The following is a 269,592-nucleotide window of genomic DNA, read 5'->3' as shown; positions in this document are numbered from 1 at the left end:
CTCTTCAATGGAAAAATGATTTTTCTTTAAAAGTGGTTGATGGTATTAAGCAATTGTCTTGGATCTCTTAGTTTACTTGTAGAGAAAATAAGAAAAAAAGTTGGTTTTTTTCTTATTAGTGGACTAATCCACTTTTAAGAGTATGAAGTTTGTCTTTCTGGGATGAGTTTTGAGTACCCATGCTTGCACTCATTATATAATAGATTAAAAAATTTAATGATATTGATTAAAAAAAAAAATAATGATATTATTCTTTGAAAACTCTCATGTTAAATTTAATGAAACAAGTAAATGAGATAGTTCGCTCTTATAAAAGCAACTATATTTATAACTAGTTTTAATATTTTTGTGATATATCCACATGTATTAGTCATTTAATTAGGAATGAAATACTTAAATATTCTTTAGGTCCGTTTGGTTCTATGGAAAGAAAAAAATAGGAGGAAAGAAAATTAAGCAAATGCATGAACTTCTTTCAATTGAACCAAACGGAAAAAAAAAAAAAAATGAATATGCACTGACAGTGTAATCACAACTATATTTTCCGTCACATCACATCACTTAACGTTACTTTCTTGATATGATATGAAAGGTTGAATCATTCTTATTCGTTATCAGTGTAAAATTATTTTACATCGAAAATACGTTTCCTCTAAACTCTTACAAAAAATAAAACATATATGCACCCATGTCTATGAAGGGATATTTACCGAATACCTACCTTGCTCATGTAACAAATTTAGAAGAATTCTTAAAACGGTTCGAGATCATGTTATGTTTCATGTGAGGAGGGAAAAACGTACCTCTATAAACAAGACATGTTATTACCTTTCCTGCCAAATCATGCACTTCGATATAGTAGTTTTTGATGCCTTAATTTATGGAAAATTTTACAAACCATGATGACTACAATTTAAAGATATGCCAAATTGGTGTTTTTCCTTTTGTTACACCAAATTGGTGTTTACTCATAAGCTTACAAACATATGAAGACCAAAAGCAATTAATTAAAATGACAACTCTTTCATGTTGAGCTAAGAAAATAATCACCTAACTTTTTTAATTATAGCTTGTTAGTATCAAACAAATTGATATAGAATCATTTTATGTATGAGTACTAAAACTGAATAGTATTTTTATCCTTGAACTATATATCCTCTGTTTTACACAGTAACACTCACTATTTTACTGTATGAAATAGACGTGGATCTAAGTCTCATATAATATACTCCGTACTAACGATTTAAGTTAGTTGAGCTATGAGTTAAAGGAGTTTAGGTCTAAGATTCAAGTCATACCAAGAAGAAAACTAACATAACATTATAATATACTCCGTATTAACAATTTTTTTTTTGGTACATACTCCGTACTAACAATTTACTTATAAAAAAAAAAAAAAGTGGTATGAGCTAATAAAAACATGTAAAACATGAGCTCGTAAGAAAAATTAATACCAAACATTTAAATTTATTCTTTCTTAATACATGTGTTCAAGCTTAAAAGTATACCAAAGATTGAGGACGAAGGAAATAGTTTTTTTTACACATGTTTACATCATTTTCAAAAAGAAATATTAACATCATATTGGCCATAAAATAAATTTCCTCTGGTTGACCACACACTTCGTTGACCACACACTTCGTGAAGAGAGTTTCGCAGCAAATCATTTAATTAAGTTGAGGACTTCAGTCTCTTTCAGACTCGTTGTTCTGCAGGATCTCTCTTGATATATGTCCTTCATTATCTTTGCAGATGCTTTGAGTTTGGCATTTATTCGTCTTTAGTTTTTTTTAAGGCAAATGCTAAATAGTGTCACCGGGACACTCTTTAAGCCCTTAAATAGTAAGCTTTTTATAGAATTTTTATCGGAATGCGTAAAATCACGCATTGGAAATTGTAGTATTTGACTTTTTGAATAAAAAGTTTCTTTAAATAGAATGCTTAAAGAGTGCCCCGGGGCACTCGTTAGCAAGACCCTTTTTTTAATGACAAAATAATATTATATTAATAAAAACGAAAGTAATAGGAGAAAAAGAAATATCAGAAGTACACTCTCCATATGGCTATCTAGAAAACACACATGCAAATCCAACGGCACACCAGCAACAAAAAACTAAACAACTCCAACCTCTCAACACAAGAAGATCTGAAACCCCTCAAAGAGGGAAACAAGGTTCAACCACGAAGAATGACAAATACAAGAGGTCACCAATCAACCAGATCTCAGGAGACCCCGCTCCACACCCCACCAAACTCTATCGATTCTTGCAAAAAATAGGTTGCATACACCACTCGTAAAAGGAACAAGGGGTGCCAAGATTTTTACGTATAAACCATTTTCAAGATAAAAGTTTCACTCTATTGATGAAACGCTTAGTGGAAAATGTTCCTTCCAAAAAGCAAACATCATTTTGCAAGTTCCAACAATAGTTTGACAAACTAACATCCACCCTAATCTATTTTTCATACTCAAACCCAAGTCTAAGAAGATCTCAAACGACCCAATGATACCACGAGAGGAACCCACTCAACACCCAACCACCTAAAAATAATATACTAAACAAGTGAAATTTTATTACACGTTACGAACAATTGATCAGCTGACTCCGTAAACCATATGGCGCACATAAAGACGCCCCAACATCGAAAATAACACCATTTGTCATCAGTTTCTTTTACTCTTTATTTTTTCTTCTATTTTGTAACAAAAAATACATTATATTGACCCCAAAATAAATCTTTGATAGTCATGATTTTTTATAGTCAAACTTGTAGACACGTTCTAAAAGTTTTTATTACATTGATGGATTTAGAGTATTGGAGCAAGATTGTCCAACTCAACTTAATCCCCAAATTCAATAAAGCATACATCCAACGACCAATACTATATGTCCTTGCACATTCTCTCTTAATTATTTTGGGGGTCAAATCGTTGCACATTCTCTCTTATTTTGGGGCTAAAATCCTTGCACATTCTCTCAAAGTCTCAATTTACCTTCATCCATTCTTGTATCTCACTCTCATGTACACCATCGTACACCCCAAAAGGAAGAATGGAAATAAAAACCAGAAAGGTAAAATTATAGGAATATTGTTGGTATTGTATTGAGAGTGAACAATCTGAATTCAAAGGTATACCATCGAATCAAAGATGCAAAAATATCATAGGGATCAAGTACACACACACAATGTTACATTATTATTATTGTTATTATGTTCATGAAGCAAGACTAAGACCATATGGGCTATATGATGAGTTTGTGTGGTCCTATGTTACATGGGAAACTGGTTGGTGTGGACCAATTGAATTGACTAATCAACTTGGTATTGGAATTTGGCTTCACATAAAAAGTTCAATCTCTACTTTGATGATTGAGACTCCCATGTTTCTTTCTTTCTTGAAAGTGAGAGCGAATTAAAGACAAATCTTTAACCAGTCACCAACTGTATATGTTCAGATTCTTTTGTTCACATTAAAATAATCGTGTAAAGATAGAATAAATTAGAGTTATCTAAGATACAATTATCTTTCATGATATTATTATAATTATTATATATTTAGTTTTTTTTTATCATGATATTGGTACGATGTTTTCACCGCCATTAACGATAACTAATGTTTGTCAGGGAATATGTAGTGCTTACAAGGTGAGTTATTTCCTCCAAACCGATTTTTCTTCATACACATGAGTCATGAATCGAACCTCTGATCACATGCTTAAAATGCTTATGGTTTTTTAAGCATTACTCTCCATATATTTAGTTTTTTAATAAACGTGACGAAGTATTGCACTACGTACTAATACATGCATATTAGGCCGTTAAAATATGTAATGTGAATGTTTGATTGATGAAAGTTTCACATGAGTGCCGCAAGTACTTGTATGGATTTGCTCAAAAAAAGTTAGTGGTGTAGGATCAATTTTTGTTAGTGAAGACGCAACTTAATATACTTATAGTATTGAGTTTTTTAAGAGATTGCGTCTAAACGTCATGGATTGGGATGTTAAGTCCATCAAATTCTAAGTGTGATGCTTGATTAATTCAACAATCTCCCCTCCCCTCCCCAATGTAGTCGGGGGATATTCAAAATCATAATATTGCTCTGATACCATTTGTATGACCAAATGTTTACCACTACACCAAAATTAATTGATGTTAGTGAGTATGCAACTCAATATACTTATAGTATAGAGTTTTTTAAGGGACTACGCCTAAGCGTCATGGGTTGGAATGTTAAGTCCATTAAATTTTAAGAGCCAAATTAATTCTAACAAGTGAAACCATTTATACACCTTAATTAAGATCGACTCAATATGTTTAGAGCCTCAAAAATTTAGTGTAATCTTTTAAAAACCTATTGTAACAATATTGTAGGGCATTTTACCTTTAGCAAGGTGAGTGCTAGGTTGCATTCCCATTTAGGTGTGCTAGTTACCTTCTCTTGATGTGGCACCACTTAAAATTGACCATGTGGACTTTATTGACTATTTATTTTATACATTAAATTTTGTTTTGCATATTTAAACTTATAGTTTTTGTTATTTGCATAATCCCCCACTTTGAATTAATAATATCTCATATTTCCAAATAAAATTAAATAAATTTATCTTTGAAAGAAATCCAAAATCTCACGTTCAACAATCTACAATTAGTGTTCTTGTTCTTCAATGGATCCCAAAAATTACTGTTTCTCAACTCCCCAGTCTTTCCAAACATGTTTCTCCATCCCCCAATCTTCCCAAATCCACGCCTCCACTGCCACCACCATCGATTTCTGGGACGGTGATGAATTCGAAGGTCTTCCCCTTGAACAACAGCCTGACCTTCACTTTCCAATTGAGATTTTTGATGTTAAAAAAAAAAGATTTTGAGATGTATTTAAATCTGAGATTTAAGGTATTCATCATTGAAAATGAGTTTGAAAATCATATAGAGAATGATTTCCGATGGTGCATGTGATTTTAAACATTGATTTTAGTGTTAAAATACTCAGATTTGGTCGGATCTTACTTGGGTCATCGGGTTGTATCACAACCCGGCTGGAGGTTGAAGACAACCAGATTTTGTTTTAAAAAAAAATATTTCATACATGTCAATATATTTTTCTTCATTGAAACATAGAACAAAGAATACTGATATGGTAGAGCGGTTGGGATTCTAGTCTTTTATTTGAAGGACGGCAGCTCGAATCCCAGTTAGGACTTTTTTTGGTTAAAATTATTACTTTTGAAAAAGTTAAGATAAAAGAACAATGTTTCAAAAAATAAGTATAAAAGAACAAAAAAATCCACCTTCAGTGGATTCGAACAGCTGAGATAGAAAGCATAGATAAGAATACAACAACACCAATTGTGCTACTTTTTCATGTAGGTATATGTTAAGTCTTTTATTATGTATACTAATACAGTTAGCAAAATTATAATAAATTTTGAGATATAATGCACATTTAATTATCATATATAGTATAAGTCATATATTTAATACATGGACCTAAGTTTTTGGCGATTTTTACAAGACTTATGTTTTTACTAATATATTAATAAGGTAGCCTAGTTTTTCATAATTTTTACATTATCTATATTTATATTCATATATTAATATGAAGACCGTACCTAAAGTTTTTTTGTGATGGTTTTACCATTGCTCTTTTTCTTTTCTTTTTTTATCAAATATTATATCCTTTCTATTTTTTTATCTTTTAATCTACTTTTCAATAAATTACTATTTCATGTTACCAAGTGAAGAGCGGCAACATTGCGACTCCCTTTTAACTAAAGCACTATAATTTGACTGAAGATCATACCCCGGTTTAACCCAAAACACTATTAATCCTTAGTCTCCGACTGATGATTATATTTCGGTTGAAGTTAACGACTTAAAAATTATACTTTATATGTTAATAGTACTTCAGTTGAAACGAAATATAATTCACAATTAAATTATACTCCGGAGTACTTTATATTTAAATTTTACTTTAATTATTTGATTTTTAGGATATTAACTTCAACTCAAGTATAATCGTAAGACGAATTATGCTTTATTTTTAAATTTGTATTTATTTAAATATTTTTTAAGTCATTAACTTCAACCGAACTATAATCTTATGTCAAAATATATTTTATTTATATTATTTTTATGTCATTAACTACAACAAGAATAAAACATTCAATCAAAGACTATGACTAATAGTTATTCGGTTAAATCGGAATATAATCTTTAAGTCAAACTTTACTGTATTTTTAAACTTTAGATTATTTAATTAATTTTCAAGTCATTAAAGCGGATAATCTTAAGTGAAATTTTACTTTATTTTAAAATTTAAATTTATATTTGTAATTTTAAGTAATTAATATCAACAGGCATATAACCATCAGTCAAAAATTAGGGTTAATATTGTTTCGGTTGAACCAGAGAATAATCTACTTCTAATATAATAAAATTGATTAGGCTAAATTACACTTTTGGCCCCTTAACTTTCACAAACTTGCAATTTTAGCCCCCTAACTTTTATAATAGCACTTCTGGCCCCCTATGTTTAACCCCTTTTGCAAAATCTCAATTTTGACCAAATCAATGCTGATATGGACATTACTCACATGACATGTCAGCATCTCATGCCAACTAATTATTAATAAAAAAAATTTAAAAAATTAGAAAGCACTTGAAAGAAGACTTTAAGCAAAAGAGGTTAAACATAGGGGGCCAAAAGTGCTATTATAAAAGTTGGGGGGCCAAAGTTGCAAGTTTGTGAAAGTTAGGGGGCCAAAAATACAATTTAGCCAATTGATTACTATCAAATTTACTAATTTTTCCTTATCAGTTTTAATAATATTCCAAATTTTGACTTAGATAATATTTTATTCTCAGTCAAAGACTATGGTTTGAATTAGATCAAAGTCTTTGGGATGATAGTAGTTTAGTTGAACTGGAGTATAATGTTAAGTCAAAATTATACTTAATTTTTATAATTTTTAATTCATTAACTTCAATTGGAGTATTAATCTTAGTCTAATACTAGTGTTAACGGTGCTTCGGCTAAAAAAAGTATAACTCTCAGTTAAAGATTATGATTTTTGAATTTTTTTTTTCTTTCACCCTCTGATTCCTAGGGGAAGGGGGCCTTAGTAGTCAAGAGTTCGGAGCGAGTTCTGGCATCAAGTGGTTTCAATCCGCTCCCAAATGCAGTTGCGGGGGATCAAACCGTGGTCCTCCCTACCAAGTTCAGTGCCAATCACCACCGAACCAACTAACATTTGGTGGTTTTCGAAATAATTTTAGTTAAATTAATGATGTTGCGGCTACTCCGTAATCATTTAAAATTATATAAATCGTATTTACATTTAATCCAAAATAGTTAAATTGAATAAACAGGAAGCAATTAATAATATTCCATATATAACGTATTAATTGTTAATATATAGATAATCATACATATATGTACTAAGTGAAACGTTTTATAGGATAATGTCCTATTCAAATGGTTAAGTTATCTGCTTAATATGTTTAGGACCCGTGGTCAAATCCAGGTTTTAGCCAAATTGCTTATTTTTTCTTCTTTTTTTTTTCTGTATTTTCTAGGTGTTTATTAAAAAAAAATAAAATTAACAAAAATGTCAGGGACGGGAATTGAACCCGCAACGCGCTTTTTAAAGGAACAACACTTCAGCCACAACGATACAGGAATAAGTTTTGCCTTTGTTTGCGTTATATGATATATATAAAATCTGAATTGATAAAAATACTAAATTAATTGCATCGCCTTCAACCTTCAGTCGGGTCACATCGACCCGTTTACAGACCCGCGAAACCAGCACCAAACCCGAAAGTTGCAGCACATTTAAATGTCGAAAATAATAATTAATTATCCAGAAGCATCACAAAAACTATTTACAATACATTTATGATTTTAGTTTTGATTCAAATAGTGTAAAACAAAAACCTGGGTTTTAGATCTGAATGCTTACAAAGAGGGAACTCAACAATTTGAATGCTCACAAAAATAAAACGAAGAAGAAGATTATGGATTTTAGATATGAGTTTCTCTCAAGTTTTGAGCTTGTTTATGCCTCGTTTGAGTTGATGCCAAATTTTAACAGGATATTGAGGAAGAGATGAAGAACAATGATGTTGTGATTTTTTTTAGTTGTATTGTGATGTTGTTTTAATTAATTTTTACAATAATAATTTAAATTAATAAACAATATAAAGATTGGGCCAATTGTGAAAATAATAAAAGTATATAGAACATTTTATAAAATAATAATTAAAAGTGTGAGAGAGAAATAATCCAGTTGTCCAATTTTAATTGGATCCACATCAGGTGTGCTGTTTGCACACCTCTTTGTGAATGTAACCTACCAATATGTGATTGATGAAGATTAAGAAGATGACTGTCCATGTAATAAGACAAAGAAATATGAACAAATAAAATGGCCAATTTATGTTTGGTGGACCCTATGGGGGACCATAGACCCTAGTGGGTTTGATGAGAGGAATAGTGGAAGGAGAAAAAAATGATAGAATAAGGGTAGGTCGAGTTGAATGATGTGGGCCCATTGTGAGAAGCACATAGGGAGTGTCAGCAACTTTGCCATTTTAAGGCGAACACTATCTGCATCAACCATTATAACACGTGGACCTTATTCTATTTTTGGAAATCACTTCATTTTAAACAAAGTCACATCACAACTCACTAGTGGCCTCAAATTATGACTTGTGTTGCAGGAGTATCACATACGAAACTCCTTCATTTATTTTTTTAAAAATAATATTAGAATTGAGAATTCAACTTAATTGAATCGTATAAAATCGACCACTAGATGTTTGGATATAAATGATGGATGACCTGAAAAATTATGGAGAGATTCTGATATCATCTTAGAATTGAGAATTGAACAAATTTAATCTTATAAAATTGACTTATAATATGAAAAATATTTTCGGATTAACTCACATTCAATGGGAGGCTTTTTCACGGATAATAATATATACACCATAATTAATGAATATGAAAATATCTTATTACAAGTACAAATTGAATTGATAATAATCAGTTTAATGAGCATTCATTTTGTTTCTTTTCTTCCTCCTTTGTGTCTAAGCAACAAAATTGGATCAGGATTTTAGTTAGTGTTTGTGGCTATGCAAAGGGAAGATATAATTTTTGATTTATTTAAGAAATTCATAAAAAAATATAAAAAAATAAATTAACCAATCATGTTTTAAGCATATGATTTTTTGTGTTTCTTGTTTACAATATAAGCATTTACTTTATTTATTATGAAAGATTTTGAGATAAGCATATAAAACAACACACTTGTTAAGTGGATGTTTGGATGGAAAGTAACCAATCAAATGTTTTCATGGGATTGCTTTTTGTACATTTAAAGTAGCTTTATTCTTAAATTTCCTTTAAATAATTTTTTTTATAGTGATATCTCACAATATTCACAAGTACTTGTGTGTGTGTGTGGGAGGGCTTCTCCTCCATAACACAACATTTGTTAATGGTCTCTGGTCTGTGTAAATATGGTAAGTGCCTAAATGGCTACTTTGACATTTTTTCTTCAACGCTGAAACCGTCGAGAAATGCGCTAGCAAATTGCAATCAAGAAACAAGAATATCATGTATATACTATTAGAATTTGGAAGACCTATACTCAACTACAAAAGCTAGTTTGAGGGTTGAGGTTTGCACTACATTTATAAAGGTTATCTTTGCGATATCTCTAGTCAATGTGGGACTTCTAACATATACTGTATAAATTTTGTGCAGCATTTAAATAAATAAATTTTGTTTTATAATGTGACATTCTTTTTTTTTGAACAAGCTAAAATGAGATATATATTAATAAACAGTCTTCTCAGTACAAGGTATACTGAGAACGACTAAAAATATTTACAAAGAGTCACGAAAAGAACCATACAAATCAAACAAGGCCCAAACAAAGTAAAGGATCAGACCATCAGCTATGGTAATTTGAGACTAAAGTCACATTCGTCGTCTTCAACCACCTATAGGAGAACAACTTGATCTTATCCAATAATTGATGAGAAATACTTGTTGAACCACCGTATAATCTATGATTTCTTTCCGTCCAAATAATCCAAACACAAGCGAGTCAAATCAGCTGCATAAAAGACCGTCGAGCACGAGAACCACCTGCTGAAGAAGTGAACTGAACAAAATGATCACTCAAAGTAGTGTAATCCACCATAGGAACGCCAATCCACGACCGAACCAATGCCCAAAGAGAACCGAAAATGTTGCAGGAGAGGAACAAGTGATGAGCCGACTCCGCCCCTCCACAACCAGAAACACAAGAGATAGCTGTAGATAATAAGATGTCGCGGGAAACCAGATTGGCTTTAGTAGGCAATCTATCCCGCAATAAACGCCATGCTAAAATAGATACCTTCTAGGGTACCTGCTTCGAAAATTGTTTGAGGTCCTATATTGTTTGGATTTTTGAGTTGTTGGATATATAAATGTGTTTGAATATTGGAAGTTATAAGGATGGTTTGGTGATTGAGAAAAATTGTTTTAGGGAGTGAAGATGAAAAGGTTAGAGGTTCGATTTTTGAGTTATATTTTAAGATAAGATCTAAGAACTATTTAACATGATACTAGCTAGAGTCGGGTTAAAGATCGAATGGATTGCATTAGACTCATGATGCACGTTAGGCTTGAGTGCAGATATTTTAGGGTTGTTTAAAGGATTGCAATGTGAAAATTGTACCAAGTATCAACGCTAGACGGGTATTGTTACCACTTGACTCACAAATCCATTATTATTATGTTAGTAACTAGACTTTTAACACGTGTTGTCGCACGACTTATTTTATTTTTATTTATTTATTTTCTTGGTTAGGAAGTTAAAAAGAAAAGATTCTAAATTTAAAATGATTAAAAATATAAAATAGATTTTGATTGAAAATAAATAAGAGTAACAAAAGAAAAATACAAATGAGATCTAATAGTGATAAAATGGATAATGAGAGAAAAGGCCAATCCTTCCCTGTTTCGACGTGAGATTGGCTTAGCTTGGTCTTTACTATATACCTAGAGTAAGTCTTCCCGGTACAAAAAAAAGCGTTAAATAAGTTTTAGTACCAATTTTTTATTTAGAGCTGCCATAATTAGAATTTTTTATTAGGATATAATTCATGCATCCTATATATACAGTAATGGAATATATTAGTACCTCTTTATTTTAATTTTATGTTTTTTAACGTGAGTTGTTTAATCAAGTTCTACAATTACTGAACTCAAATTAATATATGTGTCTAAAATAGTTTAGAAAAATTTTATATTTCAAAATATCAAATTTAAATTTTAACCTTATGATCTTCCTGAACAACCAATAATATATTGACAGAATAAATTCGGAAAATTCCTTAATGCAAGGTAGGTAGCTAGCTGAATCCAATTCTTTTATAATCCTTTAATAACTGCAAACTTTAAGTGGGTGGGGACTCATATACTTCAAGTACACTTAATAATTGAGTGAGAGGACTATAGATGAATTATAAATCATATGTAGTGGTACAATCATTTTGGGAGTACTTTTGAGGTTAAATTATTAAACAAATTTGTTCAATTTTAGGGGATAAAATTAACACAAGAAAATACTCAATGACATAAAACAATGAATGTCTTTGAATTGTCTATATCAACTAAGTATATGTGACAAACATATTATACATCATTGAGCTGGTTTGATAGAATTCAAACTTTAATTTGTTAGGCCACCGAATGGACAGTTTGTGTCCTTAATTTCTAATTCATGCATCCATATATAATATGACTTTGAAATTAATGATGCTTATATTTTGTTTTCTCTCAGAAGTTGGATGAAAAAGATTGCCATTAAAGGAACAATTAGAAGAAGTTTTATAGATGTACCAAAAAAAAAACAAGAAGAAGTTTTATAGATATCTTAAGTTTATGAAAAAAAAATAAAATCTCCTTTTATAGTTTTTTATTGGAAAAAAATTGTTGTTCTTTTTCATTAATTAATTTCTTTAAATTTAAAATGCAAACTCACATAGGAAATGAGTGACAAGGTGGCTTGATGGATTAGAGGGTGAACATAGAAGTTGGAGCTTGGAGGTATGTAAAGTACGACATGAATTCAATTTATCCATTAACAAAATAATATAGTTTCATACTGTTTTTCATCCCGATCATTGATTATCCGAATAAATCAGAATAATTCATTCACAAAAATACTGAAAACAATCTCTGTCACACAATTGTGATTAGACGGTCCTTAACTGTTACAACGTCATGCTATAGCACCACGAAAACCGTTTCCACAAAATAACACCTAAAATTTGTCATTTAATAAATAAACTTAGATTCCTTGCTGTAGGTGCATCAAAATATCGTCAAAATTCAACTGTTGAGGTTTAACTGTGTGGAGACAACTTAATTTATTGGTTTATTTATAAAAGGTTAAGATATGTTTAGAAAAAATTGTGAAAAAAAAAAGATATATTTAAATTTTTTAATGCTAGTTTCATTTTATTTTCTGAATATTAATACTAGTTTCATTAATTAAATATTGAGTCATTTCACCTCATTAATAATAACCATTAACCCTGTCAGAATTATGATATTTTCCACCTTAAACATTCAATCCATCTTTATAAGAAGTACTAAAAACAAAACCATAATAATTGAAAGAGACTAGGGCAATTTTTTTTTGTGTGTAACTTTTCGATTTTTAAAAGAAAGAATGAGTAATTTTTTAGTCGTGAGATAAATAAAATTGAACACAAATTCTCTCGAACGATCTATTCTTTAATGAAGTTCATTAATAACTATTCAAATATTATATATTAGTTAAGATAACTGTAAATTTATATACTACAAACACATGTTCTTCACACAAAAATCCTTCCATAACTTTAGTTGGCATCTCTGATTTTTCATTGGATACCTAAGACTACTATGTATGAGAAAATGATGTGAATTTTGGGTTGTGATGATAGTATGAATTATGATCAGGTGGCAACATTTATTAATGTGTTTAATATGTGATGGACTGGTCATGGAAAATGGAGGCTCATTACATGACACATGGTGCATGTCATATAGTACCCATTATTATATGAATGTCACATTCTAATTCCCCGTAAATGGGAGCAAACAAATGGTTCAAACCCCTACACATAAAGAAACTGGTTTGCAACAAGCAAAAAGAGCCACAAATAATACATCCAAAAAGTAATATGGTCCTAAATCTACTACTAGTACTATGTCTATCTACGAATAAATTATATTAAAAATGTTGTTATATAATTATAAAGGTTGTTTCTTTCTTCTATAGTTTTGTAACAAAAACAATAAGTGAGAGGAGAAGAGAGAGTAAAAATATAATGAGAATATGAGAGAAACGGTTGTTCAAAAAGTTGTCAATTTGACTTATTCCAATAACATTTTTTATGTACGCCCTCACATTTAACATCGGCGGAATGCTGCCCCCTATTCATCCAATTAATCTTTTCAGTCTAACTAGTTAAATATTCAAACGTACGTAAATTTAAAATTTTAGAAGTAAGGAAGCAATTTTCATGCGAGTGACAACTAATAAATATATGTGATTGAGTAACGGAATTTATTTCCCACGCCAAAATATAGATTATCATTACTACTACTTCTCTACAAGACTACAACTCTTGGTTTATTTTTCCACATTTGCTCTTTAGGGAATGTTTACATCAACACTTCACGTTTTATTTCAAAGAAAATAAAGTGTGCGTCAACTAGTTTGCCTTAATGACTACTTAATCATCACCACCTTAAAAAAACTTATTTGACTTGATGGTTTGATGGAATAATGAATAGAGAATTTCTTCTCGCACCTCCGTTCCGTTACACTTGCGCGCCCCTAACATTCCCAATTTATCCTTCCTGCTACTTAAGATGTAAGTGTATAAATAGCAAAAATAGGGGGAAAAGAGTTTTTATCCTAAGATGCGATGAAGTTATTTTGATAATTTTATGGGGTGCATGAGAATTTCTAGGAGGCGCAAAAAGTAAATCTCTAATGAATAATGAACCTTGGGCTGAAGCCCAATAACAATGTTTAATCAAAGAAATGGATTGATTGCTAGATAAGGGTCCAATAATGAGGTTTAACGTAAGAGAATTCATTTTCATGTCCCTCATAAGTACTCACGTGCGATTTTTTAAAATACTCTGCTCGCTATTTAAGTTACTACCTAAGTTTATACTTTTAAGTAGTAAACAAATTTTTTTTTACCCCACCCTCAAGTTTGCATCCGTCACGCCCCCATGAAAAATATTATTAGAAAACAAAGTTCGTTACTTAAAGTGTGAATTTAGTTTGTTACTTTGCACTTTAATTAGTAAACCTTACAAAATTTTAATCTTTTATTGTCCCCCTCCCTTCCATCACCCCAATGAAAATATTTTGATCTAAAATACCATATAAGTGAGTGATTGAAATATGAAAAGAAAAAATCAATTTATAGAATTCTAGCGTGCGTGTTATTGATCAATATAGCCGCTCCGATAGCCAATCAAAATTAGCCACCATCCAAGACCATATCTTAACACAATGATGTTAAAACAGTTCAACACTTCAACATAATTAATAAAAAATAAATGTCAAAATTGCTAACTCATACGCCATAACGGGAGTTTAAACTACAGTTCCTCCACTTTATGTATTGAATTTTCAATTATTTGGTCTATCTTCCTTCAAAAAAAAATAAAATTATTTGGTCTATCTAAAAAATTCAAGAAATGTTCATAACCATATTGTAAGCAATTCACTTGTGTTTTTGAATTTTCTGCTTTTGTGTGGAATGATCCTTGCATTACGTTAAATTTTTACACTAAAGAAGATTAGTTAAAATAATAATTTGGATAATGTTGAATTACGTTGAGTTGTTTCTTGATTAATAAGTTGGATTGTTCATGCGTTGCCCTTCAAAATCAACCATAAAAAAATTACCCTTACATTACGTTTATGCAATGTAAATTTAGCACTAACGTTGTCGAGGTTTGTTATTCTTATTCTCAGCATTTAGAAGTTAAACATATTTATTTTAAATTAAAAGGGTAAAATGAAATTGAGTTAAAATGGAAAGGAAAAAAAAAAGGTTATAAGTTCCGTTGTTATTTGAAATAATATCTAAAAAATAAGCTATAATAAAATTATGATGAAAATAATTACTAAAAATTTGACATTGCTAGAGAGCCGGAGTGAGTTATGTAATACTCATCGGACTCTTTGAAAATTTCAGAACTTGTTTACACTTGATGACAAATATATCTTGATACAAATCTTCATAACAACTCATATTATTGAGGAAGTCTTGCATAAGACGCAAATACAAATGTATAGTGTTTAGGCACACACATAAATATTCACATTATTTATTTATTTTAAAAACACTCATTATTAATTTCTTTTATCATTTCTCTTTTTTCATTCATGTAAGTGTGCCTAAATACTATTCATTTGTATTTGTGCCTTATATTAGACTTTCTCTATACTACTAGCTTCAATTCTTACTTTGGCTCCGTAACGTGGACTATATATATTGTTCTATTTTTTTAACGTCTCACTTTATTTTAGTTTTGGAAAATGCTAAACAGTGCCCCGGGGCACTGTTTAGCATTTTCCTTTTATTTATTTTTTAAAAAAAAAGATTAATTTTGACTTTTCCTTTTCCGAAACAAAAAAAAAAAAAAAACATTTTATTTCATTTTGAGCGATTAAAACCCTAAAACAAAGACTCAGCAGCTGTATCAAATCAAAACTTCTGCTGCATCACAAGCTCGCCGGAAAACCCACAAGCTCGCCGGAAAACTCAGGCAGACTTGGTCGTTGTAGGGAGATAATCCACCGCCACAAACTCTTCCAGGTTTTACTTTTTCTTCTCTCAGTTTTCCCTTCCCCTTTCCATTAACTCGCGCGAGAATTCAATTCCATCGCCATTTGCGGCCTCGATAGCCGCCCCTGCAACATTCATACACCATAAAATCGCGTTTCACTAAAGCTACTCTTCACCGCGATAATGATTTGCGGCGCGATTAACAACATAGTTTAGTTTTTAACTTAGTATTGATTCTAGCTATGTGTATGAAGGTGAAATTATTGGAAGATGAAGACACTTACCGGCCGTTGTGAATCACCGAAAGCGATATCACTTTCAAAAGCTACCAAATTTTTATCAAGTTTTGTCGCTGCTGACAATGGTGCTTCACAAGCTATTACTGCATATCTCCACCATGCTTCCGCGGCTTTCAACGATCTCAATAAGCTTCATAAGGATCTTAGGAAGAATCGCCAAAGCCACGCAATAGACGATAGTGGTAGACTGGTGGGAAGTTCTGTTAGGAGTAGTAGTGTTGATGTTAAATTGGAGAATGAGTTTCGGAATGTTGATGTTAAATCGAAACAAGAACTTAATGGTTCGGTTGTGAGTGGAAGTGAGAAGCGTGATAAGAAAGATAAAAAGAAGAAGATTGAATTTGGAGATATTGAAGGTGATGGTAATGTACCGAAAAAGGAAGAAAATGGAATAGAATTAGGTCGGGGTGGTGAAGGGGGGACGGAGGAGGGAAAGAAACAAAAAAAGGAGAAGAAGAACAAGAAGGACAAGAATCTTGAAGTTGAGAATGCAAAGGAACAAGAACAACAGAAAGAGGTGGAGAAAAATGTGAAGGTTGAGAATGGAGGGCTAGTTGCTCCTCAGGATTTAGAAATTAGGTCAAAAATGAGAAATGAAACTGGGAGTGAGAAGCTGAAATTGCAAAGTGACAAGAATTCAGAAGTTGAAAATGCCAAGGGACAAGAACAACAGAAAGAGGTAGGGAAAAAATTAAGCAACGGTGTGAAGAGTGAAAATGGAGGGTCGATTGGTTCTCAGGACATTGAAATTAGGTCAAAAAAGAAACATAAAGCAGGGACTGAGAATAAATTAGATGCTGAAGAGGTAAGTACGGAGAAAAAGAAGAGGAGGAAGAATCAAGACTTGGAAGAGAGAAGTGAAGAAAGGTCGGGAGAACGTTCTAAGAAGAAAATGAAAAGGAAACACGAGGGTTAGGCTTAAATTTAGGTCTTCATTAATTTCACTTGATAGTCGTTAAATCTATATCAATTTTGATCAATGATTTTCACTCACAAGGCTGCATACACTGTGGCATCACTTTTTTTATTATCATGGAACATAAGAGGAGTTTGCTTCTTGATTCCTCTTCTACATTGTTATACTAGGGTTATGCTTTACTTTATGTGTTTATTTGATGAAGAATTTTCACTTGTAAGGTTGCTAACATTGTGGCATCACTTTTGTACTGTCAATTGTCATATTACAGAAGACAAATTTGCTTCTTGATTCCTCTCCTACATTGTGTCATACTAGGGTTGTGCCTAATTTATGTGCTACAGTTCATTTGATATTTGTTAAATCTTCTTAAAAATGGACGAAGAATTTTCACTTGTAAGGCTGCGTACATTGTGGCGTCACTATTTGTACTGTCATATATCATAAGAATTTGCTTCTTGACTTCTTTGTAGGCTTACAACTGTTACTGCAATGAAATGAAATGAAATGCAGTTTTTCTATCGATTGCAACCATTAGTTATTGGTGATACCGAATTCTTCATGTAGAGAGTGAATAGAGCAATAACCATTAACCAGATATCGTGGGCTCTGGGAGTTTACATATTTTCAAGGTAACTAACTACTTTTGCCTCATTGGATCAAGAAAATAATACCATGTCATTTGAAATCCAATAGGTTCCTCAACATTGTTTTGTCTATAGATCTGATTTTGCTGCCACCGAAACTGTGTTGGTTAAATTCATGTCAAACTTGAAATCGAAAAGTGAAAACAAATTACTCAAACATTTGCTTCAGCTTTTATTTGCTTTTTCCCTTCTTTTGCAGTCATAGTCTAGACAGCGAGACACAGTAAAAACCAGTGTCTCACTACTGAATTGACGTTTTCCTCTAGGATCAGTAAGGCACTGCTAGGGTTCTTTTTATCTTGGTGTCGCCTTGAGATTTCCTCCTTGTGCAGGCTTGCTACCCCCCAAGATTGGGATTTGCTAGTTGCACATCAAAGGAGAGATTTCCGCCTCTCCTTCATGATAGCACCTAAAACTTCTCTGCATCGTGCCTCTGACACCAGCCAATGCGGTCTCCCTTCCACCCATCATTGGAGAGTCCTTGAGTTCATCTGAAACTAAAAACCTCCTTCCCCAACTCCACCATTGTATCCAAGGTGTTTGTTGAAAAAATCCAAAAACGGTTGGTCTTTTGGAATTACATTTTGCATATAGTGCTAATGATGGCTGTTGTCAACCTCCGTGCCATCCTATATATTGCTCGCGAGCATGTGGTTAGAGTCGAGACCACCATTAGTCAAAAATGATGTTTGGAAGAGTTTGGTTTAGTTGTTAAGATTAAGATGATGGCTTGAGAATGCCTTGTTGGCTTCTGCACTCTGTATATTGTCGTCATGTACCTGGTTTGTTTAGTTATTTGTGTTAGATTTAAAATTTGGATGTGAAATGCTACAACTTATGTGGTTTAATTTGATTATATCATTCTTGTCCTGGTAATTGTTATATATTGAATGCATGTTTGGTTATATGGTTGCGAGAAATAACTTTGAAAGAATTGATTTTTATTAAAAATGAATTGAACGTAAACATATTTATTTTGTAGATGGCAACGATGTAAGTATTGTTTTTTTGTTGTTGCCCCTAATCAGTTTGAATGTATTTACATATCTTAGGATTATGATGGAACTTGTTTGCTTTTCATGTCCCGATTGTTGATGATTCCACATACATCGCCCACCACATATAAGTCAAAATGTATAGGAAAAGTGAAAATGTATATGATTAGTGAACTTAATGTTTATGCAAAGTTATTTTGTTGAATTGTTTGTTTGGCATTGTTCCTAATTATTATTTCTGATTATGTTTTTTCGGCTCTCAGTGTATCCTAATTGTATAATTTGGACGTACAAAATACATAATTTATCTCATCATCATATTTTTTGCCTATCATATTCATATTGCACAATCCGAACAAATACCGTACAAATTCTAAAATCCAAACATGGATACTTTTGGTAATTCGAGAGGTTTAGGAGAAGGGCAGGAGAAAATTTCTAAAAAACACGTGTTATCATGATTTCACACCAATGCCTACTGCGAGCAAGTTTGGATTCTCTCCTGCATTTTTGCTCCAATCCTCTTTCATTTTTCTCATTTAAGGGTGATTAATTCATAAAAAAGAAAGAAAAAAAGTCTAGAAGAGGAAAAAAAAAATGAATGATTGATATTGGTGCTAAATGGACGCCCCTCAGAGAATAAGTATGAGACAATCCAAATTTAGTGCGAGCCGAGTTTAACCATGTGTCAACTCTCATCAGCCTATTTCTACGAATCATAAGCTCTTGCATTCAAAAGTTGGAAAAAAGAAAATAGGCTTAAATATCACATTGGTCTCTGTATGTACGCATTTTTGTTTTGTTTTAGTCCTAGTAACTTTTATATTAAAAGAAACATCTCTGAATGTGCAAATCTTATTGATTTTTGTCCCTCCTGTTAAAAAACAAATGCATTTGTAGCTAATTGGTAGCTAATTAGCTACCAATTAACTACAAACACAACCTGGAGGGACTAAAATCAACAAAATTTGCACATGGATGTTTTTGAAAAAAAGATACAGGGACTAAAACAAAAAAAGCACATACAAGGACCGATGTGATATTTAAGCCGAGAAAATAGAACACACCAATATTTTTTTGAAAGGTTTCCCCGCTCATTTTTTTTCAAACCAGACGAGACATGAGAATTATTACCTCAAATCAGCCTTGCAACTATCCACCACATCAGATATTCTGTTGTGATTCGGTTTGCAATCAATACTCCAATTAGATTGTCTCGTTTACGAATGTCATCTTTACATTGTACTACTACAGAACAACTTCAAATAATTGTGCCAAACATTTTCCGTTTCACGCCTAAATTGTTACACTGGGAACGAATCCTTTCAATGCTAAAATTTTACACATGAAATTTGTGTCATCTCTTTATAAACATTCAATAAGTAAACTAAAAACCTATCACAACTTATTGACATTTATGATTAGCAAGGTTTACACAAATGTCCAGATCCATTCCCTACAATCAAGATTACATGCAGGCTAGCTGCTACAAAGACAAACAATGTAAAATGCAGAGTGCTATATTACAGATTTAATCAATAAATACTCCACCGTGCCAGATTCCCGATTAAAAACTTGTAGGATAATATATATATATATATATATATATATATATATATATATATATATATATATATAACTGGAATGCCTAATTCCACCTTAGAATCGCGCTTTGGAAGCTAGTAAAATATTTTAACCATGTCTCCGTCTGTACATCAACTGCTACTAGAACCAACTGCGCGCCTAAATGGTGTAAAAGAAAGATTTAGCCTAACAATAAGGGAAATGCGATTTCATGCCTTTGTGTTTGACATCAGAAGGAAACACAAGGCACAGAAAAAAAAAAATCTGGGAAAAATAAAACAATAGGAAAAGAAGTTAACCTGTGAATGGCTGCCAGCAAAACACTGTTGCTATAACCAAATATTTTAGGCTGAAGAGTCCTTCTGTATTAAAAAACAATAATGTTAATAATGAAAATTATCAAATTAAGGTCAGCAGAGGGAACAAAAGGTTTTAAATATTTTCCCATATTTACATTGTGTCGAAGATCAACTTGATTTGTGGGGATTATATGTAAGCTGAATAACAGTTACAAGCTTAGTCGCAATTATGATCACAATTATGATGATCATAAGTATCCCTGACCTAGCTAGTTCACAATTATGATCACATCTGGAATTCACAAGTACTAGTTTTAATACAAGTCATTAGTCTACCTTTGGTTGCAATATCTTTTGACTGTCACTGAAATATTGATTTGGATGGTTAATTCCTGCATCACATGCCACGCCGTGAAGAGCTTCAAATGTCAAGGTACATGCTAACTGCACATACAGTACCAATATATCAGATATTAAATTCAAATGTTAAAACTGATAATTGAAGTTTAGCAGGTTATCCTGAGACCTACCTGATAATGTCTATTTCGCACTTTGTCCATGACATCTTCCATTGCTCGACTGTTCACCCCCATTCTGCTGAGAGCAGCTCTTAGATTCTCCTCACTATAATATTCAAAAGGCATCAAATAAAACCATGTCAATGTCATCACTAGGCAAAGAAAATAACATCAGAATGAGGCTAAACAACAGAGCAAGAATTCTCAAGGTTGTTAAAAATTAGAATAAGTTTAAACTCCTTCAACTATACTTGGGTGCAGCGTATTCCCTAATGGTTTTGAATGTAGGGAACCCCAAAAAATCACATAATTTGAGCAAATCAAGAACAAAAGGCATGGCCAATACTATATAGAGTAAGCTGTTAGAAAAAATAGGTGACATGAGGAGAGATGTGAAACTGCATTGTCCTTGAGGATATAATCGGAGAGAACCAAGTCAAAACTTATCAAAAGTGTAATGGTAACAAAATAATTATCGAATGAAAAATCAACGTTTAATATTTCACTTAGCAATGTGGGACTTTAACATCTTAAAAACGTTTGAAATACACAATTTCCAACAAGTTCTGTCACAACAGCCATTAGATTTACAATTACAATATTCAATACATTTACAAAGTAAAGTAAACAATATTTGAAACACACATACATACATTCATTCTAAAGCACACTGAAACAAACATAATTAATTTATTTTTTTTGACAAACAAACATAATTAATTTATAACTCATTAAATTGCAGATTATAAAGACATCATCGATAATTTAATAGCAAAAGAGAGAATATTAAATTGCTCTTGAATCTTTCCAATGTAACCCCAGAAGCCAAAAAATTATTTATCAAATAAAACTCAAAATGGAGAAAACTGTAACTATTCCTATATCAGGTTCTGAAAAGTGAAAGCCAAACTATCCAATTGATTGCTTAAATAAGTGCTAAGTGTGACCTGAACTGTCGATAGGGGCAACCATGCTGATCTCCAGCACCAGGAGTTGATGAAATAACCTTTTGACAAGAATAGGGAGTATAATCCTGTAAAATGCATCAGAAATTCAGAATATTAGTTTTTGAACCTCATCAAACGCATGCCTAGAAACGCACTGGAAACAACTGAGTTTTTTCAAATCTAATTTTGGATTGTAAAATAAAATGGCAAAACACCATCACTTGCAAAATGAATATGTTTGCAACATACCAAAAAACAGTTAAGTTTAATACTTACAGTTCTCTTCCCTTCTTTTCCATAATTATGTCGTATGTTATATGAATATTCTTTCTCGAACTTCTCCAAACCAACCTACAACCAGATATTGCAATTAATTAATGATTAATTTAATTTGACAAAAATAGAACAGTATATACAAATATGAATACCTATTCAAAGACTAAGATGTCTAGAGAGATGTGGGATAAATTGAATAGATAGACAGGCAGGTTAAGAATGACTTAAAAGTATTATGATATAGTGCACATAAATTATTAAAGGCAAAACTATTATGATTTTCATTGTAATTCAACATTAACAATACTGAAAATACACACAAGCTCACATATTTAACTTTATAGTATGAATGAGTATGTAGATTTCAGTTTCTGGTATAGGTGATGTACAAAAAAAGATATCACAACAACCGCACTTACCTTCTTAGAGAACTCAGCTCTCCAAAACGCAAGTGCATCATCCAGGTTCAAACCAACACCCTACACATATTACAGAGAAAAGAACAAAAGATGAGAACACTGAAGACGGCGGGGGGAAGAATGAACAGTCATGAGAAGAAAGCGGATTAAACAAATATGTAATTGATTAGACTGCAAATGTTTAGACTGTGTGGACCTCTCTTACTTAATTGAGCAGAGAGCAAATCGATCTTACTTAAAGAGAAAAGTTTTACAAAAGATAAGCATAACTAGTGATAAGATAAAGATAAATAAGAAATAGAATAAATCTAAGCTTACAAACTAAATTTAAATTAATAATCAATCTAAACTGAATACTAAGATTATGCATCTACAGAAACCAGTCAAAACGCGGAAGATCTTGACGTGAATTCTCAGAATCAGGGTGTCATGAGTCATAAGAACAAAAAAGAACAAAAAGCAATGATTTCAATGCAAGGAGGGGGGGATGAAAATCTCTGTCAAACCAATAAGTGAAGCTGCATCATGGACACCCATGTGTAAAAGCATGTGAAATGTCAAGCTACATTTAATGGTGTTTTCAATATGCTCAGACCAACCTTGAGAAAGAGGCCTAGTTGCATCCTCCCACCATGCTTTAAATGATGGTCCTCTTTCAGCTGCATAAGTGTGGCAGAAATCAAGAGTCAGGAAATGAGACAAGAAAAGAACAATATGAAGACTCATAACAAAACAAAAAAAATAGATGAGTAAAGAAAAGAAGGAAAAAAAAAATGAATCAAAGAGTGAGAAACACAATATATGGATCATAGTTTATGACTGATCTCTAACCTTATCAAACAGGTGACGCATGCACAAAGGAAACGAGGTCTTGGCAACTTGATCAATGTCCTTCAAAGATATCTCAGCATATTCTCTTGGCTGCAAAGGTTCTCAATGACAATTACATTACCAATCCAACATCACATAAACACCTAATAATAGTGACAAATAAATGAATATACAACATGAGTTACCTGAGAAAAATCAGGACCCAGATAACTTGAGCTCAAGGCTTCCACAATCTACACAAAACCTAGTCAACATCAATTCGAAAAAAAGGATATACTGATAAACAAATAGCACAACTACACTTACAGGAGTCAACCTATGTTTCTCTTGATCTCTGATTGAAGCTGTCCATTTTCTGCAACAATATATAGCAACCCTAAGAATCTTAATTTCCAAAATTGCAATTTAAGAAATAAAATTCTCCTGGGATACATATGAGAACATTTATTGAGATCCAAATGACCAACAAAACCTGTTTGTAAGGATGAGTGTCTTTGACAGCTGACTGCGGAATAGAGTGGCTACAAGTGAAACAACCTGAGAAAGAATCAGAATCGAAACTTAATAAGGATTTACTATGACCAATACTAATATATAAAAAAAATCAATAGAAAGCAATTACACTGGCCAACCTGATTCATTGCAACATAAGCATATCCTTGGCTTATAAACACTTTACGTCCAGCTACAAGTTCTGGAACTTCTTCAAATGGTACCTATATGGGAATGCTAGATTAATATGACAGCATTAATCTATAATTTCCACTCCCTGGATTTTTAGAAAGGTTCCTCCCACAAGACTATTCAATCTTACATTTATTGTCATGATGGATACATCAAATGGATGTTGTTTGATTGTTTTCAGGAAAAGGTAATGAAAAATTGAGATATGAAAATGTGTTGACAAAAAATTCTCTCAAACACCCCACTCATACAAACAAACTTCTGAAAGCTAAAAACTAAGGATTGATTAACATATTCCTACTTCGTTACACACCCCTTCAAGCTCATGCACAGAAATCAATCATGTCTGACTTTATAATAACTAACTGATCTCTTCGTCTCTTTCTCTCCCTCACACAAAAAAACAAGATTTTAGATATTGCAAAGAAATCCAAGGATAAGTAACCAATTACTATTTCTTAAAACACTTTTTTATGATAGACCCAAACCTTTCTAAACTAACTATCTGCTTTCTTTTGGGTCTGATTTAATATTATTAGTAGAACTGGGGTCATGTTTAAACCATTCCATAGATCCATTAATTAATTTGTACAAAAAACCATAAGTAAAAAAGGGAAAAGATAGAACACGTACCTTGTAAAATATAGTATCGACTGCAAAAAATGAAAAAAGCAAAAGATAGACACATCAGACTATGAAAAAGTAGTCAAAAACAGGAAATGACTCATAAACTTCAACAAGAAAAAGAATTTATGCTGAAAAGAAGAATGAAATATATGCCAATATTGTAAATGATCATTGAATAAAAAAAAAAACTGTATTCCTACCTGTGGGTGAAAGCTGACCCATGGAACGTGCAACTTGTCCTAATTTCTCTTTTATGCTCTGGAAATTTAAGAAAAATAATCGTATTTTAAGGTACTCAGAGGTATTCGTTACTTACTCTAAAATAAATTTTGCTTTAACTCACTTCATAGAAGCATTAAAAATGAAAAGAAAACCAATAAAACAAATTGCACGTCATTACCTCAAATTCCACATTGTTAACAGCCTTGCAAGTAAGGTCAAATTCATCCATGATTGCCCTCTGTGCACTCACAGGAAAAACACATGATAAATTAGTACTCCTACCTTGCTTGAAATTCAAAATACACGTAGTAAAGACAGATTCTACCTGAGCTTCAGTAGTTAGAAAGCGAAAACGGTAGCGAAAAAGCGCACATTCCATTGAGAGAAACCATTTCCTCAAGTCTTCCCTGGTCATACAGGTTGAATTTCAAGTAATTTAGTATATATTGAATAGTTTACAGATGTAGTTTTGACTTTTATGAATATAATATTCTTTATCAATCTGTTTGAGTTTGATCCTTGCTTTGGTCTGAAAAATGTCATCGAGGATGAACACGTGTGTTTGAAATACATGAATGAGGAATGAACCACTTCCTCTACATAAAGAATGCTAACACTTAACAGTCTCAGTTCATTACCAATTGACTCAACTTCATGCAATCTCCCATTTACATTGATCAAAATTTCATTTATCAAACAACAGCATAGGACTAAGCTTAGGATCACGGAAAAGTGGATACCTATTTTAAATTGCATAGAACAGAAAAATAGAAACACGTTAATGAAAAAGAGAGATCTCTTACGTTCTGCAATAGACCAAACGTAAAACAAAATGAGATATAATATCCTTGTTCAGAACTTCAGAAGCATGCTGATGTCTCATGTGCACTTTCCACGATTCTTCTACCTATGCAAAAAAGGTTTACATGAAAATATTCCACTATCGAAAAATCTAATAAATCAATTATCTATACATATTAGCAAATCCAGAATTTTACCAATTTTTCCATTTCATCCGGTTTCTTCCCCCGTGACAAACCATCAGAAATCCCTTTCAGAACTGCAACAAGCAATAATAAAAACATCACTGATCAAAATATGCATCACAACACCTCAAGCACATATATGCGATTTTAATACTAAATATATTCAATGACATTGCAGATTTCAGATCTTCACTCAAACACTACACTCAAATTAGCACAAGCCTAAGAACTAGATTTTGCTATTTTTTTTAATTTCTAATTTTTTTTTTTTGGTCAAGTTTTAATTTCTAAAATTTAAGGAATAAGCATAGTAAATTATTCAAACCCTAAAAGAACGCATAGAACAGATCTATGGAAATTGAAGTAGCGGAACACGATTAAATTACGAAAATGAAGATGAAGATGAAGAAAATTACTACCTCGGAGGCGATCGATGGCGAAGGACTCGAAATCTTCAAGTCGGACTTCGAGAGGCGGAGCAGAGCGATAGAGGGGAATAGTTGGAACAGAAACGGCGTCGTTAGAGGAAAACAAGTTCCGGTGACTCTGTGGTCGAACAATTTCCATCGTTTTTTCTCTTCTCTTGCGGCGGCGAAGCTAAAAACGGTGGAAATGAAATCTGAATCTGTGACTCGTTTGTGTTGCTTTCCAGTTTCTGAATCGTCGCGCCAAAATATTGGGTCCCTGGAACAAAATGGCGGGAAAATCATCTTCTTCTCTCTCCCAATATTAAATTAGGGATATACTACTTTTTTAAAATGAAATACTTTTTATTTTTCTAAGAAGTTTTTAAAATGAAAGACTAAAACAAATTAATTAATTTTTTTATTTTAAATATAATAATAGTCACATTCTTCGATTTATTATATATTAGTATTGGAAAAATTAATTAAAATAAAGAGTTAGGCTTATTAATTAAAATAATCGTAAGTATGGTATTTATCTTTGATTTATTATTTTTAATAATTATATAACTTAGAATAATAATAAATTAATTTGAACTTAATCGCAAATAAGTTTTTAAGTTAAATATAAAAATTCATATGAAGCAAGCTTTTAAAATTATAAAAAGCTGATTTTTAAAAATAGATGTCATAACCTTTTAAAAATAGATGTCATAACACTTGAAATTGAAACTCATCGTTTATAATAATAATTTTATAAATAATTTTAAATTATTCTGTACATATATTCGTACAGATATTGATGTAAATATTAGTTTAGAGTTTATTATTAAGACTGTAAGTCTCTCAATACATATTAGTTTAAATATTAATGCAAATATTAGTTTATAGTCCACTATTAATGATTTCAATTCTTTGGTTATACATAGTGTATTATTTTAAGTTATATACTTTAATCGTATAATAATCAACTTCAACTTTGTTTGTCAAAAATACTTGAATTTGTAGTATTGAGTAAAATTAACGATTGTGGCATATAAGTATGAAATGACATAAAACAATAGGTTTAATTTTTTCAAGTAAGAAGATATGGGTAAACTTAGAATAAAAATTAATAAGTTATAAGCTAATTGAATTAGTTTATCAAAATAAACTATAAGCTAGTAAAATTTTGGGTCTATATATTTTGGTCCAAGTAGAATCTGAAGATGTATCAAACAATAGTAATATACTAATATGTATGATTTCACACATATTCAATAATTTATAGTCATTTCTTTTTTTCGAATATAAATTTTGTGTTTTTCTGGATATAATATGTTAATTTTTATTTTTTTTAATAGAAATTTTCTGAATTGTTGGTTTGTTGGTGTTCTTTTTCTAGATACACATGTTGTATTAATAATGATTTTATATATTGTTCGTTGTTTAACTGAATTATTAAGATAATGATGAATTTTTTTAGTAATGCCTAAAAAATTTAGCCACACTGACAATTAATGTCTGGGTCCGCCCCTGATTATGTATACCGCTCAATGCGTGAAACGACGACACCATTAAGCATAGTAAAAAGATGAACCCATTGATATTTAATACAAAGAAAATCAAAGGCAATTATACAGATAGGTTACTTAATCGAAATTAAAGATTCTACAAACACACTTGCAACCAGTGTGAGGTGAATGAAAATATGAAAGGAGGTGAGTTAATTTACAAATAAGAGGAGTGCTAGCAACACACTCTTTAATAAACACACTCTAACACACTCTCTTCTATTGGTTAAAATTTATATGGGTCCCATAAAAGTTATATGGGTCCACATTTTTTTGTGAGACCCATGTGAATTTCAACCAATAAAAGAGAGTGTGTTGTAGTGTGTTTGTTAAAGAATGTGTTGCTAGCATTATTCTACAAATAATTGACGGTGAACTAACAAGGTTAATTGAAAGGGAGGTTAGTGTTGAGTTCAAAACTATAAGAGATGAGATTTTAGATGTGCACATGATCAACTTATCAATTAATCTGTTGTAAACCAAAAGAGTTCTCAATCAATTTCTTAATCCTTTCTGATGTTTTCACTATCCATCGGTATGTTTATACTACAAAGTGTGGCATTATTACTAGTATCTACCTATAAACATAACATTTTAAACTACCAATGAAGATTGAAACTAGCTGCCCGCATAAGTGGATGTGCAAAGTAAGCTCCTAATGTTAAGGCAGTGATTGTAAAATATGGTAATCGAATGAACTCCTTGTAGAAATCTTTTGGTAACTTTTGTCTTCCATCAAGTATTGCTGCAAAAGGTACAACACTTGTTCTACCCTTAACTATCTCAAAATCTTCCCCATATCTTTCAGACAGTTTCCTATCTCCATTCCAAACACCGAATAAATGGTGTGCAATTAAGGCGAATGAAGCCGCAACCGCCACAGAATTTCCAATCCAAACTGTATGTGCAAGACACCACATAACCTGTCCAACCATCTTGATACAAAAACAAAAAACTTAATTAAGAATAACGTCAAATTCACCGGTGTCTTACAATTTCTATTTTGATATATGAAATTGTTTGGATTTGTTTATACCTGTGGATGCCTGGTTATTCTCATAATTCCAGTTTCATATAGATGCAATTTAGGCTTGTCAACTGCTGCAACCTCTAAAAGATTAAAGGTTGAAGGATATAGGAACAAGAACGAGATGAAATTAGATAGCCACACAAGTTGATGTACGCCGGGAACATCTTGGAGCTGCCAGAGCTGAACTCCATCATATCTATGATTAATAAAATACACCTGCATCATAAAGCAAAACATATATAAGCATGTTTAGTTTGAAATATGATTGAGGTTCAATTGTCCTGATAAAAAGACTAGGGGTCCGAAACAAATAAAGCAATCGCATAGGGACAAAACTTAGATGTAGTGCCATAAGTTATGTTCTTCCGGTTCCTATCACAAAGGGACAGTTTTTTCCAGACCCTTTCAAAATTGTTGTTGACAGATACTGTATTTTTAGTAGAGAACACTAGCACTGTACCTAAGTTTTGTCCATCATATTATGGTACAAGAGAAGGGATATATATGGGCACAAGATATTGGGGATATTGAAGTTTTTCTGCAGCTTATAAGAATTTTTTTTGCAAAGACTCACAATCATGGTGAGAGCTAAAGGTAGCGACGTTCCTGCAAAAAGAACACGGTAACCTCGCTCTCCAATGAGTTTCTCACCGGTGTCACGGAAGCTGGCCAGGCCACTGTGGACACCCGCAAATATGAGAACCAGGACCAACATAACAACCTGCAGAGTGGAACACTTCAAAGGGTCAGCAATGAGTTATGAATCCAAGTCCATTGCATATTACTAAAAGAATAGACAATATGTTAATGCCTGCATGAGAAATTTGTATTCTGTGAAGCACTGATACAAGCACAAGCACAAACACCAGACACGACACTGCCACGGATAATAATTTGAGAAAATGATATAATTAAATGTAATCCCATGTGTCGGTATCGGACACCAGACATGGCTTCAATCTAAAGTGCCGGTGCTACATAGTTTGTGTTAGATTTTTTTATGCCTAAAATAACATGAACAATTTCAAGATTATCTCCACCCTGAGTGTTGAAAACCAAAGTCAATGCTTTGCATTACGACATTGCCTCAACATTCATGTCTTAGTTTAGCAGTGAACAAAATGTTGTTTCCCTTGGTTTGGTTGTGGTTAATTTTGTCAAGCTTGAACTACTATTTACAATTCTAAAATGTTCTAGGTTTTCTTGGTTGAAACAACCATGAGAATTCCCTGTCACAATTCAAAAGTAGAATTTTGGTTTCTTCAACTGAAATTAACAGACAACATATTATCCTTAAATAATGAAATTTGAAAGCAAAGTCTTCAATTTTGGTTTTTGATCACACAAGCGATTTCAGAATAGAATGATGATACATAAAATTATCAACCACAAAACTCAATCTTTCATCAATTTGAAGTGGCAATGGAATTAAACAGTCTATGAAAATAAAAAAACAACAAAAAAAGAAAAGAAAAGAAAAAGGAAAATAATTAATGACCTCATGACTATCTGAAATTCCTGAAATGGAATCAACAAAAGCAGTACCAAACCCAGTTGAATCATCAATCCAAATCACATTAAGAACAAACAGAACCACTCCCAAAATTGCAGTGAAGTAAAACCAAGAAGAAAGTTTCTGATTTTTAAGGTCAAAGGTTGCAGAATCCTCACCCACCAAATCAGAATCTATGACTTCACTAGCACGTTCTTCAGAAGCAGCTCGTGTGATTAGTTTTGGAGAAAACAACAGTGGCTTTGAATGGAAATAATGTAAACTCTGTTTTGATTTGTAGGATAAAGAAGAAGATGGAAAAGAATTAAGGGGTGGAGGATGATGATGATGATTGTGGGAAGTTTGGAAGAGTTTGGAAGAGAGAAAGGTGGAGAAGACAAGAGGTGTTGAAGCCATGATAATGTTGTGTTGTTGTTAGGAGTGAGTGATTCTTCCAAGAAATAGTTCCATAGTGTGTGTGTGTGTGTGTTAGAGTTGAAGTTGGAATGAAGAGAGTATCTTAAGAGTGTTATGCTTTGGGGTTGGTGCTTTGTCTTGTTTGTTTGTGCTAATAGCTGTGTTCTGTTGTGAATGTTTATGCTCAACCTCAACAACAACAAATACGTGGAATCAAGTAACAAGGACACAAATTCAATATGGGTTCATACTTTTTTTAAAATTATTTTATTTTATAGTAAGTGGCTATTATTTTATTATTAGGTAGTTTTTTTTATTGGTTTTTCTATTTAATTGTATATATCAACGATCAAATGGGGATTCACAAGAAAATAACAAAGGAAAAAGTAGAGACAAAGATAATTATGTATCTTGGATCATGGAGGATAGCAATGACTTTTTGCATCTTTTGGTGGATGTTATGAATAGAGGATTGTTTGATGTTAATGGATCACTTAGCAAACAAAATGTAGAATGGATAATATTTTCTTGATTCAATGCTAAAACTAAATTCCCTAAAACTTATAGTCATTATTTCAGTCGGAAGAAGTGGTTTTGAAATCAGTATAACATGATGTAAATTTTTATGTGCAGCCCTATTGTTCAAACACAAGAGCAAGAACAATAATGAATGAAAAAGATATAAATAAATTATAATGTTCAATATCATTATTGCCTAAATATTTTAACCTATATTAGTTCTCCATAAATTAACATCTTCTTGTTCCTGCTCTGATGTTTGAACAATAGGTTGTTGCGCATAAGAGTTGACATCGTGTTATATCAGTTTCGAAACCACTTCATCCGACTCAAATAATGACAATAAATTTTATGGAATTTAGTTTTAGCATTGAATCGAGGAAGTATTATTCATTCCACATTTTATTTGCTAAGTGACTCATTAACATCACACAATCCCCTATTCATAGCATCTACCAAGAGGTGCAAAAACTCATCAATATCCTCCATAGTCCAAAATTCATAATTACCTTTTATCTCTACCCTTTCCTTTGTTATTTTCTCGGGAATCCTCTTTGATTGCTAATATATATAAGAAACAAGTTATTTGAGAAGAATATTGTTTCTTAACCATCAAAAGTATATAAGAATACTATACAATTAAATAGAAAAACCAATAAAAAAACTACCTAATAATAAAATTATACTCACTTATTATAATATCATTTTTGAAAAACTATTAAGACAATAATAATAATAACACAATAACAAAATTAATATTTTAATAATAACACAAGAAAATAATAAGAATAAACATTGTAAAAAAACACAAGTTGAAGAAACAGAAAAAGAAAAAAAAAAAAAATCAATCATATAACAATATGCATGCATATACAGTATTTTTTTTATTTTTTTTCATTATGTATAGAGAGAGCATGAACAATAATATTGACTGCAATAGTATGCATATTGATTGTCATTCAAAAGAAAATAGGTAAAATTAATCGAAAAGTTGTAAGAGAAGGAACCTGATGGTAGTTTGTGTCATGTTCGGCAGAAGAAGAAGAAAGTCTTTGAAAAATAATAAAAAGTAGGGTTTCAGTGAGATTGTTGACCGAGTGATTTATATATATTCTTAACTAAAATATCTCTCAAAATTTACTCCATAAAAGAATCCATCAAAATAATATGAAGAAATATTTTAAAAGTGGCAAGAAATCTCAATTGAATACTAACAAATTTTGTTGCCCTAAAAACAAAATTAGTTATCCTAATTAAATAACACAAGATTTACTTATATTTTATGAAAGTCGAATATCACATGACTTTTTTATCACTTTTTTCTTCTTAAAATATCGGTTCAATACATCCCTATATTTCTACAATTTATGTTACGTGTCGGTAAATTTTTATGATTTTTTTTTCCTTTGAATTTTGAAACGGCAAACATGAAAAGAAAAATAAAAAAACTTCTAAAAAATGTAACAATTAAAAAAAGAATGGAGGAGTAGAATCCTAAAAATTTGATGAGAAGGTAAGTCTTGTCAATTGACTTCTTTATAATCATTCTAATTAAACATTATAATCTTGATTTGTGGACGGCTTAAAACATTTGGAATTGTCAATATTGCATAATATAAATGATAAATCATGTATGTATGTATGTATAAGATAATGGCTTAAATATGCAAAAGGTCCTTGTACTTACGGGTCATTTGAGTTTTAGTCCCTACATTTTAAAATCCTTTCATTTTACCACTGCACTTTCATTTTACTTTAAAAATGGTCCTCGAACCCATTTTTTTTGTTGAAGTGGCACATTTTTTTATGATGTGTCAATTTTATTTTACTTTTAAAAAATTACTTATTTAAGGGTATTTTGATCGATTCACTGCAAAATTAAATGAGTCATCAACTCTAAAGTCCAGTCAACAGTGACAGATCAGCAAAAATGTGTCATTTCAACAAAAAAAAATGGTTTGGGGACCATTTTTAAAGTAAAATGAAAGTGTAGTGGCAAAATGAAATGTTTTTAAAATGCGGGGACTAAAACTCAAATAACTCGTAAGTGCAGGGGCCTTTTGCATATTTAACCGTAAGATAATAAGAATGTTGGAAATTATATAACACCTTCTCCACCATCATCACTATAGTGGTTCCCACCAACTTTATTTCAACCGTTTTTCGTTACCATTTCATTTCAAGGTCCACATTCACCTTAGTGCTACTATTACCTAATCTTTAATTGTTCCATACACATTACATTATACACACCCCTCTCAACTCAACTTGCAACCTTTCATTACATTACCAAGGGATATACCTCCAAATTCATCATAGACTTCTAAATTTGACAATGTTTGCTGCTGTAGGAGCTATGTCCAAGACCAAAGATGTTTCATTTAATGTTCATTTAGAGGAAGAGAACAAAAACAAAGGAACCAACAAGGTTGGTGATGAAAACTATGATGATGTTGAGCAAATTGAGCTAGATGAAGATGAAGAGGAAGAACACAAGTTGGAATTGGATCTTGGTCCTCAGTTTTCTCTCAAGGAACAGCTTGAGAAAGATAAAGTAATGTTCTTTTTTCCAAATGGTTTTTGAATTTTATTTTGTTTATGTCTCTAGGTGTTTTTTTATGAATTGAAAATTTTGTTTTGTATTTTAAAGGATGATGAAAGCTTGAGGAAATGGAAAGAACAACTTCTAGGAAATGTTGATGTGTCTGCTGTTGGAGGTACTTAGCTTCAACTTATCTGAATCAAATTCCCCCACAGTTACAACACCTTGGGCGGTCTAATCTCTGATCTGTGGCTGAGATCGTTTTGCTTTATAAAATTGTATTTTAAATACGAACCGTCCGATCTCAAATCAACGGTCATGATCGATTACAGCGTGAAACTGCGTCATTTATTGACAACAGTGAATCCAGGTTCCAACTTTCCTCTATAGTAGTCCGCCATGTCCAGCCAAATTTCATCCGTTAAGTCCTGGTTTTACCTTGATCTAACGACTGAGATTTGCATGAACTGACTATACTGCTATTGAGGATCCTGGTTTTTTTTTTTCTTTTTCTAACATATTTATGTAAAATCCATTTTGTTGTAATGTAGAGAAAATAGAGCCAGAAGTGAAGATAGTGAGTCTTACCATTATATGCCAAGGAAGGCCTGACCTAATCTTGCCAATTCCATTCACTACTGATTCCAAAAAGACTATGTTTATCCTCAAGGAAGCAAGCCAATATAGGCTAAAATTCTCCTTCATTGTCTCCAACAACATTGTTTCTGGCCTCAAATACACCAATGTTGTTTGGAAAACTGGGATTAGAGGTGAGACATAGGCCTTAATTCATGTTTAATTAGATTAATTAAACAACCATATTTTATTGTCTTATTGATGTGGCTTTCATGAATTTATTGATATAGTGGACAGCACAAAGAAAATGTTGGGAACTTATAGTCCACAGCAGGAACCATATACATATGAATTGGAAGAAGAAATTACACCTTCTGGTTTGTTTGCTAGGGGAACCTATTCAGCAAGAACCAAGGTAAAGAAAATTACTAGAAAATTGTGCGTAACATGATTCATTATTTCTTGTTGTACTAATTTATCTACCTATCATCGACACTTCAAATTAAAGACGTCGTGTGTTTGGTGTCAAAAACAGACATATTGGTGTTAGAAACCAACACAACTTATACACCACTGACAATTGTGGTTACATTCAATTACTTATGTTTTCTTAAATTACTATCAATTTCTATATGTCAGTGTGTCGGTGTTTCATAGTTTATTATTTTCTCTTTCCTTTGGTGCATTTGTGTGTTGTGAAACTAACTCATATTTATTGGTTTAGTTTGTAGATGATGATCGCAAATGCTACTTGGATGTTACTTATAGGTTTGAGATTCAGAAGAATTGGCCTACACCTCACTGATTGAATTCAACTTTATGTTTGTTAATTGTTTATTAGATTGAGTTAGTGGAGTTGTGCACATGCATGATAAATGATAGTGCAAATCTTTCTTCCCTTTCTATTATATGGTTTCTTTTTTTGTATTGTAATAACTAAAATTTACATAAAGGTAATGCTCGTGACAATTGCACTCATTTACACCTAAGATGCCTCCAAGATTTAATTGTTATGAGTGTGAGAGCTGAAGAGAAATGGGGTTGAAACGGACCCCATGTGGACACTATCAACAAATATTTTCAACTACTGTTTGTGCTTTTTAAAGCATATGGCCAAAAATTCCATCAATTCTTTGATGGTCCAAAAGTTTTTCTCTTATCATGATCACATGTTGTTTGTTAACAGTTAAAATCAGGAAGAAAAGAAGAAGTGAAAAGTAGAAAATCCATCGAAATGACTATTCATTTAAATTAAAGTATATCATGTAGGTGCAAGTGTAATGATTGCGGAGACGGTGAAACATAGGCCGATACATCCACTTATTCACCTTAAAAAAGTGAAATTTTAGCCGCTAGACAACTTGACAAAACAAATAGATAGGTTGATAATGAAATAATTAATGTAATTGAAAATTTGAAAGGAGTTATGTGAAAAATAATAGTACTAAAGAAAAACCCCCAAAGAATCTTATATTTATGAAGGAATGGAGCATTATGGAGTTTGACCATTTCATTGTCAATTGAGTACTGCAAAGTCTTCCATTGTTAATTACACACATACTGCAAAGTCCACATCATGCTTCCTTTCTTTCCAAGTAAAGTTGCATAAATAAATAAATACTATAATAACAATGATCACAAGAATGAACAAAAACCCATGTAAGAATAGAATCATGGTAGGGTAAGAATAGTTGTGCATCTGTTATAATCACAAGACTCACAACCATACATAGCAGTAGCACTGGATAACTCTATCCAAATTAGATCATGGAAAAATTTATAATGGTTAGTTAGAAACACATTAAACCAAGGTACAATTATATATAATAACATCACTCGTATTAGTCATCTTATACTTTATTTCTTTCTCCTTTTTTCATTTCTCTTTCAAACAAGAATACACACACACTCTTAGACTAGCAAAAGAAGAAAGCTATGGAATTGAGAAGAGCCTCCAAATTTCAATCAAGATTATATTTCAGGCAAGCATGTACTAGTAATTGATATGATAACAGTTTCCTTTTTTTCAACTTTATTTATCATCTACCCCTCTTTACTTTTGCTTAAAATGATTACTAATGCATTAATTTTCAGGCCTAAATAATAATGAGGTAAAGATAAGCAAAAACTGCCTTAACCATGAACACACATATGATTAGGCCATGCTGAACCCAGATTGATTTGCAACATAATCTTGTGATTAGCATACTGTTGCGTTTCCCGCATTTCTTAACCTTTTTACATTTATGTTAAGGATGATTATTTTATCGCTAAATAAAATCCCAAGACTAAAATGTGTCAAGAAGTAGCAGTATATCCTAGATTAAATTCTCCATTGCCTCATGTCAACAACCACTCATTTTGTATACTGTACTGTACAAAGCCTTCAGAAATTATATAATATGTACATGTATTATGTAGATTTTAAAAAGAAATTCAGCAAACCCTACATGATAACCATTGATATTACTATTCTGGAATATAGTAGTCACCTAGAATCACCAATAATCCAACAATGCAAACTTTACCTGCAATCCTATCTTACTACCCTCGGTCACAAGCTTAGCAGCTGTAACTAACCAATGTCCAGGAGCATCATGAGGGCCTCGTAGAACCTCAGCTGTCTCAACATATTTAAGTAGCTTACTCGAGCGAACAGGCACGGGTGGACCGTTTGGATAAATGCCAGAGTTAAGTGCAGTCGGAGCCTGCTTTGGTGGGGCAGCAGTAGTACTCTGCTGTGTGAATGAAAATGTTGTGCTCAAATTTGTGAGGAAAGATGATTTTCTTGAAGTCTCTGGTGCAGCGCCCCACTCCGACTTCCGTATAGTGCAATTGGCTATATGAGTAAAAAGAAGACGCAGATGAAGCACGTTTCTCGGCCAACTTCCTTTGATAATGATTTGTGCACCGGTTACAATATAAACACCTCCGCAATCATTCAACCAGTTAGGGTCATGTTTGACCACAGCTGTGCACACATTTGAGAATCTCTTCCATCTGACTGGTTCTAGGAATTGGTCACTGGATTCATTTTCATCGGATCCACGCCACATAGATGGTATGCTCGGGGTTGGTGTTGAGGTACTTGAAGAGAGGGTCATCTTGTTTGGGAGGCTCGAAAGATGATTTATATGTAAAGCAAGTCTGTCACTTTTCTTACCCTCCAGGTACAATCGGAGGCCAACCACAGGTTTCTGTTCACTTTCCACCTGCCATTTTGTACAAAATATCATAATTAACAAGAGAATATAATGTTAAACGTCAATTACTTAATTAGAAGAATGAAGGGTCGCTAAGTCTAGATAGTTTTCAAGCAGATAATAGATGAGGGGAGGAAAATAAAACAGAAGTGACAAATCCCTACAAAGTTATGCAGCACATATTATGAAGAAAACTATAAGGAAAAGTGAGCTTCTTCGCTCATAGAAGTTGGAACAACGGCACATTGGAACTAAGCACATATCTAAATAACAAAATTGCCTATTTTACAAGCTCTTTTTCAAATTGCAAGATGCGTTATTTTTTTTTACAAAAATACTCCTAATAAAATAATTTAAAAACTGGGACAATTATTAATTAAGTGAAAAATATGAATGCCAATAATTGAAGGGAAATTTTGAAAAATAAATAAACCATCAGAAATGTGTTGAGGGAAATTTTCTTTATTTGTAAAAAAGCATACAACTGTAGGACACTGCAAGCTTTGAAAGAACTGCATAGAACAGCAATAGTTCAAACTTCGAAGGTGTTACACGCCTTTAAACCTAAACTTAAATATTTATTACAAAAAGAGAGTCGAGGGAAAATGATAGAAAATGAAGAAAAAATAGAGAATTATCTCAGAAACCAATAATTCTAGATCACTTAGTTGGAGGTTCTGTTACTGCATCATGAACGAACTATCCCATTAGCTTAAACTGATAGGTGAAGACACAAAAATAGTTGTAAATAACACATCTAAAAGGCAGGTATGAAAACAATAGCTGGTTAAAAAATCTTCTAAAGTTATACCCCCAGCTAAATTTATCACCAACCAGAAGTGTGAGGAGAAAATGTTGATACTAATTAAGAGATAATCTTGTCAAAGCAAATATTAAACTCAAACATAAGAGACAACTAAAAGTGTAGTACAGTTCAACACACAGAATAATTATTTACTCAAACAGGAGAGTTTCGTTAACAGTACCTGTGTAGAGCTAATATGAAGCTTTGGACTGAAGCAACTGAATTGCAGTAAAAGGGAAGAGGTCTTTCTCCGCTGATGCCTGAGAGGCAGTTCGCAAAACATGGGTGCCCATTGCCTTGGAATTTGAAACTCTAAAAAATATTGTAAATCTTCGGGAGAAGGCTTATCTGTAGAGAACAAGTGAATCAATTATGTGTTTCAGACCTGAAGGGTATGTTTGGAGGGAAGGTTTTGGAGGAGAGGGGAGGACTTATATTTCTTTTTAAATTTAAAGATTCTATAAAATGTTTCTAACAATAAATTAAGTGTGATTGAAATGTTATATGATCATTTATCATGTTATTCTTTCTTTTTTTTTTAAAAAAATTTCAAATATATAGCAAAATATAGAGTTAGTCCTCTAAAACACAACTCCTAAACATACTCTAATAGTAACGAAATGAAAGAATGGCACTCCAAAAGATGTATAGAGAAGTAACGCATGACATGGATAAAGTAAGAGCCCAAAACATATTAGTTTTTCTGTGAAAGGTTGAGAAATTAAATGACCTTCTTGCATGTTTATGTTTATGGACTAAGCTTATCTACATCACAGAAAAAGTTTATAATAGTAAATTAAGATATGGATAAATTAAGAAGACTGTAGTGTGTGAGAAAAACGTACATCGTAAATATAAATTGATTGCATGACTAAGATAGCCACTTCCAGGAATTCCAGTCAGAAGTGAGGAAATAGGAACAAACTTGAATATGATCGCTTCAGGATTAGCAGCCACTGTCTGGAGCCAATGTGAGTGACTGTGCTTGTACACATCTCCTCCTCGTTTGGAGCAAATAATAGTGAGGCCCTGTTCCAATATAAAGCAATATATTATGTTCTGAACCTAGGAATTTCACTAATTCCAAATGGTGAATATTTCTCATTGTGGACTTACGTCCTTGCTAGAAGTTTCTGAAATACTGGTAAACTGTGTTGTGTTTGATTGCATCACACGATTAAAGACCTCGGGGACCTACATAAATAGAGAGATTGCATCAGCACTAAGCAAAATAAAAAATACATGGTGAGATTACAGTTACAAAAGATAAAGCATAATACCTTCTGTTTGCTATCTGCCGGCTTCCTCTGTAGTGAAGAAGGGCTTCTTACATCCGAAAACAAAAAATCTCCAAGATCCTCTAAATGTCTCCTGATATCACCGGGAGGAATCTTAGATGAATGTTTTTGTTTGACACAGATTACATCTTGACCTCCAACAGCCATGCCTACTACTATGTGAGTACCATACGTCTGGATGAACCTGCCTAACAAACTCAATCAGCATCAAATACTCAACAACCTAAAACTACACATCATTCAAACAGTTAACTTCCGCTACAACACAAAGCATCTTAACATGAACACAAAAATTTACATTTACTCAAATATGTACTATCAAGAAGACAGTCTGCCCACAAGGTAATTTGAGCCATGAGCTGGAGTTAAAGAAGATATCACATTCTTTTATCAATTGGTTGTTTCTTCGATACCAAAAAATACTAAATTGTGTATGGATGGTTAAAATGATTGACGCACAAAAGAAAATTCAATTCAATCTCAAGAGAAGTAATGGAAAGTGGAGACATGTTATTTAACACCAAGAAAACAAAGATCCTGTGATCTGTTCGTCTATCAAACGGTGTGGCGTAGTGCTTGTTTACCTAGACAATGAAGCTGGATCCCACTGAGCTGGAACTGATTTCTTTACTTCCTCTTGTAGTACAAGTGGGGAAGCAGTCAAGTGCAAACAGTAGAGAGAGATGAAATACCCATCAAAAGCAAGGTTTTTTATGTCAGCAGCATCACGAAGCCAATCACCACTCATATCAAAAAGAGCGTTAAAATAGCCAGAAGGAATTTTTCCTCGTACTGCTGATTTTTGATTTAGCAACTCAGACATCTGCAAGTAAAAATAACAAGAGAGAGATATAACGAACGATGCACAAAAAAGAAACACATCAAATTAGACACTAAGATATATTAACTCAACATTGATATCTTTCAAACTTGTCTGCTTCGTATAACCAGGGTTTTAAAATCAAATATGTCAATTTGTGATAACAAAATTCAACAACTTTTTTGTTAATGCGTTCACACACATGGCTAATGAAGTGTTAGCTTTGGTTAGTAAATATATCACGCATCGCAACTTTTAAACCATCTACTGAACTTTTTTTCTTTTTTTTGGTTTACCATGATATTGGTAGGAAGTTTCCACCGCCGTTAGTGATGACTAATCTCCGTCGGGGAACCTGTGGGGCACACAAGGTGGGTTCTCCCCTCCCAACCGAATTTTCTCCACGCTCATGAGCCAGGAATGAACCCCTGACCACATGCTTAAAGGGACCAGGACCCTTACCACTTAGACCAATTCACTGTTGGTATCTAGTAAACTTTATTAACCACAAAATTAAACGTAATTAACCTCAATTTTTAACGTTTCAAATCTAACACAAGTGTGAACTGCTTTCACCATTTAAAAAGTTGTCTGATTTTGTTGACCCAAAATGATGATTAAATAACATTTCTGTTTTAAAATAAGTCTTTGACTGTGATTTGAGCACCAACATAAAAGTTTTTGTTTTCGATATCTCTGCAACCGGAACACAAACACCTAGCGGGCATCAACCACATTTCAGTGTAATTCTCAGCAATAACAATAATTGAAGCTTGAATACAATTTAAAACATTAATTATTAAAATTTCTACTAGCATATAACAAGAAAGAAAATGAACCTGATTGAATTCAAGTACATCAGACTTGAACCGAATTCGATCTCCTTTATCACACCGAATATTCTCAGAAACCCCTTTGATTACAGTAGCTCCAGCAGCTCCAGGAATCAAAATATCCCTCTTGTTTTCTTCATCAAGAACCACCAACCTTTTCCTACTATTAACACCATCACGAATTCCCTTAGCAAATCTCAAACGAAAATCACTAGCTAAATCAAACCCTTTACCCAAAGATTCCAATGCCACAATCTCAATACCCTTTTCCTCTTCCATTCTGAAAATGAAAAAATCAGAACAAAAAAAGAGATAGATATAGATAGAGTGTAAAAGGGTCTACCTCTACCCTAGTTGATGAATGTAGGGTTAGGGTAAAGGTTGAATTTTGTGAAGAGGGTCAAAGAAAAGGAATTAGCTTTGGTGTTTTTGTTGAAAAGGGTAACATAAACTACGGAGAGATTGTACGGAATTGAAATGAAAGTTCGAGGAAGGAGAAGATTAGATCGGTTTAACGTTACGTGACGTTAAAGGTAAAATTGTGTTTTGTTTTGGTTTGGTTAATATAGTAGAGGAAAGGAAGAAGATAAGAAAAGAGAGAGTAAAGAGTGGAGAAGGTACTGGAAATGGCAAAGGGTCGTATTTGAATGTTTGAGTTTGACTGTGTCAGTGAAGAATGGAAGAGGAAGAGTGTCATCTCAAATACTGGCAAATGGGTTAAGTGAAGTTGAATTTTTTGTGCAGTTATTTTATAATTATAGGAAAAAATTTACTTGTTTGATGTATCTAAAGTATAATATAGGCTAAATACATTAAACTTTTAATGTATCTAAAAAGTGAATTTTTTCTTATTTTTTCTTATAATTAGGATCAGAGGGAGTATCACTAGATTTTTTTTTCGTGAGCTTAGCTCAGTTGGTAGCTCAGTTGGTAGGGACGTCGCACTATATGTGTAGGAGTCCGAGTTCTAACCGAGACTTCACTTATTCATCTTCACTTATTCATCTGTAAGATGAATTTTTTTAGCCAAACTACTTGACAAAAAAAAATTGTTTTTTTATTGACCCTCTAATTAGGGACGGCAATTGGCCCCATATCCAATGGGTACCCGCAAAAAATACCCACAATGAGTAAGATAAAAACCCGCATTTTGAGTACGAGGACGGGTATGAGTATAATTACTCGCAAAAATGAACGGATATGTGTGCGGGTGCGGGTACCTTAGTACCCACCCCGCTGCATACCCATATATTATATATTTATTGATTCTATTTATATTATTATATAGTAATATATGTATATCAATTTTTAAAAAATACAACACTATAAAATATTACACATTTTTAATAAAAATGTTTATTTATAATACAGCGCAAACACAATATGAGTATGTCAATAAGGATATAAACTTTAGCACGAGATTAGTAATAATTTTATTTATAATTTTCATGAGTCAACACTAAAATCTTTGAATTTTTATTAATTCTATTAAAATGATATGATATTTTATAATTGATTGATTTATTTTTAGCAAAAATGCGGGTAACATGTACGAGTATGAGTACTTGAATACCCATATGGTATGGGCACAAGTACAAAAATTGTTACCCAGGCGGGTGTGAGGATGGGTACGGGTATTTTTCAAACTGTGGGTATGGGGATGGGTACTATAGTACCCTACCCATACCCTACCCATTGTCATCCCTACCTCTAATTTTTAAGGTTAGAGGCTCGGATAATTTACGTCCCAGGTTAAATAAAATTTGATAAAAAATTATTTCTATTAGAAATTAGAAGTGAGTTTTTTTAAGCGATTTGTTTTAGAGAGAATTCATTAATTATTTGAGTGTTGTATCTTGATTAAAGAGAGTAATTGAATAGGACGTTTAATTATTTTATGTTATACTATGTGTATCAATCAACTAAATGTGTTATGTATCGGTCAATGTCTTGGAAAATTAAAAATAATGAATTTTGAGGTCATACAATGTTGATAAGAAGTTGATTCTTATTTTATGACCGAATAAATTTAATTCTCACTTTATAAGATTGTTTGTGTATTTATAAATACACGTTTTTTTTTTTACAATGTTGTATCAAACTTAAAATCTCATGCATGTTATTACTTAAACTCCTTACCATTATACCAGACTTAGTGCCTTTTATAAGCGCACATTTATTCCCTCCCTTTTTCTCTCAAATAAAAAATAAATAAAAAAACGCGATTCTCTTGAATCCAAAAGACTTGGGTTTTGTTTTATGAGTTTAAATGAAAGGTTTTTCGAGAGTTGAAAGTAGAAAAAATAAAGTAAATAAATACTTAAAAAAATCAATATAGATTAAATGTGAATAGTTTATATAAATATTTTAAATATGGTCAAATTTATAATAAAAAAGTGAAATACGTCTTTCACTATTTACAAATTTTATTTTTATCGTTGAACTAATAAGTGTCATCAACAAAGAAAATAAAATATAATGATGATAAAAACAAACTCATACAAAATAAAAAGTACAAAGAAAATGTACTTAGTGAAAGGAAATGTAATTATATTCATGGTGTAAACATCACACTATATGTGTATGAGTCGGAGTTCAAATTCTGACACTTCTTTTATTCACTTTTAAAGTGAAATTTATAATCACTAAACTACTTAAATAAAAAAACAATCATCTCACTTATATACATATTATTCAAAGTCTCAAATATTCCTCCCTCCAATTAAACAAAGTTTTAAATTTTTTGTAACAAACAAAAAATAAAGGATTTGTGTCAAGTGTCAACTTAACTTTGCCATGTGTGTTAGCCTTTTGAAAAAAAAATGAAATATTTTCTCTCTCATTGGACTTTACCTACTATTCGCTTACTAATTCGTACTCTTGTCCAAAATAACAACAAGATGTAACATGCAACTCAAGGAAAATAGGGACCACATGAGATATGATACTCAAATTATTTTTAAAACTTGGATCTAATCAACTCAATTAAGATGGCAAGTAAATAAATCAGTCAATATTAACTTTTTTGGAATAAAAATTAGGTATTCTTATACAAAACTACTTAGTCTAATATATTGACTTGAACATAATTACATGTTCTATGTAAAGCTCGTTAGAAAGGAATAATTGAAAATTCTTGACTCTAAAATATTTTTTCTACTACTACTATAGAGCAATCGAATTGTTATACTAGTATCTTAGACTTGTTTGTACCTACAATGACTATCTTAGTTTTTAAATTCCTCTTGTAACTATTTCAATGCGTGTTTGTAAAAAAAAGTGATTATTGGGGGAAGGGATTGTGTGGAGTAATTATTTAGGTGTAGATAGAAGTCACCATAATATATTGTCTCAAAGCCCAAGACAAAAATTCTATGGCCCAGCTAAAAGCCCATTGGGATGAAAAGAAGAGGGAAAAACGAAATTTCCCCCCCACTCCAAACCTCTCTGCACCCTCTAAATTTTAAGAAATATTCTGCTTAGATTTTAGAATACGAATGTATAAAAAATTCTTTTATATGTATGAATTTTAGAATTTGAACCCCTTTATACATAGTTCTAATTCGTCATGTGATAAATAAAACTTTGTAACTTTTACGCATTTAAATTTTAGAATCTGAATGCTCCTATATGTTTTGATGTTTTCTCTCCCGATTCTCCGTCTTTCTTTTATACCCCAAAAATCTCATTTTATCCCTTGCGGTTTGAAAAAAATTGGCCAATTTATTTCGGTTTCTACGAACCGAAATTTTTAAACATGAAAAAAAAAATTCAGTTTATATAAACCGAAATAACATAAATGTTAAGAAAAGAAGAAAGATTTATGTGAAAATTGGTGTAGAGATACCCGTGGTAAATTTAGCATATATCTCTGAATATAAGTCGTATGCTAATATTTTTAATCTAGTGTAAAGAAGACAAAATTTACTACAAGATTGACACCGGAATTGTTAAATTTCATTAAGTATAGTATGAGAAAATCTACCTACAAGTTTGAGAAAAGTTTCTGCTCTGTTTCTGTACTAGTGCCCATTATTTGGTCAAACTGGACCAATTGGATAGTTAAACCTCAAAACAAAAATTATATTTGTATTCTTGACACCCTAAACTTTCCAACGAGTGGTCGTTTACTCAAATCGGACATCATTTAGTATTCCAAATAAATTGTGGAAGTTGAGGGTCTCATGCAAAATTTATGCAGGAAATCTGGGAAAAAATTTGGAACACATTATTTCGGTTTATATTAACCGAAATTTTTTAGCATGACAAAAAAATCCGGTTCGTACAAACCGAAGTACCCCAAGGGCAAAAATGGAAATTCAGGGGTAGAAAAGAAAGGCGGGGGGTCGGGAGAGAAAACATCATATGTTTTACCTCAACTATGGCTCAATACAAGTAGCCCAAGCGTTCCAATCCAACCCATTCATGTTTTACTTTAATGGCTTTTCGTGTAAGCTAATAGCGTGGAACACTAGAGATCCCATGTTCCTCTTATAGAGAATACCCCTTTTTTAGCTCGTTTGGACAGTTGGATTGATTTCAATGGCCCCCACACTTTATGTCGGGACCCACGCTAACGATTACGACCGTCTCCACTATATAAGCACGGATGCTTTCGCGCCAAGGTACGTTTCAATTACTTCCACTCCTCCCTTATCGCATATTGACTTGAGCGTTGAAGTGTTAACATATTTTGCAGTTATCTTCCTCACCATCAGCCATCACTGTAGATGCCTAGCACCACCGTAACTGACTCAACTTCATGTCAGAGACATCCGGTTCTGCTTTTAAAATAATATTTTTTGAGGTGTTAATTTTTTTCAATAATCTTTTTTTGGGGTGTTCTTATTAAAATATAAATAAATGAAAGGTTACAATTGAATTTCTAGAAGTATATGCAATGAGATTTACTTTAGCTACTCTATTCATTTTCTCGTGCGTCCAATAAAATTACTAAAATATTCATATCCGTCACTTAAGAAGCAGACGTTGTAGAAATGAGAAAATTTCATATTAGGAGAGTTTTTTTCCTCAAAATTATCATTTTCATAATGTTTGCTATTTAAGTAACGAATGTTATAAAAATCTTGAATTTCATGTTAGAGGTGTTTTTTTCCTCAAATTTCTAATTTTTATAATATCATCTATTTAAGTAACAGAAAAATAAAAATGGAAACTTCTAGGACGCACAATAAACTGATAGGATGACAAAAAAAAATCTCAAATAAACGACGGCTTTCCAAAAAAGAAGTTAGTCCATTATTTTCACATTTCAATTGTGTTTTGGGTGTCAATTTCCTTTTCCTCATAGACCGATTCATGTGCATCCACCCCCTCATTCCCTCAAAGTACGTTATGTCAAGAGTACTGTATTAATATTATTGAATGAGAATAATTTACTACTAAGTAATTATCATTGTGTGATTAAAGAAGATCAAAGTACGTGTCAAGGATTTAGTAAAAAAAAAAAAGAAAAAGAAAGAACGTGTCAAAGATCTTGATCTTCTATGGTTACATAATATAATTTGGTTGATTTTTTTTTTTTATAAAAAAATACACTCTCAATATATACAAATTAAATCCACCAAAAAGTTTTAAACCTCATTTGTTGCACCAAAATCTCAAGCAAATACCTAATAATAACCAACCACTGTATTGGATTTTAGTAGTTTGCACTTTCCATTAAGGTTCTTCAAACTTTATACCTAGGAAATAAAAACTTTGGTTTAAGCTTAGAGTTATTATAATTTTATATTTAAAATTATTGTTATTGTAATTAAATCAACAAAAATATCTCCACCAAATTAGTAACTATACATAGAGAGAATTGAGAAGATAACTAGTTGAAGCAAAAATTTTCAATTTTAATAAAGATTGTTTTAGTTGGTATGAATTCTACTCATATTTTCACACGCGTGAATAAGTGAGTTAACTTTAACTTCTAAAGTGATGACATTTATTAGTCGACCTATAACAAGTGATTTTTAAATCATATGACCTATCATAACTTAGTGAATTATCGAAACTCGACTCACTTAAATTTTATTTATATTAAGAAAAAGCAAGAGTTTTAGTTACCTTATGCTTGACCTTTGGCGAGCACGACTTAACAATACAAAAAAAAAGAAGCAATAATTAAAAAAAAATCAACAAATGGTTCCTCTTAAATGCAAAATAAACTACAAAAGAATTGAATTGAATCTAACCTAGACTCACGAGTAGAGAGCCTTATTATTAATAAAAAAATGAAATAAAGTAGCTTTTAAAAATGAAGAGAACAATCAATATAGAGTAAAATTATTCTTGCTTTGGTTTCTTCTCATTAATCTCTGTTCCAATAAGCTGCTTAAGGCCCTTAAGGATGGTAGGTTTTGATCTAACATCATCATGATTGGTTAATGTGGTGACAAACTCTTTTGGAACAAAGCACTTTTCTTCCAAATACAACTTCTCTTGAACAAAAGGAGAAACAAGTAGATTGTGTAGATCTTTACTTGGAGGAGGTTCCTTTTCTTCCTACAATAATCAATTAGAAAAATCTAAGATATATATGTAGATTTATTTGGGCACATGTGTATAAACAAAAAAAGATATTAAAAAAGTTAATTAAAGAAGAAATATTCAAAGCATTAACTAATTCTATTATTTATAGTTTTTTCTATGAAGACCAGGAGATGACTAAAGAGTAAGACTATACCAAGACAGTTGTATTTTTTTTTGTTCAAAAAAATTAATTTTTTTTTTCATATCCTACTCTTTTCTAATTGAGAAATTGATAAAAGGTTATCTAAAATTAATATTATATCAACAAAGATGAAATCAGTTAACTATATATCAATAGGAAAAAAATTAAACAAAATAGATTACATTATTCTAATAAATAATTTTGTGTTTTAAAACATCTGAAAAATAATTTAAGCCAAAATTTGTAGTTTTATTAAAATATTACTATTATAGGCTTTAAAAAGGGTTTGGCTTAAACTTAGTTTTTGGCCTCTAAATATATGTGAGACCGACATTATTAATTTCATTTTTGAGTAGCAGAAATTAAAACAATGAATATTTAAATTAAATAAACCTTATTACAAAAAATTAAAATTAAATAGACCTATAAAAAATGAATTTTTAAATTAAATAGAAATGTAAAAAAAAAAACAGTTGAAAATTCCTTGTAAACCAGCAAAGCCAGCTCATTTGATAGTTACAATTATTGTTCCTATATTCTCTCTTGTTTATTGACCATTTCATCTTCTTATTAACCGTTTCCTTAATCCTTCTCACTCCCATGGACTATCCATCATTTTTTTGGTAATTAAAGAAAATTTCTAAGCAAATTTTTAGAATAAAAGTAGGGCAGGAAAAAAAAATCAATATAATAAAAAAGACACAATTGAGATTTGAGACAATAGTTAGTCAAAGATTACACACATTAAAGAAAAAACTAACCAAATCAACAATAGTTTTAATATCCATTTTAGATATTTTACAACAATACATCTCAATAAATGATATATATACTCAAATGATTACTTGCATGGTTCTTCACATAAAATAACCAAATATACAATAAACAAACATATTCTATATTTCTATAGGCATTTATCAAAAAAACAAAAAATTCTAAAGGAAGTATAAATTGAAAAACTAAATTCAAGTTAGGATAACATAAAAATGCAAATGCAAGTTCACTTGAAGTTGAATTGAGTTTCCTAGCCTTAAAATCTGAACCATTTAATTTCAATTCAACGACCATCCATATGACTACGTGAATGCATGCAATTCAGACATTTGAAAATCCAAATTCTTTAAAGTTGCATATTAAGACTAAAACAAAAATGTTGAAATTGAAACTCAAGTAATTAACTTAATTTATAAGCTCTAATAATATAAAAACATAAAATTCAACAAAAAACCAAAAACAGTTACCTTGCTTAATGTTCCCATAACTTGAAGCATTCCAACTTGAGCTTGAAGAAACTTAACATAATTAGCAGCAGCATTAAACATCTCTGCTGTGTTCATCTTAGAACCACCAGGAACTAACTTCCCAAGCTCTTGTGTCTTCTCAGTTATCTTTCTTCTTCTTTCTCTCGCCGCAATACTCTGGGGAGAGATAGTCTTTTCGTTCACTTTCTTCTCACAACCAACAACATCAACAATTTTTGAAGCAGAACCATAAAATTGTGGTTCTGCTTCAAAGGAAACAAAAGGGTTAGTAATAAACTCATCCACAAAAAAATTGGTTGAGTTCAAAAGCTCTTCTTCTTGTTGTTGCACTTTTTTCTCCTCATAACATAGCTTTTGTCGTTTTGGAAGGTAGGTGTTGAAATTGAAATCTTGTTCATTTGAGAAAATTTCATTCATTGAAATGAAGCCATCATTTTGAGAAGAGAAAGTGGTGTCAATAAGTAGTTGTTCATGAGAAGGGTAAGTCTCATTTGAGTAAAAATATGGACTTTGAAAAAACAAGGTTTCATCTAAGTAAGAAGAAAAATGGTGGTTATTATTATGTTCTGAAATTTGTGATAATTGAGGTAATGATGATTGTTGTTGTTGTTGTTGTTCATGATGTTGAAAAGTGATGAGTTCTGAGTTGTTGTTAGTTTGATGAGGTTCATAAGGGTAACAATTATAGTTGTAGTATGGGCTAAGTGCTCCCATGATATACAATACAACAACAAAAAACAAAAACAGAACCTGCAAGAAAAAACAGAACAAAAACAGAGTAAAAAAAAAGAGGTTAGTTATTATTAATTAAAGACAAGTAAAAAGTGTAAGTACGAGAATGTTTGTTTGGATTAATTAATGTAGTTAGAAAATGTAGAAAGTGAGACCTGAGTGAGAAAGAGAAAGAGAGACAGTGTGCTAGAATTAAGAAAGAATATAGAAATGTTTCTAGAAATTGTGTGAGTGAATCTTTGCTTGGTTTGAGGGTTTGTGAGAGAGAGAGAGAGATAGAGAGAGAGAGAGATTGGAGAAAAAAGACTGCGGTTGATTAAATCCTCACTGTTTCATGATAGTTTGTGGGTTCAGATATTTTAGGGGAAGTTGGAGGCAGTTACACATTATCAATCTCTCTCTCATATTTTTTTTGTTGTTGATAAAATCTCTCTTTTATTAGTTTTGTTTTTTTGAAGGATTATTAATTATTTGAAGTATTAATTAAATTAAATTAAATAATGACTGAGAAGTAGTAAGTGAGAACCTTTTCTGGGTGAGGGAGCCATTTGGCTAGGGTCTGGTATATTGGAACAACCTGACACACGGATGCATGAGCATGCACTTGGTCAAATGAGATCCTCATTTTTAGCCTTAATCAAAGCAAGTTAGTAAAAACCTTTGCCACATCACCCCTCTTAAGTATTAAAAGGTTGAGGTTATTTTGTAATTAAAAAAAAGTGTTTATGTCCTTTAAGTCTTAACTCAACTGGTAAAAATGTCGAAATTATTAGGCTCGACATCGTGACCCGGATTCGAACCGGGATCTCATGTTATATGTGAGTTTAATTTCAATGGATTACCACTTCATGTACCTTTGAGTCCTAACATGTGCTTTAAGTAGAGCTTAAAATGGAAGTTTTGTATTAGGAAAAACAAAATCATGACTTTGTAAGAGTTGAATGCACAACTTTTGAGACTAACTTTCTATATCAGGTACCTTAAAATGTGCCCTTAATTAGGGCACATATTAGCTTTCTCCTTCTTTTATCTCTAATAACCTATGGCTAAGGAAAAACCAAACAAAGACATGGAACGTGAACTGCAAAGAGCATTGACACATTGAATATAGACCTACGTGAATGGCGTAAAGAATGTTATGAATGAGCACACCAGCAGAAGGTTTGAGGTTTTAGTTAGTGTCATATAAGTTAAAATCAATGATTAAAGTAAAATTTAAATGTTCATTACACCAAAAATTCGAAGGCCTTGTATATTAGGTTATGACAGTTTCTCAATCCCCCCCTATATGATCAAATCTGTTAAAATACACTACTTGGTAACCTCCCTGCATTCTAGGTGGGCAGATTAAACTGTCTTATGTTATTAGCTGTAGAAGATATTTTGGGATGAAAAGAAGAGGGAAAAACGAAAGCAAAGCAGTGGTAAGGCAAGGAGTAGTTACTTCATGTGAATTTTGTCCCCCATCCCTCATCTCTTGTGCCCTCTCTCATTTTTTTTTCTTCAAGTAATCTAGTCGTTAGAACTTCACCCTTAAGGTCCTGGATATATAATTAGTCCAACTGTAGCCTAGCAGTTTTAGCAAGATTTAAGACTACGTACATATCATATTATATGTAGTCCGAGCTTGACATATAGTCATGTCCTATTAACTACGGATTTAAATTCACGGAATTACACCTAAATTTTTTAAAAATATTATACTCAATATTTTAGAATTTGAGTGTATAAAATGTTTGTTTACATGTCCGAATTTTAGAATTTTAGCGTCTCCTTATACATAGTTCGAGCCCCTTCTATGATACAAAATAAAATTCTAGAAATTTACACTTTTGAATTTTAGAATCTAAACGTCCCTTATACATGGTTTGACTTCGGACCCTATGTGACAAAATGAAATTTCAAAATTTTTCTACATTCAAATTTTAGAATCCAAATATTATTTTACACATACAAATTTTAAAATTCAAATGTATAAAACCCTACAAAAATATGCCAGGGTGTTATTGAACACCCCTTTGCCAAATAAGTAATATTGACAAATAAACAAAACCAAAAAAATTTCCCCCTTTGCCAAATAAGTAATATTGACAACTCCTATATCTATAAACAAAACCAAATTATTTTTTTCCCTTTGCCTGTTCTGTTATATTAGTGAATTGCATTTATTAAGTAATTAATGCAAGCACCTAACTTAGCACCAAAAATTAGCATAAGTAACTCTCACATACATCAGCTGCAAGAGGACACTTTCACCATGCTCAAGTATCAAGTTTTTGATGCCTATTACAAGGTTTTTCATTTCTTCCTCCTTTTTCGGATTTTTGTTTCAATTTTTTTGCAATCATAGAACCTTGCTTGCTTAATCTTCCTGGATTTGGTCTGTCTTTTTAATGTAGGATGATTTTTTAGGTTTTGGTTTTTGTTATTTATCTTTGGTGTTTAATTTAAACCCTAAAGTAAACTGAATCACTTTATGCAGGCTCTGTCTGCTATGTTACTCATGAAGTATACATCCTTTATTGCTCGACTTGAACTGTGAGTTGTTATGATCACATTATTCAGAACATGCTATTTTAGTTGCAGTTTACTTTGTGAAAACATTTTATTTTTTCATTTTCTAAAATATGTGATCACATTATTCAGAACTTTTTTTTTTTTTTTTTTTTAACCAACCCCAAATATATTAAAAAGAGAAAACGACATACAATATGGAGGGGACATAAAATCGAAACTCCATCAAGTACAATATCTAAAGCTTGAGAAACCTAGTTTGTTTTTAGCTAAATTATCAGAAATAAACACAGGAGCTTGATGCCAAAAAGTGAAAGAAGATAAAGCACAACCATGATTTGCAAGGGAGTCTGCAATTTGATTTCCTTCTCTGTAAATATGAGTCACTATGCCATTCAATTGACCAAAGAGAAACATGCTATTGTTCCATCGGTTTCTTAAATTCCAAGAAATCACAGAGTTAGAGTTTTGGAACGCTAGGACCACAAGAGCTGAATCAGTTTCAATCCAGATGTTATGCCATTTCATTTTGTGAGCAACTTCTATAGCTGACATTGCTGCACACAGTTCAGCTTGATATGAGGAAGCAATGCCCAAAGGCTCAGCAAAGCAATACAACAAATCTGCATTCTGATTCCTAAAAATACCTCCACACCCAGCTAAGCCAGGATTGCCTTTTGAGGCACCGTCAATATTGCATTTAACCCAATTGAACAAAGGAGGCTGCCAAATAATTTCTTTGATGACAAGAGTTTTAGGATGATGAATGTTTACATTAAAATGTTTCAAAATGATGAAATCTCTAATGGAGCAAGAAGAGGTCTTTGTAGAGTGATTGCCCGAAAGAGAAGTATTGGCAACAATCAAGGATATCGAAGATCTCCAGTTGGTGTGTTTATCATTGAACCTGGCGTGATTTCTAGCGGTCCAAATAGAGCTAAGCAAATTGACCAAAGCTGAGGTAATAACGGTCTTACACTGAGGAGACCAATTCATGTCACAAATCTTCCACATATCCTCCATGGAGGTAAAGTGCATTACCATATCCAAACAGCTTGCAAACCATGACCAAATATTGACAGCAAACTCATATTCAAAGAAAATATGAAAGGAAGACTCCTCAGATTTGCAGCAAAGATTGCACATAGAAGGCAAATAACAACCTCTAGATTTAAGATTTTCATCAGTTGGGACTTTATTATGCATCAGCCTCCAAGCAAGAATAGATTTAGAGGGAGGTATATCAGGACTCCATATAACTTTGGCCCAATGTAAATCTTGAAGAGGTTGCATTTTGAAACAATATGCATCATTCATTTGTAATTCACCTGAATCAGTGTGCTTCCAAAGCAATTTGTCCTTAGAGGGCACAGTAGGGATAGTAACTTGATGAACAAGAAAGCTGATAGCAGTGAATTGTCGAGACAATTGAGGGGGTAAATTCCACTGACCATTGTGAATGTAATCACTAACAGTGGAAGTGAGAGCTTGACTGATGTGAGAAGGAATGTTAAACACCTCAGAAAGAATGGATCCACACCAATTATCATTCCAAAAATACCTTTAAATTATTTTAAAAAAATTATACTCCTTTGCTTATTATTATAAGCAAAAAAAATACTCCTTTGCTTATTATTATTTTAACATAGTTTAATACAACATATGTCAGACACACCAATTTTTAAATAAACTTAAAAAGTTTGTACCAAAAAATAAACTTAAAAAGTATTTTTTTGCTTATAATAATAATCAGAATGAGTAGAGTATTATTTTTGTCATTTGACCTAATGATGAAATTTATTGATCTAATAATAAAAAACAAATGTGTGCATAGTGATTTCTTTCATTTGTATTTCATAGACTTGACCCATTATAACAATTATAAAATTAATTAAGCCCGTAAAATAATTATATAGTTAACTAACACTTTTTTGTAAGGCACTAACCTAACTATTAATTTTTGTAGAACATTTTTATATATCATGTTTTTTATTAAAATATTTTCCATTTATATTATTTTAAACTATGTTAATTTAAGCAGTTTTCAATAAAAAAAATTCATTCAAAAAATAATTGCTAACTAGAATATAAGAGACATTTTGATGCAAAATATTTTTGAAAGAAAATAGTATGAACTCCTGCTTCAGGTTCCTGGATACGCCAATTGGTGTGACTACCGATGATGATAGGTGTCTGCCACTTCTGAAATTTATTGCTCTTATTGCAATAAGATCCGTTGGAACGTGTGAATCTTTTTTTCATTGTGTTGAGTTCATCAAGGATACCATTGGTCTACATGAAATCATTGCTGTGGTTGGTAAGTATTTTCATATAGTTGACTAATCTTACTTAAACTTATTGCCAAAATTATTGTTTAGTGTTGAATGCTTGCAAATTATTACTATTTCTGCTTCTTTGGTTTTGTTTATTTAATTATTTTTTTAGTATATATGTATAGTGTTGGTTTCATATGTATTGTTTCTGTGCTATTTCTATTCTTTGCAATAGCGGCTATCCCACTGTATTGTTCTTCGGGGGTGTCAAAGCTGGTAAGTCCATCCCACTTATGCTCGTCTAGCTTAAATCCGTCTAAAAGCAGGATGAGATGAGGCGGATCAACTTAGGTAACCGACAAGTGAGTTGGCGAGCTGACCCCGTTGCATTTTTTGACGGATAAGTGAGTTGACGAGTTGACCGGTCAAAGACAAAAGTTTTTTTGTTTTTTATTTTATTTTCATTTTGACACTTGTGTGTTGTTACAAAAAAGAATGCTGATTTTATTTAAAATTTTTGAAAACAAACAAATTTATGAAAAAAAAATCAACTTACGAGACAAATCAAACACCAACACACCATCAAATCAACAAATCTAACAACATACTCGTAGTTAACAAATTCAACATAATTAATACATGAATCAACGCCATCATTATAAATCGAACGTTAATAATTTCAAAGTAAAAACAAATTCAACAATATAAAATAAATAGAAAAAAAACCTAAATTTATTTAAATAAGTGTTATATTTTATTGAGTTGGACCACCTCATTTTATTAAGACTTTTGTATGATTCACGAGTCACGAAAAAAGAAGAACAAGATATGTTTTATGTAACTCGCGGGCCGGCTCGGCCCATTCCTCCTCTCCCCTATCCTGTTTTTTAAGCGAGTTCAGCGGGATGTGCCAACTAAAGGGTCCTAGCTCAAAACTTCGGCTCAACCCACCAAAAATGACGGGTTAAACGGGCCAGCCTGACGGGTCGGACCCGTTTTGCCACCTTAGGTTCCGGGTTCGGTCATCCGATATTAATAAACTTTGTCTAATAGTTTTTGTTTCATTTTATTTGCATTTCAAGATTTCTTCCTTTATTGAACACTAATTTGGTAATGTATCTTTTTTAGGTGCAAATTTTGCGTCAATTTTCTTTGCAGCTGCTTGCTCTTTACCAGTTAGATATGTGATGATTGAGATTCAGAAGATGAAACCTGATGCTGAAGGAAAATATCCATACACTGGCTTTGTTGATTGTGCTGTCAAAACTTTCAAAGCAGGAGGGCTCTTCAAATTTTACACCGAATTCCTTCTCTATTGTGAACAGATTTCTCCTAGTTGCTTGGTAATGTTTTTCTAACTACTGCTACTATTATTAACTTTTATATTTGATGGTATTTTGAAGTTTATCTATTGTTCATGACAGGTGGCATGTATGTTTCTCAACCAGCTTCGTCAGACATGGGAGAGGCATGTATCTTTGATGAAGACCTCAGAAGCATGAAGAGATGTTGAAGGTGATGGCATCATGGATGGAGGGATGTGTAGTACTAACATGGCTTATCATTTTAACTTTGTTAGAGTATATATAAAATATGTATTAGTGAGAAGCTGCTGATAAGTTGAAGATTTAGAATACTAATTACTCAAAATCTGTATCTGTCTCTGTGTTAATTATAGGTAAATTATTTTATGTCCCATTTTCTTTCTTTAATGTGGTAGCAATTTTTATATATACAAAATTAAGTGCTTAACTAACTACCAACCGTTAGTTGGTCCGGTGGTGATTGACGTTGGACTGGTAGGAGGATCACGGTTTGGACCAAAATTGAAACTTTTATCTCTTATTAGTATAGGACAATTTTTTGTCTTAAGTGCAAAATGTTAAAATACCAGTAGTATCTTAAGGTAATTTTTTTTTGACAGTGCATTAAGGTAGAAAGTTGAGACAGCTTTATTTCAAATACATCCCAACTTTTGGTGGCTTTCTGATCAAAGTTGCTTGCTCAAATGAATAAGCAATTTCAATCAACTTTGGTTCTGACCCTTTCAAACCTCCAAAGCAAATTCCAAATGGCATACCCTTTTCATCATATCCTGCTGGAACACTCACTCCAGGATAACCTCCAATTGCAAGTATGCTACTAAATGATGAAAAAGGTGTTACCACAGCATCAAGTTTATTCATTTTCATCAGTTTCTCAAACCCATCTTGTGACCATCTTGCCAAGTTTAACAATGCTTGTGTCTGTGCTTCCCCAATTCCGTCAGTCTTTTCGGCTTCCACCATGACATCTTGGCCATACTCCATCTTCTCCTACAAATTTTCATACAACAATTATAAGATGATATCATAATCAAAACTAATTAATATCCAATTATCCATAAAAAAAATCACATGTATACTGACCAATTCTGTGGGTGTTTATTGTTGAAGGCTATCACATCTGCTAAGCTTTTCACTGGTGAAGTAATTAAATCTTTGAGGTATGCATTCAATGATAGTTTGAATTCAAAATTCAAAGCAATCGCTTCACTTTGACCATTGATAATTTCATCAATGTTATCAATCTTCAAATCGTCGACCACAGCTGCACCTTTTTGCCTGATAATTACATCAATGTTATCAATCTTCAAAATTCTAACATAGTTTACTGTAAATAAGTCTGCAGTGTGGTTCTTGTAACTATATATTTTCAGGAGTGATCGATAATGTAGCTACTTCTTCCAATTAGGTTATGTACACAGGAAGATTCAACACAAATAATGTTGAAAATTGTTCGTCAAATGACATTTATACTTTATCAGCTTAGTTGATTTGATCTTCATTCATTAAAGCTTCATTATAAGTATTACTACTTGACAATAATGGCTTCAGACTTGGTTACCTTAACGTTTTTAGGTGTAGTTTCATGCAGAAAGGTGTCATTTCCAAAATCATAGTACCGTCTCACTACTCCTAATCTCTTTCCTCTTAGTCCGTCTTTCTTTAGAAACTGAGCATAGCCACCTTTTGGAATATACTTTGATGCTTCAATTGTTGCATTATCGTAAGTGTCGATGCCTGCTATAGCTTCAAGAACATGAGCAGCATCTGATACAGTCCTGCAAACTGGCCTGTACAAAACCATACAATCTATGTTACACGCGTTAAAATACATACACTAAAAGCAATAGAAATGCAGACAAATGCTATATAGGCTTACCCAACGGTGTCTTGCCTGGGACTAATTGGAACTACGCCTGCCCTACTGGTGAGACCAACTGTTGGTTTGATACCTACTACCGAGTTCATACTTGAAGGGCATAGAATTGAGCCATCGGTTTCAGTACCAAGTGACACACTCACCAAATTTGTTGCTACTGATATTGCTGATCCACTACTTGATCCACACGGTTCGTCCAATGTGTATGGATTCTAGAATCATTCATACCAAAGTTCCAATCAGAAAAAGACAAATAAAGCCATGTGGCATTAGGCCTCCATATAAATCTAGTTTTTTTCACTTAACATAGAAAGCCTTATTGCAAAGTTTGATTTATCCCTCACTCAATCTTGAGCCATTCAGCTATATATAATCTTTGTTGACTTGCAATTATGTAATTACTCGGTACTGGTAGCATCCATATTAAGCATAGTAAGTAGTAAACTATACAAATCTATATGACTTTTTAGATATTGAATAGCTAGGCAAATATTGTTAAGAGGTCCCACATCAGATGTGAGTTGGCCTGAACATGAACTTATAAGTAAGAGGCAATCCCCACCTTACGCCAGTTTTGTAGGGTTGAGTTAGACCCAACTCCCAATTCTATGATGGTATCAGAGTCTCTCGAAGATCTGTTGGGCCACCCGCTATTCGGGCCACTCACCATTTATATCCACGCACCAAGCCCGATAGTGCCGGGCGTGATGGACTATGTTAAGAGGTCCCATATCCGATGTGAGTTGGTCTGAACATGAGTTTACAAGTAAGAGACGATCACCATTTACAATACATGATTTGCAATGCTATTGAAAAGAATGTACTTTTATCAGTAATTTAATGGACCAAATTGACCAACAAAAGACACATTCAAGACTAAACAAACCAACTAAAGCCACATTCGAGGACTAAAATGAGATATATTCAATTACCTTTCCTTGTCCACCTCTGGCACTCCAACCACTAGGAGCTTCAAAAGTCCTGTAATGTGACCACTCACTCAATGTAGCCTTCCCCAATATGATAGCTCCAACATCCCTTAACTTGGTAACAACACCTGCATCTCTTGGCAACACTGATCCAAGAAGTGCAAAAGAACCAGCAGTAGTGTTCAACTTATCCTTAGTAGCAATGGTATCCTTAACCAAAATGGGAATTCCATGCAACCTTGAAAGAGAACTTGGTGGTTTTTCTCTTCTCTCATAATCAGCTCTATCTGCATGTGCTAGTGCATCTGGATTCACTTCCAAGACTCCTTTGAGAATTGGATTTTGGATTTTGATTTGGTTGAGGTAGAATTCAACAAGTTGTCTTGATGTTAATTGGTTTGTTTGAAAAGCTAGTTGAAGATCTTGTACTGTTGCTTCTTTGATAATAGAGAATTCAGTGGTTGAAAATGTTGGTGACAACATAGAAGGGAAGGTAAGTAGTAGAAGGATTTTAGAAAGGAATTGGAAGAAAGAAGAAGCAAGTGATGAATCCATAAGTCATGAAACCACTTGTGAATCATTATTAGTGGATAAATAAATAATAATTTCTTATTTATCAAATTATCTTTATCAGGAATCACTGTTGTTCAAAATAGAATCACTGTTATCAAATGCAAAAAAAAAAACATCAATTTAGAATCTTACAATTGAAAAAAGGAAAATGCTATCTAGTGCCCCCGGGGCACTAGTTAAGGATACTAATTATAGTAAAATTACATTGAAACTTGTGTAGTCAATGTTTGTAAAGTATAAAAAGTGTCATTTCCAATGCAAAAATTGCTTCTTTTGTATCCTTAACTAGTGTCTCGGGGGCACTAGTTAGCATGACCCCTAATAAAATAACTCCCCCCTTCCCTATTCTTAATTAACTGTCGTTTCGGTATTTTAAGAATACGATTTGTCAATTATGTTATTTATCAATTACTCCTATCATTTTTAATAAAGTTAAATAATATTATATATTTGGAAAGCTATTCTTTTTGTACATAACATATTAAATATATTGGAAAGAGAAATTGTCTTAAATTTATTGGTGAATTAAAACGAGGATATAATAAGAAGAAAATGTGAAAAAATACATTTCGTGATGTTACTATTTCAAAACGACTCCTGAAAAGAAACAGAGAAGTAATAATAAATAAAAATAATGTTTTATTTACACTTAACGATGAATTATACATCGGCTGAAATCGGCTTGATAATTGCCAAGACTTTTAGACATTCTGATCATGCCCCATGTTTATATAGATATTAGTCTTAGATTAAGGCAAATAGCCGATTAAGGTAAATGATCTTTAGGTTACGATTTTTGGCCAACAAGGCTAGCATTTGTCAATTATCAAGCTTATACTCTTTTCAAAAAAAAAAAAAAGCTTATACTCAATTTTAGGGATGACAAAAAAACCCAAACCCGAGAGACCCACCCGAACCCAAACTCAAGTCAACGGGCGAAACCCGATTTGACTGGATTTGGGTTTGGGTTCGGGTGACACCCGATAATATGGGTGTGGGTTTGGTATCAGTCATACCCACACCCGAAACCCATACACCCACCCGAAATATTTTATAATTACCTAATTACCCCCATAGTCTCCCTCAATTTCCTTGGAAGACCTTAAATTTTAGTTGTAATTTAATTTCTTGAAAGTATATGTTGTAATTTCTTGAAAGTCTATGTTTGAATTTCTTTGGAAGACCTTAATTTTAGTTGTAATTTAATTCAAAGTCTATGTTGAAATTTAATTTCTTAAATTTGCAAATTATTTTTAAATGTGTTGTGGGTTTGGGTTTGGGTGGAAAAAACCCGAACCCAATGGGTGTGGGCGTGAGTGTTGTTTTGCCACCCGAACAGTCTTTGGGTTTGGGTTTGGGTTTGGGTGATGATTTCGGGTGTGAGTTTGGTAAGTGTCAAACCCGCACCCATGGGCGCCCGTTGCCATCCCTACTCAATTTAAGGGGTAAAAACTCAAACTATTTAAGTAATTTTTACTCATGTTTTTCCTTTATTTTTATGATTTTTTAAGGGAAAATGCTAACTAGTGCCCCCGGGGCACTAGTTAAGGATACTAATTATAGTAAAATTACATTGAAACTTGTGTAGTCAATGTTTGTAAAGTATAAAAAGTGTCATTTCCAATGCAAAAATTGCTTTTTTTGTATCCTTAACTAGTGCCCCGGGGACACTAGTTAGCATGACCCTTTTTTAAGTTAGTAGTGAAATATCCCTACATACCATACTAAAGTTTTTTAGAGTTGTTAAGAAACCCACAACTAAGAAGCAAAGTCATTCCTTAATGTAATCGCTTGAAGAAAAAATAGTCAAATGTGAAATTTGTTTAAATAGTTTCTCACAAAACAATCATTTTACATGTTTTATTATTTTGTTACACCTTTATTTAATAAGAATCAATAAAGCCATTATTGAGAGATTTTTTTTTTAAAAAAATGTAATTTTTATTAAATTAAAATCTATAAAAATAAGGATGAGGGCTCACATAACAAAAGAAAGAAACAAAAAAAACTTGTTCAAAATAAACAAAAGAAAAAAAGGGATGAGGCTCAATTAAATCTCACCTGTGAAACATTGAAATAATACAATTGGATGGTTTGGATTAAAACTGAAAATCTAAGTTATTAATTTATTAAAAAAAAATCTAAGTTATTAAATACTACCTCTATCTCTAATTATAAGATCATCTACAATGATTTAAACACTCAACACTCACTTTTTTAACTCCCAACACTCCACATTATTTTTTCTTTCTTCCATCTAATAATTCAACATTCATTCAACTTTTACCCTCTCCAATAGTTTTTTATTCAACACTCTACCTCACCACTTTTTATTTCATATTCTTATTTAAATTTATATTTTTGTTTTTATGATTACATAAAATTACAATTATCGATTAAAATTAAATTAAAATAATTAATAAACACTTAACAATTTATTTTTTTAGTTTTTTAATAAAAACAAAATTTATTTAAATAATTTATATGATATAAATCAAGGATACAAATAATTTAAAATGCATGCAATGCAACACACAAACAAGGTAATTACTATGATACAAATAATTTAAAATGTAATGCAACATACAAGCAAGATAATTAGTACGATACAAATAATTTGAAATGATTATTGTGATCCATTTCACTAAAAAAAATACTAAAACTTCAAAATAAACACTAATAGAAAGATAATAATAAGATTAAGATAGTGAAAAACTAGGTTTTATTTTCTGTGTCCAAATCAAATGAACCAAGTCTCTATTTATAGACAAAAAAAAATCATGAATTTTGGTAAAAAAATTTAAAAATTAAAAAATAATTTGCAATGAAATAATTGAGTTCAAAGTATTAATGTGATAAAAATCCAGCCAACCAATCAAAACGCTACACGTGTCAGGATCAGATTTCTCTCTCCACATTCAACTATGTTGAACCCTTTCAACACTTCTCTCATCCACATCATTTTTCAACAATGGTTTTCAACTTTCAACATCCTTTCAACACCAACTTTCAACTCCTATTGTATATGGTCTAAGACCTAGTTTGACAAAAATGTACTATTTATTTACCTTGTTTTGATCGTATTTTTTTAATAATATATAAAGGTAAATATTAGCATATAAGATCTTGTTCAATTTGTTTTGATAAGTATTTTCAAAATATTAAATTTTATAATTTTTACAAATAGACAATTAAAGATATTAATGATCAAAATTGTGCATTGGTCAAACAAGATCTTATAATTAGGAACAAATGTAGTATTACTACTTCCTCCGTCCTTAATTATAAGGCCCTTTTACAAAAGAATAAGTACCTAAATATAAAACTTTTTACAAATTCTTAAGATGAATTTATTACCCTTTTTCCAAACACACCCCTTAATAATATTATCAATTTGTCTTGGAATATCAAAAATGAACGATGAATGTATTAATATACAAGGGTGCTTATAAAAAAAATAAAAATAAAAATATACAAGGGTAATTTAGTAATAGTAACATACTTTTGTGACAAAATTATTACTCCAATAATTTTTGTTAATACCCGTCATTTTTGAAAATGTTGTTATTAAAAGGGACGGAGGGAAGGTAAAAATATACTACCTGTGTTTCTAATTATAAGACCTGTTTGACCAGTGCACATACGACAATGCACAATTTTGATCACTAATATTTTTAATTGTCTATTAATAGAAATTATAAAAATTTAGGCTTTAATGCAGTTTTGATCCCCCTATTTTGAAAAACCTGAACTTTTGATCCCCCTATTTTAAAACTCAGCACTTTTGATCCCCCTATTTTAGTTTTTTGTTAGTTTTAGTCCCCCACCTCAATTTGGTCAAACTTTTGCTTATGTGTCATGTTCACTGATGACGTGGCATTGTGCATGTGGACAAACAATTTCCTTAGATAGTGTCCCGAGCCCCAATCTTTTGCTTCTTTGATTGCAGTGATGTAAACACGATCATCTTAAGAAATCCCATTGCAAAACATGCATCTCTATAGGTCAAATATTGTGTGTCACCAATTTTTCTGACATCATCATAGCAAGTTGTCCACATGTACAATGTCACGTCATCAGTGAGCATGACACATTAGCAAAAGTTTTACCAAATTGAGGTGGGGGACTAAAACTAACAAAAAACTAAAATAGGGGGATCAAAAGTGCTGAGTTTTAAAATAGGGGGATCAAAAGTTCAGATTTTTCAAAATACGGGGATCAAAACTGCATTAAAGCCAAAAATTTAATATTTTAAAAATACTCATCAAAATAAATTGAACGAGATCTTATATGTTAATATTTATATTTAGATATTATTAAAACAATACAGTCAGATAAATGAATAGTTTGAATAGGGACGGAGGTAGTAGTATTTTTTTAAGCTAAAATAGAGAGACCCTTAATTTCGCTCCAAATTCCAGTGATGTCTCCCTCCATCTCCATCCATCAAGCTTTGGTACTGGCAGTGGATACTTCAACTGGAAGCACCATTCCTTGCCATGTAGATGCAATGCAACAGATTCTCTCAAGGTTCTTTCATTTGCTTCAATTTATATCTCAAATTACATCCACGACTTTATTTCTTTCTAATTCCAACCTTATATATGTCTAGTTTGTTCAAGAAATGGTTTTTAAGTCAGAAAAATCAATGCTTTCATAATTCACATTCAGTTAGGCTCTGTTTGGTAAGACAATATTTTGAGCTTATAGCTTCACATTCAGTTATCAATTCAATTTAAGACAGTGATGGAATGCAGATACCTAGCTTCTCGTTTTTATAGTCTTACTCTCTCTCTTATGCAATAATTTGGAATTTATTGGAGATGCACTGACAGTGTGTAAAATAGTTTTACATGATCATTCAATAAAAACTATTAATTTGCCATGTTATATCAAGAAAGTAGGGTGATGTGGCGGAAAACAGGGTTGTTTATTGGTCGATAGTGTAAAATTATTTTACACTTTCATGCATATTCCTTTTTCTCAATAATTTGTTTTAAAGCTATCTTATATGGCGAGCTTCTCAGCATTTATGCATTCGGGTATATTTCTTTCTTGCATTATTTTCTCTCATGATTTATATGAACACAACTTCACCATACATAATGTAGAATCCTTATTGTATGCTGGATTTTCAGACCAATCAACAATGTTATAATTTAGATTTTCTTACAGTTACAGTTCATGTAATGTAAGCTCTTCAACTCAATTTACTAGAAAATGAGATGAAGCAATCATATTCCTAGCATTACTACTTCAAATTTCCAACTTCCGAAGGGGGGGTGGTTTTCTGATCAAAGTTGCTTGCTCAAATGAATAAGCAATTTCAATCAACTTAGGTTCTGACCCTTTCAAACCTCCAAAACAAATTCCAAATGGCACACCCTTTTCATATCCTGCTGGAACATTCACTCCAGGATAACCTCCAATAGCAAGTATGCTACTAAAGGATGAAAAAGGTGTTACCACAGCATCGAGTTTATTTCTTTTCATAAGTTTCTCAAATCCATTCTGTGACGATCTTGTCATATTTAATAATGCTTGTTTCTCTGATTTTCCAATCCCGTTTGTCTTTTCAGCCTGCAGCATGAGATCTTGGCCATACTCGATTTTCTCCTAAAATTTAATAAAAAAGTTAAGATGCTATAGTGAACAATATTAATTAGAAATGATTTTTTATGTTACAAATAGACATGGCACGGATAGTAACAAATAAATGTTATTAGTTGATTCTATACAACTATCATTCTATCAACCCTTTGTTTCTGTCAACTTTTGACTTCTATATATATTCGGTTTTGCATAAGTTAATTTTGTGATTGCCATATAATTCGTGAAGCAAACTTTCCGTAAACAATAGCATATCTCTTAATTATTATCCAATATCCATAAATAAAAGGGGCTTCATATATATATATACTAACCAATTTTGGGTGTTTCTTGTTGAAGGCTATCACATCTGCCAAGCTTTTCACTGGCGATGTAACTAAGTCTTTCAGGTACGCGTTCAATGATAATTTGAATTCAAAATTCAGAGCAATCTCTTCACTTTGATCGCCGATAAGTTCATTATCAATCTTCAAATTGTCAACCAAAACTGCACCTCTTTGCCTGATTTTGAAGTGTATGAGACTTAATAACGCTTCATTCGAGGCATTAGTACATAAAAAATAGTAGTTTTAGACTTGAATTACCTTAGCGTTTTTAGGTGTAGCTTGAAAGTTTCATCCAGTAAAGTGTCACCTCCAAACTCGTAAAATTGTCTCACTACTCCTAATCTCTTTCCTCGTAGTCCATCTTTCTTTAGAAACTGAGCATAGCCACCTTTTGGGATATACTTTGATGCTTCAAATGTTGCATTATCATAAGTGTCGATGCCTGCTATGGTTTCAAGAACATAAGCAGCATCTGATACAGTCCTGCAAATTGGCCTGTACAAAACCACACAATCAATGTTACACATTTATAATTTATTAAAGCAAAATGTCTTTTAACAGGGAAAATTGTGTATGCAAATGAAAGGGTGTAGCCGCATATTGATGTAAAGAAAATGCAGGCATTGCCAATTTGCATATAGGCTTACCCAACTGTATCTTGTCTTGGACTAATTGGAACTACACCTGCTCTACTAGTGAGACCAACAGTTGGTTTGATTCCAACTACTGAGTTAAAACTTGAAGGGCATAAAATGGAGCCATCGGTTTCGGTACCAAGTGACACACTCACCAAATTTGCTGCTACTGATATTGCTGACCCACTACTTGATCCACATGGTTCATCCAATGTGTATGGATTCTGCACAACACAAGTACATTTGTGAACTCCCCATTTTCTAGAATCATTCATCGAGATATCATTTTGAAGTTTCAATCAGAAGAAGGCATAATGAAGCCATGGCTTTAAGCCTCCAATTTTTTTTACTATTACTGATTAATTTTTTATTTATTTAATAAGGACTCATGTATATTTGAACACCTGAAAATAAGGGTTAATGAAGTTAAATGTCGTGGTTAATTATCGGTAGATGGTTGATGAATTGCGACACTTTGTGATATTCATTTAACTATCCACCGAACTTAGTTAACTATATATTTGAACTGGGTTAACCATCGAATTTGTTGTGCATATTAATTGTCAATTTTGTGTCAGAACTCATAATATCATTTCTGTTACAGAATAACATCCAAATGTACCAGAATAAGTAGTTAGCTATGGAAAAGCATATGACTTGATATGCAATGCTATGAGAAGTAGTAAATTACCTTTCCTTGTCCACCTCTGGCACTCCAACCATTAGGAGCTTCATTAGACCTGTAATGAGACCACTCACTCAAAGTGGCCTTCCCCAATATGATAGCCCCAACTTCCCTTAACTTGGTAACAACACCTGCATCTCTTGGCACCACTGATCCAAGAAGTGCAAAAGAGCCTGCAGTAGTGTTCAACTTATCCTTAGTTGCAGTGTTATCCTTAACCAAAATGGGTATTCCATGCAACCCTGAAAGAGAACCTGGTGCTTTAGTCCTTCTCTCTTGGTCAGCTCTATCTGCTTGTGCTAATGCATCAGGGTTCACCTCCAACACCCCTTTGAGAACTGGGTTTTGGATTTTGATTTGGTTGAGGTAGAATTCAACAAGTTGTCTTGATGTTAATTGGTTTCTTTTGAAAGCTAGTTGAAGATCTTGTATTGTTGCCTCTTTGATTGAGAAGTCACTGGCCAAGGTTGTTGGAAGCATAGAAGGGAATGTAACTAGTACAAGTATTATACAAAGGAATTGGAGGAAAGAGCAGGCACGTGTTGATTCCATGAGTCTTTGAAAGTTGAAACCACATGGTACCCTAATGATATATATATGTGGAATATGCTTCTGAATCATATATTAAAAATGAAATTACCACTTTATGTCTTTATCGTGTGCCTCGTGGCATTTAAATAGTAGAGTACTTTATGACTTTATTCCACTCCATAGTGCCCAATTCTTGACCATAGAAATGTCAATAACTCCATATTCAAGAATTTGAAAATTAAAGATAATATATTTTTGAATGATAGTAGCAACTTTGTATTGGTCAAACTATTTATTTGTTTGAAAGGACCTGTGTATTTTCCATTTTTAAATGGTAATATGTAAATATCTTATTATTAAAAAATTTGAGTACTAATAAAAACAGTATAAAATGAAAAAAATGATTGGATTAAATAATAAATTAAGGGCACAATGTTATTTGATATAAAAACTTTAGAGGTGTTCCAGATTATAGAAGAATAAAAATAAGAGAGATGTTCCAAAATGACATGGAGGCAATTCTCAGCATCTAAATGTGAGTATCGCTTTTCATGAGATATTAAATCAGAGTTTTGTCACATATCAATATTTCTAACCAGTTCCCGATAATTTTAGAGGTTCTTTGAATTTATATTGGCTTACAATTTTTTTCCCGCTTCGATCCAATTTATACCTACAATGATGACTTAGTTTGTTTCTAGTTATAAACATGTGTATGTAATATGTATGTCTAGTTTGTTGAAGGAATGATGGCTTCCAAGTTCCATGTATGCATTGATAATTCAGATTGGGTTATTGGTTCTCAATTCAATTCAAGACAGTGATGGAGATGCATAGCTAGCTTCAGGCCATGGTTATGGTTTATGGCAAAAGTAGGGTAGTGTTATATGCATTTTTTCAGATTGGTGTGCTTATCCTATTGAATGTATAAAACAATACTGCTAATTTGACTGACATTTAGTCTTGTATATGGATTGGAGTATCCGATATACTTTTAAAATTACATATTTTGCTTATAAAAACACACATTTTATTTCATACAATACTCTCCAGCATTCTGTCAAAGTTCCAGCTTTTACTTTTTTTTAGCTGCAAAGCATTACTAGTTCAAACTTCTAATTTTCTAAGGGGAGGGGGCTTTCTGATCAGAGTTGCTTGCTCAAATGAATAAGCAATTTCAATCAACTTTGGTTCCGACCCTTTCAAACCTCCGAAGCAAAACCCAAATGGCATACCCTTTTCATATCCTGCAGGAACAATCACTCCAGGATAACCTCCAATAGCAAGTATGCCACTAAAAGATGCAAAAGGTGTTACCACAGCATCAAGTTTATTTCTTTTCATAAGTTTCTCAAACCCATTTTGTGACCATCTTGTCATATTTAATAATGCTTGTTTCTCTACTTTCCCAATTCCGCTTGTCTTTTCAGCTTCCAGCATAAGATCTTGGCCATACTTACCAAGTTCCTCCTACAATGAAGATACTATCGTGATCAATATTAATTTGTATCCATAAACAAATAAACAAAAGGGTTCTTCTTGACATATATACTCACCAATTTCGACTGTTTATTGTTGAAGGCTATCACATCTGCCAAACTTTTCACTGGTGAAGCAACTAAGTCTTTCAGGTATGCATTCAATGCTAATTTGAATTCAAAATTCAAAGCAATATTTTCACTTGGAACACTGAGAATTTCATCAATGTTATCAATCACCAAATTGTCAACCAAAACTGCACCTCTTTGCCTGATTAATATGTATACGAGACTTATTAAAGCTTCATTAGTAGTATTAGTATTTGACAAATAATAGTTTTAGACTTACGTTACCTTAATGTTTTTAGGCGTAGCTTGAAAGTTTCATGCAGAAAAGTGTCATTTCCAAAATTGTAGTATAATCTCACTACTCCTAATCTCTTTCCTCTTAGTCCGTCTTTCTTTAGAAATTGAGCATAGCCACCTTTTGGAATATACTTTGATGCTTCAATTGTTGCATTATCATAAGTGTCTATGCCTGCTATGGTTTCAAGAACATAAGCAGCATCTGATACAGTCCTGCAAATTGGCCTGTACAGAACCACACAATCGATGTTACGCATTCATTATACGAAAATATCTTTTGATGGGAAAATGTGTGTTTACAAATGCAAGGGAACATTGATATAAAGAAATTGTAGGCATTGCCAAATTGCCATATATATAGACTTACCCAACTGAATCTTGCCTTGGGCTAATTGGAACTACACCTGCTCTACTAGTGAGACCAACCGTTGGTTTAATGCCTACTGCAGAGTTCGTACTTGAAGGGCATAAAATGGAACCATCGGTTTCGGTACCAAGTGACACAGTCACCAAATTTGCTGCTACTGATATTGCTGATCCACTACTTGATCCACAGGGATCATCCAATGTGTAAGGGTTCTGTAAACAACAAAGCACATGTGTCAACTCCTCATTTTCTAGAATCATTCATGAGAAGGCATAATGAAACCATGGCTTTAGGACTCTGGCACCCCGGTGGCTTCACAAATTATCTGCACAAGCTTTAGTCCATTGGACCAGCTATGAGACATGTTATGAAAATTATTTTATATTGTGTAATTATTTGTATAGATTTTATTCAACTCGTTAATTAGGCTCATTAGGTAAGAACCGATGTAAGACAAAATTCAGATTAAGTGAACTGAAGAAGTAGCAGTTTACCTTTCCTTGTCCACCTCTAGCATTCCAACCATTAGGAGCATTACTAGACCTCTGATGTGACCATTCACTCAGGGTGGCCTTCCCTAATATGATAGCCCCAGCTTTCCTTAACTTGGTAACTACACCTGCATCTCTTGGCACTACTGAGCCAAGTAATGCAAAAGAGCCTGCAGTTGTGTTTAGCTTATCCTTAGTTGCAATGTTATCCTTCACCAAAATGGGTATTCCATGCAACCCTGATAGTGAACCTGGTGCTTTAATCTTTCTCTCTCGGTCAGCTTTATCTGCTTGTGCTAGTGCATCCGGGTTCACTTCCAATACCCCTTTGAGAATTGGATTTTGGATTTTAATTTGGTTGAGGTAGAACTCAATAAGTTGTCTTGATGTTAATTGGTTTCTTTTGAAAGCTAGTTGAAGATCTTTCACTGTTGCTTCCTTGACTGAGAATCCACTGGCTAAGGTTGTTGGTAGCACAGAAGGGAATGTAACTAGTACAAGGATTATAGAAAGGAATTGGAAGAAATAGCTAACACGTGCTGAGTCCATAAGTGTTGAAAAGTTGAAACAACCTCGTATCTATACTGCAGTGTTCCTTATTCTTAATCATATATATAATATAAAATATGCTTTTTAATCATTACATGGATAAAAATATCTAATACCACTTCATTTTGTCTCACATGTGCTGCCTCAGAAAGTGCCAAGTCTAAATAATAGAGTACTTTATTTTCCACTTCAGAAAGTGCAAATTCTTGACAAGGAAATGTCAAACTCCACATTGAAGAATTAGAAAATTAAGGACAAAGTACTAATTTATGCTGAAAAATTATTTTCAAGACATATATAAATGATCTATTTATTTGAGTGATAAGATAAAATTATTATATAGATATATAAATATACTTTTAAACATTTGATATTAGATTATTTAGCTAAGTCACTACATTTTACGTATGTCATTTTATTTTTGACAAATTCACTACACATGAGTAAGATACATAATATGTCAAAACTTGCTATTGCTGAAGTATAGGAATATAACTTTGAAGTTCAAGGATAGTAGACTGAAATTTGTGGTTTTAGAATTATGTTTGGATATCTAATGATGAGTTGAGACCAGGTACAAAAGCAATTAGGTCTTTTTCCGTTATCCGGGGATGGGTATGTAAATCAATTGCGCCATAAACTCCTGTATATATTTGGTTCAAAGACAGATTTTTTAGCTTCTAATCTTTCTTAATGGTTTGATTGATAGTTTTCTTTGGTCTTTCCTCATCCAGCTGTTATCTAATTATTAAAATATTATCTACTCAGTCTTCTCTGCTTACTAATATTGTTGTCTATTTTCTCCGTACCATACTTGTCCAGAACAATTGAATACACAGAACAATTGTTTGTATTCATTCACCTTACATGAACCTTGTTACTCACCACCGTTCTCTTGATATAGGGACACATCTTATACCATGTTTTAACTTTTGTCATGCATTGATGTTTTCATTTTTGTTTTGATCGAAGTAGTTGTCCTTATCATGAAACTTATTGTTTGAGTATAGTTTTGCATCCAAGCTTGCAATTTCATTTCCTTTTCTTGAATCGTGAGATAATCTACTTTCTCTTTACACAATTTCTTTGGTGGGGAAAACGGACTAAACATCCCCAACAATAAAAATAACTAAAAATCGTATCTTTTTTCAAAAACAATATTATTATAAAATAGAAATTAGTTCGTGAAAAAAATATAGAAAATTAATAACTAAAAAACCCGAGCAAAATTCACCAAAAATTATAGATATGTGCACCTTCTCCACGGATATATGCATCAACGAGAGGAACAGAAAGAATACCCAAATTTATGTTGCAGATATAATAAATAAAAAATTGGTATACTTCAATTTAATTTTGGGAGAAATTCAGGGATTCGGATCTTCAGCTGCCAACATATCTGCAGCCAGCTCTGCTGCAAAATACACAGCCATAAGATCAATCTAACGGATTCTCTTCTTCTTCTTCTTTATCTTCTTCTTCATACTCTCTTTCAATACCAAATTACTAACAACACAATCTCGTTTCACTTCAAAGCACCAACAATGTCATTTTCAAACTTGACCTGTAATTTTCCAGTCACTCCCAAATTTCAACAACTTCCAAACCCTAATTTCAATCGTTCAACAAACTCAACAAAAACAAGACTATACTCTAAATTTCATCATCAAGACCAACACACTGCTCTTGTTTCCTCATTCAATCAATTGCTCCATCAAAACAATCCTAAACCACCGATAATCCAATTTACAAAAATCTTAACTTCTCTTGTCAAACTGAAACAATACTCAACTGTTATTTCACTTCATCAACAGATGGAATTAAACGGAATTGAGTCAGGCTTAATCACTTTCACCATTTTAATTAATTGTTTTTCTCAATTGGGTCAAACCTCTCTTTCATTTGCTGTATTTGCCACTATTCTCAAAAAGGGTTATCACCCAGATGTCATAACTTTTACTACACTCATCAAGGGTCTTTGTATCAAAGGTGAGATCCATAAAGCATTGAACTTTCATCACAACTTGGTTGCACACAGATTTCAATTGAATCAATATAGCTACACAATTTTGATTAATGGGTTATGTCAAGTTGGAGAAATGAACAAAGCTAAGGATATACTCAACACTATGGCTAAGAATGGAGTGCCTCCTGAGGCTTGGAGCTACAATGTCTTGATTAATGGATTTTGTAAGCATAAAATGGTAGATGAAGCCGTCAATCTCTTTAATGAAATGCATCATAGAAAAATTATTCCTGATGTGGTGACTTACACTTCGCTTATTGATGGTTTGTGCAAATCAGGAAGAATCGAATATGCTTTGGAGCTTGTCGATGAAATGCGTTGTAGAAACATTATTCCTGGTGTGGTGACTTACAGTTCACTTATTGATGGTTTGTGCAAGTTGGGAAGAGTCGAACATGCTTTGGAGCTTCTCGATGAAATGCGTTGTAGAAAAATTATTCCTAATGTGGTGACTTACACTTCACTTATTGATGGTTTGTGTAAATCGGGAAGCATCGAATATGCTTTGGAGCTTGTCGATGAAATGCGTTGTAGAAACATTATTCCTGATGTGGTAACCTACAGTTCACTTATTGATGGTTTGTGCAAGTTGGGAAGAGTGGAATATGCTTTGGAGCTTGTCGATGAAATGCGTTGTAGAAAAATTATTCCTAATGTGGTGACTTACAATTCACTTATTGATGGTTTGTGCAAATCAGGAAGAATCGAATATGCACTGGAGCTTCTCGATGAAATGCGTTGTAGAAAAATTATTCCTAATGTGGTGACTTACACTTCACTTATTGATGGTTTGTGTAAATCGGGAAGCATCGAATATGCTTTGGAGCTTGTCGATGAAATGCGTTGTAGAAACATTATTCCAGATGTGGTAACCTACAGTTCACTTATTGATGGTTTGTGTAAAACAGGAAGAATTGAATATGCATTGGAGCTTGTCGATGAAATGCCTAATAGAGGTCAACCACCTAATTTGTTAACTTACAATTCTATATTGGATGCTTTGTTCAAAAACCATCATGTTGACGAGGCAATTGCATTATTAACCAAAATTATAGAGAAGGGTATTCAGCCAAACATGCATACGTACACTATTCTTATACATGGATTGTGTATAAATGGGAGACCGGAGGATGCAAGAAAGGTTTTTGAAGATCTTTTGGTCAAAGGCTACAATCTAGATGTCTATACATATAATGCTATGATCAGGGGATTTTGCAACAAGGGCTTGTTTGACGAAGCATTAACCATGCTATCAAAAATGGAACCCAATCGTTGTATTCCGGATGATAAAACTTATGAAACAATTATTCTTTCCCTCTTTGAAAAAGGTGAAAATGATAAAGCAAATAAACTTCGTCATGAAATGATTGAGAGAGGTCTATTATATAATCAAAACTAGGTAAAGTTTTTTTTCTTTCTATTTATACATTAATACTATTTTCACTTTGTTTTAGCGTCATTTCATTTATGTAGCTGCTTAACCTAATGGGTAAAAAGGCTTTAGTTATTGTTGTTTCTTTTGTAGGGAAAAGTTTGTTACGTAGTTGGGTATGGATATTTTCTCTGGTCGTTGATGTTCTTTTATGATAAGAAGGGATAAATACATACTCGCGCTGTATATTTTTACAGGATTGGTGGTGCATCTTATTCATGCTCCTCGATGAAAATCAATCTTTGAAAATGGTAAACAAACTTGTTGAGAAAAGCACAAAACATTTGTCTCACTTTGATTTTCAATTTTTTTTATGATCAGTTTTCTTTTGCTGCTAGATTGTCTGTTGAGAGTTGGATCTGTTGCAAGCTTCAAATGTTAAACCGGCCATGTTCTCCGATTCCAATTTTCTTGTTCAGAAGATAATGTAAATACCTGTTATATGATTTCTAAAGAACAAGTTCTATTCTTGTGAATTTTTTTAAGGAACGTGATTCTTATACCTCTCTTTTGTTCCAGTTTCATCTTAATCCTTTTTACAAGTGTTATTTGCAGTCATCTTTTTATCAATGTTGAACTACAAAGCTTCATAAAATTATCTATCATGCTTTTTCAGCAGTCTATATTATTTCATAGTTGAGTTTTAGAACTAGGCTTTAGCCTTTTAATGACTGCGCTGTGAAACTGACAACAATTTAAGACCTTTTATGTCACCATTCACCAACAATAATTTCAAAATTAAATGCATAAACAACATGTCAAGCTCTTCAATATTTGCCATAGTAAAATGGAGGAAGTTGTTCAAAGGAATGCCTCTGTTAGGTACTCACTTTCCCTTAACTTGCATCATCTCCTTGTTCTTATTTTGTGTTTAGAAACTAATGGTTGAAAATAAGAGATGTACTTGATTTAATTATACTCAGTGATATCTTTGGCATTCTTCGTTGAATAGATTTCTGGAACAAAAAGCTGTAATTTCAACTTGGTTTCAATTACATGAATCATGTAAAGAAAGAGTGAAGCATTTTGTATGAGTGGTTTTTTTTTTTGGATTACCACTTAACTTTTCTTGTATTTTTTCTACCTTGTTCTTGTGCACACCTTGTGCCAATGTCGAGGTAATTTAATATATTAATTGTATGTTGATCATGAAGATTGTTAACTGTAATCTAGGTATTGATTCCATTTATGTATTATTGGCTCAAAAAACATTTGTCACCGTTACTAATCGGTGCCTTACACGAACAGTTCCACATCTTAATTTGGGAAAATTGGCTAAAGAAAGCGAGCAATTGGCTAAAGAAAGTAAAGCTGCAGTTTTTTTAATTTTTTTGAACAAGAGCTGCAGTTGGTTTTTAACCAGATAACAACCAGTTTTGGGAAAATCAATTGGACGGATATCCAACCATTTGGAATGGATCCGGTTGATAACCATATACTTTTATCCGGATTTTTTAAAACGGATTTGGATTTAGTTATGAGTTTGGGCCTCCTAACCGGATATTTTGCACAGCCCTATTTTATCCTATTGAATAATGTATATAACAATACTGCTAATTTGACTGACATTTAATCTTTTGTATATGGATTGGAATATCTGATACACTTTAAATTATATATTTGCTTATAAAAACACACATTCTATATTTCTATTTCATACAAAACTTTGCCCCAGCATTCTGACAAAGCTCTCCTTATTCCAAAGCAAAATTCTTTAACGGTTCTTTCGTTTAGCCTCTTGTTTGTATTGTCTTACAGTAGATTTTCTGTTATGAAAATCGCTTTTTAGTTTGAATTTGTAAAAGAATCTTTTTCATGATATTTTGTATGTTTGTGCACATGCAATATTTCTTCTGCTGAACTATATTGTAGATAAAAATAAAATATCATGTTTTTCAAAAATTTAAGCAAATGTTGGTAGAGAAGCGAGATTAAGTGACAGTTGAGTTGATTCAACTGAACATGAAATTGATGATTTTATAAGGGTGAATAATGTAGTACTAAGTTCTGGTATAACAAGAGGGAAAATTGTTAGAAATAACAAATCTGTCAAGGGAAAATTCTGGTATATTTCTTGATTCTTGCATTATTTTCTGTCATGATTTCCATGAATACAACTTCATCATACATGTAAATCCTTTTTTTAAGGTAGATTTTCAGACCAATCAACAATGTTATAATTTGACTTTCTTACAGGTACAGTTCATGCATTGCAAGCGTAATGTAAGTTTTTCAGCTCAATTTACTAGCGGATGAGAAGATGCAATCATATTCATAGGAAGTGGAGCGGGATTTCAAAGAACATTACCACTTCAAACTTCCAACTTTCGAAGGGGAGGTGGCTTTCTGATCAAAGTTGCTTGCTCAAACGAATAAGCAATTTCAATTAACTTAGGTTCAGACCCTTTCAAACCTCCAAAGCAAATTCCAAATGGCACACCCTTTTCATATCCTGCTGGAACATTCACTCCAGGATAACCTCCAATAGCAAGTATGTCACTAAAGGAAAAAAAAGGTGTTACCACAGCATCAAGTTCATTTATTTTCATGAGTTTCTCAAACCCATCTTGTGACCATCTTGTCAAGTTTAATAATGCTTGTTTCTGTGCTTCCTCAATTCCATTTGTTTTTTCAGCTTGCAACATGATATCTTGTCCATACTCGATTTTCTCCTACAATTTTTATACAACCGTTAAGATGATTTAGTGATCAATATTAATTAGAAATGATTTGTTACAAATAAGCATGACACAACAAGTAAACAAACAAATGTTATTAGTTGATTCTATACAACTATCAACCCTTGTATTCTGTCTAACTCCGACTTCTATATTTTTCGGTTTTGCATGAAGATAATTTTGTGACTGTCATACAATTCGTGAAGCAAACTGTTGGTAACAAATAGCATAGCTCTTGATTATTATCCATAAACCAAAGGAGCCTCATATATATATATATATATATATATACTCACCAATTTTGGGTGTTCCTTGTTGAAGGCTATCACATCTGCCAAGCTTTTCACTGGTGAAGCAACTAAGTCTTTCAGGTACTCGTTCAATGATAATTTGAATTCAAAACTCAGAGAAATCTCTTCACTTCGATAACCGATAATTTCATCAATGGTATCAATCTTCAAATTGTCAACCAAAACTGCACCTCTTTGCCTGATTTTTAATTGTATATATATACATACATATGAGACTTATTAAAGCTTCATTAGAAGTATCATACGAGACAAATAACAGTTTTAGACTAATTACCTTAACGTTTTTAGGTGTAAATTGAAAGTTTCATCCAGTAAAGTGTCATTTCCAAACTCATAAAATAGTCTCACTACTCCTAATCTCTTTCCTCTTAGTCCATCTTTCTTTAGAAACTGAGCATAGCCACCTTTTGGGATATACTTTGATGCTTCAATTGTTGCATTATCATCAGTGTCTATGCCTGCTATGGTTTCAAGAACATAAGCAGCATCTGATACAGTCCTGCAAATTGGCCTGTGAAAAACCACACAGTCAATGTTCACACATTTATTGTAGCAAAATGTCTTTTAACTGGGAAAATAAATTTTGTTTGCAAGGGCATAGCCGCATGTTGATATAAAGAAAATGCAGGCATTGCCAATTTGCATATAAACTTACCCAACGGTGTCTTGCCTCAGGCTAATTGGAACTACACCTGCTCTACTGGTGAGACCAACTGTTGGTTTGATACCTACTACTGAGTTCATACTTGAAGGGCATAAAATAGAGCCATGTGTTTCTGTACCAAGTGACACAGTCACTAAGTTTGCTGCTACTGATATTGCTGATCCACTACTTGATCCACACGGTTCATCCAATGTATATGGATTCTGCACAACACAATTATATGTGTGAAGTTCCAATAAGAAGAAGGCGTAATGAAGCCATGTCTTTAAGCCTCCAAAAAAATTTACAATTATTGACTAATTTTTTATTTAATAAGGACTCATAAGCTAGAAAAAGGGCCCAACCTTAACATAAAAAGGCTGATTTCATTTTCAAAGTTTAATTTAGCCCCTCCCTCAGTCTTGGGCCATCTTAATGCAGTTTACATACGCAGTTAATTACAGAATTTTTTTTTTTCTACCCCAACAATCTTCATTCTACCCCAACATTTTTCTAAAAATACCCAATATACCCTTATTAAAAATTAATATATTTTAATTTTTTTTTCGTATTATATTGTTCCGGTAGAATTTTCATCCTCCCAAAAAACTGTTCCGGTAAGTATTTATCGTTACCGGTAAGTTAATTTTACCGGTACACTTTTTAAAAAGTGTTCCGGTATGTTAATATTACCGGTACACTTTTTAAAAAGTTTTCCGGTATATTACCGGTACACTTTTTAAAAAGTGTACCGGTATTTTAATTCTACCGGAACACTTTTTAAAAAGTGTACCGGTATGCTATATTGTACACGGTGGTCATATGACTCATATCTAGCACAATTTGCAGATTTGCTTTCTTTCTTGATGACTTGATTATAAAAATTGTCTCCATTATTTTATTATTTTCAATTTATTTCCATATGCTGGACATATGTGACTATGAATTTGGTTGAAATGCAGTTTCTCATCCTCTCTAATACATGCATATTTGCTGTAGAATGTGACTATTGACCATTATTTTCAGCCTCATGAATTATATTGAAGAATTTATGGATGCAATTTCTGTAGATTCCAGTTTTATGACATCAATATTCATTTTCTGCTTTATGTTGACTGTTTACAGGTGATTAAAGGCTTTGAACCAAAAGACCGTTGTAAGCTTCTTAAATTTGTCACCAGTTGTTCCCGTGCTCCATTACTTGGGTTCAAATACTTACAGCCACCTTTTACCATCCACAAGGTATGCTCTTGATTTTCTATGTTTGATAGGCATATAAGATCATTTATACCATCACCTCTATTATCCCATTTGTTTTGTTTATCGTAATGAAATATGACATGGTTTGCAATTTTGGTTGCTTCCTCTCAGATGCTATTTAAGTTTCGACAAAGAATGGCATCCTGGTTTAGTTTGGGAAGATATTGGTTGCTTCAAGAGCCAAACAGAGTAATGACTGCGTGCAAACAGCCTGTTGGTGCGATGGTTGTTACTCCAAAAATTTCCATTATCCCATTGCATGGAGATTCTGTTGTATTTATTTTAAGCAGGTGTATACAGTTGAATTAACATACCGGTACACTTTTTAAAAAGTGTACCGGTAACATAAACATACCGGAAAACTTTTTAAAAAGTGTACCGGTAATATTAACATACCGGAACACTTTTTAAAAAGTGTACCGGTAAAGTTAACTTACCGGAACAGTTTTTTGGAGGATGAAAATTCTACCGGAACAGTATAATACGACAATTTTTTTTTTTTTTAAATATATTAATTTTTAATAAGGGTATATTGGGTATTTTTAGAAAAATGTTGGGGTAGAATGAAGATTGTTGGGGTAGAAAAAAAAAATTTCTTAATTACATCATGTAGCTGGCTAATGAATGTCACAAGTCATTAATCATCCACAAACGTTATTAACCACGATTTTCAGGTGTATATTTGAACACAAATTGTGATTAATGAATATCTTGTATACTTGAGCCTTAAAATACATGCATATTTGCACACAATTTTGATGGTTAATGGATATCTTGTATATTTGAACACCCGAAAATCACAGTTAAGGAATCGTGGTTAATTACGTTCAGTAGATGGTAGTGAATTGTGATACTTAGTAATATTCATTCGCTATCCACCAAAACTTAGTTAACCATATATTTGAATCGTGTTAACTATCTAAGTTGTTGTCCAAATTTATTGTCAATTTTGTGTCATAATATCATTTCTGTTACCGTATCCTCTGAATGTACCAGAATAAGTAGTAAGCTATACAAAAAAATCATCTGACTTGATATGCAATGCTATAAAAAAGATTCAAGAGTTCTAGAATTGAATTGAAAAGCAATTTCACAATAAGTAATTAAGAAGCAGTAAATTATCTGACCAATTTCACAATAAGTAATTAAGAAGCAGTAAATTACTTTTCCTTGTCCACCTCTAGCACTCCAACCAAGAGGAGCTTTACTAGACCTGTAATGTGACCACTCACTCAAAGTGGCCTTCCCTAATATGATAGCCCCAGCTTTCCTTAACTTGGTAACAACACCTGCATCTCTTGGCATCACTGATCCAAGAAGTGCAAAAGAGCCTGCAGTAGTGTTCAACTTATCCTTAGTTGCAATGTTATCCTTTACCAAAATAGGTATTCCATGCAACCCTGAAAGAGAACCTGGTGCTTTAGTTCTTCTCTCTTGGTCAGCTCTATCTGCTTGAGCTAATGCATCTGGATTCACCTCCAACACCCCTTTGAGAACTGGGTTTTGGATTTTGATTTGGTTGAGGTAGAATTCAACAAGTTGTCTTGATGTTAATTGGTTTCTTTGGAAAGCAAGTTGGAGTTCATGCACTGTTGCTTCCTTGATTGAGAATCCATTGGCCAAGGTTGTTGATTCTCTAGCAAGGAATGCGACAAGAAGTATTATAGAAAGGAATTGGTAGAAATAGAACCTACTCGCTGAAGCCATTAGAGCACCACACATATCTTAAAGTAACAACACCACTCTTGATGACATTGTCTGTATTGTTATATGCTTCTTGAAGAAAAATATCTAGATGAATATATTGCTTTATCGGTATCAAAAAATAGTGTCTGATATGAAATATGATTTTGCGATGACATTTATCCATTTTATTGAATTATTTAGGTTTTGACACCCCTTGAAGATAACAAAAAGAACTTCAATATAAATAATTCTAATACAAACATCATACATGACAGTGATCATTACGGTAGTTTCATGGTATTATAATGCATTTTATTTTCTTAGAATATAAAAATCTATTCTACATATTATATCATATCAAGCTCTTGAAAGTGAAAAGGCACCCTTGTAATTTGAAATAGAAGAGAGCTACGATAAAGTGAAACAGCTAGGCCATTTCCATGTCATCTTTTGATTTTGATCTAGAGATAATCAAGGACAACAAACACATTCTTAATCTGGCTTTAGTGTCTCTGATGATAGTGTAACCAAGTGATCTGCATCTAGATTAAGAAATAGAAGTAGAACAAATCCTACTTGTGTGCCTGCCTAGCTGCTAACCCATTCTGGTTACGCACCTTAAATGTGATTTTGTGGTAAAGAAAATTGACGCACAATATTCCAATACTAGTATGTCAAATGTGATTTACTATAAAAAATTTGCAACATTTTGAATGTAACATTATTTTTTAGTCAAAAAGGCTTTAGCACAAGAGACATTTGGGAATTTGGAGACGGATTCTTTTGAAACAATAATCATTTCTTGGAAGGAAATATGAACAATTGAGCACAAATTCAAAGATTACTGCTAATTCAAAGATTCTTGGAAGGAAATATTTACAAGCATGATGTTTTCTATATATTGCATCTGTCATGACCGGAGAACCATGATGGTTCTTCTAATTTAGCAAGCTCGCCGTCCTCTTCATTATAAAACGGCTCAAACTGATTAAAACTATGTGGTGCGTTGGTGTCAACACCAGTAGGCATAACAAAATCATTACAAGTAGGTTGAATTTCTTCTTCCATAGGCAAACGTGATTTGGCAAGGAGCTCATTAAGGGTGCTAATCTCAATCTCATATTTCTTCTTCAATTTATCAATTTGTTTGTAGGCCTTTGCAGCTTCCTGTTCTGCGTCCATCGCCCGCTTCTGCAAATTACATCAAAGAGTCAGACTAAAAGAGTAAACTGTGTGCGCGCAAAAAAAAATCAAAATAAAATGTTATTAAGGGGAAAAACAATACTATGGACTAAGTTAAGCATTAGATATTAGAATGGTACAATATCACATTATTAATGAGAGCAATATTAACTACAGTTTTTTTTTCTCCAGTTTTTGACAATATCACATTTCTTCAGTTTTTGTTATCAATACGTTGACATTTAACAAGAGCAATATTAACTACATACTCTTTATTTTTCAGTAAAATTGATGTGGGTGTTCAATTCCTTTTTTGGTGGGATCTATTACCAAAGTGGTGAGACCCACTTAAAGTTTCAACTAAATTGAAAGCGTGTTGAAAATAATGTGAGAAAATGTTTTGCAAATACTTTTCCCAACCCATTCAATATATGGCCAAATCAGCTTTGCATACTAACATGCTTCATGGCACTAACTAAATCACTACTGATAATATTCAAGTGTCACTACATAAATTCCTTTGTCCTCAAATTGAATAAGGAACACACTGATGAAATAACTAAAATCATCGAAGTTCTGTTTATTATTATTAGGCATAATCCAACTTCATCTTATTGATGGATGGCAAACCTTCTGAATGACATCTTATATCATTTTCTCACTCTCTACATAGAATGAGAATAGAAGAAACACATGGGTTTGTTTTATAATGAACATGCCACAACAACAATGGAAAATGCAAGGAGAATACTGACGATGGGAGAGGATGACAAAAACAACAAATCGTAGTGATTAAAAAAAATGCACATTGACTATTTTCTCACCTGAGCAGTGATGACACCTTCTTCTGCTTCTTTAAGCTGTACAAGCAGTTCACCTGCAGCCTGCACTGCTTCAGAAGTATCCTTCAGTTGATCCTGAAGCCCTCTATTTTCATCTATTAGGATTCTCCTTTCTTCTTCTTTTTCTGCTTTTAATGCTGAAATTTCTGCTGCAAGGGTATGTATGAGTTTAGACTCTGCACTTCTTACTCCTGCTTTGGAAGTTGCTTTCTTGACATCAGCAATTCCATCATGGATCTTTCTATGTCTTTCGAGCAGCTGGACATGTTTCTCTTCCAAATCTGCATACCGTTCTAAAATCCGTGCATGGCCTTCTATAGCTATTTGCATTGCATCCTTCAGTTCCTTGGAACACTTCCTCTCAGCATCTAATTCATGCTTCCTCTTTTCAGCTAACGACCTGTTAGCTTCAACTTCAGCTCTGAGTTCTTCAGAAAGGGAAATCCACCTGCTTTCTGCCTCAGTCCATTGATTTCTTTCCTGGTCAAGTTTTACTTTGACACTGTCTTCATTTGATTCCTCATTTGCGTTTGCCTCAGCACTAGCTTCTGCTGAATCGGGAATGGAAGTGAGGTTTGCTGCCATTCTGGGTTCAGATGAATGAGGCAACTGCAACAGTGAATATTCCTTTCTTGCAGGCGCGGATGAATAGTCTATATAAAAATGAAGCTGATTTCTTAAATTACATATCTCTTCCATCAACACTTCCCTCTCCCCAAAATCATAGAAATTCTGATACTCTTGTAGCTCATCTTGTACTCTTTTTAACTCAATCTTCATTTTCAGAACTTCTGGATGATGCTCATAGTTCTCCTTCAAAAGCTGTTGAATGTTTATTATAGTAAGTCTTAAGCATCTAATACAACAATCATAAAAGAGGAACCTTAAAAAGAACTTAATTTTACCTCATGTTCATGTGTGAGTGACACTAGCTCTTCATTCATAAATTCCTCTGTGGGTAAAACACCATCCATAAGGCTCTGAAGGCGCAAAATTTTACCTTCCTGTATCTGTCCTACTTTTGCAATGCATTCCCTCTCATCCTTGTACTGTTGCAACTACAAATATGATTGACAACAGTCACAATAGATGATGATAAAATGGCCATGAATTATTGTTATGAAACAAACATAAACTTACCAAGTGATTGAGCTGCATTATCTCAGAAGTCTGCTTTGCACACAATTCTTCAAGTGCCATTTCTCTCCTTATGGATCCTGCCAAAACCTTCTCAGCAGCCTATATCACACGAGAAAGAAACTATAACTAATAGATTGAAATTAAGCTATTACGGAAAATGCATCTGAGATTCTTACACTCACTTTAAGAACATGCTTCTTTGGTTTATCAACAGATTCAGGGCAATCAACAGGCACCAACTGCATGTTTGAGTTATTGTCAATCTTACTGACATCAAGTTGCATTCTGCTTTTACAGTTATTACAATTCAACATAACAGAATCTTCTTCTCCAGTATTATCCGGCACGAAAGTCTGTACTCCCACATTAACTTTGTCCACTGGAAAATTTTGCTTAGAATCTTTAGGTCTCAATGAGAGCCTCAACGATGATTGCCCAAAAGATGCACCGCAGTGATGATTATCGATAGTTTCAAGACCATGGTGGATGCTAGCTGTCAAATTTTCAGTTTTAGTATGGAAACTTGGAGCTGTCAGACTAGACAGAGCATTAGACATGCTTTTCTGATTAACAGCCTTTATGCCTAGGTCACTCTTTAAGCCTAAGTCACTTTCAATATGAATGTTATTCTGAGATGGGGACAGCTTTGATAAGGTCTTCAAACTTTTTCTGCTGCTGCTGATTGTTGGCGAAACACTGGGATTTGGGGATTTGAGGATGGAGTCAGTATTACATTTAACTACGCCGAGGCTAGCTTGGTTATTACAGTTCATTGTATCACTGGGATCGCCAATGTATCCATTTGTGCCAGAAAAACCAGCAGAATCTTTGCTTGAGTTGTGGAGAATTCTAGCATGGTCCTCGACACCTTCCTCGTCAATCTCCATCTCCTCATCACCATCTTCGTCAATATGAGGTAGTGATAACGGATAATGCAGTCTAGGCTGCATTAAAATCAAACTTCTTCGGATCAAAGCTGCTGAATGGCCTCCACTGCCATCACTTGGATTGTAACCATTTGTTTTAACTCGATGCAGCTCATCCTGTTTGAATTACAGATATAAGTTATTTGAAACAAATTTCATGTACTGGCCAGAAAAGGAGAAGGTTGATCACGGTGGAAGAGACATATACCTTGAGTTCGCGTATTACTTCTCGCAATTGGTTCACATCATCATGCATTACTTCATTTACAACAGCTTTGTTCTTGATAGCTTTGACACGTTGTGCGAATCTCAATGTACTAAAAGTTTCACTCCTACAGCTGCAATGCCGAGTCATGTAAATATCTATTTCCATAATACGTAAAGAGAAAAATAAAAAGAAAACAAAGAACCAGTTGTTTACATATCTACCTTTGTGCAGGGGAAATAGCGCAGAGCAATGTTAATTTTGCATTTCCACCAAGAGACTCCTGCAATAAAAATGTCAATTTGGAGTCTCTATATGGTATATGCCGTTGCTTTCCTGTCTGAGAAACTTCAGCAAGAATATTAATCAGATTCCTGCAATCGGATTTAACCTCAGTAAGCACTTGGAATGATGGGAAAGTGATTGTAGAATTTGTTAACCAAGGTATAATTATGATGAACTAGCTATAAAGACAGCAAGGAATAGAAGTTTCAGCTTGAAATTTTATCCAATCGGTTGTTAGAGAAAAGTGTGTGTCATGCCAACATCTAAATCAGTGGGCAAACACTTTCGTATAAAATGATAGAAAGATGTATAACATGTATTAGAAAACTGTTTCGCTACATGTTTATTGAGGCTATACCAATAGTGGGGTTTGATAGAAAGATACAGAGGGAAATAAATGGGAAGTCCTGCGGAAGGCCTCACGGTGTACCACAAAGAAGTCCTATGGAAGGCCTTAAAAAAAAAGTACTCTGTTGCAAATACTCAAACTATAATGGATATCTACAATGGAGCAACGACTAGAGTATGAATATTTGGAGTGGCAACAACGAATTTTAACAATGGAATACACGAGCATGTTAAATCATACCCAAGCTGTGAAAGTGATCTATTAATGTTGCCAGCTTCCTTCAGACGGTATCCTGCTGCACCTGTTGATTTCTGTCGTTCTGACCCAGCTAAATCAACAAGATTGATTTTACTTGTTTTAAATCTGCTAGTACGATCTGCAATACTCTGCAAATTGAGAATATGAGCTTACATCAGTTACTCCTTTATTTTCAGTTATATTGTGATGTAGAGAAATGTCTTCTGAACAGTTGCTTTAGCAAACAGGACATGAGAAAAGCAAAAGTTTAGTATAGCACATTGTTTCTTCTAAAATTTATATAGTTAAAGATCACTAACTGTTTGAACTTCTTACTATCTGTACCCGACCCATGATATAATACAATTTAACAGTTGTTCAAAACAATTAATCCACAATCTCTGGCCAGGAGACAATAGTATATTACCTTGCATCGTGATTCAACTACACAAGTAAAAACAGTATGTGAACGGGAGCTTTCAGAATTTACACTGGTTGCACCTACTGTTCTGTTTAACAATCCCTGCATAGTGAAAGATACATAATATTAAAAACACAAAAGATATAATAATCATAAGATTTCCTCAAACTAAAAAACAGGCTAATCAGAAATGTGGACCCAAAAGTATTAAAATACTGGAAAGCTAAAACTTAATGATTAATAGTATAAAAGCAAGGTCAAACATCAAAAATAAAAAAGAAGACATATGCAAGTCAGCCGCCTGTAAGCAATTAAGCATTTCATTTCTCTTGATGACGAAATCAATTTTAACTAAATCTGCTTAATGGAGATTTGAGTCATACATGCTCAAAGTGAAGTCCTTCCAACAAGCATTTCATACAAAATAGTTATGAAAAAAGTAATGAAGTTCTCTTTTAATGCCAATTTAAACATGACAAATTTAGTTGAAACACATTATATTGGGAATTTACATTGGGAATTTACATTGAAACACTAAAGATAATTACTCTTCAGAAAAATTAACAAGAGAAAAACAGTTACATTTAAATATAAATGCATTTAGTGTATAATCATGACACAATCATTTGATTTGCCAACTACACAGTCTACACAACAGATAAATATTCGGCATTGAATTGTCTCCGCTTTCAGAGCATCAAAAGAGTGCTACAGAATGGCAGTCTAAAACTAGTTTGACAATGGCTAATCCATATGATAAAGCATACCTTCATCAAAAGCTGATTCACATCCTTCACTGTACACACATGCACCTCTGTAAGATTTTCAACATATATACCAGATTTGACATCTTCTCTTATCTGATAAACAAAAAATAAACCAGTTCCAGTATAAAAACAAGTCAAACTCATTCAAGGGAAAACTACAATGGTTTGGATTTAACCTGTAGGTTTCTCTTATTTGGATCTAACAGATCGGTTATGTGCTCATTATATATCTGCAAAAATCAAATTTGTGCGTCAAAATACTAGACAACAGTTAAGCAGAAGTGGAACACAACAAGAAATATTCAACCGTCATTCAATTCAACCTCAAGAAAAGAACAGTGACACTGATACTGGAGTTGATCGGTTTGCTCCTACACAAGAAACACAACAATTAAGTTCATAGAATCATCAAATGATTTAATAAAGAATAGAACTTGAAATTGATGCTAACTTCATTTATGCGGGCAAAGAGTCGCTCGAAAACACGAGGAGCAAGACCTCCTTGTTGATCAATTATTGAGTTTTCGACTGCCAAAGAATTTGGAGGACCCCACATGGTGTATGTCTTTCCACTCCCAGTCTACATTGAAAGAAATTGAAAATTAATAATCAATCAATAAAATCAAAAGCAACATCTTGAAGGGTGAAAATGGAAATAAACCTGTCCATAAGCAAAAACGGAACTATTGAACCCCGCCAAGCAATTCTCAACTAGTGGCACACCAATAAGCTCAAACATATCCAGCTGAAAAACAATAAACAACATTAAACTAAACTACACGAGTAATTGCAATGAGATCACAAGAGAAACACAACATAGAGAAGAAAATCATGCCTGAGTAGAATCCATGTGAGCAACGGAATCAAACATGAAATCGTGACCGTTGATTAACAAGGAATCACTAGAAATCTTCTGAATCACGGAATCAACTTCGTCTTTGTCATTGCAAATCGGTTTCAACCTCACAACAACCTGAAAAGTAAGATATAATATCAAATTCAAATTCGAATTCAAAATCAATTAAATTAAAAACCCTAATAAATGTTGAAGAGGAAAATAGTGAAACGAAAAACAAAAACCTTGACGCCGGAATCTGAGGAGGTAGAAACGGTGTCATCGGGAAGAAAATGGAGCTTGCGTTTGAGAGGGTTAGAGGGAGGTTTAGGGGGTTTGTTCTCTTTGTCCTTGAAGGGTGTGAATCTATGCTTTTGCGTGGATTTGGGGTTGGCAGAGGAAGGACTGTTGCGCTTTGCTTTTCTCAGCACCGGTGTCAATTTCTTCATCATAATCGCTTATTTTACAACGTGATTCTAGAGAGAGAAACTAAACTAGGGTTTGAGTTGAGAGAGGAAATGGAAGAGACAGAGAGAGAGATGGAAGCAGAACAACTAGCCGTTTAGATTTGAATTTGAATATACGATGTCTATTTTGCGAAATGGTGGATTTTATTTTTGAAACAATTTTTTTTTTTCACGATAGGAAATATGAATCACACATTCACACGGGTGTAATTATGGATAATTTATTTAACAATTAATAAGAATTAGTTATTTTTCTTACCTTAATAAGAAAATTTTTTATTAGAAAGAGGGCCTAAGCCCAACAAGGAAAAAAAATAATTATTAAGTGATATTCACAAATGAATTATATATGAAAAAAGAAAATGGGTAAATAGTGTTATATCCCCTGCAAAATAGGCGAGTTTTGCGTTACCCCTGCAAAATATTTTTTTGAGATTACCCCCTGCAATGTCAAGATTCCTTGCGTTACCCCCTGGCTCAACAAGTGGGCATATGACATGGACGAATCTTGACGTGGCATAAAACGTGGAAACTAATTTATTTTTTATTTATTTTTAATTGCCAACTCAGTAATTATTTATTTTTTAATTAAAAAAAATGAAAAAAACTTTTTTTTTTAAAGAAACTTTTTTTTTACGGTAACTTTTTTTTAAAGAAATCTTTTTTTTTTAAAGAAACTTTTTTTTAAAGAAACTTTTTTATAAAGAAACTTTTTTTTTTAAAGAAATTTTTTTATTTAAAGAAACTTTTTTTTTTTCGTTCCGTTCATATGCAGCGATTGTTCTTCGTTTTCAATTTCAATTTGGGGGTTAGGGCAAAGCGATTATTCTTGCGTTACTATGTGATTGCAGTTTTTTTTTTTGGGTTACTCTATTATTATTAGTTATTATTATTATTATTATTAGTTTTTTGGTTACTATTATTATTATTAGTTTTTTTTTCATCTTCATTTTTTTTTTGTTACTCTATTATTAGTTATTATATATATATAAGAATTTTTTTATATATATATAATAACAACTTTTAGTAAAAAAAAAAAAACTTTCTTTTAAGTAAGTTCATAAAAATATAACAACTTTTAAGTTTTTTTTTTCATTTTTTTTAATTAAAAACCCACATTAATTAATGAGTTGGCAATTAAAAATAAATAAAAAATAAATTAATTTCCATGTGTCATGCCACGTCAAGATTCTTCCATGTCATATGCCCACTTGTTGAGCCAGGGGGGTAACGCAAAGAATCTTGACATTGCAGGGGGTAATCTCAAAAAAATATTTTGCAGGGGGTAACGCAAAACTCGCCTATTTTGCAGGGGGGTATAACACTATTTACCCAAAGAAAATTATGTAGTTAAATTTTATTAGTTTCCGAACAAGTTATTCATATGCATATTACAAAAATCAGTTTTGTTTTAATTAATCCTGCACTTTTCTATGATGATTTTTGAAAACCTAAAGGCATGTGTTCATATGCATTAGGCATGACAATGGGGCGGGGGACGGGTTTTGCCCTCCCCAAAATCAAACCCATAAAGTTTGGGTTTCCCCAAATTTGAGCGGAGATAAAAATGATAACCCCAAACTCATACCCAACGGGGATCAGGTATCCCCATCGGGTTTCGGGTATCCCATTACGTCTCTTTCCACATGAATTTAGAATATATTTTAGTATTTTTTATTAAAAAAAGGTTAAATGTCCAAAATTATTTTCTCTCAACAATATTTTTTTAAATAAAGAAAAAAAAAATAGAAAAAATGGTTTGTTTAATACTCAAATTAAAATAAAAAATAAATATATGAACGTAATTTAAGAGATTGTTTAAGCGTTTCTAATTTAAAAGTGGTGAAATCTAATTTTTAGTATAAGCGGGACGTGTTCGGGGACGGGTTCGGGGTGAGTATCAATGTACTAATTATCCGCCCCAAACCCATCTTTTGAAATTGGGGAAAACTCAAACCCAGTCAACTCGGGTTTTCCCCGTCAAAGCGGGTATGATTTGGGTGGGTACCCGCGGGTATGAGTTTTATTGTCATGCCTAATATGCATGTTAGGATGATGCCTTCTAAGTTTTGTTCATGTGTTGTTGGTTGATTGGTGTTTGAGATATGATTGCTAGCTATCGTAATTCTTGTGACGGATACTCTGTGAGCCTTGTTTAAATTCTTGGTAGCAAAGAGTTCATTTCAGATTAGATATATATTTAAGATTTTGAGTTATTTGATTAAATAACTAAGTGCTGCCAAGACATAACTCAAACTCAAAATGGACTACCTAGAACTTAAAGTGAGACATCAATCAACAATCAAGTTTAAACAGCAGACTATAAATATTGTTCATATTAAATTTTATTTTCAACATATATTAGTAATTAAAATAATTCATATTTATGTTTCTATAATCATTGTTTAAACAATGATTACTAAACAATGTTATTTTAAAGTCCATAGTTTTTTGTGTCAAAAAAAAGTCCATAGTTTTTATAATAATCATTGATTAGTAAATGAGGTCTTAGCAATCCTCTTGTATAATAACCATTGTAATAAATGAGAGAAATACTAAACGATACATCATAACCGGACATACATCACAAACAGAGCTCTCAAAAAAAGTATCTATGCTGAAAAAATATCTAAGAATCCATCATCATAAATTGAACTGAATCAATGTCTAAAATCGGAATACATAATTTGGATTCTATGCCAAATACATTCTTTCCTCGGAGTATTTTAATGTACCCTCCATCTCCGAATGTAGTACCCCATGAATTTCTAATAATCCAATAGGGCATCCCACCCTGAATCCCACTCTGCTGAATCCCATAACCTACTATCAATACTGCGTAAAATAGAGAAGTGCTAGTGTCACACCATTTAACACACTTTTATAACACATTCCAATAGCAATCACCCACACCATTTACTTTTTTTATACAATAACTTGCTACCGGTTAGGGATGACAATGAGTAGGGTATGAGTAGGGTACTATAGTACCCATCCCGATATCCGCGGATTGAAAAAATACTCGTACCCATCCCCATACCCGCATGGGTAGCAACTTTTGCCCCCGTCCCCATACCCTATGGGTACCTAGGTACTCATACCCACACCCGTTACCCGTATTTTTACTAAAAATAAATTGATCAATTATAAAATATCATATAATTTTAATAGAATTAAATTTTTTTTTAAAGATTTTAATATTGACTAATGAAAATTATAAACAAAATTATTACTAACCTTATGTTAAAGTTTATATTTATGTTAAATATTCACACTATTTTTATATTATGTTATACATAAACATTTTTATTAAAAATATGTAATAGTTTAGTAGAGTTGTATTGTTTTAAATTGATTTCCATATATTATAATATACTAATATAAATAAAATAAATAAATAAATATATATTATGCGGGGATGGGTACTAAGGTACCCGTACCCGCACTCATACCCGTTCATTTTTGCGGGTAATTACACATACCCGTGCCCGTACCCAAAATGCGGGTTTTTACTCTACCCGTTGTGGGTAATTTTTACGGGTACCCTCTGGGTATAGGTCAAATTGTCATCCCTACTACCGGTTTCATATTGAACCATTATTGTTTTATATTATTATTTGAATTAAAAAAAAACTTTTCATCTTCTTGTTCATTTTTGCTCTTCCTGTTCATTTCAACCTTCCACCGCCGTCTCTTTCATTTCAATAATTCCACTACAGAACCTGTCAAGAACAATCATTATTTCTACGGTCAATTTTTTATTTTATTTTTTTTACTTTCAAGTTCTTTCAGTCTCAATTGCTTTGTATTTGAACCCCATTAAACACCCTTTATTTGCATATGAATTTTGGTAAAACTTGAATATTTCCTTTCAATTTCATGGAAAGTAAATGGGTTCTTTAGATTCAATGATGGTGGCTAAATTTTTTCAGAAAAAATTTCCATAAACCTCTCCACCACATCCCTTTTCAAGATTCAATATTCCGAACAAAACAAGGACATCAAGAAATTCAGAGAGTGGAAGAGAATAAGGCTTTAAAATAGAAGAAGAGCGGCTAAACCCCTCGCCGGCATCATCAAATTCCGGCTAAAAAAAAGAAATAAACAAACTTGTTTAGTCAGTTAACAGGTAATGGGTTAAACAAAACAGATGACATGGACCAATAAATGAGAGTGTGTCAATAGGAGTGTGTTAAATAGTGTGACCATTACATTCCTCGGTAAAATAACCTGAGGATTTTGGGCAGTGTACCTACAACAATGTATAATATACGATTAATTTAAAAATTCATTAACAACATGTTATACCTCATCTTTTCTCCAACCATGTCTTGGCCACTTACTAGCATCAACATAAGCAACGAGTCAATGTCTCCATCATGTCATGTACGTTAAGCTTTACACGCTTGTAATTATTTATAGACTACAAGTACTTAAACATTGGTAATGGTATATCAACGTCAACATCCATATTAGGCATCCCATAGAAGGGAAAATCCTTTTCCGCAGGAACTCCAAATATTTTAACACAATTAAATGTGTCGATAATCCTAAAACCAACAACAAAATCAATATGAATTAAATTTCCATCCTTCATTTTCTTCCTATTAAACTTTTGAATCATCCTTGTGATGCGGTTAATTAGATGTTGGGCTGATAGTTCCAACATGAACAGGCCCATTAGAGCTGTCAAAATTGGGTCCGACTAATGATCAGGCCCATTAGCCCACAAATTTGAACATATCGAGCCTAAAAAACCTAGCCCAAATGCAATCGGGTTTCTGGCCCAAATCCTTGTAGCCGAAATGAACATTGGTCTGGGTTGGGCTAACCCATTGGACTTCGAGTCGGCCCATTATAAAAAATGTCATTTTTGTAAAAACAATATCAATAAAAACATAAAAAAATATCATCTAATTAAAAATTATTATTATAAAAAATATAGTTATAATTTACTAATTTGATTTAATTTTTTATAAAAATTAAAAGAGTTTAATTGATATTTAGTGTTAATGTAAAAATTATTTACATTTATATACAAATATATCTCAATAAAATTAATAATTATAAGGAACTAATACATTAAAGCCATATAAAAAAATTGATTAAATGAGAAAAATTAAATGGGCCGAGCTGACCCATTAGTCAGACCCATACGAACTATGCCGGAACTATGCCGGACTCGTTAGTGTGTAGCCCAACAATAATTGGGTCAGGCCAGGCGGACCCATATATATGGTTTGACCCCTCGGCCCATTTGACAACTCTAGTCCGTCTATCGAGAGATATCTTTTTAATAGTAAAAATTTTATCCAAAAATATCTTTTGATAATCTGTTTGAGCAATGCAGAAGAAGAATAGCAGTGATCATTAATGATCAACACTTGTAAACATTTTTATTTGATCCAAAATTATGGAAACGTTATTTAGTAGATACTACTAGAGAAGTTAAATGATTGATACATGTAGTTCATAGTTGATACATACATGAAAATTGATTTAGTACATGATTAAGTAGTGGCTATATGAAACCAAATTAAGTAACTAAACTAGAATTAAACCGTCATTGTGGTGAAGGAGCAAAGTGAAGAAGATGTTTAGAACTAAGCCATGGTTTAACCAACACAACAGAATCAAACATAGTAGGATCCTCAACACCATCACTCTTCACCTGTGTAACCCAAATCTTCATATAGTATTTGATTCCAGAAACTACTTGTTGTTGTGCCTCCACCACTTCCACAAACCTTAATTCCCCTTCCCCTTCTTTCCATATTTTCACACTCCGGTTATACTCTTCCACTGAGAATTTCCCGAGTTCTTGTATCTCCTCATTTGTTCTCACGTTTGAGATCTCTGTTTTGCCACCAACCTTGCGAGTTGCGTAGGATGAAGTAGTACATAGTACTAGCCATGCTGTTACCAATGTTATTGTTAATGTCGCCGCCGCCGCCATGGATCAAACAGAGAGAGTTGCAGCTTTTGTGTGTTGTTGTTATGTTGGGTTTGAGAAATGAGTGGATGGATTTTTGGATGTTGTTATGATGATTTATATTATGCAGTGAGTGTTGCAGAGATATAGTGATGAGGGTGGGATGGGGCTATGCGAGAATGAGAGCTACGTGGTTTGCTGTATTTAGGAGAAATTGACACATAGGTTCTCAACTATTTGTGAGACTGCCACGCATTCATTTGCCATCAATCATACATGTTTTCTCGATTTGCTCAACTCAATCACGTTAGAATTGGTAGTTAAGTCTAACTCAATCTCAAGTAAGATAAGAATTGTCTTTTCCATGATAAACTCAGACCAATTCATATTTGACGTGAGATTTCTTAATACATTTTTCACGCCTATTAATATTGAATTTGGTGTGTAAATATAAATGGTAGGCAGGCAACCTGATAGCGGAAACATGGTAAGTGGTCTGATTGATCTTTGAGGGCTCATAAACTTATATTGACACATCTAGTTTAAGCATACGTGGTGAGAAGACAATAGAAGCGTTGATCGGCTAACTAATATAGTTTAGTTCATACTTCATGGTTCTTTTGATGTAATATTTTTGGAGACTTCTCCTAAAAAGCTCTAAAATATTCTCTTTAATGGTTTTTACGGAACTTGCATATTGTTTAGTTTTTTAATTTTATTTTATTTTTGGGTTTTTCCCCTCGTGTTGACCTCTCAATTCACACTTCTTCCTTAAAATTTTTCTTTGACTTATCCTTAGAACTTTTTTTTGTTTGGTCCTTTTCTTTTTGCTTTGTCACTCAAAAGAAAAATCCCTATAAAATAAAATATGACCGTAAGGGTGCTTAAATCCAAATCAATCCAAATAAAAACCACAAATCGATCTAAAAAATCAAAAACCGAAAAAAACCGAATATTTTTGGTTGTGTTTGGATGTCCTTTTGTGAAAATCGCTGGATCAGATCGGATTTCGGATCAATTTTTTAAAACCGAACTAAACCGCATACATATATTTTAATATTTTTTTTATTAGTATGAATATATATTGCATTAATCTATTTTTTGTTCATTTTAAATTTTGTTAATACTATTTGTTAGTTTAATTTAATTAATTTTTCACCTTTTAATATGTTTCAAATATAATTGACAATTTTTGTAAAAAAAAATAAATATAATTGACAATTTTTGTAAAAAAAAATAAATATAATTGACAATTTTCATTCCAAAATATTAACTTTTAATATATTATATGTTATTTCTCACATAAACTAAATATTTATTTTGTCAAAAAATTCAAACTATTATTTTATAGTGTTTTTTATAATATTAATATTTAATAAAAAAATTTACATTTTATAATTTGGATGTCCAAAAACTGATCCAAGTTAAACAGCATAAAATTGAATCGTATCGGATTGGATTTTTTTTGTTTGTCATTCAAAACCAAACCGAACCACAAATAAATTTATTTCTGGATCAGATAAGTTTTTGCCTCAAAACCGATCCAATCAGAACCGCGAGCACTCTAACCACACATCTTAAAATCAAATTTACAGATAATCCAATGAACTCACCTTAACATTGGTTACCAAGAGAAGAGACAAACACAGAACAATGTCTCGTAGTTATGCACATATCCACAGTTGTTGAACTCTAACACAACTTCAAAAATGGAGTCTTTGAAATCCTCGTTCCTCTTCTCCACACCACTACTACCACCACATTCACAACCCCACAAAACAAACACAAAGAAGAGCAAAAACCACAACAAACCCATTATTCCAATTTACAGTTACACCCCATCAGACAAAGTACACCGTGACCCATGGTCTCCCCACACCGGCGACCCAACAAAACCAAAACCTCGTCACAAGCACCCCAAAAAGCCTCTCTCCGACGACAACGCACGCCGCATAATCAAAGGTAAAGCTCTATATCTCAGTGCTCTAAGGAGAAACCAAGGTCCACAAGCTCAAACACCTCGTTGGATTAAGAGAACTCCTGAACAAATGGTTCAGTATTTGCAAGATGATCGTCATGGTGAGTTGTATGGTAAACATGTAGTTGCTGCAATTAAGAAAGTTCGTGCTCTTTCTGAGGTTTCTGATGGGGCTTATGATATGAGGATGGTTATGGGTTCTTTTGTTGGGAAACTTACTTTTAAGGAGATGTGTGTTGTTCTTAAGGAGCAAAAAGGGTGGAGACAAGTTAGAGATTTTTTTGATTGGATGAAATTGCAGGTCTTTCTCTCATTCTCTTTTCATTTTGCACCTTCAATTTCATAGAGTTATCATTTACTATGTATTTGTTTTTGTCAAGTAGACTAGTGACTAGAAGTAAGTTCATCCGTTGAGGTGAATAAGCGGGAAATTCCGGTTCGAACTCTGACCCTGCATATATAATGTGATATCCCTACCAAGTGAACAGTTATAAGTTACTAATTTACTATAAGTTATGTCACTTAGAGTAAGTTTAATTAATATGGTCATTTTTTTCAAAGCGAGCGAGTTTGTGTTTAGTAGGTGTTTATTGTGAATAAAGTTGATTTCGTAAAATTACCAACAATGAATTGGTTTAAGTGGTAAGAGTTTTGGGGCTGTTAAGCAAGTGGTCAGGGTTTGATACCTGATTATTGCGTATGAAGAAAATTTGGTTGGGAGAGGAGAATCCATCTTGTGTGCTCCACAAGTTCTCTGATGGAGTCTAGTCACCGCTAAACAGCGGGGAAAACTTCGTACCTTTGACATGGTAACAAAAAATAGAGTTGATTTTGTGAAATTGGTTTGGTTAACATTGAACTTAGAATGAAGCGGTTTATGGTTGGATGTTTATAGTCTAACAACAAATTTGACGTGAAAAGACTCAAAGCAAACTTGTGGTTCATTAAAAAACATTTTCACGATAAGACAAGTTTTGGAGGGAAAGTCAATTTGTCTTCCCGTGAAGACGATTTTAGTAAACTCACATTTAAGAGGAGGCTAAATCAGTTTTAATACTTTTCAGTTTTTTTTCCCCCCACTTTATAACTAAACTCAATTAGTGTTGGTTTGATTTTGTGATGAGGAAATTTGATTTTAAATGAACTGGTTTTGATTAAAAGTGAGTTAAACGTAAAGGAATTTGCGTTTCAATACATTCACGTGAAGTGAATTGAACTACGTTGATGTTAGGCTAAAGCTGCTTTGTTTATGTAGCATCTTATAATCTAAAATTCGCGTTAGGGATTAGAATTGTTTGCTCTTCATAGAAACCAAACACTTGAAAATGTGTGAAAATCAATTTTATGATTCGAAAGTCACTTTTACCTTTCACAAAAGTGAATCTAGACATGCACATGGATCGTAGGTGTAAATTACTTGCTTAACTCATTTTATTTTGAGGAATGCAACAAGACAATCCATTAGGCATAATGAAGTTCATGATGCTCTTGCTAAATAGTATAAGATCCACTTTTTATTTGATTAGGATCTACTCCCTATATGATGGGAATCACGTGAATTTCACTCAATGGTTGAGTGTTTGCTGAAAATGTTGCTAGTTTCTTTTTATTTATTTTGTTTGCCCACATTGTATAGAAATTGATATTTGTGTATTGATAGTCCTGTGGTTCAACAGCTGAGCTACCATCCGAGTGTTATTGTCTACACGATTGTGCTGCGCTTATATGGACAAGTTGGGAAGCTTAATATGGCTGAAGAGATCTTCTTGGAGATGCTCGAAGCTGGTTGTGAACCAGATGAAGTGGCTTGTGGTACCATGCTCTGTTCTTATGCAAGATGGGGGCGTCATAAGTCCATGTTGTCTTTTTATTCGGCCGTGAAAGAAAGGGGATTAATTCTTTCTGTTGCTGTCTTCAACTTTATGTTATCTTCTTTGCAAAAGAAATCACTCCATAAAGAGGTTGTTCACGTGTGGAGGGATATGGTGATAAAAGGGGTGGTGCCGAATGATTTTACTTACACCGTAGTCATTATTTCTCTTGTCAAAGAAGGGCTACACGAAGATGCTTTCAAGACTTTTGATGAAATGAAGAATAAAGGATTTGTCCCTGAGGAATTAACTTATAACATGCTTATAAATTTAAATGCTAAAAATGGAAACAGAGATGAAGTGCAACGACTGTATGAAGATATGAGGTTTCGTAGAGTAGCTCCTAGTAATTACACTTGTGCTACACTTATATCTTTGTATTACAAATATGAGGACTACCCTAGAGTCCTCTCTCTCTTTAAGGAAATGGCAAGAAACAAAATTCCAGCTGATGAAGTTATATACGGTTTGCTTATAAGAACTTATGGAAAGCTTGGTTTATACGAGGATGCTTGCAAAACATTTGAAAAGATAAAGCATCAGGGCCTACTCACCAATGAGAAAACACATTTGGCAATGGCACAAGTCCATCTTTCTTCAGGAAATGTAGACAAAGCTTTGGAAGTCATTGGACTCATGAAGTCTAAAAACATATTGTTCTCTCGGTTTGCTTATATTGTCTTGTTACAATGCTATGTGACGAAAGAAAATGCAGTAGCTACTGAAGGAACATTTTTAGCTCTTTGTAAGACAGGACTGCCTGATGCTGGTTCTTGTAATGATGTGCTCAATCTGTATGTGAGACTTAATTTGATGGACAAAGCAAAGGAATTTATCGTTCGAATAAGGGACAACGGGACAAATTTTGATGAGGAGCTTTACAGGACAGTTATGATGATTTGTTGCAAGGAGGGAATGCTTCTAGAAGCTAAGCACCTGACAAATCAAATGGTTAAGAATGAATCTTTTAAAAATTGCAAATTCTTCCAGACATTTTATTGGATTCTTTGTGAACATAAGGAGGATGTGCAAATTGATGATAAACTCGTCACCATTAAGCCCACTGACAAACTTGATACTACAGCTCTTGGCATGATGCTCCAAGTATATCTGACAAATAACAACGTCAGTAAGACAAGAATGTTGGTGAAACTATTGCTGGGTTGTGCAGGGGGATCAAAAATTGTTAATCAGCTCATCACAAGTTTGACTAAAGATGGTATATCTCTACTACAAAATTGATAACACCTTCGGCTTAGGGCCTCTGGTATTCAAGAAAATAATAATTTATCACACCTCTTTCTGTGATCTCTTTTTGAAATTTCTATTTTCAACCCTTTTTTATTTCCAGGAGAAATCGGCAAAGCAGAATCACTCAACCATCAATTGATTACGCTTGGCTGCAGAATGGAAGAAGTCTCGGCAGCTTCTTTAATTAGCCATTATGGGAAACAGCATATGCTGAAACAAGCTGAAGATATTTTTGCAGAATATGTAAATTCTCCAACCTCTAGTAAACTAGTGTATAACTGTATGATTGACGCATATACCAAATGCGGCAAACAAGAAAAAGCATATTTGCTATATAAGCAAGCAACAGAAGAAGGACGTGATTTGGGTCCTGTTGGTCTTAGCATCGTTGTAAATGCTTTAACAAATGAAGGTATGGCTACAGTTAAGTAAACTAGTGTATGATTCATTTATCAACCTTATATGCAACACTTTATGCTCTCACATAATTCTACCAATGAGTTGGAACATGCTAGAACAATTAAGAACTCTTGAATTATTCTCTTGTTTGGATTGGAACGAATTGTACAATATTCGAAAGTAAGGATTTTTCAGGAGCATCAATTTTTTGTTGTTTCTCATTTCAGAATGCAGTTACTTAGCATTTAACTGATAACTTTACACGTAATTTCTTTTCAGGGAAACATCGGGAGGCTGAGAATATTATCTCCCGGAGTCTAGAAGAAAACTTGAAACTTGATACTGTGGCTTACAATACCTTTATCAAATCCATGCTTAAAGCAGGTTGATATCAAGCATCCTGCTTGCATAAGAAAGATAAAATTAAAACACCAAGCTTGCTAATACAGTTTATTCCGTGTTTTAGGAAAATTGCATGTCGCATCTAGTATTTTTGAGCGGATGTGTTCCTCTGGTGTTGCCCCATCAATTCAAACATATAACACAATGATAAGGTTGTAGCTTTTATACGTTGTCTTCTGCTGATAAAAGGTTTTGTATCTATTCTTCTGGTTGCTAATTTTTGGACCAATGTTTAACTGGTTATGCAGTGTCTATGGAAAAGATCAAAAGTTGGATAGAGCTGTGGAGATGCTCAACAAAGCTCGCTCATTGGATGTCCGTTTGGATGAAAGAGCATGCATGAATTTGATAAGCTATTATGGAAAAGCTGGTACTGGACTAGTTTACCTTAACTGAGATGAAATCTTGATAAATCTAGATGCAATCTTGCATTTGCAAATTCCATTATTCTTGTTTTCATGTGCATAATTTTTTTGTTTTTGGTTTCCAATATGATTTGCATGCAATGGAGAGTGTAAACATAATGTGATTAGCACATGATGATTGGTGATTAGTTCATTTACTTTTCATGGTTGGTATTCTAGAGTGTCACAAGAAAACTCATAACTGTATATTTTGTAGGTATGATACATGAAGCTTCACAGTTGTTTAGTGAAATGCAGGAAGAAGGGATTAAACCTGGAAAGGTAAAGTTGAAATTTGTTAACTATATTTTCAAGACTCAAGTATAAATAGGTATTGTCGAATTAATATATTTAAAAACTTGAGGTATATTGCAGCCCAAATAAGGACATATTTTACATTGAACTGCAAGACCTATTTTACATTTGTTTTTAAATAATGACTTTTTAGAGAATCAGTGCTGATTCTTTGCCTTTGCTGGGGATACAGATTAGCTATGATATTATGATCAATGTATATGCAAATGCTGGAGTTCATCATGAAGTAGAGAAACTTTTCCAGGCCATGGAGAGACAAGGTTGTTTGCCTGACTCTTCCATGTATCTATCGCTAGTCCAAGCATATACAGAGAGCCTAAATTACTCTAAAGCTGAGGAAACCATACATGCTATGCAGAGCAAGGGTATTTCACCATCCTGTGCCCATTTTATTATTTTACTCAATGCATTAATAAAAGCTGGGCTGATTGATGAAGCCAAGAGGGTATATGAGGGGATATCAACTTTCGATGTAACTCCGGATCTCATATGTTACCGAATAATTATGAAAGGTTACCTGAAATATGGACGTGTGGAAGAAGGAATCAACTTTTATGAAAGTATATGCAACTGCAAGTTAACAAAAGGGGATGATTTTGTCTTGAGTGTAGCTGTGCATTTATATAAATCTGCAGGAATGGAAAGCCATGCTAAAGAAATATTGAGTTCAATGAACAAGATGAGGATTCCTTTCCTCAGGAAACTGGAAGTTGGATCGGGAGAGAAAGTGAAAGTTCCTTGAGATATAAACTACTTCAGAAATGCATGTATCTTTGAGAAGCAATATGATACAGAGAAGGTTTGGATATGACCATGGAGCTTGAATATAACTTAATCATCCTATGACGGGACCCTGATTATATATAGCTGCATATACTGATGACAATGACGATTGACAAATTTGAACTATTAGTTCAAAATGTACTTTTGCAGCACTTTTTGTTGGAGGATAACTGTATATTGAGTCAACGAGTTCTGTATTTGCCAAGAAAGTCTTTGCTCAATACTTCCCAACTAAAAGAAGTTAAAACAAGGAGAAACATGTGCAACTATCATCACAATATGAATTCACAGGAGTTTAGTGAGGTTAATTGTAAACATATGGGGTTCATGACTGACTTTTTGGCTTCAACGTTGTCTCAGGTACATGAATCTCCCCGTGCTTCAAACAATGTATAGAATCATGAATGAATTTGATTTGCAGATTATATGTAATTGTTGCCCTTAATTGTACATGAATGGCCACTGCAATAGTACGTATTGAATTGTACCCTTTGTTCTGTTTGATTTGAGTGGCCAGTTATGTAATAGAAACTGAAAATCTCAGTGACAGAGGATAAATTATAACATGTACAGATTTATATATTCATTGAAATTTGATGAATGAATGTATTCATATATATATAAAAAATTCCATGAATTAATGGAGTGACCACATACGGAAGGGAAATTATGTATCAATATAAGTACATGTGATTGAGAAAATTCCATCCTCAAATTAGTCCAGGACAAATTTGTGGATTAAGGTACTAAGATATGATTTGGAGAAACAAGCTTGAATGGCCGAAACGTAAGTACTCAGATGATGCCACTTGCATCACTGAGGCCTATGACGACTTTTTTTTTTGCAGGATTTTACGTTAAATCTGTTGAAAAATACCTAAAGAAAACATGAGACATAAAAGTTGAAACTCAATTACAAAAAACTGCCGTTGAAACTCAATTTCCATTAGCAAGAAAATCTATTATTGCAACCTTAAAAGTTATTCAGAATAAAAGAGACATAAATTACCAAAACTTGATTACGTCATTTCTTATTAATTTTCAGTCTACATGGATTTTTGGGGTGACAATGACCATAGTCATTATAGAACCAAGACTAGACAGAGACCACTTAGCAATTGCAATAACTTGCAAGTGCTATTATGCAAACATGGATACAATACAAACATAACATTGTTAACTCCTAATTTAAGCTTTACTATCCACAGCCATCGGCACTGATTCCTGGTTTGCTGCAGCAGTTCTTGATTGATCTACTTTATTCATTTTGGCAAATATGTTACCATAGAATTGTGCATCCTTCTTGTTGTATTCTCTCACTTTGTCCTTCAAAATTTTGTACTCAATTTTCACATCCCTGCAAACATCCATCCAACAAAGTTTGAATAAGGACAGTTTCATCAGCATTGTCCCTTTGGGACAAGGTTCATAATTTTTGCATATAAAACTTAAACTTGAAGATCATACATACACGAGACCAGAAGCATACCTGTTATCTGGATCAATTTCAAGGGCTTTCTTGATATCCATTTCAGCCAAATCCAAATCCACAAGATTAATATATGCTTGTGCCCTCCGGTATAGTGCTTTTACATTCCTACTATCAAGTTCTAACACCTACAGAGTAAAACAACTCTCAAAAGGTCAATGGATTTCACTTCATTTCGCTTTGAATACAATTGAAGAAATCCAACGAAATGAAGCAGAATATGAAATTTCATAAACTAACCTTTGTGCACAACTTTTCTGCCTGTTTGTAGTCCTTGAGTTTCAACTTACAGGCCGCGTCGTTAAGATTGCATGTAATTTTCAATGCTTTGGCCTGCTGTTTCTCCTTATCACCGAAGGCAGAATCGTACTCGATATACTTTATGGCCTGTCATCCAGGAAAAATGATCATATTTATAGTTAGCACACTTCATACCACAACATTTCTGTAATTTACCTAGTAACTCAGGATCTTTTGGTTTTCGCAGATGTACCTTCTCATATCTCTTTGATGCTCTTTCATGTTTACCAGCTTTGAACAATGCATTCCCTTCTTCCTTTTTCTTTCCAGCTGCCTCTATCTTCTCTTCTGTATTCAGATCCCATGATTCCTTTTCCTGCATCCCGCTTTTTATTAATCAAGTATATCTTCCAAATTTGTAAAATCTAAAAAACATGAAAATGAAGACATTATTTTCTCACCTTTACAAAGGAAATCAGCTCAACTTCATAGTAAACTGTGGAATTAGGAGGAACAGTAGCCAATTCATGAGGGGAGGCAGATTGGCCAAAAGCATATTCAGGCTGTATGATCACCAATGCAATTTCCCCTTTCTTCATGTTCTTCACAGCTCTATCAAGTCCATCAATTACTTGCTCTACACGGTGCATGGAAGAAGATACATATATGGATTATTTTGGACAAAGGACTTAACTGTAGTAGACTATGTAAGAGTCGAGAAGTTAAAACTTAAAGCCATTGTTTAAAGTACCTTCATCAATTCTGAACTCAAATGGCTGATCATCGTCATGACCCTTCTTAAGGAAGACAGTCTCATCTTGCAGCTTCCCAATAAGTTTCACTGAATCAATGGAAATAATGAATCTATTCAATACTGCAATCCAATATACAATACAAGAAAACAAAGAAAACACAGAAACTTTGAAAACCTTTTATTAGTAAAACTGTACCTTGAACCACAGCTCCATCATTTGGTCGTTCATATCCCTCTCCTTCTTTCAAAATCTTCTTAAGGACCTTCCTATCCTTAGTAATGTCAGATACAGTCTTCCACGAGACTAACTCAAGATCGATTTGGAGCGAAGCATTTGGCGGTACAGCACCATCATCTCCTGATGAAGGTTTTCCACTCTCACCAAATGCATCTGCAGAACTTAAAAAACTCAATAAACTATACAAGCAAAACATGTATTTACATAATTCTAATAATAACAAAAATTTGACTCACATTCGGGCTTAACATTCAAGAGAACTTTTTCTCCCTTCTTCATTGTTTTCACAGCCTTAGCCAAAGCAGGACAGAAATAACCTGTATCAAAAACATAGACATGATTAGTTAATTATCCGCTATCCGAACGCAACTGCTACACCGAGACAAAATTCAAAGGTCTGAGCTATGAAACTAACCCTCTTCAACAGTGAACTCGACCCCGTCAGATGTTGAAATAATCGTCCCATCTTCAAGACAAGCTTCATACTTAACTGCAGAAAGGATAAAAGCACATAAAATTTGAGATTGTTAGTAATCAATGTTATGTTACTATCTTATAGATGAATCTCTATCTCAAAGAGGACAATAGATTAAATTGTGTACCAAATACTTCATCAAGATCCTTAGGATTGTCCCATTTCTCCCCTTTAGTTACAATGTTCTTCAATATCCCACCATCCTTGGTAATGTCCTTGACACTAGTCCAAGACAGCAACTCCACATCAAACTGAAGAGTTGCATTTGGTGGAATAGTGGGAGGTGACCCAGACTCTCCATAAGCCAATTCTGGGGGTATTGTGAAAATAGCATTTTCACCCTTCTTCATGGTTTTGATACCTTCATCCCATCCTTTGATCACTTGCCCTACATTCACAATAACAATTAACATTTTAGTAATTAACTTCAGCTTAGCAATGAAATTAACGGATCTCAATCATCGGATGATAATCTATGAAGCACAAACACAGACACCAGACACATACAAACACCGGTAATAATACTTTTTAAAAATGTGTCATTATCATGTTAGTGTGGAATATTGACACACGTCGGACAGGACACTCATATACATTACCTTGACCAAGTTTAAACTTGAAAGTGGTGGCCCTATCGCGGCTGGAATCAAATTTGGTTCCTTCAAGCAAAGTTCCGGTATAATGCACTACAAAAAAATAAATCACACAATTAAAATCATATAACATCAACATTACTAATACCAATCGAATTCCTAACATAAATTTTTTCCAGATGATTACCTTCAACCTGATCTCCAATATCAGGAGTTTCCCATCCTTCACCTTCCTTAACAAGCTTCTTCTTCAAACCATTGTTACCAATCTCCTTCTCTTCACCAACCTTGTGGATCGGACTCATCATCTCTTCTTCTTCCTCAGGCATTTCCATTTCATTCTCTGTTGGCTGCAAATCGAAATCCTCCTCCATCGATGAACAAAATTGACGCGAATCAAAGAATGCTTAGAGAGCTACGAATTGTTGATTTATGCAATTGTTGAATAATAATGATAATGCATTACGCAAAGGAGTGAATGTGTGTCTAGAGAGTTCTGAAATTCAAAGGTGCGATGAATCTCATGATAGTTCCAGAATCATCTAATTTCAGTTTTATTGTTATTGTTAGTAAGTATATACAAATAATAATAATAATTTAATAATTATAAATAAATAAAAATAAGGTGCGAAATATGTGTTCAAATCAAATCTGGAGATCCAACCGTAAAGGGATTGTTCGTTATTTCTCCGCGGGAATGTAACTGAATGTTGAACACTTCCTTTTCTTTATAAATTAACCGGCTACCGCGTCTGTATGTGTCTATTATGCACATTTAGCAGTATCATTACCACGTTATTGAAAATGTCACACATAAGTTGAAATTAAAATAAGAAACAAATTTCATAATTCGAGCAAATTAAAGAGACCAAATGTGGCTCATGTTGACCATGCAAGTAATGGACTTTTTTTAAACTTTTGAAATTTTATAGATACGTGGTCTGTTTGCAAAATCGTCAGTGTTTTTTGTTGGCCATATGCATTCAATCCAAAATAGATTTTTACAGACAATTGTTAGATTACTTGGCTTTTGAAGCACACGCATATTATTAATGTTGTTTATAGATTGAAACTAATTCAACTAACCAAAATGTTATGTTATTTGTTCATCGATTGAAGCAACAGAGGTTTGGCATAATCAGTCCCACATGAGCGCAATGTGTTTGAGTAAGAAGTAAAGGAAACTTGGTTATCACATCCATGCTCACATATTTCCTCAAATTTCATATAGTTTCCATTAGACGAGCTCAATCCATAGCTGTAAATTTTATTCCTTGTAGCGAATACTAACAGGTCGCCGTTCAAAACACTATATAACCTGTAATCACAAGGTCTTCCTCCATCACACCCATTGCTTTTAATCTTATTTTTAAAATCCTTTTCCATAAATTCGCTTCATCGTTGGTTAAAATTCATATAGTAAAGACATTCTTCATCAATCTTACTAAACAAATAGATTGAATCGAGCTTGTCTTCTTTCCCCACTTGAAAATTTTCATGTTACAACTTGTATCATCAGAACCCCTTTGGGCTCCTTTTGGCACCCTTGACATTCTTGTTGTTCCATTCTCAAAATTGTAGGATATAATATAAGGCCTATAATAAAAACTACCTTTTACCAAGTAGGGAGCACAATCTTAGATTAAATGAATATTTCCGTTGTGAAACATTGGCGTGTCAAACTTTAAACTTCTTTCACTAGGAAAAAGACCTTTTTCCTTTCAGATACCCTCCTTTATTGCATAAACTTTACAGTCCCAAAGTGAAGACCAAGACTCTGAGTTATCGTAAAAGAAATATACCATGCAATTATCTTTGTCGTCACATTCGAGGACAACATTCAATTCTAAATTAACATGCATACGTTGCAATTGCTCTGGTATTGGAATTGGCAACCAAGTTTGTGTTGCTGATAAATATTTGATCTTTAGAATTACATATCGCTCTGGTATTGGAATTGGCAACCAAGTTTGTGTTGCTGGGTTGCTGATAAATATTTGATCTTTAGAATTACATATCGCGACAAAGAATCAACCCCTTCGCTGAAGATAAAATCTTAGCTGATTTAGCTAAGTATTCAAGAACAACTTTGGACACGCCCGATGAATTATCTTCTCTGGATAAATGATGTAACTCAACCATGTTTCCATTGTATCTCTGAGAAAAATCAGATTGGATGAAGAAAGAAGGTTCGTCGTTTAATAAAACATTATGACTTTGTCTCAATGCAAACTTTTTATCCTTTGGAAAGATTGAAAAGAATTTGTTATTAGACCTAAATTTGTGAATGGCTTTGCGGGTAACCAAGAGGATATTTCAACCAACATATCATTGGGGATTGAAGCCATTGGAAGGAAAGAAAAATTTCAAAGAGAAAGTAGAAAGAAGTAGGAAAACTTATAGCAAAATAGAACCTAGAACGAAGGAGAACTATTAAGGTTTATTAGCTAAAGCTTGCTTGAATATTATGAGGTATAGTAATACATTTTTTTTTTTACCAAACAAAATTATGTAGATACTTGAACAAATTTTCACGGAATAATAAACAGTATAAACAGAAGATCCAGAACATCATGGAATATGGATACATATTTAGTGTGAAACATTTAAGAGTACCACAATAAAAAAGATCTGCTTACAAACATATTATTCTGCTCCCATAGCCTACTTAATAAAAAGGTCCAAATTTACATGAGATCCATAGCCTATATCGGAATCAATAAAATGCCAGGTTACATGCGGTGAGGTGAGGCTTTATAGCCTTGAGACCAATGACCCATCGTTGATCTTTACCATCAAACACTTCTGCTTCCAAAGTCCGAGCACTATCAGCATACCCAATATGAAAGTTAAGATTATAAATTGATCCAGAAACACTATCCCTCCTATTCGCAGTCACGATTTTGATAAGTTCCCAGTCAAGCCAATCCATGTTCAAAGTTTGGATCAGATGATCATGCCTTGCCAAGGTGGCACAATCCTTAAGAATATTAGTGTCCTTATCACTCAATTTGTCAAGCTCGAGGTTGACAGGTTCACTCCCTGGGGCAAGGATCTTTTTAGCCCGTTTATCACTCTTTTTAGCCCATTTAGGGTCGTATGTATTCCTGCAATCCTCTCCCATTATCTTTGGAGGGTAGAGTAGGTTGTATTGGGGCTCGGGAAAACCTGGAGGAAAAATCACTCCTGGACCTACAGCCTTGAGGTATGCTTGAACATCAGGACAGGGTGGATAAATATAGGATGTAGACCTTGTCAGTGGAATCCATAAATTGCCAGAGTACCATTTGCTGCTGCGAGGTTTTAGAGTCCTGAAACCATTGGTACGTCTGCCAAGTCTAATACTATCCCACACGTCTGCTTGAAAAGTATGGTGCACACCACGAACATCCTTGGCTTCAAACGTAATGTAGTACCTGAATCCAGAAACCATAACCCTAGCCACCTCAACAATTTTGAGTAGGCGCCAGTCACACCATTTTTGCGAATTTTGTATAGCATAATCCTGCATGGCCAACATAGCACAACCGTTAACAACATGAGCAAGCTGTGGAGCCAATTCGTCGACGTTGAATTTGATATAGACACCCAATCGACCAATGTTTTTCCGATCCCCACAAGAAAAATGTTGTTTTTTCTCAGATTTCTTCTCACTCGTTTTAGCCCGTTTACTAGGCCGTTGGTTGTTTGAAGCCGCCTCTGCCATCCTCTTAGTGGCAGTGTTGGAAGATTGCATCATCAACCTTGAGGATCTTCTTAGATTGGTAACACTCTTTTTATCCTCACTCTTTCTAGCCCGTTTACTGGGCGGCTGGTTGGTTGAACTTGAAGTCTCTGCCATCTTCTTAGAACCTTGAGGCTGATTTACGATCCTAATTTCTCTCTTTCTCTTTCTTGGTATTGAGGTATAGTAATACATATTTATATGAGAAGATTTTGTTGATGAAGGGTTGTGATTGGTCGGAACTATGAAAATAAATCTTTATAGAATTTTTTTTTATTATGATTAATTAAAATCATATCTTTTTGTGATAATTAATTTTACAAAACTGGAATAATTGACAGCTATCTTGTTTTTTTAACCATTTATTACGATCACCCGAATTTAAGATGTTGCTTAAATTGTTTATAAAAAAAAATAGAAACATGGGATAAAACTGTAATATTAGCATTTAGCAGCGAACTTTGTTTACCTTATTGTAATATATTTTTTATTTTCTGATTATCCTATTAAATGTCAAGATTTCGTCCTTGTGAAATATATTGGTTCAAGATTCCTCGTAAACGATGATATGACATGCTTACTAAGAGGATAAACTAAAATTCGTTAACATTATATGGCGTAAAGAGACGAAATCTTAAATCTACATATTCAATAAGGGGCTAAAAAAATAGAATCTTAATGTTATAAAGAGTAATCAAATATAAAAATATTACAAGAATAAACTAAAATTCACAAACATTGCGATTAAACAATATTTAACCTTATAAACAAAGTCACATACTCCTCCTGTGATATCAACCCACAAAAAAAAGTCACGTACTGCTAAAAAAAAATAGAGAAACAAGTCACCTACTTAAAAAAAAATTTTACCTGTATTAACGTTCTGATATTTAAGTTAATAATTCAAAATTTGAACGCGAGATAAGTAAAGTCTGATAAAAGATTTTTTTTTGAAAAAAAAAACTCAAATCATATTATTAATTATATAATTGTCAATTTAAAGAGGAATTGACTCGAAAATCCAGTGACTAGTATGCCACCCTAACTAAGATATGAGCGATGATATTTGTTTGACGCTTTACAAATTTTACCTCAAAATTAGGAAACTATACTAACAAAGACTTAATATTAAAAATTAAAGAGCTAAATTCGAATAATCCGTGTCGCCTCGATGAAATGACATCAATAACAATTTATGAGTCACTTTCAAAAAGATTACTTGAGAGAAGTATCACTTCAATTATAGCTTCCATCATGGCTTCTACTTCAATTGTGTTGAGCGTTCCATAGTTGACATCGGAGACACCATCTCGAACCTATTGCATCAGTTGTAGCAAAGAAGCTTGCATCCACATTGCATTTCAAATAACCTTCTCTTGGTGGTGTCCAATGCCATGTCCAGCAGCATGCTCCTACTTGGTTCTTCAAGCCTGTAACAAATAGCCATATGCATCCATCTTCTTTGTTTGTTTTCATATACCAAACATTATTATTGTGCAACTTTGCTCCTACTCGATTCTTCAATGCCAATTACATTCATCATTTTTTTTAATATACAGAGGACATATTCCACATTCTTTCACCGGGAAGGATATTTTATGCCTTGCATGATCAATTTCAGGCTCATCTATGATCTCAAAAGTGAAGTTGTAGGCATGAAAGAACCAGTTATCAATGTTTGCCAAGTCCAATTTATGCTTCCACATGAATGTGTGCAGATGATGATGATCTTGGTTGTTGAAAAACCTATTTTTACCCTTCCGTAAGATATAGTCTCTAGGCGCATTGTGGTATTGAATATATGATTGACCATCAGATTCAAATGTGAACTTGTATCTAAAGGCACTATATTCTGTTTTTATCTCTTTCTGTCCCAAAACAACACACAGAGTGAAACCAATGAGCATATTTTCATTGCACACGTATCGATCAACTTCTTTCACAGTTATCGAATGTCCCTGGCAACGGTAAGGGAACCAATCAGGAATTGCACTTCTTGGAAACCAGAAGAACACTGGCCTATATGCATCATCAGTGATTTTAATCCATGCTTCGACTCCAATTTTACTCCAAAAAGTCACGTCAAGTTCTTGACTATTGGTGAGATAAATGTCGAAGATAACATCTTTCGAATTAGACATGAGTATAAGCTTTGAATTCAACACCACTCTCTTAATGGATGGACAGTCAAATGCCAACAACATGACTAGATTCGGTGGAAGCTTTGGGATACATTCAAGCTGTTTGCAATCAGTTAAATCAAGTGATTGCAAACCTGAGAGATTAGCCATACTCTCGGGAAGGTTCACAATATTGCTTCCTTGCAGTGAAAGTTCTGTCAAGGATGACAAGCGGCCAATGTTATTTGGGATCTCTGGGAAGGTCCTAAGCATTGAGCAACCCTCGAAATCAAGTTCTGTCAACTTCAATTTGAAAATGCTGCTCGGAAAAGTTTCAAGTGATTCACAGTAGGTAAGGTCTAACTTGCGGAGTTTACTGAGATTTCCAATAGAAGATGGGAGAGTCTTAAGCTTTGTGCAACTTTGCAAGTTCAATTCTTTAAGCCCGAACAAATGGTGCAGTGATGAAGGTAGTTCTTTTATTGCTGTTTTTGTTAGGTTAATGTGAGTAAAATTTTCTGCAGACTCCAAGATATCTGGAAAGGTCCTAAGCATTGAGCAACCATGGAAATCGAGTTTTGTCAACTTTAATTTGAAAATTCTTCTTGGAAAAGTTTCAAGTGATGCACATTCGGCAAGGTTTAACTTGCGAAGTTTACTGAGATTTCCAACAGAAGATGGAATAGTCTTAAGCTTTTTGCAACTTTTCAAGCTCAATTCTTCAAGCCCGGCCAAACGATGTAGAGATGAAGGTAGCTCTTTTATTGCTGTATAGTCTAAGACGAGCACTTTTAGATTTTCTGTAGTCTCTTTGATTTCAGGTAACTCCTCCAACTCTGAACAATGACTGAGACTTAGTCTTGTTAGAAACTTCGAATTTAAAAGTTCATCCGGCAAGCATGTTATGGAGTGACAATATGAAATATCTAACCAACAAATCTCATTGATACTCATAAGAGTATCTGAATTGGTTTCCTGAATCATGTACTCCCCCTCATTATTCAGCAATAGATACATTTTATCATTAAAAATACGTACGGATTTGAAATGATAAGTTATGTATGATTGAACCACTTGATTATCTATCCTACCGGTGATTAAAAGTGTTTCAAGTTTGTAACAAGCACGGAGAGCAACTAATCCAGATGATCTCGACAGAATATTGCTACGAATATCTAAACTCTGGAGCCTGAAACAATCATTTAAACATAACCAGTTAAGGTTGTCGAGGAAGCTAGAGGAGTAAACTTGTAACAAACTTGTACAGCCACTAAGAATTACTACTTCAATATTTGGAGACAAAGAGAGGTCTGGTAGTCTTATCAACTCCTCAGAATTGCTAAGGTCAAGCCTTTTCAAATTTGGTAAAGCCTATAAAAAAAAGTAAATGATGATTAACAAAAAATATTAATGAACTTTCAGTATGTACTAATTGCATTTGGTATATGTGATTCAATATATAATATTTTTGAATTATAATTATATCATAAAAAAATACAAAGACACACAACATATAAGCTTGAAATGAAATACCTGATCCTCCTTCCAAAGTTGTCTAAGATTGCTATATGTCATTTCAAGTATAACAAGATTTCTTGGGCAAAAGTCTTGAGGCAAAGATCTTTGAGGGAATTCATACCAACAAAGAAATTTTAAATGATCTGGAAAACTCTTAGGAAATGCATGAATTACATTATTTTTTTTTAGAATGTCCTTCCAGTTCCGCATGAAGACCCAACTCACAGGTATTGTTAACTCATTCTGGTACTTATAGAAATTGATCATTCTAAGATTATGCATTTTCTTGAATGTATCATCATGAAGTTGAACCTTCTTTATTTCCTCTATTTCTTGAAATATACATTGGATCGCCTCTGTCCCCTTTCCCTAAAATAAAATATTAGGAATTACTAGAGATAAATAAACACAAAAATGTGGTTCCATGGAATGTAAAATTGTTAAACACTTTGCAACATGTGGCAAATTAAAGTCATCATCAGACACCATCAATCACACCGAAAGAATATTCTGATCTAAACGCACGGTTCAATTTGAAGGGTTAAAGATCATACCTTGTTCTTATTTAAAACATCAAAAACATCGTTAGGCTTCCATAATCGACTACGTTTTTCAGGATTATTGACACATTGAAGCCGAACGATTTCATGCCCCATTTCTTGTATTAGATCGTGCATCTGAACTCTACCTTCTGAAATAGATATAAGGCACCTATCTTTAAGTACATCCATTCCATTGCAAGCAGAGAAACCACAATAACTCAATGTTTGTTCTACAACTTTCTCAAAATCTCCTCTATAAAAGCAAGCTATATCAAGAAATATATCTTTTTGTTCTTCGTCAAGTCCGTGATAAGTCAACTCCAACAATCTAAAAATTTTAAGATCGGGAAACTTTTTAAGCTTTTGCAGCTGACTTTCCCATACTTCCTTTGTTTTACCATAAAGCAATGAGCCCAAAACTTTGAGAGCTAATGGAAGTCCTTTAGCATAATCTAAAACCTGATTTGTTAAGCTCATATAAGAGCTTTTTGGTTGTTTTTGTTTAAAGGCAAATAAACAGAAGAGTTGTACAGAATCTTGATAATCCATTTCCCTAACTTGGTATATATTATTCGCATTGGCATTCTCGAGCACTTGCTTGTTTCTGCTAGTCACAATGATTCTACTCCCCGGACCAAAGTTATTATGCATCCCAATTAAATCTTTAAGTTGATCAGAATCTTTCACGTCATCGAAAACAAGAAGAACCTTAATTCGTTTCAGCCTTGGATCAAATGAAAAATTGTATTCAAAGGATGTAATGTCCTCCCCTAGAAGTGTAGATAAGTATTTTCTTTTTACATGGTTTAGTCCAAATCTTTCTATTTCTTGTTGAACATTTGGAATAATGATTTTGGAACTGAACTGAGTAGCGAGTTTTTCAAACAATGCACTAGCAATTGTTGTTTTGCCTATCCCTCCCATGCCCCATATTCCTGTGATACGAACAGTCGGCAGCTCGAGGAGCAACAAGGATTGTATCTGTTCAATATGCATGTCAATTCCCGGCATTCCTTCATACTCGCTTATGAAACAACTATTCATTTTTTTCAAAATATCTTTCACAATCTCAGTAACAAGTGTGCTATCTGGTCTGGCAAATTGAATGGAAAACAAGGAGTTAATAAGAAACAACATCATTGGATAGATTCACAACATCATAGGATATCCTAACAAATTTATGTGTTCATATAAGACTATTATCTCTAAATACTTCATTGTAAAGTTGGTAAAACTCTTTTTAATTACTTTGGTCTTTCAAGTGCTCAGGATAATCCTGGAAGCCTCTCTTTCTAGCATCCGTTGATTTTATTTTTTCTCTAGCATAAAATTAATAAATTATTTTACTTTTTAAGGGTTAATATGATTTTTGCCTCTATTCGAGCGAGTTTTGATTTACACCTGTAATATTATTTTTTTTAATTTATGTGAGTGTGTCTAAACATTTTTTATTTGAATTTATGCTCAAGTAAAACTTCCTCTAAATCTAATGGTTCCTATAGGGATCCAAACACAAAGTTTACAACTCTCATGAATGATAAGTTGCAGAAAAAATGAAGTTTAATAAATATGGCAAGAGCATGGAAATAAATTAGTGACCTGGTTACTTGTGAATCCCAACCAGAGAATCCAGCTACTTGGTTTAGAGCAGCCTTCCACGCGTCCACTTTACCACCAAATCGTTGATGATGCTTACCTAAATCGTCTGCATAACTCTGTACCTGATGCCTAACATTTGACGGATCCACCTTATAGAACACCGGTATTACTTCCCTTCCATATCTCTCCTTACATTTCAGTATTTCTGTGAGTTCATCTAAGCACCAACTGGAAGAAGCATAGTGTTCGGACAAAATGATCACATAAATCTTTGATTCTTCTATTGCTCTGTACAGTGCTGGTGAAATCTCTTCGCCTCTGTCAAGTCTATTATCTATGAATGTTTCAATGTTTTTCCTACGTAATTCTGCATAAAGATGACTAGTGAAGTTGTCACGAGTGTCCTCTCCTCTAAAGCTCAGGAACACATCATGCTTTGGGACAGACATAGCAATAGCACTATAGCAGAATTTGTTCAGACCCAACAATGGAAGAAGGATGCTCAAGTTCTTTATTTCCTCTTGTTGGTTTTGTGTCTTTTGCCTTTAGCATGAACATTTTATGAAGACTTGGTCAGAGCAAAAACTTCCGTGTCTTTTCTATCTTGTTCTCAGTTTGATTCTGCATCAATTAAGACATACAAAAAAGACACACAGCTAGAGATCTACTCATAATTTACATCGAAAAACCTATATGATCCTTGAAAATGGAGACGTGGTGGCTAAAAAATAGTTTGTTTTTTTCAATGGAGAAATTCAAACTGCTTTACTATTATCTGTGAGTGGCCATAGACTACCCTAAATGAAATTTATCTAACAACCAACGAGAATTAGTTACAAGAGTAAATTTATAAATGCACAAACTAATTTTTATTCCACTTGTAATTGTAAATTTACTTATGTGGCTAGTTTTTATTCGTTGTTGAACAAATTATCTTTAATTTTTCGATGGTAACTTAAAGTTTAGTTGAGTACTGATAGCCTATAGATGAAATTTAATGCCATGTTATATTTTATAGTAATTTATATTAAAGGGTCATGCTAAACAGTGCCCCCGTGGTACTTGTTAAGCATACCTAAAAAGGAAATAAAAAATAAAATTTATATTGAAAAGACTTTTGTAATTTTGAGGCATTGAATGCACGCATTTCGAGACAATTTCTATTTTAACATACTTAACCAGTGCCTCCCGAGCACTGTTTAGCATTTTCCTATATTAAAATAGATTCAAATTTTGAATTAATTTTTTCTATAAAATACCTGTACTCAACCAAACTCCAAGACAAAGACTATACCTAATTTTTCAAGGGTAACCTAAAACAATCTTATCATTAACGAAGACGTGAACCAAGTTTAAGGGTGAACCAACATAAGTTTTATTCTCTCTTTCCTTACACTTTTATTTTATGTTTTATTCTCTCATTAACTAGATCATTCTTATAACGTACCAAGTCTATGTGTTTTGAATCTTAGTTAAGTTCATAATTTTGTTTATCTTAGAGTTAGGGTTAGGCATAAAAACTGTGTTTTTTCGAAAATATACTTTTTGAAGTGATTCTAGGAGTTGAGAAAATAAGCTCCCCATGGTACAATGAAATTGAATTCAAGATTCCATCATTAGACCCAATTGGCCCAAATGATGAGATTTTTTAGTGAGTTTGAAAGCTTCTAAATAATCAATCTCTACTATCAGCCTCTTGAAGCTCATGTGTTTAGCAAAAAACTGAGAATCATTTACCACAACCAAGTCATTTTGAAATTCAGATGTACACATCCAAGAAAACACAGTTTTTGTGCCAGAAGAATTTCCTCTCTTATGAACTCCATCGAGCATCTTAAAAGGAGTGTCATCCCCAAAATAAACAAACATTGTACATAAGGAGTCAATGGAACCAATTTCAAAATAATCAAAAACCAACAAACATCAATTGCGTAAAATCTGCTAATCAAAGCTTTCAAAACTGTCGAGCTGCTGAATAAATTAAAAAACACTGTCCAGCTGCAGCCTCAACCTCAATGCCTCATCTCAACCAAAGCATCCCAATCCTTCCTTTCGTTCCATTATGCAACGAGTGTAGGAGGAGTATTAACAAACCAGCCCGTCGTTGGCAAATGAAACAAAATGCAATAGAATTTATATCATAGCAGCTTCAACAGATAATAACAAGATGAGTACAACTCAATAATACTTATAAGGCTAAATTGCACTTTTGGCCCCTTAAGTTTCAGAAAGTTGCGATTTTGGTCCCCTATATTTCAAAATAGCACTTTTGGCCCCCTAAGTTTCAGGAAGTTGCAATTTTGACCCCATATGTTTCAAAATAGCACTTTTGGCCCCCTAAATTTCAAAAAGTTGCTATTTTGGCCTCCTATGTTTCAAAATAGCAATTTTGGCCCCCTATGTTTACCCCTTTTGCAAAATGAAAGTTCAAGACACTTTTCTAAATGGAAGTTCAAGACACTTTTCTAAATCAAAATGACATAACAAATCAAGTCATTACATAATTAAAAAGACATAACAAAAAGCACGAAGAGTTTTCAATTTCCATTGTTTCCTATTTTTGGATTTGGAATTAGTTTTTTTTTTTTTTTTTTTACGTATAGTGAAAAATCCTTTTGAATAAACGTCACGAAGTATTTGGTTAATTCTTTAGGATTTGAGATTATATATGTGTGTTAGTGAAAGAATAATTTATTTTTTTTGAACGTAGTGAAAGAATAAATTTAAAGCATGTGACTTCTTCCTTTTATTTTTTTATTCTTTTAGTTTTTTTAATTATAAGATGACAAAAAAATATTGACGTGGCAGCTGAGTCACTTAAGTGACTTGCCACATCAACTTTGACTCGATCAAAATTGACCTTTTGCAAAAGGGGTAAAGATAGGGGCCAAAAGTGCTATTTTGAAACATAGGTGGCCAAAATCGCAACTACTGAAACTTAGGGGGCCAAAATTGCTATTTTGAGACATAGGGGGCCAAAATCGCAACTTTTTGAAACTTAGGGGGCTATAAGTGCTATTTTGAAACATAAGGGGCTAAAATTGCAAGTTTCTGAAACTTAGGGGGCCAAAAGTGCAATTTAGCCTACTTATAATGGACCTTTGTGGAATCTAAACTCTAAAATGCAACCTTATACATGTTTTTGCTGCTAGAACAAGTAAAACTTTGTTTGAAGTATATTTTACAATGGCTTATTGGTTTGCAAATTCTGATACATAGGAAGGAAGGAACTGTTACCATCAAAATCTGTATCTCATAGCAATTGGAAATGAGGTAAACCATAAGCACTAACAAAGTTGTGATTCCCAAATTGCATAAAGCTTCTTGTAAAGAAGAGTGCAAAATAGAGCATCAAGAGATAATTACGCTTCCAGAAGATGCCCCTTGTAAGCTATCAATAATGCCTCTGTATTTTCTTTAAACCGTGATATAAACTCCAAGAACATGTCCTCAGGATAACATAACATAGAAACAAAGCTTGGACCCTTCTTACATAGATTTTGTGATTTCAAAAGCTGAAAAACTCTATATCGAGGAAACACTCGATCCTCCATGCTATACATCAAAATTGTAGGCCGATTAACCAATATTGACTTTGGCAGCGTAACTGTGTGTAAGAAGAATTCAATTCCAACCTTTAATTTCTTCTCGGATGCCCTAAGCAAAGCTGGAGCTTTTTTAAACATAAGCAAGCTCTCATCTTTAGAAAACCCAAAACACTGAATTAAATCCAGCTTTTTCTTAAATGTTTTATGGCTCAAAGAAGTTATCGTATGAAGTCCATGAACCAACATTCTTGAATTTTGATTGAAACCCAATTCTTCAGCTTGCAAAACATACTTTCTAATAGTAGATTGCGATGAAACCAAAAATCTTGACTGTCGTTTGAGTAGAATCACAACCTGATCCCCGACAATGCCAAAACTCTCTAATAAAGCAACATTGGCAACAAACAATTGGTACTTTGGGAGTATCCAGCCACATTTAAACAAAACTTGAACACGCTCTTTATCATTCCATACAATTTTCTTAATAGCTTCCACAGACGGAACCAATGTTTTGTTCAAACTAGCAGTCAAAACAGTTGGATGCTTGGAAATAAAGTCACATAAATCCGAACCCTGAAAACCCAATTGCCGAAAGAGCTCAAATTTAGGTTTAAGAGTTTTATCAACATTTGAAAACAGCAATTGAACTCTCTGACGAACGATAGAGTGAATCTGAGTTTCGGAAAATCCATTTTGTTTGAAAAAGTTGATTACAGATAAAGGCCTTTGAGGGAATGTAGCCCTCGAAGCACGTTTAGAGATAAAAATGGAGTGTGATTTTGGTAATTTAGCATTGGAATTAAGGAAGTTAAATAATGAAGTGGTTTCTTTTGAGTATTGGGTTTTTGAGGATGATAAAGAAGTGGTGGAAAATGAATAGAGAAAGGATTGAAATGAGTTAGAAGTGAAAGGAGGATAAAAAAGATGCGTGCGTAACTTGAGGGATTGCATTGTATCAGGTTTTTTGTTATAGAACTAGGTTGATCAATTTAACAAACATGTGGCGTGCATGAATAATAAGACATTAATTTTAGGTTTGAAAGTAGGAAAAATAAGCAATAGAATAGAACACACATATATTCTAGTTCTAGGTTTGGAATCAGAAACAGAAGAAAAATACCTTGATAGGAGAAACCAGGACGAGGGGAAGGAATATCAAGGTTGAAGACGGAATGGTTGTAGGGTGTTGAAAAAACTTCTTTTTATTTTGTGCAGTCTAGAGTGAAAGCCGTGAACAACTTTTTTCTCAGCTACTAGTATTTCTCTCATATTTTTTCTTTTCTTTTATTTTTTTTTAACATAAAAGTTTAGGTAAGTTGGGTTTTGACTTTTGAGAGTCATTGTTTCTGAATAAGTTTTAACGGAAGATAGTTAATTTTTTATCATCTAAATTAATATTTAATTTCTCTCTAATTTTTTCTCTGTTCAACTTCTATTTCAATATTTGTTGCTTCTTGTTTTGTCCATATAAAATTTAGGTGAGTTGAATCTCGAGACTCTTATAGTAAGGATAAGTCTAAATGGATTATAAATCAACTTTCTATTAACTGAATCAACCTTCGATGTCTCACTCGTCTTTCTCTATTCAAAACGGTTGACGATAGTTGTTTGTTATAATTTTTTAAGAAAATAATTGCTTAAAGAATATTATATTCGTTTGGTGCAGCTTTTTAAATAATTATTGTTGGTCAATGCAATATATAATACAATGTGCCTCTTGAATAATTATATAGTTGTTTCTTTCATGTTTTTTCTTTTTTTATTAATATAAAATTTAGGTGAGTTGGGTCTCGAGACTCATTAAGGTCAGAATAAATCTCAACGGAATATGAGTCAATTTCTTATCATCTAAACCAACATTCAATGTCTCTGGCATCTTTCTCTATTCAACTTTTATTTCAATCTTTTTTTTTCTTGTGTCAATATAAAGTTTAGGTGAGTTGGATCTGAAGACTCACCAGAGTCAAGAAAAGTAAACAGATTATGAGTCAATTTCTTATTAACTGAATCAACTTTTAATGTCTCTCTTGTCTTTCTCTATTCAAAACAATTTATCAAAATTCTATGTCTCAGTCATCTTTTCTATTCAACTTCTATTTCAATTATTTTTTCTTGTGTCGATATAAAATTTAGGAGAGTTGAATCTCGAGACTCAGTAAAAGCAAACAAATCTAAACGAATTATGAGACAACTTCTTATCAAGATAACCAATCTATAGTCTTTTTATATTCAAAACAATCTATAAAAATTACTCTATTTCTCACCATCACATTTTCTCACCATCACATATTTTCATCTTAACACACTCTTTCACACTTCTCACAATAAAATAAAAATTGATGACATTGAGGTTTTCAGCAAAAATAAACAGACTAGCATAGTAATAATGATAACAATTTGAAATATTTTTGTAAACATATAATAATGCAATTGAGAATTTGAAATTAATTTTATAAAAAAGATACCCAAAAAAACTTCAATTGATAGTGATAATATTCACGTTTTATCCATTGCATTTGAGACTTGAGAGACCATACGCAAAATAGAGTCTAAAACCAAACTAAGATGAAACATTACACAAATATATAACTGATAAAAATAAAATTGAAGATGGTCAACATATACAACGAAACTCCTAGCAAGAACAATATTGGACACGTTAAAATATTCACCTAAAACCTATGACAGATAAACTAAAAAAACAATAGAGAGCAAATAATAACTAGAATCCATCAGCACATGAATGAGAGAACATAGAGCAACTATCAATCTTCTATTCTTCTTCTACCGTCGCTGAGGATCCACTGTTGAGCAACAAACCAACTGTATCCAAAATGGTCTGCTCTTCAATTTCTTTTTTTCTCTCTTGATGTTTGCAGGATATCTTGCTGGAGAGTTCCATTCATTTGCAGCCTTTTCTTTCTCCGTTTGAGCTGCCGAAGGGGACTCAGGACCAAGAATAGAGTTAACAGTTGTCAATCCAGAACCTTTATTATTTTCTTCTATTTTTGGTGATTTTGGCTTGCTGCTGCTATGAGTGGCCTCACCCAAGAGACTCTTCAAAGGTGTGTGTTCTTTACTGCTGCTTCGTTTTGTTATCTTGCTGATTGTTTCTTCGTTCTTCTTTCTGCCTTGAGGCTCATTGATAACCTGATTTAGAGTTGGAAACCAAGCAGCTTGTGAGGTGGAATTTGACTGTTGTGGGTTCTGGATTTCAGAAGCCGCTGCGGCACCGTCCGCCACATGGCTTGGCTCAACCAATGTCGTGAAAGATGGCAGCTCAAACATTTCTGATTTTCCAGATAGCTGTCTATCAGCAGGTGCAGCCTGTGGGATGTTCACATCTGATTTGCTTGCTTCTGTCAATGCCTGCGGACCGGTTGATGGTAAGGTTTCTCCATCAAGAACAGTTGGTGCATCAGATATCATCGAGATAACTGTTTAAAGGATCGTGGAAAAAATCATTAAATTATTTTTTCTTTAGTGATTTATATAAATAATGCAAGGGAACAACAAAGGTGTACGTACCTGAACTAGAGCCCCAGTTACCATCCAAACTGTCGCGCCGGCTACCAGAGTCAACCGAAGCCTCGGTTCCAGGTGAAGTTAGTTTAGTCAAATTATTAACTCCTTGATCTTGAACAGGCAGTGGCACAGCAGTAACTCTAGTCACTTCATCTGAATTATCTTCAACGGCAGAAGTCTCAGCATTTATAAAAGAATTTGATGTATACTTGCTCGCAAGGTCTTCTATAGCCTTCACTAATAGTTGTGCATCTCGCGCTTCAAGTGAGTCAGCAGAAGTATCAATTCCAGATGAACCAAGTTTAACCAAGTTATTATTGCTTTGATCTTGAACAGGCTCTCCAGTAGTATCATCTTCAACAGCAGAATCGAGTTGCACAGAAGAAACGGTATTTGTCGAAGAATGTGGTGTATGCTTGCTGGAAAAGTTTTCCGCAGCATTCACTGATAGTTGTGCATCTTGTTCTTCATGTGAGTCTTCCGCAGCATTCACTGATAGTTGTGCATCTTGTTCTTCATGCAAGTCTCCCACAGCATTCACCGATAGTTGTGCATCTTGTTCTTCATGCGAGTCTTCCGCAGCAGTCACTGATAGTTGTGCATCTTGTTCTTCATGCGAGTCAGCAGCAATACCAGTGGATTTGTTATGTTCTTCAGACAATTTGATATTGCTATTGATTTCACCTTCAATTTTACCAGTTTCACCAGCATCATCGCTATTATTCCTAAATAAGTCACTTGATTGCTCAACTTCTGGTTGCAAGAGGTCACTAGGTTGGAGATCTTTCACTATAACTTCAGTGTCATTTTCCACATTAGCTCCTACAATATTTCCATCTACTGATACATCATTTATTTCAGCTGTGTCATTATTGATTATGTTGAATGTGTCGTCAGTCGCAGACTGAAAGGATGTCTCCCTCTGATATTCATTTGGCGAAACCATTAAACTACTTTCGGGTTGAGAATTTTCATCAATGTCACCAGGCCCATCCTCTTCAGAAAAATGATTCTCATTCACCTCAGGTTTCATAGACACTCCAATTTCATGCGATCTTTGATAAGTTTCGGTTGTGAGCTCAACCAACGAAACTTCAGAGCAATCTTCAGAATCCGCCTTCATTTTACCATCCAAAATTCGCACATCTGAAGAAATGACATGACTCCTTTCACTCAGTTGGCTTGTGTTGAAATGAAAATCATTTCCATTGGTAACATCTTCCTCGGGTTTCAATGACTCACTCTGAGAATAGGCTACATCAAGTTTATCATCATGCACAGGAAGTGGATCAATATTAACATTCATGTCTTCCTTTTCCTGTGAAACCTTGACATCACTGCAAGTAGTAGACTGTATTGCATGTGCAGATTCTAACTGAGTATCGTTTGTGATTATAGACGAGTTTATTTCTTGAGGAAGTTCATTTTGGGGCAGCAAAGAAACAAACTCGGATCCCTTATTTTCCATTGGATTAACAGCTCCATCATTTACAATGCTATCGGTTGACTCCACAATTTCAACCATGTCTCTTTCTGATTTTACCTCATTGCTTCGTTTCAAATTAGACTCCTTTTCATCACATATCAAACTAGAATCTGTCACATTTTCAACAGCATAGATATTTTTTTCTGACAATACTTCGGGCACAGCTTCAGCTTTGCTGAGACTTGAGTCACTTGACAAACCAGAAAAACCATCACCATGCACAATACTCGATCCTTCAGTCTTCGAATCTGCAATTGAGCTTGTTAATGAATCCACAGTAGAGACTGAAAATTGACCTTGCGACCCAACTGTATTTCCAACTTCAAAACTTTCAGATGGTGGGATTTTTGGATTTTGAATTTGGCAGTCATTGCTTGAGTTGGCAATCGATAGACTCTCATCTGCAGCTGTGAAACAAATTATAAGACATAATAGAACCACAGAAAAGAAACAAATCTTGGAGTGAGAGTGATATAACATAAAAAAATCGTGTGTGCATCCGTATGTTACTCTAGATATTTCAATCAATATACTTCCGAATAAACAAGTGGAAACTCTTAGTTTCTTGTTTCAATTTTACCGTTCCAACAACAAAAATGTAGGAATGTTTGAGGAAAAAATAGATACATAAATTAATTCAGACAATATATTAAGATGACCTATGAGAGATGCACTTTAGAGGGTGAAGTGTAATAAGTTGAAATTGTAAAAACATAGGCGCACTTGCATACTCGCAACTATGGTATTGTTAAACTATACTCCATTGATTTTCAAAAAAATAGTTATAACTCCTCACTTTACACTCTAAGGTAAATCTCCCACTTGAGAAAAGCCAGATCAATATAAATTGGAATTTTGAAAATGTCCTTTTCAACCAACCAGAGCCATTAGTTCTAACAATTTATTGGTAGAGAAAAATAAAATTCATATTTCATTAAATAAAATAAAAAAGGAAGTGGGAGGCTGTTGCCAAATTAACCAAACCAACCACATTTTGACATACTCTATGAATATAGAATCAAAAATAGTTTTCTTGTTGTACCAAACTTTTCCCTTAAGCATTAAGTCATTAAATTTTCAACAAGGTGACAAACAAATTCAAAAGCTTAAATAACACTCATAAAAAGGATAAACAAAGTTTTAATTAATCCACCAACAAGTATTCTACTGTACCACAAATCCATAACTAAGTAATGCTATATTTGGATCCGCATTAGCTTAGTAGATCTTACATCACAATGTAAGTTAACTGCAATTTTCACAAAGCTACAACGCGGCCGCACAATGTGACCCCAATTTCGTCAAAATCCAAACACAGAGACTAATTAAAGTAAAGCCATTTTGTTACCATTAAAGTCATTGTCCTCGGAAGACCCTAAAAGGGTATGTTCCTTTGTATTGTTGACTCTTTCCAAATCAATGCCAGAATCCAAATTATCTCCTTGTTGCAAAATAGGCTTAACTCCTGGACTTAATCCATTATCTGAAAAATCAGTAGCTGCATCTGAATAGACCTCACTTTCTGACCTAATTAATTTCCCTTCAATTCCATGGTTCTCATTATTTGAACCAGACACAACCAAACCTAGAAAAATACATCAACACATTAAAAAACCCTAGTATTTTAGAATGAGTTGATTAATTAATTAATTTCGTAATATTGATCAATAATACTAATAATAATAATAATAATGTTAATTAATGAAACAATGCATAATATGAAGACATACACAAACCTGGTGTTGTTTGTTGGTGTTTGTAACCATGAATGGTTCCACAGATCTTCTTGTGAGAACGTCTGTGTTTAGCACTAGGATGTGGATTTGGGAATGGCCATCCACATTTGTTACACACATAAACTCCATGATTTTCGTGCCCTTCAAAAACAAACAAACCCTCGTGAGCGTTAAATTTGAAAAGAAACAAAGATACAACATGTGAGTGAGTATAACCTAGAAAGATAAGGAAGAAAAACACAAAAGCGTAAAAACCAAGAAATGGAAATAAATAAATAAGAAATTAAGGGGGAAGAGAAAAAGAAAGTACCTGGAGCGTGAGATATTGTTTGATCTTGGTTGTGCATTTGGAAGAGAGAGTAAAAGTCAACGAAAGAAACGAGAAAGTCAAAAGAAGAAAGAGAGAAAATGAGAAGAAGAGCTATGAGAGATAGATATAAAAGACAGAATAGAAATAGGAATTGATTGTTAGAGAGAAAGAAGGAGAAGGAGAGTGAGAGTGAGTGAGTGTGTATCCTGGATTTGGTTTGTTTGGAATAACGCCGTAGAAAAAGACGTAGGGTAGGGGCCCAAGGTCCATGTGAGTGAGTGAGTGAGTACGGCTAACGGGTACTCCTATAATTAAGTCAATAAATATTAATTTTTTTTTTTTTAATCAAGTAGCGTGATGGCTAGAAAATCCACCTTAAAGGTAAATATTAAATTAAATTATTTTTTAGTTAATAAAATTATTAAATTTATTTTATTTTATTCATTTTTATTTTTTTGTCATTTTAATAATATTTTTTATCTATTATTTACGTCTTACTTCACATATCTTACTGATTCAGAGTGATGGAGTGTATCTTCATTTTCGATTACAACCATTTTAATCTAACATGTTTGAGGTGATCAAGTAAATATAGTGTTATCTATAAAAAAATGTTAAGCAACATTATAAAATGAAATTATGATAGAAAATAAAATTAATTAAATAGTAAGTAATATGCAAAAACTCTGATACACCATACACATAGTAAGTATTTGGGGTAGGAAATGGATTTCCTAAAGTTGAATTTTGGTGCATTTTGGTGAGTTGAGAAAAGGAGTGTTTATTTGGCTAAGAGAGAGAAAGTAAAAACTTTAAAAAATAAATAAATAAATTGATTTTGTCATAATTGCACATAACTTTGTGAAACTGAAGGAATTTGTACCGGCAATGAATCTTCAATCTTGATCCATGTATGTTTGTTTGTTCCGTTTCAAACGCTTAAAATACGTTGAAAAATGGCATGTTGTTCTTGTGAGGGTGGGAGGGTATATATATACAGTAGGATCAAGATCACCTGCAGTTGAGTTCAACTGCAGGCCCACACAGTAGAGCAAACTGTCCTGTTATAATTTAAATAATTTATAAAATAAATAAAAAACAGTGTACAGCATGACCCTGCAGTTGATTTTTAACTGCAGGCAATCCAAACTCATATATACACAACAATTTCGTTGTTAAGTTGTCCACATGAGTCGCACGTGCCATGTGCCCGTGACAACCTCCACCGCTAAGAACAGCGCTGTCACAGTGAATGAGGTTAATGTCCAAAACCAAATGGATCCTACTGTGAGAAAATGTGTCTCCTGCTGCTTACAAACAATACATATACCATTTACTATTCTTATATTTTAAGTACCAGCCATAAAAGAGAAATTTCCTATAATAAGTATAAATTATCTCAAAAATTAATGAATGAATATATCAACGGTTGATCATAATCATAATATAATATTGAGTATAATACTATACAATACATGCATAATTAATGTATGTTGAATATATGTTACTATCCCTTTAAAGGTGAAAGAAAGATGATGCTAAATCCCACCAACCACAACAATGAAAATCTCTACCTTTCACTATCCTAGCTTCTTATTTTGTTTTTTCTTTGGAACAAAGTTAATGGTTGATGGTACGGATTAACTTAAGTAGTAGTAACATGATTAATAGCCCATGTGGGCTTCCGCAAAATCACAACGTGGAGAGAGGAGGGACATATATATACTAATTAGTGTTCTTAATTAACAGCTACTTATCTCATAAAAACTAAAGAAACTTTTTTTTAAGCTGAAAATTTATATGTCTGATGTGATAAATTTATAAATGATATTTATTAATTGTTAGACTTAGAATATAATTTTTTTAACAAAATACTCAAGATATATACTACCACTAGTTCATATTTGGGATTATTCTGTATCACTGTTGGCCCCTTCTCCAACATACATATATACCGTATGATTTTAACACTTTGCTTTATATATTTCTGTTGTTGACCGGTCACTTGTCGTTGTCTTATTTGGACTCATACGGTTCACAAATCTTTTTCAACATTTCCTTCACCGTAAAGTTTCATTTTCCAAAACAAAATAACAAATTAAACCATGTAATAGAGTTGATTTACTTAAGGTGATTAAGACATCGATTACGAGATAGTTTGAATATGTGTTTAAGAAGTAGAGGCAATCTTCATCTTACAAGTAGTTTTGTAAGGATAAGTTAGGCGTAATACCAAATTCTAAGAAAGACTCTCATCACTTGGATCAATTGGTTGTTGGTAAAATTTTATTTTCTTATTAAGAATTTATATCTAATATTTGAGCAAAACATCTAAATAGTCGGTGCCAATCCTATAAATATGATACTAAATTATAAAATTATAATTTAGTTTTTTCCTCTTTATGGAGACAATATTTCGGTTCACCAAAAAGTTTTGTAAACTATATAGAGATTCCATCTCAGAATTTTAACGGTGGGGTCATAATAATTTGGTGGTGCAATAGAAACCCACCATGTGATTCTGTTGTTGGGATATCTTGCTGATAGAAACATGCTTCACTGGCTGATCTAAGAAATTTTAGTTATGGTTAGTGTTGGAACGTGACTTGACTTAGAAGATTAATACTAATGAAGTAGCTAGTATTAAATTACAAAACAACAAACTTTGGTACTTTTTATTTTTGGTAGGACAAACTTTGGCACTTTAATTGCATCAAAAGATAAATGATTGGGAGAATTTGTCTCGTTCATAACAGGATTTGTTAGTCCTGTGTTGAAAAATCACATTTAAATCGCATTTGTTATCATTTGAATGGTGGCTGTCAAAATGTCAATTATTTTGTTTTGAATGCGCCATCCATATATTTGTTGTGAAAATTGCACTTTAGACCCCTTGTTGGTTCCAGATCCTCCAAAAAATCCAAAATACCCTTGATTTTGGGTTCAATATACTATGAATTCTACAATCCGAAATTCATTTTGGTTCGGAAATTAGATTCCGAAGATGCTTAAATTCGAATTGCACGTTCCAAAATCATGTGATGTATCATTGAATTGAAATTCACAACTTATCATAACATGTTACATTTCTTTTCTTTACCGGTGTTGATTAATTTGTTTCTGCTATCTCCCATTTATACCAAAGTAGTTCAACACACAAGGTTTCCATTTAATTTTTCCCTCTTAATTTTTTTTCCATTTAAAAAAGAACAGACATCGTATTTATGGTAGTGAAAATTGATGTCGGTGATGGCGATTGGCATATCGATGATGGTTACTATTTTGTTTTGCAGTATGTGAAATATTTTGGTTATAATTTTTTTTTAAATTAAAAAGAGAACCAATAAAATGTGGGTTTGTGGGTAAATAAAGTTTTCAAGTTCACGTACGACACGCTTTTGTGAGATTTTCGTGATGATGCTGTTCGCACTATATAGTATAACTCTTTTACAAAAGTTATATGCATTCAATTGGTTTCACCATGGAACCAAATGAAAATGGATTTGATGCATTCAAGATTAGTCAAGATTGTTGCAGTTAAATTCTTGGTAGTGGTACTGTTCGATCAAGATAGGACAGTTCAAATAGATCTTCATACGGTTTTTTATTTTTATTTAATATATATAAAATTCTGCGATTAAATTCTAGACCGTCCGATCTCAATCAAATGGTCACAGATCATTGACAGCTTGACTGCATGCTTCCTCTGACTCCACATAAACCTGATCCGAAACCAAACATAGTCTTCATCTGGTTATGTTGTGTACTCAGCATTTATTTTGACATAATCGTAGCTTAAATCACAGCCCCATGCTTGTCCATGTCCTGGTCCATCGCCTGTTAGTAGGAAAAGGATATATCAAATAACAAACATGATAATATTAGGAGGAAATAAAAAAGAAATTCACACCCCATCCCCATGTTTATAAATTTTAGTCGGTTCAAAAAGGTGGGGAAAATACCAATCGATGTCTGTGGGTGACTTACCAATCGATATCTGAATTCTAACTGTACCGTGAGTCTCCCCGGCCTTTCTCAGATAACTACTAGCCGCTCCCCTGCCACGGTTCACAAACATTATAATATATAGATAGATAAACGAACAATAACATTAGGGATGAAATGAAAAGTGTGTTAAATGTTTTTTAGGCTTATTTCTCTATCTAGCACACAGTACAGGTGCAAGCATGGGTAGAATCTAAGCTCTAAGGATAGATGAGACTTGCATAAAATTTCTCAGAAGAATGTACCATATATATTTAGCCGGCAGAAGCATCAACAGCAATTAAAATACAATTTCAAATAACATTTTTATGTTGACATGCAAAAAAAGGAAACAGACTATGTTCTTTTGCTTAAAATGGAAATAGATAGCTGAAAATGAAAATTTTGAATTATAAAACCTAACATGATAACAACTGTTGGTACATATGTCCTGTATTGCATGGAAAAACATATGTTTTCAATCTCGATTTTTATTTTTTGGACAACTAATAATTTGACTAAATGATTGATGCTTAATTAAACAGTCCCCTTTATGCAATTGATCTTGCCCTCAAATTTTATTCTCATTCTACACTATATTGTATTGATTCTCTAATGAAATGCTATTAGGTCAAAGAAAGTAAACAGTTTACTTTATGCAATAGTAATGGTAAAGTTATACCCTTCCACAGCATCAGAAGATGTACATATACTTTCTGGCTATATGATAAGTATTTTGTTACTGTCTAGGTTTGTTAAGGATGTGCTAAGAAAAATCAACAGTAGATGAAAAATTCAAAGAAAAGATTTACTAGTTTAACAGATGCAAGTAAACTAACAAAAACCAACTCTTACCGGTCAAACGATTGTGGTTCCCCACCATCCATTAGTAAAGTATCGCCCAGTTCCACCCTAAGTAAATTTTGGTTGAAAGAAACCCCTGAGTAACCAGCTGCGGCGGCAATTCGTCCCCAATTGGGGTCTCTACCATATACAGCCGCCTGATGATCATTATGTTAGAAGATAGGACTTGGCAAGATTCAAACAATAAAAAAATTCTTCAGTTTGACTATCATGCCTTTACAAGCGAAGATGATGCAACTGAACGAGCAACTTTTGCAGCTTCAGCCTCACTATTTGCACCAGTCACACTGACCTACAAAGTGAAGATGGAATTTGGTTATAAAATACAATATAAAGCAGGATTCGGACCACATTCACACTAATCAACATTAACAAAACTACATAATCTAGTTACATAGCAACCTAATAGTAGAGTATAGGAATATACACATAACTGTCCTCAATGCATAAAACAAACTGTCCTCAATGCATAAAACAAACCTCAATGAGGCATGTTGCCCCCTCTCCATCCCAAGCTATAGATTTGGCAAGACCTTGCATTACCTGGAAAGGACACGTAAATTAAAATTTCACATGTATTGAAAGAAGAGCACTTCTAAATGATAAATTCCATGTCTTAAGGAAATCACAGGACAAATCTAATAAAAGAGAGTATGACAAAAAGGAAATCTCAAACATCTTTTATTATTTTTTTGCAATGGAAAAGTTAGCATTATAAGATATCATCATACTCGAATATAACATTCAAAATGCTACCAATTCTGCATACTAACCGCAAAACCATACCCTAATAAACACACCAGTGGGTGGGGTGCAGGGGAGGTACTTGTTATTTTTATTTTATTTTTTTATTAACCCACTGTATGAGATACTTCATTATTAATTAAAAAAAAAAAGTAGTGGGGATAATGAATATGTCACCTCCTAAACATTACAGAATATTTAATCCAAAATGGGACTATAACACTGCCTCCAGTATAATGGTCATAGTACTTCATTTATTAGCTTTAAAAGAACGACCAAGCTTCCAACAAGAGCTGACGTATATCACTTATTATTTCATTCAACGGGAAAGATTGAATATGAGATGACAAATAGTGATGGAATTGTACAAAGTCAACCTTACCGCGTCTAGGCATGCCTGAAGCTGAATTGCCTCATCACTGTCTAGAGACGAAATGCTGCTTAGCCCAGACAACCCACTAGCCAAAGCAATAACAGTATCATTAGTACTTGTATCTCCATCTACCTGAAGCAAGATGATGCAAAATCAATGTAAGAATCAATCATAATCCAAAGTATAACAAGCAAGATCTTTTTGACGAAGAGGCACAAAAGAACTTGCAGTCTCCATAAAAGAGTGAAAATAACATACAGTTATCTGGTTGAAGCTTCGATTAACAGCAACCCGAACCATCTTTCTCCAAACGTCACTGGTTACCCCGGCATCTGTTGTTATCACCTAGCGTAGATTTAGTTAGTGGAATGGACTTTGAAATCCATATATATATATATTTGAAACATGAAAGCATCAAGTCAGACATACCCCAAGCATGGTAGCCATATTTGGGTGGATCATTCCAGAACCTTTTGCCATTCCCCCAACTCTGACCTTTGTTCTTCCAACCTAACCAATACCCAACAATAACAAGAGTTAGACAATCTATCTTTTTTCTCACCCCTTGAAATTAGAACCAGATATAAAAGGCTTATTTAGTTTCCAAAACTATGGAAGCTATCATACATATCAAGGTTATTTCAATGCCAATGGATTCAACTATCCTCCCTTGCCTTTTGTTTTGTAAACATCAATGGCCCGTGCAGGTCGTAATGAATTGAAGCATCCAATTACAATTTGAGGCAATTTGAGGTGAAGTAGACTATTGCATAAAATGATAAAATTTTCTAAGACAATCAAGTTGTTGATTAGTTTTCCATACGTTAACCACTGGTTTCTGTGTCTGTTCATATCAACAACCCGTACAACGGCACAAGTGAATGAAAACATTACATTTTATTATTTATCCACAAGACTAAATCTACCCATTCATACAAAATATGTGTTTATATATGTATGCTTCTTCATAAACCATATTAATATGCAATAGTTGTATGAACACGAGGCCAGCAAGAAAAGTAGGAACAAGCAATACCAAAGACTCGATTGCCACACTCTTGCTAACAAGATCTGTTGTGGTGATTGCCACTGCTGCAGAATCTGCCCTGTATGCAGACAAATAAGCTTTAAGCTTTAAAGAAGAAGTGAATGAAAGAAAGATTGAAAGTAGACACAAGTTTTGGTAGGAGCTTAACATTTTTCAATAAATAAGAAACTAAACTGCTGAAAATAAGGCTCAGAAAAAAGCTGTGGATACAATGGTCATTGAAAAACTATAAAAAAAATGATCTTCACATATGATTCCATCTCATCCCACTTATAAAAAATGAAAGTAAAATTAATTCATAAATGCAAGAATTACCCCTCATCTGAAGAAGATATTGAATTCACTAATAAAGGAAGTGAGTTTAGTAGTGCCCCCTGAAAACAAAATGACAAATATACAACTTTTAAAATAGCAGTAATTAAACAATTAAGCTTGTTTGAATATTTGTCAAGTGGCTTGTCCAGAATCTTGTGAATATTACAGAATGTAATCATAGAGAATACAAGCACATAGGATATAAAACTCAATGAACAGAATCTCTACATATACCTTCTTTATCCTTTGACCAATTACACCGGTAGATTCAACTAATATTTCTTCTGCCTTCACTCCCAGTAGCTGAAATTATGAACGTTTTCAATAAAGACCGCATAAACCAATTCAATATGGAGCACTATAAGGAAGATCAGTCAATTAAACACAATAAAATAATGCATACCTTTGCAAGGGTTTCCACACATTCTATCATATCATGGTAACCTGCTTCACCCTGGAGATACATACGGAAGGACTCAATCACTAAAATATTGACTTAATTTCAGCCAAAATAAAATAAAATTAAACATGTTAAACGATCTAAGTTATTACGAGACATTCCTCAAACTAAAGTAACAAGAATAACACTACACTTTAGTAGACTATATGTTGATTATTACTCAAGGCCAGCCCACAGACACATCAAATGGAAAGAGATTAAGTAGCTTACCGTAGCTGCATTTGCTTGACCTGCATTAATTAATACAGCACGTGCCTGAGAAATTGAAAAAATTGATGATTTATCAGCAGGCAAATCAAACAATGAATTAAGTAGAAGCCGAATTCTATCTTGACGAAAAAGCAAGCAACATAAAACTTTCTTACGGTGTTTGAAATGTCTAGTGTAGTTTTGCAGTATATGACAGGAGCAGCAGCAACCACATTAGTTGTGAATGAACCTGAAAGAAATCTGGTCACATAAAGTGTTTACCAAACCCAGTATTATTATTATTATTATTATTATTATTATTATTATTATTATTATTATTATTAGTATTAATATTTTGACCACCAGTATTCGGCCCACTGAACCGCCTAATCTGGTTCGGGATCAGTACTCAGTTCTGACCCTCCCGGTTGCAGTTGCGGGTACCAAACCCAAATTTAAAACAGTGATAAACAGAAGATGGAAGCTAACCAGCAGATATGGCATCAACATCACATGTAACAAGTGCGAGGTCAGGCTTTTCACCTACAGCGCGCAACCCTCCATATATTCCCGCAGCTTTGAAACCCTCTGCAGCAGTAACTCCACCTGGAATCTGAGAAGTTCAAAATATAAAACATTTTGCACTTCAATTAACAAATTGAAATAAGTATCGAATTAGAAAATTACCTGCTTCCAAGGTCCTTCGGGGAGGAAAATGGGAGCAGCAGGAATGTAAGTTGAAGCCTGATTATTCGTAGCGGATACAGAGCGAATCTTGAAATTGTTGCGAGAAGCAGCAAAAATCTGAAAAGGAATAGAAAGTGAATATGTGAGGAAATAATATGCAGTGATGGAAGAATGTGAAAGAGTTGAAAGATACCTTTGAGTTTGGGGAAGTAGTTGAGAAGTGAAAATGGAGAGAAAGGTGCTGCTGAGGAATCATACTACACGAGTACATTGTTATTATTAAGGTATGTGAAGACCGAAGAGACTCTTTGGCTTTTCTAGGGTTTTTCAATTTGAAATCAAATACGCTATCAAACAGTGATCACAAGTTGATACGGAGGTGATGAGGCGGTTGCGCAACGGAGCGAAAATACGACGGCGGGTGAATGATGAAAACACCTGGTCTGTGTTTTCTGCTAGGTGATTGATCCAACGGTCAAGATTTAGGGAAGGAGAGAGAAGGAGACAATTGGGGAAGGAGAGTTGGGATATCGTATATGAACTGATTAAAAATAAAATCGTAAATCGAACTAATTCAAATCAAAACCGCAAAAAATTATATTTAGTTTAAACAGCACGGATGATTTTTCTTCTAAACCGCGAAATTTGGTTTGGTTTCTGATTTTCATTTTAGAAAATCGAACCAAACCAAATCGTAATACTTAACTTAACTTTATGTCTCTATCAACTAATAATAATTAACCTATTATCTAATTCAACTTAGCAAATCCAACCCAAATTGAGTTCATAAATCAATAGGTTGTCAAAATGCGATCCAAAACTATACTGTTGATATTAAAATAATATCATCATATTTTTTATATCGCGATAAATCATATAAATAGAACCAATCATAATCGCATTAGTTTAGTTTTGATGACATTTTAAAAATCAAACCGCATCCAATTTTATCTCACAATTAGGACAATTTTTATGTTCAAAACCGAACCAAACAGCACCGCACCACCAGCATCGCATGAGAATCCACATCCGTAAATTTTGGTTTATTTAATTTTTATTTATCCTCATCGTGTTAAAAAACCTCCATTTCTCTGCAGCCACCGCAAGCAACCACAAAATGAACTTCGAGAATTTCCATAAAGCACTATCAGAATTCCAAACCAATTGCAGCAAGGTAGTTCAGAATCTAACAACCAACCTAAACCGTTTCCCAAACCCTCCACCATTGGCCCGCATAACCCAAAACGGTACCCCTATCCGCCCCTTGTCAACGGAAGCAATCGAACAGAGTCTCGAAGGCGTTCCCGTTTACGCTCTCAGCAATTCCACCGATGAGTTCTTGTTAGTTTCCGGTGCTTCCAACGGAAAAAATTTAGGTCTATTTTGCTTCAAAAAAGAAGATGCTGAAGCTTTACTTCATCAAGTAACCGCTATTGATCCTCTCATCCCTAATGGATCCAAAGTTGTTCCAGTTGCTCTCAATAAGGTTTATAGAAAATGCTTTCGCTTATTCTCTTTGAATTTTGATTGTTTATTTGTTTAATTTTGATATTTGAAACTTGTTTGTTACGTTTTGTAGGTTTTTCAACTCAAAGTAAATGGTGTTGCGTTTAGATTGATACCTGAATTCTCTCAAGTTAAGAATGCACTGCATGTGAGTGTCTCTGTTATTTCGATTGCTCGGCTTCCTTTGTACAATTAGTTTCTAATATTACTTTCTAATTTTACATTCTAATTTTAGTATGCTTGAATTGAAACAACGTCGAATGAAAACTTATTATATTGTTATACAAGTCTGCTTTGTAACTGCATTTTAAAAATATCTTCGAAATACTGGATTTTCATTGGATGTCGGTGTAAGTCTAGTTTAAGCTTAGAGTACATGTTACATTTTCTATACTTAAATTTAACTTGGTAGAAGTAAAAATCACATAACCAAACTAGAAATTTAAGGCCATTTCCTATAGTGGATTTTTTTCTCTCCCACTTTTGTAACCTTGGTCGGGTATGAATGAACTATAGGATGCCAAATGTGGTATTTGGGTATCTACCATGTTATTGTTAACATGCCAGTGTGCAAACTGTCGTTAAAATTAAGTCTTATGTTATGTCTTTTAAGTAGAGTCTTAATTATTAATAATGAAGAATTTAAAACTTTTAAACCAAACCAAATTATTGAAATTCTTTTAAGGCTCTGGTAGGGAGTTAGGAGGGAAAGGAAGAAGATCAATGAAGGGAAATCTTTCACCTTATTTGGAAGTGTTTTCGGAGAGAACGACAGAATACCGATGACTAATATTTTCTTTGATTTGAGAGTATTATAGAGGGATAAGAAAGATTTGAAAATTCATTCAAAACTCCAGGCAAGATGGGAGACTACTCTCCGTTCCATTTCCTCCATTTATCTTGAAAGCTCTCTCCTCCAAACTCCCAAACAAAGCTTAATGGTTTATATTTTACTGTCAAAATCATCTGAAATAATGAACTAAACATATTACTCTTTTAAATTCAAAAATGGAAGCAATAAGGGTCTGAATGTCAACCATTTAACTAAAGTGCCTTGGATAGCATGGTAAAAAGTCAATCAAACTAACTACTTACACTGCTGACTTTGGCAACATAACAACTTGAATTGTTCCATATATCTTTTTTATCCCTCCAACTCTCGATGATAAATGGGCCTTCTTCATCACTGTTTATGGTATCTTTTGGGCTATTCAATGATATTCTTGGAATTTTGATTGATTATGATGCCACCTTATGGTGGAAGAGGGTAAAAGAAGTTCCTCTTTGAACTAGTTTCTTTTTAATACTTTGTATGCAATTCATGATGGCAAATCTTTATTTTGGGATAAAATTAGCTTGTGAATAAAAACTTCTTAACAAGAATCCACCAAGAATTTTGATTGCTTTTCAATTTTCATGAATACCCAGAATTAGAGCTTAACTGCTCTGGTATACTACTTTTTTTTTTGAATGGCGCTCTGGTATACTACTGAATGTATTTACACCGATTTGGTGCAATTGTTAAAAATCGGTCATTCATACTTAAAATTAGTTAATGCAAGTTTGGAAATTTGTCTGCTTCTACTTAGATTGTTGCTTGTCATTTGAGGTATACAGTAACAATTGCCTATGTTTGTGATTTGCAGGAGATGGAAAAATCTGGCATTCCTTCTGACGCCTTTTTTGGTGTTCCAACTTTTCAGGTTCCTCTCTCAGATATTTAAGTCTTGATAGTATGTCATTTGTGTCTTAGTTCTTATGTTGCAAGAAATGTAATGATAAGGGATTGAAGGAATGAATTGCAACATGTTAATACTATATAAATATTAATATGCAGAAAAAGAGAAAGACAAAGAGAATAAATGACTGATTTCATTTGGGGTTGAGGTCCTTGTCTCAACAATGACAGCCTTGCTGGTTTGTTGGGGACAGGGAATTCAGAGCTTCTATACTGCTGGCTATCTGCTTTTAGGTAGAATTAGAAGCAAGATTATGCAAAATTGGGTAAAATATTAAGGACATGCATACAGACATATAAAATAAATCAAAATGAAATATTTTAGAAAAAAGAAACGTAGTAAATGATCTCATATCTTACAAGCACATGATTAATAATGAACACCCAGAAATTTCAAAACTTGTGGGGGTTAACTTGGTCTTCTTTTGAGAAGCATTAGTAAACTAATGGTGCTGAGTATCTAAGTAATGTGTGTATTTTTCTTGTGTACATAAATTGTACATTTGGTTTTATGTTTAAGTAAAATGTGGGGAATAATCAAATTATCAGAAAGACTGACCAAGTGAGAGTGAGATATACACTGTAATCTTTTATTCTGGTACCGGTATCAATTTAACATCATTTCACAAGGGATTTCCTGCATGTAAAATTCAATAATAGTCATTGCCACACATTTCCAGCTCTTATCATAGGCTTTCTGTTAGGGAATCCAAATTCTTCTGTTAGTGGTCTTAATCATAGTCATATCCTTGCGTAATTTTTACATACTAGTATATGGTTGATATTTCTATGTGGTCGGGAGAGGATCTACATTCAGAGCTGGGATTGCAATCACCCTTCCCTGGCAGAGAGGATATGTGGGAAAGTTTCAACATATGGCTCATAAAGTTGTGTAGCCTTCCCCCAAGGAACTTAGTGTTAGCACTCCCTCCCTAGAGAGCAAAGTTGTGTGGCTCTCATGCATAACGCTTGGTCATCAATAAAAACAAGATATTTATTGAAATATTTTTAAAATATAAATTTCCGGAAATTTTATTTCTTAAGTTAAGCTGGCCTTTTCTGAAAAAGTTTTAAAAGTTAATAAAGTTTCAAGAAATCCTGGGTTGACTCCTTTGTACATTATTTATGTTTACAGAAAAAATAAATCACATGGTTTATGTTCACTCTTTGCTTAACATTTCTGACCCTGTCTCTCTGGTCCGGTGTGTTTCTTAGTTATCCTTCTTATAAGGACTAATATGACATATTCTCAACTCTGAATTGTGGTGACGTTTTATAGAGTTCAGAGATGTGCTTTCTTTCTTGTTACAGCATCATGTGTAATTTTTTGTGTAAATGGCATCCCCGCTCTCTCTGTCATTGCTTACTAAACGATCTTAACAAGTACTCATCTTCTCTCTAAAAGAAAAATGTTAAATATTTAGTGTTTTATCCATGAAGCCCTAAATATAAAATTCTCGTAATTCACTGCTAGGCAGAAATTCCTGCCAGCACACTCCTGGAGTCCTGTCCCTCTTTCCATCCAAAGATTAGCCTCCCATTCATGCATTCCTGGACCATGGTTCATTTCTTTTATCTATGACTTTAACACTGCAAATGCTTATGCCTGACACCTAATACTAACCATCAGTGGCCAAATCTTCTATTTCAGTCCTGCATATTTGCTGTCATTTATTTAAATATGTGCCAAAACTTTAGGTATTGATTTGACAAGCATGAGTTAGTTACATACAGACATGGTGACCTAAAAAAACCTTCGCTCTTAGATGTTCGAAGGTCTTGGATTTGCAAACGATCCATATATGTTTAATGGATTTACTTATGATATTTGTGTGTCATGAAAAAATTAAACACGGGTACTGTGTTGATAGAGACACTATGGACTGATTTTGTTCAAAGTCTTGCAAATGTATTAGGGATCATAGTTTGTGATTGCACTTCATTTATTATTTTGCTGGAATCCCTGACCTAGTGTTTTGAATTGTTATATTGGTGGGTTTCAGTCCAGAAATCTGATATTGAAGAGCCAGAATAAGAGATATCGTCCACTTTTCTTCAGAAAGGTTAATTGATGTGCCTGCATTGCATTATCTGAGTTTAGGTATTTATAAATGAAGCTAAATTTAAAGCTCCTCACATTTTAATTTTTACAGGAGGATTTGGAAAATTCACTTGAAAAAGCATCTGGTCAGCTGAATAGAATAAAATCTTCTACTGGACAAGGCGACATTGAGGTACAGATTTCAATAGCCCCCCTTAAAGCACGACTTCTTCGTTTCAGTAGACTTACCCATGATCAATTTTTTTCAGGTTGCAGCTCTAGAGGATGTAATAAAGGAAATGAAGGTGAGTGTGATGTTACAAGGGGAATAGGTTCATTCAACCCATAGTTTATATTCCCTATTTCCCTTTTTTTGCCGGAGTTTTTCCTTCTATATTTATTCTTTTGCTATGTACGGAATTTATTTTTAAATTGAAACTAACAATAAAATAATTTTTCAGGAAAATTCTACATCGAAATGGGATGATGTTATTTTTATACCTCCTGGATTTGATGTTTCAACTGACCCCAAACAGCAATAGTGCAGGATGATCTATCGATGAAATTGATCAGTAATGTCACCTTTTGTATTTCTAGTATTAGCTTTTAAGTTTAACTCATGGCACATGACAAACAATTACTTAGGTTTATTGAATATGACACAAAATTTGACCGCAATTGCATACTCTTAAATACTAAGTAACTTCCATATGAAATGTTAATGGAGAGTTTGGATTTTTCATTTTCTTCTTTGTTTTCTTTATCACAAGTAGGCTTGGGTGGACTTCATAATCTCTGTTGGTTCATGTGGACTGCATAGATTTGCATATTGTCACTTGAAGATGCATTAATTGATGGTGAGATTGTTAAATGATTGAATTTGGAGTTGTAATATCTCACATGGATATTGTCTAGACAGAGGAAAAACAATTAAAAACTTTCTACTTGTTTGCCTGTGTAGGTCTCATCATCAAAATTTATTTATTCATTTGTTTCTCTTCCCAAATAAACGAGAAAATGGTATAATCCTTTTTACCTAACTGGGCCAATTGAACACATTATATGAGATTAGAATGCAAACTACAAGGTTTGATCATATTCTGAGCAAGACAACCAACAACCTCAGATTGGTTAGATATTTTATAGTAGTCGATGTTTCTTAGGTATTCGAGTAGATCCTTTGAGATGGTTGATTAACGACATTTTCATCAGATAACTGAAAAGTGTCAGTAGAGTTAGACTAGTAAGTAGTAACTGTCATCTTCTCGTTGTTTTCCAACTAAAACAACCGAGCGGATCCAAAACTCAAGTTCTAATTTGAATCACAATTTACTTCTCCTTCCTTATCAACAACAATATCTAAACCAATTTTTTAATTATTATAGTACACATGGCTTCCTTTTGCAATTTTCTTTAATTTTTAGGTTAAATAAGTTTTTAGTTCGTACAAAATTAGGACCTTTTAAGTTTAGTCCATGATAAATTTTAAATTTAGTTGCATTTTTAGCTCTTTACCTTTTTGCAATGTTGGTGATTTTTGTTTTACCCCCTGTAAAAAAATTTTGCTTTTACCCCTGCAATTCAAAGATTTTTTGTTTTTAGACCTTCATTGCACACGTAAGCATCTGACTGGACATTTAGATGACATGGCTTGCCTACATGTCAAATTATTTTATTTTTAATATTTTTTTAATGCTAGCTGGATATTCCCTCTTTCATTGACACAAAAAAAAAATATTAAATTTCCTTTTTTAACAAATCAAAAAAATATTGAAATATACAAAATAAAATAAAAACATTCATCTTTCTCCTTGTTCCATAGAAACCCAGAGCATTCCCTCTATTTAAAATTGAAACAACTTGCTCCTTCATCTAACAACAACATTCCTCGAACCTACCTTTTCATCTTGTCACATCTTCTCCATCTTCTTTGATTTGCATTTTCATCATCTCCAAAACCTTCTTCTCTCTCTCTCGCACGCGTTCCCTCTGTTTCTCGCACGTGTTCGCACCACCACCACCATTTTCCGGGTTTAATTTTGATTTGTGATGTTCCTTTCACCGTCAAAATAGAGACATATACCACTAACCCAAATCCATACCACGAAATCGACAGTGACGACGGCGAAAACGAAATCGACGGCAGATCTTCTTCATCAGAATCTGTTCATTAATTTCGATTTGTGTTGTTTTTGGTGTTTTAGGGTTCGATTAATGTATGTGTGTTATGATTTTCAGTTTTGCAAATCTGTTCGTTAAGGATTTTATAGAGAAATGTTTCATTTGGTGTTTTGGATTTGTCTCAAAGGAATGATTCAATTGTTCCTCTTGCTGCAACTATCTTTGCCGTAATAGAACAATATATCATATGTAGAAATTATACCTACTCTAATTTTTAAACACTTACCTTCTCTACCACCAAATTTCTGTCGTCCTATGATAAATTATACTAACCAACCATTTTCAAATTTAGCTCATAATTCAAATGCATGCACCAACAATAGTTGCTTTGGTTCGTGGATCACATGCATGAAGTTCAAACTATTGTTTAATTACTCTCTCCATTCTAATTTTTTGATAGTAGCTTCTTTTATTTTGGTTTCAAAACAACGAGTAATCTCAATATATAGTTCACATTAATTCTATTTCTTTTTATGGATCAAGTATAGTCTAGTGGCTAGAATTTCTACTTTAAAGTGAATAAGTAGAGTTCAAAGTTCGAATCCTAATTTCTGCGTATAAAATGTGATATTTCTATTAATTTAATTAAACCCATGAGACTTGACATTTGTGATTAAACTATACCCTTTGCGTATTTGTGCAATTTGCATTGAAATGATAATTTGCAAAACATTTAATGATGAAGCAAAAGTGCAATTTTGGTACAAAATATATATCGATTAAATTTTTTAATATCTGCGCAAAAATCTTTAAACATATGAAATGGAGCCATGGAGGATGTAGTTTCTATAAAATGTGTATGTCCTTCTTCTTCAAATAGAATATGATGATGCTTACTAACAAGTAATCATGATACATATATTTAATTCCACAATTATTCTCACTAATTATTGTCACTACCCACTAATTGATGCCATATACCTACTTTAATTCTTTCACCAAAAGCATATGCCATAAAAGATTGTAAGAAAAAGTCTCATTATTGAGCTAAGGGGATGAAATCACACATTTTTTTCTCTTTGCTTTTCATGATTGCTGTTATTGAAGTGGAATAAGTAGCTTTCACTAATTCTATCAAAAAAAGAAAAATAGCTTTGATCAATTAATGTATATGTGACAATATATATCATCTGGCCAACCAATTTAGTTGCATTCAACAATTTCACTATCTATTAATTCTATAGTCACATTCATCTTGTTGTAAACTTTATAATCACTTGCAACACCAATGTTTCAATACATTGGCTTTCTCAAATAAATTCTATAATTCAACATCCCAAAGTTTCTAAAAAGGAAGTAAATCATATAATAGCCGAAAGCATCACTCATAATATGCAATCAATTCATGCTTCTTGTTTTCTAGCAAACCATATAGATTATTATTCACATAAAAATGAGGTCCATTTTAGATGATATATGCAAGTTTCTTCTAATATAACCAAAGTCCCGGTTCGATCCCTGATTTAGGTATGTAGCGTTAAAAATTTTAGGAAAAATTTATCGCTCATTTGAAAGAAGATACATAATTTACGCAGAAGGAAAAAAAATTATTCACATAAAAATGAGATCCATTTGAGGTGCTTCCATTCATTCTAACACTCATTAAAATTCTACTATTTAAATAATAAGGCATCATATAGTGACTTTTAAAAAATAAAGGTTGGACAAGATTCTGCTAGCTGGTTGCCATACTTTGATTCTCATTTTACTACCTCCCCATAAGGGCCATAACCAATAACTAGTCGGTGAAGGTCTAATTAACATTACATATTTACATGTGTGTATGGCTACACTTAAATGGTGTTTCACACAACCAAAAAAAATTTGGTTTGGTAATGACTTCCAATTAATGATGAATTTTTTTGAGAGAATCGTAGTTAGAATATTATTGTTTGAAGTAATACTTGGTAAAATTTTATTTATCTCTTAGGCGAATTTTGAATCATTACAAGCTCATTTTTTTGAGGAGAACCAAATTAAAAAAAAAAGAAGAAAAGAAGATAGTGTTTCATATTAGTCCATAGTTAGGTTTCTCAGGTTTCATTCAGGAATCCTCAGACATATTACTTGTAGAGTTATTTGCTATCTACCAGGGTCTCATTATGGCGAAAAGTATGGCTATTGATGAGTTCGTCTGTTACTCGGATTCACGAGTTATAGCTCACAATCGTCAAGGAAGAAGTGATGGAAGTGTTATGAGTTAGACAATAATGAAGAGTATCCGCAACTTACTCCAAAGTAATTGGGAGGTGAAGATCATCAATATCTATCGTGAAGCAAATAGATGTGCGGATAAACTTGCATCGATGGGAAGTGAAGGGAGTCATTCTTTAGTCTACTATGAGTCCCCACCTTGTGAGGTTGGTCAGATTGTTAATGATGATTCTAGGGATGTGTCTCTCCCCCGTTTAGTTCCTAACTTGTAATTTTTCTCTTTCGAGCCTAGGCCCCGTTAAATACCAAAAAAAAAAAGTCCGAATGTCAAATATCATGTTTATGCTGTGTTGATTCAAGACATTAAATAACTGATTTCTCAAAGTAATATTACTTTATGCCACACTCTCATAGAGAGGGAAACAATTGTGCGGATTTATTAGCCAAACTTAAAGCCTATTCAGATTTCGATCTCATGATTCACGCTTTTTTCGGGAAGACTTCTTTGATATTTTTAGGAGTTCCACCTTAAAGATTAGTCCTTATTTCTTTTTTCTTTCTCTTTTCTTTTGTTTGTTTTTATTAGCTTTATAACCCAAAAAATATTAATGCATAGTCCTTAAATGTTTACAATTTCCTAAATAATACTACATATATAGCAATAATAATAGATTAATAGTAACATATGAGTGCTTGATCAATGATTCATATCAAGAAAACATGGTTGTGAATTCATCATATATGTTCCGATAAATCTTTTTGACGAAGATTAGTCGATGTTGAAGATTAGTCAATGTTAAATGATAGTGTTACTTCATATTTATATTATAGTTAATAAAATGCTAAATTGCAAGTTTGGTCCTTAAATTTCATAAACTTACGATTTTAGTCTCGTAACTTTTATAATAGTAACACATTTGCTTCCTAATTTTAGCCAATTTTATAAAAAGTTATTCCTATTGATTTTGACCAAGTCAACACACACGTAGATAATAACTCACTTGTCACGTCAACATGTGTGACAAGATATGTTGACACGACATATGATCAATCACTATTCAAGTGTGTTAACTTGATCAAAATCAGTAGGAGCGGAAATCTTTTACAAAAGAGACTAAAATTAAGAGGTTAAAAGTGATATTACAAAAGTTAAAAAACTAAAATCACAAGTTTGTAAAAATTATAAGGGCACAAATGTAATTTATCATTAATAAAAAAAAGTATGGGCACCCTTATTCAAAGGTTGATTTTGGAAGATTTCCTTCTTTATTTATTCAATATATTTGGAACATTTATCAAAACGAAAAAAAATTCCTAGCTGTTGTAATTGTGACATTGAAGGTGGGAGCAGGGAAGATGTTATAGTTCATGAACCTGCAGTAATTTTGTATCATCAATAATTTGTCACCAAGTATATTTTTATATATTTTATATATTTTCATATGCACCGTTTGCTCGTGAGAATTAAATGTACATTGATTTTACTTGTTTATCCATCTAAATCCAAATTTGTTGACTTGTTGTCATCATTGGAAAAGACAAATTAAAGAAAGACTTCAAACAATGAAACAACTACCGGAGACAAAGCAGAAAGAGTTATCAGAGCATCATCCAAGTGGATAACCATGCCATATATCTTTTCCTTGTCTCGTCAGTTTGTGACTATATATATATATTTTAGTATTTCTAGCTAGGTCTCCAAAATTCAAATTCTTGATCATAAAAATTTAAAAATTTATCATTCAATATTAGTTATACGTAAATAGTCATCATCATAATATTTATTAATTAATATATTCTTATTCATTATTAAAGGAGCTAGCGGTGGTTCGAACTCCAAATTCTTTACTGCTTCATACTAATAGTTTCTCTAATAAATTATCGGAAAAACAAAATACACATTAGTTGTGGCTTATTCAATTTTATAAGTTCTATTAATTGCAACAATATTAGGTCAATTCTAGGGCGGGAGACCATTATACTAAATTGTAAGGAAAGAATAAAATAAAAAGAAAATTGGTAAAGGAGGTAAATACTACAGTACTATTGTTTTCATTCCTAGTTTTATCATCTTCTTTTTCTTTATTTTTTTTTCAAAGCTAAAAAATTGATGTTAAAAACTTTTTCTATCACAAGATGTGTGTCAAGAATGGAACAAAAATAACCTTTCATAAAATAAGGTCACCCAAAACAACTAAAAGAGATTTTACTACAAATTCAATCTAAACAAGCACTTGACTTCTTAGTCTTTTACCACTAAACAAAAACATTAATTTGATACAACAATTACACTGAGGGCTGAGCCAATTTCTTATACTGTATTTAGAAATACATAAACTTTTGTCCAGAAGTATTTAGATAAGATCACGTGGATCTCCTCTAACTAAATTAAAGTTTTGAATTTAATTTCTGACTTGGACATACAACAGTCTTAAAACTTTTAGAAAGAGCTTGTCATCTATTTGAGTCAACAAGCCTCGAAGAATTAATTATGTAGTAAATTGCAGAAATACCTAATTTAAAAAAAGAAATAGATGAATTTTTTTATATAGTTGGCCAATGTTAGTACATAGAGTTTTTATTCCAATAAAAATGTAATTATTCAAATATTTGAACTATGCCACATGGCATGATCTTATTGGATCCATAATTCATGATTGGTGGTCCTGTAGTAAAATACCTCCATGGCTTTATTCTACTTCCATACCACATCCAGTTGGCATCCATCACCAATTTAAAGAGGAATTTATTTTTTCCAAATCATACAAAAATGGGGTCTACCTTAATACACCAAGCATACTTTGAATTATTTTATGAATACCATTGACACCAAATACAATCATTACTCATATTTCTGGATATAGCATTTATGAACAAACCCAAAAAACATGAGCCTAAAATCCATTAAAGTATAACCAATGCCCAAACAAAACCTTCCAGCTTTTAAAGTTTGCTTAGCTGGAACCAGCTTTTGGACCCTCCATCCCCAAGTTATTGCTCCATCACAAGTCCCACCATCCTATGCTACCATATACCACAATCCCTCTCTATTTCTTCTAATCTTTTAAAAATTCAAACCGCTAAATTTCATGTCAAATAAATATAAAATATGAAAAAGTAAGGTTTAGACTTTAGAAATACACCGTCAATATAAAATAATTTTACACTACATTCAATTAAAATCAGTCATTTGTCATTCAAGTGTGTATTGTATATATATTTGAAAAATAATTATTAAATATGTAATTCTCATTATACATCAATATAAAACTAATTTACACTGACGATATATATCATCATGTCTCTAACAATTAAAAATCTAGTTAATCTGTCGTAGTTCGGTTCAACCAGAATATGTTAAACCGAATGGTTCGGTCTAATTTTTAAAACATTACTTGATTTCCTTCCTCACTATATATACACCCTTTCTCTAACACATTCTCTCATATCACAACAATCAAAACTTCTCTCTATCTCTTTCTCTCTGTCCAAAATGGCTTCTAGTTCTACTTACAATGAGTTTCATATGTTTATGCTTATTGGCATAATGGTTAGCTCTATGGTAGCTTCTTGTGCTGGTAGCTTCTACCAAGACTTTGATCTAACATGGGGTGATAACCGTGCTAAGATATTCAGTGGTGGACAACTTCTATCACTTTCCCTTGACAAAGTCTCTGGCTCTGGCTTCAAATCCAAGAAAGAGTACCTATTTGGAAGAATTGATATGCAACTTAAGCTTGTTGCTGGCAATTCTGCTGGCACTGTCACTGCTTACTACGTATGTTTTTTCTTTTTAATGTCTACTATAATCATATTTTTTACACCATTTTTCATTATATTATACTCTCTTTTTTAACAGTCATTATATTATCAATACCCTTTTATAGATTATGCAATCTTGTTAATAAATAGCTTAATTAAGCAATTATATCATAGTAAAACAAAGTCAAATTCTTTGCATATATATAAAGCTATAAGGTGTTGTGATAAGTTATTTCATAAGTTGTTTTCATTTTTTTTTTCAACAATGTCACAAATACTTACATCAGTAGATAAATTCAAATAAGTCAATTCAAGTCTTATCAATACAACAAGGTAAACATGTCAATATACACTATTTTTTGTTATTTTATTTTTCAAACTACATAAGTATTATGAAATGATATAGTATTATGATCAAGTGGTGTACAAAAAAACTTTTTTCTTTGGGTATACCATCATTAATTCTTTACCCTTGTTTTTTACTTTATACCATAATAGAACTATACTCATTTAATTTGATCATTATTTTTTCTTTCTCATGCTTGCTAGTAAAGTAATAGACTGTGTGTGTTTTAGACTTTTAGCTAACTTTAGTATTGATTCTTCAAGGACATAATTTTTGACATCTTGGAATATAAGACCATTATTGACATACTTTTACACTTTAGACAGCAACCTTTGTCAAATTCAACTGTGCATTCACGAGAAGCTGTAAATTACTAGCAAACAAGAATTCCATTTTGTTGTCTACAAACAATTAGTACTACCTTAACTATTCATTACATGTTGCTTTCATTTTCATGCATACATTTATGTACATTAATCAACTTGGTCTTTTTTTAAACGGTGAATTAATTTCACTTGCTCGTGACAGGGGAATATAGTATAACTTTCAAAATTGTTTAAACTACATGCACATAATTTCATATACTTGTTACACTAAAACAATCAAATAACAAAACAAACAATTATCCAAAGAAAAGTTCCTTTACTTTTTGGTAATGCCATGTCAATAATTTAGAATAATTTATATTTGGTTTTCTACAGCTGTCATCCCAAGGGCCAACCCATGATGAGATTGATTTTGAGTTCTTAGGAAACACAAGTGGTGACCCTTATATTCTTCACACAAATATCTTCACTCTAGGTAAAGGTAACAGAGAGCAACAGTTCTATCTTTGGTTTGACCCCACTAGAAACTTCCACACTTACTCCATCATTTGGAAGCCTCAACACATCATGTAAGTCACTATATATGTTACTCAATTATTTCACAATTCTTAGATAGAAAATTGTATTTGGGTCACTGAACTATGAAATACGAACACTCCTTAGACTAGGCGTGTCTTGATGTCAAACACGCGTCAATATCTAACGACGACATTTGCGATTACATTAAGTTATGTCATTTTCTCAAGTTATTATTAGTGTCAACGTGTTAGTGTTTATGCTTCATAATTAGGTCTGTAAATAATGCATGAATTGGATTTATTGCAGATTCTTGGTTGATAACATACCAATAAGAGTATTCAAGAATGTTGAATCAATTGGTGTTCCTTTTCCAAAGAACCAACCAATGAGAATCTATTCCAGCCTGTGGAATGCTGATGATTGGGCCACAAGAGGTGGATTGGTGAAAACTGATTGGTCCAAAGCACCCTTTACAGCATACTATCGTAATTTCAAGGCCACTCAGTTCTCAACTAAGTCTACTTCAAGTGCAAATTCTGATGCTGATTGGCAAATAAATGAGCTTGATGCTTATGGCAGAAGAAGATTGAGATGGGTTCAAAAGTACTTCATGATTTATAACTATTGTAATGATCTTAAGCGATTTCCACAAGGTGTTCCTGTTGAGTGTAGCCACTAGTAGGCACTTTATAAGGTTCTAAGAGATCAACAAAAATGTCACTTCTTAAGTTGGATTAATTATTTTAATGGTCTATGTAAAATATGTCTTAGATTATTTTTTATGGCTTGCTCTGTTTTTCTTGTTTCAAAAGTAAAATCTAGTATTTCGTAGTTCTGTTAATGTATATTAAGGGGGTCATGTTCATATAATAAAAAGTTATATTCAAGTTTATGTTGCTCTGTGGGTTAATTAAGATATAAGGCTGCAAATTCATATTCTGATCATTTATAATTATAAATACAACTACTATTAAATATTTTAAAAATGTATTGGACTAAAATAATCCCAAGCTAAGTTGCATTGGTATAATATAAACAGTTTATAAAACTTGAGCAATAATCACATGCTAAGTTTGATATTTTTTTAAACATAAAATAGTTTACGTGTGTTTGATCCTGAAGATCATCAGGATAAATAAAAAAAATTCTAAAGATCAAAGAACACTTATAAAGCTACTTGTATATTACATTACCTATCAACGAAATTTCACATCAACGTTAGGATTCAAATCTAGGTCATTCGGAGACATGAGTTGAACATTTACCGATTGGATCAACCTTCATTGTCATCAAGTTAGTTATCATTTTAGCAGGAAAAGGAGACTAGGTGATAAACTGAATGGTACTGTACAAGTTTTGTTAATACAAACTCAGTCAGAGGGTGTGCTTTCAAAGTTTCAATAGAAGAAAATCAGATGATTAAAAATGGGAACATTTCAAAATCAATTCAAATGGGTGGCCTCTATTGGTTGCACTAGTTCAATTTGTATACTCCTATATTCTCTTCTCAAACGCAACAATATGGGAGCATGACAGGTGCAAACGTTAGAGTTGAGATAAAAACAAAACTGTCATTATTCAAAGTGAATTGAATTTGCAACTTAAGTAACGAATGAAATATTTTAGGAGAATGTTAACTTGTGCCCTTAAGGCACATGTTAAGGAAGCAAAAATAGAAATTATTAAATGCTAATTTGTGCATTTTGACTTTTGAAGCATTAAATTTCTTGTATCATTAAATGATGAATTTCTATTTTGATATATCTTAACATGTGCTCTAAGGGCACATGTTAACAAGACCCAATATTTTAAAAAATTTGTAAGGCGCAAATACTTATGCAGGACGCAGAAATAAATTCTCTATGAATAATCACTAGATTTTGGCAGTTGTAGAAGTAGAAGCAGTCACCAATCCACTAGCAGCATACTGTTATCAAGACAGAGACCCATGGGCAGCACATAATAAACATAGGAAAACAAGATCCGTGAGAGGTTCAAGAAACGTGACAAAAGTCTTCCAAAAGTCAACATCATTTGTCTTAATCTGTTTTAGTAATAGTGGTTTACACGTTCATATTTTATTTATTTAATCAAGTAAATCTATTTTTTTTTTTTTGACAATGATATAAATCTAATCTGATGGCATGTATTCATCTTTTTCTTTCCCGTGACCGTCGCATGGATTTGACCAAACAACGACTTGTAAGGAAAACTGAACATCAATCTCATTCCACTTACTGTATGCTAAAAAATATCGTATACTACTCTATACCAACATCAACATGCATGCAACCCAGAATAGTAGAGACTCATAGTAAATGATTGTATCAACAACAAAAAAATACAGGTCAAAGAAAGAAATATACTTTAGTTTTGGACGAAGTAGCCCGTGATCCATCATAGACTCGTAGTCATGCTATGAGCTAATGTTGTCTAATGAATCAATGATCAAGTTGGTATTTAAAATTAGAACAAACACAATTTAGTTCAAAATTCAAAATTTGAATTGGGTGTTACACTATTTAAAATTGTAAACATAGGTTATTTTTATCCTTAAGTTTTACACAGACGTGTATCCCTCAAACTTAGAATCTACATGTAGTTCATGAATTGAGTTTGCATAAACTGAGCTGAGTTATCCTTATGAGGAAAAAATATATATTACACATGAATTAACGCAAACATACTTGAATTAAGTTCAAGTACAATTCTCATGAGGAAAAAATAAAACACAACAAATCATTCAAAAGAACACTTACCTATGTAATGAAATGCTAATGAAGGATCTTGTGCAACTTTGTTTACATTTGGATATGGTGTGAGAAAGGTAGTGGTGAAGTCAAAGATTGGAAAATGAAAAATTGTTTTCGAAAATAAATGTGACAGACATTTTGAAAATTAGAGTTTTTTTTTTTTGACAAAAATTAGAGTTAGTTAAAGCTGCTAGTACCAGGTGAACTCATATTGGCCGAATTGTGTCAGAGGGGTGTAACCAGAAATCAAAAGGGTGTACTAGGTAATTTAGGTCCAAGTATCCATTCATTGACAACCAGCAAAACAAACAAGTCAAATTTTCTTGAAGCAGTTTAAATATTGCAACTCTGTAAAAAAAAATATATATATCTACAGCAAACCAACTAAACAAATCTCTATAAGGTTCTTCTTAATTTCCATCACTTTTTCCTCCTACTACTAGAAATATCAAGTAACAAGATACTTGCCCATTATTTGGTTTTCCAACACTAACCTGATATTTGTTCCAATCCTACAAACAAATTTCTGTGCTGATGATAGGTAGTGTAAAGATGCAACTAGTCATTTTTATCTGTCTGATTGAATAATTTTTTCCTTGACATGATCTGAAAATTTGACACTTGGTCGCTGCAGATTCTGCACAAAACAAGCTTAAATAAACTATTGGTTTATTTGGAGAAACCAATTTTGGGAATTAATACCTAACTATGCACATACCGGTGTTCTGCAATGTATGTTAAGATCATCATTCATCTGGCTAAGACGGTCCTTTGCAAGTTGTTCGGTTTCAAATGCTTTCCTGCAGGCTTCTTTCACCTGAAAACATACAGAATAAAAAATGTCCTAGATTGATTAGTACTTTCCTCTTATTTTTATACTACATTATCACTAAGTTGCATATAAAGATGTGGAAAATGGTTGAATCTATTTAGTTACACAGGTGATGAAACAGATTAAGTCTTGAAAATCTTAGGAACAATTCAAAAGCAGTCCAATAATGACAATGAAACTACAATCTCATAAGTTCAAATGCAATTAAAAAAATGGCAAAGTTACTTTGAATTTCTCACTACAAAGGTGCCCTCATACTAGAATACGGCCAGAATTTGCTTGAGGTTTTATTTCTAAATGGTTATAAACTTGTCAGAAATGAAAGGCCTGGAGTCAACATTTCATCTGAGAAAATAAATTCATATCCAATCTCTCTTGATGATTTTTCACAATGTTTGATAAGATGGTGTGTGTACTCATTTTTCTATCATAAGAGAGAAAAATAGACAATTGTGAAATTAAATAACAGTAAACAGCATTGCAGAAGATAATTATAGAGTTGACCAAACTTATTTGAGAAATAATTATCGAAATTGAGAGTCGTCAAAAGCTTCGCATAATAAACATCACTAGCAGATGATAAGAAAAGTAGCAATTTACAGAATGATAAAATGATCATATTAGAAATAACAGAAAATGAATGATGTTAATGTACTAGTCATGTCAATCTCCATGCAAAACATTAGAGACAAGTCAAAGATCATGTGACACTCACCTGACTTCCATTAAAAATAGGAGTATCATTGACACTATCACTATCAGTATAACTTTCTAACATGTTTCTGAGATGGGATACTTCCTTCATAAGGTCTTGGGCAACCTCTTCGGCATCTAGCAACTGATTTCTAGAAAATTCAAATGCTCTTTCTGCATGAAGGCGAAAAGAAGCACAATTCAAACATGTGCAAAGCCCTCTGCATCCTCTTGGGTTTCTTCTCAAAATTCCTTTCCGGAAATCAGCAGCAGGGGATCTAAATTGATCTGTGACTTTCAGTTTGGACAAACACCCAAGTGTTTCAGGTGATTTCTCCTCAGTAGACAAGACAGGTGTAGCCTCTTCTTCTCTAGTTATAACTTCATCAGTTATAGGTCCTGAAGGTGTGACTAGTAAATCTCTATGAACAGAAATTGGTGAACCAACGGAGTTCTCCAGCTGGTACAGTCCATTTAATATAATCTGTTTATCTTGTAATTGAGATATTGGGCTTGAACTATCGATATTTAAATCACAAGCTTGTAACTCTGTTTCTTGCTGAGCACCAGAATTGCCTGTACTATCGTCCATAGAAACACAACCATCTGAAATTGGAAGTGGTCTGTGATCCAAAAGCTTCTGAACTTTTGAGTGATGATCATTATTTGAAGCACCTAAGAGTAGTATAAGTTTAGTTTTAAACAACCAATGCAGATTAAAAGAAGTGAAAAGAATTACAAAACTGAATGATATCTTCCGTTAGAATAAGAACCGATACTTACAGGAATTAGACTCAACAGTTTCCAACAAAATCGGAAGCAATCTTTTGTAGTTGAAAGATCCAGTATGTTTAAATAACTTCATCCGTGGACAGCGATTTAGAACCTGGTAAAAATCACTTCATCAAATATATTTCCAAGAAAAAATTAACACAAGGGAAAAAAGTATTATTGTAATCAATGAGAAAGTGGGAGAAGTCATAAAAAGAATGTAGGTATTTTGGAGATATAAAAAAATGGTCCTGACCTGTGTTGTCTTGGATTGAGATCCATTTTCAATCTCACCAGAAAAACTAGCATTTTTTTTATTGCTTCCTTTTGAAGGCATCTTTGAACCATAAACTAGGCCATTCAGAAGACTTCCTGCTTTATCACCACCATGTGCTGCAATCTCTGGCAACTCTGGTCTAGGTTTTTCATTTGAGATGCTGACATGACTTAAAACCACTGCATCATCACTTTTGCTGATTGCATGGCCGCTTGTTTCACTCTCCTTCGTGTCTAGCATATTAGGATCCAATTGACATAGACTCTGACCTTTAGGAGGGCATCTACTAACAGATTCATGCTCCTCCAGATTCACAAATTGTTCTCTTTCATCATAATCAACAGTGAATCCTTTTTCGTTGCTCGAATGATGCTTGAAAGAAATGTTGGGGATATCATCATTAATATTAAGCAAATTTTGGTCTTTGGGTGGTGGCTCACTAGAGTTTTGTCTAGATATTGTGTTGTGTACTTGGTTAAAGCCACCATCTGGGACAGTCTTAGCACAGTGAAAATCCATCATTACTGAACAAGGATCGATCATTGATTCACTCAAGCATTCATCTTTGGAACTGATCTCAGCTTTCTCAGAATGTACCTGAACAGATGGTCCAGATAAACACTCATGTACCATTTCTTTTGCATCCAATTGCATTGGCAATTCAGTGAAGTCTTGGGAAGATGTCAATTTTGGCCGGTTGCCATGAGATGACATATTAGCAGGATTGACTAAGATGTCATTTTCCAAAGCATTAGAGTCAGCTCTGTCCTGGACAAGGTCACAAACCGACATTTTTCTGTTCATAGAAGCTTCTTCACTTTGAGAAGGCAAAGGAAGTTGGAATTCCTGTGCATACAAATTCGCCCCATCTTTGTTATGATGAGTCTGATCACCAAATTTTGATGTACCTGTAAAATCAGCTAGCACCTTTATTGTTGATATCTAACCAACATCTAATATATAATATAATTTATATTGCATAAGGGACTGAAAACACGGTGGTTACCAGAGTCATCTTTGGTAAGATTCTTCAAATATGGAAGCAATCTTTTATAGTTGACTGAACCTGGGGTTTTGATCAGCTTCCCATGCAAATATGGTCTATTCACCTGCACAGACATCCCAGGTTACATGATATATCTAAATTAACAACAAATGTAAAACATATATATGTATATATCATAAACTATAAACACGGAAGGTATTAATTAGAAAGTTTACTGGTCACTACAATGAAAGGTTAAACATCTCAACACCCCTAAAAAATTGACAGCCAAGACTAGAGTCTGACCAAATTGTATTCGGTAGCACATCTATAAATATAATTTAGCAAAGATGTCAACAAAATGTCTAAACCTTTATTGGTAGAAAACAATGATTTGAAAATATGACAAATTCTTACATATTTACTCTTAAGAGGTTCATTCCTCGTGTCGGCTTTGGGGCATAAAGCTTCAATAGCATTTTCCTGAGTGCTCTTGGTCAAATCCATAGGTTTGACGTGACACGCATCCTTGGGCATAATCTGCATTTGGTCTACACTGAGCACTATATTGTCATGAGCCATTGCTGTACAACCTTCATTCAAAACATCAAGCTGCTCTGAGTCACTGTTCTGATTAGTAGCCTTATCACAATCGAGATTGTTCCCATTGATAGAACCTTGCTTATAGTCACCATGGTCCAAAGCATTTCCAACATCTCTAGCACCACAAAAACCTGCAGTTGGATCCACCTTTGATTCACTCGAACATTTATCATTCAAATCCACAGATGGCATAGATAAACACTCGTCATTCACTTCCTCAGTATCACGCATGATACAACTATCAGTCACAGTTTCAGGTTTAGAACCTTCATGATTATCAGATGACAAAGGAAGTTTCAATCCTTGTCCACTCAATTTTGGTATACCTAAAAATTTATGAACACAGTTACTTCTATCGCACATTCGCACATATCAAACTAAACCCTCATCTACACTATGCAACCAATAAATAATAAAAGATTTTCTGCATAAAACACTTACCGAAATCAGCTCCCATAATATTCATTAGCCTTCTGTAATTGACTGAACCCGGGGCTTTGAACAATCTCCCTGGTAAACGTGGTTTGAGTACCTGCATCAAGATTCCAATCAACTAGCGGCACATATTGGGAAACCATAGACAGAAAATTTCATAGTTAAAACTTAAAAGTATTTTGAACAAAATTGTCTAACTAAATCATAAACTATGAGGAAAATAAAATTTGAAAGCATTACAGGCCCTTACAGATTTGCTCTTGAGAATGGAACTATTTCTCAGGCCATCTTTAGTACCCGAAAAGCCCTCAGTAAGAAGAGTCTCTTCTGTTTTCCTCGCATCTGTGTTAACTTCTATATTACTGCAAATCACAGCATCAGGTGGTGTTGTTAATACATGTTCTTCACCCAAATCATCGATTTTCTCTGAACAATCACCACCATTTCCCCCACCATTTTGCACGTGAACTTGCAATTTTGGACTTTCATAAGACGATTCAATGTTTCCCCGATCAAAATTCTGAGGCTCACAAGAAAGCCCCAAATCAGTAATCTCAGCCGGTTGGATCTTCCCATCAATGACACGGGCATTGCCATTTTTACCACTTGAATGCGATCCAAACCCTAATTCAGGAACCTCAGTCGGTTCAATCACAACGTTTTGTGTACTTGACTCCGATCCAAACCCTAATTTGGCTGTTTCCTCATCGGAATCAACCGCACTCACATTGGACAGCGCGCTTCCAATTACACCTGAAGAAGCACCAGCACTGGACAGCGGAGAATAAACTCGCCTTGCACGAAGGTCCTTCGTCTTAGCGCATGCAAGATCACCGTCACCATGTTTGGCTTTCTTGCGAAGATCCTTAACAAGAACATTGTCATCCGAATCCGATTCGCAATATTCCTTGCAAATATACAAATCGGAAAACCTTTGAGTTGCAACATTTCCAACAAAAGGAACAGGAACGGGATAGTGTTTTTCTTGAATCGGAACAGGATCGGAGCGGATCGGACCGGAGCGGTTACGGTGTAAAAGGAGCTGTGTTCTGCTGCGGGTGAGAGTAGAAGACGGTGGTGGAGAACGGTGGTTCCGTTTGCGGGAATTTCGGATCGCGTCCATGGCTGCTGCTTTGCTCTCGAAGAGTGTGAAATTTGGCGCCTTATTTATTATAGATATATGTGATGGCGGGAGCAAAGGGTTGTGTTGGCGGGAAAATTATGCGTGTTGTGAATTGTGATGAGATGTTTTCTCTCCCGACCCCCCCAATTCTTTTATACCCCCCGAAAATCTCATTTTGCCCCTTGCGGTATAAAAAATTTTTGCCAAACGACTTCGGTTTTTAGAAACCGCAGGAGTAGGACTTCGGTTAATATAACCCGATCGCTGACAGACTTCGGTGAACGTTAACCGAAGTGTTTCTGTATATAAATATTCTGCTGTCACTTCTTATTATTCACAAAACGAGAATTTAAAAAGGTTACGGAAAGAAGATCGATTTTTGACGCATTTGAGGCTTGAAATCAAGATTGAAGCATCATCTAATGGATTCAAGACGCACCAAAGCACAAAACTCAGGTAACCACCGATTTAAATTCGTTTTTTCTTGCGTTCATAGGCTCTGTTTTCGCAGGTGTTCTGACAGTAACCCTTCGGGTAATATAAACCGAAGTCAAGTTATGTGACCTTCGGTTTATACGAACCGAAATGTTGATCCTCTGCGTTAGGCTTAGGCTTGGCTTGACTTGACTTCATATTGACTTATAAACTGTACTTCATATTGACTTGGCTTTATTTTGGCTTCATATTGACTTCATAGTGTGTCTTATGTGTTTAATTAGTGTTGTAATAGGATTGTAAATATTATGTGTGGTTGATTGATTGTTTTTTCATTTGCGTATGCTGTAGTTACGGAAGGCGAAATTAACGAAGTTGTCGAAGTTAGGCGACCTGTTGTGCTTGGCCTTTTTGCAACGGCCATTGTTCCATCTGGTCAACCAAGAAGTCCTCCTAATGTGCCGCAGCCGATAGAAATTGACACGTCGTCTCATTTTGCGACTGATAGGGAAGAGAACGACAGAGATGAGTTGATCAAATGGGCTCGAAGCGTGTCGCAAAGTTTAAGGTTCGCAATTATAGTTAGGCGATCCGATTCGGGCGAGAAGAGAAAGGCTCAATTGGTGTTAGAGTGTGAACGTAGTGGGAAGTATGTTCCAGCCAAGAAGAAGTTGAAATCCGATACCTCCGGAACAAGAAAATGCGAATGTCCTTTCCGACTCCGTGGGTATTACAACAAGGCAACAAAACTATGGCGTTTGACTGTTGTCAACGGTATGCATAACCACGAGTTGGACAAAGGGCTTGAAGGGCATCTCGTGGCGGGGCGTTTGAAACCGCAAGAGAAGGAATTTATGGACGAGATGACAAGGAATGCGGTCGCTCCAAAAAACATATTGTCCACATTAAAGGAGAGAGATCCGGAAAACAAGACCTCTGCAAAGCAAGTGTACAACGCTCGTCATAGGTACAGAGTTAAAATGAGGGCGTCCATGACTGAGATGCAACACTTATGTAAGAAGCTTGATGATAACAAGTACTACTACAAGTATCGGACGGTTGTTGAAGATGGAGTAGAACATCTTCAAGATATATTCTTTGCACATCCGAGGTCCATAACTTTATTGAACTCTTTTCATACTGTGCTGATGATGGACTCCACATACAAAACCAGCAAGTACAAAATGCCGCTGTTTGAGATAGTCGGATACACTTCGACCGAGAAGACATTCAACGTTGCTTTTGCCTGGCTCAGTAACGAAAAGGAAGACAACTTTATATGGGCTCTGCAACAACTACGTTGTTTGTTAAGGCGTGAGACAAATTTGCCGAAGGTTATCTTGACGGATCGAGATTTAGCTTTGATGAATGCTATTCCGGCTGTGTTTCCAGAAGCGGCGGCGTTGGTTTGTCGGTTCCATGTTAAGAAGAATGTGAGGACCAAGGCAGCCGAGCTGGTCAAGGTGAGGGATGGGGAAAAGGTCAAGGCGGCGGACATGAGGGAAAGAGTCTGTTTGGCGTTCGAGGATGTGTTAGATTCGTCTACTGAGGCTGAGTATACTGAAAATGTTATGGCTTTTAGGAAGTTATGTGAGAGGTGGCCAAAATTTGTTCGGTACGTTGAAGAGACAATTTTGGACACTGACAAAGAGAAGCTCGTGAGTGCATGGGTGGACAAGTATATGCACATGGGCAACCATACGACAAATAGAGCCGAAAGCGCACACGGTGTTTTGAAAAGTTACTTGACCGACGGTCTCGGTGATTTGGTGAAGGGTTGGGAATCGATTCACAGAATGTTAGGCAATCAATTCACCCAAGTGCAAACTGAATTTGGCCAGAACATGTCTGTGTATGGACACACATACCGGAAGAAAACACTTTACTCGACTTTGATGTTTAAAGTCTCTAGACGTGCAATGAGATACATCCACACTGAATCAAAAAGAGTCGAGTCTACTGGTATGGATAGCATGAAGTGTGGTTGTCTGATGAGGACTAATTACGGGCTGCCATGTGCGTGTTTGATTGCCAAGAAACTGCACCACAATAGGCCTATTAGACTCGATGAGGTTTACAAACATTGGAAGATAATTTGTTTCCAAGATGAAGAAGTTGGTGGCGACGTCGAGGACGATTATGCGTGCACGGCAGAGTGGCAAGCAATTCAGGTGCGTGTTTATTAAAGGCATAATACACTTATTTTACGATTTTACGATCATTATGCGTTGGTTTTTAATTTTTAATGGCATATTTTTTTTTTTTTTTGTTTTAGGAACGATTGAGGACAGCTGATGTAAGCATGAAAAATGAGATCCGAGATCAACTCCGCAAGATTGCGTATCCTACAACCACCGATGTGGAGCCTCCGACCACAAATGTAAAATCAAAAGGGGCTAAAAAGAAAAAGGTGGTCCGTGGAACAAGATCCACCAGCAGAGATAAGTCTCGATGGGAGCATGTTGAAGAATATTTCACAGAGACACAAGCGTCGCAATCGTCAAAGCCGTCTCCGTCAATTCCGTCCCACTCAAGGCCATCATCATCACAACCTACCGCATCAAACCCTATGCCTACGGTGTCTGAAGCTCCGCTCACTGTGTCCAACCCATTGCCACTAACCTCATCATCTCAAATTTTTGGAATTAACCACATGCCAAAATTCATGCATCCCTTCATTGAAGATATCATCAACGTGGACGGCGACGGCTATTGTGGTTACCGTGCCGTTGCATTGGCTCAGAGAGGCAACGAAGATGATTTTGAACTGATACGGTGCAACATGAGCAGGGAGTTGCGATTGAATAAGGATATGTATGTTGCTATATTTGGTTGCGAGGAGCGTTACCAATATATCTGTGATGCACTACTCCCACCCCCGAGGACGAGGCAACGTACTAGTATTAGGAATAGTGTTGCACCGATGGATAAATGGTTCACGTTGCCGGATATGGGACATATCGTGGCCACCATATTGGATAGAGTAGTTGTTCAGCTCTCCATACTTCAAAACGGGCCTTGTGAAACTTTTTTCCCATTGCGTTCCATTCCGTCACCAAACCCGTCTTCAAGGGTTATTTGCCTTGGCGCGTTACCGGATCACTATGTTTTGGTAAAGCTTAAAGTTGGGTGTCCGATACCCAAATCAAACAAGTCGTGGAAGCAATATTGTGCTAAACAAAGTTTGGGTTGGGAAGATTCATTCATAGCTGCGCAACATAGGTTCGAGGAGATGATGAGCACCGAGAACGTTGTCCCCATCCAACTAGTTGGTGCAGGCAGTAGAGAAACTCCATTGGTGATTGACTGATCATTTGGCCTATTTTAATGTATTTTACGTTGTTATATATTTTGATGTAAAGAACATCCATTTTGTAATGATATGAATCGAGATGTAATGACATCCATTTTGTAATGAAATATATTGAAGTGATTTGGTGTTGTGTAATTGGTTGTGTCAATATAATGATATTGGTTGAAGTAATTTTGATGTTGTGTAATTGTATGAATAATTTTTCCAATATAAATGTGTCTGGATGAACAGCATTAACAATGGATTTCGCGTGGATGTCATTCCATGGAAGGTCGTGAGTTACAATATCATTGGTTGTCATGAAAATATATTTCGGTAACTAGGTACCGGAATTTACCCAGATTTCGGTAAATATCTGCCGAACCAGCCTATTTCCAGTGAACAAACGAAATTTTCGGTAGATTGGTACCGAAGTATGTTGTCATTCCGGCAAATAGTTACCGAACCGACATTTCGGTAAGCATCTGCCGAATCGTACAAATTCCAGTGAACCACTGAAATTTTCGGTAGATTGGTACCGAAATAAGGGGGTATGATAGTAAACTTCGGTGAATATTAACCGAACACATAAACTTCGGGGAATGCGAACCGAAATGTGTTTAAATTTTCAACTGTTTACTGGGGGTATAAAAGAAAACTGGGGGGTAGAAAAGATGTAAGCATATGCCTAAAAACTTGTTAAAAATCATATAAATAACTTAATCGATACGAACCCGTCAAATAATTTATATTTGATATTACACCGACACTTTTTGTGGTCGAGATTGGACCGACAATTTTTATTTTTATTTTTTTTTTGTGGTCAAGATTACACCGACATTTAGTTGTGGTTAAAATTACACCGACGAAATTGTGTGGCCGTAATTAGATTGAATGTAGTATAAAACCGCGGTATGTGTATAGTTGTGAAAAACACGTTTGAACAATTTCGCAACATGAGTGCTTCAAATCGGTCTGTTAATAACAATAGGGCGACATCTCATGCATTTTCAGTTAAGTTTCGCGGTAACGACGAGTTGTTCTGCGTTGACCTGTCGAACAATTTGACGACTATTCAAGCTCTTAAACGCCAGATCGAAGTCATGTATCGCTTCAAATACGGCAGACAAATCAAAATAGAAAAAATTGCGTATTACGAATCGACAATCGATCTGGCCAGTGATAATGTCGGTGGATATGATGAGCAACCGCGAAAATACGAGTGGAAGGAGTTGAAAAATGATGACGATGTGAACGACATGTTCAATGGGGTAGAAGTTGATCCGAAGTATCCACGTTTGTATGCTACCTTAGTAGTTACAAACTGAAATTTGGTTACTCATGTTGTTGAATTCTCAGTTATGTTGTCGTTGCATTTTCGTTTACGTTTTCGCTGATTTTTCAGTTATGTTGATGTTGACCTTTTAATTAATGAATGCTTTTATGTTGCACGTTTTTTATGCTCCATCTAAATTTTCTAAACGCTCGCCAAACGAATCAACACCCACCTACCGCATTTAAGCCCACCTAACTCCGCTAACTACCAATCCACCTCATTAACGCTCACCTACCGCCATAATGTGCACCAAACCCATCTTTAAATTCACGTGTTTTGTTGAATTCAACACTTGACAGAAAAAAAATAACGGGAAAATGGATGTCTCACTCACACAACGAATGAGATCTACTCTTGCGGCAGTTTACTTCGGCGATGGAAAACCGCATTTGTTTCGAATCAATGACGGTGAAACGTTCGAAGGTCTGAAACAGCAGCTGTACCAACTGAATCGCACCGTCAACAACCCGAACGACAATAGAACGGTATCAAATCTCCTGTATCGAAAGCCATCAATTGGTTCTGACGGACGCGTTGCTTTCACTCGTATGGCTGTTGAAAACAATGATGATGTTGAAACTATGTTTTCAATCTTCGAGCAGTACTCCTCCACGGGGCCTATCGAGCTAGATGCGACACTGACAAGATCAGTTGAAGCCATCCTTGCTTGTCTTGTTGGGCCGGAAGACCCAAATAGGCAAACTAAGTGATGCGACCGTGTTGTTATCGTTTTGTTTTTTAATTTGCCTAAGTGTGTTTTCCTTTTCATCTTTGTTGTGATTTTTAGTTTGCCTAAGTGTGTTTCATTTTCTTGAAGTTATAATTAATACTAGTCGGTGTAATTTCAAAGATTTCGGTGAGATTGAATACCAAATTTTATTTCGGTAAAAGCATACCAAATTTTTCCCAGATTTCGGTATTTAGGTACCGGAATTTTGACTCGCTCACTGGAAATAGGTAATTTCGGCAAAACTTTACCGAACTCGTAATTTCGGTAACTGAAACCCGAATATTACCCAGATTTCGGTAATATCCTACCGAACTTTTCTCTGGCTTACTGTTTTAGTTTGTTTCGGCAGAGTTTTACCGAAATATATCTTTTCCCAACGAATGACTTAAAACTATGTATCATCCGTGGGATCATATCCACGCGAAATCACCTGTTCGGATATAATCGTATTTCAAATGAAATTCATACATTCCAATCCAAATCCAATTAAAAAACAAATTAAAATGGAAACCGCATTCAATATAAATCCATGTTCATACATCCCAGGCAAAACGAAATTATACGGACAAATTGTTCCATTGTACACGGTAGGTTAAAACAAATAATAAAACATAGCGAAAACAAAAAATAAAAAACTACAAGCTGCTTGTTCCGGCAACCCTACATTCGGTTCTCAGTTACCGAACGATGTCAACAACACGTTCGGTTCGCAGTTACCGAAATGTTTCAAGATGTCAAAAGACTTCGGTTTTTATAAACCGCAGTACCCCCCAAGGGTAAAAAAGGAAATTCAGGGGGTATAAAAGAAATGAGGGGGGTCGGGAGAGAAATCATCTTGTGATGATTCCAATTAAAAAAATTGCATTAAAGAAAGTAAATTTTAAAACTTTAAAAAATTAAGTATATGACTGTTAATAAAATATTTTTAAAATGATTATTTTTTTTGTTAGAAAATGAATTTATTAACATGTGCTTCATTAAAAATTCATTATTACTATTAAGTTTAAAAACCGTACCGTTTATCAAACCGATGAGAGTGCCGGGTTACTGGTTCATTGGTTAAACCACTGGGTCACTGATCAAATCGCATGACTAAACCGAATCAAATTGGTGGAATGAACCGGTTTTTTTCTTTAATAAAATTATATAGTTATTAAATCGGTCGAACCGGATGACTCAGTCTCTAAAAAAATTCATGACACCTAAAAAATTTGAAAATGTCATAATGTGACAAGTTTGATTTTCTCTGATGCCAATTTGGGTGGGCTAATTTAGTTTCTTAAAAAAAAACTAATTATATGTATTAAATTGGATTGAATCGGTGATAGGCACCTATTTTTTTTATCTTATTAAAAAAATTATAACATATATATTTTAATTGTAAATATAATAAATTAGATTCATTATTTTTTTTACCACAACAACATTAGTTATTATAAATTAAAATGAGAGTTGAACAATTGAATCATCATTAGGCAAATAATAATTAAAATATAAAGTCCATAAAAAAAACAATAAATAAAATCTAAAGTCCATAAGAAAAAATCAAATGTGTTTTTGAAGCAAATAAAAACTTCTGAGAAAACTTAAAATATAATACAAGAATATATAGAATACAAAGTAAAAATATTTACAATTGAATAACTTAGTACAGTGGTAATATGTCTCAATTTTTATGGAGTGTTCAGTGGTTTGAAACTTACTTTTAACAATTTCTTATATTTTTAGACATTTAAAATCAATGCATGTTACCACAAAAAAAAATTACTACAAAAATGAGCGTTTCAACAAAAAAAATTATTTCCAAAAAAAAAAATCAAACTTGCACATAAATCGGCCGGTTCGTCGATTTTCTCAAACTCCAACACGGACGCTGCGACACAGACACAAACACCGTTAATGTAAAAAAATATATGACACCAATACCGCAATGATTTACCCAAAAATATTGGGACCCGAAATATATTTTACCCAAAATACTATTACTATTAGCTCATATAAAACAACAATGATTTTTATTCACCAAAAACAACAAGGATTTTCATCATTGCAGGTAACAATTCTAACTTGTAGTAAATTGTGGTCCACCTTAACTATGCCTTTTGAGCCATATACATCTACATCATCATCATGAAGCAACCCCATCCAAAAAAGCTCTTAGATTATTTTCTGAAGACCCACCTTCCTTCACAGCTTCTCTAGCCAACACTTTCCATTTATTTGCATTTTCTCTCAATTCTTTTCCTTTCTCTCCACTCCCCATCACCACTTCCAAACACCTTTTAATTTCATCACCTACCACAACTCCATCATCATTCACTCTATCATCCACCCTCACCCCAATCTTCCACACATCTTCTATTAACTTCGCATTAGTCGTTTGATCAGTCCATTGAGGAAACGCCACCATAGGAATCCCGGATACCAAACTTTCTAAAGTCGAATTCCAACCACAATGTGTCAAAAAACAACCCAACGAAGGATGCGAAAGAACCTCCATTTGAGAACACCATTTCACTATCTTTCCCTTCTCTTCCAACTCCTCTCTACAATCCAAACCTTCCTCCTCTCCTTCTTTCTCCCTAAGAATCCACAAGAACGGAAATCCACAATCCAACAAAGCACGTGCAATTTCCTCCGTTTGTCTCTTAGACAAAACAAAGTAACTACCAAACGAAACATAAATAACTGACATCTCTTTCTTAGTGTCTAACCATTCAACACAATCATTTGAAGGTTGGAAGATGTGTGTCTGACCTCCAAATGAATTATCTTTGGACGGATCTTTTCCGTCCAAAAATTCATAAGAAATCAATGGTCCAATTGAGATCATGGTCAATTTTTCGACGGCTCTCAACGCCTCTGGTTCCAATTTTTCAAAGGAATTAACAAGTATTGTTGTTGGGTTTGTTTCTATATCTACATCAAGCTCGTTAAATTGTTCTTCAAAGAGTGAACACATTAAAGCATAAATACTTGGAGATGAATCCAATAGAAACGAAGGTATATCACGTGATGAAAGCAATAGTGGTAATCCTGGCAATTCAATTGAACTTGAGAGGTTCTTAATGGATTCAGAGTATCCATGAAAGTAGTGATATAATATGTCGAAAACCGTGGCTGGTTGAACCCAGAGCAACGCCGTTGGGAGGTGAAACTCACGTGCCGTCTTGGCAGCCCATTGAAGGAGAAGGGAGTGAACTAAGCAAGTGAAAGGAGTACCTTGTTGTGAGTTAGAGAGTATGAGATTGGCCACATGCTCGGAGCCGCGACGTCTGAACTCTGCCGTGTAGAGTAAGTAATCGTCGTTGCCTGTGCCTTTAAAGCCGTCATCATAGCCGTCGGAAAAGGGTAGATAAGAGAGGTTAGGGAGGATGGGTTTGTTGGTGATGCGGTTGTTCATGTGTAGGGTGGTGGAGAGAGTGACATGTGCACCTAAAGCGATGAGTCGTTTTGCGAACTCGAAGGCGGGGTTTATGTGGCCTTGTACTGGGTATGGTATGAGAAGGATACGATGGTGGTGCGACATGGTGGTTGGTGGTGGAGTGTGGTGGAGCAAGATATATATACAAATTTGTTTTGAGTGTGTGCATATATATACGAATTTTTCTTGTGTGGGATGCAAGAAAACTTTATCCATTTTTTCTTGGTAGGCACTCTTTTATTATTTTGTGTGGAAAGGATATATTTTTTATTGTGAATTTGTGACGAATGCATTGACGAATTTCCATTCAAAATTCACATACTTTTCTTCGTGTCGTATCCAGACGAATTAATTACTATACCCCAGTTGATTGATGGGGATATGTTGAAAACATTAATACACACACCCATCCTGACTGTGTAAATGCAGACTTTTCTCGACCGCTGGAAATTCGGTCCCAATCAAACTAGACTCAGTAATGTTATGGGTCGCATAGGGAACCATTGAAGTTGTACTGTAGTACATAGTACACAGTCTCGTAAATTGATCTATTTAAAAAAATATCTATACAAAAAAATATTAAATCAGTTGGATTAAACCGGAAGACTCATCGATGAAGTTCTTTTGGAAAGTTACAACAATGAAACCACGTAAAATATTACTTTTATAAAACATTATTGTTGTCTGTCAAAAAAAGAAAAAACATTATTGTTAACATAATTGTCAAATGATTTGGTTGAAACATTATATGATTTCTTATAGTAATAAATAAGGAAGTGTATTTCACATAATGTTCAAATTTTCGTCATCTCAAACGTCACAAACCATATAACTGACATAACTTTTACAAATACTAGTAAAATGTTTTTCTTCCAATCGACTAGTCTTACCCAATGACTACGGACATATATTGTAGTAAAAGTAAAACAACTTTACAGTATAAAATTAGGTGAGTGCTACTCTGACTAGCTTTTAATGCTGACAATTTTTAATTTAAAATAAAAACTATGACTATTTTCGTTTCTTCAATTAAAATAGTGTATGTTTGATTTTAGTTCAATTCAAGTTACATATTTATATTTTATGCATTTTAATCGAATTGATATCTCAATCATGAAAATAAAAATAACATCAACTTAATAGAATTATTTTTAACTAGCGATATACCCGTGCTATCGCACGGGTCGTAACGTTACGCCGATTTTTTTTTAAGTCACACTTTTCGATATCAGATTTAATAAAGAAATTATTTCATTAACACAGTAATTTGATAAAAAGCATATTTTAATTAAGTAGACATTGATAACATTTTCTTAACATACATTTGCTTGCATAACCTAAAGTAGGTATCAAAATAAACTTACATGAGCACAACATTGTTGATTAAAATGTCATTGTCAACCAATCCATTACAACTTATATTTTAAAGACACGAAACTTGAATTGAATTCCAAATTCTAGTTGTCTAAGTACTGAACAATGTAGAGGCAAAATTCAAACTAATAATGACACATTTAGGTTTTGAGCAACAACTTGTTCTTGGTGTCTAATATTTTCAAGAAACTTGTCCTCAAATCATTTAAAATTTTCATGAGCAACAATTTCTTCCCCGTATATAATAGTTAATTAAAAAATTTCATCAACAACAATTTGTTCTTTGTATATAATAGTTAATAATTTTTTCATCAACAACAACATCTTCCCCGTATATTATAGTTAATATACGTTTTTCATAACCAAATACCTTGTTTCCTGTATAATAGTTAATTTAAATTTTTCATCACCAACAATTTGTTTCACGTTACGCCGATATTTTTAGAAGTTACACTTTGCTAATAAAAATTGAAAAAACTATAAATTTATTTAATCAGTATTATGAGTCAGTAGTATAATTTGTCCCATGTATGATTAATTTAAGGCTTAAATAGTCTATTGATCCCTTAAAAATATTTTAGGTTTCACAATGGTCCCTTAAAGAAAAAAAAGGTCCGGATTGGTCCTTTGAAGAAAAAAAAAGGCCCGTATTGGTCCCTTAAAGACATATATGTTTGTCATATTTGTCATTTCCGTTAAATTTTAACTCCAAATATAATAAAAAATTCCAATTGTTAAAATTTTGAAAATTAATAAGGTTTTTGGTGGAACACTTACACTTAATGACATCCACAATTAAGTCAACTAAAACTAACGTTTTTTGTAAAAAATTGACGGAAAGAACCAATGTGAGAAACAGATGTTTCCGGACCTTTTTTTCTTTAAGGGACCATTGTGAAACTTAAAATGTCTTTAAGGAGCCAATAGACTAATTAAGCCTTAATTTAATATATATGATAGTTATTTTGAAATTGTTATTAGTTTTATGAATGAGTAATATAATTTGTCCAATATATATATGATGATATATTTTCTTCCAATATATACTTTATTTAGTATATTATAGTTATGTGTTTCCCGTATTAGTTCATTATAAATTATAGATAAATGTTTCTTGTATTTAAAAAATTTATCACTTTTTTTTAAGCAAATTTTTTTTATCACTTATTTATTACAAATATTTCCCGTGTATAAATTAATAATATTACTTTGTCCCTTGTTTAATTTTTTGAATAATAGTATATTTTTAGTCTATGATTTATTTTCTTAAAAATACAAAAATAATTTTTTACTTATTTAAAAATACTAAAATAGGTTTTTACCTATCAATTAAAAAAAAATTATTTTGTAAAAAGATAATTAAAGTGAAGTCCAATGATTTGATGAGAAGAGACCAATTTTGCAGCCCAAGCCCAAAAATTCATTACCCAACACAAACCTTTATTACTCCCTCCGGTCCTTTTTATAAGAAACACTTTGAAATTTTTATTTGGTCCTTTTTATAAGAAACACTTTGATACAATTCCATTTATACCCTTATTAAATACAATCAAATAATTCATTATAATGCTAGTACATTAATTAGAGAAGTCTATTTCCCATACTAGTCAAAGGTTAGTTTTGGAATATAACATAAAATGATAGAATCATTAATGAGAAAATTTACCTTCATTGGTTTGTGTGATTTTGTCAAAGTGTTTCTTATAATAAGGACCGGAGGGAGTATTATTATTAAACTTTTTCTTTTGTTTGTGAATTTTGACAGACAAATGAGTCAATTTTTTAAGTTTAACATTAAATCTCTCACAAATCATTTACTCTTTTCTTTCTCTCTCTTCATCAATTTTTTTTAAAGAACCTCTCTCCCCTCTGAAAACCCTAGCCGCCCAGCACCCACACAACCTCCTTCAATATGTTTTAGACCTTGTTTGGTTGTTCAACCATCATCATCTTCATCCTCTCATTATCCTCTACTCTTCTATCAAATTTATTTTCAGATTGGAGACATTTTTTAATATTCTAACCGCCACCTTTTTGCTAGATCTTGACCACCATACAACATCTTTGAAAAACCATCACCATATAAAGACACTCCTCCATCTCCTCTACAAAACCCATAAAGAAAATATCAAGATTTGAGCACTTCGTCGGTGACCACCACGCCGAGAAATACAATCTTTGGCCGGAAAACACATCGTCTTTGTTGTCTTCCTCTTCACTTCTTTAAGACATACAACAACAATGACAACAACAAAAAAATCAGGGTTTGGATATCAATTTTTTGCATAGGCTGGAAAATGTGTATGTATTTTTTTTAGATCTGTTTTTTTTGTTTGATTTAGTAAAGATTATATTTGGATTTTATGTTTTTTCGTGAATAACACATGTTTGTACTTTCTAAAAACCAATAAAAGTGAAGAAAAAAAAAAGTGTATGTATTTTTTTTAGATCTGTTTTTTTTGTTTGGTTTAGAAAAGATTATATTTGGATTTTATGTTTTTTCGTGAATAACACATATTTGTACTTTCTAAAAACCAATAAAAGTGAAAAAAAAAAAAAATTCAACCTGTTCTTTGTTTTGTAAAACACCACATTTTTATATTTTTTATTTGATCTATTTTTTTTTCAAACTGTTCTTTGTTTCATATTTATTAAAATAAGTATTATCATATTTATTAAAATATTGTTCTTTATATTTCATTTCACTACTTTTTTTAATGTGCAAGTTGTACTTTTGTACTTGATTACTACTCTTTTATCATATTAAATTGTGTAAATGATCTTGATCTTCATACAGTTGTACAGCTTGCAAGCTGTACTTGATCTTGATTACTACTTTTATATCATATTAAAATGTGTACAACTCTCTTGAGACCCACAAAACAGAATAGTACTCACAGTCTCCCAAAACTTTAATCCATTATTGATTATTGTGTATCTTTCATCTGTTTTATTTTTCCTGACTAAAGAAGAGAAAGAAAATTTAAACAATGTAAATGAAAATTCATCGAAGAATATAGCATAAGCATATAACTGGATGTTTTATTTTTTCTAAACTTTTACCTTTGCTATTGTTCTTTTAACGGTGTTCTATTCTTCCTCTTATTTGTTCTTCCTCATATTTTGTACTCCAACTGTCTACTGTGTAGTATTATACTACCATACCTGACAAATCATATCAAATATATGATATTAAATAGTTACAAAATGAAAAATTAAACTATACTGCATCATTGTAGCCAATGTTCCTCTCTCCGTATCCTTTTCTATTTTTTTTGTTATCGATCTAATTTAATAAAATTACAAAAATGATGATGTGGTGATTTTTAATGTTTTGAATGGTATTACTCGGTATATTTTAGTTTATGTTTAAATCTGTTTTTTTATTTACATACAATTATATTTTGGATTTTATGTTTTTTTTAATGAATGAGACATATTTTTTAGTCTACCTAAAGAGTGTTTAAAATCAAATTGTTCTTTGTTTTATTGTGTAACATCACATTTTTTTTATTAATAAAAGTAGAGAATATTTTTATGAGTTCAGAGAACATAGAAAAAGATTTTAACATAGAATAAAAGAATGAAGTTCAAAAAAGAATTGGAAGATAACAAAAATGAGTTTGATTTTCATACCTTCATACATGTGTTTGATCTTTAGATATTTATTCGGCTGTGATGAAGTTCAAGAAAAAAAAATCATAAACATGATATGATAGAAAAAAGAATGAAGAAAATTGAGTTTCATCTACATACCCATGTTGTTGTTGTCATTAGATAGAGATGAACTTACTCGCGTTGTTGTTGGATTGAGATGAGTATATTCTTGTTGTTGTTAGATAGAGATGAATGCCTTTTATTTTTTCTACAAAACACAAAAAAAAAAAAAGGATATTAGTAGAATGGAGAATACCACAAAATATGAATAAGAAAAAGCAAGAGAGTGGAGAGTTAAAGGTAGAAGAAAGAATGAGGAGAGATAAATGATATATCAACTTTTTGATTTGAATTTTGAATTTGAAAGTTTGCCTCCACTTTGATGAAAAGGAAGTTTTGTCCAACTGTGATGTGACATAAAGCCACCAATTGAAATTCAATTGGTATAGTTTAAGTGGAACCATGGCTTGCAATAAAGTGGTATTTTGTCTCTCAAAATAGCTATTTGGCTTAGTTAGCCAGCAATATGGCTTGGTTAGGCAGAGATCTGGTTCCATTACTTAATTTTTGGACTCAAAATACCCTTCAAAAGGACAGGTGACATTTTATTAAGCAAGGGCAAAACTGATTTTACCATTGTCATTAGTTTTCTTATATTGTAATAGATAGATATTTTTTAAAGACCAAGTTAAAGTGGTCAATCTGAGCACTTGCCATAATATTATTATCGTGTTTTAATTTCTTGTTTAAATCATCGTGTAGCTAAAATTCGTCATCCATTAAATAGCAATTGAGACAAGTCTCTCCATCTAGCTCCACACTCAATCACGCGCCACCACAATCAACCATCATGCCACACAGCCGCCACCGCATACTCCTCATACCATACCCCGTACGACCAACAAATCAAGGAGAAAGATCAAGTAGCGTGATTGATGACTAGAGAGTAAATTGATATCAATGTTGTGCTCAAGATGAGATAGCACATAAAAAAAAAAACCAAGAAAGAACCAACGAACAAGCTAGAACGTTTGATCGACAACAACGGGTGACCCAAATATGGGAGGTCTCCACAACAAACAACAAATGGATCTATGATAAACTCTGATATCATGTTAAGAATCATTGTATCCATAGAAAGTAGAGAGAAAAGCTAGAAAACTTTGTATTGATGATAATGAGTAAAATTATAATTGATCACAAAATTAGGTACAAATAACTTATTTATAGGCACAAAATTATAATGCAAGTAACTATATCTTTAATAAAAAAAGTAGAGACAAATGTTTGGTCGTGCATGTGATCGTGCCTATGGCTTCTCTTGCCATGTAGCACTCCTCTTTATCTTATAATGTTTGAATTTCTTTTGTTTAAATAAATTATCATGGAGATAAAATCTTCATATACTCGCTTTCATACATTAAGGTAGGTAGCACTCAGTTAGCAAAAGAGTCATTTAGCTAGCTCCTCTCATTAATAATTGCAAGCTCTATCACGCGCCACCACAACCAATCACCATGCCTCACCTCCGCCACCGCATCCTCCTCATCCCATACCCCGTACAAGGCCACATAAACCCAACCTTCCAATTCGCAAAAAGACTCATTGCATTAGGTGCACACGTCACTCTCTCTACCACCATATACATGCACAACCGCATCACCAACAAACCCACCCTCCCTAACCTCTCCTATCTCCCCTTCTCCGACGGCTATGACGATGTCGGCTATAAAGGCAACGGCAACGACGTCACTTACTCACTCTACGCCGCAGAGTTCAACCGTCGCGGCTCCGAGTTTGTCACCAATCTTATACTCTCTAACTCACAACAAGGTACCCCTTTCACTTGTTTAGTTCACTCCATACTCCTTACTTGGGCCGCAAAAGTGGCGCGTGAGCATCACCTCCCAACAGCGTTACTATGGATTCAACCAGCCACCGTGTTTGATATCATATATCACTACTTTCATGGACACTCCGAGTTAATAAAAAATCCTGAATGTTCGATTGCATTACCCGGATTGTCACTATTGCTATCACAACGTGATTTACCTTCGTTTCTATTGGAGTCAGATTTAAGTGCTTATAGTAATTATAACTCTTTAATGCTTACTTTATTTGAAGAACAAATTAAAGATCTTGATGTAGAAAAAAATCCAACAACAATACTTGTTAATTCATTCGAAGCATTGGAACCTGAGGCGTTGAGAGCCGTTGAGAAATTGAACATGATCTCCATTGGACCGTTGGTTCCTTCTGCGTTTTTAGACGTGAAAGAACCAACAAAGTATAATTCATTTGGAGGTCAGAGTCAGACACACATCTTCCAACCTTCAAATGATTGTGTTGAATGGTTGGATTCTAAGAAAGAGATGTCTGTTATTTATATTTCGTTTGGTAGTTTGATTGTGTTGTCGAAGGTACAAATGGAAGAAATTGCACGTGCGTTGTTGGATTGTGGATTTTCTTTTTTGTGGGTCATTAAAGAAAAAGAAGAGTTATTAAGCTATAGAGAGGAGTTGAAAAAGAAAGGGAAGATAGTGAAATGGTGTTCTCAAGTTGAGGTTCTTTCACATTCTTCTTTGGGTTGTTTTTTGACACACTGTGGTTGGAATTCGTGTTTGGAAAGTTTGGTGTCAGGGGTTCCCATGGTGGCGTTTCCTCAGCGGATGGATCAAATGACAAATGCAAAGTTAATAGAAGATGTGTGGAAGATTGGGGTGAGGGTGGATTATAAAGTGCATGAGTATGGAATTGTTAGAGGGGATGAAATTAAGAAGTGTTTGGAAGTGGTGATGGGGAGTGGAGAGAAAGGAGAGGAATTGAGAAGGAATGCAATAGAATGGAAGAATTTGGCTAGAGAGGCTGTGAAGGAATATGGCTCTTCACACAAGAATCTGAGAGGTTTTTTAGATGATACTATTGCAAGATCATGATGTATTTGGCTGAAAAGGCATATTTCAATGTTGGATGTAGATTTCGTGCAGTAAAATAATAATGCAGTTACACATAGTTTTATATTTGAATCGTTAATTTTAAATCGAATGACTAATACTAATATCGCATCTTGTTGTAACAGGAAATCCTTTTACTTCAATGTGGACCATCGCTAAAAATAAATGTGGACCACTGTTAGAAATGAACTATTTTTTTAGCTCGCGTTCGGCCCGCTTAAAATTCACGAACAATTCAGTTCAGCTCGTTAAGTTCAGTTTGTTTTGAGCTAAAAACTTATCAACTCGAGAGTTTAACACAACTTTTTCTTCTATCCCGAACTTGACTCCATTTGAGTTCACAAAAACCTTAGTTTGGCTCGTTAATTCAAACCATAACTGAACAGACAAAATAAAATATAATTTATATCAATTTTTATCGAAGTGTTATAAAATCAAATATATAAATTTTAATTTTTTTTGAAGTGTTAAATATATAATTGTGTTGCTAAAAAAAAATTGTGAACTCGTGAACCAAACGAGTCGAACTATATATAATTCAAGTTCAATTCATTTAATTAACGAACTTAATTTTTAGTTCATGTTCAGGTCATTTAATTCATGAATCAAGTTCAACGAATCAATTGTCGATCTGAATTTCAAACTCTGATCGAGTTAAGTCGGCTCATTACCGGCCCAAAAAAGTTGATGAAATATTTTTGAGAAATAAATGTTCATATACACACACATCTACTATAAATACTTCATTTATTTCCTAGTACACTCCATTCCTTAGAACAGTTGGAACATTGCAATCATGTCCCGCCACCGTATCCTTCTGGTAACATACCCAGCCCAAGGCCACATAAATCCAGCCCTCCAATTCGCTAAGCGCCTCATATCCATGGGTGCACATGTCACTCTTCCTATAACTCGTCACCTCTACCGTCGCTTAATCCACCTCAATTCATCCCTAACCACCATCCCCAACCTCTCCCTCACTCCTTTTTCCGACGGTTATGATGATGGTTTCATGGCCATCGATCGCACTGACGCTGATTTCAACCTCTACTCTTCACAATTCAATAGTCGTGGCTCCGACTTTGTCACCAATCTCATTCTCTCCGCCAAACAAGAATCTCAACCTTTTACTTGCTTACTCTACACCTTACTCCTTCCTTGGGCTCCGCGAGTAGCGCGCGGATTTAACCTCCGCTCAGCGCAACTCTGGATTGAGCCCGCCACAGTGTTTGATATTCTCTATTACTATTTTCACGGTTATAGTAACCATATCAATAACCAACACAAAACTACCATTGAATTACCAGGATTGCCCTTTACGTTATCGCCATGTGACATACCTTCTTTTTTGTTTCGCTCGAATCCAAGTCCACTGTCTTTTGTTTTTCCGTATTTTCAAGAACAATTTCACGAGCTCGATGTTGAAACCAATCCAATAATACTTGTAAATACCTTTGAAGCTTTGGAGTCGGAGGCACTCAGAGCCGTTGATACTATTAATAACCTCAAAATGATTCCCATCGGGCCGTTGATTCCATTTAATTCTGATGCTTCTTTTAGTGGCGACCTCTTGCAAGTTTCAAGTGACTATGTCGAATGGTTGAATTCAAAACCAAATTCTTCAGTTGTTTATGTTTCGTTTGGTAGTTACTTTGTTTTGTCTCAGAGACAAACAGATGAAATTGCAGGTGCGTTGTTGGATTGTGGATTTTCATTCTTATGGGTCTTGAGAGAAAAAGAGGAGGATTTGAAATTTAAAGAGGAATTGGGAGAGAAAGGGAAGATAGTAAAGTGGTGTTCTCAAATGGAGGTTCTTTCACATTCGTCATTAGGTTGTTTCTTTACACATTGTGGTTGGAATTCGAGTTTGGAAAGCTTGGTATCAGGGGTTCCTATGGTGGCGTTTCCTCAATGGACAGATCAAAAGACTAATGCAAAGTTAGTTGAAGATGTTTGGAAGATAGGGGTGAGAGTGGATGGTAAAGTGAATGAGGATGGAATTGTGGGAAGGGAGGAAATTAGGAGGTGTTTGGAAGTGGTGATGGGGAGTGGAGAGAAAGGAGAGGAAATGAAAAAGAATGCAAAGAAATGGAAAGAATTGGCTAGAGAGGCAGGGAAAGAAGGTGGTCCTGCAGAAAAGAATCTAAGGTCATTTTTGGAGGAAAATGCATGAGCATGCATATGGCTAAAAATTGGATTTGGATTCTTATGTCATATGAATTTTCTAGTTCAGTTATGACAGGGCTCACCCTGTTTTTTCTTGCTTCTTTTCTATGTCCACAATAAAGCATGATGGTGAAGGCTATAAAATCCAAACCTAAACCTTGTATTGTGGTTGTCTATATCATCCCTTGTATATCATCTTTATGGTGACTAATATCATCTTTATATAATAAATTAATATTGTATTTTGAAGAATTACACCAACAAAAAATTACCACAAAAATGTCAACATTTTATTAGAAAGGTATAGGAAGATATATTGATTTATTTAGAGACACAAATTAGACATTAATATAATAGTATAATGTTTGTACTGCTAGTAAAATTGATATTTAAACTTTTTCCCTATTCAACAACATTATTTCATGTCTTGCCACCCAAGGCATATCAAATGAAGAACTTACGGATATGCAAAGGGATGTAGAAAACAATGTTGTAGTGCCAAATGACACCATTCCAATTTCCAACCCCATCTAATTCCTTTCTTACTTGCAAACTCTGTGGGACACATAAATTGGATCCTCTCTCAACATATTTTTTGGCTGCCATTATATTTCTTCTAGACTAAAAAAAATAGAATCTACTTTATTATATTTGAATTGAATAAATAATCCTAGTAATGCCATAAGGGTCTGTTTGGTTCAAAATAGGGGGAGGGGAGGTGAAGTATTTTTATAGAGGGGAGGGGAGGGAAGGGGAGGGGAGGGAATTTTTTTAATTACATATGTGTTTGGTTCAAAAGAGGGGAGAGGAGGGGAGGTGAGTTATTTTAATTAAATATATGTTTGGTTCACAAGGGGAGGGAAGGTATTTTTAAAACTATTTACTTTTTTACCCTTAAAAATCTTATAACACTCATATTTTAAAAACTAATATCTCTTTATTATTACATCAAAACAAATAATACATACTTTTCAAAAAAAAAAAAAATCACATCCGAACATAACAATAAACAACTGCACACATAAGTTGAGCTACAGCTCTTCGACGCAAATCAAACCATCTATTTTAATAGCAATTTCTCGATCTTGATGATCCATCTAATTCAATAAAATATTTTAAAAAAATAAATTTCACATATAATAATTTAACAAAACTATCAATACTCCTATAAAAAAATTAACATTTAAACTACATACATATAAAAGTTCATATACACAAATTGACACAAATTGACATGTATTTATCATGTGTAACAAGAGACTTGGGTAATTACATAACATAAAAAATTAAAATTGACATGTATATAGAGAAGAAAAAGGAAAAGAAAACGTGGTGATGCTTCTCTGAAATTGAAGTTGGAAGAAAAAGAAGGAAAACGTGATGCAAAGGAAACGTGATACATATATATATATATATATATATATATATATATATATATATATATATATATATATATATATATATATATATATATATATATATATACACATATATAAACGCAGGAAAACATACTGGATTATGAGCCAGCAGCAGCACGAACAAGAAGAGGCAGACAAAGAGTATGGGCAATACAAACAACAAAGACCTAATAATAAAAATGGTAATAAGGATAATATTGGAATTCTAAAATATATTGAGGATAATTTTGTCAGTTTAATAAACTTTAAAAAAGCTTCCCTCCCCTCACCTCCAAATCCCCCCAATTTGGGGGGAAGCAAAAATTGAGTTTAGGAGGGATTTTGCTCCCCTCCCCTCCCCTCATATCCCCTTCTAAAAATTGAACCAAACACAAAAATATTAAAATATTACCTCCCCTCCCCTCCAAAACCCCCGAACCAAACAGACCCTAAGTGCTGCTAGGATGGTACTATAAGAATGGTGTTAATTAATTTGCTGGGTTTTCTTTTCTTTTCTTTTTTTTTTTTTTTTTTGCAAATAAAAGTAGATTAAAATAGAAAAGAATAGTAACCCAAAAAAAAAGAAAAATACAAAATAGACCACATACATGTATTAATTATTCAATGAATATAAAAATGTGAAGTGTCTCTTATAAAAAGGAATATTGGAGAGAGTAAAAAACAAACCACTCAAAAGGGTAATCAAGGCATAACCTAAAAATAAATTCAAATTAATCAGACACATCGTGTGCAATATTCAGCAAACTCGCGTGCGACTGCAAAATCAAATTGCAAAAAAAAAAAGGTGTGTAAACTAGTAACGAACATCAAATCCATATATTATGAACACAGTTCAATTTGTTTTGTTTTGTTCAGCGTATGGGAGGGGTGCAAGTATTAGTGGGAATGTTCTAGTGGAAGATCATATCTTAGAGACTGAATTTTTTTGGGTCAAGTCATAGAGTCTTTGATTGCACTTGTTTACTTTTGCCACTCTATTCCATTTTTCATGCGCCCTACGAAATTACCACAACACTCCTACCACTATTTAGGTAGCGGACACTCCAAAAACACTCTACCTTTATAATATCCGCGACTTAAGTAGCAGACAATATTTTTCAAAAAATTCTCATTTTTATAACGTTTGCTACAACATTTTTATAACGAGAATGATCCAAAAAATGTGGACCGGGGTTCGAGCCCCAGTCACTCCACTTTGTGTGTGTGGGTTTTCAATGGTTTTGTCATTTCGTCTATAAAAAAAAAATTATTTATTTCATTTAGTTAAAAAAAAACTATTTATATTTCGTATTTTTCTATAAAATTTGCTATGCGTCACTCTTTTCTCTTTTTTAATCTATCGTTTTTTTGTCAAGTAGTTTAGTGTTATATATAAATTTCACTTTTAAGATGAAAAAACGAGGTCTTCATGGTTCGAACCCCAACCCTACATATATTGCAATGTCTCTAAGTTAAGCTCATGGAGACTAATCTATCACTTTTTTTTGAGACAAAGATGCTTATAGCATTTCATTCATAATCAATTGACTTATACATGTCGGTACATCAGTAAAGATATTGGAGCTAGCTAGAGATGTGACTACCCTTGCCAAAGCATGAGCTACCTCATTTGCTTGTCTCCTATTAAACTCAACATGAGAGTTTGTAAAAAATAATGAAAAACAACGTTTACATTCACCTATAATGTCTCCAAATTCCGTGATATCACATCCCCTTTAATGAAATAGTCCATTTACAATCTATCACTTTTGTTTGCTTCTTTTTTGAAAAATAAAACTGTATATCTACATTTTTCGTTTCATTACAAAAAATAGAATAAAATTTGTTTTAGAACAAAATTTGTTTGATATCTAAAAAAAAAATTAAATGACGTGTTAAGAAAAACAACTGTTAATATTTAATCAGCATACCTCATGAATTGTTCATTTCAATTGGGAATTTTTTTTATTTATGTTTTTTGTTGTTGAGAATTTTGATTTTTGTCGTTAAAGATCTAATTTAGAATAAAATATTTCTTTCGTATTAACTCTCTTATTTATATGAGAAGATTAACACAAATAAATTTTTTATTCTGTTGATAATTGAGGATAATGTACCAAAAAAATTCAGGATACATTATTTGAATATGATGTGTAATATTTAAGAGAATATATTTTTACCATAATGATTTTAGATCTTATTACCATTTTAGCATGTAATATTCATGAATGAAAATCAGCAATAAGGTCACGTTTGACCCTACTTATTTTCTACTTTTCTACTTTAGAAGAAGTAGAAAATTGTATTTGACTCTATTTATCCTTAAAAGTATTAGAGAAATAAAGTAAAGAAGTAGAAAATAAAGAGAAGTTGAGTCAAAAACAATTTTTTACATCTTTATTATTTTTAAGGAAAAGAAAAAAGTAGAAAATAAGGTGGGCCAATCGGGGCCTAAGTTTTTTAACTACTCCCTCTTTTCCTTAATATAAGAAAAAATTCACTTTTTAGATACATTAAAAAATCAATGTATCTAGACTATATTATAGACTAGATACATTCATTTTTTAATGTATCTAAAAAGTCAATTTGTTATATTAAAGACTAAAGAGAGGAATTAGGAAAGTATTTGTGAGAAGTATCCTGTCATAATATTACTGTATGCATAATTTCAATAAATATATACATTAAATCTTTTATTATTTTGAGATTAATCCACTAAATAATACATGGCTTGTAATAAAAAAAAAAGTAAACAATAATATGAATTCATATATGTTTTTTTTTACATAATCCAATCAAAATGGTTACAAATTTGGATTCTCTTATGTGTGTCGTCCATTCTGCCGTTAATTATAACCTTCAAATCAAGTAAAAGAAATAAGTATCAGTTGGATTAAAATCCTCCCACCACTGAAAATGCATTTGGAGAGAAGACAGTAACAAAAACACAAGAGATATATGTTTCCAATGGTTACACATTTACCGGTCATCGACTATGTTAATGCACGTAGTCGATGACTTGAAGAGTCCACTTTAGTACATTGTGTTGGACTTGGGTTTACTTGAACCGTGAGGCCAGGCCCATGTTGAATCCCGGTTTCGTAAAAGTAACAATATCTTACTGGTTAAGACTTTACTAGTAATAACACATCTTTCAATTTCTCTTTCTTTTCCCACAAGTAGAAAAAAACAACGCATTACTCATATTTCCCCTTTTCCCTCTCTTTCATTGTAAGAGTACAGGACACTACTACTTCCTTGCTACTACAGCCAACCAACCTCATTTATTTCCCAATGCTCCGAATCTCTTTCTTGTTAATTTTCATCATCACCGCCACAACCGTCGTCGTCGCCGATAATGACGACGACTCCGCGGTCATGTTAAGCCTTTTAAAAGCCCTAAAAAACCCTCCATCCGGCTGGTCTTCCGATACTCAATTCTGTGAATGGGACAAAAACAGAATCAAGTGCGATTCATCAAACCGCCGCGTAACCTACATAGACCTCTCTTCTCAAAACCTCGCCGGAACCCTACCTTCCAATCTCAACTCTCTCACTCAACTGACATCTCTCAATCTCTATAACAATGCTTTCTCCGGTCCTATTCCTTCTCTCGCCAACCTATCCTCCCTCAAAACCGTCAATCTAGGTAATAACCAATTCAACTCTGTCCCTCCCGCCGCATTTTCCGGCCTACCTTCACTCCAACAACTTGCTATCAGTTACAATTCTTTCCTTCCATGGACATTCCCTTCCGAGTTAACTCAGTTATCCAATCTCAACACCCTCGATTTAGATTCTGCAAATATCAACGGAAACTTACCGGACATTTTCTCCAATTTCACTGCTCTCACCGAAATTCGTCTCGCCTACAACAATCTCACCGGAGAATTACCTAACTCTCTCGCTACTTCCTCAATCCAAATTTTATGGCTCAATAACAACAACTTATCCGGTTCAATCGCTGTGATTGCTAATATGACGCAGTTATCTCAGGTATGGCTTCATGTTAATAAGTTCACTGGTCCAATTCCAGATTTATCGCAATGTACGAATTTGCTTAATCTGCAACTTCGAGATAATCAGTTAACCGGTTTGGTTCCTGATTCTCTGATGAATAATATGCCTAGCTTGCAGAACGTCTCTCTTAGGAATAATGAACTTCAGGGACCTTTTCCCGATTTTAAAGGTAAAAATGTGACAGTTGAGGATATTGGTGCAAGAAATAATTTTTGTCTTGGTAATACACCAGGACCTTGTAATGATATGGTTATGGTTTTGCTTCAAATTGCTAAGGGATTTGGGTATCCTGTTATATTGGCGCAGGAGTGGAAAGGGAATGATCCTTGTCCAGATCAAAGTTGGCGGTTTGTTACGTGTGACAAGGATAAGAATATTGTGTCTGTCATTTTAGTGAAGCAGAATTTGCAGGGAACAATTTCGCCTGCTTTTGCCAATTTGAAAAAATTGAAGAAATTGAATCTATCTGGGAATAATTTAACTGGTTCTATACCTCAGAGTTTGACTACATTGTCTCAGCTTGAGAGTCTTGATGTCTCTAACAATAACCTATCGGGACAGGTTCCCAATTTCTCACCGAAGGTGACATTAGTAACTGGTGGTAATGTTTGGATTGGTAAAGATCTTGGTTCTGGTCCCAATGGAAGGGGTGATGGATCGGGAAAGGGTAATTCGATGACGCCAGGTTCGATTGCTGGTATAGTGATTGGTGTTTTGCTTTTTGTTGTTGCTATGTTGTTTGTTTCTTGGAAGTGTTATTCTAGAAAGCGGCTTCGGAAATTTGGAAAGGTTAGTAATCCTGAAAATGGGGAAGGAAATGTTAAGCTTGATCTTGCATGTGTTTCGAATGGATATGGTGGTGTTCCGAGCGAGTTGCAAAGCCAGAGCAGTGGTGATCATAGTCAGCTTCATGGTTTTGATGCGGGAGGTGATGTAAATCCTATGATTTCGATTCATATTCTTCGACAAGTGACAAATGATTTCAGCGACGATAACATTTTGGGAAGGGGAGGGTTTGGTATTGTTTATAAAGGGGAGTTACCTGACGGAACTAAAATTGCTGTCAAGAGGATGATATCCGTTGCATCAGGAAGCAAAGGGTTGAATGAGTTTGAAGCAGAGATCGCTGTTCTTACTAAGGTTAGGCATAGACATTTGGTTGCTCTTATGGGATATTGCATCAATGGAAATGAGAGGCTTTTGGTGTATGAGCATATGCCTCAAGGGACATTAACGCAACATCTGTTTGAATGTCGTGAACATGGGTATACTCCTTTGACATGGAAACAAAGGTTGGTAATAGCTTTGGATGTTGGACGGGGGGTGGAATACTTGCACAGCTTAGCTCGGCAAAGCTTCATTCATAGAGACTTAAAACCATCAAATATACTATTAGGCGATGACATGAGAGCAAAGGTTGCAGATTTTGGGTTGGTTAAAAACACACCGGATGGGAAGTATTCTATCGAGACAAAGTTGGCGGGAACATTTGGATATCTTGCACCCGAGTATGCAGGTATACAAAGCTTTTGGTTTTAAGCGTGTGCCTTAATTAATTTTTAAAGCTCTTATTTAGTACTACAATATTTGGTGATTATAGCTATAGCCTATAGGTACTGCATCAATATCATGCTCTGATGTTGAGAAAATTTGGTAGTTTGATTGAGTAGCCATATAAAAAGAAAAGTTTGAAGGAAAAACAATTGTTATTTGATCCCAATACGTGTTTCTGATAGACTGAAACTCTTTTTTGCTGCTGCTTTGCAATTTTATTTTTTTAACCTGGTTCATAAGTTTTATTCAGTTGCATTGTGTTTTTCGTATAAATCTTGCTGGTGGATAGTTGCAGCCGCAGCCTTGCAGGCTATGTTGTGCCATTATTAGATCGCTAAAAGAATCCGACCTAGCTAATGTAGGTTGGCAAATGTGGTCAACAATCCAAAATTAAACTCCCATATTCCCATAGATGCAGGTTTGGTTCTCCCTAAAGCCGCTAAAAATCCCACTTGGTGGGCAGCACAGTGCAGTTACTCCGATGCCACTAATTATTGTTTGCAAAATCTTTCATCCCAATTTGATCATCTGTGACTGTGGCTTGGTGATGTATTGAATCAAACAGCTAAAAGTTGACAATGTAGTTCATTTTCATTGATGCTGTCTTGTCTTTGAAGAGTGTTACATTATAAAATATGCTTCATTCTTGTTGCATTGTGATTGATTGCTTTTGTTCTGTGCTGGTCTATTCCATTATTTATAATTAATGTAATATTGTTTCTTGCAGCTACTGGAAGAGTGACAACCAAAGTGGATGTTTACGCATTTGGCGTAGTTTTGATGGAACTGATCACAGGTAGAAAGGCATTAGATGATACTGTGCCTAGTGAAAGGTCTCATTTGGTTACTTGGTTCCGTAGGGTACTGATTAACAAGGAAGACATTCCAAAGGCAATTGATCCAACTCTCAACCCAGATGAAGAAACAATGTTGAGCATATATAAAGTGGCTGAGCTGGCTGGCCATTGCACCGTTCGTGAACCATATCAAAGGCCAGATATGGGGCATGCCGTGAATGTGTTGGGTCCCCTTGTGCAGCTATGGAAACCTACTACCCAAACAGACGAAGGAAATTATGGCGTTGACAATCAGATGAATCTTCCTGAAGCACTACAAAGGTGGCAAGCCGGCACTTCAACGCTATTTAGTGACATGTCCTTCTCACAAACCCAAACAAGTTCTAAATCTCCATCATTTGCAGGCAACTTTGATTCACCGGATTGCCGGTAGCCAAAATTGATAAATGAGATACCGTCGAAGGGCTTCTTTAGTCCTTATGAGAGTGGAAGAATTGGTTGAGAAAAATAAATACCCAAGAAAACCAAAGATTGTGATGAAGCTTTTTGATCTGGTAGTATCACCAAAATGTCTGCCCATTTTTTTTTATTAACTTGAAAATATATATTTTTTATCTGCTTTAAAAATCTCCTTTACTGATATAAACCTAAATATATACTTCTAGTAAGTTTGATCTTATTGATTATTTTAAGCTGTCGTATATGGGTTTTAAAAGATGATTAGAGCTTTTATTAAATCGTGAGGTAATTAGTTTATGAGGAAGGGGAAAGACCTATGAAATCTAATGTATATATCTTTTTTTTAATCAGAAACATATATATATCCTCTAAAAATAAAATAAAAAATGTATCATATAATTATAAATTGTACTTTGTTTTATTTTATTTTTATTATACATTTCTTCGACGGAAGGTAATTCTATTTGAGATAGCCTAAATTTGAATTTATCATGCTGTGGGAGTCTAGTCTCTTCCGTCAAATTTTTTATTTAACATTTTGTAAGATCTGATATGTATGAACCTTAATGAATAACCTTATTTAGGATCTCTTTTACCAACTTTTTGCTTAAAAATGGGGTCGGTAATTTGGTTGACCTTAGGCCTTAATATATCTAATGTTAATAAAATAAAATAGGGATACCTTAATAATCTACTCCCTCCATCCCATTTTATAAGAACTATTTTGACTAAATGACACTATTCATTTATCTTGTTTTAACCATATTTTTTTAACAATATATAGATATAAATATTAGCATATAAGATCTTGTTTGATTTGTTTTGATGAGTATTTTCAAAATATCAAGTTTTTATAATATTTACTAATATATAATTAAAGATATTAGTCAAACTAACTCTTATATTTTGGGACGAAGGGAATAATAGTAATCTCACGTTTACGTTGAGCCTGCCTAGTTAATATTCACGCACTTAAGAAAAGTACCAAAGATAACCACATAGATTAATTTGGTCACTAAGCACATGCAAATGTAATGTACGTGGGTTCCAATATCTCTATTCTTCTCTTCATTTTCTTCCCGTATCCATGTTAACTTGCGCACCACGTTATCAATGTGTCACTGTATCAGTAAAAAATTAGTACTATATAGAGCAGATTGAGTGGTTGAAAATAGTACTTAACAACATTGAGATTTGATTAGATTATTCTAAATGGAATATTAAACCTGGGATAATAATTAATTAATTCGTGTTTATTAGTATTTTACTAGTGGCTTCTGATTTTCATGAGAACATGCGTGTGCATATGCTGATATGCATATTTTATTTGATAAGAATATATTTGTCGCAGACTAGATTAAATACTACAAAATTTGAAGTACCAGTAACAGTGTGGAAATTTGTCTTAATCATGTACTTTTTCAACTTTTATTTTTTAGGTACTGTGGTAGCAGATACAGGGATCTGGATTGCCTACAGTAAAAATATACACAGTTAGCCGCTGTTTTAAATATCGACCGTTGATCTTTAATCAGACGGCTGTAATTATGCAGCACATATTTCTATGATTTTTAACAGTTTGAGATCTCAACCACTCATTTTAGATCAGACGGTCCTGATCAACTACTGCGTGAAAACTGTGTGATAATGGACAGCAGGAAATCTGTTTCCCAGACACAGCTATATTAACCAGAAATTTTTTTTTTTTGGGTTGGCTGTTAAAAAAATTTATAATATATAAATTAAATATTAAAAATTATATTGCGTATAAAAATTTAAGTCATAATAAGCAATAATTTGATAATTAAAAAATTAAATTACATACCAGAAAATAATCTCAAAATTGATATATCATAAGAAAAACATTAATCTCAAAATTATGTCTTTACATGTTTAAGACGACATTTATCCTCAAGGGTGTGTGTTAAAGTTGATTTTTGAAAGAAAAAAAAAAAAAAAGCAAAACCAAAGGAGGCATAGTTCAAACCCATGACATTCACCTCCATTGCATTAGGCGTTGAAACCTCTACCAACTAGGCTAACGATGCGCTTCTATTCCTATTTACCTTCAAAAATATATATAGTATTAGAAATATGTAATTTTATGAAAATACCAAGGGTATATTAGTAATTTCCTATTTTTTGGGGGAGGGACGCGGCCCACCTCAACCTTCCTCTAATTCCGCCACTGATAAGACTTGCTCCACTCCACTCCACTTTTTTTTTTTCCTGGAAGTCTTTTATCTAGATACCTACTTGAAAATGACTTAGAGAGAGTGTTCGTCTCTGTTCGGTTGGTTTATCGGTTCAAAACTTGCGATGAAAATCAAACCACTAGCACAGCATGCAAACGTTTGTTGCCATATTTGATAGTTTGGCAAACCAGCGCCTGAGACCATAGAAGGGAGTCTTTGGTTGTGAACGTGATCGGGACTGCGCGATTCCACATTTCTTTTACTTACGTGCACGTAAATTTGAACGGTTCTGTTGGGTGCAAAATGTCCAATACAGCATATACATGGACTTGTATCAAAAGATCCACAATTGAAAGGGCAATCTTCTCAAAATAATGCTTATATATGGTCACAAGAGCTTAGACCACTTTGTGATTGAGTTCTCACATGCCATGTCATTTTTTGTCATCCCAATTTACATTTACAAAATTCAAACAATTTATTGGATACAATCATACTATGTTAAAATCCAAGCCAATGTAACTCCAAACATTAAACCAAATTGGTTAAAAGTTTATTTTGATCCTATCCAAATTTTGTTCATTTTAATATATGGGTTCACATCTCACTTTCAAAATTAACTCAAAGGGTAATGATGTTAAAAAAAAAATGCATTTAAGGCTAATGCTACGGTCCACCGTGGACCAGTGATCAATACTATTATAATGAATACGAATTTTATAAAATTTACCGTTAGATTGAAAGTTTATATCATTTAGACCATTCATAAAAAAATTAAAAATTATTTGATATGCTATTGAGACCTATCAAGATTAACGATATTTAATAAAAACTCATAAACCTTAATCTTAATGAGTCTCAATAACATATCAAATGATTTTTCAATTTCTCTAAAAAAATTATGGATGATCTATATGATATAAACTTTCAATCCAACGCTGAATTTTGTGAAATTTCTATTCGTTATAATGTTATTTATGACTGGTCCACTTAAGAAAGTGGTCTATATTAAAATTAACCATGCATTTAATTTAATTTCACTACTCATTTTTACACCTGACATAAGTTCTAAGTAAAAACAAATTCACAAAAACAAATTCACCTTCATTTTAAATTTGGCTCTCATACTTTTATAGACTTGGTCCGAGTCCAACTTAATATTGAGTTGATCTCGGCCCAATTGCATATTGGTCTACAACCATATATTCTTATCCAACAGCGACATAAGCTTGCATTTATGTAATGATTGACATTTACTGTCAAATATGACTTTTCATTCTCATGCTTCTTACTCTCTAGAAACTCTCACTTCATATAAATAACGACTTGAGTGTCTTAATAACACACATCCTCCTTTTACAACCACCGTGCAAAGTGACATTCACCACCACGATAATTCTAAGGTAAAACATATTTAAAAAAACGTTTCAATTTAGATCACATATTGAACTCATTATTTATTCATTAATTTGGATTGGAGAATGTTGTATCCAGCTGTAAAACATATTGCATTATTAGAAAGAAAGATTCCTGCAATGCAATGCAATGCAAGAACCCAAACCAACCGAAAATGACATTAGTTAAAAAGGTAAAGTGCAAAGTGGACCTCAAAAAGTCCTTATGCTTCCTGAAAGAGAAGTACTATCTACATTACTTTTGTGTAACTTATGAAATAAGTGAAAAATAAAATACAGAAAGTGAAAAATAAAATAAAGAAATGGTATTTGATTTTTTTTTTTTTGAATGGTAAAGATAAATATATAAATAACAGATTGATGTTACATAATAGTACTACATCACATGATGGAAATATCATGTGTTAAACACTTGACTATCTACACTAAATTCAGTCATGAGATTAATTTTTTTATTTTTCTAAAAAATCATTAGGAAACAAATATATGGATTCTATGAATTTTTTGGTTGAGAACATATTCGACTAGGGAATTTAGCCAATTTAATAAGAAACCAAATATTGAACTTAAGTTATGAAGCTCTCTCATTTATTGAACTAATTTTTTTGATTGGATTCTTCTCATGTGTATGTCCTAAGTAAGTGAATTGACAATATGATAAGAAACTATAATATACAAAATATTTCACAATTTTCAATTTTCTCAAAATTCGTATATTAATTATTCTGAAGGCACCAATTTAAGACTTAAGCATATAAGGAGAGTCCAATCTAAAAGACTAGTTCAATAAGTGAGAAAAACTCATAGTTTAAGTTATCTCATTAAGAGTTTCGTATCGAGTCGATACGAAACTCTTAACACAGATGCTCAAACCTCATGCCAATTTCTGTTTGCTACCCTCAAAATTTTATCACCAACAATATTGCTTTTACTTTAGAAAAGATATATGGAGCATGGTCCATCTCAACTAATGACTTTAAAAAAACAATAAAAGCAAAAGTGAAACTCAAAAGTTGTTAAGAAAATAATTCAATAAACATGGGATGATGGGTTTGGGACTACATTATAGTACTCTACCTTATGGCTAGAGTCATTTCAATACCAACTTTAAAAGTAATTGGTTAGTTATGTATATTCAATCATTCAAACTAAGATTAAATGTCTCTAAAAAATTAAACTAAGATTAAATGTCTCTAAAAAATTAATTTCTCAATTGTTTATGTATGATTCTGATTGCTAAATTCATTCAATAAGAAAGTAGTATACTCAATATATAACATGAAACACACTTAGATCATGAATATATATTTATGCATATTTTATGAAACACACTTAGATCATGAATATATATTTATGCATACTTTTCATCTGATTGACTATAAAAATTAAAAAGTGTACTTCACAAAAGAAAAGGAGCACTAACCGATGGTTTGTTGGTCAGTGGTGACTGGCGACTGACGCTGGACTTGGTAGAGAGGACCACGGTTTAATCCATCGCAACTACAATCGAGACGGAGCTAGAACCAATTGATGTCAAAACTGACCCTTGAACAAGATTAGACGATCCAGATGGTGGGAAAAATAAAATAAAAAAGGAGGACTAACTTTTCTTATTGTCAAAAAGTTACATTCTGTATGAGTATATCACAGACACTATAAAACACATTAGAATTTTAGCAACTTTGTATGATTTAAGAATTTAGAAAGCCTTTGAAGCTTTCTAACTCATTAGATAATGGAAACTAATTCAGGAAACAAGAGATGTGCAAGAAAGGTCCAATTGCTTGTAACTTCAGCTCTTCTTTTACTTCAAAACTTTCTAATCATCCCTCAGATATTTGCAAAGGAAATTAGCTCTGTGAGTCCTATTTTTAGTTTGTAGTAATTATATTTAATACAATGTCAATAAATGTGAATAATATTTTTGTTACTTTAGCACAATCATATATTAAATGTATGTTTTTAGGTGCATATTGTATACATGGGAGATAAGCTATATCATAATACAGAAACTACTAAAAAGTATCACCAAAATATGCTGACTTCACTCCTAGGAAGGTATATTATATATGGCTTGTAATTTTCACATATTCATTTGCTAATAGAAGTTATAATTATCATTACTATAAGAGCCAAGAAAATAATAATAATAATTGTAAATGTCTTTTTCTATGTTCTGTAGCAAAGAAGCTGCAAAGAATTCACTTCTTTATAGCTATAAGCATGGATTTTCAGGGTTTGCTGCTAGAATGTCAAAATCTCAAGCTCAAGATATAGCAAGTATGAATATGAATATGATTCTTGACCTATGAAGCACGCTGACACGTCAACACTGATAATAATTCAAGAAAATGACAATATTAAGTGTAATCATAAGTGTCAGTGTCGATGTCGACAGCGACACGTGTCTGACATGGGACACGGCTAATCTGAAGAGTGTTCGTGCTTCATAGTTCTTGACATAATTAAGCCTGCTTTTTTAACTCATTTGAGCATATTTTAAAAGCTATAAACAATGTGGCAGAGTTTCCTGAGGTAGTTTCTGTCATTCCAAATGGTATTCACAAACTTCACACAACTAGAAGTTGGGACTTTATTGGGGTCCATCATCCTTCCTCAAAAACTGTTTTCACTGAAAGCAACTTAGGTGAAGGAACCATCGTAGGTGTTATTGACACAGGTAATAACTAATAATTCTCTTACAAATGTCCAACCAAGCACTAGAAAATGAAAATGGATCTCATGCATTCGTGCCGTCAGCAATTTGGTGCCGTCCGATTGAGATCAAAAGGCTCAAATTTCGAGCTAGTTTTTTTTAAATATTTGTAAACGCTGTTTCCGAGCTTAAAATCTGAGTCGTCCGATGAAAATATTGGAGGGTGCATATATGCTATCCAACCAAACACTAGAAAATGAAAATGGATTTCCTGCTATAAGGGATCCCATGCATTCATTCTGTCAGCAATTTGGTACCGCCCGATTAAGATCAAACGACTCAAACTTCGAACAAGTTTTTAAAATTTTTTTAAATGCGACTTACCGAGGTTAAAATATGAGTTGTCCGATGAAAATTGGACAGTGCATAGATCGGCTAATTGCTTGAATGTAGGGGATTCCCGAGTCCTGACTGCACGAGTTCGTTAGAAAACAACATTGTAATGTAACCGATGATTAACATTCTGTCTTGAAGGAATTTGGCCAGAGTCGGCGAGTTTTAATGATGAAGCAATGGGGAAAATTCCATCAAAGTGGAAAGGAGTTTGTCAAGTGGGAGAAAAATTCAACTCCACCAACTGCAACAAGAAGATAATTGGTGCTAGATGGTTCCTAAAAGGAATAAATGATCACACTAAGAACCTAATCCTTGGAAACAATGACACTTCAGAATATCTCTCAGCTAGAGATGCTATTGGTCATGGAACTCACACAGCTTCAACCGCAGCTGGATATTTTGTCGAAAATGCAAATTATAAAGGACTTGCTTCTGGTTTAGCTAGAGGAGGAGCACCTTTGGCTCACTTGGCTATCTACAAAGCTTGTTGGGACGTTCCTATCGGACACTGCACTGATGCTGATATCCTCAAAGCATTTGACATGGCTATACATGATGGTGTCGATGTCATAACCGTTTCTCTTGGTATCACCATTCCTTTGTTCTCTTATGTTGATCAACGCGACACGATAGCAATTGGTTCTTTCCATGCAACTTCCAAGGGTATAACAGTTGTGTGTTCAGCTGGAAATTCTGGCCCTATTTCTCAAACTGTTACAAATACAGCACCATGGCTCATTACAGTTGCAGCTACTACAATCGATAGAGCTTTTCCAACAGCCATTACACTCGGAAATAACCTCACTTTGTGGGTATGCTACAACTATTTTTGTATTAAATTGGTGAAATGTGCTATCAGCTAACACTTGATTGATATAATGTAGGGACAGTCCATTGACAATGGAAAACATAATCTTCGATTTGCGGGCCTCACATACTCCGAACGCATTGCTCGTGATCCATCGGATGATTTAGCGTGAGACCTTTCTTCCTTCTTCATTACACGCACACACGGATGGGAATCTGCGCACCATAGCAGTAACTCTTTTCATAGTTACCCTATTTGATAATAATTTTTTGCGCATTCTTCTTGAATAGGTTAAATCTAAAAAAATTCATAAAACTTACAAATTATTTGGTACCTAAATATATATATAAAATCTCATTTGTGTACATTTTGTATGAACTGTCCGTGTCTTCCTTTCAAGCAAGGATTGTCAGTCAGGAAGTCTGAATGAAACAATGGCAGCAGGAAAAATTGTTCTATGCTTTTCAGTATCGGATCAACAGGATATCGTTTCTGCAGCAGTTACAGTAAAGGAAGCCGGTGGAGTTGGACTAATATATGCACAACATCAAGAAGACGGACTCAATGAATGCGGTATACTTCCATGCATAAAGGTAGATTATGAAGCAGGGACACAACTACTAACCTATATTAGAAGAGCAAGGTGAGGAAATCTAAAAAATGCATAGATTGTGACAAAATTTGCATCTGAAAATTCATTTGAGCTCAAATTAATATTATGCTTATGTGGAAGGTTTCCAACAGCAAGAATAAGTTTTCCAAAGACTGTTATTGGAAAATGGATATCTCCAAGAGTTGCATCCTTCTCATCTAGAGGACCTAGTACCATGTCTCCAACTGTGCTAAAGGTAAATATAGCCCAACATTAAATTATAGTAAGCAACTTACCATAAAACAAAAGTATAATGCTCTTACTTGGTTTTCAATTTATGATGTCATTAAAACATGTACTCTTTTGGGGATGATTCATGGCGATAGCCTGACATAGCTGCACCTGGTGTGGACATTTTGGCTGCATTTCCACCTAAGGGAACTAAAAAGAGCAGTGGCTTTACATTCTTATCTGGAACTTCAATGTCTTGTCCCCATGTGGCAGGAATAGCTGCACTCATCAAATCCAAACACCCAAATTGGTCACCTGCGGCCATAAGATCGGCTTTGGTAACAACAGGTCAGTCAATGAACATCAACAAAGTTGTTTGGTTTGGTTTCTGTCCATCAAAATTGTCTTCAAATTTCAGTTTTACTAGAAGTGACAAAAAATAATTTTCATGTTGGTTTGAAAAATTTACACTACTTTAACATCAAACTTTCCACAGTAAAATCATCCAAACATAGATAACTTTATGTTAAAATCAATTATAATCAGATCATCTGTAAATACATCTGTTAGTACTCTAAGTGCTTTTTTAGGTCTGTCCTGACTCTGGCGAGCCCTCAAAATCCAATTCACCTAATTTATTTTTTAATAAAAAAAATATATTAGCAAATCAGTTTTTCGAAACTAATTATATTCACAATCTATTTATCGAATGTTCATCTAAATACACTATAAAAACTAACTAGTTGCAACATTGAAAAATGCAGCCTCTCAAAGTGGAACTGATGGAAGCCTTATATCAGAAGAAGGTTCCACAAATAAGGAAGCAGATCCATTTGATATCGGCGGTGGACACGTGGATCCAAACAAAGCAATGAATGCAGGACTCATATACAACATAACCACAGAGGATTATATCCAGTTCCTATGTTCCATGGGACATGATACAGCATCCATTAGAAAAGTAACAAAAACTACTACAAGTTGCAACAAACAAAAAAACCAAGCATTGATAAACCTTAACCTTCCTTCCATATCAATTCCAAACCTGAAGAAGGATACAACAGTAATGAGAACAGTGACAAACGTTGGAAACATAAATGTAGTCTACAAAGCTATAGTGAAGAGTCCATATGGTGTAAAAGTGAGTGTTGAACCTCAAATTTTGAGGTTCAATTCAGACACTAAAGTTCTTACCTTCAATGTTAGCTTCATTTCAACTCAAAAGTTGCATGGTGATTATAGATTTGGAAGCTTAACTTGGACAGACGGAAAACATTTTGTGAGGACACCAATAGCTGTGAGGACTATACAATTTGAATCTTAAGCAGATGGTTTGAAAATTACTAGTTTGTTCAACAGATATTACATATGTTCATGATTTGACTAACTGAACAAATTTTTTTTTTTTTTTTTGAGAAAGTGAACTAGTTTATCTATTTATTTGGTTAGAGAACTAGTTTATTAGTACTAAGGAATGTACTATAAGATTGTTTAGCTTTTAAATGAAATGGTTGCTTGAAAGTTGAAACTTCTTTATATGTTGTGATACTATGGTTAAGGTAGATGGTATTCAAATGATTTGTAGTCAATCAAAAACTATATGCAAAATGTCAAAGTATACATAATTGATAAAGAATAAAGTAATTTAATTATATTATTTTATTTATTATGTTGATGTTGTTAGCTAGATCTAAGCTTAACAAAAATACACATATAAACTCATTAGCATTGTTCTGTTCTATCTCGTAGGGACCGAACATTTGTTCCCCTTAACAAGTAGCACATTTTTCACAAATTGAATTGATTCGTCGACATGCTCTAATAAAAATTTATATAGTTCAAAAAGTAAAATGTTATCTAAACTAAAAACATGTTAATGTATTTGAAGTTGATTTTCTAGGTAAGTTATACTTGTTGCTGTGAGTGCATGGTCAGTTAGAGTGTTGTTTATTTGAATCACTTGGTAGTTATCGGAAGGTGTTTCACAGTCAATTTATTGATTTCCTTAGTGTACTCGTTCTGATAGCACTTTATCTCGAAAAGTTTTTAAAACTATGTTTCCACTTTGCAAGGACTAGTGAATCTATTTAGACTTCCTAGATTTTAGAGGCCATACCGACCAACAATTGCTAGATAGGTCTAAATTATAACGTTTCTGTATGCTAATTTACAGTGCAACTCCCAAACAAGATTAATGGAGACATGTTTTATTCCCCTTATACAAGAGAAACATGCTAGCATACACTGTTATAACATTACAACAAGCAAATAACCTACCAAGCAACTCGAGAGGAACATAGACGATACAAAATTTGTGGTGGTAGAATGATATCTATGATGGAGCACCTAGATATGAAGCAAGTCGTAAAATATCGCTAAATATTCCACCTGCTGTGACTTGAGCACCAGCTCCTGGCCCACGAACTATCAGAGGTTGATTCTTATACCTTCTTGTTGTGAATGCAATTATATTATCTGACCCAGACAGTTGTGCAAATGGGTGATCCTTCTTGTATCTTCGTAGTTCTACAACTCCCTTTTGATTTGTCACGTCCACCACTCCTACGTATCTCAATACCTACAAACATAAGGAGCTCAGACTCAGTTGTAAATATGATATCAAAAACAGGGAGAAAAAAGAATGAAAAAGAGAAAGATACCATCTTGAAAAATTTAAGGAACAGTACAACTTTCAAATATCAAATAACAGCAAAAGACAGACCGGAACCCACCAATCTAACATAAGTCAACCGTTACGCTTTTTACTTCAGTTTGTGGTCTACTGTTACACGTTTACTTCAGATAGTGGTATATATATCTAGGCTTCGTTGAAATATCTAACTTGCTTCCGGAGTTTTTATGAAATAAAGTTTAGGTGAGTTGGTTCTGGACAACTCTAAACTTGCTTCCCTACTGACCTATAAGCGCGCTACATTTATTATGCCTGAGAGGTTAATGTCTCAACATTGCTTCTCTTGACTTGTAAGCTTAAATTTTAAATTCAAGAAAAGAATGTATGTAATATGGTAACATCAAAATATTAACAATGCCAATTGTAAGTTGAATGACTAATGCATTGACAAAGTAGTAAATGCAACTATTCTTTTAGATGCTTTAACAAAGAATAAAATGTCTTGAGAGGTACTCACTTCCCCAGCATTATCAGCCTCTTCTTGTTTCTTTGCAAACTCCGGGTCAAATTTTGGTAGCTGTTGCATAAACTCCTGAGCTGATGCACACGCCTGAATGAAATCAACAAAACATACATGTCAATCAAAATTCTACACTCTAATACTAAGAACTGCATAACTTATAGAAACTGGTTCTTACTCGTAGTGGTTCTGGCACTAGACTTTCAACTGGAATATTAGACAGTTCTAGCTTTAAACCAGATTCCCTTGCAAGAATTATCACCTGTACAACCATAGAGCGTTGTGATGTTGATTTTGAATTACCACGGTCATGGGAGGATTATATGAAACATTTAAATGCTATCATGAACCAAAGTTGACGTTGTAGTTAAGCCTACATCTCATTTATCATGAAAGCTATACCTAGTACCTACTGCATAAACATACTAGCTTTATTTCCCCAGTCAGGTCTTCTCTTTGTAATTACATATATATGCACTTATAAACAAAATGGGCATATACACATTAATATACATGTGTACAAGACGGTAGGATTCTAAAAGGGAGGATAGCAGAGATTCGGTACAGAGAATCATGTAAATGTAAAAAGAAAGTAAAATGCACAGCAACAAAACAATAACAACCGAGCCTTATGCCACACAACAGGTGCATTTCATCAACAATACCACTGAACACTAACTAGATCTAGCTTTTAATAAAACATGTAAAGTGAGGCTTCAATTGGTGTTCAATTTGAAATGAAAATTTGGTAAACATGTACCTTTCTAGCAACATCTGTTCCAGACAGATCATCCCTTGGATCAGGCTCAGTAAAACCTGCTTCCTTTGCTTCACCAACTACCTCGCTAAACGCCCGTCCATCTTTGAAGTTATTAAAGATGTAACTCAAAGTCCCACTGCAGGGTCACAGGAGATACCTTATGGTAAATGCTAAAGATCAACCAGTAATGCCAATTGGCACTAATACTTGAAAAAATATTCTAATTATTTTCCTGTGTAGAATGGAAAATTGCCGGAGGGTGGATACATGACATTGAGTGAAAGAGCATTTTAAGTCTTAAAGTCTGAGGATTAAAACTGTGCCAATCCAAATATTAAGACAAATCAAATACTACAACACCAGTCAAAGCCTTTTTCTAACCAGGTGAAGTCAACTACATGGATTAAATGATACCATAATACTCTGTCACAAATTAAAACAAATAAATAGAAATATAGTAATATGAAATAGCGAACCTGAATATGCCTTCAATTTGCAAAATTTTGTCTCCAGTTTCAAGGAGGCCACGCAAAGTGCTGACAATGGGAAGACCAGCTCCAACAGTAGCTTCATAGAAGTAGTGAGTATATGATTGCCTCTGAAGAGCTCTTAACTTCAAATACTGGATGGAGAGAGTTAAGGTGAGAGAAAGCCACAAAATTTGTGGTAACCCACTATACAAACAAAATAAGTAACACTATTTAGCAGTAGCTACTGAAGCTTGAAGAAGGGTTGCACTTTCAAAATTACAAAAAGTATCATTAAAAAATATCTATAAAGTAATAGTCCAATCTAAAAAGCATGATCCTCACTCAGCTCAATTCCAACAGTCGTTTATTGTTCCAATTTATGCTAACAAAGTTTCAAGTTAAGTAAAATGATGAAACATCAGTCAGTGTCAAGGTAACAAAATGCCAAAATATAATGAAACGTGCATAAGAGAAGATATTCCAGACTAGTTGACAACGGTTCCGTTTGGATTTGGCTTATTTTTGAGCTTATGAAAATAGCTTATGCAAATAAATAAATTTTTATGTTAATTCATAAGTTTTCACTAACAAAAATTGTATCTTTATAAGTTGTTTTCTCATAAACTACCTTGAAAAACTTATAATAAGACACTAATGTAATTATCTGATTATGTGGTTTTCCTTCTCAAACAAAATTATAATCAATAGGCTTAAATGCACTTTTGGTCCCCCTATTTTGATATTTTTGAACTTTTAGTCCCCCTATTTCTAAAACCAACTTTTTGGTCCCCCTATTTAGAAAGTCAACAAAAAAATTGGTCCCCCTCCCATTTTAATGATGTGGTGCTGAGTTGACACTAATGAGTTGGAAAAAACCTTGTCCATCTCATTTTTATTAAATTCCATGTAATTTTATCAGTTATTATAAATCTAATAATAATTAGTAAAAAAAAATAATTGATAAATCAAATTAAATCAAATAATTAGTAAATATTATTATTTTCAAATAAAACTTATAAATAATTTATAAATCAAAGAACCCTAATCCCAAAATCCCCAAATTGATTCATCATTTTCATCACTTGCTTTGAACCAATCCATAATCTTCATCAATACACAAGTTCAAATCTCTCTCTTTCTCTCTCTCTCTGGTTAGGAGACAACACAAGAACAGTATGGGAAGGTGTGGTGGCAGGCGAGAGGTGTCGCAGCAGTGATGTGTGGCCAGTGGTGTAATGTTTCGTCTTCCTATTTTTAATTTTTGAGTGGAGGTGGTTGTAGTTTGGGAGTGAATTTTGTGTGTTGGCTTTTACTAGATACATAGGTGTCTTTGTTAACATATTGTTTGCAGATAAAAAAAATCATCAGACCTGAGATTCACCACACCCAACAAACCCTTTCTTTGTCATTGGAGTAGAAAAAGAAGTAAAAGTGATTCCTTTGTTGTTGTTGTTAGGTTACACGACTTTCTAAAAAATTCTAGATCTAAACTTTTGATTATTATCTCTCTATGTTAGGAATCAAGATATGGATCTCAAATTTTAATCTTACTGTGATGTTTGAATTTTGGTGTGGTCATTGTTGAATTGAAATTGGAATTAATAATTTTGTTATGATGTTGATATGCAAGATGAAAGTGATCGATCCAGTGTTCCAGAATTTATTTTTTTATACAGAATGGTGAATCTATTTTTTTTACGATGTGATGATGAATTTATTTTTGTTTTGTTAATATCATTAAATATATATATTTTAAATGAAAAATAAAATTAATAACTAAAACAATGACATGGAAAAAATTTAATCCAACTCATACATGCCACTAATTGCCATGTCATTAATAACATAGCCACATCATAAAAAATGGGAGGGGGGCTAAAAATATATGTTGACTTTTGAAACAGGGGGACCAAAACGTTGGTTTTAAAAATAGGGGGACTAAAAGTTCAAAAATATCAAAATAGGGGGACCAAAACTGCATTTAAGCCTAATCAAATAAATCCTCTTTTACTTAAACAGGTATTTTTTTTTTCCAAAACGGAAAGTTGAAAACAAATGAACGTAAATTCATGACGGGAATTCCCATTTCCAGCAGAGTACATGATGACAAAATAGGGTTGGAATTTCAAAAACATACAGCACTAATTTCAGGAGACAACTAAAAACATTTTTTTTATCCATCAAAAGACAGTATGGATTACTTTACCTGATCAAGCGGTCCTGAATTTGCCTTCTTATTGGGGGTAATTACATGTATTCCTTTGCGCAACCAATCATAGTAATGGCCAGCAATGCCAGGATCAGCTGTGCAGTCTACTATTGCCGTGTTTGGTATAAAATGATTTCCATGCACGTGCTGAGCAAATTTTTCCAAATTAGCCACCTCTCCTTCTTCCTCACGAAGTTCTTTCCACCTTGCTAAGTCAATACCCCTGCAAAAGCAATTACAGTGTGAAATAAATGAACAAGGACCAATTTGTTCGATAGTGCACAGGTAGCCAATCCCACAAGCTAACAAATCATATGATGATGCATTATGTAAATGTAGCTCCATCATGTGTATTTGGCCAAAGAAGTCCTCTTGTCAACAGTTGAACTTTATAAGTATGTCAGATGGTAAGAGTCATGAAATTAATAGTAGAAACCCTAAAATACCCATACCAAGAAGCATGGGTACCCAAAAGTAACCAAGTATCGCCTGTACATTTTGAAATTTGAACCATGTGTGTGCTACATTGCACATCATTTTTTGGTGAAACTATGCATATCCACACGGCTAGGAGCCTAAAATGTCAGCTAAGTTTATGGGTTCTAGCAGGCAATCTGTTATCGTTGTCTACTTTGTCTGCGGTCCTACGGCGTCTTCTTTCTTTTTCAGGAACAGAATGATAAAATATTTTAAGGGGGGGTCAGTGCAATCAACTTACTTTGGATAAGAATTGTTCTCATACTTTATTTATGGTTCTTTTAAGGGTTTCAATATGTTATACTGTAGTATTTTTACTCATTAGACATTCAGAAGGATTGGAAATATATCTTATAGTACTTTATATGGTTTTCTTTTGGGAAATTCCCTTGTACTTTTTCTTTCCTTCTAATATTATTCTTCTTTACTGAAATTAAAAAAGGTGTGTGTGTGTGTGTGTGTGTGCAAGTTTGCCAAGCAACAGAGCCTAACAATGTATCATTTAGAAAGAGAGATTCGGTTCAGAGTGATTTCACTTACGCATCACTGAGAAGCATCGACTTTGAGCCAATTATACCCATTACACGCAAATCAATGTTAAATTCTTCTTTCAGAATTGAAGCCTGCATTGAAACAATTGTTGCTGCATGAGCTAGCTACATATTTCAAGAAGCCTTCTGTTATGTAACAAATACGAAATATCCAAATGACTATGTTTAGCAAGCCTGATTGCCAGCATCATATTTAAGCATGGGAAAATAAAACGTTTCCCGCCGAAAATGTGAGAATTGGAAATACTTATGAATGTCAGTGTAAGACAACTAAATATCCTAAATAAGAAAGAAACAATAATTGAGTTACGATCACAATATCACCTATCACCTATCCATGAGTTGGCACATCATTTAAAGAATTTGACCTCTTGATCAAGTATCATCACAATGGGCTCAATATTCAGACAAATAGAGATATGATTGAATTATGAATATGGTTTGATACGATTGATGACTATGATTTGATACAAAAAGACTAAACGCTAAGCCTTATTTCTACTAATGCAAGACTCTAAATCCTAATTAAATGGAAAACAAATCATCATAATAACTAAAAACTATGGAAACTAATCTTAAAAGATAATGTAAGTATTAGAATTTGATTTTGCTTTCTTCCTTGTAGGCATTTCAGTGGAAGCATCAAGACTGCCATGATCACTTCCTTCTTCCTCGTCTGCAACTGAATCATCTTCAATGATGTGCCACTTTCCCCTGACAAGATTTAACACTTCTACTTCACCATCATCATAAAGCACCTTGTGCTTCTTTTTGGCAGAATCAAAAGATTCGATGACACCTTTGTAAAACTCACGGTCCTTAGGCCACCATACTTCAACTCGTTCACCAACAAGGTTTTGATCATATTCCTTGATCACACACTCATTTTTTCTTCCTGAAGCGTGTTTCCTCTTTGCACTTGTCATCTTCAGATGATAGGTGCCAAGAGGAAACACGCCTCGGGAAGAAAAAATGAGTCCCTGATCAAGGAATATGATCAAAACCTTGTTGGTGAACGAGTTGAAGTATGGTGGCCTAAGGATCGTGAGTTTTACAAAGGTGTCATTGAATCTTAGGCCGCCATACTTCAACTCATTCTCCAAGATCCGTTGGGCCACCCGCTATCGGGCCACCCACCATTTATATCCACGCACCAAGCCAGTGTTGGGCGTCAGGGGGTGTGTTAAGAGGTCCCATATCGGATGTGAGTTGGCCTGTACAAGGGTTTATAAGTAAGAGACAATCCTCACCTTACAAGCCGGTTTTGTAAGGATGAGTTAGGTCCAAACAACCATTTCTAAGAGTAAGATACTCTAAGATAAGAAATTAATCCAATGATATAAGATAAGATAGAACCAAAATAAAGCAAAATTGTCTATGGAAACTGCACCTGATCCCTTAGCTGATCAAGAAGTGTGCTCCCAATTAATCCTGGTCCAATAATGCCCATTGCAATGGTGGTTCTTGAGAGATAAAATCTGGAATGGACAGCCCGTAAAGCTTTTATACAATCCTCTCGCTTAACAACAACAGTAATATTATACTCAGAACAGCCTTGTGCTATAGCACGGACATTTATACTGGCCTGTTTCATAATAACAAGTTTTTTTTGGTTACTAGTTTCATAACAAGTTTATTATCAAACAAGTTATAAAAGAAAAAAGTAAAAAAATAATAATCTAGTCTAAGAAGTATCTTGCCATTCTTATAAGATGAGCATAATTTCCTAACCTTAGCCAATGCATTGAAAAGGGTGGCACTAACTCCAGGAGTGCTTGCCATTTTCTGGCCAACAGCAGCCAAAATGCTACAATTCGGGATAACTGCAACCTGAGAAGTAGTACATAATTTAGAATGTAATAAAGGTAAAATTTAACTTACAAGCTTAAAATTTCAACAGCAATAGCATTCAATTACATATAACAAATTATACTCAATTTAAATAAAAAAAAAATGTAATAAGACTTTGGGCGAGGGATAACTCAACCGTACAAAGCCGACATGCAAGGTGAGGGATGTCTCCCACTTATGATAATTTTTTCAGGTCATATTGCATCAGCACATGTACATCCACTCACACCCAAGACTAGACATATGGATCGTGACACGTGTGGCTCAATAGGTGTTAGGCCTAACTCATCCCCAGAAAATCGGCTTGTAAAGTGAGTGATGCCTCTCATTTATGGATGACAATTGGACAAGGATCCAATGGGCACCCACAAAAAATAACCACAATGTGAAAGGTAAAAAATCGCATTATGATTATGAGCACGGGTAATTACCCGCTAAAGTGGATGCGGGTGTGTGAGTATGGCCGTACAGATACCTTAATACCCACCCCTCCCTGTATAATAATATAAATATTAAAAAGTCAAATTTGTTTGATATCTTTGATCCTTTAGAATGATACCAAACAAAACTCTTAGCACTTCGAAAGAAGTTCCCAATGGATCACTTTGCTTGATATTTCATAGAAATGTTTTGATTGCTTCATCAATCTAGAACAGAAGCACCAGACAACAGTGTCTTTTAGTTCCAACAGTTTATGTCTGCACCACTGATACTATCCTCTTTTCTAGCCCATATTTGGTGTTCTAAACCCTGAATATTTATTTTAACCCTAATATTCCATTATTGTTCAATAAGAGGGAAAACTTAGAAAAGGCTCCCACAATAAATACAATATATCAGACAAAATAACCCGATTTCTCATTCTTTATCCTCTTCACTATATTTGGAGCACTACACAAAAATAGTTGATATGGTCTTCCAATCCAGTGAATCCACATAATGTATAATGATAAATATTCAGTCTTTGAACAATTGAACAGAAACCTGCATTTGGTTACAGTGAAAATATAGAATTGAATTTAGCACCTGAGAAAGACGCCCATTATCCAAAGCTTGGCGAAATCTTGATTGCAATGCCTCGGCAACAGCTTTTACTTCCGACTCGGGCACAGCAAAGCATACAGAATGCTCACTACTAGCCTACATAAAAGCGGTTAATGACGACAGAAATTTATTATATATCAGTGTCAACAACTAGAAAAGGTGCCAAAGATCACAAGTGCACCTGAGATATCATGATAACATTAGCTCCAACATCTTTTACTGCACCAAAAATAGCACTGGCTGTACCTGGAACACCAGCCATTCCAGTTCTGCCAAAAAAGACAGCAAAGAAAAGCACATTGAAATCTTCAGCTTGAGGGATTGGTATAGGTTATAGAAATAGAATATCTTAAATTAAATGGGAATCATAAAGCAACAAGAATGAAAACTACTAATAGTATAAAGTGACTGGGAGATTCAAGGCTCACCCACCCCTCAACATTTACAAGTGCCAAGTTGTCTATTGTTGCAAATCCTTTGACATAATTTTGCAGGTTCATCTTATCTTCATTATCACTAACAGAAGGATGACATATCTTTGTCCCAGGAGCAGAAAGGTTGAAGATATTCCTTATCAATATGGGTATGCCATATCGCATCACAGGAATTATTGTGCGGGGATGCAAAACATTAGCTCCAAAGTAAGACTGTACAACAGGCAGTTTGAAAGTTAGTATCCATAGTTTTGGTAGGCACAATGGTCATAGAGGATTTCTGTAGTCCAACTCACCATTTCCCATGCCTCTTGATAAGACAATGTCTTCAGAATCACAGCCTCACTAACTGCAGAAAATATCATTGTTTTAAAAACTTCATGCTAATACAGTCAAACATACAATGCAAAAAAGCATCACCAATATGTTGGAGGTAGAACTCATTCTAAAAATTTCTCATAATCTACTCATTGTTCAATTAGGGAGCAGCGCAAACCTTTTCTAGGATCTGCACTATAAACACCATCAACATCTGTCCAAATTGTGACCTGACGAGCTTTAAACAGAGCACCCATAATTGCTGCCGAGAAATCACTTCCATCTCGCTTCAGTGTAGTAGGAATATTTTTAGGTGTGCTTGCAATGAACCCAGTAGCAATGATTACCTTGCATGGATTCCGAGAGTACCATTTCTCAAGTCTTTGCTCAGATTCCAATAGTCAGGATCAACTTGATTAGAACTAGTAGGATTTACAATCAAGACTTCCCTTGTATCCATCCATTTGCAATCAGCTCCATTCTGCAGAGCCATAAGGGAAGAATGATGCAATACCTCAAAATAGACAATTAAAGGGGAAAAAAATCATATCTTTCTAAGTAAAACAGCAGACCTTCCTGATAACTAGAGACAACATTTGGGCAGACCATAATTCCCCGTGTCCTACAACAAAATCTGCAAAGGATTCTGTCGCATGACCAGCTGCAAGGTATTAAAAATGTTAGTTAGGCTGATGATGTAATTCCTTAAAGCATAAATTCATCATTAGCAACAATGTCGTACAACACTGAATTAGTTTTGGCTTAAATATTTTTTGGTCCCTAGAAACATATCACTCTTTGCTTTTAGTCCTTATTAGTCTTTGTAATATGTGTTATGTTTGACTTTAATCCCTAAAAATAAGTACTAAAATTAATATTACATGAACAAATTTCAATATGAACAAATTTTGCATACCAAAACAAAAAGTGGTATATTTGCAACGACGAAAGACAAAAAAGTGTTTTTACAGGGCTAAAAGCAAAAAACCGTATATTTGCAGGGACTAAAAGCATAATTAAACCAATTTTTTTTTACTTTTGATGACATATAACTACTTTTAATCAACATTCTGATAGTCAGGAGGAACTACTAGAAAATCAGATATAAAAGAATAAGCAGACACGGGATTGCCTGCATTTACTGACTAGCAGTCATAGCATTCAATGAAAATTTGGTCATTCTTTATGAATGCTTATAGCTAAAAATGCAAAACTACTATTCTCAAGTCATTTAATATATAAACTAATATCTTCCTTAATTATAAATGGAGATAAGTTTCATGAACCCGGTATCTTTTTGAAGCATCTACAGCCTAATGAGACTACAGGTTCGAATACCAATGCTCAAGTAATTATATCGCCCATACAATAGAACTAAATAGCTAACAATCAATTCCCAACTGATAACAAATCACAATGCCTCCTTTTCTATCCTAAGTTTCCAAACTTTGACCATTCAAGCATAACTACTCTAACTAAATGCTTCAGGGTCTTGCCATAGTGCAATATACATTTACATCAATACTAATGCAGTGCATATAAATGCGAAAAAAGTGAAAGATATCAACACCAGCTTAAAAATAAATTTAGACAGTAGGATAAAATCCTATATGCAAATATCGGAAGGATATATAAATAAATGGACTTTTTGGGGTAAAAAAAGGAACACAGTTTCAGAGGGAGGAGAGAGCTAATGTGCCTATGACCTATGTATATTGCCCGAAGCATTGCTTTAAGGTTGTTGATGTCTTCATGCAATTTAGACAAGAAAATAGCGAGATTCTCTCCATCAAGTATATCATATGCAGTTGAGCTATGTTTCTCCAAAACAGCATCTAAGGAAGATATATAAGACTCATCACGCGACTGAGCCTTGTTGATAAGCTCATACATCATATCCGTCACCTTAGACATTGCAGAAACAACCACCAATTTCCTCTCTGAATCATCATTAAGAATTATGTCTCCAACATTCTTTATTCTTTGCGAGCTTCCCATACATGTTCCACCAAATTTATGAACAGACCAAGATTCTCCTTTTTGCAGCCCTTTTTCTTCCACAGCCACGTTCTGCGAAACATCTGCAATAAATAAACATTAAAAAACTGTACCAAAAAATAAATAAACATTAAAAACATAACATTACACTAGCCTTCTTCAAAACAGCAAACAATAATTTCAGCAGACAACTATATACTAGTAAACCACCAAATTGGTCCATATCTTTGTAGGATGCTCTCAAATAGGACCCCAACTTTATGAATATTTCAAAAAGGTCACTGACTCTTTCAAATTTGATTCATATTAGTCCTTCTGAGAATATGCTAGGGACCAAATTGACAGTAAGTTATTAAAATATAAGGACTTAATTGATAATATGTTGCTAAATACAAGGACTAACTTGACATATTAATAAAATCAGAGACCTATTTGAGAGTGCCCTACAAAGTCGGGGATCAATTCGGTGGTTTATTCACTATATACCAACCTGTAAATGAAGCACATATCCCATTTCTCGGTGACTTTGTTTGCCGAGGTAACGTAATTCCCTTTCTGAGACAAAAACCACAGAAACCACATGAATCAATAGATAAAAATACACCATTTTTAAAATGTGTATTTAAATATACACACTCTAAAATTTAAAGTTTTCGTTTTTTCTACTGTAAATGAATGAAAGCACTCTCCATTTCTACTTAGAACTGATGAAACATAGGTTAAAATTGTTAATTAAGCTAATAAGGTAATTGAGTATTATTATATAATAATTGAATTGAATAACCTAATTATTGAAAGAAATGGAGAAAGATACCGGAGAGAATTGAAACGGCGGGAGAGGAGGAAATGATGGCATTGAGATTGAGGGATCTTGTTGTTGTTATCGTGTTGGAGAGAAAGTGAAATGCGAGAGAAGTGGGAGAGTGATGCAGACAGCGACGCCATGGCTGCTGCTACGTGCGCCGCAGAGAGAGAGAGAGAGAGAGAGAGAGAATGAAGAAAGGGTGGCTTTGGTTTAAGCTTTAGCTGTTGCTACAATCATACAGTGCTGTAAGTAGCTTTTTAAAAGCTGGTTTGTGAATTTTTGTTTTGTTGTATAAAAGGAATTACAATTTTTTTTATAAACACTCTCTTTGATTTCTTTTTCTTTTTTTAATATAGTAAACACTCTCTTTTAGACTCTTGTTCTCTAATTGGATGAAATTTATGAGTCTGCTTTACATAGAATTATTTTCTAAATTAAAAAGGGATTTGAGTTATCAACCAACAAAAAAGGACAAAAAGAGAGAGAAATCAACTCAAATCTCTTTTATTTTAGTATTTATTATCTTTACGGTATTTATAGTATTTTTTTTTTTGGTACAAAGTATTTGACCGTCACTTCTAAAAATGGATAGAAAGATGTAGTGGCGATATTAGGGGTGGCCAAGGTGGGCCCACCTCTCAAAAGATTATAGGGAGAGTACTATAATACCCTTAGCTGTTTTAATTGATAATATGTTGCTGAATATAATATGTGGCAGTTTTATCTCTGTTTTTTAAAATGCGGAATTTTACCCTTCTATTTTATAATTTGTTGGATTTTACTTCCACCAAAATTCTGCACAAAATCTGGTTTTAAGCCTCAAGTTCAAAGTTTCGCACAGAACTCAATTTGGATCAATAATTCACAAAATTGATACTTAAACGACCGTAATCGAGTTGGCTTTCCACAAAATCAAACCTCACTAAATTTGGAGTTATAGAGAGAGATTAATTACCGTTTTAGTGAAGGTCTGTCTAAATACTAATTCTGCAGAAATCTACTTGTGACCTTCAAATTCAACATCGTCTACCGAACGCATTGTAACTCCAAATTCGACGAAATTGAAATGCCAACAAGGGTAATTTCGTTGTCTTTCCATACATGTAAATACTATTAAAAAATGAGCTACAAAGTGAGAGGCATGACGAAAATATCAGTAGTAGTTTCATACGATAATTAATTTGAACAGACTTTCACTAAAACGGTAATTAATCTCTCTCTGTAACTCCAAATTTAGTGAAGTTTGATTCTGTGGAAAACTAACTCGATTGCGGTCGTTTCGGTACCAGTTTGGTGAATTATTGATCCAAATTGAGTTTTGTGCGAAGCTTTGAACTTGAGACTCAGAAGCAGATTTTGTGCAGAATTTTGGTGAAGGGCAAAATAGGGGAGGTAAAATTCCACATTTTAAAATAGGGGTAAAATTCTGCATTTTTTAAAACAGGGGGTAAAACTGCATTTAAGTCTAAAAAAAAAATTAATACTATTACTAGTATCATATTTTTTCATTTGATCGGCACTTTTAAAAATGGATAGAAAGATGTAGTGGCGATATTAGGGGTGGCCAAGGTGGGCCCACCTCTCAAAAAATAAAAAGATTATAGGTGAAAGTACTATAATACCCTTAGTTGTTTTAAAAATTTACAAGAATTCCATACTTACATTCTCCATACTAGTAGTAGGAATTTGGATCTCATGACTGCAGTTTTTTTTTTTGTTTTATGAGTGTGAAGAGTGAGAAATTGAAAATAAAAAATAAACAAGTGATTATAAGAGAGAAAAACGTAAAAAAAAAAAAAAGAGAGACAGTTTTGAGAGAGAAAAAAAGGAGAGGATCCAAATTCCTAGTAGTAGTAGTGGAGTTAAGTTTCACGTCCCATTGTTTCTCACGTGCCCCTCCAAATTACTAAAATGTTCTCTTGCTCTTTAGGACTTGAATTCAGCTCGCATCTTATGTAGCGAGTAACATTTTTTTTTACTCAACATCAATGTCTGCACCCTTCACGCCTTTCATAAGTGAAAATGTTATGAAAAAACACAGTTCCCAACTTAGAATGCGAACTAAAACATAATTTGCTACTTATAGTGCGAACTAAAACACAATTCGCTAAATAGCGCAAACTCAACTTGCACTTTAACTTGTGAATCTTATAAAAATTTGGTCACTGAAGCGGTTGTGACAGTATCGACCAATCACACACATACCGTATAATTTTATAAATTGGAACCTCTTTTTCATTTTTTTCTAATTAATCGTTCATCCTGTTAGAATAATAGGCTTTGTCTTTCTATTAGAATATTCTAATACATACAATGTTTCATTCAAAATTGTTTTCAGTGAAGATGGGAGAAGGCTGAAGAGGACAACAAAATTTGATTTTCATAAGGTTCACATCATAGTTAGCGAACTTAGTTATAATTTAACATACTCGCTATCTAACCTGTGAGAGGGGTAAAATTGGAAGATCAGAGGGGGCTTAAGAAGCTCAAGTGGCGTGAAAAATAATACTCTTAATATGTAGTCCAATAATAATTTAGTCAAACTAGATTGGCCTAATTTTATAGTCGGGCCACTCAGAACCGAACGAACTAGTCAATATGACAACTATTTTATTTTATTTTTTTGTATTTTGCTAGACAAATGTTATAATGTACCATCTTCGTTGTATATGTGTGCTTAAGATTATTAAAAAATTTAATATTTTCAACAATACTCTTTAAAGTAAAAAAATACAAATGTTCTCATCTTTAGTTAAAACAATGATATGAGATGTATTTGATCTCTTAGAATTGGAAGTTAGAGGTCTAACTCAACCTTATGAAGAAAACTTATAAATGATAACTCATATTCATGTGATCTCACATCTGATATAAGAATCTTAACATTGCTCATACTCAATACTATTAAACTTTAATGCGTGAATATAAATAATATGTGAAATTTTCAAAAAACAGACTAGGAAGATAAAAAATTGTTTCTGATTATCTGAAATGATATGTTTGGTTGATTTGGCATCAATGACGGGTGGGTCCATTATGTGGTTGTCACCAATCACCATCACCTAACAAAGCGGTGCTGTGCTTAGTATACATAATTCGGACACTTCGAGATTCAACTCTCTTCTTCGACATTTACAACTACTCCCTCCATACCAAATTAAGTGACACAGTTGACAGTTTCATGCATATCGATATTTTGAAAATACTCATCGAGATGAATCCAACAATATCTTATATGCTAATATTTATTTTTATTTATTAGCATAAAAATTTGGTCAAAACAATATGTATGAATAGTGCAATATTGTCGACTGTGTCACTCAATTTGGGAGGGAGAGAATATACTATTAATTTACTGTACCATACTTATCTCTCAATATCTTCCTTCTTATATTATCGTATTGTATTACACTGAAACCATCACATACTTTTCTCTACAATCTTCAAATGTCTACTATTCATGCCTTTCCCCTCTTCTTCACCACAATCACACTTCCTCGTAACAACTTTGTCCCTCCTCGTTTTCGTGTCTTTTCACAATCCAAGGTAATGTTTCTTTGTGCCAACCTGTTTTATTTATTTATGATACCAATCTATTGAGTAAGTGTATCTTTGGTATCACTGTGGATATGTCGGTATCACGGTGAGTGGCATACGAGTCGTGATACCAAACATAGACTAAATGAACAAACAAATTTTAATCTTTTGGCATTGTGATGCATGTAGACAGCAGACACAGTGCAGATAAGAAAATGTTCTCCTTTTCTAGAAAGTTCATTACTTTTTGGTAATGATAATGATGCTGTAGCCTCAAATGAATGGAAAGCAGTTCCTGATATTTGGAAATATTCTGCTGAAAAATATGGTGATAAAGTTGCATTAGTAGATCCATATCATGATCCTCCTTCAACTATCACATATAAACAGGTTTTTTTTCTCACTATAAAATACCAAGTTGATATTTTGATGATCTTTAATTTATTGTTCTTATGATTTGTTTTTGGTATTAATTAATTTCAGTTGGAGCAAGCAATTTTGGACTTTGCTGAAGGATTAAGAGTTATTGGTGTAAGACCAGATGAAAAGCTTGCACTTTTTGCTGATAATTCGTGTCGTTGGCTTGTAGCAGATCAAGGTGTGTTAATCTTTTGTTCCGTTTTCAGTGTATTGAGTCTAGGAATTGATAGTTGCATAAATCTTAAATGCACAAAGTTTTGAAAAGAAAATAAACTCTGTAGTACCGACATTTCTGATAAAATATGTGTCTAGTGTCTGACGCGCAATTCAATTAATTCATTTTATTAAACTATTATCGCTGTTAAGTGTCTTTGTGTGTCCTTGTCTATGTCAGTGGTTGGTAGAAAATAACAATATTTTCATCATTTATCTCATATTTTACATGAAAGGCAAACAGACAACAAACTGCGCCACTCCCTTTTTGGATGTCAAAACCAATCCTTTGGAAAACTACATCTAGAGACCTAGGGGACACATAATTTATAATTATATATATCTGAAGGAAGTGTTACTATCATGTTCGTAAAAAACTTCCCTTTGTTTTATAATTTTTTTTTTTTTTATAAATTGTTTGTGAAAATGAATTTAGAGTTTTCATACCTGTATATATATGCCAAGCTTAGTGGAGGATTTACTATGTTTACATGCTAATAAGTTGCAAAAGTGCTGAATTAGTTTACTTTATTTGTGCCTTTAATCATTAAAAGTGATATTATAGCATCTTAGCACCATCAATTTTTGCATTAATTTTTGAGACATATACATATATATATGGATCCGTAACACCTGAATTTTTGTTTGCTATAGTAGTTTCTCCTTTTTAATTAAATCCATGTGATATGTTTAGTCTAGGCATGATGGCAAGTGGAGCAATCAATGTGGTAAGAGGATCAAGGTCATCAGTTGAAGAGTTATTGCAAATATACAACCACTCTGAAAGGTTTTGTAAATGTTTCGATTCAAACAGCTAGTTATAATTGGCACATCGATATCGTATGACTAAGATTGTGTGTTATAATTATCAACAACTCTCAACAAATCAGTTAACTTTTTTTTTACATTATTTGTAAATGGTCAATCTTCATTGATGATTTCAGCGTTGCACTTGCCGTGGATGGGCCTGAAATGTTTAACCGGATTGCAAAAACATTCTATTCAAAGACTAGCATGAGATTTATCATTTTGCTTTGGGGAGAAAAATCAAGCCTGAGCCTGATTGCTGAAGAAAACAAGGAGGTGCAAGTCTTCAGTTTCACGGAAGTCATAGATTTGGGGCGTGAGAGTCGCAGTGCATTGTCAGATTCTCATGAAGCTAGTAAGTAGTAAACTTTTTTTTCTCTGCAAACTCAGGTTATATGTATAATTAAGAGCTGTGTTCTCCAAACTGTTGGCTTCAAAATTTAATAATATATGGTCCCCCACCTCCTTGACAATTTCATAATATATGGTCCCCTCAAAGGGAAAAAAAGTTGTTGTTTAGTTAAGGGCACATGTTAAGGACTCCTATTGAAAATTACATTTATTCAATGCTTTGGACTTTAGATAGGGAACAATCAAATTCCTCAAAGTATGAGGAACAAGGAAGTTATCTGTATTTATTTCATAAATCTTTTACCAATCTGTTAATTTGAGATTAATATTTTTTAACTTTTCCTATCGTGCCACCATTTCTTTGAGACAATATTTCGCTTAATCATCTAAAGAGGCAGCGATCAGGTGCTTCGCTACATTTCTACTTTCTACATTGATTGCAGGTCAACAATATGTTTATGAAGCAATCAACTCAGATGACATTGCTACTCTTGTATACACAAGTGGAACAACCGGAAATCCTAAAGGTGTTATGCTTACCCATCGGAACCTTCTGCATCAGGTTTCATTTTATTACAAATCTTCTATACAATTTTCTTCTGACAGTTGCTTCTAGAACTAGAAAAATTCTGTTGATAATGACCAGCCATTATGTTAAGGTGAGACTTAGTTAGGGGTGAAAATGTGCACCTTCTACTACACCCTAAGTTACCTTTTGTTTCTCGGTTTTTTTTTTTTTTGGCTTTCACCACCAGTTTAATCTGGTTCGGGGTCAGTTCTAGCATCAAGTGGTTCCAGCCCCCTCCCGATTGCAGTTGCAGGGGATCGAACCGTGGTCCTCCCTACCAAGTTCAGCGTCAATAACCACTGAACCAACTAATGATTGGTTCTCGGATTCTTTTTAACCTCACTATGCGTGTTTTTTTAGTTTGTGAATCTTTATGAATTTCAGTTGAAGATGATCCTTGGCTATATCTTACCATTTATGCCACATCAATTTGTTGTTGAATTTGTAGATAAAAAATTTATGGGACATTGTACCTGCTGAAGTTGGAGACAGATTTCTAAGCATGCTGCCACCTTGGCATGCATACGAAAGAGCTTGCGAGTATTTTATCTTCACATGCGGTATTGAGCAAGTATACACAACTGTGAGAAACCTCAAGGTATTATTACTTTTATCGTTCGTATGTTTGAAAGTTGTCTAAATGTGGCTTCTTACACATTTATAACATGACACTGTGACTTCAATATTAAGTGTTGAAAAAAGAAAAGAAGAAAAAGCTAAATGGTTGACTTTTCTTGAACTAAAACGATCAATAACATTTGGATTACTGTTTCAATTCAACAACTTTACTAATATTACCATGATGTGATAAGAAAGGAAATGCATTGCCGCATGTTGTAAATCAGTTATTTAAATGCACAAGTATTAATATATTCTTCTTCTCACTCTACACTTTGTAGGATGATTTGAAACTTTACCAACCGCATTACTTGATTTCGGTTCCTTTAGTTTTTGAAACATTATACAGGTAAGCCCTCTACCAATAATTGTTTGAATATTCATTGAATTGATGATATATCAAACAAGAGAAGAATTGTATTGAAATATGGTGGCTTTTGTCAAAACTTCGATCATTTCTCAACATGATAGAAGAATTTGGTTCTTAAGCCAATGTTTTGGGGTATGTGAATAACAAATATTCATGGAGAATAAAATTGGAAAGTTCATGCAATTTGTGATGTGAAATAGGTATAAGGTATTCCTGTGTACACAACAAATAAATCTTGAAGCAAATTTAAGAGTTTCAATATTCAATGTGCCATATTAGGATGTTAATCTATTTTATCTTATCTTATTCTCTTTCACTTTTTTATATGAATAAATGTATCTTTTATAATTCACTTTCTAGGCACATGATTGATGTTTCTGTATAATTTAAGAGGAAAAATTAAGCAACCCTTGTTGATTTTCTTATGGTGACTTGCACCTTGGAGATCAACTAAGCGACTCTATGTCCGTATTTTGATGATGTATCTAAGAATCATCACTTTTATTCTTTTTCTTGATTGTTTTCTCTGCAGTGGGATCCAGAAGCAGATATCTACTAGCCCCCCTGTTAGAAAGCTTGTTGCATTAACATTCTTAAGAGTTAGCTTAGCATACATGGAATATAAACGTATTTATGAGGTTTGGTCATCGGCTCTTTCTGTATGATCTTTGAAGTGTTTAGCATGATTCATAAGCTTCCCCCTCTATTTTTAGATGAAATAAAAGCTCTTAATGAATAAATCGTTATCCCTCTTTTCTTTATTGATCCAAATACTCAACCAAGACTTCTGATAATTTCTTAAATATTTTGCTAAGAATTACTTTGTACTAAATATTTTCTTAAATATCATGAGTTATTTTGGAGGCTAAGCCATGTTAGTTGTTTGTAAATTTGAAATACTATTTGTTCTTATTTTATTCATAAATTTACATCTATACCAGTGTCACTTTTTTCTCTTAACAACTATAAAATATTGTCAATACTAAATTTCACCAAAGATATTGCTTTAATGCTTTTACTAAAATTCAAATATGTTTTTAGGGTAAATGTCTAACAAGGAATACGGAGCAGCATTCCTTTATCCACTCAATGTTGGACTGGTTATGGGCAAGAATTATCGCCACAATATTATTTCCTATTCATCTTCTGGCAGCAAAACTCGTGTACAGTAAAATCCATTCAGCTATTGGAATATCAAAGGTCTTTTATTCTTCCTTTTTATTGTCTTCAAACACAATGCATATATTTTATTCTGTCTCATTTTTATTGACGAGAAATTTTGTGGCACTCTACAGGCTGGAATAAGTGGGGGCGGTAGTTTGCCTCTGCAAGTCGATAAATTTTTTGAGGTCTGATACTCATCACAGATTTAGTTTGCAAACAATTTCTTGGAATCCATTTCACATTGGTGCTTTTTTCATAATGTACAGGCAATTGGAGTGAAAGTGCAAAATGGATATGGATTAACAGAAACTTCACCGGTTATTGCTGCTCGACGACCTAGATGTAATGTAAGCCTTGTATCTAATGTGTTGAATTTCTCTACCTCTATGTACCAATATATGTGTAAGTGCACACTTACATGAAAATTGTTTATTATTAAGTCTTCATTTGCAATATCCGATGAGTATTTCCTCTTTGTTTTTCCCTTTGTTTCTTTTGGTGCTTTTAAAGAAAAAACTCCTACTTAATGTGTTATATCGCAATGTTTAACTTTTTTATTTGTTTGTAAGTTGAGTTTGCAAAGAGTTGGTGCTTTTATCTAAGAATGTTACAGATGCAATCTTTTGAAGGTTATTGGATCCGTTGGGCATCCAGTTCAGCATACGGAATTCAAAGTAGTAGATTCTGAAACTGATGAAGTTCTTCCACCAGGTTCAAAGGGCATTTTGAAAGTCAGGGGTCCACCCGTGATGAAAGGATACTTCAAGGTAAATATACTTTGTCAAAATACAAACCATTTCCAAGACCTTTTTGTCAATTTTGTTCAATCATCATATAGTTAAAACCAACCCTCATAGCATAGGCATTCATGAAAAATCAAAAACTTTTCCATGGTATTCCAACAACCTATGTCAAAAGTAGAAGAGTCTATAAGTGTACTTCACATGCACATCGTGTGATTTTATTGGTCTTTTCTGGATGAAGTTGTGATAGTTACGTGTCCTATTCTTGTATTAGAATCCATTAGCTACAAACCAGGCCTTAGATAGGGATGGCTGGCTGAATACTGGTGATCTAGGGTGGATTGTTCCCCACCATTCTACTGGACGGAGTCGTAATTCTAGTGGTGTGGTTGTTGTGGATGGCCGTGCTAAAGACACTATTGTGCTTTTAACAGGTATCATTATACTTAGCTTTGAATCTCAAAAGTTATATCTCTATCCTCTTTGTTTGAATATGTCCCTTTTCTATAATGATACTACTAACCACTTGGTTTTCTATGAGAAGGTGAAAATGTTGAACCGGCAGAACTTGAAGAAGCAGCTATGAAAAGTAGCACGATTCAACAAATCGTTGTTGTTGGTCAGGTGAATTCTTGGTTTCTTCAACTTTTGATAGATCAAGTTCTATTATTAACTGTCTGTTAAGCAGGTACAAAATGTAATGAATTTACTTATTGGTAATAACTTCAACATATAGGATAAACGACGTCTTGGAGCTGTCATCGTTCCTAACAGCGAAGAAGTTTTGAAGGTAGCAAGGGAATTGTCACTTATAGATTCCATCAGTTCTGATGTTAGTGAGGAAAAAGTGATGAACATAATATATAAAGAATTAAAGACCTGGTAGGACTTGTCTCACTTCTGTTTCTTGTAATCTTGTAATAAATGCCAGAATTTTTTTACACCTTTACAGAATTTTCTCTGCTACTGCTATGTTTTCTTTGGTTACCATGTTATTGGTACGAATATCCACCGGCTTTACTGATGAGCACTACTGCTATGTATACTAACTGGATTTCTTTTTTAACATGCAGGATGTCAGAGTCTCCATTTCAAATTGGACCAATCCTTCTTGTAAATGAACCCTTCACAGTAAGGTTTTGGAATTTGAAGTGTATCTTTTATGTGTTTTTTAATCATAAAATTGACAAGTTTGGTTTATCCTTTTGTTCACTGACAGATTGATAATGGTCTAATGACACCAACCATGAAAATTCGAAGGGATAAAGTTGTGGTTAAATACAAGGAGCAAATAGAAAATTTATACAAGTAACATCCTAATTTATACAAGTCTCCAAATAAATTGACCCCTGAATAAAATTGTATAATTTTCATGAGTACATGTAACTTTCGTTCTTAAACTGTCAATATTATCATCTGTTTGTAATAATATTTGACATTAATTCTATAACTAGGTTGTACTGGGTGAAACTTGTTAGCATTAGCATAAATAAATTTATAAAATAATACAGTTTATAGATTTTATTTGTACAATATGGTCTACTTATGTGTGAGTGGCATTGAGACCACCATAGCAACATGTTGAGATAGCACCGCAACGCGGAACCATAACCATAACAGCTCCGCCAATAAAGTTGTTATCGTCAACACCAAATGATAGGACTGTAAAGGGGAAGGTTATTTTTGAGTAATAGACTAATAGTGAAATCTAAATAGAAATGATAAAATGAAGAAAAAAACTTCATTCAATGTTTTTCTGCATATTCACTAATCAGTAATCACTATCAAGGATTGGCTTTATAAAAGACAACAAAGAGAACTTAATTACTATCAAGGATTGGCTTTATAAAACACAACAAATAGAACTTAATTACTACTAAATTTGTTCACATTCATTAGGTAAAACTAGAAGAACAGAATCATCACAAACCAAATCAAACGATAGTATTCCAGGGCCATTATGGACCCAATATCCAAGTTCTGAAAACATGAAAACTAAAGATAACTGTAGTAGAACTTCAACACATGACAAGCAACATTGACAAAATTAAAATCCACCGCGAAGGCGCAAAACAAGATGAAGAGTAGACTCCTTCTGAATGTTGTAGTCAGCAAGAGTCCTACCATCCTCCAATTGCTTCCCAGCAAAGATCAACCTCTGCTGATCTGGTGGGATTCCCTCCTTATCCTGTATTTTTGACTTCACATTATCAATTGTGTCTGAACTTTCTACCTCCAAGGTAATGGTCTTTCCGGTCAGCGTCTTCACAAAGATTTGCATACCTCCCCTCAGACGAAGGACAAGGTGAAGCGTGGACTCTTTCTGAATATTATAATCAGCCAAAGTCCGGCCATCTTCAAGCTGCTTTCCAGCAAATATCAACCTTTGCTGGTCTGGGGGAATACCTTCTTTGTCCTGTATCTTGGTCTTCACATTGTCAATAGTGTCTGAGCTCTCTACCTCCAAGGTAATAGTCTTTCCGGTAAGAGTCTTCACGAAAATCTGCATACCACCACGAAGACGCAAGACAAGGTGAAGAGTTGACTCTTTCTGGATGTTATAGTCAGCAAGAGTTCTGCCATCTTCAAGCTGCTTTCCAGCAAAAATGAGCCTCTGCTGGTCTGGAGGGATACCCTCTTTGTCTTGTATCTTAGCCTTCACATTGTCAATTGTGTCTGAGCTCTCTACCTCCAAAGTAATGGTCTTGCCTGTCAATGTCTTTACAAAGATTTGCATGCCTCCCCTCAAACGAAGGACAAGATGAAGGGTGGATTCCTTCTGGATGTTGTAATCGGCCAAGGTTCGACCATCTTCCAGCTGCTTTCCGGCAAAAATCAACCTTTGCTGGTCTGGAGGAATACCCTCCTTGTCTTGTATCTTGGCCTTCACATTGTCAATTGTGTCTGAGCTTTCTACCTCCAAAGTAATGGTCTTGCCTGTAAGCGTCTTAACAAAAATCTGCATACCACCACGAAGTCGCAAGACAAGATGAAGGGTGGATTCCTTCTGGATGTTGTAATCGGCCAAGGTTCGGCCATCTTCCAGCTGCTTTCCAGCAAAAATAAGCCTTTGCTGGTCTGGAGGAATACCCTCCTTGTCTTGAATCTTGGCCTTTACATTGTCAATCGTGTCTGAGCTCTCAACCTCCAAAGTAATTGTTTTGCCTGTAAGGGTCTTAACAAAAATCTGCATACCACCACGAAGTCGCAAGACAAGATGAAGGGTGGATTCCTTCTGGATGTTGTAATCGGCCAAGGTTCGGCCATCTTCCAGCTGCTTTCCGGCAAAAATCAGCCTTTGCTGGTCTGGGGGAATACCCTCCTTGTCTTGAATCTTGGCCTTTACATTGTCAATCGTGTCTGAGCTCTCAACCTCCAAAGTAATTGTTTTGCCTGTAAGGGTCTTAACAAAAATCTGCATACCACCACGAAGTCGCAAGACAAGATGAAGGGTGGATTCCTTCTGGATGTTGTAATCGGCCAAGGTTCGGCCATCTTCCAGCTGCTTTCCGGCAAAAATCAGCCTTTGCTGGTCTGGGGGAATACCCTCCTTGTCTTGAATCTTGGCCTTAACATTGTCAATCGTATCTGAGCTCTCAACCTCCAAAGTAATCGTTTTGCCTGTAAGCGTCTTAACAAAAATCTGCATACCACCACGAAGTCGCAAGACAAGATGAAGGGTGGATTCCTTCTGGATGTTGTAATCAGCTAATGTCCTGCCATCCTCAAGCTGTTTTCCAGCAAAAATCAGCCTTTGCTGGTCTGGTGGAATACCTTCCTTGTCTTGAATCTTGACCTTGACATTTTCTATCGTATCCGAACTCTCAACCTCCAGGGTGACGGTCTTTCCGGTGAGAGTCTTCACAAAGATTTGCATACCACCACGAAGACGGAGCACCAAATGGAGGGTGGACTCCTTTTGGATGTTGTAATCAGCAAGGGTACGCCCATCCTCCAGCTGCTTTCCAGCAAAAATCAGACGCTGCTGGTCTGATGGGATCCCTTCCTTATCTTGAATCTTGGCCTTAACATTGTCTATGGTATCTGAACTCTCAACTTCGAGAGTAACGGTCTTGCCTGTAAGCGCCTTAACAAAGATTTGCATCTACATCATGCAAAACAAATCAATAACCAATTATTTATAATGATCACTACAAAGTGGAAAGGCTACATGTAACAAAGTTCATACATAATAATGATCATCATCAAATTCTCATAGTAATTTTCAATTAATAAATTGAATAACAACCCTAAATTACATGTACACAAAACAAAAGTCGAGACAAAACTAGAGACTTGATACTTTATAAATCATGAGTGAAATATCATTGGACTAATCTAATTACAGGAGATATTATAATCATACAATAAACAATCTTGATTTGACAAATTGTGTATGCAAACCCTAAATAATCTAAACGTCTTCTTCATGTGAATATTGATAGAGTAAAATCATGTAAACAATTCAATTCGAAACAATTAAAAGAGAAGACAAACCCTAACAATCAAATTCTGAAAACAAAACCCTAACAATACCTTGAATATTTCTGTGTGCTAGGGATTTCTTTTTTCTTCAACGAAAGCGAAAACTAGAATTTGAAATTGAATTTTTTGTTAAGGGGCTTTCGCTTTTATAGCACAAATTTAACCGCCTTTGGGTTGGCGATAGTTTTTTTTATCAACTATTTTTAAAGGAGATTTGTTTTTTTTTCTTTTTCTTTTTTTTTTACGTTTTTTTTAAAGGAGATTTGTTCATCAGTCATAACAATCAAATATCAAATCAAATATATTATATGTAACCAAAAAAAAAAATCAAATATATTATATTTAAAAAAAAAAGCAAATATATTAAAGGCCAAATACAACAAAAAAATCAAATATTTTATTGGAATAACTAAATCAAATATTTACCCGCGCACATATGTCTCATGAAGAAATGTTTTGGTCTAGACTAGAGTCTTTCAATGGCATGTTTCGGTCCTCTTTCCCATTACTTAGAAAAAGTGAGCCACCGGTTCAGGTACAAGATACTATCATTACCGCCTGGACAATTAGACATCCAACTCGTAATCGCAAGCTTATGGTAAATATGTGCGCGGACTTCTCATAAGAAAATAAAAATATGAGCGCGGACAAAAAACTGAGGTCCGTTCCAACCCAAAAAAATCGGAAAAAAAAATAAAGATTAGAGCAGTTTATAATGTGTTACGGGTCGGCATGTTGAAAAATTTGGTTTAGACTGTGTTGATATGGATGAGTTTGGGTAGAGGGAATTAAACCACCGGTGTCCAAAATCCGCCCGCATGAGTAAATTAAAACGCCACATTTTGCACTAGGGTTTGCCATATAGACAATCTAAGCTCTTTTCCCGCCTCCTCTTCACACTTTCTCACTTGACCTTAGATCCATGGAGACCAAAACAATCATGGAAGCTCTCACTCACAAAAACAAACTAAAACGCACAGCTACCGTCACCACCACAAAACTCTCAGTCAGCACGACAAGCAAATATGACAAGTAAGTAGTTGTCAAATTTGTCATATTAGTCTTGTAAAAAAAAAATTTGTCAATATTAGTTGTTACCTGAAAATTTAGTGTATTAAGTTTTGACGTTCACTAAAAAAATTTCTATGCAATCAAATGGTTTGGAGTGTAATATTCATGACCATGAGTATGATCATCCAGCCTTTGGTTTTTGTTTCAATAGTGAAATAATGTTGGTGTGAGCAGGGGCGAATCCACCGCCCGGCATGCCCTGGCACGTGCCCGGGCTCGACACCTAATTTTTTTTTTAGGGTTGTTACTTTAATCTGAAAATTCGATTGTTTGAGTAAGAATTAATAAAATTTAAGTGTATATTCATAATCCTCGTGAAATTCTGAGTAAAATGGTATATTTACTTGTCCAATTTGGTGCAAGAATGAAAATACAATTTTTTATTTTGGTTGATTGGAGGTTGAAGATGATGAACAGTATTTTAAAGGTTATTTTAATAGTTATATATATTATATATTAACGAATCATTACTTAGACATTGTTTTACGCGCTAGCTCAGTGGCTGGTTTATGAGGTTGTCACACAGGGAACCTGTGTTCAACTCCAGCTTCTCCTCATTTTTTTAAAACCTTTGTCTATTTTGGTTTGGTTTTCTTTTATTTGTTTACATATATTTTGGTTTGGTTTGTTTATTTCCTTTAAGTTAATTTTATGTTCATTCTTTATTAAAAATATCTTAAAATTAATTAATTTTATTATAATTTCGGTATATAAATAATATATATTATTAGTTAAAAACAGTTCGATCTGATTAAACTCCGATCCGTAAAGGTTAAACCAATAAACATTTATACATTTTATGGTTAAAATTGTGCCCGGGCTAAATGTTATTCCTGGCTCCGCCACTGGGTGTGAGTTGCGATGAGTCTTGACAAAACCAAATACGTGTGATTTTTGTTCTTCCTATTTTGTCATTGCAGGTGACTTATAAACTGATAGTGACAAGCCATCTTTTTGTTTAATAAATGATCATTTTTTAGAGTTTTCATCCATTTGTTACAGATTTTAGAAAAAATAAGTATTTGAAAAGAATCTAAAAATTGCTTCAAATGAGAAGCTGTTTTGAGTTGTTTCTCATGAAAAACATGGTTTCATTTTAAAACGATGAATGGTAAACAAACATAAAATAGCTTATGGTTTTCTTAACGATGAATGTTCAATACAGGAACGCGAAGGGAGAAGCCTGATTTTCTTGCCACAATGGATGTAGATCCAAACTCTCCAACAACTTATTCAAAAATTATCCAAAGACATGTACCTTATTGTGATTAACTGCATCATACCGGGATTTTTTGACCCAAATGCCACACTTTGAAACAAATATTTTCAATCTGTCACCTTTTGAAAATAAATTCTCTAAATGTCACACTTTGAATCACACTTTAACTTTTTCATTTTAAAGTGGCGGCAACAATAAAGACAAAATGAAAAGGTCAAAGTGTGGCATTTAGGGAGTTTACTTTCAAAAGGTGGCGGATAGGAAATATTTGTTTCAAAATGTGGCATTTGGTCAAAAAGCCTCATACTGGTTGGAACTCATGCAACTCTTGCTATGGAGATCCTTTCGAAGTTCGACAATATGAATGTGTTCGCTGAACAATATATATGAGAAGCAAAATTATGTGCTTGCTACTATAAAATCATGGACCACAATTTATTTGGTTATATTAGAGGCCTGTTTGGATTAGCATATTTGAGCTTATCTGTTTGGATCACAATTTAAAAACAGCTTATAGCTTGCTTATATAAAAACAGTTTGACTTTATTTTATATTTAGTTACAGAAACGGCTTATACACAAGCATTTATATAATAAACCCTTACGCTATAAGCGCTTAAAGCACTTAATTAAGAAGTTTATCCAACTGATGCAGGGAAATAAATTGAGAGGAGGTCCTCAGATGATTCAGTTGAGTTAAATAGAAAGAGACTATATATGTTACAATCTCACTCTTCAGTGCATGGGATAAAAAAAAATTATCCAGAGCTTATAAAGAAAGGATCACACATGTTACAGATTGATGTTGATTCTGAAAAAGCTGGTATCAAAATTAATCCCAACTTCTTTGTTGACTTTGGAACTGAGCCTAATGGCCCCTCTCTTGCATATGAGATGAGATATCCTGGTGGTGACTGCACTTCAGATATATGGATCTAATAATCATTATGTCACTTGAGTTAGGCCACAAGGAATAATTAATGTTATCATAGTTATATCTCCAAAATTTAACTTCACAAATGTACAAAAACTAGCTTCCACTTTTGATTAAACAATTTACATTAATTTTTTAATCAAATTTACTAATGGTCCCCGTGACCTTGAGCATAACTCAGTTGGCAGGGACATTGCATGCAAGAGGAATTCTTTGGTAGGCACAACCACAAATAATATTATTTAGGCACACACCCATCAAAAAAAAATTTTAAAATATAAATGATTTAGTCACATCAACTATTATTAATCAATTTTTTTATATTTAACTTTTTCAAAAATATGTATGTGTGCCTAAGGATATTTGGTTTAGGCTTGTGCCTATGTAAGTGTTGCTCTTGCATGCAATATACAGGGATCGGGGTTCGAACTTCACTCCCACTATTTCACCTTAAAATGTGAAATTATAGTCACTAGACTACTTATCAAAACAAAAATTACTTTAAGGATAAAAACATCACTTTATTTCAAATCCAATTTTATAAAATCAATGAACTCAGAGTAAAAAAATAGGGATGAAAATGCTTAGAATCACACCCAAATCATCTTTGGATTGACAAGTTCCACAACCACAAGTGCAACAATTTGAGGTTCTGAAAGGTTATATCCTCACTTTATCATAGTCAAATGAAATCCATAAAATCCAATAGAAGTGCATTTAAAGGTCAGTTGGCTAAGGTATAGGTTAGGCAACTTGGTGGAAAATGTACCAATATCAATAGACCTTTGCTTCTGATTGCTCCTTCTTTACAGTAACCACTTATTGACAATTTTTACCTATATTTCCCACTTATTGACAATTTAAGTTAATTACATATATGACCACTTATTGACAAACTAAATCATTAGTCTTCACAATAAAGAAATCAAGAAAATCATGTTGAGCACATGGAAAATAACATAATTGCCATAATGTCCACAATGTTAGGTGAAGTGCTTTCCATCAGCTTATCACTAACAGCATCCACCTCCACTTTTTCAAAAAGGTTGTGCCATATTAGTTCTCAAATTTGTTTTTCGTTATTCAGTTCAATTCACGAAATAATTAACAAAAGACATTTTTAGGGATTTTTTTTTTTAATTTCAATACATTCAAAGACTATAATGACACCGTCTTACACATTTAAAATGATAATTTACTCGAATCAGATATTTTGCAATTATTTTTAAAATGTAGTTAAAATGAACTTATGTGTCAAAATAATAATTTTTTATTGGATATCAGCGTAAAACTAATTATATTCATAATGTATCCATTAAACTCTAATATATATATAGTGATTCTTAGTGGAAGGGTACCTACACATCCAAGACAAGAATGGCCTCAAAATCAACCATCAAACTCCTTACCTTCTTCTACTTCATGCTTTTCAGCTTCATTCAATTAAGCAGCACTGTGTTATCAAAGAGTAGTACTCATCATACAAGCATATGCAATGGTTCCATAGGTGAATGCAATCAAGAAGATGAAGAATTGATGGAGTCAGAAATAAGCAGAAGGATTCTGGAACAGAGAAGATATATTTCAGAAGGAGCTCTTAAGAGAGATAAACCAGTTTGTAATGGTGGTGCTGGTGGTGAAGCTTATAGTAAATCTGAAGGGTGTATTCCACCACCTTCAAATCCTTATAATAGAGGATGTTCTAAGTATTATCGTTGTAGGTCTGATTCTTGAATTGAAAGGTTCATGCAAACATCTTCTTTTGTTGTTTTCCATTAAATTTTATGGACTTTTTTTTTTTTTTTGTGTATTTGGAAATTTTATGAGATTTTACAAGATATTCTGTCACAACTATATTTACATTTGATTATTCACACCTTCTAAATAAGTTCAATTGAAGCCTTCTAAAACCTCAAGTTGAATTGAATAGACTAAGGTTACGTTTGGATCCACGGTAGATTCTTTTAAAATTGCGTTGAAATATCATGTTTACACAAAAGCTTTAGGAAATTCATGTTTATTGTGCAATGAGACGCAATATTTTGTATTCAAAACATAAGACATTGTTTAAAGAATCCATACACAAAAGTTTTATCTTAAAAATATAAGTCAAATATTTGACAAAATTTAAAATACGGATTTCTATACAAAAGTTATTTATTTTGATTTCTTAAACAATGCCCAACATTACCATTTCCTTAAAAAGATACATCTAATTCAAAAACTAGCTTGAGCAATTTATGAAAGGAAAAAAAAAATGCATGTCTACATAATACAATATAACTGAATAATAAAAATTAATTAACTCTAAAGATCCATGAACAAAATTCTACATATACATTCTCAGAAAATAAGTAGTTCATTTTTATGTTCTATGCTTACAAAAGGAGCCTTAATCATTGACTTGAATGTGTTTATTCAATTTTTACATGATATTAAGATTAATTTGCCCCACTTTTTTGAAGACTTCTCAAATTATTATATGTCTAATAACATAACAGACACTGTCTTTTGTCGATTAATTTGAGTATTGTCTTGTAAAAAAACACAGTGACATCAATATATAGGCAAATTCAATACAATCCTCACAACAGTCAGTAAACAATGCCATTGTGATGACAGACAAGGGAAGAAGTCATCGCCCTAAGTGGTTAAACAAATTAAGTCGGCAGGAAGCACAATTGATCAGCTATGATTCACTCATTTTGTGAGGAAGAATAAGCAGGTGAACTAGCCAAAAATTCCAATCTGCATAAACTGTGCTCCATGATCCATAGCATGCATGTTTAAGCCATAATGAACTACTTTCATTTTCTGATAAAGATAGAACACAAGTATACATAGGATACGGCATAGCTAATCTAATGTGCTTTGTAATCAAATTATCCAAAGGACACCATCTTCATACATTATTTCTGGACTTTAAATTCATCGAGATTCCCAATCCTTCATTTTTTTGCTTCCTTTAGGTTTCGCTATAGGTGCGTCCATTGCTGCCATTTTCTCTTTATACTTTGCACGAAGCGGATCAGTGAAAGTCCACCTGTATTGCAAATTAGCATTAAAGAAAAATTAGAGCATAGAAATACATCGCTATTCCAAGTATAAAATGAGCAGTGCATCCAAGAAAAACCCTTTTTTTTTTCTCTGTCACAAGGGTGGTCTGTAATTTAGTTGCATGGTATGCAAAATGAAATCATCAATGCATTAACAAATCCAAAATTCTTCAGAAGGGAGACATTATAGACAAGAAAAGTACTTGCCAGCATAAAGATTTCAGGAAGTCACTTTAACAACAAGGCTAGCAAACATGGATCATAGAATAATCTATAATCCATATTGTAAGCAAAATCTATATTTCTTTTAAAAATATGCATACACAGTAATGCAACAACTTCTGTGATTATGCAGCAAATGCTACCTAAGCATGCTAAAGCACATTTCAACAATGATTATCAATACATATTAACATGACTACAAATCTATAATTAGAATGAGAATGCATGATAAAATTCTGGTGAAAGAATAAAAACAAGTAAACCCCTTTTCGTATTAGCTGTTTATAAATTCAAAAACTGTGGTTTCACAAACTACATCAATATCCAAAACAAACAGATAAAGGGTTCTATTTATGATAAAGCTAGCATTTCATATGGTGTCTAATTTTTAATGTAGAATCCAATAACTTTTAACTGTTGTGTCTCACTTAACTTCACAAGAATGTGAAAAACAAATAAAACCTACAGGGACTATAAAAACAAACAGAAACATAGAAGACGTCTTTCAAATAAAAGGCATTACAAAGACATGTAAAACTGTTGTGTCTCACTTAACTTCACAAGCATGTGAAACACAAATAAAACCTACAGGGACTATAAAAACAAACAGAAACATAGAAGATGTCTTTCAAATAAAAGGCATTACAAACACATGTAAAGTAATAGCCACTTAGTCTTCTTCAAATCCTTATTTATGTGTCTTATCATAATCAACATTTCACTGATTTCAGTTTAGACCTACCTAAGATTCTCAATATAAAACCAAGAAAGTAAAAGTAATATCCGAGACCATTTTGGACCAGTGTCAAATCACATGAACTTCAAACGTGTGTGAAGAGCGAAGCAATATATGTTTTGCAGGACAAAACAACAGAAGTACAGAACAGTAATATCAACAAATAGAACATATTATATATCACTATTCTTGGAAGTTATACGAGGGAAAGAAAACTTACGGGGCGTTCCAATCAGTAGTGTCCTCATTGACCAGATGGGACCACTTAGTTCTTCCACTACGACCAAAGTGCTTGACTTGCATAACCTTAGGCAATATTGTCTTGTCCATTTTATCTTCTCCAGTTGGGGCAGAGAAATCACGCGCAAAAATATTGTCAGTTCCAACGGTGGCAGCTCGGTCATCAGGATTAGACTGGAAGAAAGCACCCTTGTGATAATACTTCTGCATAAATCTCCATTTCTGCTTTGACGATTGAGAAGGTTTTGGATTCTTCCTTTCCCACTCTCTCCTTTCTTCCTCTGTCATGTTCCTCACCCTCTCAATCTCTTCTTTTTCCTTCAACAGTGCCTCCCGATCCTCCCTATCCCTCTTGATCCTACTGATCTCTCTCACTTTCCAAGCTTCATATTCTTCTGCCTCATTGATTTCATCATCCGTGTCCACCTCGGCAATATTTGCCTCCAATTCAATATTTTTCTGGATCTCTTGATCCTTCCTAATCTCTTCAACAACAATCTGCTTCGTCTCAATTCTCCTTTCCTCCAATCTCCTTTTCCTTCCCTCCTCAAGAGCCTCCTCTTCCGCTTCAAGACGCTCACGCTCAGCAATCGTATCTCTCTCAGACTTCGGAACAAACACGGGCTTCACCATAGCTACTCCAGTGTATTCCTCATCCGAATCAGTCTCATACTCAGATTCCTCATCCACTTCTTCTTCTTCCTCTTCCTCCTCCTCTTCCTGAGGAAGCGCTTCCTCTTGCTCTCTCTGAAGCAACTTCTCCTTAAGCCGTCTTCTTCTCTCCGCCATAGCATCCTCATCTTGTTCTTCTAACTCCAACCCTTCTTGCCTCCTTTCCTCCTCTTCAATAGTAGAAATAATCTCAGCCTGCCTAATACGACGATGATCAGCCCTAACTTCCTCACGGTTATCTATCCGACTCTCAGCCAATCGACGCAGCCTCCTATCATCCTTCCTAACAATACCAGCATCTTCTTCGTGACGAGGAAATGCTTTATCCAATGCAGCTTCCCTGCTCGGTCTAATATCACCGGCGACATCTTCATTCTCTTCATCCGCCCATTCGGGAACTTTACCTGGCCAATAACGTTTCACTTTTGTTTGGCCAATTTTACCTCTAAGCTTATCCCTAACCGCTATTACCGTATCACTAACACCCGCTGTTACAGACATTGTTCTTCCACCAATTCAACACCAACCAACTAAAACAGAAAAATAAAAAATTATTATTTATTGAAACCCTAATAAGTAAAATTTGAAAATTTTAGAAACTCATTATCGTTAATGAATCTTGCTGTTATATATGAAAGGTGTGAAATAATTATGGAAGAAATAGTTTAGATGAAATTGCAACGAAATCATGAAAAAGAGATCGAGATTTTGAGAGTGAGTAGCGAAGAATAATATGATTATGAATACAAAATCTCAAAACCCTAGCAAATAAAGGAGGTGAGAAAACTAACCTGATGAGGTGAGGGTCAATCTATCGGCGGCAACAAAGGCGGTGATGCGGCGGACGGTGTTGGTCGACGGCGGAGGTAGAATAATAGAAGTAGCTATAGAAACCGGAGCGAGCGAATTTTCACATTACCATCAATTCGAAGATTTATTTATTTGTTTGTTTATATATGTTTGTTTATATATGTTTTTCTTTTCCTTATTTTTTTCTACAAGTTTTGATAAAGAAAAAATTGTTTTATTTTTGTTCTAATTAGTTTAAAAAGACCCGTCATCGACTTTTATTTGATATTTATTATCATTATGTTATGATAGACTAAGACAAGTAAATTAAATATTAGGAGTAATAACTACTCATATCATATTTTTAAACAAAGTACACCACAAATTTGCTACATTAAGTTATAAGTTACAACATAAGAAACTACTAATACATTTAAAAAAATCTAGTGAAAAATTATTGATTAAATTACTAGTCACCACATGGTAGAACGACGTGCAGGATCATAACTTTCACTATCACTTTCATCATTGTTATTTTCACTTTTTCGAAAGACATAATCAAATAATCATCTATTTGTTGGTAATCATATGAAGAATTTGTTGATTCCTCATTGTAATTCGTATATGGGCGTCATTATAAAATGGCGTGTTTTGGTTTCACATGTATGGATAATACATGTGTGGCATGTAATTGTAAAAAGGATTTTGGTAATATGATGAAAAATTACCTTGATTATCTTCAAATGGTGCAACAAAACCAAAATCACCATATGATTGTACTCCGCTTTACGAGGAAGAATCATCCAATGAAGTGGCTTTCTTTTTACTTTTACCACGTCTAGCTCGACCTTTGCTAGTGTTACTACTACCACCACCAGTCATATCTTCACATGATTCTTCTTCCATTCTGCGGGACAATAAATTTTGATTACAACTATCATATGTTTCTTCTTGAAAAGAATGATGTGACCCTTCACTTATTCGATGAACTTGTTCTTGATTACCACCACCACCATTGCCGCCACTATTTTCATCACTTGGTGGACTTAAACCACCTTCCCCACTTTGACTATGTGTATGACCTGAATTTGAGTGATCAATATCATCACTGGTATTTCTTCAATGTCATCATCAGAATCAATAGCGAGCCGCCGTGCATTTTGAGTTACATCCAACAATGATCCCTCTATCTTTTTAAGCCATGGTGATAAAATGGTCTTCTTGAAATATATGATCAAGGTTGATAGGACTAAAGTTTTTTTCAATTTCTTCCTAACTTCTTCTCACGGTGCTCCTATTTTTTAGCTTCATGTTATAATATGCAAAGACAAGCTTATGTAGCTTTTGATACTTCAGTCCGTTTCTCATCTTTGTATGGATGTAACTAAAGGTACCAATATAGAACTTGTTAGTTACCTATTGGTGGGAGGAATGGAGGATGATGCAATTGCAATCTAGAGATGGGAAAACAAAAACTGTTTGAAACTTGAAAAGTTGAAGCTGCAGTTTGAACTTGAAGCAGGGACAGAGGAAAGAAGCAAGCAGCAGATCTGACTCTGAGATGAGAAATGAAATAGATGAAGTAGAGACTATAGAAATTAGATAATAAATTGTTAATATTCTGATTCCCCTCTTACTAAAAGTAAAATGTAGTGATTTAAGATTCTGATTCTCTTCAACCTCTTTTCTGCTTTTTCGCGTCGGTAACAGAGTTTCACGGTTGTAACGACGTTTCAGTTGTGATTTTTCTTTTTCTCACCTTTAAAATCTTAAAAAACGGTATAGGACACTAGACATAACGTTTTGTAAAGTCCGTTTTCGCGATACATGAACATTTTTTAAAACCTTGCATAATGTTATGTTTTTTGATAAATAATAATAAAATAAGTTAAAGTAAACTTTTGCTATGTGGTCCTTTATTTTTGGTGAAATTGCTAGGAGGTCCTTAGGTTCAAATTCAAACAATAGTGTGTTCAGAAGAACAGAAACCTTAGAAAGTAAAACAAACCAAACCATGCCGCCCCAAAACAAAGCCAAAACCAATAATTGCTCCAACCGAAATCAAAGTCAATGCTTCCAAGAATCACTTATCTTTCTCTTTTTCGTCTTCTTCACTTCATGGGTACCACCAAAATCTCTCCTTTGTCTTTTCCACTTCACTCTCTTTGCACCAAATCAACTAACATTAACAATGAAATTCAGTCACATAGCAACAAAACCCACTTCTTAAATTCCATGAGAAACCTCTGCAAGTCAGGTAAACTCAACAACATTGATAAAGCTTTGAACTTTTTTCATATCATGGCTAAAATGAACCATTTACCTTCTGTAGAAGATTTTACTTTGTTGTTAGGGTTAATTGTGAAGATGAAGCATTACACAACTGCTATATCTTTAGTTAAAGAAATGCATTCTTCTTTAGGTATAAAAATGGATACTTTTACTCTTAATGTTGTTATCAATTCACTTTGCCATTTAAAGTTGGTTGCTTTTGGGTTTTCTGTGTTGGGGACTATGTTTAAACTTGGTTTTGAGCCTTCTGTTGTGACTTTTACTACTCTTGTTAATGGGCTTTGTGTGAAAGGCGATGTGGGTCGGGCTGTGGAGTTGGTTGATCGTATGGAAAAGATGGGGTATCGATCGGATGTTAAGGCTTACGGGGTGTTGATTAATGGGTTGTGTAAGATGGGGGAAACTTCTGAAGCTGTTGGGTGGTTAAGGAAGATGGAAGAAAGAAATTGGAAGCCTAATGTGGTGGTTTATAGTACAGTTATGGATGGTCTGTGCAAAGATGGATTGGTATCCGAGGCGTTAGGTTTGTGTTTGGAAATGAGTAGCAAGGGTATTCGGCCTAATCTTGTTACTTACACGTGCTTGATTCAAGGTCTTTGTAATTTCGGAAGTTGGAAAGAGGCTGGTTTGTTGTTGGATGAGATGATGAAAACTGGAACAATGCCGGATTTGCAAACACTTAACATTTTAGTGGATGTTTTATGCAAAGAAGGTAAAATTATGCAGGCGAAAAGTGTGATTGGTTTTATGATTTTGACCGGGGAAGCGCCAGATGTCTTTACCTATAATTCTTTGATTGATAGATATTGTTTGCAAAATCAAATGAATGAGGCCACAAGAGTATTTGAACTAATGGTTAGTAGGGGATGTTTACCAGACATTGTAGCTTATACTTCACTCATTCATGGATGGTGTAAGATTAAGAACATTAATAAGGCTATGCAACTCTTGGATGAAATGGTTAAGGTTGGATTCACTCCTGATGTTGTCACATGGACCACTCTCATCAGCGGGTTTTGTCAAGCTGGTAGACCATTAGCTGCAAAAGAACTCTTTTTAAATATGGGCAAATACGGTCAAGTTCCCAATCTTCAAACTTGTGCCGTTATATTGGATGGACTGTGTAAAGGCCAACTTCTTTCCGAGGCATTATCGTTGTTTCACGCAATGGAGAAGAGTAAATTAGACCTTAATATTGTGATTTATAGTATTATACTTGACGGAATGTGCGGCGCTGGAAAACTGAATGATGCTTGGGAACTTTTTTCTTCGTTGCCTTCTAAAGGTTTGCAAACTAATGTTTATGCATATACCATTATGATTAATGGTTTCTCTAAACAAGGACTGTTCGATAAAGCTGAATACTTGCTAACGAATATGGAAGAGAATGGCTGCATGCCTGGTAGCTGCACTTACAATGTCTTTGTCCAAGGCTTGCTAATGAAAAAAGAGACTGCAAGGTCAATAAAATACCTTGCAATGATGAGAGACAAAGGTTTTTCTGTAGATGCTACCACCACAGAAATGATTATCAACTATTTATCCACTAATGAAGGAGACATTAGATTTCAAGAATTTTTGTTTCCAAAATAATAGCACATTTTTCAAGAGTTTCATTAGATGTGTTTATTTTGAATGCAGCCTTTCAGTTCATCCATCTTCTCTGATCCAAATATGAGAACCAGCATAGGCTTCAAAACTAACATTTAACTAAAAAAATTCAAGTGTTACCATTCAAGTGCTTCCGCCTGGCAATTGATGTGATCAAAAGAGTTGGCCTTTAACTGAGTTGCTCCTTGACATTTAGTGGTGAGTATTTTTAGTCTCCTTGTACATTTATTATATATGTCGGAGTTTGTGTAATTGTCAATATGTTATACATTTATTAACTGGATTCCATGAGTGTAAAAGAATTAATGTTATATAAGCTGGTTTTATGACTCATTCTTTGTTAAATTCAAAAAACGAGTTTATAACTAGTTAAGTTCTATGGACAAATCTTGTCAATTAGCCCAATCTGTGTTGGTCTATGATTTCATATATATCCTTTGCAAAAGGAGGAATTTTGTGTAGCTTCTGAGAATTTCTTGTGTATCATGAAAACTTTTCCCTCAATATTTTGAAATGGGCAAGAGTTTAATTGGTTCAGCTCATCGTTTTGAAGTAGGTGCATTAGGTCTAGATTTCTAAAAGTTTAGCTTGAGATCTCTTCCTTCTCATCTTTTGTGGGATAAGCCTTTGCCTTTTTAGCTTCTCTTTTGGTTTAAGTCACAGTTGTTTTATGCTTTGTTTTTCTCTTTTAAGCTTGTGTTATTTTACGCCTTGTTTTTCTCTATCCAGTGTTCTTTTCAGCTTTAGGAGGACTCCTCATCTTTCTCAGTGTATGTGTTTTCTCTTTTTGTACATTGTTTTATCCGACAAAAGAATTGTGTATGATAGGGAAAATTTTCCATATTAATTTAAGATCTATGTTAATTTTCCGCAAGTTTGATTAATACAGTCTTGGCCAAAGTTTTTCCCCCTCTAACTGTGTTTTTTCTATTTAAATTAATGGTTTGACTTCAAGCTTCTTGGTTTGCAGATTAAAATTACACTATATGCAGTATGCACTTGTTAGTTACATCCCGCCTGATGGAAAACCATAAAGAATTTTTCGGAAGGTTGCAGAGTGAGTTATTTATCATTCACACAAGTCATACTACAATCTTAGCTGTAGATTGTATGGAGGGAATGGCTAGAACGGTTCCACATCCAGCAGTGGTACTAATAAGGAGCACAAACCGTTAAGTGTTAACGTGGAGTTTGTCGTCTAGTTCTTGTATTGTATCTGTAGCCAAACCATTCAATTTTTCCGTCACTTCTCTTATTAAGTACAGGCAAATTGTAAAGTTTACTTTTTTACATATAGCCTTACAGTTAATACTCCGTGGTCTTGCTTCGATGCAAAGCTAGAGAGAGCGGTTCACGTGTGGCCAGGACCTGTATGAAAATCATTGACAGTGGACTGGACCTGGTTTTAGCATTTAACTAAACCATTGACAGTGGACAGTATGAAGAGTATGAAATCATTGACATTGGAAATCCCTGAAGTATATGGAGGTTAGCTAAATGCTAGCGCGAATCATGACTCACGAGTTATATACAATAAATCAACCCTATTTGACTGATTCGTTCTTCCTAGGGAACGGCAACAGTTCATGATCTGAGAGGCATCCATCAATTTCTTGTCGGCAAATGTGGAGATTACTTTTATTGTGCTAAAAATGGAGACAAATTGGAGGATAGATGATTTTCTTCCCTTTTTCTGTGTTGTACAAATAGTATTTTTTGGCAATAATCTATTTTTTGTATATGTATGAACTTGTTGCATAAGATCAAGATATTTTCTTCATTCTTTTGTTACTTCAAAGCAAAGGGATATATTTATCCTAGGACTACCTTTTCTAGTTTTCATTATTAAATAAATATGAATATTATTTTTTTATATTATTATTATAAATTGAAATATAATACCAAATATTGTTAGGAAATGATAATTGACAGCGTAAAATTTTACAAAGGTAAACTGGATATGTCGGAGTTTGTGTAATTTTCAATATTTTATACGTTTATTAACATGCTTGTGTAGATTTGACTAGAGTTTCCCCACTTGTGGGACCGTGAAAAGAGTTCAAAGAGTCGTGCATAGTAATATTGTGTCGCATAGGTCTATGAATGTAGTTTTTCAAAGATTAGGTTTTGCTATACATAAAGGTCTAGCGGCGCAACTTGTTACCCGTCTGCTTTTGTTCATGTGTAATTATCTTATATAAATTATAAAAAAAACAAATAAAGTTAGATTCTCTAAAAATATCATAAAGGGGCAATAATTTATATAATAGTTTGTTATATTTAAAGATATACATCAAATTACTTATTTAAAGACATAAATATGAAATAAGTTTTAAGTAAACTAACATACCATAATATAATACACTTCAGTTTCATCTCACAAGTCACTCACAAGTCACAACTCATAATACACTTTCAGTTGTTTGTGAACTTAACATTAGAACATCTTTAAACAAAATAAAATTCTAGCAATATTTGAGGCTGGCATCAGAGAAGTATGATTCCAAGCTACTTTAGTTTGAGTTTGAGAACTAATATTTACATTCCAAGAGTGATATTACACTGCATGAAACATAGTGGCCTAAAAAATTTCATATAAAAAATCCATGATTTTAGGTAATTGAAACTGAGCAGAAGATTAATCCTTCAGTGTTCACTTTCTATTGGTCATCAACACAATTTGAGTTCAATGACTTTGGAATTGGAAGAAAATGAATTCAGGCAAAGGAAGGAGAAGCAAAACTCAATTCACAGGGAAAACCGATCACTCTCTTTAGACAGATTCATCCTTCTTAACCCCCTTTTCCTTCATTTTTCTTCATAAAGTGATTAAAATTTTCTTTAAAGAGCTTCTCAAAATCTCTAAAATGTTTTATTGACATGAGATTCTCCTTGGTAATTGCTCTTTGTTGGTCTCCTAAACACATGCGTACAATGGTTTGTACCAGTGAGTGAATCTCATAATAGCTATTGTAAAATAGTCCCACATCGGGGAGTTAAGAAAGGAAGTGAGTAAGTTTTAGATATAAAACCAGAAGAGAGTATACCTTGCAACTCATCCCTTTTGGCCAAGATTAAGTGTCCAAGAGTTATGGTAGGACTGTGTTCAGGGAATGAAGATAAAATTTCATGTTGTGTGCCTTGCCATGCCTTTGTCAATTTGGCCTGAGTATGAAATTTTATCTTTATTCTTTGATCAAGGTTCTAGTATTTTTTTATGTGGTTTATTGGGCCACACAATATTAAATTACTTTTTTAAGTGGGAGGAGTCACTAGACTGGCACACCCCACCAATCCAAGTTTTAAATTTTGTTATTTCAACGTCTCTTTGGGCCTAATCTATTTATCTCAGCTCAACAATTATTTGGGCTCAATTCTTAACCAAATAATAAGAGTTTTGATGTTTTCTTTTAAGTTTCCTTCTTTTTTTTTCTTTCTGAAATTTACTTATTTACTTTTTTGCTCTTCAATAAAAACTTCGATTGCTATGAATCGAATTTGTTTTGCCTTGAAAAAAAATTTGGTTTCTGTTAATCGAATTTTTCCTGAATTTGAATTAGAAAAAACTTTGGTTTTTGCGAACCGAAGTTTTTAGCAAGGACAAAATTGGAATATTTGAGGGTATAAAAGATACATGGATGGGAGGCCTAGAGAGAAAACATCAAGAGTTTTTATATCATTTGTAATACTGCACAGACAAACCCTAAACCCTAATAAGAAAGCCCAAGTTAATAAAGCCGATTTATAGTTTGTCAGGGAGTATTGTCTTAAAAAAAAAAAACATAGGGAGTATTATTTGCTCCCCTTTTTTCTTTTATAATGAGTGACTCTATTTTGTTTATATATAAACGAGTGACTATTATTTTATATATAAATGAGTGACTATCTTTTTTTATAGTAAATGAGTGACTCTATTTGATTAAAAAGGTTTTGTTAATAAATATCTTAATTTTACTATCTTTTTTTTTCATAATAATTTACTATCTTTTTATTAAAATGTATACAAACATATAAGAACATAATAAATATGCTAAAAATAATGTTATTTCTAATTACTATAAAAATCTCTCAACAAAAATGTCTAAACATTTTTCCAATTATACTTTTAATACACGTCGAGTCTCTGCTTGTTTGCCAGTAACAAAGTGTTTTTGAATTTTCATTTTGTATTTAGTTATTTTAAAGATTGCATTTTCTATTTTTTGTTAGTACTATTGTGTTTTTTTTTTTGGTAAGTTATTGTGTTTTGAACTTATGGATATGTTAAGTCTAGCTCGACCAACCTGTAGATGTCTTCCTTTAAAAGGTTTAACATACATTTGATATTGCTGCTTTTGATATTAAGAAAATGCTAACTAGGGCCCCTGAAGCACTAATTAAGCAATCAAATATGACAAAATCATCTTAGAATTTGTGTAGTAAACTTTTTTAAAATATAAAAATGTCATTTTCAATAGCATTTTTTTTCTTAAACTAGTACCTCAGGTGCACTAGTTAGTAAATTAAATTATCCAATAAAATACTTTGCCGTGTAAATAATTCAATCTAAGTAGATAGAAGTATGTTTCACAAGCCATTGTCACTCAAAACTGAGCACATGTAAATAAGACATGTTTATGTGTTTGTAATGAGCAAGAGCAAGTTTAACATATGAATTAGGGGAAAGGAGGGGCATTAAAAGTTAAAAAGTTGTTTTTTATGTTAATACTTGTTCAATTATTCTAAGCCAAATGCTGAAGCCACCAAGAATTGGCCAAAATACACATGTCAAATCATCAATGTGAAAGTACAGAAAGACCAGTCAGGTTTTGAACTATGCAGATGGTGCCCAATGCCCATAATTAATAATTAACTGATATCCCAATGAATAGTTCTTGTGAAGTTAATAAACATTAATACAACCAGGAGAAGTTGAGCTCCACCAAGGGTTTCAAGAACAGAAAACCAAAAGTACAACAAAACGAGAACAAACCCTCCTCCTGATACTTCAATTGATGTTCAATCAGTCTCCACTTGCACAGCCCTTGCAACCACAGTGAACGCATTCTATAACCTTCTCCTCCCTGAGTTGTTTTGGTACTCTGCAAACACAGGTGGTGGCAAAATTGTGATCGCGTGGCTGCATGCACCTTAAGCAGCATAGACGTTCATAACCAGGCTGCAAATCAAAAACAAAAACATAGTATAAGTGCTCAAATCCAAGAAAGTATAGTAATAATATTACACTGGTAGAATAATTAACTGAAGGCAAGAGGATGGTAGCAGACAATAATTATATTAGTGATTTTCGGAATGTTTCAATAAATGTTGCTAGCCAGTAACAATGACCTAGTAACATCTTAGGAAAAGCAAAACTGCCTAAATAACTGATATTTTCTCGTTTCACCATAAGTCCTCGATCAGAATGAAAATATGACTCTCCAATTGTATCGAGAAGATATAGTAATATAGTATTACTCACAATTATGATATCTTTATATCATCCACTATGATGAATACACAGTTAATATGTCAGAGCATTGCCTTAGCACAGAGGCATTAGCACACAATTTTTTTACTAATATTATACTATAGAACCACAATTAACACATACTTAAGAGCAAAAAAACTCAAAAATAGCTATTCACAACTGGTGTGGTCAGCAGAAGATTTGCACTTTTAGTTCATTCATTGTATGTTGACCTAGTCTATCCTGATCGTGTGAAGGAGAGATTATAGTGAAATCTCCAAAATTTTGTACTTCTTGAAAACATTTCAAGAGATTTGAAGAAACTTGCAAGCGAACTATAAAATTGTTTTGAAGATTTGAAGATGGAATACTAGAGACCTGGGATTGCGGGAATCTAGTGAAGCTTAAGAAAAGTAAGTAGGTCATTTTTACCAAGACAAACACATATTGTTCATTTCTAAGAGACTAAAATGGAGACATACAGAACACCCGTTTGGAACCCCCAAAACCATACTTTGGACAGAAGTTACAGAAGACAGGTTTTTGACTGAACCATGATTTGTGACTTCGCTGCTTCGCGAATGGGAAATGAAACCCGCCATTACTAGTCAGAGGTACTAGGACAGAGGTTCAAGAACTTGACTGCTACTCTTGTTGTGGAGAATTACGGCATATGCTAGTTTTGTTGTACACCGGTGTATGTGAAGATCAATACTTAGTCTTAGATTAGAAGTAGCTCATAGACAAATTGCTTTTGTTGCACGGAATTGTGTGGTATACTAGATTTGTAGGAAAATTATTTTTGCATTATAAGGTGACTTCTTATGGAACAATTTATGATTATTAGACAGCACTGGGTGGTGTTCTATATGCTCAAGTAATTCTTTGTGGTTCTATAGCAATTAGCAAATCTCTGGCAGAAACAAGGAGATTGGATTTTATGGCAGTGTATCTTATGTAGTCCTTAGAGGTGTATGTGGTTGGAGAGAAACACTCATGTATTTAACGTGACTTCAACCCCAAGTTTATTTAGAATGAAGTTAGTCTTTCTTCTTCTTGGTGATATAAGGCTCAAGACAAGCATTGAGTCTGTCTCGGATTTGGATTTCTCACTAACCTCCTGATCAAACTTATTCTATGTTTTCTCAAATGAAATTACTTTTCCTATGGAAAACTATAAAAACAAAAATACTTTCAAAATTCAAATAGCTCATGATAGGTACCTTCTTCCATTTTGCGATTAGATTGCGGTCAGCATATCCTTGATCTAAACAGAACTCATACAATTCTTTAGAAATTTCCTTCCTCCGATGGTAGAGATCAAATACATAGCGACTCTTCTGGTGTGCAATTTTAAATATAGGCCATAACGTCTCGCATTTTCTTTTTCCATCATGTGGATCATTCTCAGCTGCCACATAAAAGATATTACAAAAACATTACTTCCATAGATTTCATAATGAAAATTAAAAATAAAATAAAACAAAATCTAGTAAGAGATAAAATTCCAACCTTCCCTCATCTTTCCTTGAAGTTCGCGGAGTGTTGGCTCAATTAACTCCCAACCTTCCGGATATTTAACTCGGCTTGTCTTTACCTTCGGCATCTTTTATCTGTCAAAGGAAAATATGAAATAGAAGTGATAAGTTTCCCTCATTCTACCAAGTAACAAAAATGAAACTTTTTTTTGAATCAAACAAAAATGACACTTACTCCCTCTGTTCGTTTTTAAGTGTTGTTTTAGATCACGGCACACATGTCGATGCACAATTTTAATCACTAATATATTTAATTATATATTATTAAAAATTATGAAAATTTTATATTTTGAAAATACTCATATGAGACAAATTGAACAATATCTTATAGGCTAACATTTGTTTTTATATATCAATAAAAAAAAATGGTCAAATTCAAAGTAAATTATATGAATAGTTATGCACAAGTTAATTACAAAGCTCAAATTAAGCTAAGCTAGTTATGAAGATAAAGAAAAATCACTTGCAAAACAAGTTAATTACAAAGCTCAAATTAAGCTAAGCTAGTTATGAAGATATTGAAACAAAAATGAATAAATTTTTATAATGTAAGAATCACAGAGAGTAATTGGGGCACAAAATTAGGGAAATACCAAGCATAAAATAAAGGGCAAATGCAATTAAACCTAAATGCTAAAGAAGATGAAAAATAAACAGTTAAATTGAAGCACAGTGAAATCAAGGAGATTGAGATTGTAGCAACGCAATCAAAGTAATAGAAAAATAGTGAGATTGTGGCGATTGTTAGGAGAAAATTTGAGACGGAGTAGCGAATAATTGGATTATGAAGCCAAAATTGCAAAACCTAGCATAGTAAAAAGGTAAAGAGAACCAACCTCACGAGGCAAGGGTTGTTCTATCGGCGGGCGAATACGGTGGTGCAGCTGTGTTGATCGGGCGGAGGCAGAATAGAAGGAACTATGGAGTTCTCTGAAATTTCACACCGATGATGAATATATTCAAAATAGAGGAATTATTTATTTATACTACTCCCTCCGTCCCAAAATATAAGCAAAAAGTGATCAACCAAAGTGGATGTATTTGGTTAAAAATTTAGCCCAAATACATTCATTTTGGTTGACCACTTTTTGCTTATATTTTGGGACGGAGGAAGTATTTGTTATCCGTGAGTTTTTTCTTTTTGGAAAAATTTTGCAATGAAAATTTTATTTATCATTTTAAAAATACAAAAAAAAAAAAACACTAAAAGATGGGCCAAGTCTAACATGAACAAGTGGTGCATGGTGCACAAATTTCGAATAACATTATAACGAATATGAATTTTATAAAATTGGCCGTTGAATCGAAAGATTATATCATATAGATCATCCATAGAAATTTTTAGAAAAATTAAAAATCATTTTATATGTTATTGAGACCCATCAAAATTAATAGTTTATGAATTTTCCTTCTCTGTATTGGGATTGCTCAACCTCTATAAATTTTTAGCAGGCTCGTGGTTTCTCCACTTCAGATTTTCACTCCACCTCAGATTGGATCAACTTGCTCAAGATTGACTATCTTAGGTTAACTCGAAGGTCGACCCTATGGAGTGTGTAGGGTGAGCTACCATGCATGACCTTAAATATTAAGGGGCCTCAGAATTTTTATATAACTCTATTAAGGGGTCTCAAATATTAATACATTTCATCTCATCTCATTTGTTTAAAAGCTTGAGTTAAGGTATTTTGAGGGGTGGGTGAAGGTTTGAAAGTTGATTGATATCAACTTTATTTATTTATTTTTTTGGTAATAAAAAAGGACTAAGTTGAAAAGCAAATCACAAAGCTATTAGGTGAAGCAACTAGGTTTAGTCTAGTGGTGAGGGGTTTGGATAGTACACTATAGGTTTTGGGTTCGATCCTATTAGGCGGAGGAAAGAGACAACCCGCAATCATCAGTTACACTGCCTATTTAAGGGGATGATTATGACCAATAGTTGTTATCTACCGTATCAAATAAGTGGTAATCTTTTGAGCCTCTTTTTTACTAGTATCTTCTGAGTATCTTATCTTATTTTTCATAACTTTTGCCAAATAAACCTATTTGGAGAAGTTAAATATATTATATTAGAGTAGTTAACCATATTATATTAGGGTAGTCAATGTTTCGTCTTTGTAACAATGAGGTTTTAAGTTTTTTTTAGGTAATAAATAAGTCCTAATTTTTTAGCTAACAAATGAAATTCTTGTTACACAGTTACCATTCTTCCGGTTATCCTTCGTTATAGTTGGACCTCAACTATTTGGGCTTCATTGTCCATGTTCCACTTTGCCATCCAAACATTGGTTAATAGTCTGTCATGTTTATTTTTTATTTTTATGTGTAAATCGGGTATTTCTGAGCACAATTGCAAAGACTAATCTCTCAAGTCTTGTGGGATCCAAATTGGCGACAAACTCTTCATAAGAGTTATAACATCGTTGCATGTCTAAGCTAAGGATCGGACCCAAGACCTTAGTTATATTTGATTGAAACGATCTTTCGAGAAAATACTTACACTATCACTACATTGAATTTAGTCACATTAAAAACAGAAATAAAATTTTATATAACAGTAATATACAATAAATCATATATAGTAATTTTCATGTGACTAAATTTAAAAAATTATAGAAAGTATTTTATAATAAATTAAAATCTTTCTATAAAATACTTACACTATTACTACGTTGAATTTTTTTTTTTTGACTCCTACTACATTGAATTTAGTCACCTAAATAACAGAAATATAATTTTATATAAAAACAGTAATATATAATAAATTAAATATAGTAATTGTTATGCAACTAAATTAATTATTTTTATAGAAATTATTTTATACGAGTAATAAATTAAAATTTTATGTGACTAAATTCAGTGTAGTAACAGTATTTTATAAAAAATTGTTTTAATCAAATATATTTAAAAATTTATTTTAAATATTCGCAATTACCGAACCTATCCGTTCAAAATAATGCATTACTTGGACCAAATTTATTCTTTTTGTTTGGTTTTTTGTTGATAATATACACGATTTTTTTACTAATGAATATTTTAAAATAATATATGTATAATTTTTGTTATTATCATTTTTTTAAAGACTTGTTATATGTAAAATTTGACTTAAGATTCGAAAGTCGGCCGGACTATGAAATGTATCAACAACTATATCCTAAAAAATATACATTTTGTTACCAATGGAGTGTTTGTGTGTAATCCAATAAATAATTATTTTGGCTAATGTGTCTGGTGTTGGCAATAAAATTTATACTAAGGTAGTAAATATCACACGCTCTAAGATTAAAGTAGTTGTTTGCTCTCTCCTTGATTGATTTTTGTTTGGTACTTCCTCTGGACACAAATATAAGAAAAAAAAACTTTAAATTTTAGACATAAATATAAGCAAAAGTCAATTAATTTTAAACTAATTAATACTACTATTTCTAATATACCCTTATTTAATCATTTCATTTTTCAAAAGTTTATGTAATTTCCAAGACATAAATCACTTTTCAAAGAGTAATATAGTAAACTTAACTCATGTTTTGCATTAAATCAAGAAAATTAACTTCATTTAACTAAATTTCTTAAACACCGGATAAACAATTATTTTTTCTTATATTTGTGTCTGGAGGGAGTAGTTGGCTTGCTACTAACATTATAGAAAACGTCAACAACAATCAACCTATGTAATGTCAAACACACCCTTCAAGTCAAACCCCTCTCTCTCTGTCTCTCTCTCTCTCTCTCTCTCATCAAAAATATACATTTTATTGCCAATTGAGTGTGTGTATAATCAAATAAACAATTATTTTGGCTAATGTGTTAGGTGTTGGTGATAAAATTTATGCTAAGGTAATAAATATCACACATTCTAAGACTAAAATGGTTGTTTGCTCTCTCATTGATTGATTTTTGTTTGCCAGCTGGCTTGCCACCAGCATTATAGAAAACGTCAACAACAATAAACCTATGCAACGTCAGACACACTCTTAAGTCAAACCCCTCTCTCTCTCTTTCTCTTTTCTCTCTCACTCTCTCACTCTCGATCCATTTTGTTACGAAATGGAAGTTGCTCTGCTCTCTTCATTTGTCGTTGACGAAGGAGATTTGGCTGCGTTTCTTGTGAAGACATATGACATTGTGAACGATCCCAACACAAACGAGATTGTTTCATGGAGCTCTACCAACAACAGCTTCGTTGTTTGGAACCCGACTGAATTTGCTCGTGTTATCCTCCCGGCCTATTTCAAGAGTAACAATTTCTCAAGCTTCACCCGTCAACTCAATACCTATGTGTGTCACCTTTTCCTTCTCTATTCTCCGATTCATTTCATTTTTTTTTTCTGATTAACTTGCCTTTCACTTTGTTTTTATTTCATTTGAATGTTTAATTGTATTTGCATAATTTCATTCAATTGTGTCTTCAACAAATTTCAGTTATCATATATGAATTTTGACGATCGTTATGAGGTTGATGAAAAAAACTGCTTAGTAAGATAGGAATTAGGAAGACCTATAAAATCGAATTTGACGTAGTCTATCTAGGATAAAAATTTAGTTGAGGTTAAAATGTTGAGACTTGAGAATCTTGAAAGATGAGATGTATTTGTGTGTGCTATATAGGGGTTAAAATTTTCTCAAGAAAAGTTTTTGCAGCATCTTAGTAACAGTGTATATATCAAGTAATGAATAAATCATCAATTTAGTTTCTGAAGTATCGTCCTATCTTTTATTTAGTCCCTAAATTATATAAATATATTAAGTAATCTCAAAAACATATGTAATTTGTCATTTTAGTTCTAAAGTATATCAACATCTGACAATTTAGTCCATAACATCTTGATAAATGGATTAAATTGACAGATTTTAGATTACTTATTATATTTAAATAAATTTATGGACTAAATCGATAGAGTGATAGTTTATGAATTAAATTGACGATATACTAATCCAGTAATCAAATAAGAGTGACACAAAACTCAGACTTGTTTGGCAATACAAAAATAAGCAAGATGTGATTCATTTAGAAAAGCAACTTTTAGTTTTAATTTGTTATGATTCAATATTTATGTGTTCTTTATTATCAGGGATTTCGAAAAATACATGATGGGCAATGGGAGTATGCTAATGAAAATTTTATAAAAGATCAAAAACATCTTCTGAAGAACATACAACGTAAGGACAGTCATCATCCTCGAGATTATGATGAACTAATAGAGAAAATCAACAATCATCAAAAGAGAACAAATCTTCGCATCGAACGTTTTCAGCAACGATTGGATGCTATGGAGACCATGCAGAAAAATTTGATGAACTTATTTGAGAAAGCTATTCAGAATCCTTCTTTTGTTGGTCAACTTTCTGACAAATTTGCATCAGGTTGATGATGATCATGTGCTGTCTTCTCATGCATTTGCTATCAGTATGAAGCTTTTTATTTCTTTCTGGATAGATCAGTATGAACTGTGACGCTAAATAGTATGAACTATGAAGCTAATTAAATAAAATAAGGATTTCTTTATGAAGCTTTTTTTTATCACAATGATTTGTTTATCTCTATTTGCAATGAAATTGTTATGTTTCTCAATCTTCCAAGTTTATATGTTTTTGTTTTGATGGATAAGTTTACAAACTTATTTTTTTTATACAAATAAGTTTACAAACTTTAAAAGTGTTGCTAACAAATGAAAAGCTTTGAAAGTATTGCTAACAAAATGACGATATGAGCGAGCATTACTTACATCGATTTGAATTTTGTGCTGTTATAGGAGGACATTGTAACAGATTAGGATTGCCTAATCTAAAATATGTGGTTAAGATTGTTTATAGTGATTTTATAATTGCATTAATCTTAATCATCCAATCTATAGTTCACGGTTTAGATGCAAAATAATATAAAAATTTGTGCTTTATTAGGCAGTCCTGGTCCCTACTTACACAACAATAATTTTTGAACATTTTTTGTGAATAAAAAGAGGTTACGCCCGACAACACGAACACAATACGAACCAAGAAAAGTAGGAAATTCCAGAACGAGTTATTAGAGTTATTGTCACCTAACATAGCAAGGGAGGCAAAGTTAGGAACTATGAAGAAAATTTAAGACCATCAGACCTATTAAACCCAAACTCAGTCAATTACAGATTCAATCAATGATTTAGTCATCAACGTTGCAGATCGGACTGCAGAGTGTGTGAGTTTTATTTCTACCAATTAAAATATAAAAATAATAAAAAAAACACTTTATTCAACACTCATAGATTTCAAAGAAATAAGGAACACAGGCAACAACATTTCAAAGAGACAAAGGAACATACTTTATTCTTAAAAAAGGGAACAAAAACTAAAATTTGATTTAGGCTATAAAAACATCGATTTTGCCTAATTTATTCACTTTTTGCAGATTTTGTGTTAACCCCCACCACTGGCTCCTTAGCAAGAAGCATCATACATTCTGATATCTCAAGATCACTAAGACGCAACTTTACCTTGTCTTGAAACTCTTTATACGAATCTTTCAATTCTTCAAGACTAGAGAGTGTTGTCACTTCATTTTGCTTAAGGATCTCATCATACGTCTCCATCTGCTTTTCACCTTCACGGATCTGGGCCAACACCTCATCAAGTTCCAGATTCAGCTCTTCCATATTGAAAGCATCATACGAGGGGTCTCCTTCAGAGTCACTTGGTTCATGATTTTGTTGAAGATACTTGGCCGCAACAACGTCAACTCCTGGGTGCCCAAAAGAGTAAGGCTTATTCCCCGGAGAAAACATGACAATAGCAACTTCTGCTCCACACAAAATAGACAATTCATTTGCTTTTTTGAATAATCCTAATCGACGTTTTGAGAATGTAACTTGCCTCATGTTGGGGTCTCTTACAGACTCAATCTCAATTTTGCGACGACCCATGATTCTTTCACATGTTTCACACAATTACCCACTAATTTATACAAAAAATATATTAGTTTGACTATTAAATTTTATATTTTATTAGTTTGACTATTAACACAACATTTATGAATATATATTATATATAAAAAATAATTTAATAATATATTTGATCTATTTAATAATATGTTCTCTTTGAATAATGGATGAATTTGGTCTATAATATAGATTAGATTCATCAGTTATTCAACAAATCTAAAAAGTACTATTTTACTTGTAATTAATGATAAAGGGAGTGATTATTAATATAGTGATGCGCTCAGCTTAGCAAGACAATCAACACTAACATTCTCTTCGCCCAACGTATGAGCAAGAACAAACTGACAATCTAAATACTAGGGTTAAATATGTTTTTAATCCTTATAAATATCTCAAATTTCATTTTTAATCTCTATAAAAAAAAGGGTAAAATATGTTTTCAATCTATACTTTTATATTGAGTTTTGGTTTTCGTCCCTATACTTTAAAATTATTCTTTTTAGTCCCCAATTAATTTTCTGTTTTGATTTTAGTCTCAAAAGTTAGGTCAACTGTTAGTTGACTAACGGAAGTCCACGTGGCGGTGACACATTGAATTTTGTTGACATGTGGCATCTTACATGGACTACCGTCTACCACGTCAGACTTTTTTTTTAAATAAAAAAAAAATTTATTTAAAAAATTTGATTTAATAATTATTTTTACTATTTATTAATAAAAAAATAACAATAAAGCTTCTTCTACTTTGTCTTTTGCAGAAAAACTACCTTGTTGCTTATATAATTCAAAATTTTTGTTAAAAAGATTTCTATAAAATATTATAAACATGAATACAAAATTTTATCAAAAATAGTAGAGTTGGTTTAAAAGTTACTGTTAAAACCAAACGCATATTAAAACAGTTGTTTGGTCTCTCTCTCTTTTGGTTGATTTTTGTTTGGCAGCTGGCTATATAGCAAACGCCAACAACGACCAGCCTACGCAAGCACAGACTCACCCTTTCAAGTCAAACCTCTCTCTCTCTCTCTCTCTCTCTCTCTCTCTCTCTCTCTCTCTCTCTCTCTCCAGAAAGATCCATTCCGTTACTAAATGGAAACTGCTCCGCTCTCATCGGCTACCGCTGCCGGAAACGGTGGAGGTCCGGCACCGTTTCTTCAGAAAACGTATGACATGGTGAACGATCCCAGCACAGACGAGATCGTTTCATGGAGCTCTACCAATAACAGCTTCATCGTTTGGAATCCTCCTGAATTTGCTCGCGTTCTTCTTCCAACCTATTTCAAACACAATAATTTCTCCAGCTTCATTCGTCAGCTCAATACTTATGTATGTTAACTCTTCCTTCTTCATTCTCCAATTCATTTCAATTTTTTTCTGATTAATTTGAATTTGAGTGTTTTTTATATTTTATTTGAATGTTTGTTGTATTGTGTAATTTGATTTGATTGTGTTTTCATGGAATTTTAATTATTTGATATGGATGATGATGATTATTGAGGTTGATAAAAAAAATTGCTTACTAAATTAGGATAATATTAGGAAGAGCTTCGAATTTGAATTTGATGGAGTCTATCTAGGGCAAAAACTTAGTTGATGTTAAAAATTATTGGATATGGATTTGATGTAGTCTATTTGATTGAGTACACAAGTCCTAACTCAATTAGCAAAAAATGCCAAAACTGTTAGGCCGGAACCCATTATCGGGGTTGGAACCTTGGATTAATGGCTTTGCCATTTCGTCTGTCTACCCAAAAAAATGATGAGATTTGAGAATCTTGAAAAGTTTATGCAGCATATTGGTAATGGTATACCTGGTATTAATAAATCATCAAGTCTGTTCCTTAAGTATCACCCTATCTTCAGTTTAGTCCTAAACCATAAAAATATATTAAGCAGTTCCAAAAGTATTGAAATGTGTCAATTTAGTTTATAAAGTATATCAACATTTGTTAATTTAGTCCCTAACATCTTAATAGTAGGGCCTAAATTCACGGATTTCATATACTTTAGGGACTACTTATTGTTATTGTATTTATGTAGTTTAGGGACTAAATTAGATAATGAGTGGTAGTTTAGGGACTAAATTGAAGAAGTGATAGTTTAGGGACTAAATTTATGGTTTACTCATCTCTAGTAAGCAAATAAGAGTGACAAAAAACTCGTACTTGTTTTGCAAAACAAACAAGCAGGATGAGAAAAAAAGTTCATGAATGTGTCACGAACGGAAAATCACTAATTAGAAGCTCATGGGCAATTGTTGAATTTAAAGGATATTGACTTTAAAGTTTCCATACCACTCATGATGCGTTTGTGATGTTATTTCTCGTGACATTATAGTGGAAAAAAAATTAGATTGTTTTTCTGTTTTTTCCTAATAACTACACAAATACTACCTTATTTTCAAATCTTTCACATGACACATTATGGGTGTTTTTGGAACCCTAATCCTTGAATTTCCCCATTAATTGCAAACTCTATCCCAAATTTTGATTGTTCATTACTACTTCTCTTCTGCATCGTAGACTTCTCAGGAATCTAGATTTACATTTATTGATATGATGACACCAAAATTGGGAACATCTTACCATGGTAAATTTTTATTGAACTAGTAGAAATTGATATCTAAGTATTAGATAGTGTTGGAAAATACAGTATAAATCATGCACTTATAGCATTGATTCAAAACTAAATCCCACTGCCAGATTTGCTCCCGAAGTTTTTATGTGTGAAATAAAGAATATGCTTTTAAAGATTTAATCGTAAATCATTCAAACAATGTTGTGGACCTTATGGCTTAAATGATAGTAATTAATTGTTTATGGGCATTGATGTTATTGCTTAAAGTGTTTAGAGAAGCAACTTTTAGGTTTTAATTTGTTGTGATTCATTTATGTGTGTGCTTTATTATCAGGGATTTCGAAAAACACATGCTGAGCGTTGGGAGTTTGCTAATGATGATTTTATAAAAGATCAAAAGCATCTTCTGAAGAATATACACCGCAGGAAACCTATACACAGTCATAGTAATCCTCCAGGTTCTGTTGTAGATCCTGAAAGGGCGTCATATGATGAACAAATAGAGAAACTCTCACGCGAGAAAAGTTCTCTTGAATCCAATCTCTTAAGCTACAAACACCATCACTCAAAAACAAAGCTTCACCTGGATGAATTTCAGCAGCGTTTGGATGGTATTGAGAACAGGCAAAAAAAATTGCTGAACAACTTTGAGAAGGCTCTTCAGAATCCTTCTTTTGTTGATCAACTTTTGCGCAAAATCGAGTTCATGGATTTGGCGGCATTAAATAAGAAAAGGAGATTGCCTGAGGTTGACCACGTGCAGCCTGTTGCTGAAGGTAGCTTGGTTGACAATCATAGCAATTTTCGACCGGAATTTGGAAATGTTTTCCAACAAGATTTCTCAAACAAACTCAGACTGGAATTGTCACCAGCTGTCTCAGATATGAACTTGGTATCAGGTAGCACACAGGGGTCAAATGAAGATGAGGAAATCCCACAGAAGAACCTTTCTGATGGAGAACTAAAAGGAACACAGACAAGAACTGGCCTTGCTTTTGCGTCTGAAACAGTAGATCTTGCAGATACTGGGACGTCTTTTACTTTTAACATGGATTCGTGTTTGTCACGAAGAGCAACAACTACTGAGAACCCAAATCTTCACTCTCTGGAGCCAAGTAGTGAAGAAGGTGATAGCCATATATCCTGCCAACTGAATTTAACTTTGGCATCTTGTCCATTGGAATTCAACAGGAATTCATACTCCGCCCGATCACCCCAAATAGACTGTCAAGAAATTGGCAATTTGGCAGAATCAAGAGTTACCGTCATTGGTAAAGAATCTGAAAGTGGAGTTTCCTTAAACCGAATTGTGGCTAACGGGGTTATCAGTTTAGCTTCACCGCAGGAGGCTTCAGGTAACGGCCAAGTCAAACCAGCTGCTCCACATGCAGTGAATGACGTGTTTTGGGAACAGTTCCTCACTGAAAGACCAGGCTGTTTAGACAATGAAGAGGCAATATCCAACTATCGAGCAAATCCATATGACGAGCAAGAGGAAGGGCGAGCAGTTCATGGAATCTCCAGTAACATCAAGAATATGGATAATCTCACACTTTGAGCATGCTGTCTTGGAACACCTGTTCTACTAATGGTACACGAGATACACACGGTTAATACTAATATGACTCGAAACTTGTCAGCAAGTTGTTTTGCAAGCGTGCTGAAACTATTTCATGTATAAATATGTTAGTCATTTTTAGACTGAAGCATGCATTGTCAATGAGCTTCTTGGCAGTGTTGTAAATATTCTTTGAATGGTTTTTACAAGTGTTGTAAACTTGAGAAGTCTAACACTACACGATTATGAATATATACAACTTGTATATATTCAAGTTTTGAATGGTTTTCACAAACATTATTAACTTATAAAGTCTTCGACTATGCCGTTTTTCTTCATGTTTGCTCAGAATACAGTATTTTTTTAATATGAATTTTATACTTCAAGTTCATAACATGATGCAAAGTTTGTGATTGAATCCGCAACCAACACAGCTTGGAAACAGGGTGATGTGATCAAGATGCATAATCCTATTTTTGGTTTATATATGTTTTTAAACCCCACAAATATACAATTTTTGGTTTGAAAGTTTTGATAACATTTTAAAAGTTGTTGAACAAAAAATTTGTACTGCTTATTATTTAATAATAAAGAAGCATAATCCCTTGTACCAAAAAAAAAAGAAGCATAATCCCTTCATTAAAAAAACTTATGTCCTCACCCCCTAAAAATTAACATGCCTGAATGGGCAAAACAAAATGGTTCCTTTGGTGAATTTGGTGAGGTTGATGGCGATGAGTTCAATTTCACACGGGGAGAGGATACCTATAAAAATGTTAGCATTTCAACGTTCAAGTCACTAATTATAATGAATGATGTGCATAACCATTTTTTGTCATTTATCTGCTATGGGCAATGTACCGTAAGTATATGATGTTCCTGTGGAAGTGTTCATTCATTCGATGTGGGTGAGACTGCTTGAGTGTGATATGCCTTAGTGATGGGAGAGAGATATCAAGTTTAATAGCTCCGGAAAATAATAATATTTTCAAAACCAATGAAGCATATACATGGATGATGCGTATCAATATTTTTTTTTTTTTCATTACAAGTCATGAGATGAAATGCTCGTACCGGTGTATCAAATATATATCATATACAATTCAAATGTTATTTTGACGTATCGTGCTTCAAAGTTGAAAACTAAACGCACACATACTAAGGGTCCTTTTGACGAAACTTTTTTTGAGCTTATGCAAATAGTTATGCAATATAAATTAAGTTTTATGTTATTTTATAAGTTCATATTAGTCAAAATTGTAATTTTATAAGCTATTTTATCATAAACTACCTTGACAAACTTATAATAATATATAAAAATTGCATAAGTTGTTTGCATAAGCTCTAAATAAGAGGAAAAAAAGTCAGGTCAAACGATACCCAACTCAAAGTGATAAAAAAAATTAGACAGTGTAGCCGGCCCTAGTTTTCTCTCTTGAGAAAACAAAATTCTTCCCTTTTTTTTTCTTTCTAAATACTCTTTCTCCTTTGTTCATCGGGGAGGAATATTTTAGGTCATTTTTGGCCTAGAATCGCCCCTCTACATCTATTTTTTTCCTTCTTATTTTAATATAAATAAGTGATCTTCATATTTATCAAGTTTTTTCTTTTATGTTTTTTTTTGTATGTGTGTGATTTCGTTGTCTAAGTGAGGTGTTTTGTTGTTGGCTGTCTTGTGCGGTGCTATTTGATTTCTCGTATTGTTGTGGTGTTGATTTGATTTTTATTGAAATATTTGCTCCAGTCAATTACATATTCAATCAATGATTTGAGCATCAACGTTGCAGATCGGACTGCAGAGTATGTGAGTTTGATTTCTACCAATTAAAAAATAAAAATTATAAAAAACACTTTATTCGACACTCATAGATTTCAAAGAAATAAGGAACACTGGCAACAACATTTCAAAGAGACAAAGGAACATACTTTATTCTTATAAAAGGGAACATAAACTAAAATTTGATTTAGGCTAGAAAAACATCAATTTTGCCTAATTTATTCACTTTTTGCAGATTTTGTGTTAACCCCCACCACCGGCTCCTTAGCAAGAAGCATCATACATTCTGATATCTCAAGATCACTAAGACGCAACTTTACCTTGTCTTGAAACTCTTTATACAAATCTTTCAATTCTTCAAGACCAGAGAGTGTTGTCACTTCATTTTGCTTCAGGATCTCATCATAAGTCTCAGTCTGCTTTTCACCTTCACGGATTTCGGCCAACACCTCATCAAGTTCCAGATTCAACTCGTCCATGTTGGAAGCATCAGAAGAAAGGTCTCCTTCCGAGTCACTTGGTTCAGGATCTTGTTGAAGATATTTAGCCGCAACAACATCAACTCCTGGGTGACCAAAAGAGTACGGCTTATTCCCTGGAGAAAACATGACTATAGCAACTTCTGCTCCACATAAAATAGACAATTCATTTGCTTTTTTGAATAAACCCGATCGACGCTTTGAGAATGTGACCTGCCTTGTGTTGGGATTTTTCACCGACTCAATCTCAATTTTGCGACGACCCATGATTCTTTCACATGTTTCACACAATTACCTACTAATTTATACAAAAATCTATTAGTTTGACTATTAAATTTTATATTTTATTAGTTTGACTATTAACACAACATTTATGAATATATATTATATTTAATGATACACTCTCTCTGAATAATGGATGAATCTGGTCTATAATATAAATTAGATTCATTGGTTATTCAATAAGCTTAAAAAGTACATTGTTGCTTGTAATTAATTGTAATGGGAGTGTTTATTATTATATTGAAAATCGATAAAAAAAATTAATTGAAAATTATAAAAATAATATTTTAAAAAAAACTCACAAATTTTAATTGATAACTTGGAGAATGCTAATGCACACCCTTTTTTTTTTTAATGAAGGTGTGCAATAGCAACATGCATCTTAGGATGTATTTAACTATTTTTAGTTATCATTTGCTAACACACCTTCTAAAAAGTAGGTGGATTTATTATAGCAAATGTTTATAGGAGTTACTAACTTACACTCATTTATTTTTATTTTTTTTGAAGAAGCTAAATTATCCCACCCAAATTACCAATGCACCAACCCAAGTGGGTTTACACTCATTTATTTTTTAAAAGAAATGTTTTATCAACATCCACCTCAAGTTATATTTAACTACTTTTTATTTAAAATAACTTGCTAACACACACCTTTTAAAAAATGATTGGGTGTGCACGTTATCAAATCTCTATATATTTTAATAAAATTATTTTAATTCCCCCTTATTTTAACCTTGTTTTTATTTGTGTCTAGTGGCAGCCAACTTGAGAATGTTTACTGTACAAACAAGGGACCAAAAATCTCAAGAACGTCCCGGTGTGTGTGAGATCAGACATAAGTTTGAGACGAGTGCACACCGCTGTATATATATATATATATATATATATATATATATATATATATATATATGTGTGTGTGTTTGTGTGTGTGTGTGTGTGTGTGTTTTGAGAAATGAATTTTCTCATGTATGATTTCAACATGAGACAAAAAGGGCAATCTCTTATTATTCAAACTCAATTCATTTAGTTGTCAAAAAATAACTCAATTCATTTAAAAAAAAATTCTCCTTTTAAATGGTGATATATCATATTTTACTCCTTCATGTTAAAATTACAAATGAGATATCCATTCTCGTACATTTGGAACCAAAATTTTGGTAAACTATAAAACTTTAGTGAAGACTATAAAAACTTAACCTTATAACCTCAAGATGTTGAGCTTAAATCTCCTCAATAACAATTAAAAAATAGTCATAGTGTCGCTGATTAATACAATTTTCCACTCCCAATTTTATTTTTTAAAAAAAATATACTTCGTCAATCAACAACTTATAAGAGATTAGTCAATTTCTCGAACTGCTGTACAATATTTCAAAACTAAACACGCACACACAATATTTCAGAATAGTTTGTGAATTTTTGTGCAACTAGAGTGTGTGAATATAAATCTTATTGAATTCAATTTCTACCAATTAAAAAATAAAATTTAAAACAAACACTTTATTCTATACTCAAAATTTTCATCCCTGACTCTCTTTAACTATTAGGACATGGGCAACAAGATTTTAAAGAGACCAGAGAAAATAAATTATTCCAAAAAAGGAAACATAGACTAAAATTAGTTTTCATGTTAAAAAATATCAACTTTTTCTTCTATTCTTTTTTGTAGATTTTGCTTTAACCCCAACAACTGGCTCTGTAGCAAGAAGCAACAAATATTCTGATATTTTGAGATCACTAAGTCTCAATTTCACCCAATTTTGAAGTTCTTTATATGAATTTATCAATTCTTCAAGGTCAAAGAGTGTTGTCACGTCATTTTGCTTTAGGATCTTATCATATGCCTCAGTCTGCTTTTCAACTTCACGAATTTGGGTCAATACCTCTACAAGTTCTAGATTCAACTCGTTCATATTGGAAGCATCAAAAGAGGGGTCTCCTTCGGAGTCACTTGATTCAGGATCTTGTTGAAGATACTTGGCCGCGACAACATCAACTTCTGGGTGACCAAATGAGTATGGCTTATTCCCTGGAGAAAACACGACAATAGCTACTTCTGCTCCACTCAAAATAGATAATTCATTTGCTTTCTTGAATAGACCTGTTCGACGCTTTGAGAATGTGACTTGTCTTGTGTTTGAGTTTCTCACCATCTCAATCTCAATTTTACGACGACCCATGATTCTTTCACCTATTTCACACAATTACCTACTCAAAGAGTGATTGTAATGGTTGTGGGTATATGTTACCCCAACACCCTTATTTATGTATACACGTTGGAAAAAAGGTTCATTGTTTCTTTGCGAGTTATAGATATTATTTTACTAATATTGAAATTTTAATTATCATTCCAAATTTTATAAAATTTCCCGTAAATGTTTTTGGTATGTAATTTCTTATTTGGTTTTAATTCATAATTGTACTATTACTAAAAATGCAGACATATATATTGGATTTATTTGAAAACAAGAAATATAAATCCTTTTTTTATTGAACAAATTTTATTTTTAGTTGATATTATCATAAAGTTTATAAATATAGATAGAATTTATTGTGTATTGGTCAAAAAAGTTGTTGACGTACATTGGTCAATTTTATAAATATAGAAAGAATTTATTGTATATATTGGTCAAGCTTGCGCCAACTTTTATCATATATAATTTCCTAAGCGAGCTGTTCATAGGATGAACGGTTTAAATTAATTTATATAATGTAGTTTTTTTTTTTCAAATTCTTTTTTTTTTACGGAAAATAAAAATATTTATTCATTCCAATAATTGATAGAATACATCAGAAGCAAATACAAATTCAACATTGCTAAAAAAAATGATGAATCTGCGAACAAACTTACAACATACAAGTTAATAGCATACAACGACAAATTGCCTACAAATAATATGATAAAATCAAAGTGACAGGAATGTTTATAGTTCCGGATTTGCAACGTTGACGCATAAATCATTGATTGAATCTGCAATTGATTGACGTTGATCTTTCAATATAAACTGAAGAACACCGCAACAAGCCGAAAAATCAAACAGCGTCGTACCAAGACGACGACCAACAAAACGCCGCACTCAGACGACGACACCACAACAAAAGAAAGAAACTAAAAACACAATAAATGTGAAATCACTTATTTAAATTAAAAGAGAGAAAGAAAAAAAAATGCAAAGGGGCCATTTTTCGTGACACATGCAATTTATATTATTAAAATAATAATAAAGGTGTAGATTTCTATTGGACTTCCTCCGGTACCGGAGATGATCCATGCTCGTCATTTTAGGCCAAGAATGACCTAAAATCACCCCCTTACCCGTGAAGGAAGAAGAAAAAACTCAAAGAAAGAATGAAAAACTAGGGCCAGCTTTCTTTCAAATTCTAATTATCTAAAAAACAGTCATAATCTTATCTTTCCAAGGAAAACATTCATAGAAAAATATTTAGAAGGAATAAAGAGAAGGAAAAAAAGTCTCAGAGACACTAGACTAAGAGAAGGAAAAAAGTTGGGTTTGAATTCCGGACTCACCATTTATTTATCTTTAAGATAGAATTTCTAGTTACTAGACAACCTGATAAAAAAACGAAAAATATCGTACCAAAAAAGGAAAAAGAGAAGGACAAAATTCATTGAAAAAAAAAACTTGTAACATCCCTTAGCATTAAGTAGAAGCAAAAGGACAAAAACGATTTTTAAATTCAATGACCATTGACCAAGATTTAGTCATGCATCGAATCACTAATTAATTTTTTATTTATTTAGAAAATTGAAAAAATGTTCAGTGAGTTTAGCTCAATTGATAGGACATTACATTATACTGTATATGTAAGGGACTGAAATTCGTAGCCACTAGACTATTTAAAAGAAAGAAAAAAAATTACCTACAATAGGAAATAGTGATTGTAATGGTGCAATATACGGTGGCCTTGTGCACTATAGACAACACTTTTTTTTTAACCCAAGAAGATACATATAAAATATATTGATAATTTAATTGCAACATCACGAAAGTGTAAATACAAAAATAAATAAATTGATATTTGATTTTTTAAGCAAATAATAAGGGTAAAACCATAAAATTGAAGGAAAAAAAAGATAAGCTATGCAAGCTATTGAATTAACTTATCAAAATAAGTTATAATTAAGCTAATAAAAAGAAATTCTAAACTTGTGAAAAAAAATATTACCAAACAAGTTTTTTTTTTTAATACCAACTCATATAATTATACTAACCTATAAAGATATATCTCATAAACCCAAAATTTGGCATTGTAAAATGGAACCATAATTTAAGGTTACTGTAGGTAAATACTAGTGTTAGACATAACATCAAGAGACAAATATTTAATTTATTGAATAAATTTTGTTTTTTACGATGTTTGGTGAAAATAAATGTTATTTTGTTATTTTAAACAACTTATGCATATAATAAAAAGTTGTTATATTTAATAAGCGACAAAAAATTTATTTTTTATCCAGTCTCTTAACACTTGGTTTGTCCAATCCCAAAATATTTTTCAAATCAAATACAGTACGATTGAAATTATTTTATTATCTTTTATATTTTACCATATCAAATGCAAGAAAGAAGAAAGTGTGAAGCCACTTTTAAGAGTTGTTTATCTCGTATGCTAGTACACCAACCACCCGCACCCCACCAACCTCTTGTCTTAGGATAGTTAGGATTAGTAACCCAATGGGAAAGATAAACCTACTTTTATATTATTTTTTCATTATTTATTGATGAATATAAAAAACATGTCTGTTTTTTAATTTTATGTTACAGAGGTTAATTATAGATTTCTATTCATAAAAGTAACAAGATAATAAACTATATTTTTTTAATTATATCTTTTAATTTTATCCCATTTACTTTATAAAAATATTTTTTATTTTTTATTTTTTTTTGTTTACAATGAGCTGAGGATCGAACCCATGACCTAGAACGTACTACCCAAATCTCTCACCACTAGACTAAACCTAGTGGCTTTATTTTAATCATTTTGTAATTTATGTTAATTTTATATGCTAATAAGAAGATAATAAACTATATCACCAAAAAAATAAAATAATAATAAACTCTTCTTTTTTTTTACAAGAACATAATAAACTATTGAAATAAGTAATCGTGTGTATATTTTCACTAACTAGCATTTCATCTTCTCACTATTCGCAACGGTTCACTTCAAAATTCTTGTATCTTATTATTAACAAATTAAATGAGCAATATTCTAGAAACTAAAATCAGAAAATATTTTCACAAAGTAAATGTGTCATAATTTTTCATTGTTAAGATTATTTATTTATTTAATTTTAAATCGGTAGATTATGCACTAACAAGTAATCCCAACACTAACCTCCAAACCTAACCTAATTTTGTGATGTCCTGCTCCTTCACCTACCAGGTCATTGCGCAACTCTAGTAGTGAACTGTGAAAAGAGAGGAAATCTAGAAAGTATGAAAAGAAGTTTACATTTTGCTTGAACACCTTCATGAGAAGGTGTTCTGTAAGTAATATCCGACAATAAGATTACTTCCAGCAAGCAAAACCTATAAGAAAGAAGAACAAAAATTAAAATGTTCCTAAAAATTAAGGACTATATTTTTCTTGGTAAAATAGTGCTGGAAATTCCACCATTAAAGTGGATAAATAGAATGTCCAGATTTAAAACTCAATCTTTGTATATATAATTAAATATCCTTATCAACTGAACTCAACTGAACAATTTGACTCGTAACATTGTCTTCCATTTCTTTCTTTTTAGGTTTAACAATTAATCGTTTAACATCAGCTTATTAAAATTCACAAACGAACCAAAATTTTAATCCATTATGCTATTAAAAAAACATTTCAACACTTATTTTCTCCAACCACAACGGGAAATCACTTCGATCAATAGTTTAATCAAATATTTACTTTATTGAAGAAATCCAACTCTAAAAGTAGATATGTGAACAAAATATAAAATTTTATAGTAATTCAAGTGTTTGAGTGAAATAATCCAAACTCTAGCTCAATAGAAATGACAGAAATAAGATAAAATTTTATAGATTATAATGTTCACTGCTCATAACCATAAGCCAGTTTGTTTTCTACTGAAATCATGTTGGATTATAACGTTCTCTGTTCATAGTCACAATCCGGTTTGTTTTCTACTGAAATCGTAATAATGATAAAATATCAAAAAAGCAACCAATCATGTTGATTCGTGCTATTCAGCATTATCATCATAAATTTAATCTTAACTCAAAAATTCCCTATTTTTGTAAAGAAACTAAGGAAAGTTGAATTTCATCCTAACATTAACATGATCAATTTAATATAATGAAAAGATGCAAGAAAACTATTTTCTCATTTTTTTTAAAAAACATTAAACGTCTACAAAAAGCTCAAATTAAACATAATTCTCACACAAACCCCAACCAAAGCATTATTCAAACCCATTTGGTCTCGATCAAGAGAAACCAATAGGTTGCCTTCCTCTTACCCAACCCACCACTACGACATCACATAAACCTACCATTCATCTAACAAATTCTGAAAAAAGTCTAAAATATCAAAAATCCAACAAGGAAAATGAAACAATCAAGCAGTTTCATAAGAAACAAAAACAATTTTATTTTCCCTCCGTCTCATCGCCACCACGATCATCTCTCAATACCTGTAGTGAGCAGGCTTGTATGGACCCTCAACTGGCACACTGATGTAATCAGCCTGAGATTGGGAAAGCTTGGTGAGCTTAGCTCCAAGCTTGCCAAGATGAAGTGCAGCAACCTTCTCATCGAGGTGCTTAGGCAAAACATAAACCTTCTTCTCATACTTTCCAGACTTCCTCTCATTCCACAACTCGAGCTGAGCAATGACCTGGTTGGTGAAGGAGCAGGACATGACAAAACTAGGGTGACCGGTGGCACAGCCCAAGTTCATCAAACGACCCTCAGCCAAGACAATGATGCCAGTGTTGGTCTCGGGGAATAGCCACCTGTCAGTTTGAGGCTTGATGGTGATACGCTTCACACCAGGGTAGTTCTCAAGTCCAGACATGTCAATTTCATTGTCAAAGTGACCAATGTTACAAACAATGGCATTGTTCTTCATTTTCTTCATGTCATCAACCATGATGATATCCTTGTTACCGGTGGTGGTAACAAAGATGTCAGCATAAGAGACAACATCCTCCAAAGTAAGAACCTGGAAACCTTCCATGAGAGCCTGAAGAGCACAGATTGGATCAATTTCAGTCACGATCACACGAGCTCCAGCTTGCTTCAAGGCAACAGCACAACCCTTTCCAACATCTCCGTATCCACAGACAACACCAACTTTCCCAGCAATCATAACATCAGTAGCCCTCATCAAACCATCTGGAAGTGAGTGACGGCATCCATACAAGTTGTCAAACTGTTACAAAATCATAGTGAACTTCATTAGATCAGAATATATCACAGTACCCACAACACAACATTCAAATTCACATCATAGTTAATTACATCCACACACAAGTAAATCACACAAAATCAATAACCTATACACTACATGAATCAAGATCTAAACCCTAGATATATCAATCGAACATCAAACACAATTACACATATGAAACTTCTTTCAAGACTTTTATCAAACAATTGGCAGATCCTAAACTCAAGCTATATCAATTAAACAAAACTACACATACCAAACTTCTTTCAAAACATTTATCAAACAACTAGCAGATCCAAAACACAATACTCAATTTCAAACAACATACAGTCAAATTCTCACTAAACTTCTTACAAAACAATCATCAAACAGTTGGCAGATTCAAAACACAATACTCAATTTCAAACAACATACACGCAAATGCTCATCAAACTTCTTTCAAAACAATCAAACAGTTGGGAGATCCAAAACACAATACTCAATTTCAAACAACATACACTCAAATTCTCACCAAATTTCTTTCAAGAGAATCATCAAACAGTTGGCAGATCTAAAACCCAATACTCAAATACACAACCCACACACTCAAAACATACATAACACAAGCCATATCTAAATCTATCTAAAACCCTAAAATCCAAATACTAAAAACAAATCAAATAAACAGATCTAGAATTCTAAATTTCAAAAGGAAAAGAAACAAACCTTGCTCTTGGTAACAGAGTCATTGACATTGATAGCAGGGAACAAAAGAGTTCCATTAGCTTGCATCTGATAAAGCCTCTTAACACCAGTAGTAGTTTCTTCAGAAACACCAACAAGTCTCTCCTTCATCTTACGATACCTTTGAGGATCAGTCTTCAATCCATCTCTAATGATAGTAAGCACAAGCTGAAACTCAACATTATCAGTAGAACTAGGATCAGGAACCTCACCAGTTTTCTCATAAAGCTCTTCAGCTTTAACACCTTCATGAATAAGCAAAGTAGCATCACCACCATCATCAACAATCAGATCAGGACCACCACCTGGACCCCAATCCAAAGCACGTTCAGTACACCACCAATACTCCTGAAGAGTCTCACCTTTCCAGGCGAAAACGGCGGCGCTGTCACGTGCTATGGCGGCGGCAGCATGATCTTGAGTTGAGAAAATGTTGCAAGAACACCAACGGACTTCAGCACCGAGAGCAGTTAGGGTTTCGATTAGAACAGCGGTTTGGATCGTCATGTGAAGAGATCCGGTGATTCTAGCACCTTTGAAGGGTTGTGATGGACCGAACTCGGTACGGCAGGAAATGAGTCCAGGCATCTCGATTTCGGCCAACTCGATTTCGAGACGGCCAAAATCGGCTTGTGAAAGGTCCTTGACCTTGTATTCACGGCCAGCGGTGGTTTTCTCTACGGTGAGAGACATGGTGGTTACACTTAACACAGTTAATGGAAGAAACTGTGATAGTGTGAGAGAGATTGGAGAGAAGAGTGTGTGAGAAATGAAGAGAGTGTGAGAGTGGGTATAAATAGGGGTTTTAGAGATTGGGGTTGGTGAAGTAGAGTGGACTGGACTGGACCGGGTCGGACCGGAATAGATCTGGTTTTTTTTTTATATTTATTATTATGGACCCAAAAATAAAATTAAATGATTCAATTCAACTTTCAAATCTCATCAATTTGTTATTCAATTCAACTTCATGTCCTTTTCATTTCTTTGCTCTTTCATGCATTTTCTCTTCCTTTGTGTTTTTTTTAAAGAAAAATAGTGAAATACTACTAATGAAGTTAGGTGGAGAGGTTAATTATCTAATCAAGGTTATTTTGCTTAAAAAGATGAAGTTAGTAGTGTTTAGTAGGAAATTATTTGTATAATAAAGTGGTGGGAGTCTTAGAATTTTCTTTGATCATATTAGTCTTCCAAATTCAATTCAACTAAATTTTTGTTTAAGAAATTACCTAAAAAAAATTGTTTAAGAAAATGTGCAAATTTAAATTATTATGAGAGGTAAACAATGAAGAAAGGGAAGATATGAAAGAATGGGTAGATAAAATATTTCTAATTTTAAATAGTTACATATTTATAGAAAATTAACCAGCTGTTTCTCCATAATATTCTATCATGCTTAATTAACCAATTTGTAGGAGAAGATTATTGAAATGAACGAAAAATAAGGAATTGTTAGCCAATTGTTTCTATTTCTATTGATAAGAAGATAACCAATTGTAACCATTGCTTCAATAATAATCTAAACAAGGGTTAATCAAAATACATACATTTTTTTTGTATTCAAAATATAGACATTTTATACAACCTAAATACGTATAATTTGATCGACTCAAATAATAAATTTGATGAAAGTCAACTCAAACGTGATCCAGGAATAGACATGACAATAAAATTCATACATGTGGGTATCTGTCCAAACCTTACCCGCTTTGACAGGAAAAATTCAAGTTGACTGAGTTTGGGTTTTCCTGATTTCAAAAGACGGGGTTGGGACAGGTAATGGGTACATTGATATCTAACATGAACTCGTCCCTAAACAGTATCTTAAATTACATTCATATGTTTATTTTTTATTTTTTATTTGAGTAATAAAGAAATCGTTTTCTCTATTTATTTTCTTTATTTAAAAAAATATTGTTGAAACAAAATAATTTTAGACTTTTAAATTATATTTTAAATAAAAAAACTAAAATACAAGTAAAATTCACGTGAAAAGATGTGTAACGGGGATATCCGAACCCCGTCGGGATACCCAATGATCGTTGGGTATGAATTTGAGATTATATTTTTTGTCCCCGCTTGAAATTTGGATGAGTTTGAGAAAACCTGAACTTTATGGGTTTGAGTTTGGGAAGGAAAAAAACTGTCCCGCCTCGCCCATTGTCATGTCCATCCGCGAACAATCCTATGAGGGTTAGTTAAGTCAATGTATATTGGCCAATTCTTCGTGTTGAGAAATCTATTGTTTCCAAAATCCATTGAAATTGAGGTAAATTCTAATATGGATCACTTGATAAAGTGATCCATGGTGGACCAGTCATGAATAACATTATAACGAATACGAATTTTACAAAATTCACCGTTGACTTCAAAGTTTATATCATATAGATTATCCGTGAAAAAATTTAGAAAAATTGAAAATCATTTGATATGTTATTGAGACACATCAAGATTAACAGTTTATTAAATAACATAAATCTTGATGGGTCTCAATAACATATCAAATGATTTTAAAAAAAAATTAAAAAATTTATGAATGATTTATACGATATAAACTTTCAATCCAACAGTGAATTTCGTAAAACTCATATTCGATAGATCACTTGTCCATGATGGACCACTTGTAAAGGTAGTCCACCGTAGCATTGACCTTGAAATTGATCATAGAAATCTGAAATAAAAATGGCTATACATTTGTCATCCTAGCTAACATGATATTTCATTTAATTTTTCATTGGTTGTAGACTCACTGACCGACTACATCCATACTTAAAATTAAAATGTATATATATATATATATATATATATATATATATATATATATATATATATATATATATATATATATATATATAGGCAAATTCTATATATATTTGTCGTTTGTGCACCACCCGTGTACCCTTAAAACCAGTTAATCATAATTCATAAATGAAAGGCATAACCAAAGTGAACAATATGCATATGGCCAAAAACATTAGTGTGACTTGTGATGAGAAAAATATAAACTACTATGGTCCCCATTCATAGAGAATGGTACACTTGGTCCAACCAGAAAAAAGTATTGGGCAATGGGCACCCACAATCTTAATCATGACTCCACAACACAATCATAGAAGAGATATTTTACCAAACAACGTGCCACTACTACTAGTACTCGGCGTCTTGCAACCGCAAATAACAAAGGGGAGAATTACTACTAAGTATAAATATATCGTATTAGACACACTCACATAAAAAAACAAAAAATTAAAAAAAAATAATTAAAATGATATTAATTGATGTGATTTAATTATTTTTTTTTATATTTTTAGATTTATATATGTGTGCCTAAATAAAATTAATTTGGGTTGTGCCTATAGAAAATACCTCTAAGTAGAAGTATCTTTGTTGAACAAAAAATTGTGGCCCTCCATGACATAAAGTTTGATGAAATCATGGTAAAAGAGTTAGTGAACCAGGAAAATAATATAATAACTGATAGATTTCATTATTAATTATGAAAAAATAACAAATAACTCTTCTTCTTAATCATTGCAAAAGTTGTCACAAAACTTGTTGTACATATAACACTCCTCAATCAAATAGACCAGTACATGGGCATATATTCATTCATAATTCATTTGTTTCAATTTTTTTCTTTCTTTTTTTTTCTTTATCAAAAATAGTTTAGTGATTAAAAATTTCACCTTGAAGTGGATAAATAAAATGACCAATGTTCGAACCCCGATTTCTTACATATATAATCCACAATGTCCCAGAGAACTAAGTTAAGCTCACGGATTCATTCATTCTATTACACGAGTCTTGAATTTTTTTTACAATTACATGAGTCTCGTTAACAAGTGTCTAAAATTATCGAGTAAGTAAAATGTATCTTAAACAACTAAAATTTAAATTTTAAAAATGTTAAAATATAATTTTAAACAAATATTTTATATTTAATTTCATGTATAGTACTTTAATTTGAGTCACCTTGTAGCATTTACCATAAAAAAATAATAGAACCCCATCCATGTGCTTGTAATGTCGGTTGTCTTAGCCACACGACCTTTTCTTGGATCTGGATTTCATGCATTCAAATGACCATGCAGTCATGCATTTCTGGCCTTTAGATCAAAATTTTGGTGGTCCAGAGTTCAAAATGAATGACTGTGATTAACCTGCAGTCAAATAGTGACTGCAGGAAATCCATTTCCCCTTTTCTCAGTTCCTATTAATCGACATAGTGACAACATGCATCATTGAATTTTTTAAAAGAAAATGCAACTGTGTAAATATTTTATTTTTTTCGTTTTAATTTGCTATTTTGTTTGTAAATTGTTGTTGTTGTTTGTGTTGTTACAGATTAAACTATTGTTATTATAATCTTTTTCAATTCTAAATTCTAAGACTTATTGGTGTTTACTCTTCTATCTTCCAACTAAGTTTCAACAATTTCAAAGTCTAAATCTTTTTGCAATTTTGTGAATAAAAGGGGGAAGACCCCAAATTAACTAAAAACTTTTGAAAAAGAGAGTATTAGCTAGAATTCTAGAACAATATCATAAATCTGTAAAGCTAAATCTTAAAACATCCACCACCTAATTAGTTAGCTTTAGGAAACCTTCACATACTATTAAGTTGCATAATCAACATGATATAATCAATATATTTAATTTCTAACTGGTCAGTTATATTCACAACCTAGATCTAGTTGCAGTTTTTTTATATGAAGAATCCCTAGTTGCATGCCATGTTCCAGTGGATTAAAATATAGTATTGGTGATTTAGTATGTTCTTTCACTTCTTTGTAGGCTGTAGCTTAGAAGTGGAGACGTGCCAGCCTCATACCACAAAATTTGGTTTAAGCCCATACAATTAAGTTTTTGTAAATGGAGCACGTGCAGGCGTGCATTTTCTTTTTATATCAAGAGACCGAAGTTTTTTTTATTTTTTTTTACGAAAGAGGACCGAAGTTAAAAAGAAGAGAAATTACAACTTTTAATTAATCGAAGAGTAGATATTTTCATGACATTAGTCAGAGATAATTGTTTAATTTCAGATATATTGGTAGAGATATCGTATTATATATATGCAAGAAGTTGGGGTTCAATGTCAGTGTTATGGACTAGGCCTAAGACCCAATTATTGAGAAACTCATCCTCTTATACGCCGAACTCGGCCCAATGAGACGCAAGCCAAAAGTTGTCTCTTCCACCCCAACGATCAAGGAAATTAGCATTCTGGACGACATCAGAATGATTGACATGACTTCTCGGCCGTTATTCTGCCTGTCATTAATGACGAGGACGTCGTAACCATCCCAACATTATTGGTTTTGGCTCCGCGCTTGGGACTATATAAGCCATTCTCATGCACAAGGATCAAATACTTTATATCCTATCTCTAAAAAAATTGGATATTGAGGTAGGCTAAGACTCGATTGAATGCATCTCTCTCCTGTAATGGGTTCACTCGGGTCTAAGACCACACAAGGCAAGTGGGTTGGTAGTAAGTGAGGACGAGGTGACGGACTAAGCGTGACTTTTTATAACAGCTCATTGCTTAGATTCACGCATAAACTGACTTGAGCGTCAGAGTGTCTGCAGACACAACTCATTTTTACCATAACCGTGCTGCAGAGGATAACCACCGATCACATCGATTTTGATCAGGTAAGATTAGTTACATATGCAAAATATTCATTAACTTCATTAAACAATTTTTTTCAAATAATCTAATGACTAAAATTATTAAGCACAGTGTCTGAAATTCAAACTTCATTCCCGACATATATCAATATCTCTTTCTTTTTGTGTACGTTTAAGTCTATATTCAATTAGTGTAAAAAAGAAATAAAAAAAAGTCTATAAAATACCGACATTCAACAACGTAAATTAGATATTTAAAAATTTATTGTAAGAATTTACAGAAGACATTACAATTAGAGGAATCTTTTGCACTATTGAACTTATAACTAAGTACGCCGTGTTATGGCAATAGAATAAAAAGTGAAAAAAATCATGAATAAATAAATAAATAAATAGATAAATAGACGTGTCTCATCTATTGAAAATATAATATATACAAGTCATAAATCAATAGTACATGTACTATATAACATTCCATATTCATGTTTTAAATTCGATTTGATGATATGTAAACTATATATTCATCATGTTTTAAATTTTAATTAATGGATGAAGACAGTTCAAAGTTGTGGGTGTTGTAAAATTTGGACCTATCATCACATCCATAATAATAAACAACATATTAATTTATGTAATCAAACAAATATGAATGAGAATAAATTAAAATAGAGTTCATAGGAACTTATCTCTTGTGGTGTAGTAGTTTGATGTCATTCGCATAGTAAACAATCACATAATCATAAACCTGCAAAATAGTGAACCGTGATACAATACCTGAGGCGTGCTGATCGCACTGTCCTTAAGGATTCATCCGCCTCATAAGCGCAAATCCCCCAGGATTCAACAGGTCATTCTCGGATATGAATCATATCCGAGGTGACAGAACTAGCAAGAATTAATAAAAACCGGGGATGTAATCCAGGAAGATAACACCTCAATTTTTACAAGAAAGAGGAAAACAATTTCTCATATTTTATCAGTGTGATTTTGATCTCATGTGAAATTAAGTGAGCCATAACCATTTGTTGTTGAAAACGTGAGTTTTCTAATAGTCTACACAAGATTAAGAATTATCTCTACACATATTATTCGGTTTCTATATTCTTATATCTCCAAAACCACAACATTGATGAGCCATAAGTCCTATTAATTAGCAAAAATTAAGTATAATATCAACTGAATAAAAAAAACGTGTATATGACCAAGTAAACAAGTTTTACAAATCATTAATTAATAATAATATCATAAATTAATTCTTTTAAAACTATATATAAAATATTTCTTTTGAACTTTAAAATAAATTGTGGGGGATTGTTGTACATTTTGTTTAGTCATTTTCCTATGGTGTGAGTGAGAAAGTGCTAGATACTGCATTATTGAGAGGGTAAGCAATAAAGCTTTTAATGATTTTCATATCCCTTATGGTGGTGTATGATTTGCAGCATACACTTGATGAAATCACCTATGTGAGTGTCAAGTGGGGCCGCTTGTATGAGATCTTGGCGAACTCTCTAGAGCACTCATGAAAGAATCCAGGCACGCGCACGACCTATTCGCGCAACACAGCGGCAACAACAAGAACTGTGGGGTGTAATGCGATTGGTAGACCGCTAACATACGCTAAGTTTCATTGGTTCATATAGCTTGCTACACCAATGTTACTGTGTGTTAAGTACTATCAGTCTAACACTGGTTCATATAGCTT

At 33.4% G+C, this 269,592-nt stretch overlaps 44 protein-coding genes and 1 long non-coding RNA gene across 65 annotated transcripts; 18 read left to right on the top strand and 27 right to left on the bottom strand.

The window, feature by feature from the left end:
* The first annotated feature begins 15,758 nt into the window (after positions 1-15,758).
* On the top strand, positions 15,759-17,393 carry LOC123914251 (ABC transporter F family member 4-like). The gene is made up of 2 exons (XM_045965335.1): positions 15,759-15,906; positions 16,131-17,393. Exon 2 carries the CDS (start codon positions 16,147-16,149, stop codon positions 17,089-17,091), a length of 945 nt encoding a protein of 314 aa, XP_045821291.1. The 5' UTR covers positions 15,759-15,906; positions 16,131-16,146; the 3' UTR covers positions 17,092-17,393.
* Positions 17,394-20,370: 2,977 nt separating this feature from the next.
* Positions 20,371-26,809, bottom strand: LOC123914249 (probable DNA primase large subunit). The gene is made up of 20 exons (XM_045965332.1): positions 26,546-26,809; positions 26,139-26,200; positions 25,944-26,047; positions 25,466-25,547; positions 25,319-25,378; positions 25,119-25,176; positions 24,925-24,944; positions 24,240-24,323; positions 24,080-24,144; positions 23,914-23,962; positions 23,793-23,840; positions 23,608-23,697; positions 23,376-23,435; positions 22,777-22,836; positions 22,358-22,432; positions 22,082-22,167; positions 21,147-21,240; positions 20,953-21,060; positions 20,617-20,679; positions 20,371-20,476 (listed from the first exon to the last, which is right to left on the bottom strand). Exons 1-19 carry the CDS (start codon positions 26,691-26,693, stop codon positions 20,662-20,664), a joined length of 1,371 nt encoding a protein of 456 aa, XP_045821288.1. The 5' UTR covers positions 26,694-26,809; the 3' UTR covers positions 20,371-20,476; positions 20,617-20,661.
* A 1,325-nt stretch (positions 26,810-28,134) lies between these two features.
* LOC123914250 (15-cis-zeta-carotene isomerase, chloroplastic-like) lies at positions 28,135-31,241 on the bottom strand. Its single transcript, XM_045965334.1, has 4 exons — positions 30,612-31,241; positions 29,688-29,834; positions 29,120-29,329; positions 28,135-29,018 (listed from the first exon to the last, which is right to left on the bottom strand). Exons 1-4 carry the CDS (start codon positions 31,020-31,022, stop codon positions 28,683-28,685), a joined length of 1,104 nt encoding a protein of 367 aa, XP_045821290.1. The 5' UTR covers positions 31,023-31,241; the 3' UTR covers positions 28,135-28,682.
* Positions 31,242-33,674: 2,433 nt separating this feature from the next.
* On the top strand, positions 33,675-35,637 carry LOC123914252 (rho GDP-dissociation inhibitor 1-like). The gene is made up of 5 exons (XM_045965336.1): positions 33,675-34,095; positions 34,192-34,258; positions 34,635-34,853; positions 34,950-35,074; positions 35,384-35,637. The coding sequence occupies exons 1-5, from the start codon at positions 33,877-33,879 to the stop codon at positions 35,462-35,464; spliced, it is 711 nt and encodes a 236-aa protein (XP_045821292.1). The 5' UTR covers positions 33,675-33,876; the 3' UTR covers positions 35,465-35,637.
* Positions 35,638-36,965: 1,328 nt separating this feature from the next.
* LOC123914244 (MACPF domain-containing protein At4g24290-like) lies at positions 36,966-42,347 on the bottom strand. The gene is made up of 7 exons (XM_045965327.1): positions 41,625-42,347; positions 40,550-40,788; positions 39,948-40,149; positions 39,784-39,861; positions 39,513-39,696; positions 38,849-39,015; positions 36,966-37,871 (listed from the first exon to the last, which is right to left on the bottom strand). The coding sequence occupies exons 1-7, from the start codon at positions 41,895-41,897 to the stop codon at positions 37,158-37,160; spliced, it is 1,857 nt and encodes a 618-aa protein (XP_045821283.1). The 5' UTR covers positions 41,898-42,347; the 3' UTR covers positions 36,966-37,157.
* A 5,568-nt stretch (positions 42,348-47,915) lies between these two features.
* Positions 47,916-50,922, bottom strand: LOC123914583 (transcription factor bHLH53-like). Its single transcript, XM_045965786.1, has 3 exons — positions 50,824-50,922; positions 49,545-50,315; positions 47,916-48,134 (listed from the first exon to the last, which is right to left on the bottom strand). The coding sequence occupies exons 1-3, from the start codon at positions 50,920-50,922 to the stop codon at positions 47,916-47,918; spliced, it is 1,089 nt and encodes a 362-aa protein (XP_045821742.1).
* A 1,574-nt stretch (positions 50,923-52,496) lies between these two features.
* Positions 52,497-56,799, top strand: LOC123914253 (mitochondrial dicarboxylate/tricarboxylate transporter DTC-like). The gene is made up of 5 exons (XM_045965337.1): positions 52,497-52,590; positions 52,780-52,835; positions 54,959-55,128; positions 56,213-56,427; positions 56,509-56,799. The coding sequence occupies exons 1-5, from the start codon at positions 52,555-52,557 to the stop codon at positions 56,584-56,586; spliced, it is 555 nt and encodes a 184-aa protein (XP_045821293.1). The 5' UTR covers positions 52,497-52,554; the 3' UTR covers positions 56,587-56,799.
* A 69-nt stretch (positions 56,800-56,868) lies between these two features.
* LOC123914255 (probable amidase At4g34880) lies at positions 56,869-59,777 on the bottom strand. Its single transcript, XM_045965339.1, has 5 exons — positions 59,221-59,777; positions 58,289-58,500; positions 57,963-58,199; positions 57,489-57,687; positions 56,869-57,399 (listed from the first exon to the last, which is right to left on the bottom strand). The coding sequence occupies exons 1-5, from the start codon at positions 59,770-59,772 to the stop codon at positions 57,037-57,039; spliced, it is 1,563 nt and encodes a 520-aa protein (XP_045821295.1). The 5' UTR covers positions 59,773-59,777; the 3' UTR covers positions 56,869-57,036.
* A 5,036-nt stretch (positions 59,778-64,813) lies between these two features.
* LOC123914246 (probable amidase At4g34880) lies at positions 64,814-67,637 on the bottom strand. The gene is made up of 5 exons (XM_045965329.1): positions 67,053-67,637; positions 66,374-66,585; positions 65,985-66,221; positions 65,715-65,901; positions 64,814-65,406 (listed from the first exon to the last, which is right to left on the bottom strand). Exons 1-5 carry the CDS (start codon positions 67,596-67,598, stop codon positions 65,047-65,049), a joined length of 1,542 nt encoding a protein of 513 aa, XP_045821285.1. The 5' UTR covers positions 67,599-67,637; the 3' UTR covers positions 64,814-65,046.
* An 866-nt stretch (positions 67,638-68,503) lies between these two features.
* Positions 68,504-70,873, bottom strand: LOC123914248 (probable amidase At4g34880). Its single transcript, XM_045965331.1, has 5 exons — positions 70,283-70,873; positions 69,789-70,000; positions 69,410-69,646; positions 69,134-69,326; positions 68,504-69,047 (listed from the first exon to the last, which is right to left on the bottom strand). Exons 1-5 carry the CDS (start codon positions 70,826-70,828, stop codon positions 68,685-68,687), a joined length of 1,551 nt encoding a protein of 516 aa, XP_045821287.1. The 5' UTR covers positions 70,829-70,873; the 3' UTR covers positions 68,504-68,684.
* Positions 70,874-72,106: 1,233 nt separating this feature from the next.
* LOC123914243 (pentatricopeptide repeat-containing protein At1g63330-like) lies at positions 72,107-76,903 on the top strand. Of its 13 annotated transcripts, XR_006811784.1 has the most exons (4): positions 72,122-73,392; positions 73,708-74,253; positions 74,380-74,537; positions 74,625-74,762. XR_006811784.1 is itself a non-coding variant. In XM_045965323.1 (3 exons), the coding sequence occupies exon 1, from the start codon at positions 72,373-72,375 to the stop codon at positions 74,251-74,253; it is 1,881 nt and encodes a 626-aa protein (XP_045821279.1). In that variant the 5' UTR covers positions 72,123-72,372; the 3' UTR covers positions 74,484-74,488; positions 74,625-74,713. The 13 variants fall into 13 exon arrangements, 6 of the variants coding, with proteins under 6 accessions (XP_045821276.1, XP_045821279.1, XP_045821282.1 ...); XR_006811778.1 differs by having other exon boundaries at positions 72,107-74,253; positions 74,625-74,713; XR_006811781.1 differs by lacking the exons at positions 74,380-74,537; positions 74,625-74,762 and adding exons at positions 75,035-75,108; positions 76,483-76,903 and having other exon boundaries at positions 72,123-74,253.
* On the bottom strand, positions 76,334-80,999 carry LOC123914247 (probable amidase At4g34880). The gene is made up of 5 exons (XM_045965330.1): positions 80,343-80,999; positions 77,931-78,142; positions 77,550-77,786; positions 77,261-77,453; positions 76,334-76,958 (listed from the first exon to the last, which is right to left on the bottom strand). Exons 1-5 carry the CDS (start codon positions 80,898-80,900, stop codon positions 76,599-76,601), a joined length of 1,560 nt encoding a protein of 519 aa, XP_045821286.1. The 5' UTR covers positions 80,901-80,999; the 3' UTR covers positions 76,334-76,598.
* Positions 81,000-81,334: 335 nt separating this feature from the next.
* LOC123914241 (kinesin-like protein KIN-12A) lies at positions 81,335-88,677 on the bottom strand. Of its 2 annotated transcripts, none has more exons than XM_045965316.1 (16): positions 88,299-88,635; positions 88,054-88,191; positions 87,880-87,963; positions 87,670-87,798; positions 87,542-87,589; positions 87,395-87,448; positions 87,219-87,311; positions 86,458-86,553; positions 86,034-86,179; positions 85,384-85,533; positions 85,163-85,292; positions 84,211-85,071; positions 84,029-84,127; positions 83,794-83,937; positions 82,871-83,710; positions 81,335-82,055 (listed from the first exon to the last, which is right to left on the bottom strand). In XM_045965316.1, the coding sequence occupies exons 1-16, from the start codon at positions 88,503-88,505 to the stop codon at positions 81,759-81,761; spliced, it is 3,516 nt and encodes a 1,171-aa protein (XP_045821272.1). In that variant the 5' UTR covers positions 88,506-88,635; the 3' UTR covers positions 81,335-81,758. The 2 variants fall into 2 exon arrangements, with proteins under 2 accessions (XP_045821272.1, XP_045821271.1); XM_045965315.1 differs by having other exon boundaries at positions 81,336-82,055; positions 83,794-83,946; positions 88,299-88,677.
* Positions 88,678-93,957: 5,280 nt separating this feature from the next.
* Positions 93,958-94,508, bottom strand: LOC123914254 (cysteine proteinase inhibitor B-like). Its single transcript, XM_045965338.1, has one exon. The coding sequence runs from the start codon at positions 94,474-94,476 to the stop codon at positions 94,084-94,086; it is 393 nt and encodes a 130-aa protein (XP_045821294.1). The 5' UTR covers positions 94,477-94,508; the 3' UTR covers positions 93,958-94,083.
* Positions 94,509-96,018: 1,510 nt separating this feature from the next.
* LOC123914242 (pentatricopeptide repeat-containing protein At5g27270) lies at positions 96,019-102,456 on the top strand. 2 transcript variants are annotated; one of them, XM_045965317.1, is made up of 8 exons: positions 96,019-96,731; positions 98,107-99,520; positions 99,653-99,964; positions 100,231-100,335; positions 100,418-100,505; positions 100,602-100,723; positions 100,975-101,039; positions 101,245-102,456. In XM_045965317.1, exons 1-8 carry the CDS (start codon positions 96,162-96,164, stop codon positions 101,812-101,814), a joined length of 3,246 nt encoding a protein of 1,081 aa, XP_045821273.1. In that variant the 5' UTR covers positions 96,019-96,161; the 3' UTR covers positions 101,815-102,456. The 2 variants fall into 2 exon arrangements, with proteins under 2 accessions (XP_045821273.1, XP_045821275.1); XM_045965319.1 differs by having other exon boundaries at positions 96,603-96,731; positions 98,091-99,520.
* A 404-nt stretch (positions 102,457-102,860) lies between these two features.
* Positions 102,861-106,330, bottom strand: LOC123914245 (70 kDa peptidyl-prolyl isomerase-like). Its single transcript, XM_045965328.1, has 12 exons — positions 105,832-106,330; positions 105,651-105,737; positions 105,179-105,439; positions 104,992-105,066; positions 104,813-104,893; positions 104,535-104,729; positions 104,336-104,425; positions 104,046-104,221; positions 103,838-103,960; positions 103,585-103,731; positions 103,345-103,472; positions 102,861-103,212 (listed from the first exon to the last, which is right to left on the bottom strand). Exons 1-12 carry the CDS (start codon positions 106,016-106,018, stop codon positions 103,044-103,046), a joined length of 1,719 nt encoding a protein of 572 aa, XP_045821284.1. The 5' UTR covers positions 106,019-106,330; the 3' UTR covers positions 102,861-103,043.
* A 3,981-nt stretch (positions 106,331-110,311) lies between these two features.
* Positions 110,312-115,971, bottom strand: LOC123914240 (disease resistance protein RPV1-like). The gene is made up of 4 exons (XM_045965314.1): positions 115,148-115,971; positions 113,561-114,641; positions 113,022-113,375; positions 110,312-112,859 (listed from the first exon to the last, which is right to left on the bottom strand). Exons 1-4 carry the CDS (start codon positions 115,594-115,596, stop codon positions 110,889-110,891), a joined length of 3,855 nt encoding a protein of 1,284 aa, XP_045821270.1. The 5' UTR covers positions 115,597-115,971; the 3' UTR covers positions 110,312-110,888.
* A 2,538-nt stretch (positions 115,972-118,509) lies between these two features.
* LOC123914582 lies at positions 118,510-119,646 on the bottom strand. The gene has a single exon (XM_045965785.1). It carries the CDS (start codon positions 119,644-119,646, stop codon positions 118,510-118,512), a length of 1,137 nt encoding a protein of 378 aa, XP_045821741.1.
* Positions 119,647-121,256: 1,610 nt separating this feature from the next.
* Positions 121,257-126,040, bottom strand: LOC123914238. Of its 2 annotated transcripts, none has more exons than XM_045965312.1 (5): positions 125,753-126,040; positions 125,443-125,583; positions 125,055-125,291; positions 122,224-124,113; positions 121,257-122,132 (listed from the first exon to the last, which is right to left on the bottom strand). In XM_045965312.1, exons 1-5 carry the CDS (start codon positions 125,787-125,789, stop codon positions 121,480-121,482), a joined length of 2,958 nt encoding a protein of 985 aa, XP_045821268.1. In that variant the 5' UTR covers positions 125,790-126,040; the 3' UTR covers positions 121,257-121,479. The 2 variants fall into 2 exon arrangements, with proteins under 2 accessions (XP_045821268.1, XP_045821269.1); XM_045965313.1 differs by having other exon boundaries at positions 122,224-124,107; positions 125,753-125,955.
* Positions 126,041-129,270: 3,230 nt separating this feature from the next.
* On the bottom strand, positions 129,271-134,992 carry LOC123914237 (arginine biosynthesis bifunctional protein ArgJ, chloroplastic). The gene is made up of 17 exons (XM_045965311.1): positions 134,610-134,992; positions 134,417-134,533; positions 134,219-134,342; positions 133,906-133,979; positions 133,751-133,795; positions 133,484-133,534; positions 133,315-133,383; positions 133,081-133,139; positions 132,754-132,823; positions 132,147-132,227; positions 131,976-132,062; positions 131,727-131,849; positions 131,081-131,143; positions 130,815-130,892; positions 130,592-130,737; positions 129,740-129,810; positions 129,271-129,589 (listed from the first exon to the last, which is right to left on the bottom strand). The coding sequence occupies exons 1-17, from the start codon at positions 134,685-134,687 to the stop codon at positions 129,507-129,509; spliced, it is 1,419 nt and encodes a 472-aa protein (XP_045821267.1). The 5' UTR covers positions 134,688-134,992; the 3' UTR covers positions 129,271-129,506.
* Positions 134,993-135,464: 472 nt separating this feature from the next.
* LOC123914236 (protein TIC 22-like, chloroplastic) lies at positions 135,465-140,645 on the top strand. Its single transcript, XM_045965310.1, has 7 exons — positions 135,465-135,902; positions 135,996-136,070; positions 137,569-137,625; positions 139,664-139,723; positions 139,814-139,894; positions 139,971-140,006; positions 140,163-140,645. Exons 1-7 carry the CDS (start codon positions 135,534-135,536, stop codon positions 140,241-140,243), a joined length of 759 nt encoding a protein of 252 aa, XP_045821266.1. The 5' UTR covers positions 135,465-135,533; the 3' UTR covers positions 140,244-140,645.
* A 6,691-nt stretch (positions 140,646-147,336) lies between these two features.
* Positions 147,337-149,881, top strand: LOC123914235 (xyloglucan endotransglucosylase/hydrolase 2). Its single transcript, XM_045965309.1, has 3 exons — positions 147,337-147,814; positions 148,846-149,039; positions 149,296-149,881. The coding sequence occupies exons 1-3, from the start codon at positions 147,530-147,532 to the stop codon at positions 149,666-149,668; spliced, it is 852 nt and encodes a 283-aa protein (XP_045821265.1). The 5' UTR covers positions 147,337-147,529; the 3' UTR covers positions 149,669-149,881.
* A 2,163-nt stretch (positions 149,882-152,044) lies between these two features.
* On the bottom strand, positions 152,045-157,509 carry LOC123914234. Of its 3 annotated transcripts, none has more exons than XM_045965306.1 (9): positions 156,589-157,509; positions 156,345-156,435; positions 155,718-156,229; positions 155,322-155,424; positions 154,295-155,235; positions 154,051-154,153; positions 153,290-153,942; positions 152,461-152,559; positions 152,045-152,379 (listed from the first exon to the last, which is right to left on the bottom strand). In XM_045965306.1, exons 1-9 carry the CDS (start codon positions 157,459-157,461, stop codon positions 152,311-152,313), a joined length of 3,444 nt encoding a protein of 1,147 aa, XP_045821262.1. In that variant the 5' UTR covers positions 157,462-157,509; the 3' UTR covers positions 152,045-152,310. The 3 variants fall into 3 exon arrangements, with proteins under 3 accessions (XP_045821262.1, XP_045821263.1, XP_045821264.1); XM_045965307.1 differs by having other exon boundaries at positions 154,295-155,223; XM_045965308.1 differs by having other exon boundaries at positions 154,295-155,223; positions 155,718-156,034.
* Positions 157,510-157,660: 151 nt separating this feature from the next.
* LOC123914581 (PKS-NRPS hybrid synthetase cheA-like) lies at positions 157,661-161,206 on the top strand. Its single transcript, XM_045965784.1, has 3 exons — positions 157,661-157,917; positions 158,248-160,067; positions 160,172-161,206. Exons 1-3 carry the CDS (start codon positions 157,884-157,886, stop codon positions 161,204-161,206), a joined length of 2,889 nt encoding a protein of 962 aa, XP_045821740.1. The 5' UTR covers positions 157,661-157,883.
* A 1,635-nt stretch (positions 161,207-162,841) lies between these two features.
* On the top strand, positions 162,842-163,234 carry LOC123914580. The gene has a single exon (XM_045965783.1). It carries the CDS (start codon positions 162,842-162,844, stop codon positions 163,232-163,234), a length of 393 nt encoding a protein of 130 aa, XP_045821739.1.
* A 1,985-nt stretch (positions 163,235-165,219) lies between these two features.
* LOC123914233 (phloretin 4'-O-glucosyltransferase-like) lies at positions 165,220-167,234 on the bottom strand. The gene has a single exon (XM_045965303.1). The coding sequence runs from the start codon at positions 166,892-166,894 to the stop codon at positions 165,383-165,385; it is 1,512 nt and encodes a 503-aa protein (XP_045821259.1). The 5' UTR covers positions 166,895-167,234; the 3' UTR covers positions 165,220-165,382.
* A 2,804-nt stretch (positions 167,235-170,038) lies between these two features.
* Positions 170,039-171,954, bottom strand: LOC123914232. Of its 2 annotated transcripts, XR_006811777.1 has the most exons (4): positions 171,846-171,953; positions 171,689-171,725; positions 171,116-171,217; positions 170,039-170,273 (listed from the first exon to the last, which is right to left on the bottom strand). It is a non-coding gene; the product is annotated as an uncharacterized LOC123914232 (long non-coding RNA). The 2 variants fall into 2 exon arrangements; XR_006811776.1 differs by having other exon boundaries at positions 171,689-171,954.
* A 1,088-nt stretch (positions 171,955-173,042) lies between these two features.
* On the top strand, positions 173,043-174,743 carry LOC123914229 (phloretin 4'-O-glucosyltransferase-like). Its single transcript, XM_045965301.1, has one exon. It carries the CDS (start codon positions 173,227-173,229, stop codon positions 174,643-174,645), a length of 1,419 nt encoding a protein of 472 aa, XP_045821257.1. The 5' UTR covers positions 173,043-173,226; the 3' UTR covers positions 174,646-174,743.
* A 628-nt stretch (positions 174,744-175,371) lies between these two features.
* Positions 175,372-177,081, top strand: LOC123914231 (phloretin 4'-O-glucosyltransferase-like). Its single transcript, XM_045965302.1, has one exon. The coding sequence runs from the start codon at positions 175,460-175,462 to the stop codon at positions 176,834-176,836; it is 1,377 nt and encodes a 458-aa protein (XP_045821258.1). The 5' UTR covers positions 175,372-175,459; the 3' UTR covers positions 176,837-177,081.
* A 4,386-nt stretch (positions 177,082-181,467) lies between these two features.
* On the top strand, positions 181,468-185,297 carry LOC123914228 (receptor-like kinase TMK4). The gene is made up of 2 exons (XM_045965300.1): positions 181,468-183,762; positions 184,528-185,297. The coding sequence occupies exons 1-2, from the start codon at positions 181,521-181,523 to the stop codon at positions 185,028-185,030; spliced, it is 2,745 nt and encodes a 914-aa protein (XP_045821256.1). The 5' UTR covers positions 181,468-181,520; the 3' UTR covers positions 185,031-185,297.
* Positions 185,298-190,032: 4,735 nt separating this feature from the next.
* LOC123914226 (subtilisin-like protease SBT3.9) lies at positions 190,033-194,881 on the top strand. The gene is made up of 10 exons (XM_045965298.1): positions 190,033-190,524; positions 190,633-190,724; positions 190,849-190,946; positions 191,191-191,346; positions 191,857-192,530; positions 192,603-192,694; positions 192,927-193,169; positions 193,260-193,374; positions 193,505-193,697; positions 194,114-194,881. Exons 1-10 carry the CDS (start codon positions 190,402-190,404, stop codon positions 194,671-194,673), a joined length of 2,346 nt encoding a protein of 781 aa, XP_045821254.1. The 5' UTR covers positions 190,033-190,401; the 3' UTR covers positions 194,674-194,881.
* Positions 194,882-195,450: 569 nt separating this feature from the next.
* Positions 195,451-207,689, bottom strand: LOC123914225 (bifunctional aspartokinase/homoserine dehydrogenase 1, chloroplastic-like). The gene is given in 19 exon segments (XM_045965297.1): positions 195,451-195,927; positions 196,499-196,591; positions 196,680-196,763; positions 197,262-197,397; positions 197,738-197,883; positions 199,938-200,163; positions 200,958-201,040; positions 202,359-202,553; positions 202,700-202,798; positions 203,846-203,959; positions 204,045-204,132; positions 204,296-204,510; positions 204,594-204,646; positions 204,794-205,012; positions 205,015-205,096; positions 205,188-205,276; positions 206,322-206,696; positions 207,104-207,168; positions 207,428-207,689. Coding segments are annotated over 19 exon segments (2,739 nt in total). The 5' UTR covers positions 207,559-207,689; the 3' UTR covers positions 195,451-195,681.
* Positions 201,047-201,909, bottom strand: LOC123914227 (sister chromatid cohesion protein PDS5 homolog C). Its single transcript, XM_045965299.1, has one exon. The coding sequence runs from the start codon at positions 201,892-201,894 to the stop codon at positions 201,544-201,546; it is 351 nt and encodes a 116-aa protein (XP_045821255.1). The 5' UTR covers positions 201,895-201,909; the 3' UTR covers positions 201,047-201,543.
* A 3,109-nt stretch (positions 207,690-210,798) lies between the features above and the next one.
* LOC123914223 (probable acyl-activating enzyme 16, chloroplastic) lies at positions 210,799-217,737 on the top strand. 2 transcript variants are annotated; one of them, XM_045965294.1, is made up of 18 exons: positions 210,799-210,964; positions 211,145-211,345; positions 211,439-211,553; positions 212,288-212,375; positions 212,533-212,750; positions 213,190-213,308; positions 213,763-213,912; positions 214,214-214,281; positions 214,835-214,940; positions 215,344-215,502; positions 215,598-215,651; positions 215,733-215,813; positions 216,096-216,233; positions 216,484-216,643; positions 216,754-216,833; positions 216,946-217,091; positions 217,283-217,340; positions 217,429-217,737. In XM_045965294.1, the coding sequence occupies exons 1-18, from the start codon at positions 210,866-210,868 to the stop codon at positions 217,519-217,521; spliced, it is 2,133 nt and encodes a 710-aa protein (XP_045821250.1). In that variant the 5' UTR covers positions 210,799-210,865; the 3' UTR covers positions 217,522-217,737. The 2 variants fall into 2 exon arrangements, with proteins under 2 accessions (XP_045821250.1, XP_045821251.1); XM_045965295.1 differs by lacking the exons at positions 210,799-210,964; positions 211,145-211,345 and having other exon boundaries at positions 212,283-212,375.
* A 196-nt stretch (positions 217,738-217,933) lies between these two features.
* On the bottom strand, positions 217,934-220,972 carry LOC123914224 (polyubiquitin-like). Its single transcript, XM_045965296.1, has 2 exons — positions 220,746-220,972; positions 217,934-220,314 (listed from the first exon to the last, which is right to left on the bottom strand). Exon 2 carries the CDS (start codon positions 220,312-220,314, stop codon positions 218,257-218,259), a length of 2,058 nt encoding a protein of 685 aa, XP_045821252.1. The 5' UTR covers positions 220,746-220,972; the 3' UTR covers positions 217,934-218,256.
* Positions 220,973-225,243: 4,271 nt separating this feature from the next.
* LOC123914222 (protein RALF-like 32) lies at positions 225,244-225,753 on the top strand. The gene has a single exon (XM_045965293.1). It carries the CDS (start codon positions 225,295-225,297, stop codon positions 225,649-225,651), a length of 357 nt encoding a protein of 118 aa, XP_045821249.1. The 5' UTR covers positions 225,244-225,294; the 3' UTR covers positions 225,652-225,753.
* Positions 225,754-226,648: 895 nt separating this feature from the next.
* LOC123914221 (microfibrillar-associated protein 1-like) lies at positions 226,649-229,882 on the bottom strand. The gene is made up of 3 exons (XM_045965292.1): positions 229,635-229,882; positions 228,152-229,373; positions 226,649-226,960 (listed from the first exon to the last, which is right to left on the bottom strand). The coding sequence occupies exons 2-3, from the start codon at positions 229,342-229,344 to the stop codon at positions 226,846-226,848; spliced, it is 1,308 nt and encodes a 435-aa protein (XP_045821248.1). The 5' UTR covers positions 229,345-229,373; positions 229,635-229,882; the 3' UTR covers positions 226,649-226,845.
* A 1,733-nt stretch (positions 229,883-231,615) lies between these two features.
* LOC123914220 (putative pentatricopeptide repeat-containing protein At1g12700, mitochondrial) lies at positions 231,616-235,348 on the top strand. Its single transcript, XM_045965291.1, has 2 exons — positions 231,616-233,733; positions 234,506-235,348. Exon 1 carries the CDS (start codon positions 231,703-231,705, stop codon positions 233,515-233,517), a length of 1,815 nt encoding a protein of 604 aa, XP_045821247.1. The 5' UTR covers positions 231,616-231,702; the 3' UTR covers positions 233,518-233,733; positions 234,506-235,348.
* Positions 235,349-238,284: 2,936 nt separating this feature from the next.
* LOC123914219 (protein BUD31 homolog 2) lies at positions 238,285-241,496 on the bottom strand. Its single transcript, XM_045965290.1, has 4 exons — positions 241,359-241,496; positions 240,497-240,597; positions 240,208-240,395; positions 238,285-238,693 (listed from the first exon to the last, which is right to left on the bottom strand). Exons 2-4 carry the CDS (start codon positions 240,588-240,590, stop codon positions 238,538-238,540), a joined length of 438 nt encoding a protein of 145 aa, XP_045821246.1. The 5' UTR covers positions 240,591-240,597; positions 241,359-241,496; the 3' UTR covers positions 238,285-238,537.
* Positions 241,497-244,569: 3,073 nt separating this feature from the next.
* Positions 244,570-245,891, top strand: LOC123914579 (heat stress transcription factor A-5-like). The gene is made up of 2 exons (XM_045965782.1): positions 244,570-244,734; positions 245,595-245,891. The coding sequence occupies exons 1-2, from the start codon at positions 244,570-244,572 to the stop codon at positions 245,889-245,891; spliced, it is 462 nt and encodes a 153-aa protein (XP_045821738.1).
* A 1,002-nt stretch (positions 245,892-246,893) lies between these two features.
* Positions 246,894-247,421, bottom strand: LOC123914578 (agamous-like MADS-box protein AGL29). Its single transcript, XM_045965780.1, has one exon. The coding sequence runs from the start codon at positions 247,419-247,421 to the stop codon at positions 246,894-246,896; it is 528 nt and encodes a 175-aa protein (XP_045821736.1).
* An 870-nt stretch (positions 247,422-248,291) lies between these two features.
* Positions 248,292-251,879, top strand: LOC123914218 (heat stress transcription factor A-5-like). Of its 2 annotated transcripts, XM_045965289.1 has the most exons (3): positions 248,364-248,451; positions 248,486-248,765; positions 250,351-251,879. In XM_045965289.1, exons 2-3 carry the CDS (start codon positions 248,529-248,531, stop codon positions 251,572-251,574), a joined length of 1,461 nt encoding a protein of 486 aa, XP_045821245.1. In that variant the 5' UTR covers positions 248,364-248,451; positions 248,486-248,528; the 3' UTR covers positions 251,575-251,879. The 2 variants fall into 2 exon arrangements, with proteins under 2 accessions (XP_045821244.1, XP_045821245.1); XM_045965288.1 differs by having other exon boundaries at positions 248,292-248,765.
* A 1,690-nt stretch (positions 251,880-253,569) lies between these two features.
* On the bottom strand, positions 253,570-254,097 carry LOC123914577 (agamous-like MADS-box protein AGL29). The gene has a single exon (XM_045965779.1). It carries the CDS (start codon positions 254,095-254,097, stop codon positions 253,570-253,572), a length of 528 nt encoding a protein of 175 aa, XP_045821735.1.
* Positions 254,098-255,755: 1,658 nt separating this feature from the next.
* LOC123914576 (agamous-like MADS-box protein AGL29) lies at positions 255,756-256,295 on the bottom strand. The gene has a single exon (XM_045965778.1). It carries the CDS (start codon positions 256,293-256,295, stop codon positions 255,756-255,758), a length of 540 nt encoding a protein of 179 aa, XP_045821734.1.
* A 4,156-nt stretch (positions 256,296-260,451) lies between these two features.
* LOC123914217 (adenosylhomocysteinase-like) lies at positions 260,452-263,250 on the bottom strand. The gene is made up of 2 exons (XM_045965287.1): positions 262,243-263,250; positions 260,452-261,519 (listed from the first exon to the last, which is right to left on the bottom strand). The coding sequence occupies exons 1-2, from the start codon at positions 262,951-262,953 to the stop codon at positions 260,773-260,775; spliced, it is 1,458 nt and encodes a 485-aa protein (XP_045821243.1). The 5' UTR covers positions 262,954-263,250; the 3' UTR covers positions 260,452-260,772.
* Positions 263,251-269,592: the final 6,342 nt, after the last annotated feature.

Source organism: Trifolium pratense, linkage group LG3, assembly GCF_020283565.1.
Source record: "Trifolium pratense cultivar HEN17-A07 linkage group LG3, ARS_RC_1.1, whole genome shotgun sequence".
In the NCBI taxonomy this organism is placed as follows: Eukaryota; Viridiplantae; Streptophyta; class Magnoliopsida; order Fabales; family Fabaceae; genus Trifolium; species Trifolium pratense.
The sequence above is the reverse complement of the archived record's forward strand: the minus strand, read 5'-3'. Positions and strand labels throughout refer to the sequence as shown.

Excerpts from the sequence above, each read along its gene's own strand:
- LOC123914236 (XM_045965310.1), top strand. The coding sequence starts at position 135,534 with ATGAACTTCGAGAATTTCCATAAAGCACTATCAGAATTCCAAACCAAT. Across the intron at positions 137,626-139,663 it reads TTGGTGTTCCAACTTTTCAG|TCCAGAAATCTGATATTGAA; the intron begins GTTCCTCTCTCA and ends GGTGGGTTTCAG. Across the intron at positions 140,007-140,162 it reads ATGTAATAAAGGAAATGAAG|GAAAATTCTACATCGAAATG; the intron begins GTGAGTGTGATG and ends ATAATTTTTCAG.
- LOC123914576 (XM_045965778.1), bottom strand. The coding sequence starts at position 256,295 with ATGGGTCGTCGTAAAATTGAGATTGAGATGGTGAGAAACTCAAACACA.
- LOC123914227 (XM_045965299.1), bottom strand. The coding sequence starts at position 201,894 with ATGACAAGTGCAAAGAGGAAACACGCTTCAGGAAGAAAAAATGAGTGT.
- LOC123914244 (XM_045965327.1), bottom strand. The coding sequence starts at position 41,897 with ATGGAAGAGGAAAAGGGTATTGAGATTGTGGCATTGGAATCTTTGGGT. Across the intron at positions 39,862-39,947 it reads CGGCAGATAGCAAACAGAAG|GTCCCCGAGGTCTTTAATCG; the intron begins GTATTATGCTTT and ends CTATTTATGTAG. Across the intron at positions 37,872-38,848 it reads TTCATATTAGCTCTACACAG|GTGGAAAGTGAACAGAAACC; the intron begins GTACTGTTAACG and ends ACAAAATGGCAG.
- LOC123914241 (XM_045965315.1), bottom strand. The coding sequence starts at position 88,505 with ATGATGAAGAAATTGACACCGGTGCTGAGAAAAGCAAAGCGCAACAGT. Across the intron at positions 84,128-84,210 it reads CAAAGAAGCATGTTCTTAAA|GCTGCTGAGAAGGTTTTGGC; the intron begins GTGAGTGTAAGA and ends CGTGTGATATAG. Across the intron at positions 82,056-82,870 it reads AAGGTGTCATCACTGCTCAG|AAGCGGGCGATGGACGCAGA; the intron begins GTGAGAAAATAG and ends TGTAATTTGCAG.
- LOC123914220 (XM_045965291.1), top strand. The coding sequence starts at position 231,703 with ATGCTTCCAAGAATCACTTATCTTTCTCTTTTTCGTCTTCTTCACTTC.
- LOC123914224 (XM_045965296.1), bottom strand. The coding sequence starts at position 220,314 with ATGCAAATCTTTGTTAAGGCGCTTACAGGCAAGACCGTTACTCTCGAA.
- LOC123914582 (XM_045965785.1), bottom strand. The coding sequence starts at position 119,646 with ATGCAATCCCTCAAGTTACGCACGCATCTTTTTTATCCTCCTTTCACT.
- LOC123914228 (XM_045965300.1), top strand. The coding sequence starts at position 181,521 with ATGCTCCGAATCTCTTTCTTGTTAATTTTCATCATCACCGCCACAACC. Across the intron at positions 183,763-184,527 it reads TCTTGCACCCGAGTATGCAG|CTACTGGAAGAGTGACAACC; the intron begins GTATACAAAGCT and ends TGTTTCTTGCAG.
- LOC123914253 (XM_045965337.1), top strand. The coding sequence starts at position 52,555 with ATGCTCAAGTATCAAGTTTTTGATGCCTATTACAAG. Across the intron at positions 52,591-52,779 it reads TTTTTGATGCCTATTACAAG|GCTCTGTCTGCTATGTTACT; the intron begins GTTTTTCATTTC and ends CACTTTATGCAG. Across the intron at positions 55,129-56,212 it reads TGAAATCATTGCTGTGGTTG|GTGCAAATTTTGCGTCAATT; the intron begins GTAAGTATTTTC and ends TATCTTTTTTAG.
- LOC123914231 (XM_045965302.1), top strand. The coding sequence starts at position 175,460 with ATGTCCCGCCACCGTATCCTTCTGGTAACATACCCAGCCCAAGGCCAC.
- LOC123914580 (XM_045965783.1), top strand. The coding sequence starts at position 162,842 with ATGGATGTCTCACTCACACAACGAATGAGATCTACTCTTGCGGCAGTT.
- LOC123914240 (XM_045965314.1), bottom strand. The coding sequence starts at position 115,596 with ATGTCTGTCCCAAAGCATGATGTGTTCCTGAGCTTTAGAGGAGAGGAC. Across the intron at positions 114,642-115,147 it reads TGGGATTCACAAGTAACCAG|ACCAGATAGCACACTTGTTA; the intron begins GTCACTAATTTA and ends TCAATTTGCCAG. Across the intron at positions 113,376-113,560 it reads ATGTTTTAAATAAGAACAAG|GGAAAGGGGACAGAGGCGAT; the intron begins GTATGATCTTTA and ends ATTTTATTTTAG.
- LOC123914223 (XM_045965294.1), top strand. The coding sequence starts at position 210,866 with ATGTCTACTATTCATGCCTTTCCCCTCTTCTTCACCACAATCACACTT. Across the intron at positions 213,913-214,213 it reads CAACTGTGAGAAACCTCAAG|GATGATTTGAAACTTTACCA; the intron begins GTATTATTACTT and ends TACACTTTGTAG. Across the intron at positions 214,941-215,343 it reads AATATAAACGTATTTATGAG|GGTAAATGTCTAACAAGGAA; the intron begins GTTTGGTCATCG and ends ATATGTTTTTAG.
- LOC123914251 (XM_045965335.1), top strand. The coding sequence starts at position 16,147 with ATGAAGACACTTACCGGCCGTTGTGAATCACCGAAAGCGATATCACTT.
- LOC123914581 (XM_045965784.1), top strand. The coding sequence starts at position 157,884 with ATGGATTCAAGACGCACCAAAGCACAAAACTCAG. Across the intron at positions 157,918-158,247 it reads CACCAAAGCACAAAACTCAG|TTACGGAAGGCGAAATTAAC; the intron begins GTAACCACCGAT and ends CGTATGCTGTAG. Across the intron at positions 160,068-160,171 it reads CAGAGTGGCAAGCAATTCAG|GAACGATTGAGGACAGCTGA; the intron begins GTGCGTGTTTAT and ends TTTTTGTTTTAG.
- LOC123914252 (XM_045965336.1), top strand. The coding sequence starts at position 33,877 with ATGTTTGCTGCTGTAGGAGCTATGTCCAAGACCAAAGATGTTTCATTT. Across the intron at positions 34,096-34,191 it reads AACAGCTTGAGAAAGATAAA|GATGATGAAAGCTTGAGGAA; the intron begins GTAATGTTCTTT and ends TGTATTTTAAAG. Across the intron at positions 35,075-35,383 it reads CCTATTCAGCAAGAACCAAG|TTTGTAGATGATGATCGCAA; the intron begins GTAAAGAAAATT and ends TTATTGGTTTAG.
- LOC123914221 (XM_045965292.1), bottom strand. The coding sequence starts at position 229,344 with ATGTCTGTAACAGCGGGTGTTAGTGATACGGTAATAGCGGTTAGGGAT. Across the intron at positions 226,961-228,151 it reads ACTACTGATTGGAACGCCCC|GTGGACTTTCACTGATCCGC; the intron begins GTAAGTTTTCTT and ends TTTGCAATACAG.
- LOC123914238 (XM_045965312.1), bottom strand. The coding sequence starts at position 125,789 with ATGCACAACCAAGATCAAACAATATCTCACGCTCCAG. Across the intron at positions 125,584-125,752 it reads AACAATATCTCACGCTCCAG|GGCACGAAAATCATGGAGTT; the intron begins GTACTTTCTTTT and ends TTGTTTTTGAAG. Across the intron at positions 125,292-125,442 it reads ACACCAACAAACAACACCAG|GTTTGGTTGTGTCTGGTTCA; the intron begins GTTTGTGTATGT and ends GTATTTTTCTAG.
- LOC123914579 (XM_045965782.1), top strand. The coding sequence starts at position 244,570 with ATGGAAGTTGCTCTGCTCTCTTCATTTGTCGTTGACGAAGGAGATTTG. Across the intron at positions 244,735-245,594 it reads ACCCGACTGAATTTGCTCGT|GGATTTCGAAAAATACATGA; the intron begins GTTATCCTCCCG and ends CTTTATTATCAG.
- LOC123914246 (XM_045965329.1), bottom strand. The coding sequence starts at position 67,598 with ATGGAATCAACACGTGCCTGCTCTTTCCTCCAATTCCTTTGTATAATA. Across the intron at positions 66,222-66,373 it reads CCAAGACAAGATACAGTTGG|GCCAATTTGCAGGACTGTAT; the intron begins GTAAGCCTATAT and ends GGTTTTGTACAG. Across the intron at positions 65,902-65,984 it reads CTACACCTAAAAACGCTAAG|GCAAAGAGGTGCAGTTTTGG; the intron begins GTAATTCAAGTC and ends CTTCAAAATCAG.
- LOC123914249 (XM_045965332.1), bottom strand. The coding sequence starts at position 26,693 with ATGGAAATTGTTCGACCACAGAGTCACCGGAACTTGTTTTCCTCTAAC. Across the intron at positions 25,177-25,318 it reads TTAACAATGTGGAATTTGAG|AGCATAAAAGAGAAATTAGG; the intron begins GTAATGACGTGC and ends TTAAATTTCCAG. Across the intron at positions 23,698-23,792 it reads TGGGTCCTGATTTTTCTCAG|CCAAGAGAATATGCTGAGAT; the intron begins GTAACTCATGTT and ends GAACCTTTGCAG.
- LOC123914222 (XM_045965293.1), top strand. The coding sequence starts at position 225,295 with ATGGCCTCAAAATCAACCATCAAACTCCTTACCTTCTTCTACTTCATG.
- LOC123914578 (XM_045965780.1), bottom strand. The coding sequence starts at position 247,421 with ATGGGTCGTCGCAAAATTGAGATTGAGTCTGTAAGAGACCCCAACATG.
- LOC123914583 (XM_045965786.1), bottom strand. The coding sequence starts at position 50,922 with ATGAGGATCTCATTTGACCAAGTGCATGCTCATGCATCCGTGTGTCAG. Across the intron at positions 50,316-50,823 it reads GGCTCCCTCACCCAGAAAAG|GTTCTGTTTTTGTTTTTTGT; the intron begins GTTCTCACTTAC and ends TTTTTCTTGCAG. Across the intron at positions 48,135-49,544 it reads TTATGGGAACATTAAGCAAG|GAAGAAAAGGAACCTCCTCC; the intron begins GTAACTGTTTTT and ends TGATTATTGTAG.
- LOC123914248 (XM_045965331.1), bottom strand. The coding sequence starts at position 70,828 with ATGGACTCAGCACGTGTTAGCTATTTCTTCCAATTCCTTTCTATAATC. Across the intron at positions 69,647-69,788 it reads CCAAGGCAAGATTCAGTTGG|GCCAATTTGCAGGACTGTAT; the intron begins GTAAGTCTATAT and ends GGTTCTGTACAG. Across the intron at positions 69,327-69,409 it reads CTACGCCTAAAAACATTAAG|GCAAAGAGGTGCAGTTTTGG; the intron begins GTAACGTAAGTC and ends CATATTAATCAG.
- LOC123914250 (XM_045965334.1), bottom strand. The coding sequence starts at position 31,022 with ATGGCTTCAACACCTCTTGTCTTCTCCACCTTTCTCTCTTCCAAACTC. Across the intron at positions 29,835-30,611 it reads GAATTTCAGATAGTCATGAG|GTTGTTATGTTGGTCCTGGT; the intron begins GTCATTAATTAT and ends TCCACTCTGCAG. Across the intron at positions 29,330-29,687 it reads CTTTAGCTCTCACCATGATT|GTGTATTTTATTAATCATAG; the intron begins GTGAGTCTTTGC and ends TTTATGATGCAG.
- LOC123914217 (XM_045965287.1), bottom strand. The coding sequence starts at position 262,953 with ATGTCTCTCACCGTAGAGAAAACCACCGCTGGCCGTGAATACAAGGTC. Across the intron at positions 261,520-262,242 it reads ACTCTGTTACCAAGAGCAAG|TTTGACAACTTGTATGGATG; the intron begins GTTTGTTTCTTT and ends ATTTTGTAACAG.
- LOC123914254 (XM_045965338.1), bottom strand. The coding sequence starts at position 94,476 with ATGGCGGCGGCGGCGACATTAACAATAACATTGGTAACAGCATGGCTA.
- LOC123914577 (XM_045965779.1), bottom strand. The coding sequence starts at position 254,097 with ATGGGTCGTCGCAAAATTGAGATTGAGTCGGTGAAAAATCCCAACACA.
- LOC123914233 (XM_045965303.1), bottom strand. The coding sequence starts at position 166,894 with ATGGATAAAGTTTTCTTGCATCCCACACAAGAAAAATTCGTATATATA.
- LOC123914235 (XM_045965309.1), top strand. The coding sequence starts at position 147,530 with ATGGCTTCTAGTTCTACTTACAATGAGTTTCATATGTTTATGCTTATT. Across the intron at positions 147,815-148,845 it reads GCACTGTCACTGCTTACTAC|CTGTCATCCCAAGGGCCAAC; the intron begins GTATGTTTTTTC and ends GGTTTTCTACAG. Across the intron at positions 149,040-149,295 it reads TGGAAGCCTCAACACATCAT|ATTCTTGGTTGATAACATAC; the intron begins GTAAGTCACTAT and ends GATTTATTGCAG.
- LOC123914237 (XM_045965311.1), bottom strand. The coding sequence starts at position 134,687 with ATGTACTCGTGTAGTATGATTCCTCAGCAGCACCTTTCTCTCCATTTT. Across the intron at positions 133,980-134,218 it reads TGTTGATGCCATATCTGCTG|GTTCATTCACAACTAATGTG; the intron begins GTTAGCTTCCAT and ends GATTTCTTTCAG. Across the intron at positions 131,850-131,975 it reads GAAGCTTCAACCAGATAACT|GTAGATGGAGATACAAGTAC; the intron begins GTATGTTATTTT and ends ATCTTGCTTCAG.
- LOC123914219 (XM_045965290.1), bottom strand. The coding sequence starts at position 240,590 with ATGCCGAAGGTAAAGACAAGCCGAGTTAAATATCCGGAAGGTTGGGAG. Across the intron at positions 240,396-240,496 it reads TCAAGGAAAGATGAGGGAAG|CTGAGAATGATCCACATGAT; the intron begins GTTGGAATTTTA and ends TTTATGTGGCAG. Across the intron at positions 238,694-240,207 it reads TAATCGCAAAATGGAAGAAG|CCTGGTTATGAACGTCTATG; the intron begins GTACCTATCATG and ends TTTGATTTGCAG.
- LOC123914243 (XM_045965326.1), top strand. The coding sequence starts at position 72,373 with ATGTCATTTTCAAACTTGACCTGTAATTTTCCAGTCACTCCCAAATTT.
- LOC123914242 (XM_045965317.1), top strand. The coding sequence starts at position 96,162 with ATGGAGTCTTTGAAATCCTCGTTCCTCTTCTCCACACCACTACTACCA. Across the intron at positions 99,965-100,230 it reads AAATGCTTTAACAAATGAAG|GGAAACATCGGGAGGCTGAG; the intron begins GTATGGCTACAG and ends ATTTCTTTTCAG. Across the intron at positions 100,336-100,417 it reads CAAATCCATGCTTAAAGCAG|GAAAATTGCATGTCGCATCT; the intron begins GTTGATATCAAG and ends TCCGTGTTTTAG.
- LOC123914245 (XM_045965328.1), bottom strand. The coding sequence starts at position 106,018 with ATGGAGGAGGATTTCGATTTGCAGCCAACAGAGAATGAAATGGAAATG. Across the intron at positions 105,738-105,831 it reads TATTGGAGATCAGGTTGAAG|TGCATTATACCGGAACTTTG; the intron begins GTAATCATCTGG and ends ATTTTTTTGTAG. Across the intron at positions 105,067-105,178 it reads GGATCTTGATGAAGTATTTG|TTAAGTATGAAGCTTGTCTT; the intron begins GTACACAATTTA and ends TCCTTTCTGCAG.
- LOC123914234 (XM_045965306.1), bottom strand. The coding sequence starts at position 157,461 with ATGGACGCGATCCGAAATTCCCGCAAACGGAACCACCGTTCTCCACCA. Across the intron at positions 156,436-156,588 it reads CCATTCTCAAGAGCAAATCT|GTACTCAAACCACGTTTACC; the intron begins GTAAGGGCCTGT and ends ATCTTGATGCAG. Across the intron at positions 155,236-155,321 it reads TCTTACCAAAGATGACTCTG|CTGATTTTACAGGTACATCA; the intron begins GTAACCACCGTG and ends TAAAGGTGCTAG.
- LOC123914229 (XM_045965301.1), top strand. The coding sequence starts at position 173,227 with ATGCCTCACCTCCGCCACCGCATCCTCCTCATCCCATACCCCGTACAA.
- LOC123914255 (XM_045965339.1), bottom strand. The coding sequence starts at position 59,772 with ATGGATTCATCACTTGCTTCTTCTTTCTTCCAATTCCTTTCTAAAATC. Across the intron at positions 58,501-59,220 it reads CCAGAGGTGGACAAGGAAAG|AATCCATACACATTGGACGA; the intron begins GTAATTGAATAT and ends GAATGATTCTAG. Across the intron at positions 57,688-57,962 it reads AAAAACGTTAAGGTAACCAA|GCAAAAAGGTGCAGCTGTGG; the intron begins GTCTGAAGCCAT and ends TGTAATTATCAG.
- LOC123914247 (XM_045965330.1), bottom strand. The coding sequence starts at position 80,900 with ATGTGTGGTGCTCTAATGGCTTCAGCGAGTAGGTTCTATTTCTACCAA. Across the intron at positions 78,143-80,342 it reads CTAGAGGTGGACAAGGAAAA|AATCCATATACATTGGATGA; the intron begins GTAATTTACTGC and ends TGTGTTGTGCAG. Across the intron at positions 76,959-77,260 it reads ACAAGGAACACCCAAAATTG|GAGAAAATCGAGTATGGACA; the intron begins GTGAGTATATAT and ends TAAAAATTGTAG.
- LOC123914218 (XM_045965288.1), top strand. The coding sequence starts at position 248,529 with ATGGAAACTGCTCCGCTCTCATCGGCTACCGCTGCCGGAAACGGTGGA. Across the intron at positions 248,766-250,350 it reads TTCGTCAGCTCAATACTTAT|GGATTTCGAAAAACACATGC; the intron begins GTATGTTAACTC and ends CTTTATTATCAG.
- LOC123914226 (XM_045965298.1), top strand. The coding sequence starts at position 190,402 with ATGGAAACTAATTCAGGAAACAAGAGATGTGCAAGAAAGGTCCAATTG. Across the intron at positions 192,695-192,926 it reads GATCCATCGGATGATTTAGC|CAAGGATTGTCAGTCAGGAA; the intron begins GTGAGACCTTTC and ends CTTCCTTTCAAG. Across the intron at positions 193,698-194,113 it reads ATCGGCTTTGGTAACAACAG|CCTCTCAAAGTGGAACTGAT; the intron begins GTCAGTCAATGA and ends TGAAAAATGCAG.